Genomic DNA, 223,025 nt, shown 5'->3' with positions numbered 1-223,025 from the left:
ACTTCGTGATTCCTTTATAAGGTTTAAGTTAATTCAAATTTCACAGGTCCAAATCCAAAGCTGCTTTCCTATTAACAACCCTTTACTTAACAGGAAGATCTAGGAGTATCAAAAATGCCAAAGGACATTCCTGAAAATATACTTAAATATGGGGTATTTCTAGTCAATCTTACCTCTCTTTATTAAATTGAAAGAAAATCTTCCCTACAACTGAAAAAAAAAATGTGTTCTAGTCAAGAAGATGAAGTACTAGCTGTTGTACCCATTTTCCAGTTACAGTGATGCATTTCCCTGCAAGAAAACTTCTGGCTTTAGGATAACCCAGGGTAACCTTGGCACTCTTGACGTTTTGGGCCAGATAACTCTTTGCTGTGGGCGCTGTCCTGTGCATTGGAGAATGTTTAGCAGGGTCCTTGGCCTCTACCTGTCAGATGCCAGGAGCACTCTCTCTCTCAGCTGTGACAACCAGAACTATCTTCAGACATCGCCAACTGTCTCCTGAAGGGCAAGCCCACCACTAGTTAAAGACCACTGGCAAAGGCTGAGAAACTAGAAGGACCTATTTACTCAAAGGGCTGCACTAAACCTTCTAGAGCCAGGAAACATGCCAATGAAGTAAGAAGGACTGAGCCACGTTCTGATAGCAAATCCTACTCTGTAAAGCATGGAGCAGATGGTCACTGAAATGGCCTTCGGCTGTAATCACGAGTAAGGCCCGTTATCCAGGCCGTCAAGAAACGCAGCTTCAGAGAGCGTATCCCTCATTCCTGGTTCCTAGGGATTGAGTCCCCTCAAGGTCCATCTTCCTGGCTTTGGTTCCTTTCACTCACACGCAGGCTATAAAAAGGCTGCCTTTCCTACTTCTGTTCATTCCCCCCTGGCTCTCCACCCGTGAGTCGTGAGTCGAGTTGATGGAACTCCTTCAGGGTTCGTGTTTCACTTCACTGCTCACTTCTGAAGCCCCCTTTCTCAGAATAATTGTCTTAGCTCAGCAATGCTACTGAACAGATTCCAGCAGTTCGACGTTGAGTGAGAATCTAATCAACTTCACAGAGTACTTTGGGAGACTTCTATGGAATCCAGCTGTGGACAAGTCCACAGAGCAGGTACATTTCATAGTGGTAGGCTGAAATCTCAGGGGAAACCTTTGTCTTCATCCCAGCATTGTGCTCTAGGAAAGCACAAAATTGGAGTTTATCCTACAGGTTGCCAAGCAAATATGAGCTCCTTTCCAGGTTTTTCCAACCCTGTGTATATCTTGTTAACTATTCTTCATAAATTCTGAGTCTTTCTCAGAGCCACTCTCTTTTACCTCAGTCATCATCGATGGTAGGGAAAAAAATCTGTGGATTCATAAATATATTAAGTCACTGGCTACCAGCAATTCGAGTTTACATTATCAAACTGAGAGTAATACATTACTCATTCTTTCATTTTCAAATGCTCCAGGAAGGCAGGGAGTTCTGTCCTTATTTGTTGAGTAAATTAATGCCCACTTCGTTTGAGGTGCTGTCATTAGTGCTAAGAATTCAACAGTGAATAGGATTGGCACAAGCCCTGCCTTCAGGCAGGTCTCCTGCAGCAAGAGAGCAAGAGAACTAAGAAGTAAATAAAACAATCACAAATTGTGGTAAGAGCTAAGTGGAGAGAAACTGGGGAGTGGAAGCAGCAAGCTCAAATAAGGTGGTCAGGGAGATCCTCTTTGAGGAAATGCCCATTAAGCTGAGACCTGAAGAACAGGAGCTGGCCTGAAAAGATTTTCAAGGGACCACACACACACACACACACACACCCCCCACATACATGCAAACCACATATATACATACACACATAAATACACATACACACTTGCAGGGATGCACACATACACACATCTATACACACATACATGTGCAATACATTCATACATACATACCCACATAAATACACACACATGCAGATATGCACATATACACACATACACACACACAAACATACACCCTTTGGTTCAGGGGAACCTGCAGCCCTCACCCCAAATGTTATCTTTAAAAACCCTTCCCTGAAAGTCATCGGGGAGGTTGGGTCTTTTGAGCATGAACTGCCCATTCTCCTTGCTTGGTCCTGCAGTAAGCACTTGCTTTCCTTCACCACAACTTGGTGTCAGTAGGTTGGCTTTGCTGCAGGGAGGGCAAGCGGACTGAAGTTCAGTTCGGTAACAGGGCAGGACAAACCCAGACGGCAGATAAAATCCACTAGAAAGGGTTAAATGATTTCAACTCCCACAGGCGGAGCCTCAGTGGGAAGGGGTCTCTGGGACTGCCCTTCTGCTCTGTCAGTAATAAGGATGGGATCCTTTCTGCCTTGGAAAGCGGCTTTCTGGGGAATCCTGGTGTTGAAATCCAGTGGAAGGAGAGGGGAGGGAGAACGGGGCTCCTGGAAAGGGGAACCATCTGCAGAGCAACAAGAACCACAAAAGCAACGGGATGTTCTGATCTGCTTTTTATTCTCGGTCTGGGCTGCCCCCCAGGAAGTGCCCAAATGAGGTTTCCCATCTGCTTTGGGTCTTTACTGTGCAAATTGAGAAAATGCAATCTGGAGACAGCCCTCAAAGGGCTGCTGACAGCTGTTTGGGGGAGAAAAAGAATGGCTACAAAGAGAGCGAGGAGAAAGTGAGACAGGACAGCCTGCCAGGGAGTGGGAATAGGAAAACAGCGGGGAGCTGGGGCGGGGTGGCCGCACCGCCTCCTCCCCATTCTCCTGGAGCCCCTGGAACAGTACGGAGGCAGTGCTCAGGGAAAGCGCCTCAGTGGGAGATGGAGGAGGGAAAGGCAGGCAGAGGGAATCTTAAGAAGAAATGCTGGGCATCGTGAAAGTGATCTGTCCTCTGTCAGTTTCCCAAGTGACTATGATAAAGATTTAAATTAGGTTTCATTATTTTGGGATGCTGTATGACTTTTTTTTTTTTGATGCAACACCACGTGAAAACAGGGTCCCAGGTTACCTTGGCTTTATTGTGTAAGCATACAATTGCCTCTCATCAAATACTTAGTCTATCCATTCCGGTAATTCACATACACTTACCAAGTGCCAACTGTGTGTTTGTCCTGTTCTAGATGCTGGGCAAACATTCCCAGAAGCCTTCCAAAACCCCAGCTCTACTTCAGCTGACAGGGGGTCGCTAAGCCAGGCACTCGCTCAGGTTGTAGGCAGCTTGTAGGCAGAGCACACATTTGCAGCTCACTCACTCTTCAATGAGCCCAGCACAGTGTCTTAAGAAAGCACAGCAATAATACCTGCTCATGGTTAGTAAGTCAGATGCTGTGCTAATTACTTTAAGTACATTATCTCATTTAATCCTCGCAGTAACTCAGTGAGGTGGAGCCCAAGATGATTCCCATTTTACAGATGAGGAGCCCAAGGCACAGAAACTTTGTCCAAAGCCCCCAAAGTAATAAATACTAGAGTCCAGGTTCAAACTGTACAAGGTCTCTTTAATGCCAAAACCTTTGCTTTTAATACTAAACTCTACTGCCATCTCATAAACCATAATAAGATAGTAAAAGTCAGAATTAATCATAAATCTAAATTATAGATTATAGTAATATGAAATCTTTTCTTTTTTCCTTTTAAGTACATAACAGAACCAGGCTAACAAAATGCTACCTAGTAGGAGTCCTGTTTTGATAGACTGCTTTCATTTCATTTCAATAAATGTTTTTTAGTAACTGATGGAAATAGTTCTTACCCATTAATGTTTAATTGACATACCATTTTCCCCGAGTAAGTAGTATTGTCATCTGCTGATACAGGTGTCACACTGAATGTTCCTGGATTCTTTTGAAGGCCTTAAGATTATAATCCTTCCATTCAGTCTTTTAACATTACACAATTGTTTAGGAAACTAGCCATGTTCCAGCTCTGGGAAATCCACATATATTCCATATTAATTAAGTCTGCTTTAATAAACTGCTCGCAATAGTCCTGTAGATATAGGAAGAAAAATTAACTGTGCAGGGTCAGACAGCCATGGGAGGGTCGGAGTAAAACTACAGGCTAGTTGTGATGGGTATCTGTGATTCTTTTTGGCTGTCAGTATACAACTCACCTTCCTGTGTTTGGGGAATTTCTCACCTTAGGAATCTTGGTGGTGGAAAAAGGCCACCACCGCCCCCCCCATCACAGAATCCAAAACCTCAACCTTAGCCTCCCTTAGGTTAGGGTGAGCATGTGGCCAGTGAGATCTCTCCATCAGATTCAACTGCCAGTGATGCAAAGAAGCAGGGCCTATGAAAAATCCCTTCGAGGGGTCAGGGGGAACGCGGCTACATCCAGGTTTAGGGGCAGCGTTCAGCACCAGGGAGTCAAAGGGAGAAGAAGAGGGGCTGAGCCCAGGGGTGCCAGTTCTGCACTGAGTTAGGACACGATCCTGGCTGCAGCATCCAAGCCAGGTTCCTCAGGGCACCCAGGGAGTCTGTGAGCATCCTAACACCTTATCATAAATTCCTGTTCACTGAATCATCCAAAGATGGTTTTTTTTATTGCATTGCAATTAAGAACCCTAATACTAGAACTGAACCTGGAAGCATCCGAAGACCCAACATCACTTACTTCTAGACCAGATTTTTGTGCAGACACCTCAGTGGAGGAGTCTGGAGTCAAAACCAGCAGGTGCACATAGTCAGACAGGAGTCTAGGCTTGGTTTCAGGCTTGAAGAGGATGAGCTTGCTTCTGGATCATTCTTCATGAAGGCCCAGGACTCTGGCAGTGGACACCCTTCTCAGCATCCGGCACCATGGTCCCCATGAATTCTAACAAAGGAAAAGCCAGCTGTACCTCAAAGCTAATTACTGGAACACAATTCACTTTATGTTTTCTGTTTTCAAGAGTTTTCTGGATGTCTCTTGCAACATGGACTGTCTTTTCATTGGGATGTGTATATCCGTGCACGAGAGTGTGTTCTCCTTTTGATATAGGCTGTTCTTCTAGCGGCCACTTTGCTGATTTTATACCAGTTTATCATGGGGGCTGAATCCAGTAGAGTGTAGTGAAGATCAGCCGTATGCTTCCTACCTCTTCTCTCACACACACTCCTTGCGTATTCCTACCCCAAGCCCCGGAGAGCAGCTTGGGCAGATCCTACAGCTTTCTTGACACTTTCAGATATTTAAATGTTTAGTCAAGTTTACCTCAACATTTTAACATCTCATCCAATTTCAAACTTCTTTCTGCTCAGCTGAGGCCTGGCCTGTGGCTTGAGGACTGACAAGGAGAAAGGAGTTGGCACTGGAGGTAGGAGACACACAGTCTTGTCTTTTACTCGGTTGGCTCCACCTCCTCCTCTCCTCCCTCCCCCTCCCCCCACCCCCGATCCCCTGGGGGTTGGGGTCCAGCAGGAGAGAGATGTGATTTCCTTCACTCCAGATACACAGTTTTAGTTCTCCTTTGGCGGAAACTTGCCTTCTGTCATGGCAGATATTCAAATGCTGGCTGGTTCCTGGAGGTTCTTTTGGGACCCTCCACCCTCCCCTGGCACAGCAATGTACCCTCCTGCCAGCGGCTCACAGAACTCTGGGAAACACTTAGGTTTACCAGTTTGTTAAAGAATATGATAAAGGATATAGATGAATAACCAGATGAAAAGAAACATTGGGCGAGGTCTGGAAGGGTCCTGAGCACAGGATCCTCTGTCCCCGTGGCGTTGGGGTGTGTTATCCTCCCAGTGTGGATGTGTTCACCCACTTGGAAGCTACCGGAGCCCCCTAGTACTGGGATTTTATGAAACTTCCCTCACGTAGGCATGAACCATCATTAACTCTATTTCCAGCCCCTCTGCCTTCTCTGGAGGATGGCGGAGTGGGGATGAACATTCCAAGCTCCTAATCATGACTTGGTCTTTCCGGTGACCAGCCCCTATCCAGTAGCCACCCGGGAGCCCACCCAGAGTTCCTCATTAGAATAAATGTGCTCCTTGTGTTCTTATCACTTAGGAATTTACAAGGGTTTTAGGAGACCTGTGTCTGGACAGGTTCAAAGACCAAATATTAGAACAAGAGGTGCTCCTAGTGGTCTTATCACACAGGAAACCACAAGGGTTTTAGGAGCTCTGTACCAGGAAACAGGGGTAGAAACCAAAATATATATTTTCTATTATCTCACAAGTGTCTACATTTTAGGGTTTTAAGAATTAAGTGAGCTAATAATACTGTAAGCAGCTCACAAGTGTTAGAGTTAACTCTCTGAAAATACTGTAGTAAAATTAGTTAAGACTTTCTTCTGCTCTCTCCATTTTTTGTTTCTTGATTTCTTTTACTCTGCTTATTTCAATCTCCATCTCTCACGTAGAAGTCTCATGTGTGGTTATCCTTAGCTACCTGCTCATATTTAGGGGCTGGCATTAAAGTGCTGAGTGGAGGTGTGTGTGAGGGTAGTTTGTCAACTGGTGTGACCTAACTCCACTCTGATAGAACTGTATACTCTGTGAGATCAGGATCTTATCTATCTTGTTAGCCACCAGATTCCCTGCATCTAGAACACAATAGGTGCTCAATAAATATTTGATGTTATTCTTCAACCTCTCTAAGCCTCAGTTTTCTCATCTGAAAATTGAGGATAAAAAATATTTACCTGGCAGGAGTTGTTAAGAAGAGATAGTGTATGTAAAGCACCAGTTCAGTGCTTAGCACTTAGTTATAAATAATAATGGGTAGCAATCATTATTATTATCATTTCTAGGGACATCAGGGCAGCAGCTTCATGACCATTTGTGGTCACCACTGACCATGCTAAATATAGAGCCAAAGCACAGTACCTGTTGAGAGGCTAGTTATTACAGGACAAATCAGCAAAGCAAGGAGAGGGCTTAAGATAATAGCCCTTGACATTCAATGTTTACAAAGTCCAAGGACACTGGCTTTAGTCATGACTGAGAAGAAAGAAGGTGGGTAGTGATGCTGCATTGCCAAATAGCTCTGCAGAATGGCCATTCACATGGAATGCTCCTGTATTGCTCTGTTCAGTCTATTATAAGCAATTTAGCAGTAAAGGCATTGGAGGAGGTTAAATGGTGTACCAAGCCTTCCACCCAAACCTGGCACTCTATCCAGACAGCAGGCAGGCTGCTAGAAATGGAAACAACTCATTTCTTCTGTAAATGGAAACAACCCGTTTCTTTTGGAATAGAGTTTTTGAAAGTAATATATGTATATAGTTAAAAAAAAAATCAAACAATACAAGAGGGTGTAAATGGAAGAGTCAGCATTCCTATCACCCCCAAACCTTCAGGCAGATTCCCCAGAGATAATCAGTTTTGTCTTACGGATACTTTTAGGCATATGCAAGAATATATGCATATTTTTTCCCAGATGGAATGGTAAAAAACAGTTCTGAAACTTGTTTTTTTGCCCTTTATTTATCCTGAATATCTTTGCACATCAGTATATAAAGACTTATCTCCTTATTTTTAACAACCGCTCTATTCATTAAGGTAAGAGATAAGCCCCCAGATCTCCACGGCTTAACACAATTGAAGTTTCTCATTTACCTAAATCCAATTGGTGGTAGTGAGTGTGTGTGGGAGGGGAGGTGTTCTGACCCTAGCACTTATTCAGAGATCCAGGAAACCCAGGACTTCAACATATGACTTCCACATACTTGGTGGCTTCTAAGGTCACCCTGGGTATTAGATGGGGAAGGAGTGTGGAGGAAGGTGAGGTTTGTTTTAAATGAACCAGGCCTAGAAATGTTTTATATCACTTCTGCTCACATTCCATTGGCCAGAATTAGCCTGACTGCCCTAGACTAGGACTAAGAAATGTCCCAGATGGACAGCTTCTTCCCACAGTAACTCAGCTCTATGGAAGGAAGCTCAAACCTTTGAGGGGCAGTGAGCCACATCCCACACAGACACACTGTAGGACACCCTCATTTACTTAAGCTTTAGAAGGCTGGTTGGTTTTCCTCTTCTCTTTCTTCTGTTTTTCTACTTGCCAAAGGCAAATTTTTTTAAGTGTAGAAAACTACTAACTGGTAAGAATGAAGAAATAAGAAAACGGACATTTGTGGAGCGTATACACTCGTTCAGATCTGGTGGGGGTAGGGGGGAGACACTACCAACGAAAAGCCTTTAAAGGATGCATATCTTTGACCCAGTAACACTTCTAAGGACATTTCCGAAAGAATTTAGTGGATAACTGCTCACACTGTATGTACAAGGATATTTATAATAGCGACACATTGTAAGCAACCTAGATGCCCAACAACAGAGACCTGTTTAAATTACAGTGCATCCATATAATGGAATGCTTTGCAGGTGTTTAAAATAATTGCATGGATACCTGCAAACATAAAAATATGTCCATATGTTCTGATAAAAAACAAGACTCCTAAACAGTATATATTTTTTTAAACAAATTGATTACATGTAGCAAAAGGCTGGAGGACATCTGTTAAATAAAACGTTTACAGTGTTTATCCCTGGTGGGTGTGACTATGGTTGTTCTCACTTTCTTCTTTTACACCTTTATGTAATGTCTCAACGTTTTATCATTAGAAAAAACAGTGAAGCTATTTTCCGTTTGAAACAAACAAACAAAAAAATGTAGATAAAGAGGACTGGGGCTTAGGCGACTGAAAGCAAGCATGTGAGACCCCGCCTCCAACCCTGCCTGTCACCCAACACTCAAGTCGCTATCAGGAGCACTTCTCTCTGTTGCAGTGACTGGCTTTTGTCACGTAATCCCCAGGTTATAATGAGAGGGGAGGACAGGCCTCAGAGCAGAGGCAGCAGCCCCAGGGTCGGCGGGCTGCGGCTTGCCATGGGGAACACCATCAGGGCCCTCGTGGCCTTCATCCCGGCTGACCGCTGCCAGAACTACATGGTCAGAGACCTCCGGGAGATGCCGCTGGACAAGATGGTGGATCTGAGTGGGAACCAGCTCCGCCGCGTCCCCGTGCACGTGTGCTCCTTCCAGCAGCTGGCCAAGCTCTACCTGAGTGACAACCACCTCAACAGCCTGCCTCCGGAGCTGGGGCAGCTGCAAAATCTGCAGATCCTGGCCCTGGATTTCAACAACTTCAAGGCTCTGCCCCAGGTGGTATGTACCTTGAAACAGCTCTGCATCCTCTACCTGGGTAACAACAAACTCTGCGACCTCCCCGGTGAGCTGAGCCTGCTCCAGAATCTCCAGACCCTGTGGGTCGAGGCCAATTACCTCACCCAGCTGCCAGATGTGGTCTGTGAGCTGAGTCTCCTCAAGACTCTGCATGCTGGCTCCAACGCCCTGCGTCTGCTGCCAGGCCGGCTCCGGCGCCTCCGGGAGCTGAGGACCATCTGGCTCTCAGGCAACCTGCTGACAGACTTCCCCCCTGTGCTGCTTCACATGACTTCCCTGGAGGTGATCGATGTGGCCTGGAACAGCATCCGCTACTTCCCCAGCCTGGCCCACCTGTCAAGCCTGAAGCTGGTCATCTATGACCACAATCCTTGCAGGAATGCACCCAAGGTGGCCAAAGGGGTGCGTCGCGTGGGAAGATGGGCAGAGGAGACCCCAGAGCCTGACCCCAGAAAAGCCAGGTGCTACGCACTGGCCAGGCAGGAAAGCCAGGAGGCACAAGTGCCTGCCCTGCCTCCTCCACTTCCGCCCACCAATTCCTGAGAAGCTTCAGGTGTAGGTCAATGCCAAGGACCCAACTCCAGAATCTTCTGGAGACCTCTCCATTAGAATGCAAAGGACTGCTCTGGGACAGGTGGGGCGGCTCTGCCAGTGGAAAATGGAACAGAGTCAGATGAAATGCCTACCTCACACCAAGAAGAAAATACTCAAGGCCACCATCTCTCCCAAAGGGAACTGTGTGCTATAGGTAGCATGACAACTACTTTGCAAGAAAATCAGCCTCTCCAAGCAGGTATTTTGAAACACTGAAGAGCAAGAAAGGCTGGGACCCTTTGGCCTCCTCCAGTCTCCAGGAGTGGCTGGTCATGAGGCCAAAGAGCCCCTCAAACAAGGTATTTGTTACAGAGCTCATGTAAAAGTTCAGGGGGACTGTCTCCAGCCCTTTGCAGGATGTATTTTCTTACTATGAATGACCATAAATGGTAAGAAGAGACATTACCGATTCAGGCCACTTAAAAATGACATGTCTACCTAGTCAGTCCGATTCAGACTCTTCATTGTTGCAAAGGCTCAAGATGAAGCTTCTTCCCTGAAATTTAGTGGCTGCTGAGAAGACAGCCCTGCTGGGAATGCCTCCTGGTGGAATCCAGCTGCCACTTTAAACTTGACAGTGGTTCATGCTGATTTCGCTCATTTTCCTTGAAAGATTTGACCAAAGGTCTGCTCCCACCTGTAGACTGTCACTGGCAATGCTGAAAGTCATCTAGAAAACAGAACCTCTCCTTGGCAGTGTGGTTGCATCAAAATCAAGCCTCGTTGTGACTGGCTGCCTCTGTGGAGCAGAGCCCTCCTGTTTACTCACGTAATGAACGAGAACTGAACTGAATCCCTTGCCATGCAGGGACCACATTTCCAGAAATCATATTAGGTTAAAAGTTGTAGGTGAGAAATCTGTTCGCTTGCAACAAGCATTTGGAAATTGGAATTGCAGGTTGTGGTATATATAGGAATTGTCTGCCTCTTCAGCCTCAGTATCTCTGCCCCTGCTCTGATTTGTTTTGATTTTTGTAGATAAAATCTTTTGATGGTCAGTGTATAAACCTAGGTATTCAGGCCGCTATTTCTCTGAAGTATGTTAATCATGACCTTTTCTTCTCCCCATGAATACATCAATTTTAAACAAACTGCTGTCAGTGGGTAGTTTAATAACACAATCCTTTATGATCTTGAACCCTTTCAGCAGTCAAGGAAACAAAAGTGTCATCTTAACTAAAACATATTGAATTTAGCTTTTAAAAAGTACTTTTGCCATAAAAGCATCTTAACCCAGCAAAGTTTGGTTCTAAAACGACATTATACAGCAATTTTCATGTTTTCCTACCATAATTATTTCTTGCTAAACCAGAGGAAGAAAAAGTTTCATGGTTTCACATCATCTCTTCCTATCACCACCTCCCAGTCTGTAGAGTAACTACAACCCATTGATCAGACTGCCAAAGGGTCCTTTTAATCACTAAATTGTCAAATACTTAACTCCTTTAATAATGAGCCCAGATTTCTATTAGACAGCTAGGATTTAGTCTATTTACTCATTCCTAATGACTGCAATTACACTATACTCAGTTGATACTAGAAACTTTCTGCCAACAAGACTGCCTTCTGAGCTGTTTCATAGCTCATCCTTCACAATGGCTATGATTTTCTTTTGACCCTCTCTTCCCCCTCCTAAGATTAAGGCGCCCACCTTTTTCCAAGGAAGCCATAAGCTGTAGCCATTTGACCCATAGAATTTTCATCTAATGAGCTAACTAGTCTGAAACAGGTATCAAATTATAAACATTCTGACACATAAACTGTTTTGTTCTAAAATAATCAATACACAACAAATAAACACTTCTTAAACAACATGGTTAAGTGTTCACCACGAATTTTGCTGTCCAAGTTTTCACTATAGGATTTCAATCAATTTTATAAATTGACTATGTAAATGCATATTTACATTTCTATAACCCTCTGATGTTTTCTTGAAATTCTAACATAATTATAAACTTTAAAAGGGAAAAATGCTGAAGCACCAAACGTTAACTTTTTAACTTTTTTTTTTGGTGCACCGCGTGACCTGCGAAAATCTTAGTTCCCCGACCAGGGACTGAACCCAGGCCACGGCAGTGATAGCGCCGAGTCCTAACCACTGGACCACCAGGGAATTCCCAACATTTTACTTTTAACAGTCCTGAAACCCAAAGTGCATCAGAGGAAAATCTCTTCCAGAAGTTTATGTAGGATTTTAGCTTCCACAAATATGATGCCAACTAAAATCTTTAACGTGGATTCTAAGGACTTTCTCAGGTTTTTTTTTGTCCTAGAACAATACTAAGTTTGCAATTCCACACTTGAAAAGTCAGCTTGTGCTCTAAAAATCAACTACTCAAATTTTAAAAGCCCATATCCTACACACAGTAACCTGGAGGCAGTGTACTACGATGGTTAAGAGCATGGCCCGTCAAACTACCTGAGATCACATCCTACCTTTGTCATTTACTGGTCAGTTACCTACCTGTGTGCCTCAGTTTTCTCATCAGTAAGATGTCAACAGTTTCTGCCTCTCAGGGCCCTGTCAGGTTTAAACAAATTACTGTGTATGAAGTGCATGGAACAGTGATTGGCAGGTGATGGCTAATGTTTACTTAACATGTTCTTTTACTAAGTGTTATACTATGGCAGTACAATACTTATATTTACCGAACAATCAGTATAACTCCTTCTTTGAAGGAAAAAAGCATAAACAGCAATTGAACAAAAAAGCTTTTTCTCTCTCAGTAAAATTTTCAATATTATCTCTAGTCTTGAATATAAGAAATATAACTGCAATGTGGTCAAACACTTCTGGTTTACATATACAGGAAAACAGATATGATTACCAAGGATTCATTTTTTTAAACTTCTGAACAAATATACTTTGCCCTCTGCCTGTTATTCTAGAATTTGCAAAATCACCAAAGTACATGAAAATGTGACACTATTCCTTGGCACTAAACCCATTCATGTCATGAGGACAAGAGACATGAGACTGAAGACACGGGTGTGTGTCTGCTAGATAATTTACTGCCTTTGCCACTGTAAAAAAAAAAAAAAAGATACACCTTGTACTCTATCTTAGAAAGAATATTAATGCCATTAAACAACAAGTAAGTTTACATGCTTTTCCCCACTTCTGGACTGTCCACTTCTGAGAACACGAAACAGGTGATATTTATCTTTGAGTCCCCAGTGGCTGGTATAATTCGACCACATTACTTGAATTTTGGAGATTTTATCCTGCACCAAGGCCACAGGACAGGGAGACACACTGACACTTACGGAGCACCACTGTAGGTCAGGCACTATCCTCAGGGTCTTGTGTAGATTTATTCATAGTCTTTTCAATACCTCTTTGAAAGAGGTGTTATGTACTGCTCACAATTTAAAAATCTTTATTCTTTATTCATATTGGGAATCAAAAACGTTCTACAATAATACTGATTAAAAAAAGGTTAAGTCCTCTTTACACTTCTGCTCTAGTAATATCCTAAAACACTTGAGTAGGTACAAGACAAGGCAGATTTCAGAAAAGAATTTCATACAAAGTATTCTATTGACTTCTGTGAGTCAGGGTCCTGACAAGAAAATGCGTTCACCTCATACGTTTTACAAAGAGACTTTTCACAAAGGAACTGTTACTAAACAGAATTAAGGGGAGAAAGATCAGGGTAATACAAGTGATTGTATTTGGCATGAGTCACAGCAGCCGCCAGCCCCACCCATAAGGCTGAGTGAAGTGGGAACAGAAATGTTACCAAAATGCAGCAAGAGCTGAGAGTCATGAAGAGGGCTTGCCCAGAGAGCTACACTGGTAGGTCTCGCAGGGATGCAGCCAATTCCAGAGACAAAGAGCAAAACCAGGAAGAAAATACCAACTCCCTCTCCCCATATCCTACCAGTGCTTCCTGAATTAAACCACAGGAAACCAGTCCACAGGGAGCTGTGAGGCAGTTAGCAAAGCTAAGTCCCATGGCCTCCAAGCAGGCAAAGAACGGATTCTGACTTGAGGAGAGTAAAAGAAAAACCAGCACACATATTATCCTTCTTCAAAGAAAAACAGAAGGCTACTAAAATGGATTTAAAAATTCTAAGCACTTAGACAATTTCTACACAGTTAACTGTTAATGTACATTACAAAAATCTCCATTTCTATGTCACAAAAGCCTTGCGAAAATAAAAACTCACTGCTTCCATAACTGTTGTTTCTGAGTTAAAAGAAACTCCATCCTAAAACTCTTATAGGAATTAGAGGGCCCTAGGTTGGTACTTTACCTCTGAAATAGAAAAAACTTTGTAATTTGTGAACTCGGGATATTCTAGGCCTATGATGAAAAAATCTGTAAAGGCTTCAAAGGATATGAATTCAGAGGAAAAGAAGCATGGGTGTATTCTTGGATATACAATTAAGCTCCCACATTTCTACCTCTTTTTAGATTAACTTTAATACTTACTGGTGTATCCTTTCTAAGACCTTTGGAGAAAATGAGCCCAAATACACTTTAGATTAAAATCCTATTCCAAGCTACCTGGTCCCTCAGGATAAATGTTTAAACCCACCTACCTCTCCCACTGAAACCTCTGCACATTTTCTAGATCATGATATGCTCAACTGTTCCACCTACCTGAGTTGTGGGATGAACACTGATGTTATAATGTGTGATAAAGTACTTTAAAAAATTACATAGTGAACGTACTGCTATGTTTCTAAAAGTGAAAAAAGTAAAAATCTGTATAATTCTCTGATGATCTATCTCAGAAGTTTCTCCTTTATGTGAATGTTGGAGGATATAAGCTAGTTCACAACAAAAACCAAATTTTTCCAGTTTTCATAGCTTCTACAAAGTAGCACTAAAATGCTGAGACACACTTTTGGACAAAAACAGAACAGGTTGGTTCCTCAGTGTTTCTTTGAAAACCCTTTCACTCCTCTGTGCGAATAAAATGTCTCTCCACGATGCTAGCAGATACCCAGTAGAAACTACTGCTGGGCTTTCGTTTAATTTCGTGCATTCTGCTGTATACCGACAAATCAATAACCTCCGAATCTAAATTCACATTTAAACCATCAAACTCAGCACAGACTTACATTCTATCTAGGATCCATTTGCCAAAAACAAAAACAAGAAACCCTAACAAAACAACAAACAACAATGCTTACGTCTAACTATATCCACACCCTATAAAATATCAGAGGTGCCTGAAGCAGCTTGCAGCTACCAACATTTAAAATATAACTCTTTCACGCTTGAAGTAACAGAAGCCACCATAAATTTTTTCCTATGTAAGAGACAGTACTTAGACTACAGAAAATTAGAAGAGTACTGAAGTATATGGTACTTTCACAAAACAAAATGGTTAATAAATACTATGTATGATTGAGAATCAAAAGATTAATGTAAGTTTACCACATCTCACTTGGACTTACATTAATCAGGATAATTTTTTTCATAAATGTGTAACATCAATCATTAGTTAAGCTGGAAACTCTACACTGAAACTATAATCATTCACTCCCATTAAGTAGAGTTAAAATGGGATACAAATCACTAAAGTCAGGTAAGAACTAGGTAATTGTTCAAATTTTTATTTTGATGCACAGTATGAGAAATGAACTCTTAAATCAACTGAATTTTATGGAAAATGAAATAGCAAATAAATTAGACCCATGTTAAAACAGAAGGTCAGTTAAATGTCCAATCTTAAGGATATAACAGCCACAGGTAAGCTTCAATTCTATAGCCTTCGTTCAGGAGGTCAAAGTCTTTCAAACACAACTTTACTATGAACTGCTCCAGAGCTCAACAGCATATGGGAATGCTTAACAGGGGAGGTGATCAGGGACACGTTTCCTGCAAGAATCATAAAACGTACAGTTAAGAAAACAAAGGCAACGGTGAAAATGAAAAGCATGATTGTAACCAAAGGTCTATATTAAATACAAACACAGCTATAATCCTACTTTTACTAAAACCAATTTTAAATGTGTAAACAGAATGTTTCTACCTCACAATTAACATCCCTTAATTATTGTATTAGTAAGAGGACAGAAAAAATCTGTGGAATGTGAAGGCCTGTAGGTATTCAGCAGTTCTCAGCTTCTCATCCAAACAACCTACTTACCAAATATGTATTCTCCAGAAAATGGTTAATTCATGTTTTTAACCAATACGTTAGTGAATTTTACTAAATTAGTCAAAGATGGTTGGTTCTCTCCATCAGAAGTTGTAAAATGACAAGGCTTTGGGGTTTCTAAATTAAAACCTCTGGATCACTATTCTAAATGAACAAAAACAAATGCCAATAGATAAGCTGGTGATGGGGTTGGGTAATTCACTGAAGTATGCCAACAGTACCTCTCACACACCTGTGATGTTAAACTTTTATTCTCTGGTGACCATACATAGCGAATCAGGAAGGGGGCGTGGTAGGGATACTAGCGAAATTGTTTACTTAATGACTGTGGAAACACTGCTTCTAGAGGCAAACACAACACTTAAGAGAAGCAGAAAAAGCATAAAAACAGATCCAGAGAGTACAGCATACTGGGATCATACAGAGATAAACCTTCCAACCTCGGTAGCTTATAGGAGTATGACCGAAGGATGTCAATATAGAAAAAGTTATCAAGCAGCTGTCACAAAGCACTGATCTGAAAAATTAATTCCCTGGAGGTTAATAATGAGTTTGAAAAGAAGTGCATAGCCCAGTATGTTTGGGAAGGCTGAGTTAAACAAAATTACTCATGTTTCTTTACTGCAAATTACTCAGAATTTCTCATATATTTAAAAGACACTTAAACTTTGGAAACAGTGATATCAGATCAAACGAGGTACTACAGTTTATATTTCAAATGTGGTTGAGGGTGCTAAGGTATTACAAAGATTTCTGAGGGTGGGTGCAGCTATGTGACCTTGCTCCCAAGTCAGAAAATTTTACTTATAGAACTCAGTTTCCTTTTGCTGTCATTCTGCTAGAAGACAACAGAAACTGTAACTGTATTTAACCATCTGTGGCGGCACTGCTTCCAGGAAAACTGCGTCAGCTTTTCCTTCCCTCACTATTTTTCCAGTTCAAAATATGAGTGCTCCTTATTACCCTATCCTCCCAACACCAGGAGCAGAGAATCTAGATTTTCAGCCCAGTCCTTTCCACTCACAACAGTAGATTTGAATAGCATTTCAGCTTTTCTCTCCACATCCAAATCATTATTTTCTACTCTTTCCTTCAATAGTAAGAGGATAGTTGCCCTTCATAGAAGAAAGCCAATGAAAGGAGTGCTGCAGGATTCTGCACAAAGAACTTAAGTCTACTTAGGGCATACTTTCCTAATAACATTCCTACCTCCCTCCTGTCCTCCTCTTGTTCTCCAGATCCAGCAGCTGCTGGTGGACTGCACCCCTCTTCTCCATCGATCATTTCCTCTCTATGAAACTCCTCCCACTTACACACACTGAATTTTCACAGTAATGACCCACACCTCCTCTAGCTACTATCCCACTTCTCTGCTCCCATTCACAATACACTCCCCGAAGAAGCAGTCTACATACATTTCCTCCAACTCCTCTTTTCCCAGCCTCTATCGAATTTACTTCAGACTTTTGCCCCCTCTATTCCACTAAAACTGCTCATGAAGACTACCAACGACCTCTGTTGCTAAATCCAGTTTTTAGGATCAATTTTCAGTCCTTATCTTACTCGACCTATTTGCATCATCTTGGCAGTTGATCACTCCTCCTCCCCAAATACTTCCTTAACTTGGCTTCTGGGACACACATTCCCTTGGTTTTCCTCCTACTTCAGTGGCACCCCGCACCCCCCAACCTTAGAATTTTGTATTATGGGAAATTTCAAAAGTATGTATAAAAGTAGAGGCTGTATAATGAATCCTCATGTATCCATCATCCAGTTTAATAATTACCTATACTTCACAATCCTTCTTAGTGACCCTTGATGGTTGCTCTGAATCTTCCCAAACTTATTACTGGAATTCTCAAGCACTCAGTCCTAAAAAAAAACCCTTTCCCTTCTTTAGCTACGTTCACTCTTTTGGGGACTCAATCAGTCTCATGGCCTTATATAACACGTACAGGCTGACAACTCCTAAATAACCACAGCTTGAACTTCTCCCCTGAACTACAGACTCAACTATCCAACTAACTGCTTTCTCAACAGACATCTCAAATGTCCAAAATGGAAAACCCCCATCTTCCCTCCCAAAGCCTTCCTCCACCTAAGAGAAACTTTATTTTTCTCAACAAAAACCTTGAATTACATGCCCCAGTAGTTATTTTTCCTTTTTTTTGGTTTGTAACTGTTGTTTTGTTTGCTGGAAATTTCCACGTTTTATTCCTGAACTAAAAATGTTTAATACTGTCATGTTAAAACACAATTCAGATTTTTCTGACGAAATTTATTTAGAATTTTCTTTTTTCTTCTCTATCCTTGAAGAAATGGAAGTGTGTTTAACGTATTGGAGAAATGTGGCAATTATTAAGGCGCTCTGAATAAAAACCTTATAAGACACTCCCCCCACCTCCCAAACACCCTTGAATTATCCAATCCCTTTCCTCACAGACCTTATATCCAACCCATCATCAAATCCTGCCGGCTCTACCTTCAAAAATAGACCTATTATCAATCCCTTCTCACCACCTTCACCTCTATGTACTGGTTCAAGCCACCATCCCCTTCCCTCTCCCTGAACTTCCACTAACAGGTAAAATAAATGGTTTTCATAACTACTAATTAGCAATTAGTAGTTAATTTAATTAATTAAAATTATTAACTGAATCTTCACATGTTAAGATTTCTCTGGCCACTTAATCATTTTTGTGTGAATGAGTTTTTAAAAGAATTTTCATCTTAAAAAGCTGCTGGAGGGACTTCCCTGGCGGTCCAGTGGTTAAGACTCCATGCTTCCACTGCAGGGGGCGAGGGCTCAGGGAACTAAGATCCCACATGCCACAAGGCACGGCCAAAAAAAAAAAAAAAGAAAAAAAAAAAATGCTGCTGGAATAGGAATATGTAGGGAACTCTGCATATTATGTACTTAAGAATGTATATATGAAAAAGTGTACCCAGGACAGAAAATGACTGAAGCCAACTCATCCTGGTAAACAGACATCAGTTCTTACTACTTACTACACGCCCACCCCCAAGTTCTCTGGTTTTTGACCTTCCCAAGCCTGGCTCTTTATGCGCCCTTTCAATCTTGAGGGCTACCCTGTGTTACCCACACCCTTCTCCCCACCTAAGCTTTTCTGGCTTAAATCTAAGAGTTGTGATTACATATTTTAAATAACTTGCAAAATACTGTTATCTAAACAAAAGAGCTCCACTTCCCATCAACTACAATTATCAAAAATATACCTATTTTTTGTTTCCATGTTAATTTTCCTAAGAAATGTTCTTTAAAGTGTTACGATACCTTGGTGCTGCCTTGATGATGTTGTCCACACGTAGAATCACCTCTGCTGCTTCAGCTGCACTTAAAAGAACTTGTCGCTTCACTTGGAAACTTTCTGTTATACCCAGCATTGCCATATCTCCAATGGTACCTTCCTTCATATCTGGAAAGTATTTACTAAATAAACAACTAATCTTAACAACTAAAGTATCAAAACATATCTAATGACCTAACAAAATTAATCCTGACTTATAAAAAATAAGATTACAACTAATTACTCAATTTAGTTAGAGCATTCTCATCAGACTATCACTCAAGGAAAGCCTTTTAGAAAAGTGAAAGGTCAACTATTGATCATCTATATCAATGGAGAGTAACTATGTCAAATAATGAAAAATTTATACACAACACTATATCACCCATCTTTCTCTATCTACAAATAAAACTGCAGAAAATTTGCTCATCACTGAACACACCATGGATTCTTAAGAACTGGAAGAGAATTCAGAAGTCATCTACTTTTCTTATTAGAATCCCCCTTCACCTTCTGACAGATTATTCATTAAGCTCTCTCTTGTCCAGCAGCAGGATTATCTACTCTCTAAAACTGCTCCTTTTATGTCCTAGACATTTTGTTGGGAAATTTTCCAATCTGAATTAAGTCTTTTTTTTGGCCATTTTTATGTTATGTATCAGAGATCTACTCTCAAGAATGTCTCAGAATAAGTTTACTGTGAGATTAGGAGTTAATACTGATTATAAGAGATACAGTAAAGTTTACACTTATTTGAGAATATAAGTACTGTTTTTATATATTTAAATCCTACAGTCATTATATAACAAACAAGTTAAAAATCTTCTAACTAATGTTACACCCCCTCTTAGGGAATAATAAAATTTTGACAGTGTAGACATTATGAAGTTAAACATTTTTCTAGAATGTATAATGGCTATAAAGGCAAGGGTCACAGGAACCTTGTATATGGTTATTATGAGAATTCATCTTTTTTAAAAAATAAAAAAAATAAAAGAACCTGGTCAAGAGTTACTCTGAACAACTACCACAGGAGCTTCCCTGGTGGCGCAGTGGTGAAGAATCCACCTGCCAATGCAGGGGACACGGGTTCGAGCCCCGGTCCGGGAAGATCCCACATGCCACGGAGCAACTAAGCCCGTGTGCCATAACTACTGAGCCCCTGAGCCACAACTACTGAGCCCATGTACCTAGAGCCTGTGCTCCGCAACAAGAGAAGCCTGCGCACCTCAACAAACAGTATCCCCCACTTGCTGCAACTAGAGAAAGCCCACGCGCAGCAACGAAGACCCAACGCAGCCAAAAAAAAAAAAAGACCACATGGTCCCAATTAATTTCTTACCCAGTCCAGCAGTTGTATTGCCTTCACTATGGGCCGCTCGGAGCTGTGCCACCAGATCTGCACTGTCATAGCCTGCATTGTCAGCTATGATAGTTGGCAACTATGAAGTGAAGAAGACATGGTAACTTTTCTATTAAAAGAAAGTTAATTTACTAACTATAAGAAAAGCTTTCTAAAATTATACATTTAAAAACAATGTAGGCTTCCCTGGTGGCGCAGTGGTTAAGAATCCGCCTGCCAATGCAGGGGACACGTGTTCGAGCCCTGGTCTGGGAAGATCCCACATGCTGTGGAGCAACTAAGCCCGTGCGCCACAACGACTGAGCCTGCGCTCTAGAGCCCGCAAGCCACAACTACTGAGCCTGCGAGCCACAACTAATGAAGCCGATGCGCCTAGAGCCCATGCTCCGCAACAAGAGAAGCCACTGCAGTGAGAAGCCCGCACACCGCAACGGAGAGTAGCCTCTGCTCGACACAACTAGAGAAAGCCCGCGTGCAGCAACGAAGACCCAACGCAGCCAAAAATAAATAAATAAAATAAATTTAAAAAAAAAAAAAAAAAAATGTAAAATCTGCTTCCTTTTAATTACTGCTCATAAAGAGGATAAACTCCAAAATCAAATTTAAGCAGTGTGAACCAATTCTTAAAGCCAAGAAAGTTAAGTATTTTCTGCCCAAGAGAGAAGAATGGATTCATTTAAAAACCATCAATACCTACAAAATTTAAATTCAAGGCTCTCTTTTTCATTAACTTACCATTCTCAGTGCTTTAGCATAAGACTCCATTGCAACGGCTTCTTTGCCCGGTGTTCTACTCGCAAGCTGTGTCACAGCATGAGCCATCAGCATCTCAGAACAGCCTACAGATTAAAAATCCAAGAACATATCATTATGCTTAGTTGTCTCCAAGACACTAAATTAGACTTCCCTTAAGATATATTAAGCATTAACAATTAAGTGCAAAGGCAATATGAAGTTCCTATAAGAAACATTAAAGCCAAAAGCCACTACTACACTTCAAGAAATAAAATATGTTCAATATTTTTCAAATGCTTACCTCCTCCATAAACTGTTCTAGAATCTTTCACAGTTTGGGCAAGAACACAAAGAGCATCATGCAAAGATCTTTCTGCTTCATCTAAAATTTGTTGAGTGGCACCACGCAGAACAATGGTGCAAGCCTCACCTAAAGTTAAAAAAATAATAATATTCTTATGTGACAGCAAACACTTAGTTATAAAACATAAAAGTTTGCCTTCTATTACTTATATAGGTTATACTCGGTTTTGAAAGCTGACATGTCTTCCATTGCTACCTTCTCTTTGCTAACAATCCACATTCCTAACAGTTCTAAGCTATCTAAAGCAACTATATTGAATATGCACTGTTCACAAACACAAAGTTAACATGAGGCTGCCCTCAAGAGATTGAAACTAGAACTTCTCAAGAATTAAGACATATATTCTAGTAACTATAGTAACTAGTAACTGTTTCTTTCACTTCAAAAGAGCCTACCAAAGATTTAGGAACCTATACCAGGATCTACATAATCACTCACCAAGGGCTACCCCAGAAAAGTGAATCAGTTTGTCTTCTCCAATCATGACTTCCTCAATAAGTTTGCAACTTCCAAGCTTCACTAGTTCTGGGTGGTCAAAGGTAGACGCAATTTCACCACCTATGCACAAAAATATACATTAATTAAATGCACAACAGGTTTAAAATTTGTTTTCTAACAAGCAGTAATGAATAGAAAACACAATATTTAAGTTGACTGCTTACTATACGCCAAGCACTCTGAAGCAATTCATACAAACTAATTATTTAATCTTCACAACAACCCTAATAAGACAGCCTTCATTTATCACCCCATTTAGAAGTGGTAAAACTGAGGCAAAGAAATGTTTAGTTGCTCATCCAAGGTTACATAGCTTGAACAAATATGAAGCTGAAATTCAAATACAAGCAATCTGGCTTCAGACCTATATGCACACACTGTGTAATAATACCACCTCAGTTGAGATTCTGACATTTACCTTTAAGCCTGAATTTAAATTCAGATTCTCTTCTGAATTCAATCTAGAACACCAGTACTCCTATGATCCAATATCCCAAAACAAAACATGAAAATATTTGACTAATCTTATTATATCAACAGATGTACTGACACTAGGAACTGCTTAAAATCGTGAGCACCTGGGCCTAGAAAAAACGGGAAATGTATACTGAGGATTTCCCAGAGCAAACTTAATGAGAAGTCAAAAAACTAAATTCATTTTATTCCTTAGGTCTTATTTTTATTCCTATTTTCCCTCCATCTTCCATGCTATAAACATTTCCTTTCCTGGTTCTTAATTAAGCAAAAGTTAGGTTTCAATTTTAAAATCCTTTTCTCAGACTTCCCTGGCAGTCCAGTGGTTAAGACTCTGCAATTCCACTGCAGGGGGTATGGGTTCAATCCCTGATCGGGGAACTTAGATCCCGCATGCCACACGGCTTGGCCAAAAAATAAATAAATAAAATTAAATCCTTTTCTCTAGCTCATTACTCTCTCTTTTAATAGATTCCCTCAATCATCAACCAACCCCTTTCCCTACACCTTACTGATAAATCTGCTGAATACTTGATGCTTTATTTCTATTTTACAATTAATTTATAAAAGGGACTCAGGTCTTCCCAAGTCTACTAATTTACACTCATAATCTGTACAGCTGAAGCTCTTCTTACTTTTGGTTGGCAAATTCCTGAGACTGCTTTGTGTCTAGACGTGAGACACAATAGATGTTTGGGACATCATATCCCCCAAATGAGACCAATTTGGCTTATGAGAATTTTCACTTATCCTACACTCATTCATGTGCATCTGTTAAAAAATATTTCTAGACATTTGCAAGAAGCAATTTCACACATCTTGACAACAGATGTTACTTAGGATGGGAGCCACCATGGAGTCTACTTCACAGCCATACAGTTTGGTGAGCTTGGTACAGTTAATTTTCTTCTGAGTGTATGTGGCAATTTCATGTTATCAAGTCCTTATGATATCAACTTATCCCATGAATGTGCTATCATTCACAGTTCTTATGTCATGTCTTTAATTCTGTTGCATTAAGGGAAGAATTAAGTAAACATAAGCATCATAAGTTTTACCACCTTAAGCAACAAGTATGCAATAACTTTTAAATCAGGTAAACCCACTTCCAAATAATTAAGGAAAGTAAAATGTCTCTTTTTAGGTCAGAACACTATGCTTCTCAAATTATTAAAAATGGCTTAAGAAGTTATTTTGAAATGAGACCAATCCTACTATCTACTTGGTATAGTTTAATTTCTTCTAATACACACAGCAGTTCTGAACTGAATCTGATGTTCCTAGTGGCTTTACATCTAAAACCCCACTCTCCTTAATTCTCACTGCCAGATAGCAAGCCAACTTTCCAGCCTATTCATTCATTTTCAAGCGTCTGAAAATTAGAGGATAAAGACTGTTATACTTAGTTTTCAAGGGCTATTTAGAGGTTACTTTAAAAACCATTACTAAAAAAAGTGAACAACTGCACTCTATGTCACTTTGATGTAAACATACCTGTAGACACACTTTCTAGTCTATACTGGGATTATAAAACTCATATACCTCTACTGAAGGATACTGGAGTAAACTAACTTTTCATCATACACTGCTGGAATGTTTCACACTTATTCAACGTTTATTACTTTCATAAATTTTAAAAAATTAACAAAAGCAACGCTTAATTATTTGACCCATTGTCTGGCATATAGTTAAATGTTCAATAAAGGTTACTATTCCAACTTCACTATCACACAGTGCACAAAGCATTCAACTACTCACTTAGCACTAAAATTAAATGAATAAACTAGGTAAGACTTAAGACTCCTTTTTTTTGGGACTTCCCTGGTGGTTCAGTGGTTAAGAATCTGCCTTTCAACGCAAAGGACGCGGGTTCGTTCTGTGGTCGGGGAACTAAGATCCCACATGCCGCGGGGCAACTAAACTGCACTCCATGAACGAAGAGAAGCCCGTGTACCGCAACAAAGATCCAGCATGCCGCAACTAAGACCGGACGCAGCCAAAAAAAAAACCAAAAAACAAAAAACAAACAAAAAAAAGACTCTGTTTTTTTAAGCTTCAGTTTATTTAGACTATGTTTAGAACAGTAGTCCTGTGGGTTTGTGAGAAAAGATAGTATCTTTAAAACAACAGAGCAAAAATAAACCTACACCTATGGCGAAGCTGGCATTTAACTTGGCATATTAAAAATAACGTAAAGGGGGCTTCCCTGGTGGCGCAGTGGTTGAGAATCCGCCTGCCAATGCAGGGGACGCGGGTTCAAGCCCTGGTCTGGGAAGATCCCACATGCCGCAGAGCAGCTGGGCCCGTGACCCACAACTACTGAGCCTGCGCGTCTGGAGCCTGTGCTCCGCAACAAGAGAGGCCGCGATAGTGAGAGGCCCGTGCACCGCGATGAAGAGTGGCCCCCGCCTGCCGCAACTGGAGAAAGCCCTCGCACAGAAACGAAGACCCAACACAGCCAAAAAAAAAAATTAAATAAAGATTTAAAAAAAAAATAATAATAATGTAAAGATATCAAAAAGTATGTCAGATTTCAGAATAACTTTAGATTCTAGGATCCTTAAGGGAACCTCTTTGTCCTCTTAGCAATGAGTTAAATACACTAACACTCAGTAAATCCAAGAGTAATTATTATGCTAGAAATTAATGCCTTTTTCCCATACCTGTGACAAGAGCAAGGCGTTCCACACCTGCAAAATCTGCATGCTCAATAGCCATAACACCAGCAGCACCAAAGAGCTGTTCAGGATAATTATAAATTAATTGCCTATAAATAAAATATGAAAAAATATTGTTCAAAATGGTTACTTCGCAAGATAAAATACATTAGACTAAAAAACATGAAAATATTTTTACCTCACCAGTAATCAAAGAAATGCAAATTAGAAAAAGGTAACATTTCTTACTTATTATTGTATAATACTTTATAAATTATACTAGTGCATCCATGTTAGTACTGAAAATGGATATTGTTTTTTATACTGCCATTGACAGTATAAAAGGAACCAATAATTCTGAAAAACAATTTAGCAGTAATGCATCAAAACCCATATCTATGGGCTCCCCTGGTGGCGCGGTGGTTAAGAATCCGCCTGCCAAGGCAGGGGACACGGGTTCAAGCCCTGCTCCAGGACGATCCCACACGCCTCGGAGCAACTAAGCCCGTGTGCCACAACTGGTGAGCCCATGCTCTAGAGCCCACAAGCCACAACTACTGAAGCCCGCACGCCTAGAGCCTGTGCTCTGCAACAAGAGAAGCCACCACAGTGAGAAGCCCGTGTACTGCAACGAAGAGTAGCCCCCGCTCGCCGCAACTAGAGAAAGCCCGCACAGAGCAACAAGATCCAACGCAGCCAAAAATAAATAAATTAAAAAACAAATTTACTAGAAAAACCAAAAAACAAAACCCTTATCTATGTTTATATGCTTTGATTCTACTCCTGAGACTCTACAGCAAGAAAATTCAGATATTAATTAAATGAAGATATGTGTAAGAATTTTTATACAGAAGAACAAAACTTTCCAATATCTGTGAAGAGAGTGTTTGTGTAAATCTCAATTTACCAATTATGAAAATTTTGTAATTTTAAGTAAAATATATATACTGTTAGGTAAAAAAAGCATGTTATAAAAGTTTATACCATATGATCACACTAGATGAAGAATTGAAACAACATACACACACACCACAAATCAACTTAATAAAAGAATTTCTGGGAGAATTCTGTTCCTTCTTTATACTTTCATACCTCCCAAAATGAGCAAATGTTACTCATACAACAGGAGTAAAAAGGACATCTGTTTAAAAGTTTGTAACTTAAATAAAGCCAAAGAAAAAATTTTCATACCTAGTATAAAGCACTGCTAAGCAAAATGTGCCTTATCAGAATCATAGATCTCATAGAAGTTTAAAAACTAGCTTTTTTTCTTTTTTTAGTTAATTAATTAATTTATTTTTGGCTGCGTCGGGTCTTCGTTGCTGCACGGGCTTTCTCTAGTTGCGGCGAGCGGGGGCTACTCTTCTTTGCGGTGCGCAGGCTTCTCATTGCGGTGGCTTCTCTTGTTGCGGCGCACAGGCTCAGTAGTTGTGGCACGTGGGCTCTAGAGCACAGGCTCAGTAGCTGTGGCACACGGGCTTAGGTGCTCTGCGGCATGTGGGATCTTCCCAGACCAGGGCTCGAACCCCTGTTCCCTGCATTGGCAGGCGGATTCCCAACCACTGTACCACCAGGGAAGTCCCTAGTAATTAACTTGTAAAAGCCCACACACATTTGGCTTATAACAATTATTTTCCATCAAATGGTAAATCTCAAAGTTAACTACTGCCTTTTCACTGAAATGCCCTGTTTCTCTTGGTATTTTTCTCCATTCAAAATAATCCATAGGGGACTTCCCTGGTGGCGCAGTGGTTGAGAGTCTGCCTGCTAATGCAGGGGACACGGGTTCGAGCCCTGGCCTGGGAAGATCCCACATGCCGCGGAGCAACTAGGCCCGTGAGCCACAACTACTGAGCCTGTGCGTCTGGAGCCTGTGCTCCGCAACAAGAGAGGCCACGATAGTGAGAGGCCCCCGCTTACCGCAGCTAGAGGAAGCCCTCGCACAGAAACGGAGACCCAACACAGCCAAAATAAATAAATGAATAAATAAATAAATAATAATTAAAGGTGCTAAAAGAAAAATAATCCATAAAAACCTTAGATACTGAATATTAAGAACACATGGGGAAGGTTTACACATATTTTCTTCACACAAATTAAAGATAAGCCCTAAAACTCTTAATACTTTTCACCTCTTCATCCTTGTTTTATTCCTATGCTACCATTAGCTTTTTCGTACTTCAAACCCCCATCATTTAATGTGGAATTAAATCTCTCTTCCAAATACAGGTATACTACAGCCCAAACTAATAATATAACTGCCAAAACAGAAAACAGTTATTGTTGACACAAAAAGGTTTAATAAAGTATATTAACATAAATTTTCACTAAAATCATTGTAAGGCAAATGCCTTGCTGTACAATTTTATTTACATTTGGAAAAAAATACTTCCTAAATAACTAAATTCAATATAAAAGAATTTTCCTACATCTTTGCAGAAAACAATCCTTTCTTGGATTATTATAAATACTGTTAGCACAAGCATACACAGACCTGTTAATAAAGCAATTTATCCCATGCTTTAGAATACGTTCAACTTTCTCCTTCATTTTTTCCTTTTCTGCATGTTCTATTTCGGCAACTTTTGCTGTAGAATCAACTCTTACCCGGGAACCAAATATCTAAGACAAAGGAAAGCATAAAAAATAGCATCACTTCCCTTACTCGCAAGTTTCATAGCATATTTAAACTTTTTAATGTAAATACACCAAAAACTATGTGTGCATGTGTGTATGCATGCGTACAATATAAATATATATTCATGTATATAATCAGAAAGTAAGAAACTATATAAGAATATATATAAATATACATTCATATGTATACAAACCCTATAAGGGTTTTTTTTAGTGCAACTGACTATCAGCCCAAGCTTACAGCAGCTAGCAATTATAATTCCAAGAAATGTAGTTTAACGTACCTTAATTTTGTCTGTATCCATACCAGTATTTGCAATAAGAATTTTAGCATTTTCAATTCGCTTTGGTTGATTTACTCCAATTTTTTTATCCAACAGAAAGCCTACAATATAAGGATAGTATTGTATTAAATATTTCAAGGCTGTGTTAATAAATCTTTTAAGGTAATCTGCTTTATCAAATTACTCTTTCAAAGAATGCATTTAAGTCCAATTCATCAAGCTCCTAGAACCTAAAAATATTCCACTAGAGCAGTGACCATAAGAATCAATTTAGCAGATCATTTAAAAAATAAAATGCGAAACAGAAAATGTGAGCACAGTAGAAATATTAAGAGTAAACAGAGCATTTTTGTACAGCAACCTATATTTCAATACAAATTAATTTTTTAAAAGAGAGTCAATAGCATTTTGAATCTTTTGTCTCAGAGACATATTACATTTGCAGGTGTGTGCGTTGCAATGCAAAGCTGTTAAAGTCCACTTTCATTAGCTTAAAACCAACAAAAAAGAAAACAAGCTGTGAAAACTCAGATACACAGGGTATTACTAGAGATGAGTGAACTTTTTAAACACAGAGGCTGGTGATAAAATGAAACGTCATGGACAGCAGTCAGACAAACCTGGCCCCAATCATGCTCATGCTGCTTACGGGTTATGTATGCAACCTTGGACAAATTGTTCAACCCTAGCTACTCATCTATAAACAGGAATATCACCAGTGGCAGAGATGCTAGCTACCAGCCTAGGGCCCTGCTGATTTGGAACTATCATACGAACTAAGTATTGTATATCTCTCCAGGCTTCTTTTAGATACATACATAACTTTTACCTTATTAAGCCATTATCACCTGGGGTTTTCTGCTCTATTCAGCTGAACTTAATTCTCGCTCACTGGATCAACATCATGAGAAAGGAATGATATTTTAAGTAAAATTCCTATTAGAATGCCTGGCACAGAGCAGACATTCAATGGTAGCTATCCTTGTTTTAATTATCTTTCCCTACCACCAACCCCTATGAGAAATGCTATACAGCCCTTACATATAAATTCAACCAAGAATATTTTCAGAATTGTTACTCCTGTGAAACAGAGACAAACAACATGCATTTTTGCAACAAAACCCAGACTCCAAATCACTAACTGGTAGAGCAGAAACTGTAAAGCATCATTTACTCCGTTTTTTCCTTCTCTGTAGAACAGAACGCCTACACTTTGTACAGTTTATTTTGTGAATACACTGTGAAGATGCTTTGAAAAATCCACACTCTAAGAAAAAAACATACTATTTTTAAGGAAATCGCAGCTGCTAACTCATTTCTCACTCTTCAAGAACACCAGAAACTATATTCTCAACACCTGCCAACTAATTGGTATGACCTACCCAGACCCTTCCTGGAGAATACATGTAATCCTGGAAAAAGTGCCATTTGACAATAGCTGACTTGTAGTTAAAAAAAAAAAAAAACTACTTCTCTTTATTAGAGACTAACTTACTTCATGGTATAAAGTAAAACCTAGAGGTTATCAAAGAAATGCTGGGATAGTATGAGAAGATCAAGGACACTGTCAATATAACAAATGAATTAAGATGACAAAAATGGTTGCAATATGATTTGTGTCCTTAAAGACAAGTTTTCTGGCTTTGCAAAGTGTCACTAGTCCTGACTAACTAAAAGTGGATTCACTCAGTACTTAGCTTTCAACAACTGGTCAAGGCTTCTTTTCCCGTATTCAATAGGTACATACCTTCATCTAAATAGGAATCCGCCAGACTTCCTCCTAGCTTCTTGATGACATGAATTGCCTCCAGATTACCAGAGCCTTTCAGTCTGAGAACGGCTTCCACAGCTAACTTAGTAAAGTGGTCTTTGTGATGAGTAAGAAGTTTTGAAGATAATGTTGTTCCTGCAATGTTCATTAAATCTTGACGGAATTTAACTTCGTCAGAACTAAAAAAGCAAAACAAAACAAAAAACAAAAAACGAACAAGAAAACTCAGGCCGGTTCTTAAAACGCTTCTCTGAAAGTTATCAACCCTGTTTTACTTCTCAAAATTTATCCAGATACTTGTTTGTCAATAGACCTTCACCTCAACCAGTCAGGGCTCTAAGTCACATGAAAAAAATCAAACCTTATCAGTAATCAAGAAATACAAATTAAAGGATACTATTTTCCCCACCAAGCTGGCAAACTACCAAAAGAGAAACACAAGCAAACAAAAATTTCAAGAACATGGGAAACGAGGCATTGTTGTACAGCTAGTGGGACTGTAAATTAATGCTAGAGCACTACTTGTAAGGTAAATAAAATTGCCTTTAAATACATACGTATCTTTGGACCCAGCAATTATACTTACTTTTTTAAGTAACAAGTCTGTCACAACACTATAAAGCTAAAAATTGTTGCAACACAAATCTCCAATTACAGATAGGTGAATTATAGCAGTCACATAATCAAATGCATACCTCTACTAAAACTAATATTACAGAGAACACTGACACCTAGAAACTGTTCTAGTTATTCAACTAGGTTAAAGAGGCTAAAAAACCCTCTATATAATACTATTTATTTTGTTTATTGTGATTATACGTGCAAAAATAACCCTGGAAACCCAAACTTTAACTTTAGTTACTACCTCTTGGGGGGTAATGTGGGGTTTTTCTGGTTATTATTGAGTCAGGATGAGCCAACAGAATCATGTTTGTGTATGCTTTTTACTGCTCTCTAGGCTTCCTGCATTGAGTGTATTTTGAAAAGAACATTTAAACATTAAATGTTTGAAACAGTAGTATTTTGGTATACCGACCCATGATCAACTGCAGAATTCAACAGAGCCTGTCTTGCCGCCTTTGTGGCTTCTCTCCAACCCGCAATAATGGTCTGTGGATGAATCTTTTTTGCAATTAAAGATTCTGCTTCCTATTAATAAACAGTGGAAGACAAGCATGAATACTAAATCTGTAGTAAGAACTTGATTACTTCTGATACTCAAAACCACAGTAGCAAAAAAACCCCAATAAGACGAAGTTGAAGTTGCTCAGATATTCTTACCCTTAGCAATTCTGCTGCTAAAACAGTAACAGAGGTAGTGCCATCACCAACTTCATCATCTTGAACCCTTGACATATCTAGGGGGGAAAAAAAGCTAGTTATTAACTCACTTACATTTGATTCTGCTTTTTAAATTACTCCTTGGTAGCTTATCTAATTCTCCAAATATATCCACTACCAATCTAAATCTCACTTATCTAGGTTTCCTCACCTGACAAATTCTTTGAACTTTTCAGCCTGAAATACAGTAGTTTTACCATCATTAAGTACATGGCACTCCAGAAGATTGTATTTTTTAAAAAGTTTTACTGAAGTATAGCTGACTTACAATGCTGTGCTAATTTTTGCTGTACAGCAAAGTGGTTCAGTTGTACACATATATATATATTCTTTTTCATATTCTTTTCCATTATGGTTTAACACAGAAGGCTGAATATAATTCTCTGTGCTATATAGTAGGACCTTGTTGTTTATCCATTCTATATATAATAGTTTGCATCTGCTAATCCCAAACTCCCAATCCATCCCTCCCCCCGGCCCTTGGCAACCACAAGTCTGTTCTGTATATGTGAGTCTGTTTCTGTTTCATAGATAGGTTCATTAGTGTCATATCTGATTCCACATATAAGTGACAGTATATGCTATTTGTCTTTCTCTGACTCACTTCACTTAGTACGATAATCTCTAGGTCCATCCATGTTGCTGCAAATGGCATTATTTCATTCTTTTTTATGGCTGAGAAATATTCCATTGTGTATATATACCATATCTAGAAGCTTGCATTTTAATAACAATAATAATCAATTAAAAAGTAAATAATCAATGAATCGAAAGGACAGTCAACACAGCCTATTTAAAATTGTTTCCAAATGTTAACAAAATGTCATCCTCAGACTCACCAACTAAAACTTTAGCAGCTGGATTGTCCACACCAATGTTTTTTAAAATAGTTGCACCATCATTGGTTACCATAAGAGAAGCATCTCGTCCACTGCTTAACAGAATTTTGTCCTAAAAGGAACATATTTGGTTCAAGTTAAGATATAACTACATCTGGAAGAATGCACAGATTCATCAGTACTCTCATATACTGCTAATGTGTAAATACTCTGGATGGTTATTTGGCAGAATCCATTTAAATTTTTTCATTGCATACAGCCCCCCCAAAAGCAAACCTTGGTGTCCTAACCTTTGTCTACTCCTAAAGACAGCAGAAGAACAGAGAGACATGAACAAGGCTGTTCCGATACTGTAACAGCAAAAGCAACGGACACAAACTAAGGGTCCCTCACAATACAGTAATAAATACAAACTATAAAATAAGCAAGATACAGAATACTATTTGACAGTCAGAGAGGAGGCAGTATATCTATTTATACTGAAAGGAATTTAAAAAGCCCAGCTACATAAAAAGTACATACAAATAATATCTGTCACGCGACAAAACAATGTTATCTATTACAGGGAGAATATATAAAATAATATTTTATAATACATAAAATACCTGTACATCTACATAAAAATAAAGACATTGGTTAGATTTATATCCAAATGGTAACAGTGTCTGTCACTGGGGAGGTGAGTGGCACTGGGGATAGTGATCGAGGGGACTTTAGCCATATGGGTACTGTTTTGATTTTTAGTAAGGAGTATATATCCATATCTTAACTTTTACAATTAACAGTTAAGTTTTAAAAATAACAAAGCATCCAAAAGAAGTTTTTATATCTCTAACGGCTCTAAAACAACATTAAAAAATTAAAATTCCCTGTTTTTCTTACCATGCCCTTGGGTCCCAACGTGCTCTTTACCAAGTCTCCAATAGCAATGGCACCAACAAAAGAAGACTGGAATAAAAATCAGAGATGGTCAAAATCAACTTCACAGTCTTAAAATTGTAAATAAAAACCAAAAAACTACTGTATCTTTATAAGAATGAGATAAAGGCTTACCAGACGAGCTGTCTCTGCTCGCTCTTCATCAGCTCCAGCCTTGAAGATATTAACAGGTGCAAGGGAAAGGGACGCCTAAAAAGGAAAACCAAGACTCAGTTTGAATACCAGTATTCTTTAACACATATACTTAGGTGCCTTCCACTACACTTACAAGTAGATACCTAAGAGAAAATTAATTTACAGCCCAGGGTACTTTTTTAAACAAATGAAGCTCTCCATCATCGGGGCAGTCATTTATTTAAAGCGGAAGGAGGGACTTAGGTGACACTGCATTCTGGATCTCTAAGCGCTTCAGGAATAAAAATTCTACCCCAAAGAGATCGACTGTAAGTATGGCGAGACCAAAGATGGCAAAGATGATTTTAAACTAAGGATAAGGCAGGCAGGGGTGGTAGGCCACTCGCGCGACGACGACCGCCAGGAGGACGAGGGAACGCTGCGGCCTCGCTGCCATCTTCGCCCTCTGGCCGCTCCAGGCTCCGCCCCGAGAGGGAGAACGAAGCCCGTCTCGCCGACCCGCCCGGTGCACCAGAAATTTCTTCGCTTGGGGTGAGCTCCGAGCCTCGGGGTTCTGGGGCTGTGGAGAGGCCGAGTCACAAGATGCTGGCCTTCAGGCCCATGCCTCTCCTGCGGGCCCGGCGCAGGCCACACGCCGCGGCCTGCGCCACGTGCGGCGAGCCCGGGGACAGACACAGGGAGCCCGCGGCGCTGGGATACAGATGAGGCAGCGGACGGCGGGGGACGGCCGAAGACGGCCGAGGACGGCGGGCCTTGGGCAAGGGCCTACAGGGCCAGACTCACCATGGTTCCGAGGAGTTCAGCACACACAACGATCCTTCACCAGCTCGCGCCCCAGGCCGGAGGAAAGAGAGGCCGGAAGTGACGCCACACGCTCTGCCGCAGGGGGCGGAGCCCCGGCCAGCGCGCCGCTTGTCCTGGCACCGCCCTTGGGGAAAGGGAGGGCACAGCGTTTGAGGGGAGCCCCGCGGTTCGCAAAGGCTGCTCGTCCCGCTGGAGGGGCGGGGCCTCTGCTGGCGCTCCGCTCCCTTTGGAGGCACCCGCTGGGGACCAGGAAGGGGAGAGCTGGAGATTTTGCGTGAGGCCCACAGGTTTGGGAGTAGAACTCACCAAGGTGGGAGGGATGGTGCGCTGTGGGTGTTGCCATAGCAACGGAGTTCTTTCTCGCACGTTTAATTTTTCTTTTCTCATATTTAACCTTTAAAAAATGTTGCTTTAAAGTACTACATGTACAGAGTTTAAAGTGTTGTATACTAATGTAATGGGGTTGGGCAGGCACGTGGCTGTTAGCCACTGGTAGCAGTCCCGCTCAGCCATTGGTTGACGTCGCAGGGGAACCCCCCCCCCCTTCGAGGTCCGCTAGCTTTGCGATTAAAGTCATTATTCCCTGCCCCAACAGCTCGCCTCCAGATTTATTGGCCTGTTGTGCAGCAAGCAGAGCGAGCTTGGGCTCAATAACACTAATAATGGAAAACATAATTCACCAACCGCATTAATTCCTCTCCTCAGAAGCAACCACTTTCAACTTTTTGAGCTTTTTAAAACATTTACCATTATATTCCTAAATAATATTTTATTGCTATTTTAATTTTAAACATTATTTATTAAGATGGAGGAAGACATATTTCTTTTACTGGATTGTAAAACGCTGTTCTCAATTGGACTGTCCAGGACAAGGTCTTGTGAGCTCTGATGGAGACTTTTTTTTTTTTTTAATTTTTTAAAATTTATTTATTTTTGGCTGCATTGGGTCTTCGTTGCTACACACGGGCTTTCTCTAGTTGCGGTGAGCGGGGGCTACTCTTTGTTGCAGTGCGCGGGCTTCTCATTGCGGTGGCTTCTCTTGCTGTGGAGCACGGGCTCTAGGTGCACAGGCTCAGTAGTTGTGGCTTGCGGGCTCTAGAGTGCAGGCTCAGTCGTTGTGGCGCATGGGCTTAGTTGCTCCGTGGCATGTGGGATCTTCCCGCACCAGGGCTCGAACCCGTGTCCGCTGCATTGGCAGGCGGATTCTTAACCACTGTGCCACCAGGGAAGTCCCTGATGGAGACTTTTACTTTGTCTGGCTTGCTCACTTTCAGGAGGTTTTGCATTTCACTCATTCTCCCCTCCCCCCAACACACAGTTGTAGAGATGACTAATATCCTCTTACATAATGTCTTTGTAAAGAGCAAAATCAATCCCAAATATTTCCGTTTGTTAGGAACAGTTTTCTACTTTCTCTAAGTTGACCCCTAGGACATTTAAAGCAAAATTTTTGTACTTAAAAAAAAATCTGTTTAGCTTTGCATCTGATACCTTTTTCTCCCTTTGACTAACTGATCTCTTAGCAAGCTCTTGGATTGTGGCAATTGTTAACATTGATGGGTGTTTTCAATTTTTTAAAAAAATATTTATTTTTTTGGCTGCTCCTGGTCTTAGTTGCAGCATGCGGGATCTTCGTTGCCACATGTGGGATCTTTAGTTGGAGCATGCAAACTCTTAGTTGCAGCATGAGAACTCTTAGTTGCGGCATGTGGGATCTAGTTCCCTGACCAGGGATCAAACCCGGGCCCCCTGCATTGGGAGGGCAGAGTCCTAGCCACTGGACCACCAGGGAAGTCCTGATATTTTCAATTTTTAATTGTTCTACCCTTCAGATATATGCTAAGAGGGTTAGTTTACAGCAGGGATTGACAAACCATGAGGCACCAAATCCAACCTGCCACCTGATTTTGTATGGCTAGAGAGTTAAGAATGATTTTTATATTTTTAAGTGATTGAAAACATAAAAACTTTTGTGATACATTCAAATTATATGATATTTATATTTTGACATCCATGAAGCTTGGTTGTAACACAAGCAAACTCATTTTTATACTGGGCAATACAATACAGAGTTATACAATGGAAGAGTTGAGTAGTTGTGACAGACTCTATAGCCCATAAAGCCTAAAATATTTACTATCTGATCCTTTACGGACAAAGTTTGCTGACCCCAGTTTACACTATTTGCAGGGTCCATCATGAAAAGGGGTGTTCAGATTGGACAAATTATTATAAATCTACCAAGAGTTTTGTGTTCTTTGCGGGAAAACTTGCTCTTCTTTCAGGAAATGTACCTCAACCAGCAGATCTCAAATCGCACAGTGGAATGAGAAATCACAATAATAAGGCGCTAAGATACCTGCACAATATTGAAAACAGCTGTTTTTATTGTGGGCAAAATCACATATGTGGAAATATTATGTCCTCTGGCAGGCAAGTCTGAGACTATGGGTGTTGGAGAAGCCAGCGCCCCCTCCCTGCTGGTCTTTGGAGCGGCGGTGGGGAGGAGAAGCATAGCCAGGGGCTCTTGGATGGGAACTGGGAGGCAGGCCACCTGTGGAGCAGAGGCCAGAGACAGCCAGGAGGAGCCCCCTATGAGGGGACTCCCAGCAATTTGTCCTTTCTCCATTGCATGTGTTTTTGACTTTTCCTCCTTTCCTGAGTCATTTGGTGTCACCCTTGTATGCCAGAGGCTAAACACTCAGCTTCAGGAACCAGACTGCGTGGGTTTGGATTTCAACTCTTCCATATATTAGTTTTGTAATTTGGGGTGGGTTCCATAAGCCTGCCTACTGTGATCTATAGCAGTGTGAGAAATAACAAAATGATTTGCTTTAAGCCACTAAGTTTTTAGGTGGCTTGTTGCACAGCAACAGATAACCTAAACACTCCCTTAACAATGCCTTTCAAAAAGCATTTATCCAATTATGCTTCCATTTTAGTCTCCCTGCCTTATTAAAATGCCATGTCCTCTATTTTCTCCTCCATATTGATGTCAGAGTCATCTTTATAAAATGTTATTTCTCCAATGTTTAAACCCTTCAAATTGTCTCACCTCATTTAGAGTAGAACAAAAACTCCTTCGCATTCTATACCTATGTGATGTCTCTCATTTCTCCCTTCTCTATCCCCCCAGACTGCCTTTGCATCCTATGCTCCAGGCATATGGAACCTTTTGCCACCACTGAACATCGTGATCTTTCTACACCTCTGTGCCTTTGCACATGGTATTTCTTCTCCCTAAGATATCCTCTCCCCTCCTGCCCTCATCAGACACCTCAGGGATTACCTCCTGTAAGCCCTTCTCAAAAATCTCCATTCTCAGGCTGAGTTAGATGCCCTTCCTTTGTATGTGCCTTTATCACATCATGTATTAAGAATTGGAATAATTTTTTTCAATTCTCCTAAGTTTATAGCTACTACTATTCTAGAGGTATCACAGAGATGGTAATTCCTTATACCTAATTTATATCTTAGGGCTTAGTCCTCTGGGGGGAGGAAGGGCACTGCCCTCAGTTAGAAGGGCTGTTCTAAACTACAAATTCTTTTGAGAACAAGGATTACTATCTTTATTACTAGCATAGGACCTAGTTTGTGCTCATTCATTAAATAAGAATATGTGAATAGTTACTGTCTTCAAAGGAGCTCAAAGGAAAAATACAGAAATAATCCAAAAAAAGGTTTTAATTTCTGAGAACAAACACCTAAGTTTTGCAAGATGTGGTCTCTGTCACATCTTAACCAATTTCTGTGTTCCATGGTCTCTGGTACATAGTAAGCACCCGATCATTTGTGGACTTGTCTATTCCCTTTACTGTTTAAATAAACTCCATCTTGAGCTATACCGAAATAGGCTTTGCAGTGCCACTCAGTGATAAAAAACAGGTCTGAAGTCCCAGCCCTGAGTACTACTAGTTTGAATGACCAAGAAGATAAAAACTGTGAGAGTCTGTCAAATACGTAAAATTTCATTTCACTTTGAACTTTGAAAATGGAGGCAGTGATATGAGACTAAGGAATAAAACCTCTTATCATAAAGTTTCAAGAAATGTGTGAAGTATAAATACAGTGAAACTTTAAATAGGTATCCAACCAAACTTTTATTGGGGTTTTATTGCAATCTACTTTAGGCAATAAGGGGGAAAGTAACCATAAGAACTCCGATCAGATTTTATTCAACAAAGCAGTTTTTCACGAATGCTTAAGGTTAGTGTATAGTCAGCTCAGCTTCCAGTATCAACTTGAGTACCTCGTCATGGAGATTTATGCCAGAATGACAACAGTAAGTCATTGCAAGAAGCTAAATCATCTAAAATTAAACCATATTTTATATATAATTTTTAGGATGGTATACTAATACTCTACAATAAATAAGGATTTTTAAAATGTGTTGCTTAGCCCTTGTTGAACTAAATTCAATTATTAGCTTATTCTTTAAGTACTCCAGTTAATAAAGGTTTGATTGTACTTCAAGAACTGACTTTTCCAAAAATAAAAAATTAGTTCGTATTTGTTAGGACAAAAATTAAGCTTAAAAGCACATTCACACTTGTCCTTAAAAGCACGTTCACATCATATACGCGATAACTTCCTCATGCCTGGAAACATGGCTTATATGGCAAAAAGTCATATGCAAAAAACAACTAGAGGTTAATCATCCCATGTCCACATCCTCCAAAAAGCCACACTTGGCCTCAGTGTAAAAGTTATATTTTATTGCCATGCTACAAAACGTATGAAGTTGGCACTGACAGGGAGAAATAGAGAACAAGGGTGGGGAGGGCTAGAGGGCAAAAGATGTTGTTACATATACAACAAGGTTTAATCAACAGTGGTAAATTTTGCCGATATTAAAAATGCAAACCAAAATTTAAAATGCTGATATGAAACAGCATTAAAATACAATTTATGCATAGTACAGTATCACTTATGTCTTTTATTAGAGAAATATGGAATGCTTATAAACGAAATTAACTATAGGGGGTAAAATTCATATTTCATATACAATTTGGCAATGGTAGTCCCACTGTTAGACAATTTTTTATAAAAGACAAAATTAAAAATCTAATAAGCTACCTTTATACAAAGTTGCTATATTTATGCCTTTACGTAGGAAAAAAACATTTATAATGCAAATTAGGACATACATAATCTTACAATATTATACAATGTAATGAAAATTAAAACATAACACAAAATTTGTCCTTTATAAAATGTGTATTTTGCATTTACCAATGCAAATGTGGCACACTGGTGACTACTGTACTATTAATACCAGTCCGTTTCCATGCTATTATTGTCCAATTGTCATAGAACTGCAATTGTAATGATGCTACAAAAGAATTGTGTTACACCAAAAAAAAAAAAAAAAAAAGAGGACGTAGGGATGGGGAAAAGGGACGTAAAGAACAGGAAAGATAGGGTGCTGGTTTGGGCAGAGTATATTGTGGTATGTCATAAAATATTTGTTAATTTTTCAAGCCAAAAACATTTTCTATACATTCTGTGATTTTGTACCAATGCCTTTATTCAAATTTGGCAAACATCAGGGAAAAGGTAATTTAGTACCATATACCTCACATATCAGAGATTAGAAAGAGAGGCCAATACATCAGTTACTTCTGAATGTTGTCTCTGATGGTATGTCTATTTCAAGGATATATATATATATATATATATATATATATATATATATATGTATATACAAATATACATATATATATTTATACACACACACTACACATTGCACAAAACACTTGGACATTATGGGTTAGGAACAGCACAAGAGGAAATGGGATGTATTTTTTAGCTTGTTAAAACCTTTACCTTGAGGCAAAAATATGGTGGCACATTATTGGGAAATTATGAAAACATAAGGCCCCTGTCCCATTTTTAATAGAACATTATTGAGGTACATTTTTATACTTTGCGCCACAGATTTTTTTTGGTGGGGGGGGATACACAAACACTAGCTTGACTCACAACACTGAACTGTGGGGTCAACATTAATATCTGTAAAAACAAAGACTGCTTGGCAAATTTTCTTAAGTCCAAAATGTGATCTATTCTGGATATACTGAGAAGTGAAAAGCTTTTTGCTGAGTCTTCAAAAGTAAAGTGCATATCTCATCACTCCACAGCAGCAGTAAATAAAAGGAACTATTTGCCAATCTTCCTGGAGGGAGGGAAGGCACCATATTTTCATTTTGAAAGGAAGATGAACCTGGGAAATAAAACACACTAAGAAAAAACACATGTAATACCCACATCAGTTTCCAGCCCTGGTCTGGGATAAAAGCTGTTACGATCTACATGGATAAAACAGGATTCTATTAGGGGGAAAGCATATGATCAATGATTATATTTCCAAAACCAAAAAGTGGGATCACATGATCTATCAACAGAACAGAGTATCTAAAATTAGGTCTGTCTCAGAAAATCTGAAACATATGGCCACAATTATATCCCAATAAAATATCTCATTCTAAAATGCACCTAGTAATTGGTACAATTCTTCCAGGACAGAGCTTAATGCCCATTACTAGACTACTGCAGAGGACAAATAGTGTTCTACGTTATTTTTAATTAAATAGGAACGCAGGTGATTTCCAGAGACATCTAGAAATTAATACCAGTTGTATACATCTTCCCTAATACTCGTAGTACCTAAAAATCAAATTCTTAACAGACAAATTGGTCCCATTTTCATTTTCAAAGCACACAGTATTGAAAGAATAAACTGCAATGGTTATATTATAGTTGCTTAAAAAATATAAAAACGAATCAGAATCTGGAAGGAAAAATGAAAAGGCTGAGGAAAAGTAAGAAAAGAAAGTATCCAACCTCCAAAATGAGTAAATAGGTCAGCCCTTTTGTTTGGAGGTTAACGTTCTGTCTTGACTGCTTGTTTCGGAGAAAACCATGTGCACTGGTTCCATCATAACTCTTATTCCACATTACAAAAATCATCACATAAATTTGGCACAATTAGCAATCTACTCAGAATAAAGCATAAATGGAACAATACATTAAAATGGAAACTGCATACCTATACCACTGCTCTCTTTTTAGAGAACAGGGAACACTTTGGTAAGCACCAAATTCACAGAAAAGAAAGAAAATTCTGCTATGCACATAAACCAGTGGCACTAAAAATGATAAAGACATCTTTAATAATTTATTTTCTTTATAATGGTCCCACCCTATTGTTTTGCTAATCCATTCACTGTCCTATAATTAGGTCATTTATGGAACAGATTGGATGCTATATGACTGAAACTTTTTCATGCTAAATTAACCTTAGTTACATCTGGTAGATCCAGACCAAAATCTCAAACTTCCTCATATTTAGAGGAGACAGCGACATATTTTGCAAGGTTATCCAACCTTCTTTCCACTCTACCTTCTCTTGTCTTCTCTAGGATTTGGGAAACTGGAAAATTCTTGATTTTCCAAGAGCTAGACATATGGACTCTCATCAGTTTATATAAACTTCAATTCATTTTCAATCCTAAATTATGACACAATGTCATTGCTATAAGACTTCCACTGTACCTGCTATGCTGGCAACAATCTTAACATTCTATTAAAATCAAGGGATAATCCAAGATCCAGCTACGAGTGAAAGACAGCAGAGCTGAGGAGCACTACAGTGGGCAAAGTACAATTGCAGCCGTGTGACTGAGGGAATCACTGCTAAAGTGCTGGGAGAGTGCCCACAGAGAAAACACAGTACCTTTAGGGAAATTTGCATGTTAAAAGTAGCTTCCTTTTTTTTTTTCTTCTCAGCTGCTTAAGAGATCACCTATGAACACAAGTGAAATTTAAAATTGTGAGAATGCTTTTATCAACTTGAAAAGTAAACGGCATATAAATAAATACTGGACAAGGGCAACCCTGTTATAGAATAACAGTAAGTTCCAAATGAACCTTCAAAACCACAATTTGACAAAAATGCAAACTAAACAACAATGAACACATAATCCAATTTCAAAACTATATACAAACTCAAACATCCTAAATTGAAAAAGACATGAAGCAACAAAATTAGACATCCCAAACACCAAAGGAAAAACTTGAAGGTAAATGGCAATCTAATGGCACAAATGCCTCCAGAAAACAATGTTACTGTTAATAATCTGTAGGACAGAAACTTTCAAGAGATCACGGTTCAGATTTTCAAATGTTTTTGGATAAAGTGACCTGAGACTGATTCTTGAGCCTATGTATAATTCTGACTAAGATATCTGGGCACGCCTTTCAAATGACACCATGAGATGAGTAAACATAAAATCTCGTCTCTTTCTTGCCTTTCAACACACCAACAGCAAACCATGTTCACGAACGTAGGGCTCTTTCTAGAAATGCTGAAGGCTAAGGAACTGACTGGTACATAGGAGGTGTGGTACTTCTATTTCCATACATATGTCCTGGCTCAAGTCAAAAAGCCTACAATTAATGAAATAAAGGATTCCTCATGTTACATGCTGGAGGTCACATACCATGAATAGTAAATCTACAAAGAGTACTTTCAAAGCCTAGAGTTATCTGTTAGCAATGCACATTATCAAGAGGCTTTATAATATGCTTTAAATGCCAACCATGACTTAGACGTGAATGATATGCATGAGTCCAGAATCTTAATAAAAATTGACCAGCATGTCACTCACTTCAATTCTCATTTTAAATAGGCACTGTGAAAATGGGAATGCTGCTGTACAGTAATGAGTAGTATAGAATGAAATTAGTGTTCTTTTATGAGTACCTGCTCTACATTTTAATTCCCTTTAAAGAAGCACATGAAATAGTCAGAAAAAAAATTTTTTATCAGTCTATAAAAGGAGTTAGTGTTTAGAAATAAAAATGAAGCACTTGCATCTTCATTTTTTAAAACTTCACAAAGGTGCAAACAATGTAATGGTTTCCGGGCTCACATGGGCAGATCAGTACTATTGTGTCTAGTTTTCCTAGATGTACCATCGTCGCGTGGCAGTGCTTTCTGCAGATTTGACATAGCAGCAGTTCTCTCGATGTCTATCACAGCATACAGCTCTGTGCGTCTGGTAGGGGTCTGTGGAAGGGGAGTGGTAGGCGTTTTTGGAGTCTGAGGGTTGTCAGAGTCACTGCCACCTTCCAAGTCAACCTGTATGTAATTGAGCTGCCTGTGTTCTAAACTTGGGCGTCTGATATCAAAGTTAAAGACTGTTGGTGTACAGTCCCGACGCCTCGAATATTCTATTTTGTGAGCACTTGCCGGCACTGTTACATTCTCTGTATTTACATAGTTATGCATTGGATCAAGATTATTATGGTAGCCATTTAGAGATGGGGTCTTTGGTCCTAAATTGTCATCTTCATCCCTACTTAGCTTGCGGGCTTCCCAAACAGGAGGCAAAGATGGTAGATTTTCGTAGTTTAACAATGCAGTTCTTCTCTGAGCTGAGTTGTTGATATTCTGGGTATCTGAGGTACTGGTGGACGGCAGACGACCTCTCCTGAGCCCTGAGGCACTGGGGAGAGATAGCCCATTTAGATTTTCATACACCAGTTTGTTAACAGAGGGCGCGTCTCTTCGTTCATCACTGTCATAGCCAGTGTCCCATTCCGTGTTATTCGCGCCACTTCCGCTGACTTGATCTCTTCCAAGTTGTTCCAGTTTCTCTTTTTCCATTAATTGCTTTTGAACTGGGGTTGGTCCTAAGACAAACTTGACTCCTTCAGGTTCAAGACGAATCTGAGGGTCCCTGTCCTCAATATTACTTGGTTCTTCTTTTGGTGTGTTGCTTTCAGCATTAGAAACCCTTGCCTCCAATGGGACATGCACACTTGTGAGGTTTTTCCGTTCTTCTTGTACACCTGTAGTGTTGACATAGGTATGTACCTAAAACAAAATAGGAAAGTGAATCAGTAACTTGCTTTAAAAAAAAAAAAAAGAACAAAAGAATTTGCCTGACTATATCAATTAATTTTATTAACTTTCTAAGTATATTCTTACTTCAAAGATTTTGTACCTGTTTTTTTACCAACAAAAAGGTTGGGGGGAAGTGGGAGAAATGTAGAAATGTCTTCCTAGCTTGATAAAAGAATAACTACTTCAAAATACATGTGATGGTGAAACATGATAAGCATTCTGTAAAAAAAATAAAAAATCAGGAACAAATGGGGATTATTACTTTGATGTTGTTCTAAAATTCTCATCAATGCATTAAAATCTGATTTAGAAATCGGAAATAACAAGTATTAAAAAGGAAGAGAGAAATTTATCATAATTTATAGATGATCTGACTATATAAGGAGATAGACCCTACTAGATTCAATAAGAGTTCTGTAAAATGCATAGATATAAAATAGATACCAGGAAATTATTGCTACTTAGAAAAGTTCGTGGTATTTTGCGGGGGGGACAATATAAAAATGTTCAGAAGTCTATACATAAAATTTGAAAAACTCAAAAATAAAATTCAAAACTAAGGGAAATTTAATTATAGTAAATAAGAACTCATTTAACAAGTAAAGAACACAAACAAATGGATTTCAAAACAGTAAAAATTTCTTAATGATAAACAACCATATTGTTGACAAAAGATAAGTATAACTAAGTAATACATAGACAATGTTCAACCAGATAACTTCATTCCTAAAATGAAAATAGAATAGTCGGGAATATTAAATTGCTCTGTTAAAACACTGACAACAAAATCTGCCTCATTGCTAGTGTCCACTAACTATAAAAACTGTAACATAAAAAGCTTTCATTGGAGGTTATTGTAACAGAACTGGCCATTGGTTATGTTCGTCTTTATCTATAGATGCACCTCTCCTGTGAACCCACAAACTTACTGTAATGCTGAGTTTCCCTCAACACCTATATATATTTGTGTATATGTCAGCAAATACATGCTATTTCCTCTGAGTCTTCACTACAAAAGTCATATACAAATAGTGACAGCTAAAATTCAAACTAAAACCTTCAAGTGTTAGCACAATAACACTCTAACCTCACACAATATGTTAGACAGTAGGACATGCTTACTTGTTCCTCAGCCACAAGCAAGGGATGTGTAGACTCTTCACCTACTGAAGGCAGGCGTGCACTTCCCACAGAAGGATGTCTGCTTGAAGGATGGGATGAAGCGTCTCCAAATGAGGGGTATCGGGGATATCCATTAGGTAAGTTCTGAGCAGCAAACCCTGGAGCTGAGTTTTTGTTTGTTTATCGGTTTAAGAAAGGATACAGGGGTAGGGCACAGAGAATAAAAATGAATGAGAATACAATCAGCACTGAGAGGTTTAAGGAAGGTGTTTCTGGCAAGACATATGAGAAACCAGAGCAAAACAGTGTACCCCCTCCACTCTAACTTTCCACTCACATTTTAAATAATATGAAACATTTAATGTTTTCATATTTAAAATATTAAAAATGTTTATAATTATAGCTAACAGTTTTTTAAAACTCACAACCACTATACTTACGTTAGCCAATGGTAATTCCTAACAATTTATAGATTAAATAACCATAATCTATAGTTTATAATAGAAGAAGGAAAATGGACACTTACTTGTAGGTGTTCGAGGTGTTCTGGGGACTTCCAATTCTGTCTGATGATTATTCCTTTCAACAACTGGCTCCTCCACTACATTTATACTATTATTCTGCATAATCTCTTGCAACATATTAAATAATTCTTCTGCACGAGCACACTTAAAGGCAAAGATTCCTACAAATACAAACCAGAAGAAAAAAATGGTCACTGCATCTTTAAAAAAGACACAGGAGCACCTGTCGAAGAACAAACTTGTCAAGTAAGCATTCCATGCACCAATAGCAAGAAAATCCTTTAAAATAAATGTCTGATAAATTAATTATATTCCCTGTTTCAAAACATAAACCCAAAAGAAAGTTCACAGAATAATTTTCATTTGTCCATGGGTGATGGCTCAAAATAAGGAAGACAAAAACAAGATTTGCAAACTTACTCTAGTCTGCTTTTTAACAGCAGGGGGAGCCCAACTTACCATTACCAAGGGAATTCTTTACCACTTGACAGGCCCTTGCTCTGTGGTTTACAACCATTACCTTGTTTAGTTATTGGATTACCGCTGCCCTCTGATACAGAAGAAATTTGATGCGACAGAGGTCATGCAACTTGCCCAAGGACTTTCAAGAAGTAGGTAGCAAAAAATAAAACTACGTTCTGTTTGACTCCAAAGTTTAGGTTCTTTCCCCTGAGTTATAACAGTAAAGACACATAGGCAATTTACTGGGACTAATCATTTACTTACTGCAAATCTTAAAGTTAATATGAGCCAAAATTCTGGACATAGAAAACATGCTTAATAAATGCTTGATAAATGAATACATAGTGTACTATGCCTCTTTTTTAAATAATCCACTTATTTGAGAATTTTTTATTCTGGATAAAAGTAAAACATTAAACATTACATATAGAATAACTGAATTATAGAATGATATTTCAAATATGATAATGTTTGGAGAAAAAAAATAAAGGCTCTACCTACCTTGTCCAGTTTGACACCTTCGACCACTTTCAAAAGAAAAGAGATTCGAATCATAGCCATAGCGTCGGAGGCAGAGGTAGTGCCATTTTACCGAGTCACGTTTGCGAGTGTATAAAATCAGTTCCGTGTCTGTAAGTTCCATTATGCCAGAACCTAACTCATTCCCATCATCATCCACATTAATGACCTAAAAAAGAAAGTTTAATTAGTGCTAACTTAATACTCCCGCTTGACAGTTATGCACCTATTTCACTAATTTGTCAGGAAAATGTACTATTGCTTATTGGTTCAGTTATGGTTCCTTTGTTAGTTCATTCAACAACCAATTGTGTGTTCAGGGCATGGACTATGTAGCAGTGTTAATACCCAGTTCATATCCCCAAAGAACACACATTCCCACTGAGGAGATAAGATATACAAACACGAACAACACCACAAAACTGTAAATGCTTAACTAACAAATGAGTGCAAGAGGCTGCAAAATGCAGGAACTGTGGCGGAGGGTTGTTGGAGAAGCCTTCACATAAGAAGAGGAGGGACTTTAGCTGGGCCTTGGGTATAACTAAATTTAGACAGGAAATAAAGTTAAGAGGGAGAACTGGTGGGTCAGGAGTTAGGGGGCACATCCTGAAGATGCAGTGCTACAGCAGAGACAAAGAAGGTATGTTTCAGAGAGATCAGGACAGGACTGGCATTGAGTTCATGTAAGGGAAGCCTTTGCACTGCTCAGTTTCAGAAAATGGCCAGAGACTATAAGGAACAGATAACACTTAGGGAGAATTTACTATACCCCTGGGTTGGGCAAAGTGCTTTACTTGTGTTTTTGTCATTTAATACCGATCCTAAACTGCAGGTAATACTATTTTCTCCACTGCACACAAATGAACAAAGACTTAATGATAATGTAACCTGCCAAAGGTAACAAAGCTATGAAGCAAGAGGGTTGTGACTTACACTTAGGTTTGTGTGATCCACAGGCTATGATTTACAGCAGAATGAAGTCAGAATATGAGAGATTAATGACTGTGGATGAGTAAGGAATGGATCACTTAGCATCTAAGTAACAGAACACCACTGAAGTTTTAGAATGATGAAGGAGGAAGATTAATTTGATGTCAACTGCAGGATGGATCACAGAGGTGACTGAAGATAGAGTTCAGTTATGAAATTGTCCAGGCATTAAACAATGACTGGAAGCTGGTGACGGGACTGAAGAGGCACCTATAAAGTGGCATTTTAAAGACAATATTATCAGTAGGTCATTTCAAAGAGGGCTGATGGGACCAAATCCAGGGCCTCTTATCCCTGTGACCAAAGATTGAGTTCTTCAGAGGATGTAACAGTCACTCATTAGTGCTATGTTTTCCTGATGGAGAGACAAGATTTAGGCACTCATATCCATGATTGGTGATGTTGAAAGGTAAAAATAAATGTAAATGTCTTCCAAGTTAAAAAAAAAAAGACAGTATTATCAGAATTGTGTGGCTCTAACTGGATATGGAAGACCAAAGGAAAAGGAAAAGAGGATTTCACACTGTCAGTAAGAAAATGTTGTCATCATTTGTTAAAACAAGAAAAGGCAGAATGGACAGAAAGGAAAATAAAAGGGTCTGAAGACAAAAGTGAGGAAATAATAAGACATGTTAATTAAGTGAAGTAAAAGAAGAGCATCCAGATAGACAGTGAGAGCTACATCTCAACCAGTTTTTACTGACCTTAAACTTGTTCCGATGGTTATCTGGGACAGTGTCTTTATCTGGACAGCTACAACAGCTACCCATGGCTTCTTCAGAAGACCATGTGAGCACTACATGAAAGATAATTTGCAAAAAATTATTAGATGTAAGATACAAAAGTCATAAAACAGAAAAAGACACTAGAAATCATCTAACATAAGCCCTGCGTTATTTTGATGAGGAAAATTAAGCCTAAGGAAGTAAATGGCTAGAGCTAGATTTCACACAACTAGCTGGAGAATTTTGCTCAGCAACAAGAAGAATAATTCTGTGAGGGAGACTTCACAGAAATCTCAAATTTAATTTGCAAAGGTCTGCCTATTTTAAAATTATCTAAAAGAAACCAATTTAAGTTCTCATACATGACACTATTAAAATAAAGTCATTCATGGAATTAACCCTTTATGGCTTATTAGGAATTTCAGTCCATCTTTATTAATAAATTTCCAAAAGGATGCTAGACTTCTGGCTTGGCAAGTATTTTGATTCATACCATGCATTGTAGTATTCTTTATGTATCCCACCAGACAAAATTGGTTAATAAGACACAAAAACAAATCTGGAATAGTTAAGAGAGAAAGACAACTCAAAATTCAAGCTGTAACTTAACACAGAGAATACTGGCAAAACTGAAAGAGTGTGTCTATCTAATCCTTTCCCACAGAAGGTTAGAGATAAGTGGTTACAGTGACATTAAGTGTTCAAGAATACTGCAAGTGAACAAAGGAAAAATTCAAAACTTCACTTACAAACAAGGGAAAGAATGAGAATGGATGTGACAGTATTTGAAAAAAGGGGAAAAGAAGGAAGCGTAAGAAGCTACTAAACATTAAAAACATAAATCTGATTAAAATTTGCCTAAAATTCTTCAGCAGATCTTCACTACCTTCAGGAAAAAAATGCAAAGCTCATCAGTATGACACATGGTCCTTCACAATCTGGTCTCTGTCTACAAATCCAGTCTAACCTCTTCCCTCCTCTTTGCTTCAAGTCCTACCCAGCCATACTAAACAGCTTCCCCAGAGCATCTTGTTCTCTCACACCCTTCCATGCTGCTCCTTTCTCAAGGTTCAACTTCAGAGTACAGTGCCTTCAGGAAGCCTTCTCTGACTCCTACCTACTGGGCAAGTTATATTCCTTATGTACCCCCAAAGCACCCTGAGCTTTCCAGTATCACAGCATCTTTCACACTGTTTACTCAGTAGAAATTGTGATAGACTGTTTACTTATCTATCTACTTCCCTCCACTTTGAGCTCCTTCCCAGCAGGGATGGACTTTATTCATTCTTGCATTCCCTGTGCCTAACACAATACCTAGCACACAGGAGGTGCTCTAAGTCTCTTGTGAGCTGAATGAACTGCACTAAAGGAAGATAAAGAATGCTGGCAGGTGTAAGGATTAAGCAGATGAAAAAGGATACTAGTATATACACCAAAAGAAGTGATAAGTAAAATAGTGAAGTTAAATTAAGACTCATATTTGGTGGTGTCCTTGCACCGGTGAGAATGGCCATCATTAAAAAGCCTACAAATAATAAATGCTGAAGAGGGTGTGGAGAAAAGGGGACCCTACTACACTGTTGGGAACATAACTTGGTGCAACCACTATGGAAAACAGTATGGAAGTTCCTTAAAAAACTAAAAAGAGAATTGCCATAAGATCCAGCAATCCCACTCCTGGGCATATATCCAGAGAAAACTCTACTTTGAAAAGATACATGTACCACAATGTTCATAGCAGCACTATTTACAACAGCCAAGACACAGAAGCAACCTAAATGTCCATTGACAGATGAATGGATAAAGAAGATGTGGTATATATACATATACAATGGAATACTACTCAGCCATAAAAAAGAATGAAATAATGCCATTTGCAGCAACATGGATGGACCTAGAGATTATCACACTAAATGAGGTAAGTCAGACAGAGAAAGATAAATACCACATGGTATCACTTATATGTGGAATCTAAAATATGATACAAATGAACTTATTTACAGAACAGAAACAGACTCACAGACATAGAAAACAAACTTATCGTTACCAAAGGGGAAAAGGGGTGGGGGAGGGATAAATTAGGAGTTTGGGATTAGCAGATACACACTACTATAAATAGAATAGATAAACAACAAGGTTCTGCTGTTTAGCACAGGGAACTATATTCAATATCTTGTAATAAAACATAATGGAAAAGAATATGAAAAATTATATATATATACATATATAACTGAATCACTTTGCTGTACACCACAAACTAACACAACATTGTAAATCAACTATACTTCAATTAAAAATGTAAATAAATAAATTTATATAGGGAAAATGTGTGATGACATAAGGATAAATAAAATCTTGTTACATAAAAGAAAAAAAAAGGGGCTTCCCTGGTGGCGCAGTGGTTGAGAATCTGCCTGCTAATGCAGGGGACACGGGTTCGAGCCCTGGTCTGGGAAGATCCCACATGCCGCGGAGCAACTAGGCCCGTGAGCCACAATTACTGAGCCTGCGCGTCTGGAGCCTGTGCTCTGCAACAAGAGAGGCCGCGATAGTGAGAGGCCCGCGCACCGCGATGAAGAGTGGCCTCCGCTTGCCACAACTAGAGAAAGCCCTCGCACAGAAACGAAGACCCAACACAGCCATAAATAAATTAATTAAAAAAAAAAAAAGTAAGTGTTTTAAAAAAAAAAAGAAAAAAAAAAAGATTCATATTTGGTGTCTTAATATGCCAGTTAAGTATAATGGTATAAAGATGACTAAGTCACAGGATGTACCTCTGAAGAGCCATGAGTCTAAAGGGAAAGACAGAGATGTCAACAGATAATGCATTATGATAAACCTCATATTAGAATATAAGAAGAGTTCCATGGGCACAGAGAAAGAAGCAACGAACTTTCTGGGTTAGGAAGGGCAGGAAGCACCATTTGAGCTGGTACTTTAAAAGGTGAGCAGAAACAGTGTGCTAGGCAAAAAACAGAAATAGTCACTTGAGACAAGATAAAAAATTAGGTGCAAAGATAAAAGTCATGAAAGGTGGCACTGTATTCAGGAGAAAGTGAGGCATCTAGTACGACTAGAGTGCAGGGTAGGCTGTAACACAAGCATGAGCCAAACCATAAAGCATCCTGAACAACAACCTAGGGATCTGGGACTCCAATTAACTTGAAGCTAGCCTGCCTCCAATGTCCCTGTAGTCAAATGGACATGACTCTATCATGGTACTTATCACATTTCTACTGTAATGTTGACCTGTCTCACCACCCACTTCACTGTGATCTCCAAGAAGATAGGAACCGTGTTTTCTGAATTTTCTAGGGCACTAAGCATACTGTTTGACATAGCAGATATTCAATAAATGTTTAATTTTTAAAAATTAGTAAGTGTTTAATAAATTAGAAGATGAGAAGGTGGCCAAAAGAATATTTCAAAAAAAAATTTAAAGCAGACAGATAATTGATAGAAACAAAAAAACAAACAAAAAGTCTTCTTGAAATTGCTTATCCAGCCTCACCACTGAATACAAAGAGCTAAATGATTATTACAGTGTGGCTTTTGCCTGAAAAAATAATGCCTCAAGTAAATATTTTTCAACTATTTCTCAAAAGAAGTAGAAAAAGCATTCTTCCACTTGACACCTTCACAGGCTACCTGTTAAGGCAGCACCTCCGATTTTGTCAGGGATATATGAATGGTGGTACAACCTACTTGGGGACTCTATTCACATTGAATGCTTCAGTTCAGTACAAAAATAGTTAATGAAAAGCCTACCATGTGACATGAAATCCTTGTATGCCACTCCAAAGAGAATGAATTTCATCCTACACAAGGTGAAAAGCCACTGAAGTATTTTAAGCAGGAAAGTGAGGTGGTCAGGAATTCATTTTAGATACTTCCATCTGCAGGGTAAGTTTAAGTGGGAGTTTAGCTCAGAGGAAGGGAAGCCAGTGAGACTACTGAAAAATGGAATATGCCAAAGACTTAAAACCAGAGCAGCAATAGTAGGAATAAAGATGAAAATAATGAATTTAAAAAATACTTAGGAAAACAAGTCTGCAGCACTGAGTGTCTGGCTAGGTATACAGGAAGTAAGAGGCAGTTTTCAGGGCGGCAGATGAAGGGTGCTGGTTCCATTACCTGAAACAGGAACAACTTTCTCAGGTCTTCAAGAGGAAGTGATGGTGGTTAGTTCAGTTTTAGACATGTTAAATTGAGATTCCAGAGAACAACCAAACAAAGACTTGCAATAGAGAGGTAAGTACATCAGAATGGGTTTGAGGAAAGAGGTAAAACATTGGGACATACGGTATTTGAAACTATAAAACAGAAGACCCTGATCAAGGACAGTATAAAGAGCAGTCTGCAGTTAAAATTCTGGGGAACACAAATGTGCAAATATTGGAGTAGAGAAAAACAAGTGAAGGAGAAGAAAAACAATCAGAATACTACAAACTAAGACATGAAAGTGTTAAGAAGGAAGGTTCTATCCATAGTCGAGTGTTAGGTAGAGGCAAAGCCATTCAGCAGTGAGCAAATGGAAGATAAGGAAGTAGTCCTCCAAAGAATAGAAAAGGCTCTTTCAAGAACACAGTTGGAAAGGAAAGCCTAAAGTGATAGGGTATGGTTGGACATGGTTTCAAAATAAAATATGTTTCTTGAGTTATTTATTGTTTTAAGATGACCCAGATTTATGCAGGTTAGTAATCAGTATGTCAGTAAAGGTTAAAGAATATAGGAAAAAACAAAGGACATAGACGGCTACAGGATGGATCAAGACGGAGCGGGGAGGCTAGAGAAGATGAGTTCCGGGGCCCAGACTGAGAAGTCTGCCCAGAGAGGAAGGAGTGCCTTGTCCTCTGAGGAAAGAGGGCAGAAAATAAGGATGGGTGGAACAAAGTAGAGAAGCTGAAATAGATAACATCTATCATCCTAAATTTCTTTTGTAAAATAGAAGGCAAGTTTGCACAATGAAGGACTTGAGGGTTATTCTCTGAGAAGCTACCCAAGAAAGGTAGCAGGATTATTAAGTAGGCTATGCTGAGACTTAGCACAAGCTGGAGAGGAAGATTATGCTATTTTTCTAGCTGTACTCAGCAGTCCAGAGGGTAGACAGTTCAACTGACCCAGGGTCAGAAGGTAAAAGGACAAAGAAATTAAAGGATATTGGCAATATAGGGGTTTGAAGTGATGGGCCATCAGGTCTGCTCAGGAAAGAAGCAAGAAAGAAGAGGGCTGATGAAATGGAAGAAAACGGAGAGAGGCAAAAAGGAACAGGAGGCCTCAGTAAGGCTGAAGAATAGGCTTAGTACGAGTGAGGCTGTGAAACAGCTGGGACTACAGGCAGTTGTAGTCAATTTTCCAGCACAGAAGGAGATTTTTAATGTGGAGTTTTCACTCACATCTCTGACTCCACCTCCTGAAGCATGAATTCCCAGGCAGGAGGAAAGGCAAGACACTAGATAGTCTGCATTTATGACAATCAGATTAATACCTGGAGAGCGTCTGAGTTATGTAACACCCAATATAATGCACGAATACCTGTAAACAATTGATGAGAAACCACGTGATCTCATCATCTTACCCAGTCAAGTTTATAACTCAGCAGAAACACAAAAAGACGTACTATACTCCCTCAAGAAAGCCACATAGGAAAGTAATAAGGGTATATGCAAGAACAAAAGGTAGCTTCTGTTTGGGAAGATCAACATTGCAACAACTGTGCTGGGTATTTTAAATTAGTAAACACTGTCATGTTTAATTAAAGCCAATTGTCCTTATTTTTGGGGAGTGGGAGGTGACAACATATCAGGAGGCAAAATAACTGCATTCAAGAAAACATTATTAAAATCTCTAGTTTAAAAAATGTAATTTGTGGACTTAATGATTTTTTTTTTTAAAGAAATTCACGTTCTTTTATTTATTTATTTATTTATGACTGTGTTGAGTCGTTTCTGTGCGAGGGCTTTCTCTAGTTGCGGCAAGTGGGGACCACTCTTCATCGCGGTGCGCAGGCCTCTCACCATCGCGGCCTCTCTTGTTGTGGAGCACAGGCTCCAGATGCGCAGGCTCAGTAATTGTGGCTCACGGGCCCAGTTGCTCCGTGGCATGTGGGATCTTCCCAGACCAGGGCTCGAACCCGTGTCCCCTGCATTGGCAGGCGGATTCTCAACCACTGCGCCACCAGGGAAGCCCCTTAATGATTTTTTTAAAAGTAAAATTCAACTTACCTAGATCTGGCCATTAATATTCTTAGCCTCTGCTGCAGCATCAGGAGTTTAATCATACTTCAAAACACCATGTTTTCTTTGTTTGCTGACTTAACCTACAATTAGCAAGAAAAAGTCAAGAATTTGTTATTTCTTTAAAAACAGTTTTCCTTATGAGACTTCTGGCAGCACTGTTAGTTCAGTCAATCTATTTAAACAAACTAAAAAGACTGAATTTTTGATTAAAATATATATAATTTATAAGATCTATTCTAAAAATAAATATAATGTGTACACGGTACCATCAACACAGCCTTTTCAAAAGAAAAGTAAAAATGCAGTAGCTTACGTTCCATGATGTTTGGATATCAGGACCTTTAGAAGCCATTGATTTTAGCTTCTCCACGACAGCTATGACGTTAGACAACACACTTCTCAATACTTATCTCCACAGCCATAAAATGAGAGGTTAGACTAAACTACCTCCAAGGTTCCTTTCCAGCTCTAAAACCCCATTTTAGCCAATGGCAGGCTAATTCTCCATATCCAGTCACATCTCTTAAACCTCACTGTCCCTCCTGCCAAAGAGTTAACTCTTTAGAATCCACCTTCTGTATCTTCTAATCCACAAGACACTCCCTGAATCAAATCAGAAGAGTCAGTCATCAGAAAACAGTATGAACAAGCATGCCATAGAGTCACAGGATAATGATATAAATTACAGCAATAAATTACAATCTAGAGTTTTAAGAGATTTCAATATACTTCTGAAAATTTTCTGGTTAATTTATTCACTTTTTACAACACAGGAAAAAAAATCAAATTCACTCAAGCACGAGCACTAGCATTTACTAAATAGCTATACTACAGTAGGCATGTTAGGGGTTTTACAAAGAGTCTCATTTTATTTTTTTATTTTATTTTATTTTTTAATGAAATGAATTTCTTTTATTGAGAAAAAAAGAGACAGTAATAAAGGCTGTATGAGTGGTGCCAACCAAAAACCTTAAGGAGCGCTGAGAAAGTCAGAGCAGTTTTTTTTTTTTTTTTAGTTTTTTGAATTTTTTTTTTAATTTTTGAATTTTATTTTTTTGTACAGCAGGTTCTTATTAGTCATCAATTTTATACACATCAGTGTATACATGTCAATCCCAATCGCCCAATTCATCCCACCACCACCCCCACCCCCCCACCACTTTCCTCCCTTGGTGTCCATATGTTTGCTCTCTACATCTGTGTCTCTATTTCTGCCCTGCAAACTGGTTCATCTGTACCATTTTTCTAGGTTCCACATATATGCGTTAATATATAATATTTGTTTTTCTCTTTCTGACTTACTTCACTCTGTATGACAGTCTTGAGATACATCCACGTCTCAACAAATGCCCAATTTCGTTCCATTTTATGGCTGAGTAATATTCCATTGTATATATGTACTACATCTTCTTTACCCATTCGTCTGTTGATGGGCATTTACGTTGCTTCCATGGCCTGGCTACGGTAAATAGTGCTGCAATGAACATTGGGGTGCATGTGTCTTTTTGAATTATGGTTTTCTCTGGGTATATGCCCTGTAGTGGGATTGCTGGATCATATGGTAATTCTATTTCTAGTTTTTTAAGGAACCTCCATATTGTTCTCCATAGTGGCTGTATCGATTTACATTCCCACCAACAGTGCAAGAGGGTTCCCTTTTCTCCACACCCTCTCCAGCATTTGTTGTTTGTAGACTTTCTTTTTTTTTTTTTTTTTTAAATTATTATTTAGCTCCTAACTCTTTTTTTTTTTAATTAATTAATTAATTTATGGCTGTGTTGGGTCTTCGTTTCTGTGCGAGGGCTTTCTCCAGTTGCGGCAAGCGGGGGCCCCTCTTCATCGCGGTGCGCGGGCCTCTCACTATCGTGGCCTCTCTTGTTGCGGAGCACAGGCTCCAGATGCGCAGGCTCAGTAGTTGTGGCTCACGGGCCCAGTTGCCCCGCGGCATGTGGGATCTTCCCAGACCGGGGCTCGAACCCGTGTCCGCTGCATTGGCAGGCAGATTCTCAACCACTGCGCCACCAGGGAAGCCCTGTTTGTAGACTTTCTGATGATGCCTATTCTAACTGATGTGAGGTGATACCTCATTGTAGTTTTGATTTGCATTTCTCTAATAATTAGTGATGTTGAGGAGCTTTTCATGTGCTTCTTGGCCATCTGTATGTCTTCTTTGGAGAAATGTCTATTTAGGTCTTCTGCCCATTTTTGGATTGGGTTGTTTCTTTTTTTAATATTGAGCTGCATGAACTGTTTATATATTTTGGAGATTAATCCTTTGTCCATTGATTCACCAGCAAATATTTTCTCCCATTCTGAGGGTTGTCTTTTCGTCTTGTTTATGGTTTCCTTTGCTGTGCAAAAGCTTTGAAGTTTAATTAGGTCCCATTTGTTTATTTTTGTTTTTATTTCCATTACTCTAGGAGGTGGATCAAAAAAGATCTTGCTGTGATTTATGTCAAAGAGTGTTCTTCCTATGCTTTCCTGTAAGAGTTTTATAGTGTCCGGTCTTACATTTAGGTCTCTAATCCGTTTTGAGTTTATTTTTGTGTATGGTGTTAGGGAGTGTTCTAATTTCATTCTTTTACATGTAGCTGTCCAGTTTTCCCAGCACCACTTACTGAAGAGACTGTCTTTTCTCCATTGTATATCCTTGGCTCCTTTGTCATAGATTAGTTGACCATAGGTGCGTGGGTTTATCTCTGGGCTTTCTATCTTGTTCCATTGATCTATGTTTCTGTTTTTGTGCCAGTACCATATTGTCTTGATTACTGTAGCTTTATAGTATAGTCTGAAGTCAGGGAGTCTGATTCCTCCAGCTCCATTTTTTCCCCTCAAGGCTGCTTTGGCTATTCGGGGTCTTTTGTGTCTCGATACAAATTTTAAGATTTTTTGTTCTAGTTCCATAAAAAATGCCATTGGTAATTTGATAGGGATTACACTGAATCTGTAGATTGCTTTGGGTAGTATAGTCATTTTCACAATGTTGATTCTTCCAATCCAAGAACATGGTATATCTCTCCATCTGTTGGTATCATCTTTTATTTCTTTCATCAGTGCCTTATAGTTTTCTGCATACAGATCTTTTGTCTCCCTAGGTAGGCTTATTCCTAGGTATTCTATTCTTTTTGTTGCAGTGGTAAATGGGAGTGTTTCCTTAATTTCTCTTTCAGATTCTTCATCATCAGTGTATAGGAATACAAGAGATTTCTGTGCATTAACTTTGTATCCTACAACTTTACCAAATTCATTGATTAGCTCTAGTAGTTTTCTGGTGGCATCTTTAGGATTCTCTATGTATAGTATCATGTCATCTGCAAACAGTGACAGTTTTACTTCTTCTTTTGCAATTTGTATTCCTTTTATTTGTTTTTCTTCTCTGATTGCCATGGCTAGGACTTCCAAAACTGTGTTGAATAATAGTGGCGAGATTGGACATCCTTGTCTTGTTCTTGATCTTAGAGGAAATTCTTTGTTTTTCACCATTGAGAATGATGTTTGCTGTGGGTTTGTCATATATGGCCTTCATTATGTTGAGGTAGGTTCCCTCTATGCCCACTTTCTGGACAGTTTTTATCATAAATGGGTGTTGAATTTTGTCAAAAGCTTTTTCTGCATCTATTGAGATGATCATATGGTTTTTATTCTTCTATTTGTTAATATGCTGTATCACATTGATTGATTTGCGTATATTGAAGAATCCTCGCATCCCTGGGATAAATCCCACTTGATCATGGTGTATGATCCTTTTAATGTGTTGTTCGATTCTGTTTGCTAGTATTTTGTTGAGGATTTTTGCATCTATATTCAGCAGTGATATTGGTCTGTAATTTTCTTTTTTTGTAGTATCTTTGTCTGGTTTTGGTATCAGGGTGATGGTGGCCTCATAGAATGAGTTTGGGAGTGTTCCTTCCTCTGCAATTTTTTGGAAGAGTTTGAGAAGGATGGGTGTTAGCTCTTCTCTAAATGTTTGATAGAGTTCAACTATGAGGTTATCTGGTCCTGGACTTTTGTTTGTTGGGAGATTTTTAATCACAGTTTCAATTTCATTACTTGTGATTGGTCTGTTCATATTTTCTATTTCTTCCTGGTTCAGTCTTGGAAGGCTATACCTTTCTAAGAATTTGTCCATTTCTTACAGGTTGTCCATTTTATTGGCATAGAGTTGCTTGTAGTAGTCTCTTAGGATGCTTTGTATTTCTGCGGTGTCTGTTGTAGCTTCTCCTTTTTCATTTCTAATTGTATTGATTTGGGTCCTCTCCCTCTTTTTCTTGATGAGTCTGGCTAATAGTTTATCAATTTTGTTTATCTTCTTAAAGAACCAGCTTTTAGTTTTATTGATCTTTGCTACTGTTTTTTTGCTTCTATGTCACTTATTTCTGCTCTCATCTTTATGATTACTTTCCTCCTACTGACTTTGGGTTTTCTTTGTTCTTCTTTGTCTAGTTCCTGTAGGTGTAAGGTTACATTGTTTGAGATTTTTCTTGTTTCTTGAGGTAGGCTTGTATAGCTATAAACTTCCCTCTTAGAACTGCTTTTTTTTTTTAAAAGGTTGACTACTTTTTAAAAAATTTTTATTTATTTATTTATTTATTCATTCATTTATGGCTGTGTTGGGTCTTCGTTTCTGTGCAAGGGCTTTCTCTAGTTGCGGCAAGCGGGGGCCACTCTTCATCGCAGTGCATGGGCCTCTTCACTATCGCGGCCTCTCTTGTTGCGGAGCACAGGCTCCAGACGCGCAGGCTCAGTAGTTGTGGCTCACGGGCCTAGTTGCTCCGCGGCATGTGGGATCCTCCCAGACCAGGGCTCGAACCCGTGTCCTCTGCATTGGCAGGCAGATTCTCAACCACTGCGCCACCAGGGAAGCCCAGAATTGCTTTTGCTGCATCCCATAGGTTTTGGATTGTCGTGTTTTCATTGTCATTTGTCTCTGGGTATTTTTTGATTTCCTCTTTGATTTCTTCAGTGATCTCTTGGTTATTTAGTAACGTATTGTTCAGCCTCCATGTGTTTGTGTTTCTTACATTTTTCCCCGTGTAATTCATTTCTAATCTCATAGCATTGTGGTCAGAAAAGATGCTTGATATGATTTCAATTTTCTTAAATTTACTGAGGCTTCATTTGTGACCCAAGATGTGATCTATCCTGGAGAATGTTCCGTGCGCACTTGAGAAGAAAGTGTAATCTGCTGTTTTTGGATGGAATGTCCTATGAATATCAATTAAATCTATCTGGTCTATTGTGTCATTTAAAGCTTCTGTTTCCTTATTTATTTTCATTTTGGATGATCTGTCCATTGGTGTAAGTGAGGTGTTAAAGTCTCCCACTATTACTGTGTTACTGTCGATTTCCTCTTTTATAGCTGTTAGCAGTTGCCTTATGTATTGAGGTGCTCCTATGTTGGGTGCATATATATTTATAATTGTTATATCTTCTTCTTGGATTGATCCCTTGATCATTATGTAGTGTCCATCCTTGTCTCTTGTAACATTCTTTATTTTAAGGTCTATTTTATCTGGTATGACTATTGCTACTCCAGCTCTCTTTTGATTTCCATTTGCATGGAATATCTTTTTCCATCCCCTCACTTTCAGTCTGAATGTGTCCCTAGGTCTGAAGTGGGTCTCTTGTAGACAGCATATAGATGGGTGTTGTTTTTGTATCCATTCAGCAAGCCTGTGTCTTTTGGTTGGAGCATTTAATCCATTCACGTTTAAGGTAATTATCGATATGTATGTTCCTATGACCATTTTCTTAATTGTTTTGGGTTTATTTTTGTAGGTCCTTTTCTTCTCTTGTGTTTCCCACTTAGAGAAGTTCCTTTAGCATTTGTTGTAGAGCTGGTTTGGTGGTGCTGAATTCTCTTAGCTTTTGCTTGCCTGTAAAGCTTTTGATTTCTCCATCTAATCTGAATGAGATCCTTGCCGGGTAATCTTGGTTGTAGGTTCTTCCCTTTCATCACTTTAAGTATATCATGCCACTCCCTTCTGGCTTGTGGAGTGTCTGCTGAGAAATCAGCTGTTAACCTTATGGGAGTTCCCTTGTATGTTATTTGTCATTTTTCCCTTGCTGCTTTCAATAACTTTTCTTTGTCTTTAATTTTTGCCAATTTACTATGTGTCTTGTTGTGTTTCTCCTTGGGTTTATCCTGTATGGGACTCTCTGCGCTTCCTGGACTTGGGTCGCTATTTCCTTTCCCATGTTAGGCAATTTTTCGACTCCAGTCTCTTCAAATATTTTCTCGGGTCCTTTCTCTCTGTCTTCTCCTTCTGGGACCCCTATAATGTGAATGTTGTTGCGTTTAATGTTGTCCCAGAGGTCTCTTAGGCTGTCTTCATTTCTTTTCATTCTTTTTTCTTTATTCTGTTCCGCAGCAGTGAATTCCACCATTCTGTCTTCCAGGTCACTTATTCGTTCTTCTGCCTCAGTTATTCTGCTATTGATTCCTTCTAGTGTAGTTTTCATTTCAGTTATTGTATTCTTCATCTCTGTTTGTTTGTTCTTTAATTCTTCTAGGTCTTTGTTAAACACTTCTTGCATCTTCTCAATCTTAGCCTCCACTGTTTTTCCAAGGTCCTGGATCATCTTCACTATCATTATTCTGAATTCTTTTTCTGGAAGGTTGCCTATCTCCACTTCATTTAGTTGCTTTTCTGGGGTTTTATCTTGTTCCTTCATCTGGTACATAGCCCTCTGCCTTTTCATCTTGTCTCTCTTTCTCTGAATGTGATTCTTGTTCCACAGGCTGCAGGACTGTAGTTCTTCTTGCTTCTGCTGTCTGCCCTCCAAATAGTCTCATTTTAATCTATATATTAACTTGAGTTAACAAATATGATTGATACCCAAAATGAACATTTCCAAAACCGTGAACCCACACAGAAACAAAATTTTTCGTTCTGGACTTATAACCTGTATATAAAATCAGCGGTTCAGCCAGGTGTTTGCTTACACCCCTTGTGAGCTGCTGCTACACCCCACATTAGGGTGGGCAGCAACCCACTGCCTTTTCCTTAGCTCAGCTTTTTTTTTCTCCAGAAGCTTAACATACATCATGCTTTGCCTCTGGCTTATAAAACTGTCCAGCTAATTCTACCGTAAATCATTTCTCTTATGTGATGTTTGTCTAGCTCTCTCTCTTAAGAGATTTTAGCCAATTAACTAAGAAAAATCTCTCTTCCTCTTTTTATTTGTTCCTCTCATAAGCATCCCACAACCCCTATCTTGAAATGAGTTTATTCATAGTAAATGTGATTAAGAGAAGTGAGAGTGATCCATCTATACCCCTATATCAAGGGAAAGCTTTGAAATGAAGTTAAACATACAAAAGAATCAGTGTGCCAGCATATAAAGCTCTTGAAAATATTAAAAATCCTGTCAGAAACTCTCACCTTCAGATCTTTTTTTTCTTTTTTCTAATTTTTAAAATTGTGGTAAAATACATATAAAGTTTACCATCTTACCTATTTTTAAGCATGCAGTTTAGTAGTGTTAAATATATTCAATATTGTGCAACCAATCTCAAGGACTTTTTCATCTTGCAGAAATGAAACTCTATACCCATTAAATAACAACTCATTTCCCCTCTGCCCAAATCCTGGCAACCACCATTCTACTTTCTGTTTTCATGAGTTTGACTATTCTAAATACCTCATATAACTGAGATTGTACACTATTTATCTGTTTGTGCCTGTCCTGTCTCACTTAGTATAATGTCTTCACAGTTCATCCATGCTGTAACATGTGTCAGAATTCCTTTCCTTTTTAAGACTGAAAAATATTCCACTGAATATATACCAACACTTGCTAATCCATCCATCTGTCAATGGACATTTATCTACGTTCTGGCTATTGGAATAATGCTGCTATGAACATGGATGCACAAATATCTCTCCGAGACCCTGCTTTCAATTATTTTGGATACATACCCAGAAGTGGTACTGCTGAATCATATGGTAGTTCTATTTTTAATCTTTGGAGAAACTTCCATACTGTTTTCCACAGTATATCTTTTTTAGAGAAATGTCTATTCAAGTCCTTTGCCCATTTTTGAATCAGGTTGTTCTTTTGCTGTTGACTTTTAGTATAAGTTCTCTATATATTCTGGATATTAATCCCTTATCAAATATATGATTTGCAAATATTTTCTCCCATTCTGTGGTTGCCTTTTTCACTCTGTTGATAGTTATCTTTTGAAGTAAAAAAATTTTTTTTTATTAAGTCCAATTTGTCTACTTTTGCTTTGGTGCCTGTGCTTTTGGTGTCACATCCAAGAAAGCATTGCCAAATCCACGTTGTGAAGCTTTTGTCCTATGTTTTCTTCTAAGAATCTCATTGTTTTGTGTCTTATATTTAGGTCTTTGATCCAATTTGAGTTAATGTTTTTTTTTTTTTTAAACTTTGGGTTTATTTTATTTATTTATTTATTTATTTATTTATTTATGGCTGTGTTGGGTCTTCGTTTCTGTGCGAGGGCTTTCTCTAGTTGTGGCAAGTGGGGGCCACTCTTCATCGCGGTGCGCGGGCCTCTCATTATCGCGGCCTCTCTTTTTGCGGAGCACAGGCTCCAGACGTGCAGGCTCAGTAGTTGTGGCTCACAGGCCTAGTTGCTCCGCGGCATGTGGGATCTTCCCAGACCAGGGCTCGAACCCGTGTCCCCTGCATTGGCAGGCAGATTCTCAACCACTGCGCCACCAGGGTGAGTTAATGTTTGTATATGGTGTCAGGTAAAGGTCCAAGTTCATCTTTTGCATGCGGATATCCAGTTGTCCCAGAAGCATTTGTTGAAGACTCCTTTCCCCAATGAATGGTCTTTGTACCCTTTTCAAAACTTATCTGACCACATATGTGAGGGTTTATTTCTGGGTTCTCTATTCTATTCCACTGGTCTATATGTCTGTATTTATGCCAGTACCACACTGTTTTGATTATGTGGCTTTGTAGTAAGTTTTGAAATCAAGAATTGTGAGTAATCCAGTTTTAAGACTGTTTTGCCTATCCAGGGTCCCGAGATTCCATATGAATTTCAGGATAGGTTTTCCTGTTTTTGAAAAAAACATCATTGGGATTTTGACAGGTATTGCAATGAATCTGTAAATCTCTTTGCACAGGACTGATATTTTAATAATATTGTATCTTCTAATCCATGAATATGGGATATGTTTATTTATGTCTTCTTTGATTTCTTCAGCAGTATTTTGCAGTTTTCATTGTGTACGTTTTTTAATTCCTAAGTATTCTATTCCTTTTGATGCCACTGTAAAAGGAACTGTTTTTGTAATTTCCTTGTCAGATCGTTCATTGTGAATGTACAGAAATGCCACTAACTTTTACATTTTGACTTTGTATCCTGCTACTTAGCTGAATTCATTTATTAGTTCTGAAAGTATTTTTTGTGTGGAATCTTTAGGGTTTCCCACATATAAGATCATCTTGCCTGCAAACAGATTATTTTACTTCTTTCTTCTCAATTTGGATAACTTTTATTTCTTTTTCTTGCCTAAGTGCTCTGGCTAGAACTTCCACTACCATGTTAAATAAAAGTTGTGAAAGTGGGCATCCTTGCCTTGTTCCTGACCTTAGGGGAAAAGCTTTCAGTCTTTTACTATTGAGAATGATGTCTGCTGTGGGTTTTTCATATATAGCTTTCATTATATTGAGGTGGTTTCCATCTATTCCTAGTTTATTTTAATGCTTTTATCATGAAAAGGTGTTGAATTTTGTCAAATGCTTTTTCTGCATCAATTGAGATGATTGTGTGTTTTTTTCCTTCATTCTGTTAATGTGGTGTATTACACTGATCAATTTTCATGTTGTACCATCCTTGCATTCCAAAAAGAAATCCCACTTTACCATGGTATATAATCCCTTTATTATGTGGATGAATTCAGTTTGCTAGCATTTTGTTGAAGATTTCTGAATCAATGTTTACAAGAGATATTGGTCTATAGTTTTCTTTTCTTGTAATGTCTTTGTCTGACTTTGTTAGCAGGGTAATGCTGGCCTCATAGAATGAATTAGGAAGTGTTCTCTCCTCTTCAATATTTTGGAAAAGTTTGACAGGGACTGATAGTAGTTCTTTAACTAGCAGAATTCACTGGTGAAGCCAGGTCTTTTCTTTTCTTTCTTTTTTTAAAAAATATTTATTTATTTGGCTGTACTGCGTCTTAGCTGCAGCACATGGGATCTTTTAGTTACGGCATGTGGGATCTTTTTTAGTTGCAGCACGTGAACTCTTAGTTGTGACATGGAGACTCTTAGTTGCGGCATGTGGGATCCAGTTCCCTGATGAGGGATTGAACCTGGGTCCCCTGCATTGGGAGCGTGGAGTCTTAGCCACTGGACCACCAGTGAAGTCCCAAGCCAGGGCTTTTCTACTCAAAGAGATTTTTTTATTACTGATTCAATCTCCTTACCTTATAGGTCTATTGTGATTTAGTCTTGGTAGGTTTTGTATTTCTAGGAATTTGTCCATTTCATCTAGGTTCTTCAATTCGTTGGCATACAATTGTTCATAGTACTCTCTTATAATCCTTTTTATTTCAGTAGACTTGATAGTGATGTCACCACTTCCACTTCTGATTTTAGTAATTTGAGTCTTTCCTCCTTTTTTCTTAGTCCACCTAGCCAAAAATTTGTCCATTTTGTTGATGTTTTCAAAGAACAAACTTTTGGTTCACTGACTGTTTTTCTATTCTCTATTTCCTTTCTCTCTCCTTTAATCTTTATTATTTCCTTTCTTCTGCTAGCTTTGGTTTTAGTTTGTTCTTTTTCTAGTTCCTTAAGTTATAAAGCTAGAGATCTTATTTTTTTAACATAAGCATTTATAACTACAAAAATCCCCTTAGCACTGCTTTCATTGTGTCCTATAAGTTTTGGCGTGCTGTGTTTTCATTTTCTTTTGTCTCTAAGTATTTTCTAATTTCCCTTGTGATTTCTTCTTTGATTGGTTGTTTAAAAGTATGTTGTTTACAGACTTACTAGAGAATGGACTTGAGGATATGGGGAGGGGGAAGGGTAAGCTGTGACAAAGTGAGAGAGTGGCATGGACATATATACACTACCAAATGTAAAACAGATAGCTAGTGGGAAGCAGCCGCATAGCATAGGGAGATCAGCTCGGTGCTTTGTGACCACCTAGAGGGGTGGCATAGGGAGGGTGGGAGGGAGGTAGACGCAAGAGGGAAGAGATATGGGAACATATGTATATGTATAACTGATTCACTTTGTTATAAAGCAGAAACTAACACACCATTGTAAAGCAATTATATACTCCAATAAAGATGGTTAAAAAAAAAAAGTATGTTGTTTAATTCCCCCAGTTTTGTGAATTTTCCAGTTTTCCTTCTGTTGTTGATTTCTAACTTCATCCTCTTGTAGTTGGAGATGATACTTTGTATGCTATCTATCTTTTAAAATCTTTTGAGACTTAATTTGTGGCCTAACATATGGTGTATCCCGGAAAATGTTACAACAATATGAGCTTTTAGACTAATAATTTTTTTCCTTTAAATGTATTAATCTTTTAAGTCATGTAGAAAATAAAAAGTTATAAATCTTTGTTACAATAGTACTAGCTTTTATAATTCCCTTTGTATTTACCTTTATTGAGATCTTTATTTCTCCACACAACTTCTAGTTACTGTCTAGTGTCCTTTCATTTCACCTTGCAGAACTCTTGTGCATTTCTTGCAGGGCAGGTCTAGTGGTAATGAACTCCCTCAGCTTTTGTTTACCTGGGGATGTCTTAATTTCTCACTTACTTTTGAAGGACAGTTTTGCCAGATAATAGGATTCTTGATGAACAGACTTTTTCTTTTAGCACTTTGAATATAGCAGCCCACTGCCACCTGGCCTCCGAAGTTTCTGATGAGCAATATGCTAATAATCTTACTGAGAATCCCTTGTATGTGACGATTAGCTTTCTTCTTGCTGCTTTCAAGATTCCTGGTCTTTGTCTTTTGGAAGGTTGATTATAATGTGTCTTGCTCTATGTCTCTTTGACTTAATCTTGCTTGGAGTGCAATGAGCTCCTTGGATGCTTATGTTCATGTCTTTCATCAAATTTGGGAAGTTTTTAACCATTATTTCTTAAAAAGTTCTCTCTGCTCCTTTCTCTCTCTCTCTTCTCTTTCTAGGACTCCCACAATATACAGCTTTCAATATGCTGAGGTGGTTCCATATTTTAGATTCCACATATAAGTGATATCATATAGGATTTATCTTTCTCTTTTTGATTTACTTCACTTAGTATGATAATCTCTAGGTTCATCCACGATGCTGCAAATGGCATTATGTCATTCTTTTTTATGGCTGAGTAGTATGCCATTGTGCATATATACCACACCTTCTTTATCTATTCATCTGTCGATGGACATTTAGGTTGCTTACACGTCTTGGTTATTGTAAATAGTGCTGCTCTGATCATTGGGGTTCATGTATCTTTTTGAATTAGAGTTTTCTCTGGATATACAGCCAGGAGTGAGATTGCTGGATCATATAAGGGTGCCAGTCTTTTAAATTTCCTGGAAGTCACTTTAGCAGGTGGGGGAGGGGCTTGCAACAATAGGGTATGTGCAACAACAATAGCTGCCCACCTCTCTGTCTGCACCTCTCTGACCAGAAGCAGCAATCTCTGATCCAGGTACAGATCCTTAATATTTGGAGAAGAGGGTACTTTCTGCCTCCACCGGCTCCAAAAGCTGTGTGAGAGCTGCACAAAGGTGGCAGCAGAGAATGGCTGCATTTTTACATCTGAGCCTTTTCCTGACAGTTGCAAGTCTTCAACAGCTCCACAGTTCCAAAATAGTTACATCAGATTCTACCACTGTATTTGTTATCTAGGTGGGGAGACAGACTCCTGATGCCTCCTACTCCATCTTCCCAGAATCCTCTCCAGGCCTGTTTTTGGGGATCAGTATATATTCAGTTTCATTGTTTTAAATTACTTTATTAGCAGTGCCAGAGTGCTGTGACGTTTTTGCTTGCTTTTTACTGCGTTCAGTGCAAATATACACATATCAGTTATATCAGGAATTACAAGAATTTATGTGCCTCATTTAAAAGGATACTTTCTGTAAGAAAATACATTCTGAGTTCCAAACAACTGATATACCACAGCACTCCTGGAACGAACACAACCCAATGGACTGAGGATATCTTGTCTTGACTTTGGAACATGAATGCCTCAGGTATCCACTTTGGTTTCTTCTGACTAGTGGAAGGCTTAGAACTGAAAGGTGATTGGGAGGTAGTGAGAGGGAAGAGGTAGTTTTAGCCACTATATAGAGCTATAATCTTGTTGTAACATGGATGTTTTTCTATAAAACAGGTATATATATATATCATCAACTATGAGTTTATACTCAAGAAGAATACAATTTTACCAGGAAAATTATCAAAAAGCTAAAAATTACAGTAAATACAGTCTATTAACACCTTATTTTTTTATAGCAAACTGATTTTAAAGCCCCTACTTTATACCAGACATAGATTCACACTTGGATTATCTCAATCCATACAACCACCCTATGAGGTAGGTACTATCATTATTTCTTTGTAGCAAATAAGGAAACCAAGGCTTGAAGAGGCTAGGTAGCTTTTCCAAGGTTAACAGCTGATAAGAAGAAGTATCACTTAGTATGATAATCTCTAGGTTAATCCACGATGCTGCAAATGGCAGAGATGGCACGATGCCAGAATTAAATCCAGATCTGACTACAAAGCCCAAGTTCTTATTAATTAATATATGTAAAAAGCTTAAAACAGAGCTCAGCATATAGTAAGCATGTAGTAAATGCAAGCTATTGAAATGGTAACAAAACTTTATTATAAAACAATACTGTATGCCTTTGGCACTCAGTCAAAATTTCTATGCCTAAAATTTCTCATTTATAAGATTAGGACACCTATTTCACAGAGTTATTGTGAAAACCAAATAAATTCTGGCTATAAAGGCATTTAGAAAAATATACAGCGTTTAGAAAGACAGGCATTATTATATCATCACTACATGTAAAATCCTGTCTCTTATATCACAAAGAAGGCTTTTGCACTGTAAGCACAAAAGCCTACAATTTAAGCGCCATCCTCATAACAAGAGTTACATTAATAAATTTAGTAAAGCTGTCCTAAATTATTCCAATATGATTCTTGCAGAATGACAAGCAAAGAGAACACTGAACTCTATTCACTAGCATGATTATAAATCTGTTGCTCAAGAAGGTATATTTGCTCTTTCAGTTCACTAGCACGGAGGGTGAATTTGGCTTATACTACAGTAGTTCTGTTCAAATACAGCCAGGACAGAATATCTATAGTTAGAAGCATAGCAATATAACTCTATATATTGGGCACAGCTAACTGCCATATTTAATTTTATTAAGACAATCAAGAGAATAGCATTCAAAAACCTTGTTCTTTGTGTAAGTGGTCTGGTTGATTGTTTTTAAACTATGTGGGTAGGTCTTTTTTTTTTTATTGATATACCTTAGTTTTCTGTTTATTTCTAACACTGCTAAGGATTTTTTATTATTTATATTACTCTAAGAAAGAGAAGTTAAAAAAAAAAAGGCTAAGGAGGGAGATTCTCAGTATATTCTGCTAGTCACTAAACCAGAGCCATTCTGTAAAAAGTAAGGATACATGCAACATAGTTTCCTTGGTTAGCTGAAATTTTAAAATATATATGTACACAGTAAGCCAAAAAGTACCCAAGTATTTTTAAGCATCTATCCATGAATATGGTTGTATCTGCATACCTCTAAATAGATTTTCTTCCTTTAAGTTGTTTATTCTACTAAGGGCAGTGTTGGTGAACCACTTTGCAATTCACAACCCTCCATGAACTCCCCCTTTTTTTAACTCTCAAAAAAATCAATTACATTACTTACAAATCACTTCAATATCTGGTACTTTATTTTCTGGAAACTCTTTATGTCTAATCTAAATTCCTTGTACTGCAATTTAAACCAGATTCCTCTCATTTTTGTTTTTTCTGTAAGAGACAAGTAAAACCAGGATGATCAAGAAAGATTAAGCACATGCTTATGTATATTTAAACTGCCACCAATTCATTTTCCTATGGATAAACCTAAAATATTAGTAAACATTTCTTTATTTTAGACAGTTTTTGAATTAAGCTAACAAAAGCTTACTTGTAAATAAAAATGATTGTAAACAGCTATCAATATTAAGGAGAGAATAAAAAATGAGTTCATTCATTTCTCCATCTATACATTAAAGCATTCAACAACTATTTTCTGAGTACCAACTCTCTTTGCCAGGCACTGAGTTAAATGTTAAAGAAATAAAGAGGACATACACATTCCCTGATTCTAAGGAGCTTACTGTTTAGTGAGGGAGGCAGACAAGCAAAGGAATACATGGCAGAGTTACAGGTTCATGTATCCATGTGCCAGTGCCATCAGAACATTTAACTCAGAGCAGAAGGAAAGAGAAGTGATCAAGGAGCCTTCCTAGCAAAGGTGACCACTAAGTCAAGTCCTGAAAGACGGATGGGAGTTTTCTATGGCAAGGGCAATCCAAATGAAGAACAGTGCATACTAAAGCACAGAAACCTAAAAGAACATGGCAGCCTCCAGAACCAAATAGTTCCTTTTAGTTGGAATGTATGGTATGCATGGGAAAATAGTAGGAGATAGGCAGGAAGGTAGGCTCATGCCATTTCATGAAGCGCCAGTTTGCACTGTTGAGGACAGTTCACATTTTCCCTTACAATCTTAAAGACACCACTAATGTCCTACCAAAATACTTTCCTATAGAAGCATAAAGTCTAGAATATATACAAGGAGAACATCTAATTCCTAAGAATAAAATTAATGGTGTTTTACTATGATGCCTAAAGTCTAACCTACAAGTCACAGCATCTATCTATAAACATAAACATTCTCCCAACAGTGTCCAGACCTGCAGTGAGTGTCATTATAAGATGATGACCTGAACCTCGGATTCCCTTCTTTCATTTCTGGAAAATGTTACCCACTTTAACCTCATATTTCACACTGAATTTGACAAAGTCACTTTCAATTATGCATTTGGGTTTTTAGAACAGAAATCCAAGAATCTGTATGTATATCTTTATCTACCATCTATATTTCTATCAATCAAGAAGTGTGTGTGTGTGCGTGTGTGTGTGTGTTTAGCAAATACTGAGAAAATGGTACTAAAATGGCTTATGATATAAACCACAACTTTTACCTTTAATAACACCAGTCATAATTCAATCCTGGAATCATCTATAATCTTGGAACATACTCATACCAAGAAACACTGGTGATGAAATTTACACAATTAAATCTGGGTGCCCATAATCTCTGCCCTAAGATATAAAAACAGACATACAGATGTGCAAACCCAGCAGATGAGTTACACTCTGCCTTAGCTAATTCAATAATGTAATCAGTACCAATGGCAACAATCCCAGCACCTTAAATCACAGGAAAAAACATCACCAGCCTTGGGAACTCCCAAAGAAAGTCTTAGTTTAAGTGCTCTATGTTGCAATGTAAATATATGTACAAGAAAATCAAGTACTGTCCTCCAGCAACATCAAGGGGTGAACAATCTATATGACAGGTCATGTAGCTCTCTCTACTAAAAATTCACAGATTGCACCACAGAAAGAAGATACATGATTGTAAGGTAGCAGTAAAAAAGTATATGCATTCTCCAGAAAGCATTTATCATTAACTCTGAAAACTGGAATACATATATTTGATCTTATGGAGACAGTGCATTCAGTCTTCTGTAAGTATTATACATCAGAATTCCATGTTTGTATTTTTCAACTCGGTTATTATTTCTACATATTATTCTTACAACTGTGTCAAATTAAACCAATGATTGCTTAACTCTCTTAATAAACCTCTAGTTTATAAATTTACTAATAGACACTAGTCCCCTAGCAGGGACTGGACCCTAGCATAATAACTATTTAACTTATGAGGTTTTACTAACCTGACCAACAATAAAAGGTAAAATCCAAATATGAATTTTACAATGTTTTTCTTAGTATGATACACCTAATAGTTCTTAAAAAGCATTTGGCTTTATGGCTTTATTCTTTAAAACAACAAAACACTAAATGCAAGCCACTCGAACTTCAATTTCATGTTAAATGAATATACAAATTATTCAATATCAATCCAACTACAAACATCAATAAAACACTACAAGACATACAAGAAAATCTCTAGGCAACTTCAAATTTTATATAATACACTTAGCCTAGAGCTAAATAAATATTAATGAAGAATAACAGAAAAGTAAATAAAAAGATTAATTTTCAAAACTGAATACACCAGTGTATGAGAAGAATATACCATAAATCTGTATTTTTAAACTCAGGTGGTTATCATGCTAGTTACTAGACTCTTATTAACAGTCTAAATATTGACTGTGTGTATATAAAATGTACACACACATTCAATTTGCTCAAAATACACTAAGCCAAATGCCAAGCAACTCTAAAAAAAATCCTCAAAACAAACTGCTTCATGAATAGGTCACTCATGACTTTCTGCACTTGTCTCAATCTAAAATGCTCTTAAATTCTCTAAGGAAAATAAGCTTGATAATTTATTTTCTACTTTTAGAGCAATGCATTCAAAATTACTGCTACAATCTAGCATTAAACTCACCTAACTCAAGTACCCCACTAATAAAAATGTTTGATATGTGTGTTTTCTAACATTCCCCACCCTCACAAAATACAAGAAAAAAAAGAGTTAACCAGAAATACTTACATCAGAGTAAATATTTGATGAACTGTTTGGGGCCACTAATAAGCACTGCTTAAAGAATATTTAATGACAAAGAAAATGTTCATGGTATAAAAAGTTAAGCAGAAAAAAAAGACAAAACTGTTCTTTTAAAATGCAATATGGTATTCAGGATTGGATCCTGGAACAGAAAAGGACATTAGTGGAAAAACTGGAAAAAATCCAAATAAAGTCTGTAGCTTAGTTAATAAAATTATACCAGTGTTAATTTCTTAGTTTTGACAAGTATACTCTAGTTATATAAGATTAATATTAGGGAAAGCTGAATAAAGGATATATGAGAATCTCTGTACTACCTTTGCAACTTTTCTGTGATTCTAAAATTGTTCTGAAAAAAAATTTTATTTTAAAAATTACTTTGCATGCCCAGTAGCAAGTTTGAGAGGATTCTCATTTTAAAAAATAACACACTTACTTTTCTCTCTCCCACTCCTAAACAAAATACATAAACCTTGAAAAAAAAGACTAGACAAAAACATATTAAAATGTTAACAGTGGTTCACTCGGTTGTAGGATGAAAAGCATTTTTCTCTTCATATTTTCTATAGTGTGAATTGCTTTTATAATCAACAATAAATTGTTAACTAAAGAATATACAAATCAATACTTTATTAAAGGTTTCTTCAGAAAGAAAAGCTATAAATGTCTAAGCAGAGCCCAAAGGCAGACAACATATAAAACAGGTTAGGGCAGAGTGTGAAGAACACAGTGGCCAAGAGAAACCGCCAGGAGAACCTAAGTAGGCAAAACCTAATTAGTAAATGCTGGAAACCTGACAATACACGAACTTAACATCTACTCTTAGGCTAAAGGTGCTCACAGTCAGCAATGTTATGCTCAGAATTCATGACTTAGGGGAATGTCCCAAAAGTCCCCCTAACACTAGGAATTTATGGGATAGGTACCCTGGGTTTATTCCAAACAAAAATAATGCAGCTGGACATGCACAACTGCCCAGTGAGGGCTTCTAGAAATACATCAGGATGACAGTGTGTTCTCTAAATTTTTCTACTTTTTTCTTCTCTAACACCTCCCTACAACCTATGCCCATGCTCAGTCTTTAGCCCAAAGACCTAAAATGGTACTCTGTTGTCATTTAGCAACAGAGGTAGAGACCATTAGAACAAGAGAATCAAATACTATTTCAGATGTCTGACAGGTGAGTATCACAAAAGTTTTTCAATACTTTCAGGGCAAAATATGCTGACAACCTCATTCAACCATAAGAGGGGAAAATTTAATCAACAACAAATGTTCCCCAATCAAAATAAAAAAATACATTTGTCCCTTAAAGAAAGTATCAGTGGAATCAGACAGAATGAATTTTGATAAAGAACCTCTTCCAAGGGACTTCCCTGGCAGTCCAGCGGTTAAGACTTCGCCTTCCAACGCAGGGGATGTGGGTTCGATCCCTGGTTGGGGAGCTAAGATCCCACATGCCTTGCAGCCAGAAAAACAAAACAAAACATAAAACAGAAGTAATACTGTAACAAATTCAATAAAGACTTTAAAAATGGTCCACATCAAAAAAAAAAATCTTAAAAAAAAAAAAAAAAAGAACCTCTTCCAAGCTGTAATCAGGGTGATTTGTGTGTGTCGGGCTGTCTACCCCTCCTGAAACAGTGCTATGTGGCCTGTTCTGGGTTTTGTGTTGTTTTTTAAAGATAGATTTTAATTTTTACTTTATTTATGGTCACCCTCATTCTCAGTTGATAGCAGGTCCTAGAGTTGTCACTTAATAAATATGTATGTGCTTTTTTTTTTTTTTTTTTTAGTTTATTCTTTTGAATCCTGGACTCTGTAATCAGATACCCATGCCTATTAAGAACAGGTGCAAAATGAGGCCCTCTACTGAGATCACAGAATATTTTACTTTCAAGAACATGGTCTTTACTTCATGAGCTTCTTAACAGCAATTGTAAGCATCAGAAGCCTCTTCTGCTTACTTTCCAGTTCTTGGTCATGTTTAAGAAAGTAGAGGCTACCAAATAAGTGATTCTCAGGAATGGAGACTATAATATTATCACTGTTATTACTTCTAATACCAATGAAGATATATACACTGTTTTCATCAAAACCGAGACACAACTCATTTTAAGACTTGATATTTTATATCCCACCAAGAAACAGAAGTGGTTAATTAAACTACGACATGCCACCAACTGTAAGATACACCCAAATTTCAGTGAATAAGATTGGAAAATCAATGAAATATAGTCAACGAAGACTATCAACTTATTACTAACAGTAATGAAAAGATGTTTCGAATATCTTTTCTTTGCTCCTTCCTATACACTAGAAGATAGTTACAATCAAGTAACAGGATTTGAGTGTCCAAGACACAATATTCTTTTGAGCCATGATAAGTATTTGTCTAGAGAACAATCCTGTATTGTAGACTGCTGGGAACTATTTTCTCCATCTTCGAATGGGGAAATTAAGGAAAAAAATTAATTAAGATTTTACTGGAAGCCAAATTTAGAATTCTTAGTGTCCCTATCTACAACTTTAACAAAGACAATATGCACTCTATCCCTAAAGGTTTCACGGTTTGTTTTCCTTCAGATTTACCTTGATCTTAAACTCAGGATATCAAGCATCCATGGTAAAGGAAATTCTGAAGAGCTACATTCAAAAGTACAGCTAAGGTCACTGGGGCTATTCCCTCTGAGCACAACGTATGATAAAATAGAATTTGAAAGCAATGATGAGACTATCTCCTTTCTTTTTTTAAGACACATGTGGAGAAAACAAATCTCTACAGAAAACAGCCAGAATTTCTAAGATGTTTTACTCTGTACCACTTTCAAATGTTTCTTCACCAGCATGAAAGCTGGCTGAAAAGCTATCTACCTTAAATCCTCTTTAAAAAACAAGCAGGGACTTCCCTAGTGGCGCAGTGGTTAAGATTAGTGCTCCCAATGCAGGGGACCCAGGTTCGATCCCTGGTCAGGGAACTAGATCCCACATGCATGCCACAACCAAGAGCTTGCATGCCACAACTAAGGAGCCGGCAAGCTGCAACTAAGACCTGGCACAACCAAATAAATAAATAAAAAATAAAACACAAGCAAACCAAACTCCCACCCCCCCCCCCCAAAAAAACAATGAACTTAATTAATTCAACAGTTAGCTACAAAGAATATTAGTCTCATATTCCTGTTAAAGTCTTAAAATTTTTAATTTTCCATATGCAAATTCCAAATTTGGATTCTCTGTAACTATTAACCCTGCTAAATAGAAGGTAGAATGTGACTAAGACAAGATTTTAATCTTCATATAATGGACAGATGGCCTACAACAGCTCTGCTATCTAAATGTATTTTAAAATGCCACATTAGAATCTAAAATAATGCTTCATTTTAAGCACTCTAAATTCCTCCAGTAGAAGGCAGTATCAATCTCTGATAATGCCAGCAAGGCAGCACGATACAGTAAAAGTATCATGAGCTTTAGAACCAGACAGAGCTGAGTTCTTAACATCTCTGAATCTATGTTTCCCAATAGGCAAGTTAAAAACACCACCACCTACCTCATATGACTGTCACAGGTTTGGAGGCTGTTGAAGAAATCTGGGGTCCGAATTAGAGTAGTGAGCAATGAAGATGGAGAAAGAAGGATGGATTAGAGCAATACTCAGAAGTAAGCATCAATAACACCTGATAACTGATTAGACTGGGAAGAAAAGCAGAAGTCAAGGAGCATACCTACATTTTCCATTTAGGTAACAGTCCATTCATAGAGCTAGAAAACATAAGAAGGACACAAGGTTTAGAGAAGCACATAAGCTCAATTTTGAACGTAGTGTGATGCCTGTCAGATATCCAAGTGGAAATGCTCAAAAGACAAACAGAAATACAAGTATGGAGGTGAAAGAAAGATCTGAATTGGAGATAAGGATCTAGGAGTCATCAGCTTATGGATGCAAGGCACAGGACAAGATGAGATTGCCCAGTGAGAAGAAAAGACCTAGAGAAACTCAGAAACACCAACATTTAAGGAAACTGCAGAGGAAGAGAAGCCCACAAAGGAGACTGGAGAGGTACTGTCCAAGAAACAGGAAGAAAATCACCAAGAGTGTGGTATCACAGGGGCCTAGAGAAGACAGTGATTCAAGGTGAGATGGGATACAAAGAACAGTCTAATCTCAAAAAGGTAAGACCACAGAAACCATGGTAAGTTAGTATGGAGAAGATAATATTTAGCAGTAAGGAAGAGTAAGTCAGCTGTCTTAAAATTTCTGTTTTACGGAATAATGGACTTGAGCTGGACCAAACCACAGACATCTATGAGAATAAAATAGATTTCCGTCTATCTAACAAAGAATTGATTTCCCTTTAAATGCTGAGTTCTCCATCACTACCCATGTTCAGTAGATTCCATTACTGGTTAAGAAGCTGGATGAGATGACTTGAGTTTCTTTCAATTGAAGTAAATTTCAAGAGCTAAACTAAATCTGAAATACTTTGCATTAAGAAGAACAAAGGGAAAGACATAAGAAAAAAAGCTTTTAAATACTTAGAAATATAAAGTAATGGTTCTATAAAATTTTAAAAACCGTATTCAAATAATTCTAAGTAAAATACATAGACAAGATGAAGGAAGGAAAATGAGACAGAGATAAACCCAATGAATGAGCAAGACAGGAAACTCACTCGTCATTTTTTGCCCATTTCAAAGTCATTTATAATTTTTCCTGACAAAATCTTGCATGGCTCCCCCTATTCCCCTGAAAGTAAAAATTAAAGACTTTTTAATGGCTGGCCTACAAGGTCCTAAATACTTTGTTATCGTTTTCTGCCCTTCTGGCTCCAGTGGTGATCACAGGTACTTCACACTCGGCTCCAGCCACACTGGCCCCCTGGCTGTTTCTGCATACACTAAGTACGCTGCTACCTCAAGGCCTCTGCAATCGTTGTTCCATCTGGAAAACTCTTCTGCCAAATACCCACATAGCTTGCTCCCTCAATTGTTGCAAGTCTTTGCTCACAAATCAATTTTTAGAGGACTTCCCTGAGCACTCTACAGAAAACACATAAACTTTTACCCCACAATGGTAACCCCTTTTCCTCTACACTGCTATGTTATTCTCCAAATGACTTATTACCAGCTGGCATGCTATATATTAATTTATTCTTTGATTCCTGTCTCTACGCCAAAGCCAGAACAAACTATAAACTCTATGTTGTCTTCACTGCTGTATCCCCAATGTCTAGAGAGTGCCATACATGTGTTAAATGCTCAAATAGTTTTAGCTGAATGAATAAATACCATATTACTGGATAATGTTTCAAATTAGCAACATACATACTGATACATTTTGCCCCTGAATTTCTACAATATTAAAACATATCAATAAAACTACAAATAAATAATCTCATATTTCCACTAGTTAATACATTACTTAATAGTTTTTTTGTCTTTTTTCTACCAGTTTTATTGAGATATAAATGACTGCAGCATGTATAAGTTTAAAATATATGGCATAATGATTTGATTTATATCATGAAATGATTACCACAATAAATTTAGTGAACATCCACCTTCTCACAGATACAAATAAAAAAAAAAAAATTTTTTTCTCCTTGAAATGAGAACTCTTAGGATTTACTCTCTTAACTTTCACGTATGACATTCAGCAGTGTTAATTATATTTATCACATTGCACATTACATCCCTAGTACTTATCTTCTAACTGAAAGTTTGTACATTTTGACTACCTTCATCCTTTAAAATAGAGCTTAAAATTATCACTTAGGTTTGCGTAAACACTGACAGCTATTTCAGGAAAAATGCTTTGAATTTAGCATATAATACCAAAAGATTTCTCTGAGAAGCAATGCTATCATGTGGCTGTCAAAGTGGGAAAGTATACTCACAAGATTTACGTGGCATCAGCTGTCTTCCTTTTCATCCTACATAGGTTCAAACACTGCCATCTAGATTGTAGCTATTATAGATGTGATGCCTAAAGAGTCTATCTGGGCAAGTCAATTGCCTAAAAGTCACTATCCAAGCTGTATCAATTCCCCCAAGCTAGGTCACTCCTTGAAGTTCCTGCAGTCTTGGTATGGGCCTACTTGAAGGAGAATACTCTAGGACCAAGACTACTGTTTATATTGAGTTTCTGATCCTAAACGCCTCCCTAAGCTATTAATTTTTAACCTTAAAAGGTTCCTAATATTAACTAGTATTGTCTTTGACTATCACTTGAACTACCTGCCGTGTGCAATTCCAAAACCAACATCTTTGGTCTAATTATTTGACATTTCTATGATTTAGTTACTTGGGAGTTATTTCAGCTAAAAGAGGAATGCGGTTACATAAGTGGAAAACACAAGTTTGGAAAAATCACAGGCTACTGAAATAATGGTTTAGCTATTAACAACATATTAGTTTCTCCAAATATTTTCTTTCTTTACACTATTTCATCCAAAAATCTGTCTAAAAATTCAAAGAATAAAGAGCTCATTTTTTTTCCCCTTCATCTATAAATAAGCCAAAAATAAAGCTAAAAAAGTAAGGCTTTAAATTCCTCCTATTGATAAGGCTGAAACTGTTTAAAATTGGGTTTGCTACCATACACATTTTTCACTTTAATTAAATTGCTACAAAATAATGTTTATTTGTCAAAACTAAGTATGACTGTTAGTAAGGGAAAGTATTCATAACATATTACCCCTCCCTGTTGCCAGCCAAGAAAATATCTGGATTGGAGGCAATAAATGCTGTTTTCCTATTATATGGCCCCGGTGACACTTGCTTTAGTAATAAAAAAGATAACCAAATAATCATTCAAGTGTCCAAGGCAAAATTGTTCTGAAAATAGAAAAATAGAAAAAAAAATACTTATTTGAAATCAACATCTCTATTTAAATTATTAAAAATGTGTTAAGAAAAAAAAAGTGTTAAGAAAGATGGCGGTGTGGGAAGATGCAGAGTTAGCATCTCCCCACAACTAGGGTGCCTGCAGGCCGCTGGTGGGGGACTCTAACACCCAAGGAGATGGGAGGAACCCCAGAGTAAACTGGTAGGACGCTGGGGGACTGAGGGTGGAGGAGAAGTGGAGGCCAGGCAAGATCAGCGTCCCTGAGGTGGGAGATCAGGAGAGGCAGTGGGGAGGGACTCTCCAGGAAGAGCAGAAGAGGAGCAGAGGGCGATCGCATGGCCCACTGGGGCTGGGGAGCCTGCTGAGCTCCCAAGCCGGTTCCCCCAACTCCAAAGCCCCATCCAGGCTGCATGGGTCCTGGGGGCATAGGAGGGAGGCCAGGGAGATCAGGAGTGGCAGACAGGAGGGGCCATCCAGGAGGAGTGGGAGAGGAATGGAGGGTGCTTGCCCCACCCACTTGGGCTCAGGAAGCCTGCTGAGCTCCCAGGCCGGTTCCCTGCCCTCCAAAGCCCCCTCCAGGTTGCATGGGTCCTTCGGGGCATAGGAAGGAGGCCGAGGGGAGAATAGGAGAGGGGTCCTCTGGGAGGAGCAGGAGAGGAGCAGAGGGTGACTGCCCCACCCATTCAGACACAGGGAGCCTGCAGAGCTCCCAGGCCAGTTCCCTGCCCTCCAAGCCCCCCCGCAACCCCTGCACTGGTCCTGGGGGCACAGGAGGAAGGCCGGGAGATCAGGAGAGGCAGGCAGGAGGGGTGCTCCCAGACTGCAGACTGGGGGAAGAAGAAATAAAAAAATACATAAAAACAAATGACAACGAAAACACGACGACCCGAAACCTATGGGACGCAGCAAAAGCAGTTCTAAGAGAGAAGTTTATAGCAATTCAATCTCACCTCAAGAAACAAGAAAAATCTCAAATAAAGAATTTAACCCTACACTTAAAACAACTAGAGGAAGAAGAACAAAGAAAATCCAAAGTCAGTAGGAGGAAAGAAATCATAAAGATCAGAGCAGAAATAAACGAAACAGAAACGAAGAAAACAATACCAAAGATCAATAGAACTAAAAGCTGGTTCTTTGAGAAGATAAACAAAATTGATAAACCCTTAGCCACACTCATCAAGAAAAAAAGGGAGAGGACGCAAATCAATAAAATTAGAAATGAAAAAGGAGAAATCACAACTGACACTGCAGAAATACAAAGGATTATAAGAGACTACTACAAACAACTATACGCCAATAAAATGGACAACCACGAAGAAATGGACAAATTCTTGGAAAGGTACAATTTTCCAAGACTGAACCAGGAAGAATTAGAAAATATAAACAGACATATCAGAAGTAATGAAATTGAAACCATAATTTAAAGTCTTCCAACAAACAAAAGTCCAGGACCAGATGGCTTCACAGGCAAATTCTATCAAACATTTAGAGAAGAGCTAACACCGATCCTTCTCAAACTCTTCCAAAATATTGCAGAGGGAGAAACACTCCCAAATTCATTTACAAAGCCACCATCACCCTGATACCAAAGCCAGAAAAAGATATCACAAAAAAAGAAAATTATAGACCAACATCACTGATGAACACAGATGCAAAAATCCTGAACAAAATACTAGCAAATGGAATCCAACAACACATTTAAAGGATCATACACCATTTATCCCAGGGATGCAAGGATCCTTCAATATACGCAAATCAATCAATATGATACACCACAATAACAAATTAAGGAATAAAAACCATATGATCATCTCAATAGATGCAGAAAAAGCTTTTAACAAAATTCAGCACCCATTTATGATAAAAACTCTCCAGAAAATGGGCATAGAGGGAACCTACCTCAACATAATAAAGGCCATATATGACAAACCCATATATTCTATGGTGAAAAACTGAAAGCATTTCCACTAGGATCAGGAACAAGATAAGGATGTCCACTCTCGCCACTCTTATTCAACACAGTTTTGGAAATCCTAGCCACAGCAATCAGAGAAGAAAAAGAAATAAAATGAATACAAATTGGAAAAGAAGAAGTAAAACTGTCACTATTTGCCGATGACATGACACTATACATAGAAAATCCTAAAGATGCCACCAGAAAACTACTACAACTGATCAATGAATTTGGTAAGATGGTGCAGGATACAAAATTAATGCACAGAAATCTCTGGCATTCGTGTACACCAACAATGAAAAATCAGAAAGAGAAATTAAGGAAACACTCCCATTTACCACTGCAACAAAAAGAATAAAATACCTAGGAATAAACCTGCCTAAGGAGGCGAAAGACTTGTACTCAGAAAACTATAAAACACTGCTGAAAGAAATCAAACATGACATAAACAGATGGAGAAATATACCATGTTCTTGGATTGGAAGAATCAGTATTGTGAAAATGACTATACTACCCAAAGCAATCTACAGATTCAATGCAATCCCCATCAAACTACCAATGGCATTCTTCACAGAATTAGAACAAAAAATCTTACAATTCGTATGGAAACACAAAAGACCACGAATAGCCAAAGCAACCTTGAGAAAGAAAAACTGAGTTGGAGGAATCAGGCTCCCTGACTTCAAACTATACCACAAAGCTACAGTAATCAAGACAGCATGGTACTGGCACAAAAACAGAAATATAGATCAATGGTACAGGGCAGAATGTCCAGAGGTAAACCCATGCACATATGGGCACCTAATTTACGACAAAGGAGGCAAAAACATACAGTCGAGAAAAGACAGACTTCAATAAGTGGTGCTGGGAAAACTGGACAGCTACATGTAAAAGAATGAAATTAGAACACTACCTAACACCATACACAAAAATAAACTCCAAATGGATTAGAGACTTAAATGTAAGACCAGACATTATAAAACTTTTAGAGGAAAACATAGGAAAAACACTCTTTGACATAAACCACAGCAAGATCTTTTCTGACCCACCTCCTAGAGTAACAGAAATAAAAACAAAAATAAACAAATGGGACCTAATGAAACTTCAAAGCTTTTGTACAGCAAAGGAAACCATAAACAAGATGAAAAGACAACCCTCAGAATGGGAGAAAATATTTGCAAATGAAGCAACTGACAAAGGATTAATCTCCAAAATATACAAGTAGCTCATGCAGCTCAATATCAAAAAAAGCAAGCAACCCAATCCAAAAATGGGCAGAAGACCTAAAGAGACATTTCTCCAAAGAAGATACACAGATTGCCAACAAACACAAGAAAAGATGCTCAACATCAGTAATCATTAGAGAAATGCAAATCAAAACTACAATGAGGTATCACCTCACACAGGTCAGAATGGCCCTCATCAAAAAATCTACAAGCAATAAATGCTGGAGAGGATGTGGAGAAAAGGAAACCCTCTTGCACTGTTGGTGGGAATGTAAATTGATACAGCCACTAAGGAGAACAGTATGGAGGTTCCTTAAAAAACTAAATATAGAACTACCGTATGACCCAGCAATCTCACTACTGGGCATATACCCTGAGAAAACCGTAATTCAAAAACAGTCATGTATCACAATGTTCATTGCAGCACTATTTACAATAGCCAGGACATGGAAGCAACCTAAGTGTCTATCGACAGATGAATGGATAAAGAAGATGTGGCACATATATACAATGGAAGATTACTCAGCCATAAAAGGAAACGAAATTGAGTTAGCTATAGTGTGGTGGATGGACCCAGAGTCTATCATACAGAGTGAAGTAAGTCGGAAAGAGAAAAATAAATACCGTATGCTAACGCATATATATGGAATCTAAAGAAAGGTTCTGAAGAACCTAGGGGCAAGACAGGAATAAAGATGCAGACGTAGAGAATGGACTTGAGGACACGGGGAGGGGGAAGGGTAAGCTGGGACGAAGTGAGAGAGTGGCACTGACATATGTACACTACCAAATGTAAAATAGGTAGCTAGTGGGAAGCAGCCGCATAGCACAGGGAGATCAGCTCGGTGCTTTGCGACCACCTAGAGGGGTGGGATAGGGAGTGTGGGAGGGAGATGCAAAAGGTTGGGGATATGGGGATATAGGTATACGTATAGCTGATTCACTTTGTTATACAGCAGAAACTAACACACCACTGTAAAGCAGTTTTACTCCAATAAAGATGTTAAAAAATAAAAATAAAAATAAAAAACTTTATTTTTTAGAACAATTTCAGAGAAAAACTGAGAAGATAGTAGGGTTCCCATATACCCCACACCCAGTGTTATCTATTAACATTTTACATTAGTACAAAACCTCTGTTACAAGTAATAAACTAATATAAACATAGTATTATTAACTCAAGTCCATACTTTATTTAAATTTCCTTAGTTTTTACATAATGTCTTTTTGTTTCAGGATCCTATTCAAGATACCACATTATATTTAATCATCATATCCTTTGTAGGCTCCTCTTGGCTATACAGTTTCTCAGGTTTTCCTTGTTTTTGATGACCCCAACAGTCTTGGGGAATTCTAGTCAAGTATTTTGTTGAATGTCCCTTTAATAGCATTTGTCTAATGTTTTTTCCTTTTTAAAAAATTCAATCTATTTAAACTAAAAAGAACAAAAACAGTTCATCCATTTCTCCCATCCCCCACCCCCTTCCTCTAGCAACCACTACTCTGTTCTAACTATGAGCTGGGGGGCGGGGGGTGATTGGTTTGTTTGTTTTTAGATTCCACATATAAGAAAGATCTTTTACTGATGTGTCTGTTACTGCCTTATTTTACTTAGCATAATGCCCTCAGGTCAATCCATGTTACAAATGTCAAGATTTCCTTCTTTTTTGTGGCTGAATAATATTCCATTGTATATAAATACCACTTATTCTTTAACCACTCATCCATCGATGGACACTTACATTGTTTCCATATCTTGGCTATTACAAATAATGCTGCAATGAACATGGGGGGTGGGGGTGAGTATACCTTTTTGAGCTAGTGTTTTTATTTTCTTCAGATAAATACCCCAAAGTGAAACTGCTGGATCATATGGTAGTTCTAGTTTTAATTTAAGGACCCTCCATACTGTTTTCCATAGTGGCTACAACAATTTACATTCCCACCAACACTGCACAAGGGTCCCCTTTCCTCCACATCCTCACCAACATTATTTATTTCTAGTCTTATTCATAAGAGTCATTCTAACAGGTATGAGGTGATATCTCACTGTGGTTTTAATTTGCATTTCCCTGATGATTAATGATGTAGAGAATCTTTTCATATACCTGTTGGCCACCTGTATGTCTTCCTTGGAAAAATGTCTATTCAGATTTTATGCCAATTTTTTAATCAGATTGTCTTTTTGCTATGGAATTACATGAGTTCTTCATATATTTTGGATATTAACCCCTAATCAGATACATGATTTGCAAATATTTTCTCCCACTCAGTAGGTTGTCTTTTCTTTTTGTTGACGGCTTCCTTTGTTATGCAGAAGTTTTTAGTTTGATGTAATCCCACTTATTTATTTTTGTTTTTGTTGCTTTTGCTTTCAGTATCAGACTCAAAAAATCATCACCAAGACCTACGTCAGGGAGATCCCCATCTATGTTTTCTTCTAGGAGTTTTAATGCTTTCAGGTCTTATGTTCAAGTCTTTAATCCATTTTTAGTTACTTCTCAAGCATGGCATAAGATAGCGTTCCAGTTTCCTTCTTTTGTATGTGGTTGTCCAATTTTCCCAACACCATTTATTGAAGAGACTGTCCTTTCCCCATTGTATATTATTGGCTCCTTTGTTGTAAAATAATTGACCATATATGTGTGGGTTTATTTCTGGGCTCTGTATTCCATTCCATTCATTGATCTGTGTGTCTGTTTTTATGCCAATATCACACTGTCTTAATTACTATAGCTTTATAATGTAGTTTTAGACAAGGGCACACGATGCCTCCAGCTTTGTTCTTCTTTCTCAAAATTGCTTTGGCTATTCGGGGTTTTTTATGGTTCCATAGAAATCTTAGAATTGTTTGTTCTATTACTGTGAAAAAATGCCATTGGAATTTTGATAGGAATTGCACTGAACATGTATATTGGATAATATGAACATTTTAACAATATTAATTCTTCCAATCTATGAGCACTAAATATCCCATTTATTTGTGTCGTCTTCAGTTTCTTTCATTAATCTCTTGTAATTTTCAATATAAAGGTATTTTATCTCCATGGTTAAATTTATTCCTAGGTATTTTATTCTTTTTTATGCAATTGTAAATAGGACTGTTTTATCTCTTTTTGATAGTTCATTACTAGTGTACAGAAACACAATGATTTGTATGTATTGATTCCATATTTTGCAACTTTACTGAATTCTATTTTTGTTGTTTTACTAACAGTCTGATGGAGTCTTATGGGTTTTCTAAATATAATATCATGTCATCTGCAAATAGTGACAGTTTTACTTCTTCCTTTCCAATTAGGATGCTTTTATTTCTTTTTCTTCCCTAACTGCTCTGGAAAAGACTTCTAATACTATGTTCAATAAAAGTAGTAAGAATGGACATCCTCATCTTATTCTTGATCTCAGAGGAAAAGCTTTCAACTTTCCATGGTTGAGTATGATGTTAGCTGTGGGCTTGTCATATATGGCATTTATTATGTTGAGGTATGTTCCCACTATACCTGCTTTGATAGTTTTTATCCTAAATGAATGTTAAATATTGTCAAATGCTTTTCCCGCATCTATTGAGATGATCATATGATTTTTATCCTTCATTTTGTTAATATGGTGTATCATACTGACTGATTTGCAGATGTTGAGCCATCCTTGCATCCCTGAAATAAATCTCACTTGATCATGGTCTGTATGTTGTTGACTTTGGTTTGCTAATATTTTGTTCAGGATTTTTACATCTATTTTCATTGGGAATACTAGCCTGTAATTTTCTTTTCTTGAGGCATCCTTGTCTGGTTTTAGTATCAGGCTAATGCTAGCCTCATAAAATGAGTATGGAAGAGTTTGAGAGGGATTAGTATTAATTCTTCTTTGACTGTTTGGTAGAATTCACTAGTGAAGCTGTCTGGTCCTAAACTTTTGTCTGTTGGGAAGTTTTTGATTACTGATTTAATCTCCTTACTCGTAATCAGTCTGTTCAGATTTTCTATGTCATCATGATTCAATCTTGGCAAACGGTATGTTTCTATGGATTTATCCATTTCTTTTAAGTCGTCCAATTTGTTGGTGATAATTATTCAAAGTAGTCTCTTATGATCCTTTGTATTACTGTAGTTATCAGTTGTAACATCTCCTGTTTCATTTCTGATTTTATTTTTTTGAGTCCTCTCTTTTTTTCTTGGTGAGTCTAACTACAGGTTTGTGAATTTTCTTTATCTTTTCAAAGAACCAGCTCTTGGTTTCACGGATCTTTTCTATTGTCTCTTTAGTCTCTAATTTATCTCTGCTCTAACCTTTGTTACTTCCTCCCTTTTAACTTTAGGCTTCATTTGTTCTTCTTTTCCTAGTTCCTTAAGGTGTAAAGTTAGGTTGTTTGAGACTTTTCTCACTTCTTGAAGTAGGCATTTATCACTACAAACTTCCCTCTTAGAACTGCTTTTGCTACATCCCATAAATGTTGGTATGTTACATTTTCATGTCTCAAGGTATTTTTGACTTTTCTTTTGATGTCTTCTTTCACCCATTGGTTGTTCAGTAGCATGCTGCTTAATCCCCACATATTTGTGATTTTTCCAGTTTTCTTAGTGTAATTAATTTCCAGTTTCATACCACTGGGGTCAGAAAAGATGCTTAGTATTTCAATCCTCTTAAATTTATTAAGACTAGTTTGTGACCTAACATATGATCTATCTTGAAAAAGATTCCATATGCATTTCAGAAGAATGTGTACTTCATAGCTTCTGGATAGAGTGTTCTATAAATAACATTTAAGTTCATCTGGTCTAATATGTATTTTAAGGCTGATGTTTCCTTACTGATTTTCTGTTTGGATGATCTATCCACTGGTTTCAGTGGGATATTAAAGTTTCCAACTATCATTGTATTGTTGTCTACTTCTCCCTTTAGGTTTGTTAATATTAGCTTTATATATTTAGGTGCTCCTATGTTGGGTGCATAAATATTTACAAATGTTACTATTCTTGTTGGATTGACCCCTTTATGATTATGTAACGTCCTTTTCCCTTTTTGTCTCTTATTAGTCTTTTGTTTTAAAGTCTATTTGTCTGATATAAGTAGAGCTACTACAGCTTTCTTTTGGTTTCCATTTGCATGGAATGTCTTTTTCCATCCTTTCACTTTCAGCCTGTGTATGTCCTTACACCTGAAGTGAATCTCTTGTAGGCAGCATATAGAGAGAGGGGTCTTGTTCCAGCCACTGTGTGTCTTTTGATTGGAGAATTTAGTCCATTTACATTTAAAGTAATTCTTGATAAATGTGATTTAATGCCATTTTGTTAATTGTTTTCCAGCTGTTTTTGTGGTTCCTCTCTATTCCCTTCTTCTATTGCTCTGTTCCTTTGTGGTTGGGTGACTTTCTTTAGTGGTATACTTATTTCTTTCTCTTTTTCTTGAGTATTTACCACAGATTTTCGGTTTGTGGTTAACATGAGGCTTACATATAACAACTTATATCTATAACAATCAACTTTAAGATGGTTAAATTTGATCCCATTGTAAAGCTCAGTATTATTACCCCCACCCCATTTTATGCTTTTGATGTCACATTTAACATCTTTTTATCTTATATATCCCTTAATTATTGTAATCATAGTTATTTTTATTACTTTTGTCTTTTAAACTTTACACTACCTTTGTGAATGATTAATCTACTACCTCTACTATATGTTTACCTTTCTTTCATTCTTTCTTTTTTTGCTACTAATTGGTGCCCCTTTTCAGCTTAAAGAAGTCCTTTAACATTTCTTGTAAGGCTGGTTTAATGATGATGAACTCCTTTAGCTTTTGCTTATCTGGAAAACTCTGTATCTCTCCTTTACTTCTGAATGATAACTGGGTAGAGTATTCTTGGTTGGGAGATATTTTTTTTCTTTCAGCACTTTGAATATATGCCACTCCCTTCTGGCCTGCAAAGTTTATGCTGAAAAATCTGTTGGTAGTCTTATTGGGGTTCCCCTGCATACAAGTTGTTTTTCTCCTCCTGTTTTTAAGAGTCTCTCTTTTTTTTTTTTTGGTCACGCCTTGCAGCATGGGGGATCTTAGTACCCCGAACAGGGATCAAACGCCATGCCCCCTGCAGGGGAAGTGTGGAGTCCTAACCACTGGACTGCCAGGGAATTCCCTCTCTTTAACTTTTTGACATTTTAATTATAATGTATCTTAGGGTCTGTCTCCTTGGGCTCTTTTTTTTTTTTTATAATTCTTTGAGCATCCTAGATCTGGATGTCTGTTTCCTTCTCCAGGTTAGGGAAGTTTACAGCCATTGTTTCTTCAAATAAGACTTCTGCCCCTTTCTCTCTCTTCTCCTTCTGTGAGCCCTGTGATGTGAATATTAGTCCATTTGATGTTGTCTCATCAATCCCTTAAGTCATCCTCACTTTTTTTCATTCTTTTTTTCTTTTTGCTGCTCTGACTGGATGAGTTCTATTGCCTTGTTTTTGAGTTAGTTAATCCTTTCTTCTACTTCATTTAGTCTGCTGTTGAATCCCTCTAGTGTATTTTTCAGTTTGATTATTGTATTCTTCAGCTCTGTGACTTCTATTTGGTACTTTCTTATATTTTCCATCTCTTTAAGTTCTCACTGTGTTCATTCATTCTTCTCCCCAAGTCAGTAAGCAACTTTATAATCATTACTTTGAATAATTTATCAGGTAAATTACTTATCTTCATTTCATTAAGGTTTTTTCCTGAGGTTTTATCTTATTCTTCCATTTAGAACAAATTCCTCTGTTTCTTCATTTTGCTTGACTCTGTGTTGGTTTCTGTACAGCACATGAAATAACCACTTCTCCCAGTCTTGAAGGAATGGTCCTGTGTAGGAGATGAAACTTGTTGTTCAACTGTGCCTCGGCTCTTGGTTGTCCCTCAAACCTTTGTGCTTCTCTAAGAAGCCTATCATATTTTTAATAGCTCCCAGTAGTAGAAGATGTACCAAGACCTGTCAGCATCCCAAAGGGGAGGATCTCAGCACCTAGACTCAGGCTGACTTGAAGTCAGGAACTTGGGCATCAGCTTTTAAAAGTATGAATACATATGCAATCCTGTGGGACTACAAGCATAAGACCTGCTGGCCACCAAAGCCAGGCGATCTGGAGGCGTCTGCTGGGCTACAGTTGCAGAAATACAGGCTCCAGGAGAGGGTAGATGCTCTTTTCTCAGTGATACTAGTGAGCTGGAGCAAGGCAGAGGAAGAGCACAAAGATGGCAACTACAGCATATGTTCCTTGAGAGTACAGGCCATAGGCCACTCCACAGGCCACTAAATGTGTGCCAAATCTGAAGCCTGCCCCTCAGGCCAAAGCTCCAGGACAAGAGGCTTCCTTCACAGAAAGCCAGGGTCAGGGAGGGGGTGTGTATGTGCCTCAATCCACTGTTTGTGCAGTGCTCTGGGAGTGGTAGCCTGCCAAAAACCATCCTTCCTAATACCACAGTCCTGTGGGACCCAGGAATGAAAGCCTCCCCATCCCAGCCCCCAGCTACCAGAGCCAGGTGATCAAAAGGTGTCCTCTGGGCAGCAGCTGTGAAAACCAGGGCACCAGACACGTGTAAAGCTCTCCTCCAAGAGACACTGGTGCTCTGGAGTATGGCAGAGGATGAGCTCAAAGGTAGTATCCACCCTCCGAGGTGTCTGGAAAGGATTACAGCCAGTCCCAAGATGCGTGTTTAATTAGAAACCCACCCTTCAGGCCACAGTCATGATGACTAGCTAATAGGTCTCCTTCACAGAAAGACTGATGAGCTCCTGGGTCTGCTGCCTCTTGCTATGCTCTGAATTCTTGCTGTGCCCTGGAACTGTTTAAGAACTCTTTCTCCGTTGGTTACAGTCCTGTGAGACTCATGAACATAAGCCCCACTGGCCACCAGAGCCACATAATGTAGAGGTGTCCCCTGCCAGCAGCTACAAGAATTTGAGTAACAGACAGGGGTTTCTGGGAGACACATTATTACAGTCTCATGGGACCAGGGACACAAGCTCCCCTGTCCTCTAGAGCCAGGTGATCAAGAGGAATCCCCAAGGCAGTGGCCACAAAAATCGAGGCACCAGCATGTGAAAGCTCCTTTCTGGGAAATACTGGTGCTCTAGAGCACAACAAAGGGAGAGCATGAAGATGGCACCTGCCAGCCTGTCCCCAGAGAACGTTCCAGCAGGCTCCTAGATGTGTACATTAAATTAGATACCTGCTTCTCAGGCCAGCACTTTAATATAAGCAAGTCTGGGCACAAGTCAGCTGCCTCTGAGTTGGCTCCTGAAGTAGGTGAGTCCAAGTGCACAAGCTCTTTAACAGCAGTTTCTCAGACTGCTACAGTCTTGTGGGTCTCAGGACACGAGCCCTCTTGGTTTTCCAAGTTAGATGTTTTCGGGGCTCATCTCTCAAATGTATCTCTTAAAAGCTGGGATGCCTGATGTTGGATTTGAAACCTTCACTCCTCAGGGCGAGGCTCTGGTTTCTGAGTTCCCTCCCAATTGTAGAATGTCACACTGAGGGTAGGGTTTATGGCAAGACCTTGACAGTCTTGGGGAATACTGGTCAAGTATTTTGTAGAAGGGCCCTCTACTGGGATTTGTCTAATGTTTTTCTCATGATTAGATGAGAGTTATGGGGTTTAGGGGAGGAAGAACACAGAGATAAAGTACCATTTCATCACAACATATTCCTGGAAGTATCCTAACACTATGACTTATCACTATTGATATTGATCCTGATCACCTGGCTGAGGTAGTGTTTGCCAAGTTTCTCCACTGTAAAATTACTTCTCCCAAGATCCTTTCATTAGTGTACTCTTTGAAAGTCATTAGCCCACACTTAAGGAGTGGGGAGTTATTTTCTACCCTGTTGAAGATAAATGATCAACCTAAATTATTTAGAGGTCTTCTGCACAGATTTTCTCTTCTCCACTTCTTTATTCAATCATTTATTTATATTAGTATGGAACCAAGGATATTTACTTTATACTTTAGGTTATAATCCAATACTACTTTATACTTAATTTATTTTCTTGCTCAAATTATTCCAACTTTGGCCACTGAGGGCTCTTTCAGCCCTTTGTCATATTCCCATTACCGTGGGTTTGTCTGTTGAAGCACCTTCTTACTTTTTGGCACTACAAGATGCTCCAACGGATTTTTTCTTTTTTTGGCCAAGCAGCATGTGGGATCTTAGTTCCCCAACTAGGGATTGAACTCACGCCCCCCACATTGGAAGCACAGAGTCTTAACCATTGGACTGCCAGGGAAGTCCCCAGCCTGATCTTATATATTTCTTGCCCCAGTCGTAGAATCAGCCATTTCTCCAAGAAACCCTGGTTCCCTTCACTGGAGAACTGTATTAGAAACCAAAATCTGGGCATCAGGTGTGCTCCTTATTGGGCTGTCATTGTTTCTAAGAGGGCCTTAGTTTTTTTATTAATTATTTAATTTATTTTTGTCTGCATCGGGTCTTCATTGCTGCGTGCGGGCTTTCTCTAGTTGTGGCAAGAGGGGGCTGCTCTTCGTTGCGGTGCGTGGGCTTCTCATTGCAGTGTCTTCTCTTGTTGCGGAGCACAGGCTCGGGGCGCACGGGCTTCAGTAGTTGTGGCACGCAGGCTTAGCAGTTGTGGCTCACAAGCTCTAGAGCACAGGCTCAGTAGTTGTGGCACACGGGCTTAGTTGCTCTGCGGCATGTGGGATGTTCCCGGACCAGGGCTTGAACCCGTGTTCCCTGCACTGGAAGGTGGGTTAACCACTGCACCACCAGCGAAGTCCCAAGAGGGCCTTAGTTTTTAAAAGAAATTTATATGTTATTTTGTAGGGATTTGCATAACAAAATATAGAAATAAATTCATGCAGAGACCAGAGTAGGCCTATGATATTTTTAAATTAATCAACACGATGGTAGATGTATATTTATCATCACTTTTTACAGATGTTTTGAAAAACAATCCGAAAAATGTAAGGGAGACAATTTTTTTTAAATACACAATTGGGGCATGCCATCTTCTTTTGTTTTCATTTTTTTTAAGGAAAGAGAGACAAATGTAAAATATCAGAAATAAAAAAGAAACATCATTATGTTTTCTGTAGGTCATCAAGCAGTTCACCAGCTTTTTGGTCTGTGGACCCTATACAGTTCTAAAAACTGAGGATTTTTCAAAAAGAGGTTTTGTTTAGCTGTGTTACATCTATTAATATTTACCAAATTAGAAATTAAATATGAAAATGTTTAAAATGTTAGTTTATTTAAAAGAATAAGCCTATTACACATTAACAAAAATATTTTATGAAAAAATAACTTGAAAAAAACCTATTTTCCTAGAAATTTAGTAGGGAAAGTGACATTATTTTATACTTTTGCAAATATTTTTAATGTCTGGCTTTAGAGAAGACAGGTGGATTCTTATGACTGATTCTGTGATATGCTGTTTTGGTTAAGGTATATAAGCATATAAAGAAAATCTAGCTTCACACAGATATATAATCAGAAAAAAGAATATTTTAATAACTGTTTTAAAAATCACATAACTGTTGATATTTTTGATATTATACCTAAACTCAACAAATAACCTTCTTGAAGGTTAATTACAATGTGGTTTCTAAAGCCATATAAATGAACTTTTCGCACTCTGTTACATTAAAATCCACTGGTTTATCTTGCACTTTTAATGGATCTTTTACCCATATGTGACTTCGTATCATCATACATTGGTCATTTGGAAAATAACTGGTTTGCAGATTTTTGACACAAGTCAGAATACAACATCAAGGCGAAAAAAAAAAAAAATCACACTCTTTAATATCATTACCCATCTCACCAGAAGGTCTTTAAGTATCGGGAAGCTGTCAAGCTCACGGTGTTAGATACAAGTTTTCCATACTTGCAAATTCCATTTGAAAGCTTGATTGTTTTTTTAACCATTGGCTACAAATACAGCTATTTTTTTGAAGTGTTAGGCTCACTTAAGTTCAATTTTGAGAAAAATAAACGTCAAATACATAAGTTCGAATAACTGAAGTTTTCCTATTCTGTTCTTTCAAGAACAAAAGGGGTGTTACGGAAAAAAGTAGGTAGTTAAGTTCAAAACTCAACTGAACAGGAACTTCTTCTGAAGACGACTATCTTGCTTCAGTATGGAGTAGAAGTGCTTTATGAATTCTTCCCCTTTCATCACACATAATATTAAAAAGATGTGTACTCAAAGGCAAAATGAAATGAAATTAATATTTTTACTGCTTCATCAAAGACATTCTTAAATGAAACTGGATTAAAAAAACAACAACAAACTACGAATACATGGCAATAAAGAATATAATTGTTCACTTTGGCACCACTGCCTTAATATGTGCTAAGGTGTTAGCAGTTTTATCCACCATTGCTTTTGCAGCATCACTGCAAATGTCAACAAAGTGAAAAAATACAAAAAAATCGGTATTATGAAAATAGTTTTGACCTCCCAGACTACCCAGTCACAGGGACCCACAAAGGTCTACAGAACATACTTTGAAAACTGCTCCAAATTAGATTCCAAAGATAAGAAAATATTACAAGCAAAATTGTAACAAAACATGTTAAATTCCTAGAAAAAAATAACTTACCAAATATGATTCAAGAAGAAATAAAAATATGAATAGTATTATAATCTTAAAAAAAAAAAATCAATCAGGAATCAAAAAATCCTCCTGTAAAGAAATTCTAGGCCTGGATGGCTTTAACAGATGAATTCTGTCAAATGTGAAAGAAAAATAATTTCCCATGATGTATTCCAAAGAACAGTTAAAGAAGATACCCTCTCTGACTCATCTTGAGACTAGTATAACCTTGACACTAAAATCCAAAAAAGAGCACAGCCTATAAAAAAAAAAAATTATAGGCTGATATCCTTCATGAATATTAGTGCAAAATTCTTAAAATATTAGCAAACTGAGTCCAGTAACATATAAGGTATCAAAGGTTGGTCTAATGTTAGGAAAAACAAAGTAATTCTCCATATTAATAAACAAAAGAAGAAAAAAAATCATATCGTTGTTAACAGATTCAGAGAAGAGGAATCTTTTCAGAGGTTTTTCTCAACAGAAAAGGAAAGCTATAAGGCTGTTTTGGGAGACTCAGCTCCGTGGATTCAAGGAAAAAGCAAGCTCCAATACTCAAGGAAAGCAGAAGCCTCTGTTAAGACAAAGGTGTTACCAGTATCACCTTTCCCAAAAGAAAAAAATTAAGGTCAAGAATCCTAACCAAGTTTTTATGTTTCATATCAAACGCAGTCATGGTTGATGTGTCCTCACACAGCTGTTCTGACAGTCCACTAACAAACTTCTTGTAAAATCAATCTGTAAGACAAAGGTGGCCTATAATGTTGCTCTGCCCACCCCCCAACTCCCCCCATCCCCCTCCCCGCCACTTACTCATTTACATTAAAAAGGAGATGAATGGAAAAACTATTTTTTTATCATTATTCAGAATACCTGGGTATAATTACCATTTCCCCTACCTCACCGCTACCTGAGCAGGGCTCCCAACCTAAATGAAGCACAACTGTTTCCACTGGCACAGTTATTAAGCAAGTCTAGCAGAAACCATCTTACCTAAATCAAAACAGACCTGAGGTTAGCTGTACTTGGTTAAATCAGGAAATCAAATATACACATTATTTTATATTTTACATTATTATATAATATAAACATATTATATAATATGGTGAGGTGGATGGACCTAGAGTCTGTCATACAGAGTGAAGTAAGTCAGAAAGAGAAAAACAAATACCGTATGCTATCACATATATATGCAATCTAAAAAAAAAAAAAAAAAACCCCTAGAAGAACCTAGGGGCAGGACAGGAATAAAGATGCAGAAGTAAAGAATGGACTTGAGGACACGGGGAGGGGGAAGGGTAAACTGGGACGAAGTGAGAGAGTGGCAGCATGGACATATATACACTACCAAATGTAAAATAGATAGCTACTGGGAAGCAGCCGCATAGCACAGGGAAATCAGCTCAGTGCTTTGTGATCACCTAGAGGGGTGGGATAGGGAGGGTGGGAGGGAGATGCAAGAGGGAGGAGATATGGGGATATATGTATATGTATAGCTGATTCACTTTGTTATAAAGCACAAACTAACACACCATTGTAAAGCAATTATACTCCAATAAAGATGTTAAAAATAAATATGTTAAGTATCATATATATGACTATTACTTACACAGACACACACACACCCCTTAAACATTTTATTTTAGCTTGAGCAAGTAAAAGGGGATGAATTATCCAAACTTAGTGCCAAGGATTTTTTTTTAAATGGGGGCCTGATGATTGGAACTCTGTGCCATATTTCTTACATAAACCTTATCTAAAATGTATATTTATTTCAAATGGATCAAGGATTTCCATTTCTGGCAACATGGTAGATTAGGTGCCCAGACTGTCTGAATCTAAAATGCTGTATAAATTTTTTTTTTAATATTTTTAAACTTCTTAATTTGGCACAAACATACAGACGCTATGGAAGGTGGCTCTTGACTTGAATATTACCTCACAGCAATGCTTTGAAAACTAGAGTGCTGGAGACAGGATACATATTCTGAGACTCCCAATATGGAGACGTAATCAAAGAACCTTGCATATAGCTGAAAATCTGAAAGGCGTACAACTGAATGAGCAGTAAACCTATCTAGTAGAAGGTGACAGCAAGCAAACTTGCCTTCTTTAATCTTAGTGCTGGTAAAAGGAAGTAAAAAAATCGCCTGTGAGAATTTATAACTACAAGCCAGTTCTTATATGAGTTTGTGGAGAAGGAAAAAGATGAAAAGGGGTGAGAAACATGGAAAACAGATTAAAGGTCTAATGTATGTCTAACTGGAATTAAAAACTCCTCATCTCCAATGACCAAGGAAAGAAGGAACAATGGTCATGCCAAAAAGGGCTGCTGCCCCTTGCAGCATATTCACTGTACTAACTGCACCAGATATGTACCCAAGGACAAGGCCATTAAGAAGCTGATCATTGGAAATATAGAAGAGGCATGAGAGGGGCTTCCCTGGTGGCACAGTGGTTAAGAATCACCTGCCAATGCAGGGGACACAGGTTCGAGCCCTCGTCCAGGAAGATCCCACATGCCGTGGAGCAACTAAGCTCGTGCACCACAACTACTGAGCCTGCACTCTGGAGCCACAACTACTGAGCCCACGTGCCACAACTACTGAAGCCCGCACGCCTACAGCTCGTGCTCCGCAACAAGAGAGGCCAACCACAATAAGAAGCCCACGCACCACAACAAAGAATAGCTCCCGCTCGCCCTAACTAGAGAAAGTCCGCACACAGCAACAAAGACCCAATGCAGCCAAAAATATAAATAAATAAATAAATAAAAATTTTAAAATAAATAAATAAAATGAAACACTAAAAAAAAAAAAAAAAAAAAAAAAAAAGAAGAGGCATGAGAGACATTTCCAAAGTGAGAGTCTTTAATACCTATGTGGTTTCCAAACTGTATGTGAAACTACACTGCTGTGTGAGCTGTATAACTGACAACAGGGAAGTCAAGAGTCATTCTCATGAAGCCCAGAAAAACCATACACCCCATCCTAATTTAGACTTACAGATGCTGCCTCATGACCTCTGCCAAAGCCCATGTAAGGAGCTGAATCCTTAAGGACTGAAGAAAACCTGTCCTTTGGGGGAAAAAAGGAGAAAATTATACCTTTTAAAACAGTTGTAGAAGGCAAAAATAAAGAAAATAATAGGCATTACTCAAAGAGATAAAGGTCAAGAATTTAACATAATTATTCAAAGACATCCTCAGATCCAGAAGCCCAAAGAATCCCATGCAGGATTATAAATAGTAAAATAAAATGATGAAGTAGAAGAAAAGAACACCCCAATACATTATATAAAACTGCAGAACACCAAAGGGGGGCAAAAAGGCTTGAAAACAGTCAAATAAAAGATATATACAAAGAAAGGGCAATTGTACTTCTCAACAGTAACACTGACAGTCAAAAGACATGAATAACGACCTCAATGTAATGAGAAAACTTAGAATTCTACACACAGAGAAATCAGAGAAATTATCTTTCAAGAATGGGGATATTTCAATATAAAGACATCTTCAGATAACAAACAAAAAAGTGTCTTTTTCACTAAAGGAAATTCTAAAGGATGTACTTCAGGTAGAAAAAAATTACCTCATAGGGAAGGTCTCAAATACAAAAAGGGATAATGAACCAAGAAAAGAGTAAATAAATTTAAACAAAGATTGACTACCTAAAACAATAATTTGTCTATAAATGTGTAGGTATGCAGGAGAGAAATATTCCAAAACTATAACAATAGAGGATGGTGTTCCAGGTTGGGAGGAGGACAATCAGAGCATTTTAAAATTATGTTATTCAGGAACAGGTTAAAGATACTGATTTAGACTTTTCCTTACAAAAGAGGATACATGTTAAAATATACAGATAAAAACACTAAAAGAATAAAGAATATATTAACTTATAAATGAGCATGCATGTGTGCAAGATGTTGTGGGGTGGGATGGAATGAGAAGAAAGCATGCCTCAATGAAGGCATTACACACATAGCTCAACACAAAAAACCAGAAGAATGGGAGAAAGGGGGAGTAGGACAAACATAAAGACTACAGGCAAAGACAGAAATAAATCCAAATCTAACAGCAATCACAAAAGACTGAAATTCTCCAGTAAAAAAATAAAGATTGTCAATCAGAACAAAAACACAAGTCAACCATACCCTATTTACAAAATACAAACCAAAACACAGAACCAATGAAAAACTAAGGAATGGAAAATACTAATAATCAAAAGGAAGCTAGAATAGCTATATTAATCCAAGCAAACAGCCAACAACAATAATAAAGCCATAAGGCTAAAAATGTCTTTACACAGAAAGCCTTTTCATAATGACGAAAAGTTCAACAAAAAGAACAATTCTAAATCTGTAAGTACTTAATAACATAGCCTCAAAATAAATAAAATAAAAATTAACATATCTACAACAGAGAAACTGACAAACCTACTACTACGTCAGAGACATTAACATGTCTTTCTCAGTAGAGAAACTGATAGAAAAGTTCCAAAATAAAACCAAACCAAAATCCAAAACAAAACCTAGACAGACAAACATTAAAGATCTGAATTGAACAATTAATAAGCTCATGGACATATTATATAGCGCTGTAATAAACTGGACTGGAGAATTCACATTCTTTCCAAATGCACATGGAACATTTATGAAAACTAGCTATATACTCGGTCTTAAAATTAGTCTCTCAAATTTTATTATGGTTTCTGACCATAATGAAATCAACTTAGAACTGTTTAATAAAAATTTTCATTTTAAAAGTTATATATTTTGAAATTAAGTATACACTTCTAAATAATTCATGGAGCAAATAAGAATTTATTTTTTAAATGAAAAAAACCAAGAATATTATATATCAAAACATGTGGGGAAGCAGGTAAGAAGGCACTTAAAGGCAAATTTACAGACTAAAACTCCAAATTTTAAAGTTTTTTTTAAAAGGTCAGCAAAAAAGACCCCTAAAAATTCTGAGAAAGTAGAAAGAAATAAACAGCAGGACTTAAAAGGTATGAAAACATTTACAAAAGAGATGATCAACAGAGTCAAAAGCTCATTCTTTAAAACAATGATTAATATGATAATCCTCTGAAAAAACTATTTGAGTAAAAGAAAAAACAAACTAAAAAAATGAAAAGGGAACATCATTACAGATGCTATAGAGATTCAACTGATAAGAGGATATTATGGACAATTTTACAGCAATAAATTTGAATCAGGAATATTTTGAAAAAATATAGAAAATACAATGTTAAAAATGATTCAAAAAGAAATAAGACTCATACTTTCTGATTTCAAAACTTACTACTACAAAGCTACCATCATCAAACATCAAATCAGCAAGTGTGGTACTGACATATAGATCAAATGCAACAGAACTGAGACTCTAGAAATAAACCCATACATTTTTAGTCAACTGATTTTCAACAAGAATGCCTAGACAACTCAATGTGGAAAGAACAGTCTCTTCAACAACTGGTGCTGGGACAACTGGATTTCCAATTGTAAAATAATGAGGTGGGACCTCTACCTCACTATACACAAAAATTAACTCAAAATGGATCAAGGACCTATATTTAAGAGCTAAAAATCATAAAACTCTTAGCAGAGAACATAAATCTTCATGACTTTAAATTAGGCAAAAGTTTCTTTCACATGATACCAAAATCACAAGCAGGGCTTCCCCGGTGGCGCAGTGGTTAAGAATCTGCCTGCCAATGCAGGGGACACAGGTTCGAGCCCTGGTCCGGGAAGATACCACATGCCGCAGAGCAACTAAGCCTGTGCACCACAACTGCTGAGCCTGTGCTCTGGAGCCCGCAAGCCACAACTACTGAACCTGCGTGCTGCAACTGCTGAAGGCTGTGCGCCTAGAGCCTGTGCTCCACAACAAGAGAAGCCACTGCAATGAGAAGCCCGCGCTCCGCAACGAAGAGTGGCCCCCGCTCGCCACAGCTAGAGAAAGCCCGCACGCAGCAGCAAGGACCCAACACAGCCAAAAAAATAAATAAATAAAATTAAATAAATAAAGAAATAGAAAAATAAATAAATAAAATAAAAGAGAGAACCTGAATAGATGAATAATCATTAAAGAAATTAAACAGCCATAGTTTAAAATCTTTCCACTAAAAAAGTATCAAGCCCAGATTTTCTTATGGGTAAGTCCTACCAAATAGTCAAGGAACAACAAATAATTACAACCTTAAACAAATTCTTCTAGAGAACAGTAAAAAAGGGAAACACTTTCTAAATCATATCAAAATCCAAACAGGACAAAGGGTGCCAAGACCATTCAGTGGGAGAAGAAACAGTCTTTTCAACAAACGGTGCTGGGAAAACTGGATATCCACACACAAAAGAATAAACTTGGACCCTTACCTTACACCATATATAGAAATTAACTCAAAATGGATTAAAGACCTAAACATAAGACCTAAAACTATAAAATTTTTTGAACAAAACAGAAAAAAAGCTTCATGACATTGCATTTGGCAAGGATTTCCTGGACATAACATCAAAGCCACAGACAATAAAAGTAAAAACAGATAAACTGGACTACATCAAAATTAAAAGCTTCTGTGCATCAAAGGAAACAACAGAATGAAAAGGTAGCCTATGGAATGGGAGAAGATCCTTGCAAATCGTATCTCTGATAAGGGGTTAATATCCAGACTACATAAAGAACTCCTACAACTCAGCATAACAACAACAACAAAAACAAATAACCCAATTTAAAAATGGGCAAGGGACTTGATTAGACATTTCTCCAAAGAAAATGTATAAATGGCCAACAAGAACATGAAAAGATATTCGACATCACTAGTCCCTAGGGAAATGCAAATCACAACTACAATGAGCTATTACCTCTTACCCTTAGGATGGCTACTATCAAAAAAACAGGAAATTGGGGAGAAAAAAAAAACAAAGTGTTGGCAAGGATGTGGAGAAATGGGAACCCTTGTGCATTGCTGGTGTAAGGTAAATGGTACAGCTGCTGTGAAAAACAGGAAGACGGTTCCTCAAAAAATTAAAAATAAAATTACCATTTGATCCAGCAATACTGCTTCTGGGTATATATTCCAAAGAACTGAAAGCAGAGTCTCAAAGAGATATTTGCACGTCCAAGTTCGTAGCAGCATTATTCAGAATAGTCAAAAGGTGAAAGCAACGTAACTTTCCATTGACAGAAGAATGGATAACAAAATGTTTTATACATACAGTGGTATATTATTCAGCCTTAAAAAGGAAATTTTGACACATGCTACAACATGGATGAACTTGGATGAATTAAGTGAAATAAGCCAGGCACAAAAAGATAATAAAAATTCTGTATGGTTTCACTTATAAGAGGTAACTAGAGCAGCCAGATGCATAAAAACAAAAAGTAGACTGGTGTTTGTCAGGGTACGTGGGGAGGGGGAAATGTGGAAGAGTTTTTTATTGGGCACAGAGTTTCAGTTTTGAAAAAAGTTCTGCAGACTGGTTGAACAACAATGTGAATATACTTAACACTAACTACTTTAAAATGATTAAGAATGTAAATTTTATGCTAGGTGTATTTTACTACAATTAAAAAAAATTATAATCATTAAAAAAGATTTTTAAAATAATCCAACCAGGACAATATGAAAAAAGAAAATTACAGGCTAGACTCATGTACACTGATGTAAAAAACAATCCTACACAAAGCATAAGCAAATCAATCCAGTAATTTATAAAAAAGATAATCCAGCGTGACTAAATTGGGTTTATCCCAGGAATGCTTAGTTAGCCTAATTTGAAAATCAAGGTAACTGACCACATTAACAGGTTAAGGGGAAAAACATTTGATCATTTTGAGTTACAGAAAAGCCTATCAATACAGCTTAACATCTATTCATGATTTAAAACAATCAAAATACAACCCTTAACAAGGTAAGAATACAATGAAACCTCCTTAACTTGATAAAGGAGGGTTTTTTCTCTTAAAAAAAAAAAAACCTACAAGTGTAATTTTATTTTAATTTTATTGAAATATAGTCGACTTACAACGTTAATTTCTGCTATACAGCAAAGTGACTCAGTTATATTCTCTTATATTTTCTTCCATTACGGTTTATCCCAGGATATTGAATATAGTTCCCTGTGCGATATATACAGTAGGACCTTGCTGTTTATCCATCCTATATATAATAGTTTGCATCTGCTAATCCCAGACTCCCACTCCTTCCCTCTCCCACTCCCTCTCCCTGCTGGCAACCACAAGTCTGTCCTCTGTATCTGAGTCTGTTTGTTTCGTAGATGAGTTCATCTATGTAATATTTTAGATTCCACATATAAGTGATATCCTGTATTATTTGTCTTTTTTTGACTTACTCCACTTAGTATGATAATCATTAGGTCCATCCATGCTGCTGCAAATGGCATTATTTCATTCTTCTGTATGGCTGAGTAGTATTCCATTGTATATATATATACCACTTCTTATCCATTCATCTGTTGATGGACATTTAGGTTGTTTCCATGTCTTGGCTACCGTAAACAGTGCTGCTATGAACGTAGTGGTTCATGTATCTTTTCGAATTATAGCTTTGTCTGGGTATACGCCCAAGAGCGGGACTGCTGGATCATCTGGCAACTCTATTTTTTCATTTTTTGAGGAACCTCCATACTGTTTTCTACAGTGGCTATACCAATTTACATTCCCACCAACAGTGTAAGAGGGTTCCCTTTTCTCCACACCCTCTCCAGCAATTACTATTTGTAGATTTTTTAATGGTGGCCATGCTGACTGGTGTGAGGTGGTACCTCACTGTAGTTTTGATTTGCATTTTTCTAATAATTAGTGATGATGAACATCTTTTCATGTGCCTACTGGCCATGTGCATGTCTTCTTTGGAGAAATGTCTATTTAGGTCTTCTGCCCATTTTTCGATTGGGTTTTTTTTTTTTTTGTTATTGAATCTACAAGTGTAATTTTAAATGGTAACATTTTAAAGCATTTCCTTTGAGATCAGGAACCAGACAGGAAACAAAACCATGAGTATCTGAAGATATCTAAGAAAGTACAGTAATAATTCAGAGGTAGACAAACAGACCAAAGATATAGAAGAAAGAGTACAGAAAGGAAACCACCCATATATGAAAACTTGATTTATGAAATAGAGAATTTTGCATATCAGGAAGGAAATGAAGAACTATTTCAATAAACAGTGCTGGAATAACCAATTATCCATACAGAAAGAATCAATTCATAATCCATACGTCTCACAAAAATCAATTATTGAGATTAAAGAATTAAATGTAAAAAGTATAACCATAAAGCTTTTAGTTGACAGAGAAGAGTATCTTTATGACCTCTGAATAGGAAAAGATTAAGATAAACTATAAAGGAAAAAACCCCATATATTTAACTATATTAAAGTTAAGGACTATTATGAGGTATATATGTAAACCAATTATATTCTATTGTGTTTGGGAGGAAAGGGTACAGCTTATAGAGAATGTCATCAAAAGTTATCAAGGTATACATGAAATATGTCAACTAACCAACTGAATTCAAAGATCAAATGTTTTAATCTTTTAATTTCCCTCCATATTTTATAAATAACTCAATTAAAGAGCAATCATGTCGGGCTTCCCTGGTGGCGCAGTGGTTGAGAGTCTGCCTGCCAATGCAGGGGACACGGGTTCGAGCCCTGGTCTGGGAAGATCCCACATGCCGCGGAGCAACTAGGCCCGTGAGCCACAATTACTGAGCCTGCGTGTCTGGAGCCTGTGCTCCGCAACAAAAGAGGCCGCGATAGTGAGAGGCCCGCGCACCGCGATGAAGAGTGGCCCCCGCTTGCCGCAACTAGAGAAGGCCCTAGCACAGAAACGAAGACCCAACATAGCAATCACTCAATAAATCAATAAATCTTAAAAAAAAAAAAAAAAAAAAGAGCAATCATGTCAAAGCCAGTAGACTATCTGAAAAAAATAATATAATGCTAATGTAACACAGAGCTGTCAATGTTCCAACTACTTCACATCTTAAATATATTGTATATTTATACTGTCACTTAAGATCAACACGTTATTGTAGGGACTTGGAAACAAGAATTTAAAAAAAACCACTCTCATGGTTCAGTAAGTGTCTGCTTCAACATTTGTGTCTGTATCTCATTGCAAATATTAGCAATGATGCCCATGGTAAAATCTAAATAGTGTTTCAGGTAAGTGGGATGTTACTTTGACCTTTCCCACTGCTCCTTGAATCATATTTTTTACCAAAATCCAGAACCTATCCTTGGATGCTTTAGGGAAGAAACACTTAATATATTAAGATAAGATTCTCCCTTGGAGAAATAGTAAGGACTTTTAAAAAAGAAGAAATGGAGCAAATAGACAATATATTCTTAGGACTTCCAAATAATTCTGAAATTAAAAATGGAAAAGAAATAAATGCAGTTACAAGGAACACCTCATGCACTTGGGAAACTATTAACACTGTATATATGACTGAAAGGAATGAGTTGGAAGGAACATTTATCCCAAGAAAAATTTTTTTAACAATATGAAGGTATATGTCCACCAAGGAAAATAAATCTATTCCCATTTCATCCACCATCAAAAACATCCTTCCCTTTACCCAAAACACACACATATATATACAAGATAAATGTTTTCAACCGAAACTGTAAGCCTCTGGCTCACATGAAAGCAAAACGATTTTAACCACACACAAGCTCCAGCACTCAGACTTGTAGTTTCTACATGCTGCCCACACAGCACTTTGTGAGCATGTGATTAGGAGGAATGATGCACAATCACACCACATTCCTTCCCTCAGCTCACACATCAAGAACTTGCCCTCTCAGCTGCATTCTTCTCCAAACAGCCATGGTCACCTTAGCAACCCTATGCTCCTAATATGGACAGCTGCTCCATTTAAAGTCAGCCCTTCTTGGCAGGGAATATGCTTGTTCTTCAAATTGGGGGAGAGAGGAGAGGTTTTCCTTTCAATACACATTGCAGGGGTTGATTTAACTTGATCAGCACTTTTGTTCTGCGGCAGCAATTTGTGTCGAGTTTCAACCTATTTTGAGGGTTTCTTTCTTTTATTTATTTTTTTAATCTAAAAGCAAATGGCTAAAAAATAAAATCAAGGCAGCTCATATGGAATTCTAAGGAAGAATGGAACATGAAACAAAAATGTATCTGAAATAACTGTATTCTTTTATAAAATGATGTAGTTATCCACATTTTTGAAAGTTAAAATTTACTTAAATTGAACTGTAACATCTGAAGCCTTAATATACAATAAGAAATCAGTCAGAAGACCTGTCACAGCCTATTTTTGAACAACAAAAACATTGCTAAGCTTCGAAGTGCTATAACTCCGATCTATTTAATAGATTATGAGTTGATCTGTATCCCTTTATCCCACCATCTACATGTGAAATCTTTCCACAGGCTCAAAAGTAAACTAGGTATTGAAACCAAATGATTAGTATATCTGAGGACCCTCCAGACCTAGAATGACCTAGGATAGCACTGGATTACTCAAAACCAATCTTGATCTGTGCTTGTACCGCTAAAGCTGGGTCTGAACCCAACTAAGTCTCTCAGGATAAAAGATACAGGTTTATAATACTGTTTGCCTGCATACTGCAAACAAATTATTTGGGGGGAAGGGATTACCGTATTCTGAAATAATGTGAGATCAAACTGCTCGTTCCATACCCACAAAAGAATTCTAATCCCCACTTGTTAAAATTAAACACCTAATTTTTAAGTATAGTTAACAGGCATGTTCAAAACTAAAAAAATTTAAATTTATGGTATTTGTTCTAAGTTGGAAAGTTTATGAAATAATTTTCTATATAACTGATGGACAAAATCCATGTTAATTTATTAAGTGCTGTTTCAGTGAATGTTAAGGTTAAGTGAATACCATCTACATTACTTATTGGTTTTATTTTTGTTTGTATATGTGTTTTTTTTTAAATTCTCAGGCTATGAGGTTCTTTTTGGTTAGAAACATTTCCTCCATGTTAAAACTATCCTTGTAATTACATCTTCTATATAGAGCAAAATATCCATTGATAGGGTGGCAGTGTAGATTAGTAAAAAGAATCTAAAGTTAATTCCGCTACTGGTTTCCTCATTTGTAAAATGATAATACTATCTGTCCTACTTATGGCATGTGTTAACATAACAAAGTAAAAATCATGAAATTATTATGCCACAGGAAATACTCAAAAATTTAAGAAATCAGAGAAAGGGACTATGTTACCTGAATTGTTATTTTTAAAAAGAGTGGGGAGTATTCAACAATGCATGGGATACCAAATCAGTATCAAGAGAGTCCAGTCTTCCCGCCAAAGATTTTACAAATACTTAAGTGTTGACATGTAAATAACTACTTCTTTCAAAAAGCCTCAACACTGGCTTTCAGCAAATGTGCGTTCCCTTACCCTTTCCATTCCACTACTACTGAATCAGTTCCACATCTCCGCCTGGCCTCCAGAACTAAGTGCCCCTAAGATCCTCCTTCCACAAAAAGAAACTGCTCCCAGAAGGTACCTTGTTAGCTTTTTCGACCTGATAGAAGCCCCTCCCTGATCTGATCAGTGCTGTCATTATCCTCCTTAATGTACTGTCAGGGCCCACTTTATCCTCTCCTAGGAGTTTTCCCCTCTCCCCTCTTCTCGACTACAAGGCATATCATCACCACAGACTTGGAGATTCTAAAGTTCCCACGTTCTGACAATTTCTAGTTAGGGGATCCAAGAGAAGTTACTTCTGCTGATACTGTGCTTACCACAGATGAAACTGTCTTTCTGCATCCCAAATTTTAGAATCTTGCATTTGTACTGTTCTTACTCTGTGTTAGATTCAGTGATGGAAATTCACAGAACATGATTCTGCTTCAGTGAAGTAATAGAAAGAAATAAGATGAACGTTCATGTATAATTTAATGGAGAAATTAACAAGCAATAGATAATGGGGAGGTTCTATAACATTACTGGTATTATCTTTCAACCATAAGGTTTTTTACCAGCAAACACTGAGATCTAAGCATTTTAATATACTGTTTCTAGACAAAAAATATACGTTTTTGTTAGGCCCTACAGTTCTTTTCTTTGACTGGTCTAACAGACTCCTAGATAGACAGCCTTCTAAACAGATATTTATATTTCCTCTAATCTTCCACAGGATCTAATTCGCATTCTTCAACTTCAATTCTAATATAAAGAAATAAGCACGAATTGACCTTTTCTTAAATGCTCATTTTATGTGCCTTACACATTTAAGAAATTTTACATTTAATAGCTTCATTTTAATAAACAACCTGGAATACAATGTACCAGTTGGACAAAACAAATTAGAAGAACACTCAGCAACATGGCCAGATCTTAGGAAAAAATAAGACAGAGGAGGGTGGAGGGGACTATAAGAATTAGATTAAGACCTAATGTATAATTAAAACACAGGCACATAAAATAATAAAACCTTTTATAAGATATAAACAAAATGATACACACCAAACACATTTAAAGGTCATTTGTATAGGGACTAGTTATAAAAGAAAATGGAAGAACAGTCCTTTAACGAACCAGTGATAAATGGGTATGACACAAACTGAGGAATATCATTAACTCAATACTTCTGTACTTGAGGTTAAAAACTGGTACTTCAATATTGGAGAAGATAATCATGTGACTGTTTAGATACCTGGCCTTCCTCCCCTCTATGGAATTCTTACTGCTTTATTTAAATCCATGGTTGTCTTTGGGTACTTATTATCACCCTGACACTTCAGGCCATGTTCCCATTTGATTACAGTAGTATTTTGTAAGGATTACTTTTTCTTCAACTCTCAGCTTGATACTTTTCTTTTTAAATGGCACTCCAAAACAAGGTACAATAGCTAGCATAAAAAGATGCAAATTTTTGTGCATTTTAAACTCTGCATGCATCTAAATTACATTGTGTCCCATAAGCAGCAACATGTTTTGAGATACTATTTTGGACTAGTTAACATGAAATTCTCTGCATTTCTTTACTCCTTTGTCTTTGAACTGTCAATAGTGGATACCAGAAGTTAAACCTGTATTACACAACTATGGTAGGGTTAAGGGGGAATTCCCCCAGCTTAGCAACAGTGGAGAGCTAGAGCTGTTACCACCCCTCAGTCCAAAGGGTAAAGGGAAGTGTGGCTACTAGGACCTAGGAGAGTAGTGGCAGGAGAGGGCCTCCTGACAGAGGCAAAAACAACAACAAACTGGTACTTCAGACAAAGCCATCCTCTTTCATAATAAACAAAGTTGCCCAAAATTTTAAACAGTAATTTTTTAAATTGTGATAAAATACACATAACATAAAATTTACCATTTCAACCATTTTTAAGTGTAGGGTTAACAATAATTTAAGTTGTCATTGTCCCTTTAATACCTTTAACTGTGTAGCAGGGTAATACTATATAAAGGTGAATAATCTTTTTTAGATTATTTTCTACTCTAAAAAAATTATGAAAGCACCTGGTATGTACAAAAATATATATTTATTGAACAGGTACGGGGAACCCTAAGGGTACAGACCATATAATTGATCATCATTGTATCATACATTGTACTGATGTCCGAGATTTACACTTTATTTGCCAAAAGAACAGTGACAAAGATGTAACAGATCAAGTTCACTAAGATTAAATTTTTTGAAGTTTTTGTTTTTACTTTAAGCATTATGGTCCAGGAAAAGAAGGATCTGGATTTCTCCTGAAGTAATGCCTTTGAGTAGTGCCCTGGAAGATCAGAAAATGCTATACACGGGTTCTAGGATCCCCTCCCTTAACCCCCTGTTAAGTAGAAGAAAAAAATAGGGCAAAAGAGTTTCACAAGAAACTTGTAAATGAAAACTTGGTAATTTGCTCTCCCTTCCTCCTTATCAGCTAGTGGGTCTCCTTTATTTTAACGCTTTATTTTCAGTTATCAGGATAAAAACTGACTTGATTAACTAAATCTGTGGCAGTTTCAAAAGCAGGTGGAAAAATTGTGTTTGAGGGTGAATGTTACCCTCAGGACACAGGATACTGAAAAAGGAGAAAAAATGAGAAAGCTATTGATCTGAATAATTCACTTTATAAGCATTTCCAGTTGACAGATTGAATTACTCCGCAAGGACCACTACTACCTATGCCAAAGGTTCCTGAGAAAACTTAATCAAAGTAAGTTCTTAATGCTGCCAAGCAATTGATTTTAAGTATCTGGCATAGGGTAGGCACACTGATAAGGAAATTTTACTCTCTACTCACTTGAACATTTCATCCTTCAGAAGTCTAAAGAGAATAATAATGTACGTCAGTGATGAATTAAAATCCACTGTCAAGGTGATCATTCAGGATTTTTTTCTTTAATACTACCTGTTACTCAATCTTTTATTATCTAGCTGGTAGGAAGCATTCTACTTTTTAAACTAAATATAGGAGTTACACAATTTCCATAGGTGGAAGCATTGCTAAATAATCTCCTTTAACTTAAAGCCTCTAAGAGAGCTTCTATCAACCCATTACTCCCTAATGTCACTTAGATAGTACTATCCATTGAAGTAAAAGGTAAATGGGCCCCAGTGAAAGAAAAGAACTTTTTTCTCAAAATGGACAAACCCACTCCTAAGGATGCTAGGAATAAGCAGTGACTATGAAAAGCAGTATTTGAGTTTCAAGGTGACTACTTTAATCACACCCTTTTAATCCTAACTTCAAATAAGATGACTTGTGTCTTGCTAGCAAATTCTGAGGTAGTAAAGGAACAGCTAACAAATTTGTGAGAATCTTGTAATAATCCAGAAAAGATATGAAATAAGTAAGGGAAAAGGATAAAAAGAAAAAAAAAGCCAGAGCAATTAAGTCTATATTCAACCATATTTGTTTTATTACTATATTAACAATGTCTTACCTTGTGGAATTCTCTTCTGAGAAAAATAGATACAATTTTGTCCCTAAAAAAATTTCAGGTAGAAAAGTTGAAATGTTAGTTTCAAACAGAAAGTCTTTTGAAAATGAAAAGTTACAAAATGCTAGCATAGTACATTTAGATTATTATGACATTTGGTATTAACAAAGCTTAAGAAATATTAAGTCTCAAATAATAAAAGTATGTTATTATCTTCATTAAAATATTTATTATAAAATTTTTTATTTTATTATAAAAATACTCTACTATCAAATCATTTTTGCTAAGTACATAATAATAAGTGGCACATTTTCATATTCTAAGACATTAGTACTTAATTGGGTTTTACTTTTGCCAAGATTTGATATTCTGAAGGGTACCTTTTTTTTTTAGCTATTCTACATGTCATAAAAGTCATCCCTTTAACGTGTAAAATTCAGTTACACAACCATCACCACCACCTAATTCTAGAACATTTTCATCACTCCAACAAGAAACACTGTTCTGAAGGGTATTTTTATTCCCAGGAAGAGACATCTTAACAAATTTAATTTTAAAAGATATACAAGAAGCATACTCTTTACAACACTCTGATCATAATTTGTTTTTTTTTTTTAAATGTGTAGAACAAAGACCAGAAGGGAAAACAAATATCCAAAAATTACAAGAGTGGCTGTATTTGGAGAGCGTTATTATAGTGACTCTTTTTCATATATTTCCTCAAAACTAAAATTTTATAATATTAACTTTATAGTTCTTAAAAAAGTAAAGCAAAGACATACATTTTCTAGAGATATATGCTAGAATTTGTTCCACAACTCAAAGGAAAAACAGAAATACAAGTTGACACTTTTTTAAAAGTCCACTATATTTTTTATTAAATGTTTTTCAAAGTAGATAAAGTAAGTATAAAGTTAAAAAAAAAAAAATTTAGCCACACTTACTAATCTGGTTGAAAAGCCACAGCTGCATCTTACTTTATGACAAATTGACTGTTTCATTACTTTGGCATCTGGGCATCTACTTCTTAATGGTCATTTCTGAAATAAAGATGTAATTAAGAACATATTATAACAAAAATATAAAATCTTTAAGGACAATTATCTAAATATTAGTGACTAGAGGGAACTATCAAAACAGTTCTTAAGCAACCTTCTAATAAAAAACATTAACTGGGCTGAGAATGAGGTGGGAGGGACCAGAATTATACAGTTATGCTACACATACTCAGTATAAAAATCTACAACCGCTTCAGTCCTCAATCCCTTTCACCATCAGACTCCTGCAATTCCTAAGGATGCCACTTACAGACCGGAAAAAGAGGAAAGGAAGACGTAGAAAAGGAACCCTAAAATTGCACATTTGGCTTTTTGTTTTTGTTTTTTGTTTTTTTGGCTGCACCGTGCAGCTTTCGGGATCTTAGTCCCCCAACCAGGGATGGAACCCAGGCCCAGGCAATGAAAGCGCCGAGTCCTAACCACTGGACTGACAGGGAATTCTCTAAAATTGCACATTTGAAAACAGTAAGTTAATTGCTTATTTATTATGCTTTTCTGTTTCTCCCTCACATCTATAGAAATCTAAGCTCCAAAGGAGATTTTTTTTCTGTCTTATTTGCTGGTATCTCTCGAGCACCTAAGACAACGACTGCCATGCCATAAGTGCTCAGTAAATATTCATCGAAAGAATGAATAACTTTATGAATGATTTAATGTTAACTGATGAAATATTTAACCTGACAGTATGTCAAAACAGCAGTCTCAAAATGCCATTTCTTCCACACATACACCATTAATGTTAATGCCAACTACATCATCAGTATTGCTTCTTTCTGCCAACAAACAAAGCCCATAATTAAAAGACAATCAAGACATGGTCCCCGAACTTCAAGGAACAGAATAAAGGCATCTATCACTTTGTAATTTTATCAGTGCAACCTCTGGGAAAGACTCCTAGAAGGGGAACTGCTGGACGTGTGATCTTCCTAAATATTGCCAAATAGTGTGGGTGAGGGCCTTTTTCTTTTGCAAACATGTATGTTCTTTGAGGTGACAGCTAGGAATATAAGAAAAAATCTTTTATAAGGAGTGAAAAGTTGACTGATCTCAAGAATAACCCTCAAGGAACCCAGTAGTACCCTCTACTTCCCATCCTGTAACTGAATTAATATCCCACAAAATGCTGCTCTTTTAGTAAAAAAAAAATTGGGGGGAATACAAATATTATTACAGAACTGCTTTTCTTCAACAAGCGGTTGAAGAATAAACCAAAATCATTTTTAAATGGTTGTCTACAGAGAAAAGAGAAAGCAAGTTGGAAAGGACAGGCATGGAAGTTAGACTCCTCAGAATATATCTTGTTTCATAGTTTGTACTTGAAGACATGTTTTAAAGTCAAATGAACATCAAACGATAATGACATTTTGAACATCAAAATGATAACGACTACCATTGACTGAAACATTAAATGTATTTTTAAAAAAATCCATCGTCTTTGGTAGTCACTAGAGCAAGAACTAATTATCCTGAAAATTGATAATGGAATAGAATCAAGTATGTATCCTGCCTTTCTTATATGAAAGGCACCCCAGAGTAACCAGGCAGTCAGTAAGTGAAAGCCCTCCTTTATAGGATTCCAAAAAATAAACGTAGAAGGAATGACAGAATTAGAGAATACCCATTTTGTAATAGTTAATGAAATAATAAATCTAAAAATTGATGAATGGTTGCTAAAACCATTAGATAAAAGGTTGATGGGAAACTTTATAATGGATAAATCAGGCTACAAAACCTGAACCCAGTGATTAACCTTAACATCATTAAAAAGGGATCAACCAGACTTTATGTACAGAAGTATTCATCACTATTCATTAGGTATTTATCCTGGGAGCTCCAACTTCAAAAGATATCCATAATATGACCACTTTTACCACCTCCACTCTTATGATGGTCCAAGCCACCTTATTTCTCATCTGCATTACTGTAATAGTTCTCCATCTGATCTCCTAGCTTCTTCCCTTGCTCACCTCAACAAATCAGTCAGATTAGTCCTTTTCAAAAGAAAATCAGATCATGTCATTCTTCTGCTCAAACCCTCTAATTGAGTCCATCTCACCAGTTTCAAAGCCAAAATCCTTACGAAGACCATAAGGACCACGATCTGATTTTCCCTTCCCCAACTCTCTAACCTTATCTCCTACCACTCTCCCTCTTGTTCACTCCATTTTAGGCACATTGGCCTCTTTCCTTAAACACATCAAGCATGTTCTCACTTCAGTGCCTCAGGACTTGTACTAATTCCTCCTTCACTTCCTTTAGGACTTGGTTTTTAAAAGTTATCTAATTAAAGAGATACACCCTGGTACCCCAGGCAAGCCCAAAATATCTGCCTCGGATTTCCTTATCTGGCAGAGAATATGTAAGGAGAAGTCAGTCATAAATTTTGGAGATGATAATCATTTGAAACACAAATGTAATCAATTTTTGTATCTTTGTATCTAAACATCTATGACGTTATACTATCCCTTTGAAAAGATTCTTATGGTCCAAACTTCAAAGAATTAATGAAGATATAGCTACCATAGTGTGCGGGGCTTTTTTTTTTTTCAGTTTTTGCTTTGTTTTTAAATCATCTGTATCATAACCCTAGAAAGAAGTGGTGAAAGATTTGAATTATATGAGTCCCATTAAAAAACAACTAGCAAAATAAATGGCATTCCCTTTCCTCCCACTCCTTTAGGGATTTGTTTGAGATTACATTATAAAATTCCAAGTAATCTCAGGAAAAGTTTAACTACTTTCACATTTATCTGTTACCTTTAGGCACCATGACCACCAGAAAGAATCAAAAGAACCACTAACTCTAACATGACTAGACTAGCTATGACATGGTAGGGATGTTTGAACTTAATTATTTTTCTTTAAATAAACAAACTCCTCCTGGGCTAAGGCCTAGGCTGCCTTTTAAACATCTTGCGGGTGGTGGCCAAGCTTCAGGGTCTTAAGAGAAATAGCCAGGGGACAGAGAAAACAGCAAGTATGACTCAGTGATCATATTTAATAGTCTCTGAAGACCAAAACAAAGATACCAGTTCTGGCAAGAGTTCTCTAGAATTGCCCCAAAACTGACTTATCCACATACCTTTCATCTGAACAATCTATTTTCACTTAGTTTAAGGCTCACAAAGCATTTGTTATGTGCCTATCAGACCTTACGTACAAAAATAAACCAAAAGTATTATGAAAACAATCAGCTGGGGTTCTAAGAGTTGGATGATGAATCTAATGTTAAAATCTGCTTTTTTGGGGAGGGACGTGAAGAGAACTCTTGAATATTGTTGTGCAGAAATGCCCCCACTCATCTGGAAATCAGACTTTCAGCAAGTTCAACCACTTGAAAAAAGGCTAGTGATATTAAAGCAATCTTTTACTGAGCAACTTCTGTGTGCCAGAAATTTACATTAGCTTGCTTAATTCTCAGAGCTTCCCTGTGGGAAAGGTATTAACAAAACAGAGTGGTTAAATAACTTGTCCAAACCAGAAAGAGACAGCTCCAAAATGCAGAATCTCAGTCTTTCTTTTTCACTGTTATAATCTGCAGTAAACTGGAATAAAACTATTAGTCACAAATACCACATTTGCCCCATAGGAGTAACATGTAAATCCAGGCTGCTCATTTGAGAAATCTGTTCCATTCTTCCACAGTTGTTTTAAATAAGAGGACAAAAGAGGAAGGTTCACTGTTGTACATTAGTAACAAACATGTAGCATTAGGGATGAATCAGAAGAATATGCTACATTTAGCTCTAAGGGAACTGAGTAAGAGTAAGTGAGGCACAGCATAGCTCACTAATTAGTATTCATTCATAATGATTAACCTGAATCAACTCTAAGTGACTGATGGCTATTCCATATGCGCTGAGAAGTCAGGGAAGAAATGTTAAGATTTAATACAATGGGTAACACAGATATTTACCAAAATAGTTTCTGTAGTTTTCTGGATGTCTAAAATACTTCTCTCTCTTTCTCTCCTGATGTATAGATATACACATACACATACATACATTAAAGTTTTTCATTAACTTCTTAAAATTTACAATAAAATTATTAGTTATAATTCCTAATTTTCCTTTTCCGGAAAATTCTCTCATGTGGAACACCTTAGTTCCTGACACTATGAGATAACACTTATTGGCTTCAGTTCTTTATACTCAACAGAATCTGATTTTTTAACATGTCATTAATCAGAAAATATTTTGTAGGAATATTTTCTTTCTAAACTGTACATTTAATTTGTTACTAGATGCACACACTGCTTATCATACAATGAAAGTAACATACCTATTCTAAAACAAAAAATCAAGGTGATTACTTAACTATCAAGACGCATTACCCTGGGACTTCCCTGGTGGTCCAGTGGGTAAGACTCCCTGCTCCCAATGCAGGGGGCCCGGGTTCGATCCCTGGTCGGGGAACTGGATCCCGCATGCACGCCACAACTAAGTGTCCATATGCTGCAACTAAAGATCCCACATGCCGCAACTAAAGATCCCCCATGCCGCAATGAAGATCCCGCGTGCCACAACTAAGACCCGGCACAGCCTAAATAAATTTTTTTTTTTTAAAAAGACACATTACCCAGGAACTGTGGCCTTACTATATTAATGTCCTCAGTTATTTGGAGAAAGTGAAGACTCCTTGGAACAAATTATCCCTATTGACTAAAAGAAACACCATTTAAATAATTTACTGCTTTACACAGAGCAGAGACTCAACAGATTCATGATTAAAAGTTCCCCAAAGACCTAAATACATTATGCTAGTCTTCTAAATACTTGATTGTGTCCTGGGAATTTTCAGCATAAATTAACACACAAAAAAAACCTCCCTCACAATCTCAAATCATTGCACTAATGGTTAAGAATGATGAAGGAAAGGGGAGGGAAGGTAAGAACACACTCTTCCAGGATACCAATTATAAATAATACAACCTTCACCTATGGTGTTTGCTGTTTTGTTTTGCATTTTAACAAAATGGAAGTACACAGCATATGGAGTATGTATTGTTTCTTGAAACGTTATCATACACACCTCCTCTCCCTATAGTTAGTGTTTGTCTCTTTCTCTCTCTCCTTCCCTTCCTTCCTCTTGCACACAATATGAATAACTGTTACTCTTTTAAACTTTTGTTTTATATACAAACATGCTACTCACATTCTGGCCATGACAATAAAATATATTTCTCAGCTTAAAAAAAAAAAAAAAAAGACCTCTTAACATATGAGTCTATGTAGAACATTAAGGTAAATATCTCCTGGGTTAGTTTTCTTCTATGTGTTCAACATTATACGTAATGAAGAGATACATACAAATAAATATCACAGAGCCTGTGGCTTTACTGTTTTTCATGAATTTTAATACCACACACAATAAAATATTCACTATGGAGAGGAACTTGGTATTAAAGCAGATTTACTTTGACTCCATTCCAGGGGGTTGAGTTACTTGAATACCAAAAGACTTCAGTATTTGATAGTCTCTTCTTGAAGATGCTGTAATATGTATGTGCCCCACAAACTGTTACCCAACTGCATTAACTTCCTCAAAAGTGGAAACAACTTTTATAAAGCTCACTTCAGCCCTTTTATTTTCTAGGGGATAACCAATAACTTCAAAAATAGAAGTCAACCTAGAAGAGTTACAATTTTTTTTCTAAATTCCTCTTTTCCCTGCTAGGAGGAAAATACTATCTTCATTCTTTAGTAGTTCTGGTAGACTGTAAATATTTTTCAGCAATGTAACAGATACAATTTTTCGCCACACTCAAACTCTAATTTCTCATGGTAAGCACTGCACAAAGAACAATGAAAGAAAGAATGACCAATGCCTTCAAACTGGAAGTCAGTTTCCAGCAAAATGAAAAGTAGAATTCATGTCTCATGAAAGAATCTTCAATAAATCCATATCACAAAGCAATCAATATAAGCTATACCTGTTTTCTCTGAACTACAGCTATGAAATATTGTTTCTCCTAAAATCCACAGAACTTTCAGTTATGGCCATCAGATAATTCAAAGGAATTCAGTGGCCCTCTATAACTTGGTCCTCCTTCATTATACATAAAGAATTTGTCTAATATTCTATATTTAAATTGCATGTAGAAAGAAAAAATGGTAAGAAGGAGGGTGAGAAAGAAAACCTCATAAATTGGCCATATTAGAAATAACAGAACAGATTTTGAGACTGGGGGAAAAAAACTGAAATCATTTTATATTTTATAGGTGAAGAAACTTGAAGAAGCACATGAGCAAGGAAAGAACTGAAGTTCATATTATAAATGGTATTTTACCCTAGAATTACCAATTCCAACAGATCTAAAATAGGTGTTTTAGCTTAATACATACATAGCATATGTAATCAGAACAGATCGCAATGTTGAAGAGTTTAAATGAATGCATGAATTCTGAGTATATAAATTAAGGGAAATTAGAAATGGTCTATGTATCCTTTAGTGATGACAGAATTCCAATAAGTAACCTGATTCCTTGGTGCAGCTTTTTAGGACAGTCTGTGCCGGATGGATCACTGCTCTGGCCCAGTATGGCATTTCTTACTTAGATGACTAATTAAATGCACCATTAGCTAATGTTCATAAAGATAAGAAACTGTGTATATGCCAATATCCTGTTTTCAACCTGGTAGCTTAATAAAAGGACTACTGCCCATTTGAGGATTGCTGGTCCACTAAACCAGTTCATAAAAGAGGAATAAATCTCAAAGTTAAGTAGTGGAATAGCAGAGTATATATATAACATCAACTGCATTTATACAAAAACCCATTGTATACAGCCTGCACTGGACCAAAAACAAAAAAATTCACAGAGAAATACGAGTTCTCAAATTTAAATTTATATTCTAGGAAAGATCAGATTAGGATAAGGACAAAAAGCATAGTATATTTAATATTAAAAATGTAATACTTAAAGAGAATAAAAATCACTTTCAACTTCATGGACATTTACCTTACATTAAGTATTTCTCTATCACCCAACTCACATTTAGACTGTTTACAACAGTATGTGTGTGGAAGGGCATTTGATCTACTCAATTTCACAAAAATTACAGCCTCCCATTTAGTCCCAAAGGCACAAGTGAACAAAATAACATTATTATAAAGCGCTGATTTGGTAGCAAAGAAAAATCTGCAGAACAGACGTACTCGTACTAAAGGAATAATTAACAAGAGCTGTGGTTCATGAAGAAATACTCTAGCTTGGGTGACATCATGGTAACTACGAGAGTTTGCCTTTATGATTTTCCCCCCAAACCAAGTTGGATATGTCCCAAGTTAAATAACAGCTCCTGTTTCACTCCTAGATATCATTTTTTTTTAGCTTTAAAATAGAAGTACATAAGTCAATTTAAAATGCAAACTGGTATAAAGGCTTAAAACTTATTAAGAAAGCACTGATTCTAACTTAAAAAAAAAAGGCCTTAATGACTTTCCTAAAGCAGAGGAGGAGTTTCATCGTTTTTCAACCTACCAATGCAAATAAAAAAGGCTATAAAGGATGCTGCTTGTAGAATAACATGCATGTGTCCCCCCATTCCTTCCATATATGTTTGTCTCTGTCTCTCCCTCTCCCAGGGCTGTGTGTGTGTATATGTGTGTGATGTTTCTTCCTCTCTGCCTCTATTTTGGTCACTCTATGTCCCCTCTCCTTCTTGCTGACCTCTATTACACTCAATAACTGGCTTCTAAGCACTGATATTCAGAAAGCAAGCATTTTATCAGATTGTAGCCTGTGGCAAAGTGAATTAGAAAAATAGCCACAAAATGAAAAAAAGAAAAAAAATCATTCAGTTAGTTGAAAATAGATAAAATTAAAGCCACAAATTTTCATTTCCTTTAAAATGTCTAAATACATAGATATACCATATATATGACTTTAATAAACTTAGTAGAGTTAATCTAACAGATTTATTTACAGGATTTTGAGCTAAATATATGGGGAGAGGGGGTATTAAAAGAGTTAGTTTAATACAACAGTTATGAGCACAGGCTTTGGAATCAGCTTTGAGTTCGTGTCCTAGCTCGACATTGACTAACTGTATGATCTTGGGCAGGTTACTTACTCTCTCAGCCTATTACCTCATTTCTAATGTTGTGAGAATGGCCTGTGATAACACCTGTAAGACAGTTTGCATGGTACTAGCACATAGTGAGGGCTCAGCACACATTACATCTAAAACATGCAGTCAACGTTTATCACTCTTTTTGTCTGCCTAGCATCTGAACTTCCCTTCTTAAGTCTGGGAACTTCCCCACCTTATGTTTTCAGAAGATCAAAGAGTTTTCCACATCTTAAATTTAAGAACTTCACACCATCTCATGATTTCAGAAGGTGAGACACTTTTCCACATGTCCTACACGGCCAGGACACGGGCTATGCCAAACACACATGCCCAGCCCAGAGTAGAAATGGGCAACTAACAAGCAGGACAAGAAGAGACCAGAAAGAACTCTCTTTTACACTAACGGTGGAGCAACTGCAGGAAGGTCAAGTCTGGGGCAGAGGTGGCAGCACTTAGAGTCAGCCAGTGCTAGCTGTGTCACTGGGACAGGCTGTGGCGTCTGTCAGTCTGTCTCTAGATGGCACTGGCAACCTCATGGGAATCGTTGTGCAATGTGATTTCGGGCACTGTTTCTGGCTGCTCAGCCCTGAATCTGGTTCTCTAACTCTCAAAACAATTTGATGAGCCACTGAGCTCTATCCAATATCCTTTTAAAATACATGATATGCTTTTACTGGTTTTTACTGCCACCAAGAATTGTGACGGAAACAATCAGGCAGGGGGAACATCCATTCTCACCTACCCCACCCCCACAGGGGAAAAAGATTGTTTTTAATCTCTCCAAAGAAATACAAAAGTAATGTTCACTTTCAACCAACGGATTTACCCTGTAAGGTTTTGGAAACCTTATTTCTATAAATTTTGGATAATAATTTTCTTAATTTAGAATATGAGAAATGGCTAATCAATTTTAGATTTATTTCAAAGGAACACAGACAAGGAGAAGTGATGACACAGGAAAATACGTATGTGCAAGGAGTAAGTTATCATTAAGGTAAGAGAAATTATCCCAACGTGCCTGAAATCAACCTCGCTGTATTCCCAAGCACCTTCTTCCCAGCAGGAGCTTTTCACTTGGGGTTCTATAACCAAGGAGTCCCTCCTCCTCTTAAGGGTTATTTTAAGGTCAAAAATTTTTAAATTATTATCAAAAGGCCTTAAACATTCCTATTTTGTTTTAGCAAATAACTCAGTAAAATATTTGTATAACAAAACCATTCAATTCTCTGTTAAAACAGTGCAGAGCAAGTCAGTGCCTGATTGCCACAGGCTGATTTTTCAGTATGTAAAATACACTCCTCTCCCTCTCCCAGATTTCTCTGCATGGCCATTTTATAGTTCAGTAATGCTTTTTCCACTGTTTAGAATGTTAAAGCTCAAATCTGTTAATTTTATTACTTGTCAATATAAATGAAATATAAGGTTTGTGGGGAGTGTGAAAATGGGGGGTTAAATATGTATTTTTTTAACCCCAGGAGCCAGTTACCATATAGAGTTGAATGTTTTAATGAATAAAAGAGCAATCTAAACAAAAGAGCAATCTTTAAAAAGTGATAGTCTTTTCAGATTAAAATTAAAAAAAAAGAATCAAGCATTTAGAAATGTATATTGACATCTAATCTATAGCTATCATATTAAAAACTCAGTAGAAAAAAAACTGAATTTCGACAGAGATTTGTGAAAGAAAATTAAAAAGGCCACAAAATTTTAGGGCTCATGACAATAGTACGTTAGAGCTATGTTACAGGACAGAATCTGTTGAGACCTTGAGAGTTAAGCAACTTACCCAAGGAACCTATCTCCTGATTTAGCTGAGTGATGTCATTAAAACACCTTCAGCTTGTTCTTCAAATAGATTCAAAATAAAGTTAATTGCACACCATATGGTATTAATTCCTGGATTTAAAATGACAAAAGGGGCTTCCCTGGTGGCGCAGTGGTTGAGAATCTGCCTGCCAATGCAGGGGACACGGGTTCGAGCCCTGGTCTGGGAAGATCCCACATGCCGCGGAGCGACTAGGCCCGTGAGCCACAACTACTGAGCCTGCGCGTCTGGAGCCTGTGCTCCGCAACAAGAGAGGCCGCGACAGTGAGAGGCCCGCGCACCGCGATGAAGAGTGGCCCCCGCTTGCCGCAACTGGAGAAAAGCCCTCGCGTAGAAACAAAGACCCAACACAGCCAAAAATAAATATAAATAAATAAATTTTAAAAAAAAAATGACAAAAAATACTAAATCCAAGGCAAGTAATTTCAAAACTCAACTGTTAATACTCTTTTTAATATAAAGTTCTGACTTACGATAATTTATAAATACCCTGGACTTATCAATGTAGAAAAAATCATCAAGAAAAGTAAAACCTTTTCATAGTATCCATAACTCCCAAGGTGTGTAAAATCATTTTTGCCTAAGTGCTGAGGGCTATTCCATTAATCACCAGTCATAATTTATTGGCTGTTATTTCCCGGATTCTGTCAGAACATAACTTATACTAAACATCACGTATTTAAATTTATGCCATTTAACAAAACAAAACAAAAAATTTTTCTGGTCATAATCTACGTGTTCTAAAAAGACACCATAATCCCTCATGGAAAAGTGCCTTTGTATCTGGTTACATTATATTAAACATAGAAGGAGCTCTGTACTCAGGAGAGTAAGAAGAAAAAGTTCACAAAAAATCAAACTCTTCTTTAAATGAGGCACGTCCAAGTCAGCCTAACAAACTAGCTATATTTACGTTTCATGAGAGGCCTAGGAGAAGCAGGGCTAAAAAAGAACTAAGGCTAGCTTTGGATGACTACCCTGTTATGAAGAGTAACTTATGCTATGAAACTACAGTTAACAGCCAAAACATTCAAAAAAAAAAAAAGGAAGCTAACAGACTCCCCATCAAAATAAGGTGCAAGAACAAAAAGTACACGATACCCAGAAGAGAACAGGGAGTAAATATGTGTATAAAGAGACAAAGAAGGTTTAGAGCAAAAATGGCAAACCCAAGGCACATGTACTGCTATTTCCCCTTCTTCAAAACTGGCCAACGCAAGTGACAGGTGACAGCTCTGTAGAGGTTAGCAAAGGCCTCAAAAACCTCTAGATGGCTATTACAAAGCAATGGGAATTATCAGACCAAGCAAAATATTGCCATTCCTTGTTTAGATTGACTGGAGGAAGGTTACTGAGAAAAACTATTAAGGAGGAAAGGAGTGTAAGGAAAAACAATAACAGTAAGCCACAAATATTTACTGAACTATTTGTTTTATTTTTAAGGTTACATACACTGTCTCATTTAGTCCTCACGACAAACTTCAAAACGACTATTACACCCACTATACAGACAGGAAAAACACCGAGGTTTACAGAATTTTAAACAACCAACCTGCCAGAGTCATACATACACTAGTGGTGGTACTGGAGCTCTAACATGGACCTGAGCACTTTACCACTCCTTTTAATGGATCGGGCAATTCAACTGACCTAACCCTCTATCCATCCTCCCATGTAAATCCACCAGGACAGATTTTTTTAAAGTAAAAGTTTAATTATTTAAGTATTAGCATGTTTCTAATTGAAAGTCTGGAAAATATAATGGACGTACCAAAAGTCCTATCTTTTTTATTGCTTTTATAATTAGTATTTTAATGAACACCTTGTACATAAATCTCTGTGCACATTTTTATTCCATTTATAAAATATTATAAATGGAATTCTGGTCAGTGTGAATATATTCTGCCAGAACATCTGATTTTAATATTACTGAATTGATGAAGAGATTATGGTTCCTTAAGAAAAACAACTGTGCCTTATTCTCCCTTACCCACAATGCCTAGGCACATGAGCAAGTCTTCTCAAGACTGCTGAATGAATGGAGGAGGGTTCTCTCCCCTTAGCACACAGTCTCTGAAGAGAAAAATAAACAGAGCAGGCTCCCAAATTAGAAGACAACAGTTATGCCACATATCGAATTCATTAGTGGGCTGCATAAAATTCTTCTTAGGGAGAGAAGAACATGAACATTAACATTGCCATTCAATGTATTTCCATGTGTTTAAAATATATTTCCATGTGTTTGGTTATTTTATAGTACATTTAAAGAATACAGTATTTTAGTAGGTATATAACACACTGAAGACATTATTTCTCCCAGTTTATTATCCATATGCCTTAATCTGCTATTGTCCATGGAAATCATTTCAGAACATGTTCATATAGAAAATTCAGAGCTAAATATTTTAATAGTAACTAGAGTTGCTATTTTACTTTGATTTTCTATATCATCTATTTCCATCAAGTTCTAATGATATCATAGCAGGCAATGTCCCCAGAAAGATGAAAAAGACTGACTACAAAACATTGTACCAGCAGGCACTGATCCAGGACTTTAGACGTATTAATTTAATCTTTACGACATTACATGATATTACGATTATTAATCTATTTTATAGGTAAAGAAACTGAAACAGAGAGACATTAGAAACCTGCTTGTTTTGGGACTTCCCTGGCGGTCCAGTGGTTTAGACTCTGCGCTTCCACTGCAGGCGACACAGGTTCGATCCCTGGTCGGAAACTAAGATCCCGCGTGCCACGTGAGTACAGCCAAAAAAAAAAAAAGAAAACTTGCTTGTTTTTTTGAACCTAGGTATTCTGGCAACCACACTTCTAATCACTACACAGAACTTACTCGCGGTATCAAGCAAAAAGCACTGAACAGCTTTCCGTGGACATTGGTGACACAGGGCACAATGAGAGTATGCGTCCCAGAAAATAGGAAATTCAACCAATCCAGGTGGATTATTTACTCATTAGGTAAATAATTATTTATTATGGATCAAAAACTGTATCAAAATTGGGAGTATTCTCCTAAACTTGAGAAATACTAGGTCTAAGAAAGATGGAGACAGACCATCATAAGGTAGATTATCTAGTGTAAATAGACAGGTCTAACCTCGCTAGAATAAAATAGAATTTTTACAAGTGCTGTGGCACAGAAGGCGTTATTAACTCTGTCTAGGGCACTCAGAGAAGCTGCACAGAGAAGGAAATACTTCAACTACACCTTGAATAACAGACTTGTACAGAAATTTGTAGCTAACAGTCTATCTCCCCACAGAAGGGTCACTGCTGTGAAACTGCTGCAGTAGCACAAAACATGTCTCAGCACAGCGGAACCATCTTAGGTTTGCTGGAGGAAGAGTATGGGGCCGCAACAGGTCTGAGTGATCAAACCCCTGTCAACACAATGGGAACCAGCAATAAGAAGCGGCCTATCTATCAAGCTTAATTTTATAGCCAGTATAGCTACAAAACTGCCTTTATTTGTTTGACATACCTGCATTTAAATTTCTAATTTAGAAAAACCTAAATTTTAAAACTCATAATAAGGAATGGAGGTGGGGAGTAGCAGACCTTCAGTTAATCATGACTGGCCCTGACCCCTTCCTGAAACCTCACCTTAAAAAGTTAAAAGGAATTTTTAGAAGTATAAAATCCATAAGGATAAGAGAATGGGGAAAGACAACAGCAAATAAGAGAAGGCACAGTATTTTGGAAGCTAGGAAAAAAAGAGGTGACTAAACTAACTAGACCAAGAAAGCTGAAACCTAAACCTGAAAGGAAGGAGCCATCAAGCTGACAAACAGAGAAAAGTAGAATAACGGTGGCCAGGGGCTGAGCGGGGGTTGGGGGTGGGAGGGGGCCGGGCTAAGTAAGCAGTTACTGTTTAGTAAGTACAGAGTTTCAGTTAGGGATGATGTAAAAGTTCTGGAGATTGATGGACAGTGGTAATGGTTACACAACAATGTAAATACACTTAATGCCACTGAACTGTACACTTTAAAATGGTTACAATGGTAAATTTTGAGTTATGTGTATTTTACCACATCACCACAATTAAAAAAAAAAAAGCAGCAAGCTGACTCATGCTGGAGAGATTCAGGTATTGGTCGCATGATGAAGACAAAAATGTAGGGTGCGGCTGGAAACGAGATGACTGGTTGAAAGTTCATTTAAGTGGCCTCACCCCAAAACCAATCTTCTCCCCATCCCTGGAGAGGGTGTACCACAGACCCTGATCTTTGGAACACAGGTCAACACTGAAAGCAAGACAAAATGATTACTGAAAAACAGGAGAATTATTTGAAAGTCTGCATTCTAAATAGGAGGCAGAAGGCTGTCTCCAAGAAGAAAAAGGAAACTGACAGATTATCTGATGTGCCCAACCATATTATATTTTATGTTTGTCAGAGAATTGCAAATTAATTAATAGGCACAAACTACATAAAATTTCAAACTCAGATAATTATTCGAGAAAACATTAAGTTGGACAAGAAAGGAAATACGATCACAGTGTATTTTGTGACAAGGCTGTGAAAAATATTTGCATAGTCATGATAATTTAAATACTAAATAAAGAATTTACCCCCCAAACCTGATATCCTATAAAAGGAAGATGAGAGAAAGGGAAATATGTATGTTTGCAGGCGGCACAGAGATTAAGATGACTAATCCTCATTTTTCTTAGAAGGAAAGTGAGTAGCTACTGTCTTAAAATGAAAAGCCAACAAAAAGCAGAACTGACTTAGAAAAATAAAGACACATCAGAACAGCTGAAGGAATTGAAATTGACTGCCCCTAAAGGCTGGGAATTGGACATAAGAAGAGATGGTGCCCTGCTATTTTTATAAGCCTTGAAAATTATTTGATTTTTAAAACTACATATGTACAAATATCACTTTAATTTTAAAATAAATTAAAATGTACAGAGGCAAAACAGAAAATTGTCAAAATGTTAAAACGATTTGAAATTGTCTAGACTGAGTATACGCCTTTTTTTTCAAACTATTGTGTTAGCTTTCTGTAATTCTTAGGATTTTCAGTAGTATTGAGGTCAACGTGCTACTTGCTGCTCTGCCCTTCAGTGCTGTTAGGCATCACCAAAATGAGGCTCCAGCGGGAGGAAATGGTGCTGAAAATGTTGCCCCCGACCAGCATGCTAACCCACCAGCCAAGAACGCACTGGTGCCGGAAAACCCTGATGCCCAGGATGACCAGGTGGAAGAGGAGGAGGAGGAGAACAAGGAGGAACACAGGCGGGGAAAATGCAGCTGATGTCACATGAACTGCAATGCTTTAGAACGGGATGGAGCTACAAAGAGTTTACATGGGGAAGAATGCTAGGACTTGATGGATGACTAGTGTTTCCAGAACATGTCATCTGGGTGGTGTCTTTATACACACTGTTCTTTCTTGGTTTTGCATTTTGCCCTGACCACACTGGTCATTTCTCCCTTGTTCATTTGGGATTTGAAGAACACCTCCAAGCATCTCATTTTGAAGGCCTAATCACAACCATAGTAGGGTATGTACTTTTAGCAATAACACTGATAATTTATCATGGCTTGGCAACTCTTGTTAAATTTCATAGGTCTCGTCACTAGCTGGGAGTCTGCTATATTGTTGTTAAAGGCCTCTTTGTTAGTGGTGGTAGAAATAAGTGTCCCCTCTCATTTGTGGCCGGTGACTGGATATCTGTTCCCTGGAAATGTCTGATGCTACTCTGAAAGATCATGTTTCTGCATTAACTAGTAGGAATGGTGTCTGTTTTCTGCTTTGCCTCCTTCATTCTGTTGCTGAGACAGATACTTCAACCTGGTGTATTTTGGTTTCTAAGGAATCTGAATGATCCAGATTTTTAAAAATCCAGTACAAGAAATGATTCACTTGATTATTTATAAGCATCTCCCAAGATTTATTTTGTCAGTGATTCTCTTTGGCTCCATTGTGCTCCTGGTGCTTTGTCTACCTATTCGTATAACTAAGAGTCTGCTGCCTAATTTTCTTCCATACAGCGTCATGCTCTGCAGTGATGCTCCAGTGAGTGAACTGTCCCTTGAGCTGCTTCTGCTTCAGGTTATCTTACCAGTGTTACTTGAACAGGGATACACGCAGCAGTGGCTGAAGGAGCTTGTGTGAGCAGGGACTGTTACTGCTGGAAACTTGCTGGATCTTCATTCCTATTTGGTGGAAGACCAGGAAGAAAATGAGAACAGTGCAAACCAACCAGTGAACAATAACCAGCCTGTTTGAAATAATAACGCTATTCCTGTGGTGGGGGAAGGTGTGTATGCAGCCCACCAAGCCATACTTCAGCAGGGAGGGCCTGCTGGCTTTCAGCCTTACCGTCGGCCTTTAATTTTTCCACTCAGGATATTTTTGTTGATTTTCTTCACGTGCAAGAACCTTACTGATGGCCACCCTCATCTGCCTTACTCTAGCAGTATTTGCCAGCCGTCGGTTAATGTCATTTTGGACGGGGACTGCCAAAATCCACGAGCTCTACACAGCTGCTTATGGTTTCTACGTTTGCTGGCTAACCATAAAGGCAGTGGCGGTGCTGGCGACATGGATGCCACAGGGATGCAGAGTGATCTTCAGAAGGTTAAAGGGTAGTCCCGCATGATAATGAAGACTTCGATAGTTGCAGTGCTGCTGGCTGGAGTCGTCCTGCTTCTTCTGGGGCTCCTGTTTGAGCTGGTTATTGTTGCTCCCCCGAGGGCTCCCTTGGGTCAAAGTCCTCTTTTTTTCCCATCACAGGACTGGGCACCTGGAATCCTGCATGTGAGAATCTGCAGCTATATAACACTGATGGATCCTCAGTGGTGGTTTAAAACTGTAATTGAGCAGGTTTAGGCAGATGGCATCCGGAACACTGACCTTCACTATATCATTCGGAAACTGGCAGCGCCAGTGATCTCTGTGCTCTTGCTTTCCTAATGTGTACCTTACATCATCACATCCGGCATCATTCCTTTACTAGGTGTTAACTGCGGAAATGCAAAACTTGGTCCACTGGCGGGTTTTTCCACTTTTACTAATAGTCGTGGTATTGATGGGAATCTTGTCCCTCCAGGTCTGCCAGTTTAAGTGCCTTTATGAACATATTAAAAAAGACAAGTACCCTGTGGGCCAACGCCTCGTGAACTATGAATGGAAATCTGGCAAACAAAGCACGTCTCCGCCACCTCCACATTCATCCCAAGAATAAAGTGGTTGTATCAACTACCTTGACCTTCCCCTTGCCTTTATGTGTCTTTTGTGGACTTCTCTCTTCAGAGGTTTTCCCCAGTGATCTCTCAGTATTGTCTTTAAGTTAAACGTATTTGACTTGCGTTCTCAGCATTCAGAGAGCAGCAGTGCAAGGCTCTGCTGCCCTTCCTGCATCTTCTGACATCACTGCTGTCTGAGGTCTGTATACGTGTAAATAGAAGCTTCTGGATACCCTAAAACCTTGGGTTAAACAGAATGTGCAGTGTACATCTTTAAACAAAACGTGTATTAATTTATTAAATCTAGTTGTCACTTCAAAAAAAAAAACACCTTTCTTATAGCACAATTCATGAACTCATACAGTATGCAATTCACTGGAGAAATACTTTGGGCATGTAGCAATTCTAAAGCCTAACTGTTTAAAACCACTCTATAAACACAGTATTTTATTTATTCCTTTCCCCCTAAGAATATATATTTGGATATATTTATATAAAGGCTTATATTATTTGTAACTCTTGGATCAAATCCAAATTTTGACATTTCAAATGACTAACATTTGTAAGCCCCAGTGATGGTAGAGCTGAACTTAAATAAAGTCTGAGTGTCAAATGATACAAATGGACAAACTGAAAGGCTACTCATGGAAAAATATATAAAAGTACTAAACATGCAAAAGAAAACAGGAAACAATCTTATCTGCAAGAACTGTACCACTTGCAACTTTTTAGTATATGTGCTGCCAAAGGAGCACAACTTGCAACTTTTTAAAAGTCACATTCTTGTGGGCACAAATTCACCAACTAAATATAATCTAATTAACATACTTCTTCTACACAGTCGCAACCAAGAACTTCATTCCAGAAAAAGAAAAATACTTCAAAGCACAAGATTAAAACCATGAGCAACTACATCAGAATCTACTGAATTTTTTAAAAAATTAATAAAGTTCTTTTCATATAAAAACTATGAGCCTTGGTTTGCTTTTCCAGCAGTACTAATGGCCTATGCTGACCTACAACATATAGTTGTTCAATTTCATGTATCAACTACATAACAAATTTACAAATACTTCAATAACTATCACAAAGGTTTAAGAGCATTAAAATCATGTGTTATACTGTTTATACTGCACACTCATATAATCAAACAAGAAATAGAGTCAGAGATAGAGCAACCAAAGAAAACCTCAAGTTTTCGTCACTTAGTGCCCACGTGTCAGAGAACATGATGGAGAAATTCCTATGCGACAAGACTCCTGCATTCAAAGAGTTTGAGATTTAGCAGTGCACGAGGAGAGGTAAGAAGTGTGTGTGGTGGGGTTGCCAAGACCAAGACATGAAAACAATTCATGAACAATATAAAAAACTAAATGACTAAGTACTAAACTACAAAATATAAAGGGTAAATTTAGAGAAGAGGAAGATAACAGTTGCCTTGAGAGAGGAAGAAGACATTGAACTGGGTCTCAAAGAAGTAGAGAAACATTTGAAGAAATAAAGGAGAAAGATCAATGTCTCGGTCTCTCTCTTGTTCTCTCTCTCAATTTTGCTGTATACTTAAACTACATAGGGACATAAACTACATAAGGACAGCTGAGACTGATTCCCAGTCCTATAATCTATGCATTACTATACTACACACTATTTTATGTATTAAGTATTTTACACTGGACTTCATTATCAACCTCAATTTCCTAAAACCAAAAACATTAGGATGCTATAAAAAAAGATGTCCATCTTAAAGTAAGTATGCTATAATACACAACGGCCAAATGGGTCTCAGTTAAGACCACAAAACTTTTACAGCCAGAACCATGGCCTTCCCACTAAACTGAGATATGTTACTATTCCAGGACTATTCCTTTAGCCAACAGGCCATTCTGCCCAAGCAACAAACTTCAGAGCTAAAGTCACGGTTCCAAGGAATTCATATATAGAACTTCTTCATTGTTTTATCTAAATTATTTTGATTGTATGCTGATAGCTACCTAAATAGAGACGGAAAATCAAAGAAAAATAATATATCTAAATGAAACACTATAAAATAAACACAGTCATGGAATGCACAAGTCATTATGCCATACAGTTATTAGTCACAAACTTATTATAAGCTTTCTCAGGAATTATAATACTACTTTTTACACCTAACCTAAAATTTTCCTTCTCTAAATTGGTAAGATCCTATTAGTTTTTATACATCTACAAACGGTATCTATGTTCACTAGTGTACCCCAATCTAAATTAATATTCATCACAAATTGAAAAACACTCATTGGTCCAGCACCTGAGAGTCATGGTTCCTTACATCCTCTCTCACTTCTTTCTCTCTTCCCACACCCAAAGACAGAAGACTCTCATGCTCTCCCACTACACTCCCACCCAAAACCCCTGAGCGGTAGCCAGGCGCTCCCTCCCCCTTCCATGAGGATCCACTACTTAATTGATCCAATTTATCCAGTATACAGAAGGGTGTAACCAAGTTTTCTTTCAATATTTTTACCTGTGTTTTCATGTGTGACCGAGAGGAGGAGGGAAAAGGAGTTCTAAATGGAGGCACAAAAGAGCCGAAAACAACCTTCAGCCCTCTAAGGCAGCTGTGGCCCAGTACAAAAGCAATGTACCTGAAGTGGAGGATCAGGGTCTTAAGCCCAGCTCTGCCATTTAACCATTTCTTAGTTGAATGACCTCTTTCACTAAGCAGTTCAGCCTGCCATGTCCAGCTCAGCAGAGTCTTAGATAATATCCATGCTCTTAAACCACTCCACTAAGCAGCCACGTATTTGTAGATGGATCACTAGTTCTACTTACCTTTGGATATGTTATGTGACCTTTAGCACACATCTTCGATTATGCCTTAGATTAACATTTAATTATACAAGCCTATCACCAAGGAAATAATTGTAGTGGATATCAAGAGCAAAACAGAAATTGGGATCAGTGTTTTATCAATAATATTCAGAAAATCAATAATGAATAGTAACAATCACTAAAGTACTTTATTAGCCATTCAGGAATCTATTATTTTTAATTCTCTGAAAATGTATCAGTTCATACACACACAGAACATTGACTTTTATGTATTATTAGTTTGTTTCAATGATTATAGATCACACTAGTTAAATATTTGACCAACAAAATTGTATACTCTAATAGTCAGGGTTAGATACTAATTAACTTCAGTTACATTTCACTGGTAACTGTATAAAAGCCTATACAAATTTCTATAACTTACCAAAAATTAACTCATACAATGTTTTATTGCTTCCACCACAAAGTTTTACCTAGTAGCTGAATACAGTATTAACATTTATTAAGCAATCTCCTTAAATATATTTAGTAGTTAACAGTATTAATATCTTATTAAAATTATTTCCACTGAAGAATACATATCAGTACTTTCCCAACTTATCAGCATAATTGTATTTGCAGTACTATTCTAAATTACTGGATAAACTAGAAGGAAGACTAAAAGTTAATTATAATTTTTTGAAATATCTGGGATCAAACCAAATGCTACAGAACCCAAGTAAAACAACAAAATCAAATATATTATTTGGGGACATGGGACAAAAAACAGACTTCTGGAAGTCTTATTTACATTAAGACAATAAACTAAATTTTGAAACAATTCCTAGAAATGTTAATGCTGTAAGTGACTCTTCTCCATGAAGAGAAACTTATGCAAAATAAGCATGTCTTAAAGGCCAACTCAACAGTGCTAGAGTGAAAATAAGAGACATCTGAAGATAACTTTACTGTCTCATAATTTTTTTTAAAGCACTAGGAGAAAATTTAAGGTTAAAGTAAAAGCATTAATCAAAGTAAATATGAAGATAAAAATAAGAGAAGAAAAACTAATGCTACACTTCTGGAACAGAAGGGGGAGGAGGATTCTAAGTAACCAAAGATGAAGATAACAGGAAAAAAAAAAAAAAGATAAGTAACTCATGTGCAAAAACACTTTTGGAATCTGCATTGAAAATTAATCATACAGAGTAATTAATATAAAATATGAGGTCCCATCTACTATACTAAAGCATGAAGAGTTTATATCACATTTTTCCATGCACACTCAATGAAGACTTTTCCTCCACTGTAAATTCACAAAAGGTTTTTGTTGGTGCAATTTACTATGCCTATTCTCAGCCCTAGGATATTTTTGTACCCAATCTCAAATTGGAAATGGGATACTATCTGTCCTCAAAATATCGAGTTATTGGCAGAAACATAGCTCCATGTCTAATAACTTTTATGCTCCACTACAAGTTTTTTAAGTGGTATTCTTGTTTAGATGTAACTAAGACTACCTGTATATTTTAAAATATAAATAAAAACTTATGGGATACATTGCTCATTGACTGATATAATGCATCTGAGCCACCATTACCCATCTCCCTCCTAGTACTGAAAAGGAAAATGTAGAGACACTGCTCCACCACTTGGCTAATTCCTGCTAGCTACTTCTGCCCAAACTCCTCTTAGGAGCCCAAAGGGAAATCTATTACCACTGCTGCAGAAGCTCACCATCTGTGGCCACTGATAAATGTATTAAGGAGGACTGACACAACAGAGGCAACTGCAATACTTACTGTCAGCTATACAATGAGGACTGTCGGCAATAGGCAGAATTCAAAGACCCAAGATCCCTGCTCCCTGGTGTATTACCCTGCATAATCCTTGGGACTGCAAATACGATGGGATTTCACTCCCATGATTAGGTTAACTTTAAGAAAGTTGACTTATGATGGGGAATTATCCAAGTGGGCCTGAACTAACCACATAAAAAAACCCTTTAAATTTGGGTCTAGAAATAAGAGACAATTTTTAATGGCTCTCTATTGCCTATAATACTGGATTGGCCAAAAAGTTCCTAACCTTGCACCAAAAAACCTGAACGAACTTTTTGGCCAACCCAATAGCAAGAGCTGCCTACTCTACCAGCTTTTTAAGGACTTCTGTAATCTAGCCCCAATCTTACCAATATAAAAAGAAAAGATGGGCTTCCCAGGTGGCACAGTGGTTAAGAATCCGCCTGCCAATGCAGGGGACACGGGTTCAAGCCCTGGTCTGGGAAGATCCCACATGCCACGGAGCCACTAAGCCCATGTGCCACAACTACTGAGCCTGCGCTCTAGAGCCCGCACACCACATCTACTGAGCCCGCGTGCCACAACTACTGAAGCCCATGCACCCAGAGCCCGTGCTCCGCAACAAGAGAAGCCACCGCAATGAGAAGCCCGCACACCACAACGAAGAGTAGCCCCCACTCGCCGCAACTAGAGAGAGCCCGTGCGCAGCAATGAAGACCCAACGCAGACAAAAAAAAACAGAAAAGAAAAAAATAGTATTATCATGGGTCAAATAGTCATGCTTAACAGAAAGTTAAATATAAGTTAAAACTAACTACTTAAGACTCCAAATCTAGATACTACTAATAATTCTGTTAGGCACTATTGCTCAGTTCTCCTAAAATTCAAGTTTTTATTACATCCTTCATTTTTGAAAGACTCCATTCTAGAGAACTACACAAACTACCAAGATTGTGTTTAGCATGCAAGCTACAGTCCAGTTAATCAAAAGGTATTAATGGATGTATCCATACAACAAGAATATACTTATACTGAAGCAGAGGCATGAGAAAATAATTAACATGATTTCTAACAGTATAAAATCAGTATCAGCAGGTAAGTGCTAGACCACCAGGACCAAATTAATTAGACTGAGTATATTCAATGTACAATTTTTGCTGTAAGTTTTCATTTGTTTGAAGCAACTAGTTTCTTTGTTCTGTAACATATCACCTAAAGATTCTAAGCTCTGTACTACTTAGAAGGTATTTACTTAGCACCTATGAATGCCATTTCTTATTAGTCACTTTTGCCCAAGAGCATATGTTCTGGGATGAGAGAGACAAATTAGGCAAAAAGCCCCTGCTAATCACTGCTCTTCACCTCCCAAGGAACATCTAAATGCCATTTAGTCCTCATGTCCTTACCAGAGAATACTGAATGAAAACCTAGAATCAATAGGCTGGTGTGGGAGAACTTTCTCAAATGTTGTGAGGATTAAATGCTGAGTCAGCACTTAAAAGATCCTGAGAGTGAGTGATTCCTTAAATTTTGTGCTCCAGATGCCTCATTTCTTTACCCTACTCCTGGCCCGGAGTTCAGCCAGGAATACTGCTGAACATCCTATAGTGCATAGGACAGTCCCCCACAACAAAGAATAACCTGGCCCAAAATGTCAGTAGTGCTAAAGTTAAGAAACCTGGGTATAAAAGGAAGAACACTAAGTTAGAATCCCACCTTTACAACTTATTATCTAAATGACCTTCAACAAATTATGCGACTTCTCTAAGTTTCCTCATGTATAAAATGGATAGCATGCTCATGTTGAAGGATTTAGGAGGATAAATTGATATAGAAACCTTTAGACACTTTACAAATGTTAGTTTCCATTCTTCATAGTGAGTACAAAAATCTTCTCGGGCTTCCCTGGTGGCGCAGTGGTTGAGAATCTGCCTGCTAATGCAGGGGACACGGGTTCGAGCCCTGGTCTGGGAAGATCCCACATGCCGCGGAGCAACTAGGCCCGTGAGCCACAACTACTGAGCCTGCGCGTCTGGAGCCTGTGCTCCGCAACATCAGAGAGGCCGCGATAGTGAGGAGGCCCGCGCACCGCGATGAAGAGTGGCCCCCGCTTGCCGCAACTAGAGAAAGCCCTCGCACAGAAACGAAGACCCAACACAGCCAAAAATAAAAATATAAAAATAAATAAATAAATAAAAGATTACTTTTAAAAATAAATAAATAAATAAATAAAAATACTTTTTAAAAAAATCTTCTCTATCAGAGGTAGAGCTGTGGACCTCTCAAAGATAACTTTGAGAAGTTATCTCAAAGATAACTTCAAACTATGAATGACGCATGGTACTCTGATTTATTTTCTGAATCTCCTATCAAAGTCTAAGCAACTTGAAGGCAGAGTTCTTATTGGACTTGGTATCCTCAGCCTCTACAACAAAGGAAGCACTGAGTTGTAGAGGCTGAGGATACCATCTGTTAAATGGCCAAATGAGCAAATAAGCTCTAAGTATCTACCCACCATAACAAAGCAGTCATCGCATTGCACAGTACAGAATACCCAAAGAATGTAAGAAAACATAACTCTTGTCCTGGAGAAATTTTAAAATAGTAAGAGATATCTAACAACAAAACAAAATATGTAGAGAGATTTAACACACAGTAGGCACTCAAAAAAATCTCATGGGTAAAATTCACATGAATAGCTGAGGTCACAAATGAATATTAGTGGGATGCACAAAAAAAGTTAGAATTAAATAGATTTAATCAGGGAAAGTCCTATTTTTAATTAGTATAATCCTTCAGAGTACATGCTGCTAATATCTTCCAAAGGCAATGAAACAGTACACTTAAAGAACAAACATCAAAATGTCAAGTGCTATCATTTGTCATTTTAGCAGTACTCAGCTAAATTTCATAATTCAGATGATGGTAGCATATTTTAACAGGTTCAAAGGCCATTTTAAGCAATTTTAAAAAACACATTAGATTTTAATGGAAGCTTATCAAATTCCTGACATCCACAATCCATCTTAATTATTTTAAATGGTCTGAGACAGAATAAGACCAAAAAGGCTGATGCTCAAATGTCTGAAATACACTGCTGAAAAGGCTGAGCTCAAGCATACCAAAAGTGTGTTAGAAGCAACTTTTTAAATGCACTAATGTAACAATTATTTTTAAACCAACAATTTTAGAAAAATAGCAGTTCCTATCTAAAGCTTATATAAATATAAGACACTGGGTTTGCAAGTGTCAGCAGAGTTTTAAGATCCCTTTCTAAAGCAATAGTCTCCTTCTGTTTTGCTTGGTATCTTAATTTGCCTTTAGTTTCAAAACTAAGTTTGCTAACACTGTTCCTCTCAAAACCTCAGGAATTCCATTACTAGTTTTAAGCTAAATTAAAGGAAAATAGACCCATTCAACCCATGGCACAAAGTATGCACAAAGTGTTTGTTGATGCTCATAAATAGACTGAGAAATTTAGACATGTCTTAAGGACAACAGCTGTATAGTCAACTCTGGTTTGCCACACCATGGAACTGAATAGAAAGAGAATTATTGCTACCACTTCAAGTGAGACCAGCACAGATACCTTTAAACCAACTGAGATATAATAGAACATTCTCTTTAAATCAGAGCCTTTGTGTATGTTTTCACTTTAGGGAAAAATGGTTAGAATACTCTAAAAAAAATACACATGGAGCCAAGATGTTACGAGCCTCTTCCCCAAAAACAATGCTTAAAATGCCCTCAACACTGCCCACCCACTTGCCTCCAAAAAAAAAAAAGAAAGAAAAGAACAAGCTATAAATACTTGACATACAGATGGTTCTTTGTCTTATCACAAGAAATCTTCTTTTCCATTCTGTATCCCTATTCTCAGACTCTATAAACCTTCCTGACAAGTACAGGTATTTTCACTTTCATCCCTCTCCATCACCTCCGTCAAATCATAATTCATCTCAACTCACCTGAATCCCAGGTATCAGGATCCTGTGAATGGGACTAGTAAAAGAGGAAAGTACTGATACTTGAAAGAAAGGGAAAGAAAATCCCATCTTTCCCATTTCCTGGCTCCCTCCCTTATCCTGCCCCAGCACTGCAGAGTAGCAACAAAAGGAAGGAATAAAAGCACCTTACGCTCATTCTATTGCTATTTCTCCTTCTTTTACCCCTAACTCATTCACTGCTCCCCAAGCGTCACCCTGTCTAACCCCTACTCTCCTGTCCCAGGTAATGGAAGTCACAAACAAGGGCCTAGATTTTGGGTAGACCCAGTTCCCTAAGAGAGGAATGCAACAAGATGAATGAATTTCCACCAGTCTTATAAAGGATGATTCGAATATATTGTGATATAATGAGTTACAACATTTTTTATTGCCTGACCTAGTAATAAGCTAAATATCATTTTTATGACTTATTGGAAAAACAGGCTCCTAATCCCAAATTCCTTTTTTTTAATTCCCCATTTCCCCCACCCCAAGCCTCTAGCCACAATCTTTTTTAAAACAATTCATTAAAAAAAAAAAAAAATTCATTTACAAGATAGAGGCTACCTATATAAAAGAGTCAAATTACAGTGACTGCTAGTGATTAAAACAATAGATTTTTGACAAAGTAAACAAGTGAATGCCAGTAGCTTGTGCAACATGAGTGAACCGTGCTTACAACCACATAACTAATAAAAGGAAAGAAAATAAATCTGGTTATAAACAGCATATTACCAACCAGTGATCACACTTTTGCAAAGAATATATTATAAAACCAATATTCTAACTTTAGAAATGAATGTACCATGAAGAATAATTTGGTAATACCTATTAAAATGTTTAATGCATATATCTATTGGCACAGAGATTCCACTTGTAAAATTCAAAGTACTGATATATTTACACAGGTGTGATGTACGTATACAATACTCACTGCTGCTTTATAAAAAGAAAAGATAAAAAACAAGCTACATATCAACCGAAAACGGAATGTACAGTATATTCAATACAATGAATACTATGTAACCAATAAAAAGAGTGGATATGGTTGTAAATGTAGGAAGAAACTTGCTACAAACAGCAGTTGCCTCAGGGGAGGGGACCTAGTAGACAGGGAGATGGGAAATGAGACTTGTTTTCACAATACACCCTTTTGCACCTTTGAATTTTAAATCATGTACACATATTACCCTTTTACTAAAAATGAGTAAGCTAAAAATTTGTTAAAGAATTTGGACAATTCTCTCCAATCCTCTGATGCATAAACAGTTCTACTTTCCTCATCTGTAGGCAATGTTAATCAGGACTGAGAATCTGGGCTACTAGAGGTTACCAATAACCAATATACAGGGTAGAGGGCTCATTTCCTCTTTAGTAAGAAGAGGTACAACTATGGCAACTCTGCCTCAATCAAAACAAAGTATAATAGGGGAAGAAAGAGGTGAAGAATTTATCTTACCCAAAGCAACCTTTATTACAGAAATAAAATTGGATGCAGTATAATTTTGTCAGCACTCTGAAAACCGTGCTTCGCCAAAAGGAAAAAAAAAAACTATCTGGCTGGAATTTCTGGTTAGGGTCTAGATCTCAAATGGGTACATGCACCAGAAATGTTTTGTAAAGAACCTAAGAAGGGCCAAAATCATTCAAATCCAAAAGGCTAAAAAACAAGGGGAAGGGGGAGGACAAAGTCACGGGCAATGTTTCAAATGTCAAAAGAACATTTAAGATATTTTTCTATCAGAATTTTTCTCTTTATCTCTTAAATTCCAAGTAAGATTGAACATAGCAGTCCCTCAGTAATTAAAACTCAAGCAACTGAAAGGAACAATTCAAACTCTTTTTCAAGCTTATTTTTAAATGTTACTTTTTCATATGATTTTTGGTTTTGCTGCTAAAGAGAACAATTAATATAACAGCAGCTAATACTAATCTGGTTCCCTCTTCCTCTGATTCAAATCCAATTATAAAACCAGGAAAATAGGGGAAAAAAATCTTGATGGGCGGGGGGGGGGGTACATAACATGGTAACATTTAGGAAGAGGATCATATTTATTTTTTGTGGAAAAAAATACCATTTTTGGGGTCTCTTGTTAACAACACTATGACATTTATGACTTAGCCATCTAATCACACAGCTATATCACTATGTACAATTTAAATTTTACAGACTTAATGACTTGTTTAAAAAATGTAGCTCAAAGGTGTGTTGTCATAACCGATTACAGTATTCTGAAGGCTAGAATATATCTCAGTAAGTGAAAGGTGCTAGCTGGCATATCAAAAAAAAATTAGTATATTCCTTTGCCAGATTCACCTGGACTAATGTCAAAAAAGAAAAAGAAATAAAAATCACGAAATAAAGTTACACTTAAGAAAGCAGGAGGGCTTCCCTGGTGGCACAGTGCTTAAGAATCCGCCTGCCAATACAGGGGACACAGGTTGGAGCCCTAGTCCAGGAAGATCCCACCCACGGAGCAACTAAGCCCGGGTGCCACAACTACTGAGCCTGCGCTCTACAGCCCATGAGCCACAACTACTGAAGTCCCAACGCCTAGAGCCTGTGCTCCACAAGAGAAGCCACCTCAATGAGAAGCCCGCGCACTGCAACGAACAGTAGCCCCCGCTCGGCGCAACTAGAGGAAGCCCACGCACAGCAACAAAGACCCAACTCAGCCAAAAATAAATAAATAAATTTAGTTTTAAAAAAAAACTAGGAGGAAAAAGTGCCTTAGAATTAATATGTGGAGTTCATATATCTTGACATTTACAAAGGGAAAGGAGAAGAATGTTATCAACTGATAAGTTTCTTTTTTATTCTATTTTATTTTATATTTACTAGTAAACAATTTACTATGGCTCAAGAGTGTCCGAGGTACTTGATAAACTTAACTAAAGAGTAATACTAATCATAATATTAATTATAATCATACCAAAGTTACGGATTAACAACCACAAAAATGAACATTTAAATTCGTATCAATGGGTTTCAATCCTGAGTCGAGTACCACCTAAGGTAGAACTGAGAGTTCTTTAAGCTATTTTCAAGATTTAAATAGCCTAAAAGCCTCACATACTGTCTGAAATATAACTTTTTACACTAACTATATACATATCCGTTTCTTTAGATCCTAATGGCTCAACTGATGCTTCATGAAATAACAAGTAATGGACAGATAAAGATTGATCACATTCCAAACTAAGAAGGAAATTTAACAGAAGGAAGAACAAAGTTTATGTCTGTTCCCCACTCCATTTTTCCCCTTTACATTCTTTTATTTCACAATTACCTTAGGAGTTACAACACTGCAAGATCTTAGTCTTGTTCTCACATATACATAGCCAATATAAAATAAAAACAAATGATTGTAAGCCTAATTTTCACCTTGGGATGCACCCTCATTCTTTACATAGTTAGTACAAAAGAAACACTAAGGAGGAAAATGAAAGAAGGGCCCAAGATGTGGGATAACTGCAAAAACACAACCCCAAACATACCTGAAGACCACTCGAGAGTACTTAATGACTGGGTAAATAAGATGACCTAAAAGGCATCTAGCACCTGCACAGGAGGCAAAAGGACATGCTATATTTGAGCCTTATACAGATCTAGATACAAATCCAGTAAGCCCCCTACATATGAACCTTCAAGCTGCAAATGTTCAAAGATATGAACATGCGTTCACACGTCCAATCACGTAAGTTAGTTCATGTATCTGGCGTACGCTGTCATGTGCGTACATTGTCACGTACGTGCATCCTCTACAAGTGGTTGTGCTTTTGTGTACTTTACTGTACAGAGTACAGTAGTACAGTATCTTTATTTCAAGCCCAGGATGTGAGTGAAATTGCAGCTTACGCTGTCTCCTATTGCTGAGGATCCTTCAGCTCTACCATCTCCCTCCTCATCTCCCTCTCGTCAGTAATTCTTTTTTACCTGTTCACTCGATGCCAGCCCCTGTATGCCAGCTGTTGTACTGTACTACTGTACTTTTCAAGGTAGTGTACTGTAAGATTAAAAATGTTTTCTTTATTTTTTGTTTGTTTTTTATGTATTAATTTGGAAAGAGTATTATAAACCTATTACAGTACAGTAAGTCCCCTACATACGAACGAGTTCTGTTCCGAGAGCACGTTCCTAAGTCCAATTTGTTCGTAAGTCCTAGGGCTCCATCATTTATTACCTGCCTGACCTTGGGAATCTTACTTAACTCTGAAGCCTCAGTGCTCTCCTCTATAAAACAGAAATGAGAATAATAATTCAATAGAAATTCATCTAACAGGACCTCTACTTTATCAACTTAGAGAAATAAAGAGCTTAAATTCCTCCATAAATCACTTCCTGATGTCCATCATAGGCTGACCACTTGCACCTGGTAGTCCTCTAAGTCAACCACTTTCTTACTGTGTCCTCACCCTTCTACTCTCACTAAATGAGCTGGAGGCTTAACAAGAGCCAGCTGTTTGTTCCCAAACCCATGTATGCCAACTGCACTTGTTATTGTAATTATGTAATTTAAGATTATGTAAACTGATGAATTATGAGCGTGAAAGGGGTTGTTTCTCTGAAAATTATGTTGAAAAGTTCAAAAAGATTCAAAGGCTACTTATTTTTTGGAAGTTATTATAGAGTTATATGTATGTAAAACAGCTTTAAGAGAATAGCGGAAAAAGCATAAAACTGTAGAAGGATTTTATTTAATACATTAAAAGTGCCTTTAAATTCTCTGTTCTAAAACATATGCATACCGGGGGGGTGGGAAGGGAGAATGAATTGGGAGATTGGGATTGACATATATACATAATTGATACTATGTATAAAATAGATAACTAATGGGAATCTACTGTGTAGCACAGGGAACTCTACTCAATGCTCTGTGGTGATCTAAATGGGAAGGAAATCCAAAAAAGGGGGGATATATGTATACGTATAGCTGATTCACTATGCTGTACAGTATAAACTAACACAATATTGTAAAGCAACTATACTCCAATAAAAAAAAACTAAAAAAATAAAATAAAATAAATTCTCTGTTCTACCTTAGACAGCGATACTTAATAGATAAATGCCTCATGGGTGTAGCTTATGCTAAAAAGACAACTCAGAACTCTAATGAAAGGACCCATCCATAAAGAAAAGCCCTGAGCCTATAGGGGGGAAAAATGGTGAAGGAATGTATATTCGAGTTAAAATTAAAAATATATATCATTTTTTATGATTCCCTGCTAACCAACTTTTCCAACTTTCTACTTACTCAACATCACATATGAGATTTTCACATGTAGCTACCTCAAAAATTTACAGGAATATTATGACAACTAAATAAAATTAAGCACAGTGCTGGCACTTAATGACATTCAATTTAAAACTTCTGTTTTACTTTAAGGGTTTTATTAGTACCCTGATGGTATGACTACTACTCTATAGTAATGCTTTCTTCCAAAACAGAAAAGTAAAAGGTGCACAATTTCCTTGTTATTCTGTTATTTTTATATTTGGGTACACTATACATACTCCATACATGATTAACCAAATAACTCTGTGGTGGCCATCAAAAAAGTGAAGACGTCCAGTACTACTGAGACTGTGGGCTCCCAGGGTTACACTGTAAGGATAACATTACAGTAATGCAGGTAATGTACTAACATATCAGAGTGACCTGGCATCTAAAGCTGGCAAGAAAGTAGGAAACGTCAATGAGATGCTGGTGTGTGGTGCCAGTGGAGGGAGCAGCAGCTCTCTGAAGAGGGAACAAACAGAGGAAAAGGTCAAGGATCCAGACTGAGGAGAGTAGCTAGGAGGTGATAATGGCAGAAACCAGAGAGGAAGCAAAGCAGAAACTGGTAATCATTCTGTAGGTAACAAACCTATAAACTGAAGAGGTTACAGGCAAGGTAAAGAGAAGGATGTGGTGATTCAACTTCCTGCTCAGAACCGCTGAACACTCGCACAGATATTAAAATGCTTTTCCAAATTACTTAAAAGCAAAATCACCTTTTTAAAAGTTCATGTCATTTTGACATTACAGTCAATTTTACTCTTCATGGAAAAACTGTTACATACAGAAATGCACTCTAAAATTAGAACAATGAAGTACCTTTTCACCTTATTAAGTTAAGGGGGGAAAAGTAACACTAATATCCAATCCAACAAAGATACAGTGAAACAGTACTAGTAATAGCGTCCTTTTGAAAAGCAATTTGACTGAATGTCTCAGGATTAATAAGCCTTCATATCCTTTGGCTCAGTATCACACACCTGGGAATCTGCTATAAGGAAATAACTAAAAATATGAAAAAAATATATACTCTTGGGTGTTTTCTGCAACGTTTCTTATAATAGCAAAAATTAAGTATGATGATAACACAGGAAATAATATAATATTAAGTTTAAAAAAGCAAACAACGAGGGACTTCCCCGTTGGTGTAGTGGTTAAAAATCCACCTGCCAATGCAAGGGACATGGGTTCGATCCCTGGTCCAGGAAGATCCCACATACTGCAGAGCACCTAAGCCCATGCACCACAACTACTGACCTGCAATCCACAACTACTGAGCCCGTGCACCACAACTACTGAAGCACACACACCTAGAGCCCATGCTCTGCAACAAGAGAAGCCACCGCAATGAGAAGCCCACACACTGCAACGAAGAGTAGCCCCTGCTCGCCGCAACTAGAGAAAGCCCATGCACAGCAACTAAGACCCAACACAGCCCAAAATAAATAAAAATTTTTAAAAAAACTTTTAAAAATTAGAAAATTTTAAAAAAGCAAACAAGGGAATTCCCTGGCAGTCCAGTAGTTAAGACTCCACACTTCCACTGCAGGGGGCACAGGTTCGATCCCTGGTCATGGAACTAAGATCCCACATGCCACGCAGTGCAGCCAAAAAATAAAAAAAATTTTTTAAAAAGCAAACAAAATTGAGCATACACTATGATATAAAACATCATAAAAACGGGACGTAAAAAAAACACCAAATAATGACTGTATTAAAGTGGTAGATTCAAAATCTGTTTTTTCTACCATCTAACCTTTCTGAAATGTTATTTTACACTTACAATTAAAACAAATTATATTTTTAAAACATGCATCTCAAAAGATTACACACTGTATAACTGCATTCTTACAGCATTCTCAAAATGACAAAACTAGTGATGGGGGGATGGGCTGTGAATACAAAGAGGTAGCACTAAGGAGTTCTGTGGCGATGGAACAGTTCTGTATCTTGATTGTGGTAGCGATTAAACAAAACTGTATATGGGATAAAACTGCACAGAACTACAAACACACACAGAAATGTAGGTGATATCTGTACATGGCCTGTATTCTAGTCAACAGTAACGTCCCAATATCAATTTCCTCATTTTCCTATTGTATGATAGTTATCTAAGATGTCACTGTGGGGAAACTGAGTGAAGAGTACACAGGGCTATACTATTTTTGCAACTTTCTATAAATCTCTACCTCAAAATAAAAGTTAAAAAAATATATATGCACTTGCATGTATAACATTAAACTTTTTTGAGGGAGTGGGAGGCAAGGGAATGTAAAAGAGCCGTGTAATATATAACTTCCAAGACACTACTCCTAGTAACTATTCATAAAACCCCGTAGGAAGCAAATGGCAGTCTTTATACTGAACGTAATTTACTTAGGTCAGGCTTTAATAAAAGGCTTCAATTTAAATTAAAGCTATCAGTCAATTTTCAGAACATGCTTAACTGAGTAGTCTTCAGTCTCAAACCTTATACTTACATAATACATTAAGTAAGAGTCCTCAGAATTTTCTCCCTTGCCAGAAAAGTTTCAGCAGATATAAATAAGATTTTCTTACATATATTCAATTTAAATATATAAATGACTAATACAAAGGGATGTAAGAGTTCATCACCTCTGGATTGTGCTCCATGACAACAACCACATCTATCTGAATTCACCATTTTAACCTCAGCACCCAGCATGGTTCTTTTTTTTTTTTAATTAATTAATTTATTTATTTATTTTTGGCTGTGTTGGGTCTTCATTTCTATGCGAGGGCTTTCTCTAGTTGTGGCAAGCGGGGGCCACTCTTCATCGCGGTGCGCGGGCCTTTCACTGTCGTGGCCTCTCGTTGCGGGGCACAGGCTCCAGACGCGCAGGCTCAGTAGTTGTGGCTCACGGGACTAGTTGCTCCGCAGCATGTGGGATCTTCCCAGACCAGGGCTCGAACCCGTGTCCCCTGCATTGGCAGGCAGATTCTCAACCATTGCGCCACCAGGGAAGCCCCCCAGCATGGTTCCTGATAGCTAGTAGGCTCCCAATAACTGAAGCCGAGGGATGAATTCGTGTTCTAACCAAGGTTCTATGACTAAGTCCCTCCAGCTTTAACCAAGAACGGGAGGTAGAAAGTAGAAAGTAAGAGCGGAAAAAAAGGTGAATGTGGATAGGGCCCAGCTTCTACCAATTCACCAGGTCAAAAGATTACATTAACCAACACTACATTCTAGTATCGGTGAAAAAGTTGACCTTAGAAAAACTTTAAGTCATTTCCTCCGATCAGCAAAATCTTCAAGACTAGTTTAACAATTAGAAAAAGAATTGAACTAATATCAGAAAATCTGCCTCACTGATCTTTATCACCTAATGCCTTTACGAAAGCCAAATTTGGGGGAATCCTCCGGAGGTCCAGTGGTTAGGACTCCACACTCTCACTACTGAAGGCCCAGGTTCAATCCCTGGTCAGGAAACTAAGGTCCCACAGGCCGTGTGGCGTGGCCAAGAAAAAGAAAGCTAAATTTTCTTCGCTATGTGCAAATCCATTAACTTTTTAATCTGAAAAAACTTTTAGCTAGTTATGCAAAGCATCAGAAAATCCTTCTACACAAGCTTTAAGCTCTAAGTAATTAATGTACATTATCATATACCTATATATACTTACACATTATACATATACCTATATTTATATATAAATATAAAATATGTGAATAAGTAATACAGTTACATTAGAACTACTACCATATAAGACCCTTAAGTCAGATAGCAACTCATGTCTATATGTTATTTATTCATTCAACAGTCTGAAGTACTGACAACACAGTAAACAAGACATAGACCATGCCCTGAGTTAACAGTCTATCTACCAACTTAAAAGGCAACTGTAGGGCTTCCCTGGTGGCGCAGAGGTTAAGAATCCGCCTGCCACTGCAGGGGATACGGGTTCAGGCCTTGGTCTGGGAAGATCCCACATGCTGCGGAGCAACTAAGCCCATGTGCCACAACTACTGAGCCTGCACTCTAGAGCCCGCGAGCCACAACTGCTGAAGCCCGCGCACCTAGAGTCCGTGCTCCGAAACAAGAGAAGCCACCGCAGTGAGAAGCCCGCGCACAGCAACGAGGAGTAGCCCCCGCTCACCGCAACTGGAGAAAGCCAGTGCACAGCAACGAAAACCCAACGCAGCCAAAAATAAATAAATAAAAATAAATTTTTTTAAAAAAGCAACTGCAGCTAGTTAAAGAAAAAAAACTTCAGAAAACAAGGGTTTGAATTCCAATGCTACCTCTTACTAGCTAGCTATGTTTCTGAGTCTTAGTTTCCAGAACTATAAAATAGGCACTATTTCCATAAAGATTAAAATAAGATCATAAAATACAGGCATACCTAAGACATACTGCAGGTTCAGTTCCAAACCACCACAATAAAGCGAGTCACACAAATTTTTCTGGTTGCCCAGTGCATGTAAAAGTTATGTTTATGCTATCCTGTAGTTTATGAAGTGTACAACAGCAATACATCTAAAAAAAACCGATGTACATACCTGAATTTAAAAACTTTAAATCAACGATACTTCAATAAAAAGTTGTTTGCCTTAAAAAAAAAAACCTTTATTGCTAAAAAACGCTAACCATCATCTGAGCCTTCAGAAAGTCATAGTAGTTAACATCAAAGATCACTGATTACAAATCACCATAACAAATAATAATGAAAAAGTTTGAAATATTGTGAGAATTACCAAAACGTTACACAGAGACATGAAGCAAGCAAATGCTATTGGAAAAATAGCGCCAATAGACTTACTCAACAAAGGGTTGCCACAAACCTTTGATTTGTAAAAAACGCAATAGAATGAAGTACAATAAAAGCAATTTTTTTTAAAGAAAGCAATAAACAAGGTGTGTATAAAAATGCTTGGCAGGGGCTTCCTTGGTGGCACAGTGGTTAAGAAACTGCCTGCCAAGGCAAGGGACACAGGTTCAAGCCCTGGTCCAGGAAGATCCCACATGCTGCAGAGCAACTAAGCCTGTGCGCCACAACTACTGAGCCCTCATGCCACAACTACTGAAGCCTGCGCGCCTAGAGCCCGTGCTCCGCAACAAGAGAAGCCACCGCAATGACAAGCCCACGCACCACAACGAAGAGTAACCCCCACTCGCTGCAACCAGAGAAAGCCCACATGGCAACAAAGACCCAACACAGCCAAAAAAAAAAAAAATGCTTGGCAAACTAGAAAGCACTATACAAATGAAAAGATATATTATTACTGTACTTAGCTTTTCATTAAGAAAAAGTAAAACACGACGCTAGGATCTCCCTACAGGTTGCTTATTAATTGTAAGGGGAAAAACAGTAACTATACAGTGAATAAACCAGTCAACACCCTGACCAAAATTAAAATCGCTAATGAGGGGCAAACGGACATATGTATATCCCCACGGGCATCCTGAGAGGGACACATACCTTTTGTAGTAGTCTGGCTGAAAATAAATAACCTGAAATCATGAGGCAAATCCAAATTGAAAAACTTTCTATAAAATAACTTACCTATATTCTTTAACTGCATAAAAGACAAAGAGAAGCTAAGGAACTCTTCCACTTTAAAGGAGACTAAAAAGAAAGGACAACCAAATACAAGATATGATCAAATTTACAGAATTGGAATATAAAGTGTACGCAGACTAAAGTATGTATCAATGTTAAATTTTGGAATTTGATAACGGTACTGTGATTACATAAAAGAATACCTTATCCTTAGAAAATACACCCTGGGGTATTAAGAAGTAAAAAAGGCATGCAACATACTCTTCAATGGTTCACAAAAATAAATAACAATGTGTGTGTGTGCCATAAGACAAATATGGCAAAATGTTAAAAAGTGGTTAATACAGGTAAAGGGTGTAAGAGTCTACTATATCACTCTTGCAACTTTACTATAAGTTAGAAATTATTTCAAAATAAAAAGTTTAAGAACACAGGATACTAATCTCCAGGGGGTTACTTAAAAGCTCTAAGCTATATACTATTTTTTAAAAATCACTCTGCAAAATTAATAGAGAGAAAGTTCTAAGGAACTTCACAGTCCAATTACAAAACAAATTAGGAAAACACAGCACCATGAGCAAGAGCCAGCAAAACAAACAGCAGAATCACATCTGCAAAGACTTCAGATACTGTATTCCCTGGTGGCACAGTGGTTAAGAATCCGCCTGCCAATGCAGGGGACAAGGGTTTGAGCCCTGGGCCGGGAAGATCCCATATGCCGCAGAGCAACTAAGCCCATGCACCACAACTACTGAGCCTGCACTCTAGAGCCCGCAAGCCACAACTACTGAGTCCACGTGCCACAACTACCGAAGCCCACATGCCTAGAGCCCGTGCTCCGCAACAAGAGAAGCCACCGCAATCAGAAGTCTGCGCACCGCAACAAAGAACAGCCCCCGCTCACCACAACTAGAAAAAGCCCGCACATGGCAACGAAGACCCAATGCAGCCAAAAATAAAAAATAAATAAATAAGTTTATTAAAAAAAAAAAAAAAGACTTCAGATACTGGAATTATCAGACAAATATAAAATAAGTATATTTAATAGATTTTTAAGAAATAAAAGATATCTTGAGAACATGACTAAAAAAGGAATAACTACAAAAAAAGGATAAACAATCTTAAAAAGGAACTGAATGGAACTTCTAGAGATTAAAAAAACATAGTAAATGGAAATTTTTAGAAACTCAGTAAACATGGTACAACACAGATGAACCCTAAAGACATTATGCTGAGTGAAATGAGCCAGACAAAAGGACAAATACTGTATGATCCACGTATATGAGGTACCTAGAATAGTTAAATTCATAGAAGTAAAATAGTTGTTGCCAGGGGCTGGGTGAAGAGGGAACAGGGACTTATCATTGAATGGGTACCGACTTCATGAAGTTTATGATGATGAAAAAAGTCCTGGAGATGGACAGTGATGATAATTGCACAACAATGTGAATATACTTAATGTCACTGACCTATACGCTTTAAAATGGTTAAAATGGTAAATTCTATTTATGTATATTTTACCACAATAAAAAATTGATATAATTGTTAAAATAAAGTGAAAAAATTCAAAAAAACAGGTGAACAAAGCTGAAGTGAGAATTAGCTAACTGGAAGAAAAGATACTAATTATCCAGAACACAATACAGAAAAATACAGAAATGGAAAATATAAAAAACAGGTTAAGAGGCCTGGTGGATAGAGTAAAAAGATCTAACATACTTCAAATACAAGTTTCAGATAGAAAGTATAGAAAATAAAATCTGAGGAGAAAATGGCCAACAGTTCTCCAAAATTGCTGAAAGACACCAATCTTCAGATTCCAAAGCCTACTGAATACCAAGCATGATAAATAAAAGAAACCGTCTTCTAGACATATCAAAATGAAAGTGCAGAACACCAAGGACAAAGAAAAGATTCTAAAACTAGCTATAATGAAACAACAGATACAGTCGTCTCTCGGTTATCCAAACGGGAACGGTTCCAAGACGCCACAGGATACCCCTCCGATGTTCAAGTGCCTTATATAAAATTGTGAGTATTTGCATATAACCCATGCATGTCCTCCTGTATACTCTAGATTTCTTCTAATACTTAATACGGTGGAAATGCTATATAGATAGTTGCCAACATGCAACAAATTCAAGTTTTGCTTTTTGGAACTTTCTAGAATTTTTTTCCGAATATTTCAACCCATAGGTGGTTGAATCCAAGGATGCAGAACCTGCAGATATGGAGGGCCAACTGTATCTCTAAAGGAATGACAAATTACATGAATTACCAATTTTTCAACAGCAATAAAAGCCAGAAGAAAATGGAATAAGATCTATAATAAAGAAAAAAATAATTGCTAGCATTGAATGCACATTCAGAAAAGCGACCTTCAGGAATAAGACTAAGGTACTTTCAAACAAATAAAAAGTTTTTCAACAACAGACCCTCTAAAGGATATTCAGGCAGAGAGAAAATGATCTGATCCCAGATCCCAGACAGGAAGTCTGAGATGCAAATGGAAATGAGCAAAGACACTTGTAAATATATAGGCAAATCAAAGCAACAGTGTTTAAAACAACAATAATATCTAATTTGTTGGGAGTCAGGGAGAACTAAGATAAAGGAAAACTACACAGAATTTAACTTCCAAATGTGAAGAGAGAGGAAAATGGATTTTTTAAAAATACATTCACCAAAATTAAAAAAGAAAAGCAAGGGAATGATTAACACATAATTCAGATGGCGGTTACTTAGGAAGCATGTCAGAGAACACAAGTGGTGAGAAGTACAAAGGGGCTTCAAAGAGGCAGTGTTCTACTGTTTAAGCTAGTTAGTGGTACATGGTAGTTCATATTATAATTATTTAAGTTGCACATTTATTATCCTATATGCTTTTGTAATAAAAGTAAATCTTAAAAATCAACACAAGAAAAAAACCAAAAGGCTAGTCATCATTCCCTAAAAATCTAGAATATGTCCCAGACCTTGGTATTTAAAATTGAAAGAATTTAAAAAGATTCATTATTCTATTTAACAACTACCTATTGAGTGCCTAATCGTTGCCTATAACTGAGCTGAGGGGTGGCACGAAGATTCCTAACCTCTCTTCTCCCTCTTGTGTTCCTAACCCTAGAGGGCAGCACTAATACAGTAGCCACAAGGGGCTGTTCACACTTAAAGTTAATTAAAATTAAATAAAATTTAAAATTCAGTTCCTCTGTTAACACTAGACACATTTAAGTGCTCAGTAGCCATTTGAGGTCCACTATATTAAATAATGCAGATACAGAATATTTCCATCACTGCAGTAAGTTTATTAGACAATGCTGCTATATTTTTATAACATTAAAATATACTGATAATTGAATAATCTTAAATTTTCAGATGTTCTTACTTTTATAATTATTAAATCTCCTTTCAAAGTCATTTTATTTCTATGAAACTACAGCTCCTTAGTAGTATTTTAAAATAGTTTGCTGTTTGTTAAGAAATATGCAGAAAGCGCGAGGATCTCTTCACCATCTCCCATGTCTCACCAAAACCATCAGAACACAGGATTTTTTTTTTTAATGAGCCAAAATTAAATAGTTAAGCACAGTGCTACTAAATTGTAATACAAGCCACATCAAAAGGATACAAAAATCCACAGGATGAACACATGACCCTTCTTGGGGGCACCAACTTTAGTTGGCAGTACTTTAAAATACTGTTTACATACATATAAAATAGCAAAATGCAAAATTCATATGAATTTTTAAAAACAAAACGCTATAGGCATCATGAAATTTTCTACTTATAGCAGGACACTCTGGGCCGCACCTCCAGACTTCTGAACATACCATTCATTTCTGCTGTCGGCAGCACTTAGGAGGAAAAATTTAAGCATTCTTAAAATAAATGAATTCTACATGATTTTTTAATTTAACAGAAACAATGATGTACAACAAAACTCTATAAAACCATAGCATCCTTAATATCTAAAGCAGCAAACCTCCACTTTCTTTAAAATTAAAGGACAGAGGGCCTAAGCTGTTTCAGCTTAACCTGAACATTTTGCTTTAGGCATTCTAACACAAATTAAGTATTTCTATAGCACTCGAATTTTTAAAATTACCTAACCAAAAACATTCAAAGGAAACAAATGTTAAGCCTTAATTTAACAGTCACTTAGGCTAGGTTTGCAACTTAAGTTTTCCCCCAACTCTAAGTGAACCAGGGGGTCAATAAGCTTCTCATCTAAACAGCTGAATGCAATTTCAATAAACACTTATGCTAATAATTGTTTTGTGTCCTCAGGAGGACTTCTGGGGCTCCACTTACATAACCCATTATGCAAAGTACTGAACTATTCTCTTTCTCTAGAAAGCATTCTGAATACCAATATGTGTACAAGGTTTACTTTCTATATTAAACGAAGATTTTCTCACTCTAGCTTCAACAATCCTGCAGGAGAGGTGAAAAGGAAAGCCACTTTCTGCTACTTCACTATGTCAAAGGCGAGGTATTTGTCTTCCTGGCTCATCAACAGAGGATGACTTACAGCAGCGGCCCCCACGGTTCGCTGGTCTCCTCATGGGACTCCGGTTGAGAAACACAGCTTTAAACAAATAATTTGGAGCAACTTGTTTGAACTCAACTGAAAACAATCTGAACTGCTCCTTGAAATGTGCTGTAAGTATTAATGTAAAACTTGACAAAATTAGATGCAATGGAGGTGAGAATCACAATACAGCCACTGTAGAGTAGTTGAAGGGTAGAATGTACCCCAAACCTAACTTGAATATGCATAAATATGTTGGATGAATACTCCCCCCCCATCTCCTGGCTCTGTTTAAACCAAGATTTTCAGATTTCACAAAGTCGTAATCTTTAGGGGACAAAAAAGGTGGGGGGCGGGGGGGAACGAACACAGAGTTGCCAACTTTTATTCTGCCAAAGACATTTAAAAAGAAAATAACTACCAATTACTATCACCATTATTTCATTAAAAAAAATCTAATATGCTTATACCAAAAATGGTAAGAGATAATTTTAGAAAAAAAAATATTATCTTCTAAATTCAGTAAGTGTAGGTTTATGAGAAGTTCACTCATTCTCATTTCACTTCAGACAAGTGAAAACTCTGTCGTGGACTGACACCGCTCCACAGTCCAACATTTGGGAACCACGGGTCTAAGCAGCTAACTCCCACTTGGAAAAAGAAAGCAATGGTAGCACATGCCCAAACCAAATATTAACCTATTCAATAATGAGGTAATCGAGGCTTGGAGGGGTTTAGGGACTCTCCCAAGGTCACAGACCAAGAATTTTGACACGGGTCTGTCTGATTCCAGAGTCAGAGTTCCTAACCATCATGCTAAATTTCCTCTAATATTCTTCCAGTGGTAAAAAGATCCATCCCAATCCAGTCACCTTTGTGACCAAGGACAACCGAGGAATTTCCAAGACAGCTGGCAGGAGTGAGAGGTGTACTCCCTGGCCATCACTCAGACTGAAGCTAAATGGAACTCCTGACCTTTGCCTCATGAATAGCAGGCTCACGGCAACTAAGCTAACCAGCCCAGACAAAGCACACACAAACCCCTGCCTCCGACAACACGGACACAGGACTCCTCCGTGTTCCCAAGTGCCTGGCTTTCACAGAGTGAAAGCCATATTCCTAAAAACAAAAGGAATGTATGAATGATCAAGAAGGAAATAAACACTTCCATGGTAACTCAGTCTAAAAATAATCAACTTGCCCTCAAAAAGTTACAACTCTAAGCCTCATTCTGCAAATAATTACAATCTTTTATACACTGATACACAGGTTCCCTTAAATTAAATATCTAAACAGAAAACCACACGAAGTTCTGTAAATCTATAGTTCTTAAATAGTTTCCAAATTAAAATATATAGTTTTTATATATGTATCATTATATGATGGATAAAGAGTGTCTTATCATTCTATCTCTCTAGGATAGTCCAAATATTAGAGACAAAACTACTCATGTTAATCAAAAGTACTTATAAAAGAGAGTTGAAAGAAAAATATGTAATTAAATACCATTTTCTATGAAAAGCACTATTAGCAGCCAGTAGTAACAGGAGGCACAAAAATTATCTTTGAATAATCAGAAGTTCTTGATATTGAAACCAAAACTGAAAGTCATACATATAAATAAAGAGAATACTATATCAGAGAATTGCTTCCATATCACTTGCCAATGTCCAAAAGGAACGACCAAACAGCTCTACAGTAACCAAAGACTAACACCCTGAACCAAATGAGTCTGAAATAGTTCTTCCTCTCTGAAATAGAGTAATGATAGCACAGTATTCTTACTAGCGACGGCAAAAAAGTTTTGTTTCCCAATTAGATTTTCAATGATCGGATTCTTTTCTACTCCATCTGAATCTGCAATGTGAGTGAGCAGTATACAGACTATCAAGTTTTTTACCCATTGAATAAAATTATCTATTTAGTGTCTTTTCCTTCTGTTTTAAATAGATGCCATCTAAAATAAAGGGTTTTTTTTTTTTCTTTCCATCTAAACTTTCCCTTGGCTCTTTCATCTTCATATACAGATTCAACTAATACATCTGTTTACATTATTCTCTACACACATGTTTAATATATGCCTAGCACTGACCTCTCTCATGAACTACAAACCCATATTTCCAAAAACCTCTGAGCATTTCCAGTGTTTGGCAAGTATATAAAAAACTCACCATATTCAAAACTGATCTCATTATGCACCTTCTTGTCCATATTTCTAGTAATAGTACCACCACTGCCATCACCCACACTTAAAATGAGTGTAATCTTCAACCTCCACTTCCTCCAAACCTTTCCCAACAATCCCTCCTCCCACCCACCTAGTAAATCATACCAACACCATTGCCCTTGCCTATTATTTATACTCTATTGAAAGTCGGCTGTCTACAACAAATCATTCTACACACTACACTATTAGACCTTGGTAGTTTCTCATTACTTCCCAAATACTCCTAAATACAGCAGTTAAACATGTTCCACAATCCAGCCCCAATTTAAATTTCAAACCTCATCTCTTATTCCCAAAAATGAACCCTATATTCTAAGTAATCTGGTCCACTAACTTTCCTCTGAGGACACAATGAACTTTCCCACCTCCACATTTGTGCTCACATCATTCCCTTTATTTAAAAAGCTTTCTTCATCCACCTACTCCCAGCCCCTACACTTTTGTCTTAGAAAAGTCTTACCCTCTGCAGTGTTGAACTCAGGCTGCTGGTTTATTGCAAGGCAGCATGCTGTAGCGAAAACACACAGGCTTTGGCACCAGGCAGACCTGGATTCAAATTGGGGCTCAGTTACCTGCTAGCTACATAGCCCGGGTAAGTTACTTAACTTATTTAAGTATCAGTGCCCTCATTATTAAGAAATATGCTTAGATGTTGTTATGAGGCTTAGAAAATGTATGTAAAGCAACTAGCATAGAGCCTGGTATACACTAAATGCTCAATAAATAAGAGCTTCAGAACTAACTTTATAAGTATTATATATATATATATAATATACCTATAATATACCTATACCTCCACCACTTTCCATTTTACTCTAAGAATGAATCCATTTTCCTTTCATACAACTCCAAACTTTAGATCAAACCACTCATGTAGTCTTAACGTATATTTCTATATGCTGTAAATTTTTATACAAATATCTGACATCCCCTTCTAGATTTCAAATTCCTAAAGACCCAAGATTTAATCTTTGCATCCTATAATGCCTAGCAGTGATTTTCATGAAGCACAAAGAACTCACCTCCAATTAGAAAAATATTTTAATATGCCTAAATATTTAATACGCTCTTCATGATTTCTGACAAACCTTAAAAAAATTATTGCCAAAAACATGAAGCTTAGCTGTAAGGGCTGTATCTTTACTTGCTCCTACATGGTTGCCTAACATAGCCTGATGCCTAACATAGCAATATCTGTTGAATTGACTTGAATGATATAATCTCCAATGTAAATGTTCAGTATCTGTTGAACTAAACATAACTAAATTTACTAAGGGTATCTGATTTTCCCCAATTACCTTTTTCTGTTCTTACAATTCTTGAAATCCTTCCCTTCAAAACACATTAACTATCATACCTTCAGTACAGATCCACAACCGTATCTAACTTGACTCCGTTTCCAGATTCTCTCAATTCCAATATTCCAACCATAGGCTCTAAACAATTAGAGCATTTCAAATAGCTAAGAATCTACAGTTTTCATCTAAATCTAAAAGTTGAGCAACTAATCTCCACTCCACAATTTTTTCCAGGGACTTTAAAAATCATCCACCCTTTGCCTGTTGAAGATCAACAACCCTGAAATAAATCTTCTTTTGCATAAGAGAGCTCCCTGAACTCGTCACTTCAGTCTATTTTCCCTAATTCATGAGACTACCTCCCCTTCCAGTGGTGGGAGGTGAGAAAATGAGATAAGTACCCCCAAAAAACTACAGCATAAGTCCTAATATAAGCACAAGATGAGAAGTGCAGGCAAGTGTCACTGGTTTCACAAAGGTGGTGTGCATATACTTTACACTGCAATGGTCATCTACTGGTAGTCAAAATCTGCAGTAACTGCATTCCCTTATGATCATAATTTAAAAATCACCATTAAATGTGGAAAATCCTATTTCCTACAAACCTTTCAGGAGTAGTTTATTACCTAAAATCCGTTCACTAAAAACAACTACCTACATCACTTTCTCCTCTAGGAAATGCTCAATTTATCCGAAGTAAACTCCTCATACTATAAATTTAAAAACAACAACAACAACAAAAGACAAAAACCAAAACACTTCTGCCCACCTGTGTGAACCTCTGCATTGCAGGAACAGCTTAACAGTCTAAAGAACCTCCTTGGAGTTACCGAGAACAATTTTTCTTTAAAAGTTAAGGAAAATGACAATTCCAAATATGAACTGTTAAGGAAAATGACAATTCCAAGTATACAAACTTCGGGAAAGAGGGGGCGTAATAATTCTCCAACCGTTTGCAGTAAATTCGTGCAACAAACGCAGACTAAACTCATCAACCAACTGCGACTTCTTAGAGCCACAGAATTAGGAATGTAGATTAGAGAAAGCATCATTTTTTACGTCTGCCAAGAAAATAAGGGAATTTACCTGAGCTCCCGATTTTCCTCAAGCAAGTTGTTTTTTTAAGAAGTGACTTCAACAACAGCTTGAGTAAGCTTTCGAGTGAGTAAAGATCATCGGAGGCACGGTGGTGCCACACTGACCTACGAATCCAGAACCCGTCCCAAGCGCAGTCCAAATCGACCGTAGGCAACCCCTAAGCGGGTCTAGATGAAAAGCCTTGCAAAAGATCTCCGGCATCTACACACGATTCGCCCCGCCCTGGGACCAAGGAGACACCACTCTGGGACCCCAGCTAATTACTGAGCCCGAGGACAGACCCAGAGGTCGCGGAAGTCGGGAACTAGAGCCCAAGACTGGGTCTGACGTCCAGATTCCCAGACCCGGGTCGGACAGAGAAAACCAAATCCGAGAGGCAGCGCGACGATCTGGGGGAGCAGAAATAAGGGGGTTGGATGGACGGAGGCCCAGCCCATTCTTACTTTCAAGTCCCAACAGCAACAACAGCTCCTGGAACCCCCTCCCCGGCTCCGCCCCGCCCATCCCACGGCCCCACCGCCCGCTCCTTCCCGCCCCGCGGGCTGGGCGAAGACCGCGGCGGTCGACAACCCCCTTTCTCGAACCCCGACAGCCCAGCCCGCAGCCCGGAGCGGGCAGCGGGGGCCCGAGAGCGCCAGCCCCGACGCGGCCCGCGGCCGTCACAGTTCACTCCGCCGGCCACTCACCGTCGGCCCGGGAGCTGGGAGGGGGCAAGGCGCGGGTTGGCGGGCGCGGAACCCCGGACTCCCACCCGGGCAGGAGCCCCTCCTCGGAGCCGACCGAGCCTCAGCGTCTGTACCTACAAGGCCTCTCTCCGGCCCGAACCCTGGAAAAGCACTTCCGGGGGAGCGGGGGAGGGAAGGGTTTTGGCACCGGAACTGCTCCCGGGCTGGAGCTGCCAGGGCCTCCGAGGCGGGGCGGAGCGGGGCGGGGCCTCTCCGAGGGCTCCCGCAAGTCCGCCCCCGGGCTGGTCGCTAACCCTTTCTGCCCCTTGGCCCCTCGTTTCCCCAAACTCCGGCTGTATCCTTTACAACTCTTCGACGTGTTCCACTCAGGCCACCTGATTGTACAGAGGAGGAAACCGGGGCTCAGAAAATTTAGGTGCAAGGATCCAGCGCCTACACCCGCCCTCCGACTCTCTCCAGTATTCTTACCACTCCAATCTACCTCCTTTAAAAATAATGATAGTTAACATTTATTGACCGCTAACTGCGTGATACACACTGTATTAAGCGCTTCGGTGCTTCACTCAGCTAATCGTCCTCAAATCCCTTGAGGTTGGTGCTATTATCTACGTCTTGCAGAGGAGGAAACCAAACCCAACACCACAAACTTCGGTTCTTGATTTTATTTTAACTCATGTTGTGTGTATAAATTTCACTTATCCCTAACACGATTTTTAAGTTCTTCAAGGGCAGGAACCAAATTATATTCCTATATTCCATCATCACTTGAGGCCAAGAGCTGGGAGACTCTGGAATCTTACTGCCTGGATCCTGTTATTTAATACTTTTACTTTTTCAGCCTGGGCAAGTTGCTTGACCTCTCCAAGCCTGTTTCCTCATTTGTAATATATTTGATATATTTGATGTGTGTTTGTGTGTATGCACGTATATAATCATCTCTGGATTGTTACGGGAATTCAAAATAAAAATGCTTGATAAACAGTGGTGTACCTAGTACCAACGTATGACTGGGTAAAAATCAACAATTCTCATGCCTCATCATTAACAGGAACAGTTTTTCCTCCAGTGGAGTCACTCTAGCAGGGGGTAATTTGAAAAACTATGGGTTAGCAATAGGCAATAGAAAAGGTTAGTTAAGGAAATAAAGAAAGAGTAGAGGTTTTTGCAATGGGAAAAATGAAGGTAGGTGAGACAAAGAATGTCCTGGGGCCAGCCTGGATACTTGTGACGCTGTGAGCTGAGACAGTTTGAGGACCCATAGTCAGACGCCAGGCAGGGAAAGGAGGGGGAAAAAGAAAAAGGGATTCCTCAGCCACAAAATCAGGAAGGCACCGGACATCTGAGATAGTTTCTGTATCTGAGTCCAGATTTTGGGGGGGGGGGGGCCGTATGGGGGTGTTTAGCATGCATACTATCTGCAAAACACCTCTAAAAACTGAGGGGGAGGAAGAGGAAGATTTTTTCAAAATTGTCTACTAAGCAAGGCAGGGGAAATAGAAATAGTTCAGAACCCGTTATTACAAATTTAAGATGCAAACAATGCCTTTGCTTTTGGCTTTTGTTACAGCACTGTGTTATTTTTGTGTGTGTGATCACAGAAGTGTTTGTAAATACTTCTGTAATACCCAAATTTACCAGCCTTTCGTGCCTTGGAGTGTGAAGAAGTAAAAAAACAGAGCCTGGGTTGGCAGGACTCACTAACTTCTCTTTCCACCAAGGGCTTAGAGGGATAGTGAGAGGGAATCCTGAATCACAGACATTGTCAGGCTCCCCTGCTGGACGCAGGCATGCTAAAGGTTGGTCACGGAATCTGGTCATCTAACTAGTAAGTGGTGCCGCCAGGATTTGAATGTGAGTCTTTCTCCTCAGCTGCTCCTCGCCGCTGTGCCAAAGGTTCTCAATCTCGAGAGTGCATCAGAATCACCTGAAGGTCATGTTAAAACACAGAGCGCTGGACCTCACCCCCAGAATTTCACTTGACCATACTGGTGCTTCCCCGAGGTGTAGTCCCTGGGCTAGTATCATCAACATCATCTTTGAACTTGTTACAAATGCGAATTATTAGGCCTCACTCCAGAACTTGTGAATCGGAAAGTCTGGCGTGGGGTCCTGCCATCTGTGTTCAGACAGGCCTTCCTAGTGATTCTAAAACATTCTCCAGTTTTAGAACCTCTGCACTCTACTATCTTGTCTTCCACATAACCCTCTTTTTTTTTTTCTAATTATCCCCAACAGAAATAACTCTACTGAAGCAAAAGTTCTTCCCAATGAATTAAATGATGTATTGAAGCATTTTTATTCATGTTTTGCTCTCAGTGGGAGAGGAGGCTAGAAAAAAAATTAATGGAGAATTCTGTTTTGATTACTTTCAATTTGTACTGAAATTTAACCAGATAATACTGGCTAGGGGGTGGAACTAATCTCACTTGGGAACTTCTCTGTGCCAGGGCTTAACGTGCATTTTCTAAATTGATCTTCACTGCACTACCATGAGGTTTCATGGCCTTAATTGTACAGAAGAGAAAAACTGAGGCTTAGGTGAAGTAATTGACTTAAGGCCACATTCTTATTAAGGGGCAGAAATCAGGGTTGTTCAAACAAGGATCCCTCTAATTCCAAAACTCATGATCGCTCCACCTCATAGCAGGAGCTTGGAGAACCAAATTCCACTGTGGGCTTCACCACCCCAACTATGCAACATTTGGTAAGCAATTTAATCTCTATGTCAATTTCTCCATCTATAAATAATGTTATCATAAATCTGCCCCTCCCACACTGGAATGTTAGAACAAATGAAGAAATAAAAGTGTAAGTGCTCTGAGTTTTTGAAGAAAAACAGTAAAAAGACAAGTTATTATAATATTAATATGTTTAGCCAAGTGTTACTATGTGAGCCTGAGCATTGAATCTTTCCTGGTTATCTCCTGATTCATACATAAGAGGTTCAAAAACTATAGCTGATGCCAAAGAAAAAGCCTTTTGACTTAATTTGTCAGTATCTACTGGAGGTTAAAGAGGATGACAGAGGATTATATGTGTTTCTCTTAAAAATTACAAGAAATCTCTCAACAGGTTCATAGGCTCCAGGTGGTTGCCAAATTGCTGGCCCATCCACATCCTAGAGATCTTTTCTCCAAACCCTTTCTTCTCCCCATAACAAGCACCCCTCCACCCTCCTGCCTCCACCCACTAGGCAAAGACTTAAAATTCCTCCCACTTTATTATGTAGAAGGATTTAGCTCTCAATCCTCCTCTCAGACCAGACTCCAGGCCTATCTTTGTTGACAGAGTCGCCAAGTTGCACAGTTCCAGGGGGTACCATTCACAAAGAATACAACCTGAATGGTGCTCGAGGGGGTGCCAATTGCACAGGCGACAATAGGAATGGTCCCCCTGGAACTGTGCAAGGCTATAGCCCTGTCTATGCATAGCTCCCGCCCCAAAAATCCATTAAGGTGTTTTGTTAAACAAAAGAACCATCTACTTGGGTGTCCATTAGTTTGCCAACCTTTCAAATAATGGGGTTCTTTGTGTTTTTTGTTTGTTTTAATGTAGGACTGATCAAATACTTAAATCACCAGGCTTAAGTCCTGGGTTCCACACTCTACTATGGCATTTTTCACTCTCTTCTGTGACATTATTGCCTATCTCCCCACTAGACTTGTGAGTTTCATGAAGGCTTTGTCATATTTTGTCTTCCTTACCTTTTATTCATGTCTTGGCACAAGTGCTTAAAAAACACTTGCTAATTTGAATAACAGCACGGTGTACTTGTAGATATGTACTAGTATAGTTGGCAGAGATTTGACAAATGGCCTCAAATGTGCTGTTTGACCCACAGAGTTCTGTACCAAGAAATAAACTGAGCCAAAAATTTTAAAATGAGAAATGTCACATAAAATAAAAATCCCAATTTCTGGCATCTCTTGAAAATTTAGACACTGGCAAACTGGGCGTGCATCCCACAAGGTGTTGGCGTCTTTAGCTCAGGTGCAGCTCTCCATTCAAGTAGTACAATGAGTTGGCTCCACTCATGTGTGAAATCTTCATGTCAGGCGCTGAGTTTGGGGCCACTGGTGTGTGGGATCATACGGATGTTTTAGAGAAACAAGTATAGAATTTTGCCTTGTAGATTTTACATGTGTTCTTAATGATTTATTTCAGTGTATTCTGAGGTAATTTTAAATTGTTTTTCTGAGGTAGAAAATTGTGAGGTACCATCTTGTACCATTTCTAAACAAGCCAAGCAAGTGCAGACATCAAATTATAAATATGATTACCACCAACATTTTACAGGCATTGTAGCTAATGTTATTTGTCAACTGCCTTGGAAACAGAAACGACAAATAATAACAAACAGTTGAATAAGCTTCATGATAAACTAACTTTATGGATTGTGATTTTTTTTTTCCTGGATGGAGAAACACAAGCACAGCTAGTTCAGGTAGCAAGCAAGTAATGGAGCCAGGATTAGAACCCAGGCAGTCTGTCTCCAGAGACATGGTCTTAACCACTAAATTAATATTTATTGAGCCTTTCCCATGTGCTATGGCCATGACTGCCTCCCAACTCAAAGAGACTACCAGATTTATAGAAGAGTGCATGTATCTCTTCCAAGCCTTTTATAGGCTGCTATATTAAACCCACACAGATCCTTCTCATCTCTCTCCCCCTCCCAACCCAAGTCATACTGACATGTTTATAATCTTCAGTTTTGAAGTGTACAAACTGCCAGACGTCTAAGACTTCCTTTAATTCCAATATAATTCTTTCACAGAGTTTGTTTTTATTGCTAATTATCATGAAGAGTCTTATGCATTTGGTGAACAAAAGGCATCTTTTAAAGACAATGGAAGCACTTTGAAGCAATATAATATTGACAGTGGAAACCAATATCTGTAGTCAAATTATGCTTGTGTGGAGAAATGGGAGATAGCAAGGTTGAATTTGAGCAAAAATGTCACATTGACACAAATGCAGTAAAAGCTCAAAAATAGAGGAATGGCGATCAACATTCCATCAACATTCAAATATGTCATCAGCATATTTTACATTTAATTTTTAATTAAAAATGGGAAAAAATTTTGGAACTTACATTTTCCTTTAGGAGTTTTAAAGAATTAAACTTCTGTTGTTGTCCAAAATGAGCTGTTTAGCAAGTCTCAGGAATTTTTTTTTTTTAATTTTTATTGAAATAAGGTTGATTTACAATATTCTGTAATAACCTATATGGGAAAAGAATCTGAAAAAGAATGGATATATGTATATGTATAACTGATTCACTTTGCTGTACACCTGAAACTAACACAACATTGTAAATCAACAGCATACTCTTTATTGACTGCCTTTACTTCCTTTACAACTATCCCATTTCCTTAAGGATGTTAGCTGCAATTCCCAAACAAACCATTTTCATTCACATCCTTGTTTCAGGGTCTGATTCCTAGAGAACCTGAGCTAAGATTCCACGATTATCCTTGAGTCAGTTGAGAAAGAACCATGAATGGAGTCTCAGGAATTTGAGTTGCATACTACCTTCACACTTCCTTATGAAGATATAGCCTATCTTACTCTGCCTCAGTTTCTCCATCTGCAAAAATGCATGATAAGTGCATCTTTACATTGTAGACACGTTGTGAGACATAGCTAATAAATGATTATAAAGCACAGCTCTTTGAAGGATAAAGCTCTGCATAATTACTAAATACTATAATAATCATCCTCATAATAATAGTAATTTTCAACCAACACATCAACCAGACCCAGATGTCTTTAGTCACCTCCCAATTAGACAAAAGTGTATATGCCAACTATGAAATAAAGTAAAAACCTTAAACCACGAACTAGTTCCACTCCCTTCCTCTTTCCTATGCAGAATCTGAAGTCAGATGGCCAGAGACATAGCTCAGTTCCATCACTTGCTAGCTGTGTGACCCAGCTTGTACAAGATAGTTAAACCTCACCAGCCTCTATTTCTTCAACGGTAAAATGACAGTAGTAATAATACCTACCTCACAGGATTATTGTGGGAGTTCAACAAATTAATACAGGGAGCGCTCTGTACAAGTGCTTGGCAGACTGGAAGAACTCAGTGGATGTCAGTGGTGACGATGACTAGCACCAATATCTGGAAAAAAAACCAAAAAACAAACAACTAATAGTGAGCAGCTGTCTAACCATGTTATTGGATGAAAGAGAAAGAAAAATCAATACACTCAACTTGGAGGATGATTTCAGCTGCCCTCTAGATTACATTCACATTTATCAAATATAAGCATCTTAATATGAAATTTTGATAGAAAAAAAAAGGTGAGGCGTTTTACTCTCGTAGTGTGTTCATTTGTTTGTTTTTAATGACTGTGCATGAAGTAAATGACTATAGATGATTAGGGGAAAAAAATAGAGTAAAATGAAAAAATACAATGCTCCCCATTCCCCAGCCCACTCCTCTCCTCAGGTGTAACCACTGTTAATGATTTGGCATGCTCCTTTCCAGACCTATTTTTGTGCATTTACATTTATATAAACAGAATTACCCAAGAGGCAGATGAAGTATGTACTTAAGGCACCAGCAAACCAGAACCGCAAAAAGAATTTTTGTAAAGAATTTGATGTCTTTACAAATGCATAGATACAAAAAATCAGAACTTGTCGGGACTTCCTTTACATTTATTTAATTTTAAGATGGTTTTAATCTTAAAGTAAATAATAGGATATTATTTCATATGCATCATAAGCTCTTCAGCGCTTAGGACTTTTCTTAATATCTTAATCCAAGCTTGCTTTATAATTATATATACTCCCATATTTTTTTTTAAAGGAATTCCTTTATTTTTATTATTTATTTATTTATTTTTGTCTGTGCTGGGTCTTCGTTTCCGTGCAAGGGCTTTCTCTAGCTGCGGCAAGCAGGGACCACTCTTCATCGCGGTGCGCGGGCCTCTCACTGTCGCGGCCTCTCTTGCTGCGGAGCACCAGCTCCAGATGCGCAGGCTCAGTAGTTGTGGCTCACGGGCCCAGCCGCTCCGCGGCATGTGGGATCCTCCCAGACCAGGGCTCGAACCCGCGTCCCCCGCACTGGCAGGCAGACTCCCAACCACTGCGCCACCAGGGAAGCCCTATACTCCCATATTTTTAAGACCATAAATATAATCATATTGTTTTGCAACTTTCTCTATTTGTGTGAGTGATTTTAAAAATTGTGATATTTACATAGTGGCAACCTAAGTAAAAAGGAACTTTCAACATATATGCCATTTTACTTCAAGAACGATCTCTGTATAAGGGTCCTATTAGAACAATTTGAGTTTCAAAATCTTCCTTTCTTTGTAAAGCAAATTTCATCTTCCATCACATTTTCAAGCCAATGTAATTCAATCCTTTTTTAATCTCCACAGAGCGTATGATGGATTGAAATCCTGCCGACCAGGAGTTTTCTAAATGGTGACTATGGAGAGATGCCAAGGAAATTGAATGGTGCCAAAATGTAGAATCCTCAAGTTGCTCTCTAAACCAACGGAAATTCATTCGGGGCTGGATATCACTGAGGCAGGACGTATTTCACCTACAAAGATAGAGCACATGTGGAGATTATATTTGGGACCAGGGAATTAAGAAGAAAAGTAAAGCTACACTGTACTTCAGTAGACAGTAAGAAGGAAACATTCCCTGAAGAGAAGACGAGTGACCTTCTGTGAGGGAAGAAAGAATGCTTAAGCAATAGTTTAAAACTACAAGTATTTAAAATGTTTCCCTTATAGTAAATTAACTGTTGAATAAGCTCAATGCATTCTGAGGATACAAACATATATGCAAAGAGAGATATCCAGTTATTTCAAATTTTAAAATGTATATGTATATATTTGTATACATATTAATATATGTGTATATATACATATGTATATATTTGAAATAACCTTGGATCTAAACTATTGCAAATGCTTATTGCACATTTACTGTGAACAAGACACAGGGGTGTCAGGGGATACCAAGAACTCTAAGTCACAGAACCTGTCCTCTAAGAATCAAAATGCCAGTTGGGGAGATAAGTTATGGACTCATAGAACCATAATAATGCCAAGCATCCTGTGGTAAATGCTAAATAACATAGCCACTAATCTTTGAAGCCTCTTCCATCATTAATGGTCTTGGGACCAAGTAAGAGGCAGAACTTAAATAGTATCTTAAAGGACTTGTAGAAATTATAGGAAAAGGAGGGAAATAAAAAGGATCTCAGCTCTCAAAAAAGTATAGAGGTAGGAAAGTAAAGAGCACATCCGGAAGACCTTGACCTTTTAACCGAAAAAAAGAGTTTGGGTAAGTAGGTTGGGCCTCTCGTCTGAAGGGTCTGACTACTAAATTAAGATACTTGAATATTATCTTTTTAGGCAATAAAGAATCAAAGCTGTAATTCCATTTCTGGGTATATACCCAAAGGAAATGAAAACAGGATTTCAACAAGGTATGCACTCCCATGTTTATCACAGCATTATTCACAATAGCCAAGACATGAAAACAACCCAAATGTCCATTAATGAATGAATGGATGAAAAAAAGAGGTGGTATAGATACACAATGGAATATTATTCAGCCATGAGAAAGGAAGATATCTTCCCATTGGCAACAACATGGACAAACCATGCACACTTTATGCTAAGCATGATAAGTCAGAGAAAGACAAGTACTGGATGATATCACTTATAAATGGAATCTAAATAAGTTCAACCTCGGAATTCCCTGGTGGTCCAGTGGTTAGGACTCAGCATTTTCACTGCTGTGGGCCCGGGGTTCAATCCCTCGTCAGGGAACTAAAATCCCGCAAGCTGCACAGCACAGCCAAAAAAAAAAGTTAAACCTGTAAAAAACAGAGTAAAAAACTGTGTACCAGGGGCTGGGGGTAGGATAAGAGTGATGATGTTTTAGGGTACAAATTTGCAACAAGTAGTAATTGAGCCACAGAGATCTAACACACAGTATAATGAATATAGACAATGCTATTGCACTGTAATTAAGTAATGTGATAAATATCACTACACTGGCAATCATATTATAATATATAAATGTATCAAAGTAACATGCTGTACACCTTAAACTTACACATCAAATTTATTCAATTAAAAAAAATCAAAGCTGTTTTCCTGACTGTGAAGCCACAAAATTAAAGTACACGATTACTTTTTTTTCATGAAGGAAATTTGCAAAACACAGAAAAGCATAAAAATAAAATAAAAGTCACCTGGAAACCCACCATTCAGAAATATGTTATGCTTTTGATGGATAAACTTATAGCATTTTTTCTGGTTATATGTGTGTGTGTGTGTGTGTGTGTGTGTGTATAAATTGAGATTATGCTTAATTCACTCAACATTATTTTGCAAGTATTTTCTTATTAAAATTGTAACTGCACTGTATTTCATCATATAAATGTAATATGTGGTACTTACCCAATTTTTTATGTTTCATCCAGACACAAATAACTAAAATTAATCCAAAGTTAACCTAAGCAGTATGTTGAATGGATTGGAGTAAGGATAAACTGAGAGCAGGAGTAACTGTTAAGAAGCTTTTGGTGGGGCTTCCCTGGTGGCGCAGTGGTTGAGAATCTGCCTGCCAATGCAGGGGACACGGGTTCGAGCCCTGGTCTGGGAAGATCCCACATGCCGCAGAGCAACTAGGCCCGTGAGCCACAATTGCTGAGCCTGCTCTTCTGGAGCCTGTGCTCCGCAACAAGACAGGCCGCGATAGTGAGAGGCCTGCGCACCGGGATGAAGAGTGGCCCCCACTTGCCGCAACTGGAGAAAGCCCTCGCACAGAAACGAAGACCCAACACAGCCATAAATAAATAAATAAATAAATAATTTAAAAAAAGAAGCTTTTGGTAGAGGACTGCTTATACAAATTAGGCATATTCACAAACTAGAATAGTTTATAACTATTATATTACAACGTAACAATTATTTCAAAGAATTATGCTCCTCCCTGTGTATTATTTCAGTGTGATCTCCCAGATATATTTTCTCTTCTCCCAGTTTCTTAAACTTGGAGTGCTCCAGAACTCAGTCCTTTCCTCTCCATTTACATTTCTTCCCTTAATGATCTTATCCAGTCTCAAGGATTTAAATACTGCCTACATGCTAACCACCTGATGGCCGGTGGAAAGAAAGGGTATTCTATATGCAGAAGTGGATACAAGTTTTATGAAGAAGAATTCAAAACTGTAAGTAAAAAATGCCTGCTCCACTCCAATGCTATCCAACAGGAGAAATTATAAATACAAAATGCTGGTGTTCTGCTCTGAGAGGGGTCCTTGGGAGTCAGGGGCCTTGAAGCTGTATGCTACAGCTTAAGCAAGGGTCTGGAGACAGGAGCAAAAGGATATGATGAAGGAATCAGTAAGGGGGTATCACTTCTCAAAGTCAGGGCATGGGATGGGTGGAAAAATTACCCATCAATTTAGGCAATTTGCTCTTTGACCTCTATTCATTCCAATGCTTATAGAATAACAACTTGAAACCATCATTTGATTTGGAGTCCTAAAAAATGGTACATAACTCATTGTGAAAGGGGTAGGAAAGTCTCTGTGGGCTAATTAACAAAATAATTCTCCTGAGATAGAAAGCAAATGTACCTGATTCTTGATTTCCAATACCTTCTCCATGTCAAAGTTTCTCTCATTGGTTTCTACTCCAAGCCGTGCTTTTCACCAAATAACACCCTCAGCTAAAATCTGCGAAGAATTCTTGCTTTCCGTATTGAAAAGACCGGGCTACTTTGATATGACTGCGGTCTGCCCCCCATTACATGTGAGTACAAACAACTAAAAATGCCTATACATCTCTCCAATCTATAGAAAACCATTTTGGGGTCTTGAAAACAGTCTCTTTACAGATGGAGAGAATGTGAGAGAAATGCCCTCAGTGCGCTGGCTAAAAACTGCAATGTCTGCCCAGCACTTCCTCTCATAACAGGGGATGTTCTGCTGAATGAGCCCTTGTATGTCAAGATTCAAAACGTTCTTGTTTGCTCCAGTTGAACAAAGCTCTTACAGACAGTGGGATCTGCAGGGCAGCCACCAAGAGCGTTAGAGCAATGTTCCCTCCACCACATCGCCGAGTAGTTTATCGTAATGGCAGTTCTCACCTTCATGTATAGAGGTCGGTGTTCGAGTTGCCGTCTTGCACAGAGCTCCCTCTGACTTCAAAGGAAATGACACAGAACAGAACCCCATGGTGTAAGGAGAAACAAGCAGCATCTGAGCAGAATCGGGCCATTTTTTTTTTTCATTCTCTCTGTATAAATGGCTAAATTTATATCCAGAGTATTTAAAGGCCACCTTTCACTTCAGCAGTTTATGGATTGTCAGATGTACATACACTTATTGGGGAGCTTGACACTGAGCTGTGTTTTATGTAAGAGGGGAAGGGAGGGAGTTGTTTTGCAGAGAAATCCATCCCAATCCCACAGGTTTTTTTTTCTTTTTTTTTTTTTGGGTCTATAAGACCCCCAAGAGACCAAAGTGATTGGGGCTTGCTTAGTGACTCATTTTACTTAAAGCTGGACTTGAGGCAAACCCTAAAAAAGAAGGAGAAGAAAAAGAGGAGGAGAGAGAGAGGGAGAAGGAAGGCAAGGAAGAGAAAAAAGAAAATATAAGTGTACATTTATTAAATCTCTGCATAGGGGAGGTCTCTTTCTAAGCTTAGAAGAAAGAGGAGAAGTCACCAGAGTAAAGATAGGTAAATCTAACTACAAAAAAATGAACAGGGCTTCCCTGGTGGCGCAGTGGTTGAGAATCTGCCTGCTAATGCAGGGGACACGGGTTCGAGCCCTGGTCTGGGAAGATCCCACATGCCGTGGAGCGACTAGGCCCGTGAGCCACAATTGCTGAGCCTGTGCGTCTGGAGCCTGTGCTCCGCAACAAGAGAGGCCGCGATAGTGAGAGGCCCGTGCACCGCGATGAAGAGTGGCCCCCACTTGCCGCAACTGGAGAAAGCCCTTGCACAGAAATGAAGACCCAACACAGCCAAAAATAGATAAATAAATAAATAAATAAATTAATTAAAAAAAACAAAAACAAAAAATGAACAATTCTACATGTCAAAAATCAAAATAAGATTTAAATGGCAAATAAAAAGCCAGGGAAAATATTGGTGACAACTCTGATGGGTAAAGGATTAATACTGTTAATATTAGAATTTTCTACAGACTAGCTAAAAATATAACAAAGTAAGTTCCAGATGGGTAGAGAAATGTTTAACAAAATTTCTAAAAATATTTAACAAAAATAAAAATGTTTAACAAAAATATTTAACATTTCTTAAAATGTAAAGTTTCTTAAAATCTTTAACAAAAATAAAGTATAGGTGAATATCTGACCTCTGGAGAGGGAAGGAAATTCGAATCTTAAAGATAACTAGGAAAAAATCAAAATATTAGGCCAGGGCTTCCCTGGTGGCACAGTGGTTAAGAATCCACCTGCCAATGCAGGGGACATGGGTTCAAGCCCTGGTCTGGGAAGATCCCACATGCCTCGGAGCAACTAAGCCCAGGTGCCACAACTACTGAGTCTGTGCTCTAGAGCCCGCAAGCCACAACTACTGAGCCCATGTGCCACGACTACTGAAGCCCGTGCGCCTAGAGCCCGTGCTCCACAACAAGAGAAGCCACTGCAGTGAGAAGCCCGCGCACCGCAACGAAGAGTAGCCCCCGCTCACCGCAACTAGAGAAAGCCCGCGCGCAGCAACGAAGACCCAACACAGACCAAAAAAAAAAAAAAAAAAAATTAGGCCATATAAAAATTTTCAATTCTGTAAATTAAAAAAAAAAGAAAATTTAAAAGATTCCAACCAATTAAGCTGGAAAATATTTGAAACAAACAGGCAATTATTCTCCTGAATTTATAAAGAACTCAAGAAAGTTGATTTTTAAAAAACCACAAAGATTCTCAGAGAAGAAGCAAATGATGTATACAATTCACAGAAACGTAAATTAATATGGCTAATAAACATTTGAAAAATGTTCAGTGTTACTAGTAATCAATAAAAGCTATGAAATAAAAACTTTCTAACCTCAGATTGGCAAATATAAAAAATTAAACTATATATTGTAGCCTTTTCAAATATGAGCAATAAACAGAAAATGTAATTTTTTTAAAGTGCGTTTTAAAAATAGCAACCAAACAAATAAAATACCAAAGAATATATATAATAAAACATGTGCAGAACCTCAATAAAGGAAATGAACTTTCCTTCCTTCCTGACCAGAAGAACTGCCCAAAGGCCAGGCCTGTACAAAGGGAGCATTCTGTCAAGGTGGCAGCCTAAAGGTGTCAGGAGATTGGCCACACACAGGGTGATCAAGCCAACTAGCAGAATACTGAGGATAATGACAGTCAAGCTTTTCACTGTGAGAGAAGAGAGGTATAAATATGGAAGGAGGAAAGCTAGAGTGAGCTCTGTGGTAATGGACTGAAATGTCAGTGTGAACTCACCATTTTCAATATAGGTAGATATAGAAACAAACACAGATGTAAATGTATGTGTGAATGTATGTATATTACTGGCTCAGTCCAGTAAGACTGCCTAGAAGGGACACCCCTAGTAACTGATATAGTGCTTGGTTTCTTTTTTTTTGGCCACGAGGCTTGAGGGAATTTAGTGTCCTGACCAGAGACCAAGCCCGGCCCCAGCAGTGAGAGCACCGAGTCCTAACCACTGGACCTCCAGGGAATTCTAGCTCTTGGTTTCTAAATACCACCTTCTTCGCCACCTAGACTTTGTTCTTTGGGGAGCTCATCCATTTCCTAAGGCTTCATGCTGAGGAAACCTACATTAGTATGTCAAAGCTAGACCTTTCATCCAAGCCCCAGATTAATATATCCAAACTACTAATTTGACATCTCTACTTTGTTACCTCACAAACATTTCAAACTTAACATAGTCAAAATAGAATGTTTGATTTCCTTGTGTCCTCCCTAAGCCATTCCTCCCCATTGTCCCTATTTCTATAAATAGCAACTTTATTCACTCAGCCACTGGAGTCTGGAGTCAGAAAACTGGGAATCGTTCTAGTCTCCTCCCTTTCCCTTGTCCTTCATAGTCAATCCATCAGCAAGTCTAAATTGTTCTATCCCCAAAATACATCTTGAAGTCATTCACTTTTCCCCATCTCCACTTGTGACTATGCTAGTGTAGGCCACCATTCTCCCTCTCCTGGATTACTGCAGTAGCTTTCTAACTGGTCCCTCCACTTCCATGGTAACCTCCTTGCATTCCATTATCAACACAGCCAGAGTGAACTCTTAAAATGTAATTGGAGCATGCCATTTCTCCTCTTTAGAACTCTTCTGTGATTTTCCAGCCTGTTGGAACAAATCCAAGTCCCTGGCTATGGCCAAAAAGACCCTGCATGACTGCCACCTGCCTGAGACCTCCAACTTTATACCATGTACCTTATCCCACCAGTTACAACATCTGCAATCAAAGTGTCCTCTGCAGCCAAAGTTCCTAGAATACGCCAAGATTTTCTGTTTCGGGATTTTTGCATCTGCTCTTCTTTTTTTTTTTTTTTAATTTTATTTATTTATTTATTTATTTATTTATTTGTTTATTTGTTTGTTTGTTTGTTTGTTTGTTTGTTTGTTTGTTTATTTATGGCTGTGTTGGGTCTTCGTTTCTGTGCGAGGGCTTTCTCTAGTTGCGGCAAGCGGGGGCCACTCTTCATCACGGTGCGCGGGCCTTTCACTATCGCGGCCTCTCTTGTTGCCGAGCACAGGCTCCAGACGCGCAGGCTCAGTAATTGTGGCTCACGGGCCTAGTTGCTCCTCGGCATGTGGGATCTTCCCAGACCAGGGCTCGAACCCGTGTCCCCTGCCTTGGCAGGCAGATTCTCAACCACTGCGCCACCAGGGAAGCCCCTCTGCTCTTCTTTCTGCTTATAATGTCCTTCTTTTGGCTTTCACATGATTGGCTCCTTCTCATTCTTTAGTTCTTAGCTTAAATGTCAATTCCTCAAAGCAGAATTCCTTGGCCATCCTATTCAAGTAGGGCCCTCTATTCTTCCTTAGTACAGCAACTGTTTACTGTCTTCCTAACACAAGCAGCAATTTTTTTGTTTATTTGTTTGGTTCACTGTCTATCTCTCTCACTAGAGTGTAAGTTACATGAGGGGAGTAATCTTGTCTTTCTTGTTTTCTCTTGTATTTCCATAGCCTAGCACAGTGCCTGCTATCTACCATGTAGCTGATGAATTCGAAAAATATCTGTGGAAATTTACCATATGTTAGGTGCTAGAGATTCAGAAGAACACAAAATTCCCTCAACTGGCTTATAATCTAGAAGAGTAATAAATAGGAAGGTAAATAAGAAATTGCATTCTGCATGACTAGTACTATAATGAGGAAAGTATAATTGGGAAAATATCATATAGGAGAAGCCCCTAATCTGGGCTCAAGGAAGATCACAAAAGGCTTATGGAAAGATGTGACACCATAGTGAAACCTGCAGGATAGACGAGGTTAGTCATCAAAGATATAGTGGGGTAGAGCAGAGGCAAAGAACAGCATGTGCCTGGAAATGAAGCAGAGCATGGTACATTCAGGGGCCTTAGGGTAGAGAGTAGAGATGAGGGTGAGGAGGATGAATAGTGAGAGATGAAGCTATAGAAATAAGCTGATATAATGGTTTGTACTTCACCTTAAGGGAATGGGATGGTCACTGGAAGGCTTTCTGCAGGGAGTAACATGAGCAGTTTTGTGTTACACAAAGGTCACTTTGACTGCAGTATGTATAAGGGATTGAAGACCAAGAAAGAGTCAGGAGGCTATAGAAGCAATCTAGGTGAAAGTTGGCAGGATGAGAGTGACCTAAACTAGGGAAGTACCAATGGGAAGATAAAGAGTAAGACAGATTTGAAGGCTATTTAAAAGGCAGCAGTGGCAGAAATTGGCAATTCAATACATAATTTGATAAATGAGGTAGGGATAAATGGTTATTTGGAGGAAAGGAGATCCTTACTTCAAAAACTATGTCAGAATAAACCCCAGATCAAGTAAAGATTTAAATGTTAAAAAAATAAAATTATAAAATTATCAGAAGACTTCTGGTCAGGATGACGCTTTGATGCACCCCATCTCTTCCAAATCTACAGTTCACCCACTTATGAGAAGAGGCTAAAAAACAAAGCTGATGCCAACCCTCTTCCTGAGGTTATGGCATTATATAGAGCTGTGAACCTGAGGAGGTAGAAAGACAAGACACAGCAACTACGAACTGAACAAAGTTGACCACTGTCTCAGTGACTGGATCTGCAGCATCCCTGATGTCCCATAGTTATTACAGGAACTTTGAAGGGTTAATATAGGACGTGATTTTGGATGGAGGGAACAGAGTCTGACTGGAGGCAGCCACAAAACTGCTAGATAAGGAGGTGTGAGCACAGAAGTAGAAGAAGAAAATAAGCAAACAAATAAACAACAACAAAACAAACAAACAAAAATCCCTCTTACTTAAAATGAGTCTGAAAACCTAAATTCCAAAACACGTGAAAACAAAACTAACACTAGGGAAAAAAGTACATAAAGTAAACAATTGTTGCATGAACTCACTCCAATTGTATAAGTCAGTCTGAAAATTATTTTTAAACAAATATATTTAGGATACTAAAAGATATAAAGGAATAACTTCTATTAATATAAGAATTTATGAAAATAAGTATAAATAAAATTTAAAACATCTGGATATAAAAAAGAGGCAACAAGAGACTATTAGAATTTATAAATTTTTATGACCATTAAAAATTTAATAGACAGGATAAACTCTAGACTAGACACAGTTGAAGACTGACTTTACTGCATTGGAAGACAGTGCTGAGAGATTCATCTAGAAATAGCACAGGGAACCAAAGAGATAAAAATATTTTTTGAAAGAGCAGTTAATTAGGAAATATGGAAAACAGATTGAAAAAAAATTCATTCAATAAAAATTCCAGAAGAATGGAGGGAACGGCGAAGAAACAATATTTGAAGAAATAACAACCAAGTAATTGTAGAATTGACCACACATATGCACTGAGTACTATGCAGGATGTATCAGTATAAATCTCCAACTATGTACATTATAATAAAATGAACATCATCTGGGATAAAGAGCTAATTTCAAAAGCTATTAGAGAAAGTAATATGATGGCAGTAATACTGTAAGAAACAGTAGACTTCAACAGCTGTGCTTCAGAAAATATCAATAGATTATAAGAAAAAAATAAAATTTGTTTTCTATCACACACCATACATAAAAATAAACTTAAGAGGAATTAAAATTTTTAATGTTAAATGCAAACCTATAACTTTCAAAAGAAAACATAAGATAATATGTTTATGACCTTAGAGTAGAGAAGGATTTCTTTTATTTATTTACTTATTTATTTATTTAGGCCACACTGCACGGCTTGTGGGATCTTAGTTCCCCCACCAGGGATTGAACCCAAGCCCTCAGCAGTGAGAGCACAGAGTCCTAACCACTAGACCGTCAGGGAATTCCCAGAAGGATTTCTTAGTTAAGATATAAAAATGAGAATAATAAAAATGATGAATAATTTTGCAAATTTAAGAAGGAAAACTTTTATTCAACAAAAGCCATCATAAATAAGTGATAACCCCTGCTTGCTGCAAGTAGAGAAAGCTCGCGGGCAGCAACAAAGACCCAACACGGCCAAAAATAAAATATAAATAAATTGATTAATTAAAATAAATAAATAAGTGATAAGACAATCCACAAACTTCTCTTTTGCAATGGACGAATATATTTTCAAAGCATATATTATGCCATTGAACCTAGACAAGGGGTAGGTGTCTGCCTTGCATTGCTGGTTCTAAACTTTTCTGCTTCCTTCCTCCCTAAAACCCTCAGGGTTTTTTTTTAGTTAATTAATTTATTTTATTTATCTATTTTATTTTTGGCTGTGTTGGGTCTTCGTTGCTGTGCGTGGGCTTTCCTCTGGTTGCGGTGAGCGGGGGCTACTCTTCGCCGTGGGCTTCAGTAGTTGTGGCACAGGGGCTCAGTAGTTGTGGCTTGCGGGCTCTAGAGCGCAGGCTCAGTAGCTCAGTAGTTGTGGTGCACGGGCTTAGTTGCTCCACGGCATGTGGGACCTTCCCGCACCAGGGCTCAAATCCGTGTCCCCTGCATTGGCAGCCAGATTCTTAACCACTGTGCCACCAGGGAAGCCCAACCCTCAGTTTTGATTAACATGGTATCTGACTATAGCACTCACTTTACTCTTTGTTATACCTGTCCTCCCATCCTGAGACACTTATCTTTCCTTGAAGATTTCAGCTGGTGGTTCACTGTCACTTCAGTACTATTCTTGCCATCATTCTTGCAGATTTCGATATCCACTTACTGATGTGGTCTTTCCAATAACCTAGCTTCTAAGTTTTTGGCCTCCTCTTCTCCAATAACATTGTCTTCCATTTTAGCTACTCACTAACATGGTCATAATCTCTAGAATTGCACTGTCTAATATGGTAGCTACTAGCTTCATGTTGCTTTTAATTTTAAATTTATTAAACTTAAATAAAATTTAAATTTTATTTCCTTAGACAGCCCATTTCCAGTGACCAGTAGCCACCAGTGGCATATTAGACAGTGGATACAGAACATCCCCATCATCAGAAGAAGTCCTATTAAATAGTGCTGCTCTAGATCTTGTCATTGACCCGTAAATGCAACTCCTCCATAGTGTCAGTATTAAGCATCACACTCTGACCAAGACTTTCTACTTTTTAAGCTTATTCCTGTCTCCAAAAATTTGTCAAATATACCTAGACCTATAATCCATGATTCTTCCATCATTTTATTATCCCTAATCTGTGCCATGTTCTACTTCCATTATTATCTGACTTACATGATCAACCACTGTGATGAAACTTCCCTTGCATACACGTGTCTCTCTTGCTTTTTTTTTTTTTAACTTGACAGATTCTGATTAAATCTAAATTTCTGCCTGTTTGTTACCTGGACACATCCAATTCTCCATTTCACTCTGCACCCACACCTCTGCAGCTGACTGTGGTGGGAGAAAAATACCCACACAATCATCACTAACTTCAAATAGGCCCTTAATTCTACTACCAATTGATATTGTTCCCTAGTGCATTCAATCTCCCATTCCTCTAGACTACTCATACTTTTCTCTAAGTTTCAAACCTCTCACAACTTCTCCCTATCTTCACTCTCAGTTGATGACTTGCATCTTACTTAGCTGAAAAATAGAAACAATCAAAAGAGAATTTTCCTATGCTTCCATAATCATATCTACTCACCTACCTGCACTTGTGACAATATGGTCTGCCTTCTCACCTGTTACTCTGAATAGACTGTATATGCTCCTAATGAAGACCAGTCCTCCACGGAGCACTAGAGCCCATCCCCTCTAGCCTGTTCAGTACAGTAATTCTCTACTTTCTCTCTGGCATCATCAGTTTTCCCCTCTTTACTGGATCTTTCTTATCATCATGAAACCATGGTTTTATTTCTCCTATCTTAAAAAAAAAGACTACTGTTGACCTCACTTTTCCCTCCAATTACTCATCTGTTTCCTTCCTTCCCCTTTTAGCAAAAGTCCTTGAAAGAGTAGTCTGCCTATACCCACTATCTCTAACTTCTCTCCTCCCACTCTTTCTTAAATCCGCATTGATCAGGTTTTGGTCCCACCATGTCATTAATTCTCTTGTCAAGATGACCAAAGATTTCCACATGACTAAATCTAATGGTCAATATCTGTCCTCACCTTGCTTGACCTATTAGCAACATGTGACATAGTTAATCCCTCTTACCTTCTTGAGACACTTTCTTTACTTGACTTCCAATCTGGTTTTCCCCCTACCTTACTATTTGCTCCTTCTCAGTCTCCTTTGTGGGTTTTTCCTTATCTTTCTGACCTCTGAACATTGGAATACCTGGCTTTGGATTTCTTCTCTTCAATGTACTCACATCGTGGGAGATTGAATTATGGTTTACAACTATTTACTCCCTCCCTTCTATGAGAATTGTACGTACACACCGTTTGAATTTGTCTTGAAATGCCTTTTCTGTGCACAATATACATCCTTGTACCAATGCAGGGCTGGGCTATGTGACTTTCTTTAGCTAATGGAATGGAATGGAAGCAAGTGATATAGCCACATGCAAAGAGAAGCTTTCAATTGAATTGCATTGCTTAGTTTAGCCCCTCTTGATTCTGCCCTTTGCTGTGAGTATGGCATGTGCTGGACAGTGGATGTTTATTCAGTTTAGGCCCCAAATTAGAATACACTCTAACAAGACACATAGCTGGCCCACAGCCTAGAGCAGAACTGTAATCAACCTGTCACCCACATGTGACAAGAGCAAGAAATAAATGTTTGTTGCTGTAATCCACTGAGATTTCAGAGTTGTTTATTACATCAAAAATGGTGACTAATAAAACTCCCTTTAAATTCTCCTGAATGCCAAGCTCATATATCCAGTTGCCAGCTGGGCATCTCCTCCTGAATATCGAAAAGGCAGCTCAAACTCAATAGTCCATAAATGAGCTCCTGATCTTCTCTACCAAATCTGGTCTTCTTGAAGCTTTTTCACTATCAACTTATGGAAACTCTAACCTTTTAGAACAAAAAAAAACCTAAAGTAACTCCTGATTTCTCACTTTTGCTTACATTCCATGCCCAATTTATCAACAAGTCTTGTTAGTTACACTCTCAAAATAAATCCAAATTCTCAAACTTCAGTGGGACCACCTAAGCCCAAGCCATTACCATTTTTGTGTATTTACTGTTATAGCCATACCAACCACCACCAATGTCTTGGTCATTTTTGTTTTCTCCATCCAGAGTCCCAGCTCCTAAACATTAGTAGAGAAAGTTCTTCTAGCGTAAGAAAACAAAAATTAACCAATAACTACCCAACAAATGCTACCCAACCTCAACATGGTCATAGTTACTCATGGATTATCTTTTAGTTTTCTCTAATCACTTTTTACCACCTCAGTATCACCTTAGCGCAAGCCACCATTATCTTTCACCTGAATTATTCTTTTTTTTTTTAATTTTAATTTTAATTTTTGGCTGTGTTGGGTCTTCATTGCTGTGCGTGGGCTTTCTCTAGTTGTGGTGAGCAGAGGCTACTCTTCGCTGCAGTGGCAGGCTTCTCATTGCGGTGGCTTCTCTTCTTGCAGAGCAGGGGCTCTAGGCGCGCGGGCTTCAGTAGTTGTGCCACGTGGGGTCTAGAGCACAGGCTCAGTAGTTGTGGTGCACGGGCTTAGTTGCTTCGCGGCATGTGAGATCTTCCCGGACCAGGGCTCGAACCCATGTCTCCTGCATTGGCAGGCGGATTCTTAACCACTGCGCCACCAGGGAAGCCCCACCTGTATTATTCTGAAAGCCACTCAGTTTACTCCTCCCCTTGTTCCCAGAATGGGCCTTTTAAAGCAGTAAGTCAGATTGTGTCACTCCTTTGCTCAAATCTTTCCTTCTCTCAAAAGGCTTCCCAGCTCACCAAGAGTAAAAGTCAAGTCCTTATAATGGTCTACAAACATCCTTTACATTCTGCACACATACATTCTCCACCTTGCTGTTCAAATCTCATGTCTTGGAGAACGGTATGGAGGTTCCTTAAAAAACTAAAAATAGAACTACCATATGACCCAGCAATCTCACTCCTGGGCATATTCCTGGAGAAAACCATAATTTGAAAAGATACATGCACTCCTATGTTCATTGCAGCACTATTTACAATAGCAAGACATGGAAGCAACCTAAATGTCCATCAACAGAGGAATGGATAAAGAAGATGTGGTACATATATACAATGGAATATTACTCAGCCATAAGAAAGAACAAAATAATGCCATTTGCAGCAACATGGGTGGGTCTAGAGACTGTCATACTGAGTGAAGTAAGTCAGACACAGAAAGACAAATATCATATGATATTGCTTATATGTGGAATCTAAAAAAAGGGTACAAATGAACTTATTTACAAAACAGAAGTAGAGTCACAGATGTAGAAAACAAACTTATGGTTACCCGGGGATAAGGGGGGCAGGGAGGGATAAATTGGGAGATTGGGATTGACGTATAAACAGTACTCTACATAAAATAGATAACTAATAAGAACTTGCTGTATAGCACAGGGAATTCTACTCAATACTCTGTAATGGTCTATATGGGAAAAGAATCTAAAAAAAAAAGAAGAGTGGACATATGTAGATGTATAACTGATTCACTTTGCTGTACACCTGAAACTAATACAACATTGTAAATCAACTATACTCCAATAAAATTTTTTTTTAAATGTGTTCTTACCAAAAAAAACAAAACAAAACAAAAACCCAAAACAAAAAAAAAATCTCATGTCTTATGACTCATTTTCCTCATTCAGCTTTGGCCACACTGGTCTCCTTGCCGTTCCTTGAACACACCATTTATGTTCTACCTGCAGGGCCTTTGCGTTTACTATTCTATCTAAGATGCTCTTCCCCCAAACTCCTCTATGGCCTGTTTCCTGACCTCCTTCAGGGTTATACTCAAAAGTCGCCTTCCCTGACCACTATTCTATTTAATTTAATTAATTAATTAATTTGCTGCACCATGCCGCTTGCGGAATATTAGTTCCCCTGCAGTGGAAGCACAGAGTCCCAACCTCTGGACTGCCAGGGAATTCCCTTGCCCACTTTATTTCAAACTGCAACCCTTCCCCAGAATTCCCTAACCCCCTTCCCTGCTTTATTTCTCTCTATAGCATTTATCATAGAGTATGTAAAATTTAATATACCTTTGCTTTACTTATTTATTGTGTTTATCGTTTCTCTCCCTATACTAGAATGTAAGCTTCATGACCTAAGAGTGGTTTTTTGGTCTGTATTGTTCACTGCTGTATCCTTTGAGCATAGTAAGTACCCAATAAATATTTGTTGAGAGAAGCAGTATAACTAACGAAGTGTAATATCCAGAATATGTAAAGTACTACTACACATCAAAGGAAACATAAAACCAACTGAAAAACTAGCCAAGGATATGAATAATGACTTCAAAGAAGAAATACATAATCAATAAACCTAAGAAAAGGGACTCAACCTCACTAGTAATCAGTGAATTAAGCAGAATGAGCTCTCTTTTCATAACCATCAGATTTGCAAAAAGTTTTAAAATCTAACAATACCAAGCCTTGGCAAGGAGTAGAGCATCAGGAACTCTCATGCACTGCTGGAACAACTTTGGATATTTGAAATCTCTAGTAAATACTAGATATACACATGCCCTTCACCCAGCAATTCCAGTCCTGGATATAAACCCAAGAAATAAGTGCTAACATATATTTTTACAAGACACATGTAACAGAACGTTATGTTAGCATTATTAATAATAGCCCCAAACGAGAAATTTAAATGTCCATTAATAGTTGAATAAATACATAAATTTGGTACGTGCACACAGTGGAATATTGTACAACAATGAAAGTGAGTGAACTATAGCCAAACAACAATATGAAAACTATCTGAAACAACCAAAAAGCCAAATGTAACATCCTGGACAATGTAGTTCCCTGTGATACAGCACGGAGCAGGGAAAGGGTGGGAGATGGTTCTGAGAGCAAACAGGAAACTGACAGGCACACATGGGAAGTCGGGTTTGAGTGCAGCTCCTCTTCCTGGTGAGACAGATGGGTGTGTGGTCCAGTCATCCCATTTCCAGACAATCCAGAATAAGTTCCTGGAGTTATTTTTGATTTATCCACTTTGTCATTCTACAATATATTTCCCTGTCCACTCTTTACCCCCTCTCTTCACCCACTCCAACGGTCACTCCTTCATTTATCAGATAGTACATTGGGTGCTATAGAGACTAGAAGGAAGTATAAGTTGTGAACTCTGTCCTCTGGGAGTTTAGAATATAGGTTTTTTTTTTGGGCGGGGGCGCCAGAGCAGCTTGTGGGATCCTAGTTCCCTCAACAGGTATAGATCCCAGGCCCTCTGAAGTGAGAGCGCAGAGTCCTAACCACTGGACCGCCGGGGGATTCCCCCTAGAATCTAGTTTTAAAGGTAATACTGATGCTGAAGTGCCACATTCATTTGCTCATTAAAAAAATGTTATCATACTAAGTATCCCAGGAACTTAGGCCAGAAAGAGATTGCTTCTGACTGAGGTAGACAGGGAGATTTCTAGGAGAGAGTCGAAGTTCAGATATATTTTAGAAAATGGCTAAGGTTCCTGTGGGCACACATGGGGAAAAGCTCATGAATAATAATAACTCATGATGGTAGAGAACATAAGGGAGGTTCAGAAAAGGGCATCCAACAGGGGTGGATTGAAAGACAGCACAAATGTAGGGAAAAATAGGGAGAGAAGGGTAAAAAGGAAGGTTGAAACTGTATATCGAAGAATTTGAAAGGGATGCTAAGGAGTTTTAACTTCAATTAACAGGTTTTGACATGGGAATAATTTGGTCAAAAATGTTATGGAGAAATAAACTGGCAGTAATAATGCAGATTAGCTTGGAAAAGGGTGTCTGAAAGCAAATATGTTTATTAAGAAAAAGAGATTATGTTAACTATTTCATGGGAATTCCCTGGTGGTCCATTGGTTAAGAATCCTCCTGCCAATGAAGGGGATACTGGTTCGACCCCTGGTCCAGGAAGATCCCACATGCTGCAGAGCAACTAAGCCTGTGCGCCACAACTACTGAGCCAGTGATCTAGAGCCCACGAACCGCAACAACTGAGCCCACGTGCCACAACTACTGAAGCCCATGCGCCTAGAGCCCCTGCTCCTCAACAAGAGAAGCCACTGCAGTGAGAAGCCTGAGCACCTCAACGAAGAGTAGTCCCCACTTACAGCCAACTAGAGAAAGCCCGCGTGCAGCAACGAAGCCCCAACGCAGCCAAAAAAAAAAAAAAATTTTTTTAAAATAAGGTAATTTTTATTATAGTTATTATTATATAAAAGTAAGTGTGATTAAAATACACTGTGTCTCAGCAGTGAACAATATTTACATGAACATAACAATGTAAACATGAACATTGAAATAATCAAAACTCCTATATTGGGAGGATGGAAGTACAGAGAAAGATGACTTCTCTTTTATGCTGGTTGAGTTTAAGTTATACCTGATGGGACTCCAGATGGAAATGTCAAAAATCTATAGGAGGGCTTCCCTGGTGGTGCAGTGGTTGAGAATCTGCCTGCCAATGCAGGGCACACGGGTTCGAGTCCTGGTCTGGGAGGATCCCACATGCCACGGAGCAACTGGGCCCGTGAGCCACAATTACTGAGCCTGCGCGTCTGGAGCCTGTGCTCCGCAACAGGAGAGGCCGCGATAGTGAGAGGCCCGCGCACCGCGATGAAGAGTGGCCCCCGCTTGCCACAGCTGGAGAAGGCCCTCGCACGGAAGCGAAGACCCAACACAGCCATAAATAAAATAAATAAATAAAAATTTGAAAAAAGAAAATGCTCCCTATTAAAAAAAAAAAAAATCTATAGGATGTCAAGCTAGAGGTACACATTTTTTTAGCAATCTGCTTGAGCTGTGAACGTGGGTAAGATTACTAAAGTGGACAGTGGAGAGACCAAGTTGAAGACAAAGAGCAGAACTATGACCGTCTTTACAGTCCAATGAAAGCATTCAATAAAGATGTAAATAAGCAGTTAGAGGGAGAGGTACTTGAAATAGGAAACTTTATGGAAGAAAGGGGAAAAGACATTCTTAAAAAAGGTGTAATAATATAAAATATTTCAGAAAGCTCAAGGAAGATGAACAGAGTCTCTTGGTTTTGTTTTTTATTCTTTATCTTTTAAATATGGGTGAAAAGATATATTTAGAATTAGCCATCTGGACTCAGTTTAGATGATCCCAATTTTGTTGGCACTATTCAAGGCACCACAGTCAGGAGCCAGTGGAACATATGCCTTCTTCTTTCCTTTAGGCCTGATGAGAGTGTTGACCTTGGCCACATCAGTGTCATAGAGCTTCTTCACAGCCTGTTTGATCTGGTGCTTGTTGACCTTGACATCCACAATGAACACAAGTGTGTGTTATCTTCTATCTTCTTTATGGCTGACTCAGTGGTCAGGGTGACCTTGATGATGGCACAATGGTCAAGCTTGTTTCTCCTGGGTGTGCTCATCTGAGGATATTTGGGCTGCTTTCTGAGCTGCAGTGTCTTAGGCTGTTGGAAGTTGGATGACATTCCTTTCTTCTCTTTTATTGTGGCTGTGGATGCCTTTCATACTGCCTTCCTCGCCTTCAAAGCCTTTGGCTTTAGGAGGGTAAAGAGCAGGGACTTCCTTCTTTGCTTTCGGCACCACCTTCATGAAAAGCCAAAGGCTCTTGGTTTTCGTGGTAAGGAAGTCACTAGTGACCTCCTACAGAAGAGTTTCGTTCGGTGGCGGGGGGAAGAAGAATTAGGGAATAGGGTAAAAGGCAGCAATATGAGAGTCTTAAAAACTTCTTGGCATTACATGGGGCCAAAGTATCACTCCAGGCATTGGTTATTTACTGATTGCAATGGAAAAAAAGTGTATCATAACTTAACAGTGGGAAGATCTGGCTGTTGCCTCCTTAACTCAGTAATTAACGTTAGCATCACTAAAAGTGAGACAGTTAGAAGTGATGTGCATAAAATGTGATGCAATAGAAAGCACACAGCACCAACTACGAATATTCCCAACAAAAATATTTAACTTGAAATCAGCCTTTATATCTCACCTCCATTTTACAGAAAATACAGGGGTAGATGAACCTCTAATGACACCAAAAAATAAACAGTCAGACAAATCCAGAAAGTGGGACATTAAATAGGGACAACGGGCCCAGTCTCTTCAACAACTCAATGACATAAAAAGAGGGTGGGGGGTCTTCCCTGGTGGCACAGTGGTTGAGAATCTGCCTGCCAATGCAGGGGACACGGGTTCGAGCCCTGGTCTGGGAGGATCCCACATGCCGCGGAGCAAACTAGGCCCGTGAGCCACAACTACTGAGCCTGCGCGTCTGGAGCCTGTGCTCCGCAACAAGAGAGGCCACGATAGTGAGAGGCCCGCGCACCGCGATGAAGAGTGGCCCCCGCTTGCCGCAACTGGAGAAAGCCCTCGCACAGAAACGAAGACCCAACACAGCCAAAAATTAAAAAAATAAATAATAAAATTAAAAAAAAAAAAAAGAGGGTGGGAAGCACTGTTGAAATCAAAAGAGTATTAAGCCATCCTAAGCAATGCATGGTCTTTAATTGAATTTTACTTGAAAAAGACAGCTGTAAAACACATATTTTGAGATCACTGGGAAAATTTAAATATGATGTGTTATATAAAATGAAGGCTTTATTATTAGTTTTGCTAATTGTGATGATGATATTTTTAAGAGATGCATTCTAAAGTTTTTAGGGGTAAAATGTCAAGATGTCTATCATTTGATTTAATATTTCAGGAGAAGAAAGATGAAGCAAATATGGTCAATTGTTAAATCTGGGTGCAAGAATATAGGTACCTATTATGGTATTCTACTTTTCTGTATGTTTGAAAATTAAAATAAACTTAGTGGTAAGAAGAAAGTGATGAAGTAGTAGCTTGAGGCAATAACTGAGCCCAGGTTGCTTTTTCTGTGGACATGTTTGTAAGCTAAAGGGAAGGAGGCAATACAGAGAGAGAGAGAGGAACAGATGGAGCAAAGCCAAAGAAGAAGTGGGATAGGATGGAATATAAGGACACGTGAAGAGTTTAGACCCAGAAAGGAAGATCAACACCTATTCCTCGGAGACAAGAGGGAGAAAAAAATAATGAGTGAAGAGATGAGAACATTCTCAAGTGGAGATAGCCAAAGTGGGGAATGGCCTTCCACTGGAGGAAAGCTAAAGGTAGACTAAGAATAGTGAAGGTAGGTTTGGGAACTTGAGGAGAATGAGAAAGTTCTGGAAATGCTGCTGGGTAAATTCTGTAGGGATGCACTTCTGAGGAGAGGTATTACCCAGATGAAGTTAGATAGCATCTATTTATAGTGCACCCAGTCGGCATGATTTTATAATTTCCTTGAGGCATGCTCATCAACCTGCAAATGGAAGAAAAACCAGAGAATGCTAGATCTTTCCTAAAGTGGAGGAAGGGAAGGTGACAATCCCACAATCAAATAGGTGAGTGTAGGTGTTCCTAGGTTTTTAATAAGCCCGTACATAACTAGCCGCTCATAGGAAACACCCTGTGTGGGGCTTTGAGTAAGACAGAAAGGATATTAATAGACTAGCACAAGAAGGGATGAAAAGGCTAGGAAGTCATGTCTGCTGTGAGTGGAGTTGTGGGACAAGTAGAGGGAATGACAAGTCGTAGTCATGACAGAAAGCAGAGAGGGTGAACGTTTGAAGAACAAAATTCCAAGTGGTGTTGAGGTCCCAGGTATGGCCATACCAATTCATGACTGAAGTAGAAACAAGTCAGCCAAGGGACTTCCCTGGTGGTCCAGTGGTTAAGAATCCGTCTTGCAATGCAGAGGACGCTGGTTTGATCCCTGGTCAGGGAACTAAGATCCCACGTGCCGCGGGGCAACTGCACACCACAACTACTGAGCTCGCTTGCTCTGGAGCCCACGTGCCACAACTAGAGAGAAGCCTGCACACTGCAACAAAGAGCCCGTGCGCCGCAACAGAAAGATCCCACATGCTGCAACTAACACCCAACGCAGCCAAAATAAATAAATAAATAAATAATTTTTTTAAAAAAAGAAAGAAACTGGTCAGCCAAGTTATTAGAGGAAAATGCACTTGGATGTAGTAGGCAGCCTCTAAGATCGCCCCCAAAGATCCTCCTGCTACTTGCACCCTTGTGTAATCCCTCCCCTTGAGTGTAGATTGGATTTAGTGACTTACGTCTAACAAATAAAATGAGGCAAAAATAATGGACTGTCACTCCTGAGATGACAGAAAGACTCTGGCTTCCATCTTGCCTCCCCTTTCTTACTTTTTCACTTGTTCGTTCTATGAAGCCATATTGTGAGCTGCCCGATGGAGAGACCAACCAGGCAAGTAACAGCCCGTGAAGACACGAGGCCCACCACAAGTCACACGAGTGAGCTTGGAGCGGCTCCTCCCCAGCCCAGCCTTAGATGACTACAGCGCCAGCTGACACCTCGATTGCAGCCTTATGAGAGACCCTGAGCTACAAGATCCAGATAAGTCTTACCCAGATTCCTGATGCACAGAAACTGTGAGATAGTAAATGTCTGTTATTTTAAGCCAGTAAGTTGGGATGATTTTATATGCAGTCATAGATAACTAATACAACGGGTATTGATATCTTAAGGATAACAGCAGACCAGATAGAAAGGAAAACCGTGAGCCACGAGCAGCGGTCATCATAAAGATGTAAAGCAGAGCTTCTCCAACTCTAATGTGTACACAAATCACTTGTGAGTCTTGTTAGAATTCCAATTTTGATTCAGTAGTTCTGGCGCCTGAGGGTCTATAGTTCTAACAGGTTCACAGGTGATGTTAATGCTGTTAGTCCTTTGAGAAGTAGGGATCTAAAGGATCAGCACAGGAGAGCAGTATGGGTAAAGGGTGAGTCAGGAGAGTCCAAATCAATATGCTTGTGGAGGGGGTCAAATTGTTCAATAAAACAAGGAAGCAGGCTAAAGCATACATAAGCCAGGGCCTAAGATGAGGCCAGAGAATAACAGAAGGATCAAATGAGTAGATCAGTCTGTGAGAAAACGTAAAGCATTAAGTATTGAATAAGACTGGCTGTTATGGGTTCCCCATGGTATAATGTTTGGATAGGTCTCTCCCCGTTAGGGGATAGGATTCATTCTTCTCTCTCTCTCTCTCTCTCTCTCTCACACACACACACACACACACACACACACACACACACACACACAGATATACAATTGCTCTTAATATCTATCTACATCCATTTAATAAAACCTGATATAGAAGGTCACTAAGGTAGATGGAGAAAGAACTTCATTCATTCACTCATTCCTTCATTCATTTAGCAACTCTGCACTGAGTACTTATGTGCTAGGCATTGAGGAAACAAAAGTGGACGGGGACCCTCTCCCTGTCCCAACTATCTAAACAGCAGGGGAGACAGGTACCTCAAGAACTACTAGAATACGAGTGATTGGTGCTATAATAGGTATAAAAGTTATGGTAAGATGGCTGGGTGAGTGATTAATTTTTCACAAGCGCCCAGGGGTAGAAGAAGTTTCACAGAATAGGTAAGGTGTGAACTGGACCTTTAGAGGAATAGACACTGTTAAAGGGAATCAGGGAATTCTAGGCAGATCAATTTATAAATACATCTCTCTGAGACCCCCTCCCTCGTACCAATAATTTACACAGCAACAGACTTCTAGTCTTTGTTTGGTTTCCTTGGTGGGAAGAAAACTCACAAACTGGTCAACATAAATATCACCCCACTTGGCCTCTACATTTCTCACTGTAAATGATTAAACTGATTTTCTGATACAAATCAGATTCACGTGAATTTGGGATGCATAAGCCAGTTTTTCTTAGGTCCTGACCAATCCAGGGTAAGCCAAGATTGAGGATCCAGATTTACAAAGACAGAAAACCCAGAGAATCTAGAAGGGCAACATCTTTGACCATCAACCCACTCCTCATCTGTACACAGTGAAACGATAAACCTAAAGAAGATTCAATTAGTGATAATATTGTTTAATGAAAGATACAAACGGCACATACTGTAAGATTTAGAGTCAGGGGAAGAGTCCTGAAAGAGAACTAGGAGGAGACCTAATGAACACATTTTAATAGATACTAAAGTTTGGGTACTTCAGCCATTTGGGTGCATTAATAGTGGGCCTTCAGCACCATGCTTTTATGCCTTTGACGGTGACTAATACCAATAAAGAGAAGAGAACTCGGTGAACTGTTCCTGGACGATCTTTGAAACCGTACATAAGGTCAGTTTGACATCACACACTAATGTTCTGCTTGATCAAGTCTGAGCAGTTTCTCTCAGTTAATAGGGCAGTTCTTTTCCTGCTCTGTGACTTCTCAGTTGTTTTGAGCTGCTGCTCAGCAGTCCCTGATGTGACCACAGGCCAAGCGTGCATGTGCATCTACGAGCACACTAAGTACAGTCACAGGCCGTGGGCCGCCTGCCCCATCCCCATCCTGACTTGAATTGATGCAAACACTGACATCCCAACATAAAAAAAATCTGTCACCGTGTCCTTAGCCCAACCTGTTGTACTGGGGCCTTAAGTTTTTAAGTTCCGCTTCTAGTTTTCTCTTCATTATATAAAATCCCATGTGAGTGCCCCCAGAAGAAAATTCCAAGGGCATTATTTTCCCTGTTTAAATTTTTATGTCACACTTAAACAGAAAATCTGATTCACATACAATACCAAACATTTTATTACTTTTTATTACTATCTAGTCTTTGTCAGTATGTACATGTGTATTTTTACAGAGGTGAAAGCAGGGTGTTCATTATCCTGTTTGTTAAGTTTATTTCACATTTCCCACCTTTAGACACATACTCATGCCTCAACACAGACCAGATTCTTATCGTCTAAAGTAGGTACAGAGTATTCCAGTGTATCGATAGAGCAGGTCTTGCTTAGCCCTGCCCTTTATTGTTGGGTTTTGGTTTGTTTCCAGTTTTTTCATACTGTGGATAAAGCTACTACATACATCCTTGTACAAGTTGCCCTTTTCTTCCTTTTAGGTTATTAGCTTGTAACACATTTCCCCAAGGAAGGATTAATGAGCCAGTGGGTGGACCGTGAGGAAGCACTGAAGGATTATAAGCAGGGAAAGCGTACGATCAGGTTTTCATCTTTAAAATATCTGTCCAGTGAGGGTGATACCTACCACAGGGTTACTGTGAGCATTAAGATAAGGACAAGAAGGTGAAAGACCAGTAAAGAAACTCTGCAGATACACATTATTATACTCAGAATTTGGGCAGCAAGTCTATCTACCAAAGTCTAATCATAGTTAATTGAAAATTATTGATTAAATTAATCCCACACTCAAAGTGTTTTTCTTGGGTTCTTATTTTATCTTTGCATGCTAAGGATAATGCCGTGCCATGAGAAGCAGTGAATCCCAACAAATAAATACTCAAAATAGACCTATTCTTTATCCTGTGGGCAAATACCTGCTTTAGGAACCCAGGCCTGCCTCAAAAGCATGGAGGTGGCCCACTCTGAAGCATGACAACTTCTGTGACCTGACAAAGAGAAAGGAGACATTATCTAGTCTAGACACTGGCTTAAGGGACAGCGCCTCACATTTCTCTTCTCTCTTTTCATTTTATCCATTGTAATCCTCTTATTATATTTAAGTCCTGTTTTTGTGTCTCTCTCTTTTCTTAAATGCTCAAAATTTCCTGGCTTCACCATCTCTGGGCTCTATTTTCTCATCTGGAAAATAAGGAGGTGAACTTGAAGGATGTCGTCTGGCATTTGGAGCTCTGACCTCAGGGGCTCTACGGTTCTGTCCACTCTCTCTAGATGGCAAGGCCCAGTGTCTTGTTGCTGCAATTTCCCCACACCATGAACCACTGGCTCTTTAAGAAAATCTTTGTCAGACTGTGGCATCCAAATCACCTTAAAGCAGGCTAAAAATGCAGATTCCTGGGCTCCAGGCCTGCGGAATCAGAATCTTAGGGGTAAAGCCTGGGGAAGCTGCTTTTATTTTATAAAAGACAAACATGTATTCAATACAAATGGTCGCTGCCTTAGAGGAACACCTCCCCTGCAACTCCCTTCACCCTCTAGTCACTACCTCTTATTTTTCAAGGTTCTGCCCTCTAGAACAGGTCAAAACAGTCACATCAGAATCACGTCAAAGACAACAGGTTCAAACGATGGGATTGGCAGGCATTAGATGCATAAAGAAGGCCTTTTCAATCCCACTGATTCTCAGTCCTACCTCATCTGCAATTGCCTACCCTACTACCATTAAGGTTGACACTAAATGTGACATTTCAAGACTGTCGTGGATTGAATTGTGTCCCCCTCAACCCTAAATTTATATGTTGAAGCCCTAACCCCCCAGTACCTCAAAATATTTATATGAACTTATTTAAAAACAAGGTCTTTACAGATGTGATTGGTTAAGAGGAGGTCATACTGGAGTAGGGTGGGCCTCCAACACTATATGACTGGTGTCTTTATAAAAAGGGGAAATTTAGACCCAAACAGACAAAGCACACAGAGAAAACACTATGTGAACATGAAGGCAGAGATCAGGGTGATGCATCTACAAGTCAGGGAAAGCCAAAGATTGCCACCAGATGCTAGGAGAGAAGCACGGAACAGATTCTGTCTCCCTGCCAACATCTTAATCTCACTCTTCTAGCTTCCAGAACTGTAAGAAAATAGATTGTTGTTAAGCCACTCAGTTTGTGGTACTTTATCATGGCAGCTCTAGCAAATGAATACCCAGACCTTGGTTATGTTCCTGGCTTAGTCACAGCAACTAGGCTATCACTTCAGCTACTCTGGGCTGGGCTGTGCCATCTCATCAGAAAGACAGAAAACGGGCTGTGTTCATTAGAAGATAAGTGTTGAATGAGATCTGTGTGAAAGCACCTGTGAAGTATTGACTGTTAGTGATGTTATTATTTACCAAGTGGCCAACTGGGAACTGCTTTGGGAAAATCATAAAGGAATTCCTTGGTAACCAAGACTTATTCTTCACTATGTATAAAGATAGGCACCAGATTGTAGGTGCCTTCAATTATCCAAAATGTGCTGTTAGCATAGATGAACCCCCTCTGTGTTTGTCCAAAGGCAATCCCTCTACTTGTACGTACCAAACTGCATCCCCTCTCACCTAGTCAAGGACATCAATCTAGCATTTTCCCCTTTCTCTTCTAAAATCTTCAATTTGCTTCTCCCATCAACATATAAACATGCTATTATTTCTCCCAGCTTAAAAAAACCCTTCTTTAACCCTCCTTCCTCTGTGAACTACTCCTCATATCTTTCCTCCCCTTTGTAGCAAAAGTTCACGAAGGAGTTGCTATAACCCCTGTTTCCAGTTCCTCTCTTACCATTTTTAATTTTTAGGAAACTTTATTTTAGACATTCAGAAGTGTGCAGAAAATCCTAAGTGCTCAGTTAATTTTTGCCAAGTGAACAATCCTGGTAACCAGCACCCAGATCAAGAATTAGAAGATCATCAGCACACTTGAAACTCACCACCTGACCCCTCCCAGTCACTAACCCCAAGGTAACCAGCCTGCTTATTTCTAGCACTGTTGATTAGTTTTCCTGTTCTTGAACTTCAGACAAATAGAATCATACAGTGCATACTGCTTTATATCTGGCTTCTTTCCCTGAACATTGTATTTTGGAAATTAGCCCATGGTGTTATGAATAGCAATAATCCAGTCATTCTGATTGCTCTAGTCTAGAGATGGGCAAACTTTTTCTATAAAGGACCAGATGATAAATATTTGAGGCTTGTGGCCATAGGACGTTAGCACAGCTACTCAACTCTGCTGCTGGAGCCCACTAAAGCAGCCACGGATATTATGTAAACAAATGGTTGTGTCTATGTCCCAGTGCAACTTGATGAAAATAGGCCCTGTGCTGGATTTGACTCTCAGGCTGTAGCTTGCTGACCCCTGCTTAGTCTATAGTATTCCCTTGAATGAATATGCTATAATTTATCTACCCATTCGAATATTGATGGGTATTTGTGGTATTTCTAAGTTTTGGTTATCCTATTTCATACTTCCTCTCTTCTTGTGCTTTTAAGTTAACTTTATTGAGGTATAATTTATACATAATAAAATGCACCTATTCATTCATATATATATATATATGTATATATATATATATATTCCAATCTGGATTTTCCCCATCTCTCCAGTAAAACGTTTGTTAACAAAATCACCAACGATCTCCATGTTGGTAAATCCAATGATCATTCTCAGTCCTCATCTTACTTGACTTTTCAACAGCATTTGACATAGTTGATACCCACCTCCTCCATGACATACTTTCTTCACTTGGTTTCCAGAATTTAGCATTTAGGTGGCCCTCCTACCTCTGGTTATTCCATCTTGGTCTCCTTTTTTGAATCCTCTTTTTCTCACAATCCCTTAATGTTGGAGTATTAAGCTTGAAGTCATACTACCTGGACCTCTCCTCTATACATACTCACTTCCTTCGTGGTCACAACCAGCCTTTGGCTTTAAATATCATCTGTATGCCAACAACTCCACATTTATCTCCATTTATCTCCAGACCAGACTTTTCCTCTGACCTCCAGACTTGTATATCCAACAACTTGCCCCACATGCAGTCTTCTCCATCTTGATGGTTATAGTCATCTGACTCATCTTTTTCTTTCTTTCTTTCTTACACACCACATCCAATCCACAGCAACTCCAACTGGCCCTACCCTCAAATTCTACCCAAAATCTGACTACTTCTTACCACCTCCACTGTTACAGTCTGGTCTGTGCCAGCATCCTCTCTCTTCTTGATAACTGAAATTGCATTCTCTCTGGTTTTCTCATTTCCACTCTTGCAATCAACTTGCAACACAGCAGTCAAAGTGATCTGGTTATAACATAAGAGAGAACTTGTCACTCCTTTGCTCAAAACTCTTCTAATGGAATCCCATCTCATTCAGAGTAAAAGTCCTACAGTGTAAAAGTAGAAGCCCCGACAGTGGCCTACGAGCCCACACATGATCAGGTCCTTGCTACCTCTCCCGATCTTTCATGGTCCCCCGCCCCCCGCCATCCTTCACCCACTGCTCTAGCCACCCTAGCTTCCTACTGTTCCTCAAACATACCAGGCACACTCCCGCTTTGCTGTTTCCTTTGCCTGGTGTGCCCTTTCCCCAGATGTCCACTTGGCTGATCCTTTCAACTCCTTCAAGTCTTTGCTCAAATGTTACCTTCTCAATAACATCTACCCTAACTATTCTACTTAAAATTTTACAACCATCCCTAAACACTTTCAATCCCTCTTATTCTGCTCTACTTCTTTTTTTTCCCATAACACTGAAAACCTCCTCATATACACCATATAATTTACTTATTTGTTATGTCCATTGCTAATCATCTATCTCCCCACACTAGAGTACAAGTCCCACGTGGGCATGAATCTCTGTTTTCCTCACTGATGTATTTCAATCTCCAAGAACAGGGCCTATCACACAGTAGGCACTCAATAAATATTTGCTGAATGAATGAATGATTTAGAAAATGGGTATTTCTATTTCTCTTTAAAAAGCATTAGTCTTAAAAAAAAAAAAAAATTAGTCTTATTTTTTTCGTGCAAATTCTCATCCTGGATTGGAATCTAAAGGACTCATCTGTCAAGTTCCCAGTGAGTGGTTTGGCAATTATATCAACTACAAGCAGGTCCTCTTAGGTCGATAGACACCTGAGGCTATTTATTTTATTGGTGAAAGCTTGGTGTGAGAGCATTTTGGTCCAGTTCACGAAAGCAGCAGTGTTCTAACCAGCAGCTCCAATAAATCTTACACATTCTTGAGCCCATAAGTCCTGGCCTCTTGCCTCTCTACACATCCATTCATCCAACTAAGAAGAACCTCTTGTTGGAGCACACAGGGGCACTTGATTAGTATGAGCTATGGGAAGGAGTACAATCTTCTTTCCTTTCTGCCCTGGGGACAAGACTTCAGACAACCAACTCTTTGCTCAGGACACACGGACTCTGATGAGAAAGACTTTACATCTCTTTCCACATATACCAGATGGTTTGCCCACTGTCCAGAGACAGATAAAGTTAACACACAGAGCCCTTCACTGATATAATCTTGTTCCAAGGCAAGCTGTGTTTACTTCTGGGACTGGCAGTTACTACATGGCCATCAAAGTCTATAGAAATTAGTAGGCTGAGAGATGGTTCATTCAAAATAGCGTGTTTCTTATAATAATTTTCTGATTCCAATCTTCCTACCTATATCTCTTGCTCATCCACTACACTAGCAGTTTCTCATAGCTGGGACTATGGTTTATTAACTTGGCAGCAAAGTATAGTAGTTAAGGGCATGAACTCTGAAGCCAGATTGTGTGGGTCAAGTCCTTGCATTAACACTAGCTGTATGAGCCTGGGCAAGTTATTCAACCTCTTTGTGTCTTGATTTTCTGGTATGTTAAATGAGCATACTAATACTACCTGCGTCATGAAAGTGATGAAAGGATAAAATGAATTGATATATATATATATATATATATAAATCACTTAGTACAATACCAGGCACACAAAAAGTATGAATAGATAGATAGATAGATAGATAGATAGATAGATAGATATGTAGTATAAATATATATTCATATATGTGTTTGTATATCCTCATTTTTGTAATTTAGAAGCACTTTGTGACTTGGCAAGGTGACAGAAATTATCCAAGATTGTCTTTCAGTGTGACCCCTGCATTGGAATCAGAATGAACCAGCTGTTTGGTGAAAAGATTCTAACAAAATGGTAAGGAGAAAAATCAATTTGACCCTGTGTATACACTCCCAGAATGCATTTTGCCTTCCAGCAGGGCTGGGCCAATCCCGTGAAATAAGCTCTCCAGCAGACATCCTGGAAGGGAGACCTCAGAGGACTAGGGATTTTGTGTGACATCACCAGGGTGTGAAGGAGGGGAAGTAGTGGCAAAGTTTGGGATAAGTTTTTCATTTGCTTCCTCCCCATCCCCCAAAATGCATATTAAATCTTTGTGATCATCATATTCATACTTGAGTACTGTAAGCTTAGCCTATATTAGTTAGATCCTTTAAGGTTTGCTATTAAATAAATCATGTCCCACCCCCATCCATATGTTGAAGCCCTAAGCCCCCAGTGTGATTACAGTTGGAGACAGAGCTTTGGGGAGGTAATTAAGGTTAAATGAGGTCATAGGTTGGGGTCCTAATCTGATAGGATTGTGGTCTAATAAGAAGAGGGAGAGAAATGTCTCTCTTTGTGCACCCAACAAGGAAAGTCCTTGTGCGGACACAGCAAGAAAGTGGTCATCTGCAAGCCAGGACAAGAGCGCTTATTAGGCACTTAATTGTCCCACACCCTGGTTTTAGATTTCCCAGCCTCCAGAATTGTGAGAAATAAATTTTTGATGTTTAAGTCACATAGTCTATAGTATTTTGTTGCAGCAGCCTGAGCAGACTAAGACAGGTTGAAGCAGAAAGCGTGCCCAGATGAACTCTGATAGCGGGGGTTTATTGCTGGGATTCATGGAGCAGCATGAAGTGCCCTCTGTTACCTGGGCAGCCATTCTTGGTCACAGAGCTTCCCAGACAGGGATGATCTATAGGCTCATGGAGAAATGAAACAAAGGCTCAGCATGGATTGGATTATTGCCTACTCATTGTTTATTTAGTATTTATATTTCCTGGCTGACTCCATTTGTCACTGTCCAATATACAGTGTCCTTATTAGGCAGTCTGACACCAAGCTCTTTTTGGCCTCCTTCTGACTAGCCCATTCCCATGGGACTCTGGCTCCAACCAAGTGTAGCTGGAGTAGTAGGGTTCCTTTCACATGGTAAGAAATAGAACAGCTTTATGCAGAACAGACCACAAGGGGACTGTTTCTCAGAAGGGGGCTGTAGAGCTTCAAGGGTTTCTACTTAGTGTAGAGTCTGGCCCTTTCTATAACAGAGCTTGAAAACAGCAATTTTGAGGTAAGCTATCCTATAATACTTGTATGGTTTTCTAGGGCTGCTGTAATGAAGCACCACAAACTGAGTGGCTTAAAACAACATAAATTTATTCTCTCACCATTCTGGAGACCAGAAGTCTGAAATCAAGGTGTCAGCAGGGCCATGCGCCCTCTGAAGGATCTAAGGAAGAATCTAAGGAAGAATCCTACTTCAAACTTCTGTTGGCCTCAAGCATTCCTTAGCCTGTGGCAGCATAACTCTAATTTCTGCCTATCTTCATCCACAAATGGACTTCTTCTCTGTGTGTATTTCTTGTGTCCTCTTGCATTGTCATAAGAACATAAGTCATGGGATTAAAACCCACTGCAATCTAGTATAATAACCTCATCTTAACTAATTATATCTGCCAAGATCCTATCTCCAAATAGGAGATAAGTTCACATTCCGAAGTTCTGGGTAAATATGATTTTTATTGGAGAGGGGAACTATTCCATCCACTATATTGCTTTAGTTAAGATTCTTTAGTTGAAAATTACAGAAAAACACTTGAGCCATATTATGCAAAACAACAACAAACAAACAAAGAAAACAACAAAGGATTTTATTTATAGGACACAGGAGTGTTTTATGGAAACAGTAAAGTAGTCTGGCCTCGGGAGGAAGAACCCAGAACTGTGCAGCTATCAGAAGTATTAACCTCTCTCTCTTCCTCTCATCTCAAACTCTTCCTGCCTATCAGCTTCATTCCCTCTCTAGACTGGCTTGCTCTGCATCTCCATGCCCTCAGCAGGCAGCAGATGGCCAATCCATTGCTCCAGAGTTTACATTTCTGTTCAAGTGATCAGTTCAAGTTGGATAGTCTTGGTCCCAATTCTAAATTCTCAGAAGACAGAACCTGATTGGTCCATCTAGGATTAGGTGTTCAGTCCTGGTCCAATCAATTGTGGGTAGGTGAGTGGAGTGATGTAGTAAATCCAGCTGGGAGCGTGGAGTCATACTAGTGGATGGGAAGGCAACCCTCAGAGAAAGATGAGTCATTGTGAGCTGGGTAGAAAGCACAAAATAGTCTATACTTATCTTGTGTCTCATAGCATTTAACAGCATACAAAGTGTTTTCATGTACTCAAATCTGATTTGTGCAAATACATCTGGAATAGGCATAATTGGCATTCTGCCCATTTTACAAATGCAGAAACAGACGCAGAGAGATGAGATGACTAGCCCATAGAGATGGTCAGTGTCAGAGACCAGACACAACATTAAGCCTTCTGACTCTTGGCCTGACTCTTCCACCTCGCCACACAACACAGAAATGTAACTGACTTCATAGTTTTTACTGCAATCAAATGTCACTTATGCAAAGTTATTACCAAGTTTACAAATGTTCTTTCAAAAACAAAAATTTAGTTGTCTGATGATCACAGCCCTTCTACTCTTGTCCAGCTCATCCGAAGTTTTTCCCACCTCTCATTTTCCTTCTTCTTTCCCAGTCCACAGTTTCTTCACAATTTTAACCTCCTCCACATCATTATTCTCCCAGAAAGTTTTCACTAGGATTTAGAATACTAAAAGAAAAAGGGAAATCATCTTCCTTTTAACATTTAAACTCAAATCCCTCCTCCTTTGCATTTTAGGGTTCCCTTCTTACTGACTCTGGCATCCAATCAATTCACAGTGTTTGGGGAAATGTGGCTGTTTTGGGGATACACCTTTGTAATCCTTTTATTCATCTTATATTTTCTCTGAGGCTTGTTTCCCACAGTCACTGGTTCAGGCGCCCTCTTCTCATTTTCTCACTCACTGGATTCCCTTGGCCTCTTCGCATTGGCCTCTTAGTGAATGATTTTGCCTACTGTTCACTGAAACTCCGTTAATTACCTTGGCCTTGTTTAATTCCCTTGAACTTTCTGTCTCTATTTTATATTCATCTTCTTTCCATTACCTCAGGGAAAAATCATTCCTCTTCTCTTTAGAGATAAAAGTTTTCTCTCCTAAAGCTTCCTAAAGCCATTAACCTCACATAATTTCTTCTTTCTAACAATTAAACACTTCTTTCCCAACAACCTCCTTCTCTTTAGTTTTCATTTTTAGCTTCTCAGTTTCTTTCTAGGAAAAAAAAAAAAAGATAAACCAACAACCCAAGACTTTGATAGGTCTTGCTGTCCCCTTCTGTCTTTGTAGTTCTACTTCTTCTTTTTTTAAATATTTATTTATTTATTTGGTTGCGCCAGGTCTTAGTTGCAGCAGGCAGGTTCCTTAGTTGTGGTATGCGAACTCTTAGTTGTGGCATGCATGTGGGATCTAGTTCCCTGATCAGGGATCAAACCCGGACCCCCTGCATTGGGAGCATGTAGTCTTGTCCACTGCACCACCAGAGAAATCCCTACTGAAGTCCTACTTCTGAAGTAATCGGTGTTTGCCCACTACCTTCATTTTGCCCTCCTCATCCCTTCCCTGTTTTCAGTCTTGTATCCCTCTCCACCGCTCTGTTGAAACTTCACTTTTTTTTTTAATGTCCTCCATTTCTCTCCTCATTGATCATGTTTTCATTTAAATAGTCAAACATAGTTATAATACTGCTTTAACATTCTTGTCTGCAAATTCTATGCATCTCTATCATTCCTGAGTCTGCCTTTTTTTTTTTTTAAATATTCAATTTAAACAGGATTTTATACTTTTCTATGACTTTTTATTTATTTATTTATTTATTTTTAAATTTTTATTTATTTATGGCTGTGTTGGGTCTTCGTTTCTGTGCGAGGGCTTTCTCTAGTTGCGGCAAGTGGGGGCCACTCTTCATCACGGTGCGCGGGCCTCTCACTATCGCGGCCTCTCTTGCTGCGGAGCACAGGCTCCAGATGCGCAGGCTCAGTAATTGTGGCTCACGGGCCCAGTTGCTCCGCGGCATATGGGATCTTCCCAGACCAGGGCTCGAACCTGTGACCCCTGCATCGGCAGGCAGATTCTCAACCACTGTGCCACCAGGGAAGCCCCTGAGTCTGCTTCTTTTGAGTAATTTTTCTTCCGGTTATAGGCACATATTCCTGCTTCTTGGCATTTTTAGTAATTTTTTACTGGACATTTTGCATTTTACATTGTTGAGTGTCTAGATTTTGTTGCCTTTCTTTAAAGACTGTTGTGTTTTGTTGTGATGGGCAGGAAAGGGTACTTGATCGATTGGGGGCTTGTTTTTAAGCCTTTTTAGGGCAGACATAAAGTAGCCTTTATTCTAGGACTGGTTAAGTAACACTACTAAATCATGGCCTTTCTCGGGTCTCTACTGAATGTTCCTAGTGATCATTGAGGACACTCCTCCCTGGCTAGACAGAACTTGAGCAATCCTGCCCTGTGTAAGCTCAGGGACTGTTCAGCTCACAGCTCCCCAACCTCTTTACCCAAACTGTGGAGTTTCACTGTATTCAGCAAAGACTCAAAACGAGCCCATACAGATTTGTGGAACTCTCTTTCTAAGTAGCTTCCTCCTCCCTGCAACTCTGCCCTACAGCTTGCAGCAGCTTCAGGCGTCCTGAACTCTGATCTTTGTCTCCTCAATTCAATACAATCATTGGGGTTTACATGGGACCCACTTCCCTGCTCCATGGCCAGGCGTGCGTCTCAGGGCAGAAAGCCAGGGCCATCTTAGGGCCGCCTTTTCTCAGTGATCACAGTTCCATACTACCTGTTGTCCAAAGTCTGAAAACAGGTGTTTCATATATTTTGTCCAGTTTTCTAGTTGTTCAAGTTTAATCCTGGTTGCAATGACTTTATTCTGGCTAGCAGCTGGAGTGTCTGAAACTGTTCTTTGAAGAACACCAGTGTCTGCTTCTAAGTAATTCCAAAGGCTTTTCCTTACTCCTCTCGTTCTTGTGGCAATATTTGAGTCACTGTCTTCTTAAAATTCTCCTCCCGGGACTTCCCTGGTGGCGCAGTGGTTAAGAATCTGCCTCCCAATGCAGGAGACACGGGTTCGAGCCCTGGTCCAGGAAGATCCCATATGTGTGAGCAACTAAGCCCGGGAGCCACAACTACTGAGCCCATGTGCCACAACTACTGAAGTCCGTATGCCTAGAGCCCATGCTCCGCAACAAGAGAAGCCACCACAATGAGAAGCCCGTGCACCACAACGAAGAGTAGCCCCTACTCGCCGCAACTAGAGAAAGTGCGTGCGCAGCAACAAAGACCCAACGCAGCCAAAAATTAATTAACTAATTAATTAAAAAAAACAAAAAGAAGGGAATACAATTCCAGAGCAACATGAGTGAATAAAAAGGAAGTCAGTCAGGGATGGAGAAATAGTAAACGTAAAGTGATGCATTAGGGAATTGCCTCTGGTTTCATGAGAAAACAGTGAGTTGCTTGGTCAAGCCCTATGGAATCATGGTGCCCAGAGTGGTCCATCAAAGAGGAAGGGGAAAGGGAAAGAAGTGCTGGCTCCTATCTTTCTTTGATGAAAATAGACCTCACAGACTTCAAAATGATTGCTGCAGCTCCAAACATTATATCTCCAAAGAGCAACATCCAGAAGCAGAGGAAGGAAAGGGACAATAGAAACTTTCTTCTCAAGCATTTCCTTCTTTTCAAAGAACTGCTTCCCAGAGGCTCCTTGTATACATCCTTTTATACCCTATTAACCTAAAGTGGGCTGCATGCCCCAACCCTAGATCAATCAGTGGATGAAGAGATTGAGATTGCCATTATTAACTTCAATCAATCAAAATATATCCTCCGTGGCTGAATATTTTTTGCACATAATTGCACATCGAAATTGGTCTCCTTCTTGACCTTCTTGCTTCTAGCCAGCATGCTCTTTCTAACAAACAAGCTGATGATGTCACTGTCATGCTTGACATCCTTCCAGGGCTTTTCCTCATCTATAGGGCAAGTCCAGGTTCCATGACCATTCATATTACTTCATGTTAACTCATCACTTTCATCCCCTCCCACTCTGCAAAGGGCACTGTGTTTCAGATACGTGGAATTAGCTGAAATTCCCAGAGCACACCGTGCTTGTTGTTACCTCTAGTTTTCTATATACTGTCTCTTCTGACTTTCCCCATTGTCTTCATAGCAACTACAACTTAACTTTCAAACATAGGCTTAAATGCCCCCTCCTCAGAAAGCCTTCCAGGATGTTTCTCCTGTTTTCTCAATAGCACCCTGATTATACCCCTTTTATGACATTTACAGCCTTGTGGTAATTACTTAGTTCTTCATCTACCCCCTTAACCTGATCGGAAATCCCAGGGCTTAGCTCACTGCCCAGAATGCAGAAGCCACTTAAAAAGTGCTAATTAAATGGAAAATCCCTGTAGATGTATGCTATCAATCTCAACCAGGTATTTATTTGTTTAATTTTTCACTTGGTGAATCCTGACCCTGGGGACTGTTGCAAACACTCCTCACCCTCCCAAGGCCCAAGTGCAGTCTTCACGTCCCTCATCCTCAGCAGGTAATCTCTACTTCTTAGAGTCCATTGATGACATTAAGTTCACAGTCTTTAAACTTCCCTCATTTACCTCAACCCCCATTCCCAACATTTAACATTTCTCTGTTTTTCACTCTCTTCATACTTCTCATCTGAAAGGAAAAGGTGTCTCTTCTCCCTAAGGATCTCATGCCTCTCACCTGCTCCTTGGACCTCTTGCCCCAGAATCTTTCATCTTCCCTTTGACACCAGCTAGCACTCCAGTCTCTAAAACACCCATCAGACTGGTTACTCTTGCACTGCCTTATATACAAAAGATTCCTGTCCTGTCATCAATGCCTTCAAAACTAGCAGAGGTTGCTAGAACTGGTGGCTCAAAAACCAAATACAATTGATAGAAGAGTTTCACTTGACTCCCACAGAGTTTTTTCATTTGGGAAATTTCACTTAAAAATTAAGGATTTTGGTCTTCTCTGTAAAGATCAGACAGCTGGCTGCCCTGGGCCACCCTTTCCACGTGGCAACAGTGGTCTGGGTATAGCAGCTGTGGGTGGGGCCTGTGATCAGTAGGTCATCACAGTCTCCTCTGACCCTCTTTGCTCACTTCTATCACCTGTCAGGTCCTTATAAGCATTTGACTTTGCAATCCCTTGCTAGTGTTTGGTTTTGTCCCTATCTTTCACCTGCAAGTTTCCTCTTGAAAGTCCCTGGTGATTTTCCAGTTATGAGATACATGGGTGTGTGCTCCATCCTCAGTGTCCTTGAACTTTCTGCCTCTCTCTGTCACCTCTGTAGAGACCACATCCAGCTTGGCTTCCTTAGCACCTATGCTCCTGGTACTATTAGATCCTTAATGCCAATTTTGCTGGCTGTTTTACTTCTGTTCCCTAAATGAAAGCTTTTCCTAAAATTCCTGGAATTTTCTTTCTAGTCCCCATTCACCTCCATGGGCTCACCAAGTCATGTGGCTTTTGCCATCCATCCCTTTATGTGAAGAGCTGCCAAATATCTCTCAGTCTCTAATGTCTCTTCCTCGTGTTCTTTTCACATATCTCCAATGATCTGCTGGAAACATCCTCCTGGATGTATTTCCAGCACCTCAGATTTAATACATCTGAAACACAACTCATCATCTTGCCTTCCGCCCCCTTCCCCCTACCATCCAGGTGCCTGACTAGTTAACTGTTGATGGAGATTTCACAGCAACACAGTTTGCAAATCACTTCACCCCTTTCCTTTGACATCCAAAGCATTTCTTCAGGTCCTCAAAACTCCTGGCCTCCCAACTGGCCTCCCTGCCTCCTGCGCATCATTCATATCTCATTCCTTATACCTCAGAAAATCATTCTTCTAAAACACTGCTGTGATTATGCCCTTCTACTGCTGGACATTCGGTAGCTGAAAGAATGAAACATGCAGTTAGTCAAGGTTCCTATCCATGTTCTTCTCAGCAATCCAGTTATATTTAAACCTCAAAGCAATGACAGTTCATCCTCCCCACACTGTTCTTGGTAGATCAGAGACTTTTCGTAGTTCTCCATTATTTGAAAAAGAAAATCCAAAACTTATGACTTTCAGCCATCCAGGCTCAATTAGGTTTCCAGCCTTATCTCCCACTGCTTTTGGACACCGACCTAATGTAACCTGGACAACTTGAAATTTCACCAGACAACGTGAAGATACCTCATGTTTTCTCCCTTTGCTCATGCAGGTCCATTGCTTGTAAGCTTCTTCCCACATCCTTCCAGGCCCATCTCAAATGTTTCACTGATAATGCCACCTGTCACACACATTCTTATATTGTATTTATGGCTAGGTCTTCTGTGATCCACTACATTCTATGCTCCTTGGGAGTAGAGACAGACTCCTTCTCCATCTTTCATCCCATTGGAGTGCCCAGCACGTGGCACCCTTTCGATCAACAAGCATTTAGACAAGCCTTCTATAATGGCAGACACGGAGCCAGGTGCTGGCATACAAAGGTAGACGAGGCACAGCCCTGGCTCTGATGGGGTTCTCATTTGAACCAGTGAGAATGACACATAAACACGTGACTATAAACTAGGATGAGCACAGTAGAGGTGTATGCTAAGTAAGGGAGGATCTATTCATGGAGGGATGATTGAGAACGGGAAAGTGAGGCCTCAGAGGATGTGACACTCAAATTGGGCCCCAAGGAAAGAATGGTTAGAGAGGTGGGCAGGAGAAATGTTTGCAGTGAAACTTAGGCCAACCATATTTACAACTTTTTTTTTTTTTTTTTTTTAATTTTTAAATTTTATTTTATTTATTTATTTTCTATGGCTGTGTTGGGTCTTCGTTTATGTGTGAGGGCTTTCTCTAGTTGTGGCAAGCGGGGGCCACTCTTCATTGCGGTGCGCGGGCCTCTCACTATCGCGGCCTCTCTTGTTGCGAAGCACAGGCTCCAGACGCGCAGGCTCAGTAGTTGTGGCTCACGGGCCCAGTTGCTCCACGGCATGTGGGATCTTCCCAGACCAGGGCTCGAACCCGTGTCCCCTGCATTGGCAGGCAGACTCTCAACCACTGCGCCACCGGGGAAGCCCCATATTTACAACTTAATGGCAATATTGATGATGAGGAGGTAGCAAGGCTGAAGGGTTAGCCCAAATATATTTAGATTATGTAGGTTGTACTTTGATATGAAACAGATAAACAAGAGTTAAGTATCACACAAGGATGGATTCTACCAAGGGAAATATGTGGAGGAAAAACCAACTGAAGTCACTCTGATTCTTGGTTGTTTACTCCCTCCAACACATACATCACTTTGTTGACAGGTAAATGTTTTAGACCAGCATTTATTTATTATTGACGTCTTATTTTATTTTACTTTTTTGGCTGCACTGCGAGGCACGTGGGATCTTTGTTCCCTGACCAGGGATCGAACATGGGCTCTTGGCAGTGAGAGCTCGGAGTCCTAACGGCTGGACCGCCAGGGAATTCCCTATTATCGACCTTTGAAAAAGAGGGATAGTCAGTTGTCGATCAAGATTTGGGGCAGATCAGAAAACAGGTAAAAAGTGCCTTATACAAATTTCAAGCAGAGTATCTGCAGTCCAAAATTGACTTAGATTTTGGAACTCTTCCAACCTCCTAACAGGACTAGAACAGCATTATCACCTGCCAAGGCTGAAGTCACTGCTAAAATGGCTTCCCTAAAACAAGACAATCACCAGAATCTTTGTCAGAACAATGACCTTTGATTTCTCTGCTAGAATACACAGCTTTATTTGACAAAGATAAACAAAAAAGCCAGAAACTTAAATATAACTGATTTTATTTGATCATCTTAACTGAAATCTCTTTCTATTTGAGAAAAGATACCCTATCAGCAGTTTTTTAAAGGGACATCTGGCTTCAAAAGCTTTGATTACTTTTTCTTCTACTGTAAAAATATTAAGTAAAGCATTTCTGGGGAGGCATGCAACAAAAGTGCCAACATCAAACTAAGCACTACTGATTTCCACTGGGACTCTTCCCACAATGACAAGGGGTTGCTGTTATTTTTACAGAGACACCAATAAATAAACAGTCCTGGAAACACAGCACATGGATAGTGATTGATAAAATTAAATATTTCTCCACTTTAAAGCTAGTCCTAAAACATCACAGAATTCGTAGTGGAGAAAACAGATAATTAGACTTGAAAAACAAAGGATTTAGTCACAGGAGTTTTAGCCTCCCACCCACGTAGCCCTTATGCATTAGCAGTTGGTCATCCTTTCTCATCTGCTCCAAAGCCTCAAAGGTATTCAGCCAAGATCTTATAATTCAGCCCTGACCAAACTGGGAACTACCCATCCATCTCCCACCGAGTGTATTCTTAACATCAAAATTAAGCATTGGAAGTCGGTCACTACACATGGACCTGAGAGGGAAGTGGACTGTCCTAGGTACCTTGTAATATCAAATCCAGACCTTGGTGAAGCCAACCTAGGTCATCTGATGGTGGTGGGAGGGTTGCAGGGAGGTGGGCAGGGAACATGACCCACTGTGCGCATTGGACTGCCCTTTGAACCAGATCAATGGAGATCTTTCCTTACTTGTGATAAGTGCCTTCACATACCGATAAGCACCATTTGGAAATCTTCTCCATTCTGATAAACATCACAAGGCCACGGTGAGTATTACTGAGTTCTGGGTCTCTCCCTGCGACCAATCACTTTGCAATAAGCCTCTTGGGCAAACTCCAGTTCACTAGCTAGAGGACTGTAAATATAAAAATCTGGAGAATTTCTTTTTCTTTTTTATTGCTTGCTAGATAACAAATTAAACACATCAGAGGACTGAAAAGCCTCGAAACTGTTTCTTGTTATGCTGTTTTACAGGCAGGAGAACAGCTCATTAACCAGGTTGAAGTCTTTGTCCCTGTTTGCTCTTTGAAGCATAGCGTACAGGTGAGGGTTAGTGGCGGCGTCCGTTAAGAGGGCATGGAGCTGGGTTCACTTTTCTTCCACTGAGGTGGGACTGAGGGCCTGGAAGGTGCCAGGCCTGGAGGATCCAGCTGCCTTTGGCTTCTAGGGCTGGTGTAATGGCTCTGTTTTCACAGAAGTGCTGACAGAACATGACAAATAGAAAACAGATGTGAACTGACCTTCCACAAAAATGTATTTCAAGGTTTCTTAATCTTCATAGGAATCCTTCAGAGTGAGAGATGCCACCTTCGGGCAGTGACGCACATGACATTTAAAGAAAGGCTGCTGTTCCTGCCTGGAGCCCCCAGCCAGTCCCCCACTCCCTTCTCCTCCCACCCCTCCCTTCCTGCCTTGACTTTCAGACATCTTTCCCCTCCCAGTCCGTTTCACCTGTGGTCATGTCCCTGCACACACGCTTTTCCCCCACCTGTCCCCTCATACCTATGGCCTTGGTTTTTATAGATGTACCATCTTTCACCAAGCATTCAGACCACTTCACTCCCAATTTTGCTTTGAAGCCGTCACTGTCACTGGGTCCATTACTAGCTCTAAATACTTTTGTGACACTAAATGTTGGTTTGGAACCACTGAGTACACTGGACTTTTGTCCACTTAATGACTTAAGTTAGAAATACTGGAATAGAGGGGTACAAAGGCCAACTGGGGAAACAAGTTCTCATGTTCCTCTCTTACTGCCTCCAGGGCCCCTGGCTCTGAGGGCAAAGTACTGCTCCTTGTGCATGTGATACGGGCTTGAACCATGCATGATTCTAGGTGTTTTGAATTGCTCTGCTTATGTTCTTTGTGGACACCTGTCTGCATCCTGCAGGAATTTGGGTGGGATTTCCCAAAGTTTTGCCCTTCCAATAGCTACAGTACTTTGTCAAAGACTTTCTTCCTTGCCAAGTTGTTGATATCTCACATAACAATTTATGGCAACATTGTCCCTGAGAAAGAAAGTCACGTAAACGCAAGGCAGTGCAAATTCATTCCCAATGCCGCTGATGAGCAATCAGCTACATCACCCCGGTTAATCCCAAGTCAGTTGGCGCCAAGCTGGCTCTGACCCTGGAAGTCCAGGGGATTCTCTGTTTAAGAAGTCAGTGCATTCTCCTACTTCTAGACATCATATGCCAAGAAATTCCCATCTTATTTTGAAGTAAACTAAATAGAAAGTTCTGGGCAGAAGTGGATCGAGTTTGCGGATGTCAAATATTTGAATCTTTTTTCTATTCCAGTATCACTTAAGACTAAAACATTTGTCCAATTTGTAGGATAATCAAAAATGCACTCTTTATCAGATATGCCATTGTTGTTTAGATTTTTTTTTTTTTTTTGACTTGTGAAGTGACTCCATTTGGGGGATAATCATGGGAAGGACTACATGCTCAGATGTGAACTGGATGGGGGATGAGCACTGCAGTTTAAATGAGATAGCATAGCAGGGATCACATCTGGATGCACTGTCATTTCTCTGTGGAGAAGGTATTAAAGAAACTGCACAGATAACTTGTTTACTAATGTGCAGGAATAGCTGGAAAAGAAGACTGATAATGGAAAACTTGATCTACCTAACTTTATAATGCGTCCCACCCTTAACAAACTGAATCAGCTTCAGTGTCATCTCCTCCAGCCCATATCATCCTATTACAACCCCCGTCACACCCGCCATCTCTAAGGAAGGCGCTCTGCAGCCCAACCCCCTGCACCTGAATTCTGACTTTGCCTGATTGTGCAAGTTTGGGCTATTCACTAACCCACTCGATGTTTGACTTTCCTCACCTTTAAATGGGGACTATAGTGGTACCTGAGCTCTCGAGATAGGTCCATATTAACTGAGAAGATACCTGTCAAGCGCTTAGAGCTGACCTGACTTGCAGCAAGCCCTCTGTCCATGTTAACCATTACCATTAGCTGTTATAGTGATAGGGGAGGGAGTGTCACTAGGCTGGCCACCACAGCATCCTGGCACATAGCACAGTGCCTATGAATATTCACTGGGTAAAATGAAGCTCCAGTTGCACAAACATAGCTCATCCCCAGCTCCCAACCCTGACCATCATCATCTCTTGTCTGGATTCTGAAATAGGGTCCCAACCAACGTTCCTGCTTCTATCCTTCCTCCCCTCCAGTCCAGCCAGAGGGGTCTTTTCCAAACTTACGTCAGATCATGTTGCTTGTCTGGTCCCCATCTCCCTTGGAATAACAACTAAAGTCCTTGCAAGGTACACGAAGACCCTACATGGCTTGGCTTCCTATTATCCACCTAAGCTCATCTTCAGCTCCTCTACCCTTGCCCACTCGGCTCCAGCCACACTGTCCTCTGTGATACTCTTCAAACACAGCAGGAACGCTTTTTCTTTAGGGAGTTTACTATAGCTGTTCCTTCTACCACTGTTTCCACAGATAATTGCTAAGTCTATCCCCTCCTTCATGTCTTGTTCTAATGCCACCTTCTCAGTAAGGCCTACATAGATCACCTATTTAAAATTGCAACCCCATCACAAGAAAGAAAGAAAGAAAAGAAAAGAAAAAGAAAAGAGAAGAGAAAAAAAGAAAAGAAGAAAGAGAAGAGAAGAGAAAAGAAAAGCAGGGACTTCCCTGGTGGTCCAGTGGTAAAGAATCTGCCCCCCAATGCAGGGGATGCAGGTTCGATCCCTGGTCAGGGAACTAAGATCCCACACACCCCGGGGCAACTAAGCCCTGGAGCCTCAACTAGAGAGCACGTGCTGCAAACTACAGAGCCCACGCACCACAACTAGAGAGAGAAAACCTGCATGCCACAGCTAGAGAGAAGCCCGTGTGCTGCAACAAAATATCCCGTATGCCACAATGAAGACCCCGCGTACCACAACTAAGACCTGACACAGTCAAAAAATAATAAATAAATAAAGAAAAGAAAAGAAAAAAGCATAGAGTGCAGGAAGAAACTTTTGGAGATGATAGATATGTTTATGGTATCGAGATTGGTGATGGTTTCACTGATCTATACATATCTCCAAACTCATCAAGTTTTTTTTTGTTTTAAATATTTATTTGTTTTATTTTTGGCTGCGTCAGGTCTTAGTTGTGGCACACGGATCTTTGTTGTGGTGCTCGGGTTTCTCTCTAGCTGTGTCGTGTGGGCTCCAGAGCATGTGGGCTCTGTAGTTGTGGCCTACATGCTCAGTAGCTGCATCACGCAGGCTTAGTTGCTCCATGGCATGTGGGTTCTTAGTTTCCAACCAGGGATCCAACCCGAGTCCCCTGCATTGGAAGGGGGATTCTTAACCACTGGACCACCAGGGAAGTCCCTCATCAAGTTTTATATTTAAATATGTACAGCTTTTTGTATGTCAATTATACCTCAATAGTTTTTTCTCAAAAGCAAAAAAATAAAATTGCAACCTCATCTATGCTCACGCCCAGCAATCCCAACCCCCTTACCTTGCTCTGATTTTCTTTAACTTAACACCTTCTGACTTGAAGCTTTAGTTAACTTATTTATTATTATTATGTTTACTGTTTATTTTCTGACTTTCTCTTTTAGAATGCTAACGCCACAAGCACAGGGACCTTTGTTTATTCACTGATATATTCCCAAGTGCTTAGAACAGTACCACGTGGCACACACAATTAATAAATATTCTTGAATAAATGGTTCCATATGCATGCATATGTACAGCTATGCATAGTTTTAGTTTGTAGTTACTATGGGATGGTAAGGTTAACAGGAGACCAAGTCTTCCAGGTGAGAAAAGCAAAGACCTCTTCACTTGCAGTTTTGACATAATGCCCTAGCTAGATTTCATCTAAGTGGATCTTTTCAACAGAAGGGGCGTGATACAAAGCCCCATCTTTGTGCAGCCTCAACATTGTCTTCGGCAGTTTGGATGCTCTGCCGTGTAGGCGTGGCCCCGCACACGTGGGCTTGATGGAATGTCCCGATTAGTTATCAGATGTGCCTGAGCGGCTCTAGGGACGAGCTTGTCAGTTCAGGTCTCACCAAAGAAAAACAGTTTCTCACTAGCAGTTCGACTGAAATCCTCCTTGGACTGTCTCAATCCTTCTGCAGCTCAAAAAAGCACTCTCCCTCATAGTCTCTTTTGTCAAACTTTTCCCGTATTGATTGCTAAAAACAAACTTATAATTTCTTAATTTATGACTACAGTGCTAATTTTGACTGAATATTTCAGCCCTATCCCAACTATTCTGTGGTACATGTAATAATTTTTGTCTTACTTATATTGGAAATAAACTATATCAGGAATATGTTACTGTATAACATATTCAGTATGTTATATTCAGTTGTCATATTCAGTATGTTATATTCAGTATGTCATATTCAGTTTACAGGACAGATCTGGGTTCAATATAAGAAGATTTAATAAACAGATTATCAAGGTATAGAATGGGCTGACTCAATATAAAAAATTTCCTAATCATTGGAGATTATTTATATGAAATGTTCAGAAAGGCAAATCTATAGAGACAGAGAGGAAACTAGCAGTTGCCTGGGGCCAAAGGTGGGAATGGGGAGTGACTGCAAGTGGGGACAATGTTTCTTTGAGGAGTGATGAAAATAATATTATATCGTACAACTCTGTTAATTTACTAAAAATCAATGAATTATACACTAAAATGGGTGAATTTTATGCCATGTGTCTTAGTTTGCTAGGACAAAATACCACAGACTGGGTGGCTTAAACAGTAGACATTTATTTTCTGACAATTCTGGAAGCTGAAGTCTGTGATCAAGGTGTCAGCAGAATGGATTCCTTGTGAGGGCTATAAGGGAAGGAGCTGTTCCAGGTCTCTCTGCTTGACTTGCAGATGGCCATCTTCTTTTTTTTTCCTTTTTTCAAAAAATTAATTATTATTTTTGGCTGCATTGGGTCTTCGTTGCTGCACGCGGGCTTCCTCTAGTGCAGTGAGCGGGGGCTACTCTCTGTTGCGGTGTGCGGGCTTCTCATTGCGGTGGCTTCTCTTGTTGCAGAGCACAGGCTCTCGGCACACGGGCTCAGTAGTTGTGGTTCACCGGCTTAGTTGCTCCGTGGCATGTGGCATCTTCCTGGACCAGGGCTTGAACCTGTGTCCCCTGCGCTGGCAGGCAGATTCTTAACCACTGCGCCACCAGGGAAGTCCCTTTACATCATCTTCCCTCTGCACATCTGTAGCCAAATGTCCCCTTCTTATAAGGACACCAGTCATATTGGTTAGGGTCTACGCTAATGACCTCATTTTAATCTAATTACATCTTTAAAGACCTTATCTGTGGATACAGTTCCATTCTGAGGTACTGAGGGTTAGGACTTTAACCTATGAATTTGCGGGGTGAAGTGGGGGACACAATTCAGCTCATAACAATATGTAAATTATACTTCAATAAAGCTGTTTTTAAAATATCATATCAATTGAGCACTTATTAGGTTCTAGGTGCTATGCTAAGTACTTTACATATATCATTTCATTTGATCTTCTCAATAACACTATGAGGTAAGTATAATTATGCCCACTTTACACATGAGTAAAGCAAGACACAGAGAAGTAAATAATTTGCCTGTGGTCACAAAACCAGTAAGCAATGGAGCCACGATTCAAAGATTCAAACCTTGTAGTACGACTTCAGAGCCCGCGCTTTTAATCCTTATGATAACACCCACATGTGCTGGGCAGTCAGGCCCTTTAAATCATTCCCCTGAAATCGGTTTTATAATTTCAATTATGCAAGAGAATACTGAGGCTCAGAGAAATTAAGCACCTGTCCCAATTCACACAGTCCATAATTGGGCTTTCTCCAAAACCCAAGTCATTTCTAAATATTATGGTATTTCTAATTACGTGTAACTGTGGCTCTCACCATTTGGGATGGCAGAGCTCTAGGGCAAGAAAAAGCATCTTAGCACACAATAGATGCTCAATAAATAGTTGTGGAATGAATGAGAATATATTGAAAGGGGCTGGTCTGTGGTTTTAATGTCAGTGATGGACAAAGGAATATGCTATGCTGGAGACCTGAGCTGCCTCCAGCCTGAAATTCTGGAGATGACTTGGGCTGCAGGTCAGGGAATCGTCTTGCATGTGAAATTCTTGATACAAACTCCAGAAGTCACCTCTCAGCTGAATTCCTTTGTATGGGGAAATGGGCACCCTCATAGTCTGCTGGTGCAAGTGCAAACTGGGAAGAAGTTTTCTTGAGCAACCTGGCAATGTGTATCAAAAGGCTTAAACACACACACACACGCACACACACGCACACACACACACACACCCCGTTATGTCCCGATAATTCCTCATCTAAGAATATATGTTAAGAAAAAAACTGGAAACAATCTAAGTATCCAATAATAAAAGAATATGGTACAGTCATAGAATGGAATAATGTGCAGTCCTTACGGTGTTGCTTTTTATTATTGTTCTAGATAAAGTTCATGCTATATAATATTAAGTGAAAAAAGAAATAAATAAGACCAGTTGCATGGCAGTTCACAAAAAAAGAAACTCAAATGGCCAATAAGTATATGAAAAGATATTCATTCTCACTCAGAATTGAAAGAAATGCAATTCAAAACAATGAAATATTTTTCACCTAAGACTGGTGAAGAGTTGGCCAGAGAGTAGGGAAACACTTTAACGCACAGTTGTAGAAAGTATAAATTGGTACAAACTTTTGGGAGAAATTTGGCACTATCACTAAAATTTAAAAATACATATACCCAGGGTATTCCCTGGGGGTCCAGTGGTTAGGATTCCGCGCTTCCACTGCAGGGGTCATGGGTTCAATCCCTGGTTGGGGAACTTAGATCCCACATGCTGTGTGGTGTGGCCAAAAAATAAATAAAAATAAATTGCTTTAAAGTGATTTAAAAAAAAAATACATACACCCTTTTTTGACCTAGCAATATTACTTCTAGCAATTTTACTTTGTCCTATAGAAATACATATATATGCAAAGATGTTCATTATAGCACTAACTGTAGTAGCAAAAAACTTGGAAACAAGTTAAATGTTCATCAATAGCCAAATGATTAAATATATGGTGGAACATTCAAAAAAGTGAAACATAGGCAGCTCTCAAAGTAAATGATGTAGATCTCTATGTGCTTATTTACAAAGACATTTACATTAGTTAAGGTCCAGCCAGGAGCACAAAAGTCATGTTAGACAATGCAATAGAGGGAATTTAACATAGGAATTAATTGCAAAAGTTCAGAGGCTAATTATTTTATATCTAGAAGGTGGTGATCCAGGGACACAGGCAGCCCTGCAGGCAAGGCACAGGCAGATGGAGAATTGAGAGGGCAGAATAAAGATTACTCTATCTAAGGCCATTTCTTCTACTCTTTCTGCTTTTCCTTGTGTATCAACTTCAATTTCTCTCTGTACACAACTTTCAAATTCCTCTCCATGCACATAGCTGCACCAGTTCTAGTTCAAGCATCAGTGATGGTTGAAGATAATCCCAGGAGATAATCTGATTCAGACTGGGTTAAGCATCCACCCAAATCCAATCATCTCTAGCCAGGGGAAGGGCCACAGGACTCACCTCTGTGAGTAGCGACTGCAGTTCTCACCAGGGGAGCCTAGGTTGGGAAAAGCCTGTCTACCCTTGACAACATGGAAAACTGGATTGGTACTGATGCTATCTATCAAAGGAGGGAATTCATGATGGGGAGAGGATAGGGATGGAAGATGATAACTTAAGTTTTGGACATGTTCAACTGAGATGCCCACAGAACATCCAAATATATTGTTTAGGAAGTAAATGAATGTAAAGTCTGGAGTTCAGCATGGGAATTTGGACTAGAAATTCAGGCTTCAGACAGTCAGCATAAAAACTGTATTTGAAACCATGGGTACATGAGAAAAAAATTGCTGGTTCAAGATACAATTCTAGAGACTAAAAAATATAGAATAAACAGAGGAAGAGGAAACACTAAAAGAGACTAAGGAAAATTGCCCAAAGGACTGGTATATAAAAAAAGAAACAACACAGAAAAAAAACATGGAAAGAGGAAAGAGAGAAGTTTCAAGGAAAAGAAAGTGGTGAATTCTATTAAATAAGATAAACCCTGAAAACCGCCCAGTTGGATATGGCCCCAAGGTCTCTGATGAGGGGCATCAAAGTGAAGGAAAACAAAATTGCAATGAGTTTAGGAGGTTAGGAAGTGAATTCCTCATGATTTAATGCTTTTGTAGCCACCCATGAGACAGCAAGGTGACAAGCCTTGGTGAAATTAAATGGAAGGAATAAGTCCGTGTGCTTTTGCTTCACAGTTCTTCAGCAAATCTGTTTTGTATAGAGTAACTTGGACTAACCTAGTCAACTGTGGACATTACAGGCCATTGGGACATTTAAGGCCCAGTCTCAGGTTTTTACTCCGAATTTGCAGAACAAATCCTAGAGCTCCCTCTTGGGGTTGGCAACTCTTGTATATTCCTAGTCTTAGAAATACTAAAAGGATCAGCAAACTGTGGCCCTGGGACTGCATCTGGCCCTCTGCCTGTTTTTGTATGGCCTGTGAACTAAGGATGTTTTTCACATTTTTCAATGATGAAAAACAATGAAGGAAGTATTCTGTGATGTAAAAATTATATGACATTCGAATTTCAGTGTCATTAAAGACATTTTCATTAGAAGACAGTGCTCATTTGTTTCGGTATGGCTACTTTCATGCTACGATAGCAGAGCTGAGTAGCAGTGACAGAGGATGTATAGCCTGCAAAGCCTAAAATATTTACCGTCTAGTCCTTTTCTGAAAACATCTGTGGACCCCTGCTCTAGAAGAGTGGAGAGGGTGGTCCTGGGACTTTAGGTTGCCTTTTAGAGATATAAAAATAGCTTAGTTCTGGTCACGAAACCTCTGTAAAAAACAAACTATAAATCTGTCTAATCTCTGAAAATCTTAAGTATAGGAACAACCCCAGCATAATTAGACCCACATAAATGCCTCCATTTTAGTCCAAATCCAAGCGTTTTTACCTGACTTATTTGTGCTTCTTTGTGATATCTGGAGACAGATCTGGGCAAGACTCTGTGCCTAGCACTGGGACAGGCTAGAGTAGATGAAGGGAAAGCCAAGATCTGCAACTAGACTTGTGCCTTGGTGTGGAATAGATCCCGGTGCAGGTGCTGGAAGTTAAGCGGCAGAGAATAATAAAATGACAGCGACCATTTATTGAGCACTTCCTGTATGGTAGGCATGCCAAGTGCTTTACATTCTATTATCAAGACAAACAAAACTAACTCCCTGCTCTTTACCAAGAGTGAAAAGTCTGAAGGCTGGTAATACAAGTATAGGGTTAACATCAGTTTCCATATATTTATATATATATGTATAGTTTCCAAGCGGGAACCAGGAGTTCATCAATTCCAGTTCACCCTTTTGAGGTAAGTGAACTACAACACAAAAGAGAGGGAAGCAAGATGCCATGGTACTTCAGAGTAAGATGAACTTACTTGGGAGTGGGAAAGGGAAATTTAAGCCTGGAAGAAAGGAAATATTTTAACAAAGGAAGATGTAGGGTGTGAAACAGGAGAGTACAGGGTACATTTAAGGAACAGCATGGAGATTCTACTCCTTGAAAAAGAGGGTGTGTATAAACTAATCTTTTAACTTACAGATTTATTTTCACTTTGTCATAAAGGCCCTTCCAACCATGCCCATCACGGGCTGGGGCGGGGGCGGTCTTCTTAGGTTCAACTACACATTGACTCACAACTCGAGTATAGACCACACTTGGATACTCCAAAGGGTACAGAGCAGGAACCACAGATGTCTGCCAGGGCGTGGGTGAGCACCCCCGGGATTCCTGGCGGTAGACCCCTGAGCAGTGCAGCTTAGACTCAGGGAAGCAAGGCGCCCATCCTGCAAGCATGGAAGCTGCCTTGGTTTACAGGCATCACTCCCTACAGGAGCTGATATCTCTTGTAACAACTTCATAGGCATAGCTTCCAGGTTTCTAATTACTAGAGTCACAGCATTCAGGGAAATCCAAAGATAGGACTTCCTGCTAGGGATTGAGAAGTTCTCTCACTCCAGATGTATTTTACCAAACAGGGGTCATTTATCCTATGTGCAGTGTTGCCTAGCAGCATGGTTGACACACTATCCTTATCAAGTTGCCTGAGAAACAGAACTAGAAGGTTAACGAAGGGTCTAATTGTCAAGCAGGAAGGGGAAAGGTTTTGTTAACCTTTTACCCATCTTCCCCAACACCCCACCCAATTTCAGTTCTTTCCTCAAAAGTAACTCCTGTTAATAACCTTCCTAAAAATGTACATAAAATTGTGTACGTATCTGTAGGCATTTAGTTTACATCCAATTTTTCACTATCAAAAACAATGAATATCCTTATGTACACATGAGAGTATTTCCTAGCAGTGAAATTATTTGATTAAATGATAAACGTAAAATTCTTATAGATTAAATTGCTGTTAATCTTACTGCACACCAACAATGTATGAGTACCGATTCCCCTTCACTCTCTGTGACACTGTGTATTAGAAATCTTTAAATTTTGTCATTATAATGAATGAGAAATGGTCTTGTATTAATTTGCATTTCTCTGAATACTGCTGAGTTCACACATCTTTTCAAATGTTTGACCACCATTTGATTTTTCCTTTCCTGAATTACTTGATCATATTTTTTGCCCATTTTTCTATTGCGTTGACTTAACCTTTTTTATTGATTTGTGGGTAATACATATATTATTATATAACCTATATTATATACTACTTGTATACTTCATATTATATAGTATATATAATAGTATACATATTACTGCATATATATACAATACTACATCTATATTACTACATATTTTCTATATATTACTATAGCATATATATTGAAGTAGTGTTTATATATACACACATAAATATTTTATTTGAGTATTAACAGATATGTAATGGGAACTATTAACAATTTTTGATCAGGGAAGCTTGGTGCTGGGAGTGATTAAATGTTGGGGCTTTGGAGTTAGACCTGAGTCTCAGCTCAAGTGCTTCCTTGTATATGTGACTATGGGCAAAGCATTTAATCTCCTTGAACCTAGGTTTTCTTATTTGTTAAGTAGGGATAATAACATGCACTCACTGGGTTACCTTTAGCTAAGTGTGGGGCCATTAAGTCTTCAGTAAATGGTAACACTTAGCATTATTATTTTTTAAATTGAGATATAATTCACATACCATAAAGCGTACAAGTTTTAGTATATTCACAAGGTTGTGCAACAATCACCACTATCTAACGCCAGAACACTTTCAACACCCCCAGAAGAAATCGTTTCCCCATCACTCCCCACCTCCCATACCCCCATCCCCTGGTAACCCCTAATCACTTTCTACCTCTGTGGATTTGCCTATTATGGACACTTCACATAAGTGGACAATACAATATGTGGCTTTTGTATCTGGCATTTCCATCTAGCATAATGTTTACAAGATTCACCCATATTGTAGAAGATTTCAGCATTTCATTCATTTTTATTCTGAATAATAACCCATTGTATTGATACACCACAGTTGATCTATCCATTCATCAGCTGATGAACATTTGTGTTGTTTCCACTTTTGGCTATTATGAATCATGCTGCTATAAATATTCAGGTTCAAGTTTTTGTGTGGACCTATGTTTACAATTCTTTTAGGTATATAGCTAGGAGTAGAACTGCTAGGTCATATAGTAACTCTATGTTTAACTTTTCTGGAACTCCCAACTGTTTTCCTTAGCAGCTGTACCATTTTACATTCTCACCAGCAACGTATGAGAGTTTCAATTTCCTCACATCCTCATATCCTTGCAAACACTTGTTATTGTCTGAGTCTTTTATTACAGTGATCCTAGAGGGTTCTGATTTCCGTAGTGACAAATGATTTTGAGCACCTTTTCATGTGCTTATTGGCCATTTATATTTCTTCTTTGGAGAAATGTCTATTCAAATATTTTGCCCAATTTTTAATTGGTTGTTTTTTTAAGATATATAGTTTGCAAGTATTTTCTCTCATTCTGTGGGTTGTCTTTTTACAATCTTGATAGTGTCCTTCGAAATATAAAAGTTTTTAATGATACAGTCCAATTTATCTATTTTTTTCTTTAGTTACTTGAGCTTTAGGTGTTATATTCCTAAGTATTTTATCCTTTTTGATGCTATTATAAATGGAATTGTTTTCTTAATTTTACTTCCAGTTCATTGCTAGTATATAGAAATATAGGGCTTCCCTGGTGGTGCAGTGATTAAGAATCCACCTGCCAATGCAGGGGACACAGGTCGGAGCCCTGGTCCGGGAAGATCCCACATGCCGCAGAGCAACTAAGCCCATGCACCACAACTACTGAGCCTGCACTCTACAGCCCACGAGCCACAACTACTGAGCCCGCATGCTGAAACTACTAAATCCTGTGTGCCTTGAGCCTGTGCTCCACAACAAGAGAAGCCACTGCAGTGAGAAGCCCGCTCACTGCAACAAAGAGTAGCCCCTGCTCACCGCAACTAGAGAAAGCCTGTGCACAGCAACGAAGACCCAACACAGCCAAAAATAAATAATCTTTTTAAAGAAAGAAAGAAATATAACTGATTTTTGGGGGGGAAAGCAGGCGGGCACTGGGATGAACTGGGAGACTGGGTTTGACATATATACACTAATATGTATAAAATAGATAACTAATAAGAACCTGCTGTATAAAATAAAATAAAATTCAAGAAAAAGAAATATAACTGATTTTTGTATATTGATCTTGTATCCTGCAACCTTGCTAAACCCATTTATTAGCTCTAATAGTTTGTGTGTGTGTGCGTGTGTGTATTTCTTAGGATTTTCTAGGTACAAGATCATGTCATCTGCAAATAGAGGTACTTTTACCTCTTTCTTTCTGATCTAGATGCTTTTTCTTCTTCTTGCCTAATTGCCTTGGCTAGAATCTCTAGTAACTCAATGAACAGATGTGGTGAAAGCAAACATACTTGTTTTGTTTCTGATCTTAGGGGGAAAGCATCCGGTCTTTCACAATCATGTATGATGTTAACTGTGGGTTTTTCATAAATGCCCTTTATCAGGTTGAGGAAGTTTCCTTATATCCCTAGTTTGTTGAAAGTTTTTATCCTAAGAAGGTATTGTATTTTGTCAAATGTTTTTTCTGCATCTATTGAGATGATCACATGTGGCTTTTGTCTTTTATTCTATTAATATGGTATACATATCAGTCTGCTAGGGCTACCATAACAGTCTGCTAGGGCTACCATGGACTGTGTGGCTTAAACAACAGAAATTTTTCTCATAATTCTGGAGGCTAGAAGTCTGAGATCAAGGTGTTGGCAGGATTGGTTTCTTCTGAGGCCTCTCTCCTTGGTTTGCAGATGGCCATCTTTTCCCTGGGTCTTCACATGGTCTTCCTAATCTCTTTTACAAGAACCCAGTCATATTGGATTAGGACCCGTCCTAATGACCTCATTTTAATTTAATTACCCCCTTCAAAGGCCTTATCTCCAAATACAGTCACATTCTGAAGTACTGGGGGTTAGTTAGGACTTCAACATATGAACTTTGAGTGAACACCATTCAGCCCATAACTGTATTACACAGATTTTTATATGTTGAGCTTACCTTGTATTTTTGGAATAAATCCCACTTGGTGATGAGATGACTTAATCCTTTCTATATGTGGCTGGATTCAGTTTGTTAGTATTTTGTGGAGGATTTTTATGAGCAGGTACTAGCATTATTATCTTCTTTATTCCCACCATTCAAAGTGCTTTTACATGTACTATTTCACTTACCTTAAACAGAATTGCATGAGGTGGGTAGTATACTCATGTTCACTGAAGCAAACTGAGGCTCAGGAAAGTAATGTGATTTTACCCTAATTATAAATTTGCAGTAATACATCATATAAATTGAAACCAAAACCACAGATGAGAAGAACATTAGGGAGATGAAAGAAAGCAGGATTTGGTGAGAACAAAGAGAAACTTTGTACAGCTAGAAGTTTACAGGGTCAATTTGAAAGGCATCTGTGATCTCAATGACATGAGAACTGAGGTCATCTGCTGATGTGCATAATAAGAGTAAATAGACTTGTGGTTTCAATTCATGCATGTAATGAAACCAAGTAGGTGGTGACAATTCTCATTAATTTTGAGATCATGATTTGACCAGATAAACTGGAAGGAGAATAAACCAAAATTTTGATGATAGAGATTTGACCGTATCAATAACAGCACACTGCAACTTACAGATTCCTTTTTCCTTGGAAAGCTTTTCCCCAAGTAACCTGCCAATTCACACACTCTTCTCTAAGCCTTGGTGGAGCCGTACAGTGATATACCATGACTGCTCGGTCAGAGAAAGCTGAGTTCAAATTCTACCCTGGCCCCAAAGGACTGTGTGACTTTGCAAGTCATTGAATATCTGCAAGACTTTACTCCCTCATCAAATGAGGGAATTGAATTAGATGTTCTCTAAGCTGCCTTTCAGTTTTACAACTCTATTAATTTAGTGAATAAGGGGAGTGGTGATTCAGTGGACTGGGAATTTTCAAACAGCATTGATGGGGAATTCACTAAGGGTAGATAAGGAATTACTGAAGAGCAATGAAGCCTGGTAGGGGACAGAGAGCAGGTAAGCTAGGGTGGGTAGCCAGTGAAAGTGAGAAAGTAGGCAGATTGGGGTGGGGGCGGCTACCCAGAGTTGGGGATGTCATGGGGCATATTACACAGGCTACTGTAATCTAGTTGGTTAACTAATTACACATTGTTTTAATTAAAAATAACTAAAAGTAATTAAAAATCCAGATCAGAGAGACCAGACTGGGACAGAAGTCAGATAAACCCCACACCTTTCACCACCTATTTTTACATGACGATTATGATCCCAGTTCACTGGATGATGCACTGAAGAGCAAGGATCTTACCCGTAAGTCCCTCCAGTACAATTCCAGAAGAAGTCCTGGCCCATCAGCTTCTCACATCATTCACAGGTCACATTTCATTTCTCTGAACTGTCACATGACACTTCATAATGATCTGGTTCATCGGAGGCAATGTTCTGATAATCAAAAGACATCAGTTTTTCCTTTTAAGTTTTAAACTATTTAAAAATTCTCTTTAATGCAAATGAAATGCATTATTACTGTAAAAAATTCTAACATTCACACACATTATGTAGATACTGACAGTCCCTATAATTCCTTTTCCTATTGTTAAGATGGGTGAAAATTCCTCCAAGTCATGCTTTCTCTCTATACACTAATGTAATATTATTTAAAAAAAAACGGAATCATGAACACTATTTTGCAAAGTGCCTTTTTCTTGCTCACCAACCAGTATAATCCAGGTATTTTTAAATGTCAGAGCATACAGATGTGCTTTATCCACTTTGACAACTACAGAGGAGTCCATCATATCACTATATCATAGCATAATTTATGCAGCTCCTATTGATGGGCATTTACCTTGTTTCCAATTTTTTGATATGTAAACAATGTGCAGTGAACATCCTTGTATATATCTTGCATATTTGGGGTTTTTTTAAAAATAAATTTATTTATTTATGGCTGCATTGGGTCTTCGTTGCAGTGCGCGGGCTTCTCATTGCGGTGGCTTCTCTTGTTGCGGAGCACGGGCTCTAGGTGCGCGGGCTTCAGTAGTTGTGGCACGCGGGCTCAGTAGTTGTGGCTCGTGGGCTCTGGAGCGCAGGCTCAGTAGTTGTGGCACACAGGCTTAGTTGCTCCGCAGCATGTGGGATCTTCCTGGACCAGGGCTCGAACCCGTGTCTCCTGCATTGCCAGGCGGATTCTTTTTTTTTTTTTTTTTTTTTTAAATTTTTATTTATTTATGGCTGTGTTGGGTCTTCGTTTCCGTGCGAGGGCTTTCTCTAGTTGCGGCAAGCGGGGGCCACTCTTCATCGCGGTGCGCGGGCCTCTCACTGTCGCGGCCTCTCCTGTTGCGGAGCACAGGCTCCAGACGCGCAGGCTCAGTAATTATGGCTCACGGGCCCAGTTGCTCCGTGGCATGTGGGATCTTCCCAGACCAGGGCTCGAACCCGTGTCCCCTGCACTGGCAGGCAGACTCTCAACCACTGCACCACCAGGGAAGCCCCAGGCGGATTCTTAACCACTGCACCCCCAGCGAAGTCCCCGCATTTCTACCTTTCTTGAAATAATAAAGCATAATATGCTGAAAATGTTGCTTTTTTTCTTCCATCTTCAACATTAAAATGGCTACACAAAAATTCACCAAATTTGATGTCTTTTAAATGCATGCTGATATGACAGCTGTCACATACAATCTAACAAAATTGTTTCAAATGAAGTTAAAGACAAGTAAGTGATACTAGAGCCATCTTATGGAAAAAAACAAATGAACCTTTTGGCGAACCCAATAGAATGGGACTTTTCCCCCATTCTTTTTTCTGATCTATCCCTATAGCCCTACCCTATACTGTGGGCATTGGGGTAAGAGGTAGGGGAGAGCTGAATGATGCCTAGCACAATTAGAAGTGCCATCTCCAACCCCCCAGAGAACCCCTGGCAGAAATCTCAGACCACAGCTTTGTCCAACCTCCATAATGCTTATAAATGTCACAACCTAGAAAGTAAAGCAACAAAGTAAAAATTAACCAATCCACCAGGGCAGATAGATTAAAAGTATCTTAAAGTACTAGAGTGGCTAGTTATCACTCTGTAGAAGGTATAGAATCTGCATTAGGCATATGCGTGGTTTCCATTTTTAGGAGCTTTGTAACATGTTAATATTACATGTTTTCCAAAATACTTTCCTACTTATTGTTGCTCCTAGGTTGCCAAGATGAGTCAGCCAACATGGCCTTAAAAATTAAGTACCACTAATGTTCAAATTAGATGAGTCAAAAATAGAGGACACACCATGTGGATCTGAACAGGACAGCCTGAGGAGAAGGTAGAGAAATTAGGGGTAGTATGTGAAATTGATGCACAGCTGCATCCTGTATGTCAGCAGTCCCCAACATTTTTGGCACCAGGGACCGGTTTCACGGAAGACAGTTTTTCCATGGACTGGGGATCGGGTGGGGATGGTTTGGGGATGATTCAAGCACATTACATTTATTGTGCACTTTATTTTTATTATTATTACATTGTAACATATAATGAAATAATTATACAACTCACCATTATGCAGAATCAGTGGGAGCCCTGAGCTTGTTTTCCTGCAACTAGGTGGTCCCATCTGGGGGTGATGGGGCTGCCTCAGCTCCACCTCAGATCATCAGGCATTAGATTCTCGTAAGGAGCACACAACCTAGCTCCCTCGCATGCGCAGTTCACAGTAGGGTCCCCACTCCTATGAGAATCTAATGCCACCTCTGATCTGACAGGAGGTGGAGCTCAGTGGTAATGTGAGTGATGGGGAGCGGCTGTAA

The 223,025-nt window shown here is 38.6% G+C and overlaps 3 protein-coding genes, 1 non-coding gene and 1 pseudogene across 7 annotated transcripts; 3 read left to right on the top strand and 2 right to left on the bottom strand.

Annotated features, from left to right (window-relative positions):
• Positions 1–8,747: 8,747 nt before the first annotated feature.
• LRRC10 (leucine rich repeat containing 10) lies at positions 8,748–11,724 on the top strand. Its single transcript, XM_036865086.1, has one exon. The coding sequence runs from the start codon at positions 8,794–8,796 to the stop codon at positions 9,631–9,633; it is 840 nt and encodes a 279-aa protein (XP_036720981.1). The 5' UTR covers positions 8,748–8,793; the 3' UTR covers positions 9,634–11,724.
• Positions 11,725–15,228: 3,504 nt separating this feature from the next.
• Positions 15,229–34,049, bottom strand: CCT2 (chaperonin containing TCP1 subunit 2). The gene is made up of 16 exons (XM_036865085.1): positions 33,933–34,049; positions 33,129–33,203; positions 32,958–33,023; positions 32,076–32,187; positions 31,177–31,253; positions 30,932–31,044; positions 29,872–30,074; positions 28,125–28,225; positions 27,698–27,825; positions 25,210–25,313; positions 22,013–22,132; positions 21,512–21,640; positions 21,211–21,314; positions 20,455–20,554; positions 19,100–19,241; positions 15,229–15,521 (listed from the first exon to the last, which is right to left on the bottom strand). Exons 1-16 carry the CDS (start codon positions 33,933–33,935, stop codon positions 15,491–15,493), a joined length of 1,608 nt encoding a protein of 535 aa, XP_036720980.1. The 5' UTR covers positions 33,936–34,049; the 3' UTR covers positions 15,229–15,490.
• Positions 34,050–38,874: 4,825 nt separating this feature from the next.
• Positions 38,875–157,482, bottom strand: FRS2 (fibroblast growth factor receptor substrate 2). 4 transcript variants are annotated; one of them, XM_036865440.1, is made up of 10 exons: positions 157,143–157,482; positions 126,800–126,893; positions 110,694–110,789; positions 109,753–109,795; positions 54,433–54,527; positions 48,188–48,279; positions 46,473–46,659; positions 45,512–45,670; positions 44,986–45,149; positions 38,875–43,833 (listed from the first exon to the last, which is right to left on the bottom strand). In XM_036865440.1, the coding sequence occupies exons 6-10, from the start codon at positions 48,251–48,253 to the stop codon at positions 42,883–42,885; spliced, it is 1,527 nt and encodes a 508-aa protein (XP_036721335.1). In that variant the 5' UTR covers positions 48,254–48,279; positions 54,433–54,527; positions 109,753–109,795; positions 110,694–110,789; positions 126,800–126,893; positions 157,143–157,482; the 3' UTR covers positions 38,875–42,882. The 4 variants fall into 4 exon arrangements, with proteins under 4 accessions (XP_036721335.1, XP_036721334.1, XP_036721333.1 ...); XM_036865439.1 differs by lacking the exon at positions 126,800–126,893 and adding an exon at positions 69,333–69,436; XM_036865438.1 differs by lacking the exon at positions 126,800–126,893.
• Positions 47,729–47,855, top strand: LOC118902917. Its single transcript, XR_005021631.1, has one exon. It is a non-coding gene; the product is annotated as a small nucleolar RNA SNORA25 (small nucleolar RNA).
• On the top strand, positions 124,031–127,996 carry LOC118902790 (annotated as a pseudogene).
• Positions 157,483–223,025: the final 65,543 nt, after the last annotated feature.

Source organism: Balaenoptera musculus, chromosome 10 (genome assembly GCF_009873245.2).
Source record: "Balaenoptera musculus isolate JJ_BM4_2016_0621 chromosome 10, mBalMus1.pri.v3, whole genome shotgun sequence".
Taxonomy (NCBI): Eukaryota; Metazoa; Chordata; class Mammalia; order Artiodactyla; family Balaenopteridae; genus Balaenoptera; species Balaenoptera musculus.
This window is presented reverse-complemented; position numbering and strand designations above follow the sequence as displayed.

What these genes read in the sequence shown, in the direction of transcription:
- FRS2 (XM_036865440.1), bottom strand. Translation starts at nt 48,253, where the DNA reads ATGGGTAGCTGTTGTAGCTGTCCAGATAAAGACACTGTCCCAGATAAC. An exon ending in AAGGTGTCAAACTGGACAAG is followed by an intron (nt 45,671 to 46,472) that starts GTAGGTAGAGCC and finishes TTGTATTTGTAG; the next exon opens with GAATCTTTGCCTTTAAGTGT. An exon ending in TGCTTGTGGCTGAGGAACAA is followed by an intron (nt 43,834 to 44,985) that starts GTAAGCATGTCC and finishes ATTTTGTTTTAG; the next exon opens with GTACATACCTATGTCAACAC.
- LRRC10 (XM_036865086.1), top strand. Translation starts at nt 8,794, where the DNA reads ATGGGGAACACCATCAGGGCCCTCGTGGCCTTCATCCCGGCTGACCGC.
- CCT2 (XM_036865085.1), bottom strand. An exon ending in ATAAATTGCTTTATTAACAG is followed by an intron (nt 25,314 to 27,697) that starts GTCTGTGTATGC and finishes TTTTATTTATAG; the next exon opens with GCAATTAATTTATAATTATC. An exon ending in ATCATCAAGGCAGCACCAAG is followed by an intron (nt 15,522 to 19,099) that starts GTATCGTAACAC and finishes TGATTCTTGCAG; the next exon opens with GAAACGTGTCCCTGATCACC.